This window comes from Indicator indicator, chromosome 11 (assembly GCF_027791375.1).
Source record: "Indicator indicator isolate 239-I01 chromosome 11, UM_Iind_1.1, whole genome shotgun sequence".
In the NCBI taxonomy this organism is placed as follows: domain Eukaryota; kingdom Metazoa; phylum Chordata; class Aves; order Piciformes; family Indicatoridae; genus Indicator; species Indicator indicator.
This window is the reverse complement of record NC_072020.1, coordinates 28,096,446-28,356,819: the sequence shown is the minus strand read 5'-3', so window position 1 is coordinate 28,356,819 and position 260,374 is coordinate 28,096,446. Positions and strand designations below refer to the sequence as shown.

The window sequence follows — 260,374 nt, the reverse complement described above, 5'->3', positions numbered from 1 at the left end:
GTGGCTGTGAGAGTACCAACTCCAAATGAGGAACTTCTGAAGGAAAATAATTGTCTCTTTACACCAGAGCCTGTTGTCCCAAAGGCAGACAGCATGATAGCTGAAGTCCAGGACTGTGCTGAAATAGCTTTACCAGGCTCTTGCTCACAGCTGGCTTGCAGCCAGTAAACTTAAGAGTATGGGATGAGCAACCTCTGTCTGTCTGCAGCTCTCTATATAGATATACCCTGAGGCTTCTTGGAATCGGCTTCCAGCTTCCTCAATTTCCAGAGCTCATACAGGCTTAGAAATGCCTATGGGGTACTTTTAGCAATGATATTTAGTTTTGCTCTCCAAGCTAAGGAATATAAAAACTTAGCAGAGGTCCTTTTTTATTTCTCTTGCTTTCTACACCCTGTCCTGGGAACCTTTAACAGACACTTGTAGTTTTCAACATTGAACTTCACACACACACAGTTCGCCAACCTCATTAAGTGAGATACAGGGTCACTTTGTGAGTCTCAAAGGAGCCATAAGGAAAAGGGGGTGGGGGGGAAGAATTGTGCATGCTTTCTGTGCAACAGGGCTTCAGCAGTAGAACGAGAACCTCCCCTGAATCTCTCCTGCCAGCCACCTCCCGCACACACCTCAGCTGCAGAAAGCGTTTTAAAAAGGTAAAACCTGCAAATACCAGGAATCAGATCTTTGATTTCTCTTCAGTGATCCATGTTTGTCACCAGATAGAGATATACTGGGTAACACTCCTTTTGTCAAATACATCCCTTTGTGGTGAGGGCAGGATTTGAAACGGAATAGTTACTCTGAAGAAGATAATGAGGAAAAAGGCATTTCTTAATCCTTTATCACCACCTGATACAATGAGCATCCCTGCTTCACATGATACAATCACACACCACCAAATCCTTCTCATATTGCCCTACACAGTTTGATTTGCCAAGGTGAATGCTAAGCCACACTTTAAAGGCATGTTTTAACAATAGCCCTGATGACATCAATAATGTTAATGTACAGCATACACTACTCATCAGTCTAAGAGTAATGCAAGATAAGAGATCCTTAAAACTATTTCTTAGATAAAGACTCTCCTTCCAATTGAAAGTATTTGAACTGCTCTGCATCTGCTGTACATCTTTCTCCAATTCCACCATTTCACCTCTCTTGGAACTGCACATATTGAAACTCAATTGCCACCCTCCAAAAGAAAGGAGTCTGCTGAGAATTAGAGAGAAATCAGAATTATGAGAAAGGACTTTCCCCTCAGACTGTCGGAATAACTGGGAAAACTCCTAAGAGAACTGACCATATTGTTCTTGACACTGGATGTCTTTCCAGGGCTGCCACTAATTCCCAGCTTCATCTTACACTAAAAATGGATTTCAGAATTACTCAGACTAGGAAAATACATCGTGAGATGAAACTTGACTCATGAACTCATCCCACATTTAGAGAACGGGAAATATAAAATAGTCAAGAAGTCTCTGAAAAATGCAAAGTAAAAGTGGAAATATCAAAAAGGAAACCACAAGAGGGCAGAGGGACTACATAATGGATGATGAAATGATTAAATACAGAAGGGGAAAAAGGAAAGCTGTCCTATCTCTTAGGAGAAACCTCATCTGGGGAAATGAGTATTTTATGCAGAAGATGACAAGTTAGGAGCATGAAGGGAATTCTCCTTTTTCCACTTAAAGAATGTGGATTTTTAGTAGCTGCACTGTGTTATATCAAAGGTTATGGAGATTTCCACGGGAAAGACTGACATACGCTCCTTCGCTCCCACATGACTTAGCCTCTCTGGAGGGACTGCCAAGCAAAGTGACAATTAACTCCTTGGTTTTCTGAAAGTGACAAGAGACTTTTAAATACTCACCAGCAATGAAATCAGAGATCAAATCATAGGCCAAGTCTTTATTTGCATAGAAAGTCACAGAAACCTAACCATTTGAAAGGAGATGAGTTAGGAAACACATTACTTGTAGTAATAAGACATACATGGCTGGAACCATATGCTTACAGAGGCTTTCTTCACTTACAGATGACACTGTGGTCTTCTGGAAGTCCATGTAAAAGTGCTCCCTTACTTCCATGGCATACCATTGACCTGTATTTAGAGGGCTAGCCAGCCTCTGTACAGGAAGTTTTTTGCATCTTTTCTCTTTCTTTAATGTGCTTGACGACTGCATCAAGTCCTTTCAGATTTTGAATTCTCTAAGGAACACCGAGCTTTGGGGCACTGCAGATGGGATTATGCCAGTTCTCACCAGCACTTGGCTCAGGGAAATGATCTGGACCTGCAGCTTTCCTGGCAAATCTGAAGATCTCTTAAAAGTGATAAAAGCAATGCTGCCAAATTGGGTGGTACTGTGAGGTGGAGAAAAAGAGCAGGTTCGGTTTATAACCTTAAAGATGCAGGTGAGCTGCCTGCTTAGCTATTTCCAGGGTCCATATTACCAAGTGTAGATTATTCATTTTTTCATTAGAGGTGGCTATGTTCTCTACATTACAATAGTACAAAAACCTTCTGATCACATTTCCTATCTGCTTACTGTAAATGTTTTTTCTGAGTAATCTTCAAAATTTGTGATTTCAGAGCTTCCTTTTTTTTAATGTTCATTCCACTGTCTTTTGAATTCTTATACCTATTTCTCTTTTAAAGACATAAATAAAAAGAAACACATGCCTATGCTAAACCTTTAGTCCAAGTTCTGCTTTAATTCACTAAAGTTTCCTACTCACTTCAGAAGAATGGGATCTTACTCTAAATGAGAAAGCAATGTTTAAGAAGAAAAAAAGTTTAGTCAGATTAATCCCCACATTTCTTGACATCAGTTCACATTGCTACACAGATGATAATGTGAAGGTCATGTTCTCTCATTGCTACACAGATGATAATGTGAAGGTCATGTTCTCTAAACTATGCAAATACTCTCAGCATGGCCTGGTTTATTGGTAGCAACTGTGCTAATATCAAAATCTGCAGACAAATTATTTGGAAGGGCTGGTGCCAGGTTTAAAAATGGGAAGTATCCTCATCAGGAACGTGTGATGCCTTTTATATACTTAGATCCAAAAATGAGATTGTGAACACTGTAGGAGCAAAAGTCTGTATTCTTCCCTGATCTATGAAATTTTAAATCAACAGCTTCCATTTCTTTAGTATAAATTGGCTTGATCAAGAGGCAACTTTTATACAGAAAATTTTAGAATGTAATGTAGCTTAGTCCTTTATAAAGTGCTTGTGCAATGTATTCTTAATGGCACAAACAGAAAGCAACAGATGGAATGAAGGCTCTGTGTTATGGGTGGTGGGACCTGAAACACTTCAGCTGTCAGATGCTTCTTCCAATCTATGCTAAGTAAGAATGAACAAACCACTTACTAGCTCACAACTATCTCACGATCTCTGTAAAATGAGCTTGTTGTTAGCTCAGCTGCTAGTAGATATCTGACAAAAATGCCACCACATCTTATGTTTTTATTGTTAAGTTTCATGTTAGCACTTCTAAATGGACAACCTGAGAGATAGCCTCCTCAGATAAGATTTGAGATATGGGGAAACACAGACAACCTCGGACTGCTGATTTTCACATTCACACAATCCATGCCAGAGGATCTGAAATTTCAGAGAATTTCAGAGACTCTCACAGTGGTATGTCTGATGGAACTGATGAAAAAAAAAAAGGTAGGTTAGATAACTATGTATATTTTAGGGTAATGGAGTAGCTAACGAAAGAGTTGAGCTTCCCTAAATGCTAGCAGAACAAAAGAGTTCCATACTTTACTGACATAACAATTTTTCCACAAGCTTGAAGGACCCTTGGGAATCCCAGCTGCCATGCTCTGCTTCCACACAGAGCACTTTCTAAGTGGAAGGTATCCCCGAAGATCCCTGTTGCAAGCAGTACAGAAAAATGATCATAAATTCTTGATCCTCCAATCCAAAGCTGAGAGAAAAAGAAAGCCGGGGAGAAGACGGGCACGTGGTTACTTCTTAGCTGATCATACATGATTTAGTTCAGGAAATGAACTAAGATTTGGACCTGTTCCAAACAATGGGATATCAGTTGGGTGTTAAATGTAGTTTACCAACTGAACAGCTACACCAAGTACTTTTTTTTTTCCCCTCCTCACAGCACTGTGACAAACAACTTCAATATTTTGTTTCAAATTTCTGTTTTGGGGTGTTCATAATTTTGCTGCAGTCAAAACAATGTTAATTAAGTTATGTTGCCTGTGTAATAAATACTAAAAATGTCAGAATTAACTCTGACTTTCTATGTATAGCAGAAAACAGGCGGTCACATAATATTTTTTTCTGTAATTCATTTATTGCACTGGGCAAACAGTAAGCTACTCTTTCTAAGGCACTGGACCAGTTCCAGGGGATCTGTTTCTCTCCCTAATCCTGCCACAAAGATGTTATATGAAATATTACCATGAAGGTGCTTTTCCATGTTTTAGTCAAAAGACCACCTGTATTTCTCGAAAAAAAATCCTGGGACAATTTTTTTGGTGGCACTTTCATGATTGTTTCACCTAAGCAAATAGGTTGGGGTTTGGCTATATTGCTTTGTTCCCTGCAATAGGGATGAACAGTTTTGCAAACCTTATTGTCAACCAGCAGTTCAGAGATGACAAGTTAAAAAAAGTGTAAGTACTTCAGGATTGACTGAAGCTTGTTGTAGCCTTAACTTTGACATTTACTGAGTGAGGCAAACTTGATTTTGAAAGCTTAACATCCTAATATTTCTTTCTGTAGGGTTTGCCTACAAGCTTTGTAGATGGCTGAGTTTGACTCTGGGCCAAAGTCTCTTTAGCTGCTTCACCTCAGAGGCAATCAGGGTAGCCATTACCCCCAGACTGTTATGTAGAAATAGATTTCATTTATCTTTGTGCAGTACAGTAGCTATTCATAGAGAGTACCTTCAAAGATAAAAAAAAAAAAGGCATTGCTGCTTCCCTATTGTTTCCTGCTATTCCTATAGTTTGCTTGCTTTTTTTTGCCTTTTCTTTCCAGGTCTGAAATAAAAAGATTTGTATCTGATACAAGACTATTTTTCCCATGCAAAGGTGAGATAAGAACAAATCACTGTGATTCTGCATTACCTCTCACTTCAAGACTCCTTGAAGTCCCTTATTCACAAGGTGAACAAATCTTGCTCTAGGAGGTAGATTGTATCCTTGAAATCTTGCTCCTCTAGGGGGTAGATTGTATCCCTTGACCCACTGATTACATAAAATCCTTCCTTCTCAGGGAATTTTCTTACTACAAAGGAAACATCCATGCCAGATCTTGCTGAGAAAATCATTATCATGCAATTAGTAGTGCAACCACTTACCCACCTACACCTCTTGAGCTCCATACCAACTTACAAAAGTCCTCACATAATGGTCATGGGAAACACCACTTTCTCCCTCACCATCCAGGAATTTTAATTCTCATTGCTCTGTGACTTAAGGTAAGTATTTTACCTCTAGGAATCCAGTCTTATATTTAACACACAAAGCTATGGTAAATTAGTGATGACTAATTAATCTCAGTTTGAAAGCATAACTTAAAACAATTCATAATGATCTTACCCAGAATGTTAAAAATGGTCACTTAAATTATAAAAGAACATCTTCATGAATAAAACAAACAAACAAACAAAACCCTACAAACCACATCATGCTTCTTTCAAAGTTCATGAATGTTTACTTACAATGAGTTGTGAAACAAAGTGAAAACTGGAATTGAAGTACATCATTTCTCACACCAGACAGTTTATGTTCTTGATGTGTGAGTAAAAGGAAAAATAAGATGATGCAGTGCTTTCCTACAATTCTAAAGCAGATTCCAGTAGAGCTAGAGTCAGAGTGGAATTACATTTAATTCTTTCGTTATACTGTTTGAGTGTACTTCAGTTAGCAATTTTTCCATGGAAACTTTCTATTTAGATTTCTAGTTTTCACGTAACCTTCCTTTTTGAAGTTCCAGTGAGGCATATACTGAATAATTCATATACTACAGGGTGAATACTGAATATACTATCTAGTTGAGCTTATCATTTTATTATCTTTATAAATAATTTAATATCATATATATGCAGTCCATCCCTTTAAAACTAACAGAGGACACCTGATCATACAAATAATTTACAGAAGACAGAACTATTTTACAAGGTCTTGGTTATGTTTCCATGTGGTGGATTTTGTAATTACAAATAAAAAGGCAAAGTTTGATTTAATAAACCTGTATTTCAAGAAAGCAATGCAGAGAGAACAAAGTTAGCATTTACTTGTGGAGGTTATAAGCACTCCAAGTACTAATCTGAGTCAAGCCAGAAGAATGTCTACTTTATTAAATTGGTGATTGCTGTTCCATCTAGGAGATATGATAGTTGGAGAAGCCAAAACAGATAGAACACGAAGTTTTGAACTCTGACATATTCAGCAGAGAGGCCAAAGTTCTGCAGAGATTAAACTGTTCTCATAGAAGGTTCAGGCATGCTGTTAAGGTAGTCAGTATAGGATGTTTATAGTGCAAAGGCTGTCCTGTAAATTAAACAGAGGACAATATTTTCCAGAGATTTGATATCTTCACTAATATTTGTCAAGAGGGACATAAGCCCACAGAAAAGCAATCTTCTGTAACAGTGATTTTTTTATTTCTCTAGGCCACGTACATTTGCTCACCCAGACAAGTCTGAGTTTGTAGTACCCCCTGCTGTCTTTGAGAAGTCTATTATGGTTGTTCCTGTATTGTCTAATGTTGCCTATATGCTGTTGCCTCTCCTACACTGTATATTTGTCTCACATGCATAGATAACATCAGTTCAGTTTCTATTCTTTTGACCTATCTTGCAGCAGAAATGTACTATCTCTTCTTCAGCAGTTAAAGCTACAGTCCTTTTAAAGTGAAGACTGAGTTTGTTATATGCAGTTTATTTGCAAATTCACAAAACAGCAATGAAATGCTTCACAGGAAAATGTATGCTTCAGCAGTTATCTGTAAAACCTCAAGTACAAAAAACGGAGCCACATTTAAACCCCATCTAAAAAACAACAAACAAACAAAACAAAACAAAACAAAAATCCCCAAACCCTCCAAACCCGAAGACCTTAAGAATCTGTGTCTTAACGTAGAGGCTGAAAAATCCCATGGGCCTTGAATGCTCTGAAAAAGTTATAAAGCTTATTTACAGTATATTACAGGTTTTGCTTCAGTTATATTTTGCCATTGTCATTCCTAGATGAAGCAATGAGGGAGGGAAAATGCCTGTGACAAGATTTGGAATGACACCATGCCAAAGTCAGACAGACAGGTCCTAGCCAGGGTCCTCAGCCTCTTAACCTTTGAGACCAAGGAAGGGAGGACAGGAGGAGGCCTGGCTCTCTACATGAAGAAGGGGATGGAGTGTGAAGAGCTGTCCCTGAAGAACAGCCACAAGCAGGTCAAGAGCCTATGAAATGATAACAATAAAAAAAGTCAATTTTCCTACTGTACTCATCCTTACACCTCCCTGGAGGTGTTCAAGGCCAGGTTGGATGAGGCCCTGAGCTGCCTGGTCTAGTGGAAGGTGTCCCTGGCCATGGCAAGAGTTTTGGAACTAGACGATCTTCAAGGTCCCTTCCAACCCAAACCATTCTGGTCTATGAAATCCAGCATTTGGTAAATCCTGAAGATCAGCAGTGCTTACTCAATACATTTGTAGTCCAGTTTCCATATTCAGAAGCTCATTCAAAGATACATATGTCATAAGAATCTTAATGACTTTTAAAAAACTGCCAGGAACTTATTTTGAACTGGTACTTGGACTGAAAATAATAATAATAATAAAGGACAAGAATTTATGCCTACAAAATATTTAACCTGATATTCTTAGGATATATTGCACCCCAAATTCCCAAGAGTTCCCAAGGGCTACAAGCATGAACAACACTTAAGGAATGTGAAGTATACTGAATGTACTCTTTCAGCAGACATCTCAAATAGAATTCCATAGAGCAGCATTTCCATTGGAAGGGAAAAAAAATTCTGAAGGAAAATAGTACTATATGGAAAAATCTTTGCCTAAATAACTCAAAGGATGCCATCACCTGGTTTAGTAACAGACTGATGAAAGTTACTTCAGTAGCTGTAACTCATAACAGGACTTTTAAAAACAATAACCAGACTTTAAAAGATAATAACCCCATGCTGTAGGTTGTAAGCTATAGTTTGCAATTTTTCCTGGGTCCATTTTAATGTACAGAGAAAAAGACAATCCTCTTTGCAGTTGTTGGGATTTTAGAAAGCATTCCAGGAAGAGAGGGGATGGATAGGACTGCCTAGTCAGCTTAGAATTTGCTCAGAGTGATATGTCCTGCATCATTAAACACACATAATCAGAGAATAATTTATATCAGAAGGGATCTCCACCTAGTTCAATGCCCTCTCAAGAGGAGATTTCTCAGAGCCTTGTCCAGCCAAGTTCAGGCTCTTTCTAAGAACAGAGATTGCTCATCTCTCTGGGCACCTGTTCCAATGTTTGGCCACCTGTTCCACTGTTTGGCCACCTTCATGGTGAAAAAGATTTCCTTAATCACCAACCATCATTTCCCACAATTTGTGTCTGATGTCACTTTGCCTGTCACTCTACACCTCTGAGGAGGTTCTGGCTCTGTCTTCTCTCACCTTCCCATTCAGTGGGTTGTGAGGGTAGTAAGATCTCCGACCTCCTCTTGGCTTTCCCTTCTGCTGGCTAAAGAAAGTCTCTCCCTGTAGTTCATGTGCACCAATCCTTATCATCTTGCCCTCCCTCCACTGGACCCACTACAGTATGTCAGTGTCCTTAGATTGGAGAGTCCAAAACTCACAAGTAAAAGTTATTATATATTCTATACTGTACATGTACTACATGTGCATACATACATGTGCAGAGAGAGAGAGAGGAAAGGAAAAAATATTTTGTGTTCCAGGGTGGTACTACCTTTTGATTAGACTTTAATTTTTAGTCCTTCATTACTTCTATTCAATTAATTGTAAAATTAAATTTAATGAAATTTATTTTTTATTTAGATTTTATCTGAGGAAAACCAAACCAACCAACCCCCCACAAAACCCCAAAAGTAGGTATCTATAGGTCTTAACCTGTAGGCACATTTTATTCTGGGTGGAAAATCATATGCATAGTAGTTGCTTTTCACTGTTGAAGGCAGAAAGATAGAAGCCAAAGTCTGGGAAAGCTCAAATTATTTAAAAAACCATTAAGTGTTTGGGAAATTAGCACTAACCACACCATTATTCGAGAACAGACTCAGCGAATGTTCACAGAGTTACCACATACAATAAACAAAGCCAAAACCCCACCAATTTTCAGTAATGTGGGCTGGCAGGGACAAGCTAGAGCATTCCCTTGTGGAGAGAAGACCCTTTATGAAGTTTACTTCCTTCTAAGACAGGATGGCTTCAGCCTCTGCAGATTGCAGATGAGGTCTGTCTAAAGATCTTGCTTTTAATTTTGTGGTTAACATACTTCCAAGAATTATTATCCCAACTGTGAGAGGGAACCCTTTTCTTAAGTGACATAAATTACCTTGAGCAAAAAGTGGTGAGGACAATCTTATTTTGGTCCAGGCTGGGCTTATTTCAGTTTCTGTTACATCAGCTGCTTTCACCAAATGGAGATCAAGGCATTTCTAAGCCAAAGACAGTGTCTTTGTAGCTCTCTGCAATCATGTAACCTAAGCAGAGCAGTTTGGGGTGGATATAACACAGCAGGCCAAATTTTGGTAAAATTTTACATAGTAGAAGAAAAATAGAAACGGTGTGGTGAAGGGATGATTTTCTATTATTATTCAGCTTAGCAATGAATCAGAATACACTTAACAATACCTTTTTGAAAAAGTCAAGTAGCTTCCAGAGTTTTTATTTGAAGAGATATCTTCGTTCTTCCTTTTGTTTACCATCCAAGCTTGACTTCCAGTGATTAACATGGGGCCAGAATAGTATTGCAGCTATTTGCAGAGGTGCTTGAGATAGTACTATAAGCATTTTCTATAGGCAGAATTCTGGCTTCCAGATCTCTTTCTGATCACTCAAGTAATCTATCTTCCATTCATTTTAGAAGGAAAAGACTTCCAAAGAATATCACACCTTGCCTGTTCTTCTTCAGTGATTATACAAAGATTGTTCATACAGAGAAGTTGCATTGGCTGGAGTTAAATTTAAAAAAAAAAAAAATCCACACTGTATTTAGGTCAGTACAAATCCTGGTTGGAAACTTTTAGACAGTATTAAATCTTTAGCTACCTAAACTTTAAATAGGGTATTGAAAAAAACCAACCAACCAAACACAAAACCCCAAAACACAAGAGTCGACAACAACAGAAAAAAAACAACCCTTGTGCTAAAATCACCAAAGTTAGTTTTAAGAAATCCAGTTGCATTTCTGAGTAAATCAGGCCTGGCAAGTTCCCCCTATCTAGTTGTAGTTTCAAAGAAAGAAGTCTCATATTTAGAAAGAAGCACCTCTTCCCTACTGAACTTGTACAACTGTAACCAATTGCATGACCATGCAACCTGATTGCTTTTTTTTTGTCCAAGATGGGAGTTGAAAGGAATAGCTTCAGCTGTAGGTGAACTAAACTCCTGTTTGCAGAGATTTAGGAATTTTTTTTTCTTTCTTGTTTAAAAGTTTGAGATCTTGTTGAAGGGATTTTTTAATTACTAAGAGAAATTTCTGTTTTCTAATAGTCAGCTCCACACTGCATAGTTTGACCTATCTTTTCTCTGAAATCCTGCCCCAAATAGAAGTCCCAACAACTTTTATAGCTCTATGACAGTTTACTTCAGCTGAAAGAGTAATTCTAAACTACATAGTATGCTGAATTTAAACATGCAATTATTCTGTATGGCTCTTGTTCTGTTCTCTCTCCAGCTGGGGCATTTACACCTCACAGCCCTTCAGCAGCCTCAGGTATTCTCCATAGTTTTGGTAGTTTGTTAAAGGTATCATTTGTAAAAGCCAGGAAACATTTAGGGATCTGTGGAGAAGGAAGAGCACAGTGACTTCTTGTCCTGTGGGGAGTGAGACACTGCAATAGGTTGCCACAGGGAGGTTGTCCCTGCCCATTGTGAGGAGGTTGAGAGTAGATGATCTCTAAGATCTTCTCCAATCTAAACCGTTCTGTGATTCTTCCTGGAGGTGTTTAAGGCCAGGAAGCCTTGGATGAGGCCTGAGCAACCTGGTCCTCCTGCGGAAGGAGTCCCTGCACATGGCAGAGGGATTTGAACTAGATGATCTTTAAGGTTCCTTCCCCAAACCATTCTATGAATCTGTTTTACCCATGAAAAAAAAATAGTGACAAAGCTGAAAAGGACCAAGAAATTACAAAAAAAAACCCCGAACAACCCAACCAACCAAAACCCAACCAACCAAAACACACGCACACACAAACCAAAACCACACCAAAACACCAACCAGCAACATTTGACTACTAATCTGATGAGGAAACAGAAAGAAAATAGTTACATGTTAAGAGTTTAATTAAATTACGTTTTGCATTAAAGCAAAAAGAAGTGAGTTCTTGTGAACAACTTCTGTTCTCTTTGGTCCAAGTAAAGGAGAAAAGCAGGGATAAGGATTCTTGTTTCACCATGTCCTTGGACGCTTTTCTGGGGCCGGACATGGTCTAGTTACAACATAAACAAAAGTAGAAAAATTAACTGAAGATGTTGGGATTGTTATCTGTAGATATACAGGGACATTATCACAAAGATATGTTTCCATTAAGAGTTTTGCAAGGAAGAAACTGAAAAGAAGTAGGGATTAGGATGTCTTTGTTTTTTATTCTTTCTGTACCATAAAGTATCTCTATGCCCATGGAACACAGTTGCTGCTTTTTTTTTTTTTTTCCTTTTACATATTGTAGTTTGAAAAGTTGTTGTTGGGCAGTCAGTAATTTGTTTAGGTTGAAAAACAGTAAATTTGCAGGACACAGATATAAAAGATGGAAATAAGAAGTAAGGTACTACAGTGTTCTACAAGTGCTTTATACACCTTATCAAAATACCACTAATCTATCTTCTTTTATTTCATGCCTTCCCTCACTAGGAGTTCATGGTATCTAATGTAGAAGCATGTTAGCTTCTTTGTTCACATGAGATAAGATGTTGTGAAGAATGAGTAATGTCCATTTGTTTCCAAATACCACATTATGCATAGCCATTTTTGTTTGTTTATAAAGCAGACCCATGACTTTCTGTGAGGATGATGACTATTTTTTGTTTATGTAAAGCAGGAGCTTCTGCAGCTGTTCACAGATAAAATTTTGCAAAGTGCTGAATATCTAAGATCACACCCAAGTCAGTGGATACATACATCAGTACATACACAATATGAGTAAGGTTTTAACTGAGTATCTCACAGCTTCCAACCTTTATACATTGTTACGCAGATGGAGAAAAGGAGAAATTTTGTGGAAATGTGCCCAATTTCTTTTTTAAAAACATGAGATTCATTATGCAATACACAGAGAAAGGTATTAGAGGAATGCTTGAAGCCTTCAACAACTGTGCATTGCTCTGAGGGAAACAAGGAAGCCTTTGGGTCACCTTGGCACTTATTTTCCGTGGACATTTGTAGTTTCGGTGTCACACGATTGCATCCCTTGCCTAGGGTGGCAGATAGCAAATACTGTCCTGGTGTGTCAGATCCCCATTACTGATCATCTGTCCTTTCTCATGTTTCTCTTAGATAACTGTTCACATATTTTCTCACCATTCCTTTTTATTTTTCCTTGCTACTTCACTCTTTACCTGCAAGTTTCCTCATTTGGATTATTTTTTTTGCACAGCACCATTTTATTATTCCATTTTAGCATTCCACAGATTTTGCTTCTTTTATTGCTGTTCAATATCTGCTTCCAGCGATGCAGTGTATTTGTTGATTTGAGCAGGTGATTCCAAGTAAATAATGTGCAGCAGTCTGCTCAGTGGAGAGCAGAGTAGACTCTTCATAGATCCTCAGCTGCTACTGCAGAGCTACATAAATTTTCACTAGTTGATGTGTTCTTCTGTTCCTTTTTTTCTTTCAGAATTCAGTAGCCATATTCATTCCTCACAACGTATGTGATGCTAACAGACATGTTATTTGTATCTCCGATTTAAGCTGTCACAAGAAATACATCTTTGTCTGACAAACTACCCTCAGTGGTGATTGCACGTGATTTGCAATATTCTTGCAGCTGAGCTTCTGACAGTTCATTCACCACAGAAGATTATTTCAGATGTTTACTAAGATGGAGCTTTCTTTCATTTGCAAACACATCTTATTCTGAAGCGTAGATCTCCCCTCAGTGATGTCAGGCTCCGCAGTCAACGATTGCCAGGTCTCCTGTTAAGGAAGCTAACCTGCTTTCCTTTTCTTAGAGACTGCAAACCATTCCTAATGCTGTAAATCAGCTTTAAGTCAAAGCATTCTTCTTCCCTAACTTGAGAACATGAGAAAGACATGTGTTTTAAGATCAGGAAGAATTTTCTGTGTAACTGCCTGCTTGAACACTGGGGATTCTCTGACCCTATGTATGATTTAGCAAGTAAAGTTTTGCTGGCATCTATGCCTTAGCACAGAATTCTCCCCTGTCACTGGTATCCTTGGCTCAGTGAAGAATTTTTAAATGGGAAATTCTCAGGCTAAACAGAAGAGTGCCTGTTCTGAATTTGCAGACTAACATACACAGCTCCCTGTGACTGAGAAATCCAGCAATGAACAACCTGGATTTTTGTAGGTAAATTTTGATCTGGGGCAGAGGAATAGGCAAATAGAAAAGAAAATATGAGGTGGCATAAAACCATATGGAACTTCTGTCCCATGCTTTTGCACTCCAGATCACTGATCTAAGTTGAGCTGCCTTAGGATTGCTTCAAACCACCTTGTAACTGTAACATCCTCAATGATCATCAGGGTCAGAGGAAAAGAGTTTGACATTCCATCATTTGTGATGACACTTTACTCAAACAGAGACAACTAGGAAGTACTTGTTCTAATTTAGGGTTTATTTTTGTGAAAATTATAGTATACTCTCGATACATTTTGGAATGAATTGGCCTTTTAAAATTGACTTAATGAATTATTATGTCAGTAGATGCCATGAATTCTGGTTTTAAGTTGGGTATTCAATTTAGGAAGTGTAAGTGGAAAAGGAAAAATTTCAGAATTACAGACTTTGCATTTTTGAGATGCTGTAAAAGCTATTAAGCGGAAAGTTTCAGTCTATACTGTTAACCACCACTGAAGAACTAGTTTACCTTTCATTGAGATAAACTTACAAAACTGTTGTTTTTCTGCCAGTTATTTAAAAAATAACGTTAGTCATCTCAGATTGTCTGAGTGAACCAACATAAAAAGTTTCAATAAAGTATTCTGCTATAACCCATACTCAGCATAGAGCAAGTTATTCAATATCTATGTAACTGCAGGTTCTTATGAGAGATCCCTGAAACAGCTTGCATTCTATAACTCCAAGACAGACTAACACTGTAACAGTGGCTTAAGCTATGACTTCATGTTAGCTCCAAATTCCCTGATGTAGTCAAAACAAGACAAGAAAATTACTTTTTATTAGGCTATAGGTAACTGGAAATTAAAAGGCAGCTTTGACCTGTTTATCTGAAAATGTGTCCTTGTCCTTCTGAAAATGTGAAAGTCACTCAGTTCAGTTAAGCAGGATTTCTATCTATTGTTTTGGGGCATCTGGAACTAGTGGGGAATACAGTACATTCCCAGCTTAACATTTTGTTTTTCCATTGCACCCTGAAGCTAGACAGTGCACTGCCAAGAGAAAACTAATTCAGCAATATAAATTAAAAATAGGATTCTCGTGACACAAACTGCATAAATATGTTTTACTCGTGTAATTATTTTGCAGCAGTGATATGTCTGTGATGTGAAATCCTCCCAAATACTGTGACATTTCTTCTATGACCAGTATGCAGAGGCAAGCAGAAATAAAATGATCAAAACTGTTATTGAAATATGAATCAACGATTGTTTTTAGAGGAAGGTGTTGCCAAGCATTTCTTTATAATATCCAATTATCCTTGGTTTAGTTTTTCATTAGAGCAAACATATGTAGGTATTTTCAAGTTGACTTCAATAGTGTACAAATCAGAACTGCAGTAAGACTGTGATTTAAAAAGGTTACACAGATTCATGTCTTCCTTGTGAAAAGAGTCATAACAATCTTCTCAGTAATGCTCCACTGTTATAAATGCAGCTAAACACCAAGTGCTTAAACTATGTATTGGCTTTTCCTTACTATTTCGCAGAGGGGTGGTGACTTCAAGAAAAGTCTCATCACTCTCAAAGCACCTAGGGCAGCAACTACCAAGAGTTTCAAATTCAGACCTCTAGCCTTCCAGAGAGCATTAGGACAGAATAATCAGCTTTTGGGAATCCAGATTAGTATGAGTAGCTGGTAGCAAACTATCCTCAAATAATGCCCAGCAGTTAGAGAAATTAATTACCACAGCAGAACAACTGAGTTATTAGTTAAAGCTGGTTAGTACGAAGACCAACAGTGAAAAGTTATTAAAAATGTCAAACTATCCAAGGAGATAAAGGATTCAAGACCATAGTACCAGTTTAAGGAAGAAATGAATTAAAATTACTCTAAACATGCTTCTTACTCTATCACAGTGGACTTAATGAGGTAGAAAGGTATGATGTAGGTAACAAAAAGATACAGTCCTAACATATGCATTTATAAACAGATAATCAGATGATCTAGATATCTATTCAGTTAATCAATACTCAGCCTTGTATGGAGGTCTGAGTAGCAGCACATCCTTCTTCTCACACACAGACCTGCTCTCCAGTTCTGCCCAAGAGTCTGCCTAAGCTGAAATGATTGTAAAACTAAGGGTCTGAGGGGCCTTCAAAATAACTTCTTCAAAAAAACAAATAAAACAGGGCCTACTAGCCATTTGAGCTTTTTCCCAGCTCCATTTATTTGAAGTATCCTTTAAGATAGCTATTATCACCTCTGAAATGGATCTGCTCAGCAATTAGCTCTGGCTTGACAAATCACTTCCATCTCATTTTCATTTATTTCTCCCACAGAACAAAACGTCAGGGGCAACTTGTGAGCACTTGCTCTTAGTTTGCCAGTTTGTTTTATGGATATTCTAGCTCTCTGTCCCAGTAAAGCTTGAATAAGAAAATGATCATTCATAATAAAGAACTTTAAAATATATTTAATTGGGTAAACTACTGCTAAAAAGTTTGATAGAATTACTCTCTCACACAGATGCTTAAGGAAAGAACAAGTACACGGAGAAGAGTATGTGTTCTTCCTACAAACACCACTTATTATCAGGACATAATGTATTTTGTCTGTAAGACAGGTGGTAACACGATGATAACAGTGAACCAGGGATAAGAAGAGTTACATTTGGGGCATTCTTCACTGGATTTGTTCATGACTGCCTACCACAAGCCTTGGGCCCCTGCCCAGTCCCTGTCCCTGATTCCAAAACCAGAGACAGAAGGCCCTTAACTCTGCTGGGGTAAACCCTCCTGACTCTCTGAAAGAAACCAAACCAAACCAAACCAAAAACAACCAAACAACAAATAGGGAAACTGTTTAAAGTGCTTAAATTGTAGGGAGAAAAAAAAAATCAGAAGTAGTTTAAATGTCCTAGCAACTTCCAGTGAAGTCATCAAAGCCAAATACCTACAAAATCAGGCCCTACAGAACAGGAGTAATTTCATAAAAAAATACTGACCTGAATCCATTCCCTATGGACTACTAAATAACTCCTAACTTTCCACCTGTTCTTGACTGCTGCAAGAGTTAAGTGCTCTCCCTAGCTCAAAAGGTCTAAAAAAATCCAGAGAATTTAGCAAACAAAGAATGAAAAGATATCTGCAGTTAACTGAACAAGTTCACACATCAGAAAGCAATCATTAAATAGTCTATTATTACAGCTGGTTAACCATGAATGTTTTTTGACTTGAGAGCTACAAAACCATTTTGATTTCTTTGTAGGTGATCACTGTTCTTTAACAGCTATTAAAAGTTATTGATATCAACCCAAAGTCCATTAGTTTTGTTTCATAACAAATAGACTAAATCATGCATTGGTTGACCTTGGTAGATCAGCCACATGGAATTCTTCTATTTAATATTCTTTATCTCCTGCCTTAGAAAATTTTGTTTGAACTGTGCAGGTGATGCCCACTGAGACAGTACCTATTCATATGCAAACAAAAAAGTAAGATCTACAGTCCACGCTTAACAAAACCACTATAGGTTTTAAAAGGCCCATGTATTTGATGGTACAAGTTAGCCTCCAAAACTGCAACTTATTAGGAAAGATGCTTATCTTAGCATTTTAATCCTTTTCCCCACTCCCTAGTTATTGCTTTATGTCTTGATCACATGGCCACTTACTTGCATATACCAGATTTAGTGGTGTTTTTCATGACAGCACCTTGTGAGGCGTGAGTTTCCTGGATAACGGTCTTGAGCAGGAGCAACTGCTTCTTGGCTGAGTCAACTCAGAGCCAGCAAATTCCTTTGATAAGATCAGAAAGACAGTGGAGAAATTAGAATAGCATCCTGTGAAGTAGTATGCTTGAAACATGTGGATCAAATGGCAGATGTCTGGTACCAAACTATTCTGCATTATTCAAAAGAATTACACATTTTCATGAAACACCTAAGAGTGATGGTTCCTCAAACCTCTAGACTACAGGCTGACCACAGTCAACTCTACTACTGTGTGTCCATGTTACTGGCTTTTTAAAAAAGTGTAAAATCTGCAACGTTGTTACAGTTCTTTGATTTAGCATCTCATGGCTTATGCAAACTCTATATTTTAGTAACAGAAGACTTTTTTTGCTTTTTTAATGTTGTGCATTTGTTTTTGTTGTTGTTTGGGGTTTGGTGCTGTCATTGGTTTTGTTTGTTTTCTGAAAAGTTAGGTTTGTGCTTGCTTTGCTTTCTCTGACAGACTAAACAGTGGATTCATACATCAATAGAGTTGGATGAAGGTAAAACATTAGAAAAATATCGAAGTGAATATGTAAGAAAATAACTAAAATACTGTTTTCTCACCACAAACTATAGGTTCTCTAATATACAGGAATGTCAGCATTTTTCATGCTTTAGGCAAATAGGCAAATGCTAACCTTTGCATTCACTACCCATTCTACTGCATTTCTAAGGCTTTGCTATTCTTTGGCTCCCACAGCAATGTTAGGAATATCCCCATATGCAATACAGTTAACAACAGGCAAAGGCTCTGCTTATTCTTACACACATGCTTAATTTTGTGGAGATGAGAAGAGTCCAGGACTGCCATCCACCAGTAGGATCTGTGGAATCACTTATGACTGTACAATTAAGAGTGCCTTGTGCAGATTTTGAGGCTTTTTTCAGTCATACGAATTTTATAAATATGGGAAAAAGGGAGATTATAAAAAAGGATTTGGGGTAGAAAAAAAAAAAAACGCACCTTCCTGACAATCACTCTTTTTTTTTTTCCCTTTTAATTTTAAATAAAGCTGTCTGCGAATTTGAGCCTAGGGAGATCTTCATTAAAATCAATTAATCAGCCAGCCTCTCTGCTGAATAGCTTTCTGTAGGCAAAAAAAGAAAAAAAAAAAAAAAGAAAAAAAAAAAAGAAGGCAAAAGAGGGTTTGGGAGCAAGGTGCGTGCGACTCCTGCAAACTTTTCCCCGAGGGCCGCGGCCTCACGCCCCTGCCCCGCCTGAGCGCGCATGTTGGCGGCCGCCGGGAGAAGGCGGGAAGGATCCAGACCGTGGGCGGTAACCGGCTGCTCGGGGTTGGAGGTCAGCCAGAGCCCACTTGACAGCTTGCAGACCTCGCAATCCCGGAGGCCTGCCCGGCCGCAGGGCGCGCAGGTGCCCCTGGCCTCCGGCTCGTCGCAGGGCAGGTGAGGGCTGTGGCTGGCGGCCTCGATTTCCCTCAGAGAATGAGCGACCGCCTCTCGGTTCAGCGAGGGCACGTTGCATCCCCTCAGCACAGTGGATGTGACAGCCGCGTTACGAGCCAACTCCTGGCGGTCGAGAGAGCCCCTCGGGGCGGGCACCACCTTCCCGCCCCTAGCACCTACCCCAGCCGCAGCTCCCGCCTCCCCGCCAGCCGCTGCGGCAGCCCCTAGTACCACCGCCGCCTGTGAGAGGCTAAGGGGGAAAAGTTAGCGGCAGGGCGCGTGCTCCTCCCCTCCCCACCCCGGCTCGGTGCCGGACCGCAGCTTCCGCCGCCCCTGCGGCGAGGCGGCGCGGGTGTCCCCCGGTGGCAGCGGGCGCGAAGGGCGGCCCGGGTGCCCTGCTCCTCCCGCTGCCGGCGGCCGCCGCCGGGGTAGCACAGCTGTTACAGAGCCGCGCTGGTCCCTCCTCCCAGCTGCGGCTGCCTCATCTCCCCCCACCCAGCCCGTCCCTCCCCTCCGCCGCTCCCGACGCTGCTGCTGCTGCTGCTGCCGCCGCCACCTCCTCCTCCCCACCCCCACCCTCTCTCTCGCTCCCCATCTCTCTCTCTCCGTCCCGTTCCCCCCTGCCCCCGCCTCTCCCCGCCCTGCCGCCGGCGGCCCTGGCAGAGCAGGCACCGCAGGGGGATCTCGATGTAACACCATGACAGGCATCGCCGCCGCCTCCTTCTTCTCCAACGCCTGCAGGTTCGGGGGCTGCGGACTCCACTTCCCAACCCTGGCAGAGCTCATCGAGCACATCGAGGACAACCACATCGGTGAGTGCCCGGCGGGGCCGGGGCAGGGGCCCCGGCCGGGGCAGGGTAGGGCAGGGCAGGGCAGGGCGGGCGGCGGGGGCGCCCCGCGGCGGGGGGCGTGGGGGCCGCGTGTGCGGCAGCGGCGTGGGGCGGGCTGTGGGGGGCACAAGGTGCAGCGGGTGCCGGGGCGGGGTGGCGGCCGCCGGGGAAGGAAGGTCGGCGGGCGAGGAGTGGCAGGAGCGGTCCTGCGGGCGACGTGGAGGGCTCCTGAGGGAGGCGGCGTGCGGCGCGGCGGCGGCATGGGTGGGTGCGGGGGAGGCGTGCAGCCCGCCGCCGGCCCTGGCGAAGGGGAGTTAGTTTGCATTGGCAGGAGGGAGCGCAGGAGCCCGGAGGAGGCGGTGGAGGAGGGAGGAGGACGGGCACAGCACGCCGCCTGCTGCTTCCGCCCCGGCTCTGGCTGTCAGGGCTCCGGGGAGGGAGGGAGCCGCCGCCGCGGCAGCCATTCCGCTTCCTCCTCCTCCTCCTCCCGCCGCCGCCACTGCGTCCTGTCAGCGCTGTTGCTAGGTGTGGTGGGGAGGACGGGTTGCGCTCCGGCCGCACCGGCAGCCGCAGCGCGGGAGGCGCCTCTCGGTGGACGGACGGCGTGAGGGAGACCGGGGCCGGCGGCGCGGTGGGCGTGGAGGGAGAGCCCGGCGGCGGCAGGGCTGGCGGCTCGCGCCACCGGTGCAGCCTCCGGGACCGGCCGTGCTGGGACCCGCCGCTGCTAGCCGCCGAGCCCAGGCCAGGCCGCGGAGGGCGGGCCGGCAGCGCCGCGCCAGATCATCACCTGTAGGCTCTCCCAGGCACCGCGCAGCAGACGCTGCACTGTCGACGGCCGCCGCCCCCCGCTCCCTTCAGCCGCCCGTCCCGCCAGGGGCGCGGGGGAGGGGACGCCGCTGGGCCTGCGGGCGGCTGGGCAATGACTCGTCAGTGCTTTCCCGGGGAGGGCGCCTCATGGGCGGGCAGGCGGGAGCGTGCGCAGGGGCCGCCGGGTCCGCCCCTCGGCAGCGCGGGCGGTGCCCAGGGGAGGAGGGGGCGGTGCGGCTCCCGGCCGGCCGTGGACGCCGACTTTGCCTCTCCCGGCTGCGGGCGCACTGGCCTGTCCGGCCTGGCCTGAGGCGTGTCGGCATGGTGAGTCTGCCGGGTGGCACCGCGTCGCCCGTCCCGGCTTCCAGCAAAGCACCTCGTCCCTGCTTCGGCTCCGTCCTGGCACGGTCTCGCCGCTGGGCAGCCGTTGCCCCCCCACCTCTTCGGCGTCCGCAGGTGTGCTGCCTTGGCTTCTGGGATACTTTCCCCTAAAACTTCTCGACTTCCACTTCTTACTAATAAAATGAAATGCTTAAACTGTCAGAAATTGAGCTGATTCTTCGAAGCAGACCAAGTTTTAAGTACCTAGGGACTCGAGACTCCTGTGTTTCACTTAAACGTATGAGGAAACAGTGTGCTGCTGCCCAAGTGTGCATTTCAGTTTAACAGGCAAGCTTCGCTACCTGAAAAAAAAAATCACTGAAGCTTAAATTACAAGTGTAACATTATGTTAATATAATGTTATAGGTCAGCAAGATGAAAGGTGTGGTTCTCATAATTGCCACAATGCCTAGTATGAGGTAACAAAACCACATACCACAAGACTCTGTAATTTATGACTCTACGTGCTGCAAGTACGCTGTTGTGATAGTGTCGAGAGTTTTCTTTGAATCGTATTTTTAGGTTTTCCTACACTGTGCATCATGTTACACCAGAAAAGCTGAGGGGAAGCAATTTCCCAGAATGAAAGTTCGTAAGTCATCTGGTGTATTCCTCAAGTGGATTATCAGCCTCTAGGTGCCACAGCCCACTTACTGTCAGAAAAGATACCGTCTAGCCCACTTGGTCTGTGTGTTGCTGTTCAGTCCCTGATTGGTGGTTCTGAGGGAACTTTCTGCCTTTTCTTAATAATTGTATGTTTAATTTTCTAGCCAGTATTCATTACTTTACCTCAAAGCTGAAATATTACAGATGGCACACACACACACATTTGACTGTGTCATTTGCCAAGACTTGCAGGACAGCTGAAATGCTGTGCATGCAATGTCACACGTGCAGGTGATTGTGTACAGACTGGTGGAGAATGATGTAAAGTTACTCATGCTTCATCTTTCGTGTTTCACCTCAGCGTGATGGCAGGGTAGACCTGACTTGCCTCTGAATACAAAATGTGGGTGGGTTATGTTACTCACCTATATCAAACACTGGAGAAGTCAGTGGGGAGTTGCACTGGTGACACCGAGTATGGATCCCATTTCTTACATGGAGGCTCAGCTTTGTGATATGGTGCATGTAAGGGACATCTAATGTAGCCTGAAGGATAAGGATCTATGAAAACTCAATCAGATAAGTGTTCAGCCAAAAGACAATTAATTAACCTTTTTAAAGCCAGCTGGAAAATAAAGGAGTAAATGTCTGAATAGGAACTTATGTTGGAATCAGTTTCTCAGTAGGTCTGATGCAAATGGTGTCAAATTTTTGCTGTCATTCATGTCTAGAAATGTGTGCTAAAATTTATTGCTTTAGAAATTGACTGTAGTTTAGGGCATATAGAGCAAAGAGTAACTTACCATATAAAAATATATTGCTTTGGATATTCTGAGTGTGCTGCAAAAATAAAGAAAACTTGATTGAGTTAGATTGCATTATTAGTTTAAATTGAAGTGGGCGATTGCTGGGCAGACAGTGTAACAGCACAGATAACAAACTTGATGTTATGAATAGCTCTGAGTGGGGAGGCATGTATGGCACATGGTAGGAATTTGGTCATTTTTCAGAGCTGCATCTCTGAAAAAAGTGGGAACAAGTACTTGTCAACAGACCTTTTTTGGTCAACCTTTCAAATAAAACTCAGGATAAGGAAACAGCACTGTTTTGACATTCTGGGGACAGAATATCATTGGTTTCTCAAGGATTCTGTACTTGTTTTCTTACAACACTCATGAATAATCATACAGTACTGAAATAATGCATGTGTGGTCTTGTTTTGTTTTTTTTTTCCTGCCACCCAGTTACTTGAAAAAGTATCAGTGCAGACAGCCTGGCAGAGTTGTGCCCATTGGATGAAACAGTCACCTCTGAGTGGTGCTGCCTGCCTGTCAGCATATCAGCTGCTTTCTGAGGTTTTGCATTTATGTATTAAAGGCTTATGAAGAACTAGACTAGCTTGGGGGTCTTCATAAGGCCCTACTGGTGTTCTCTGCAATGACACCATGTTCTGCAGGAGGAACTTTTTAAGTCTGTAGCAATATTGTCAAACAGCATATTCACATTTTCTGTGGCCCACATCTGAAAGTAGGCATTGATTTAAAATTGCTGATTAGTAAATGCCTCTCTGTGAGTTGTCCAAGCAACCTGAAGTGCTGTTGTGTTCTCTGCAAGTGTGTTGAGGAGTTTTAAGCCTGCTTCTCTAGGCCATCTCTCTGCTTCCTGGTTTTGGCTGCTCTGATCCCTTCCTAGGTAGTTTGGTTGCGTTTTCTGATATGTCTAGTTTGGGAGCAAAAGGCCTAATTTACTGCTATATGCCTGTTTCACACTGTAGAATGGCATGGACTTAAACCAGTCACTTCCCAAAGTACTGTCAAGAAATGGAGGAAGGAAGAACATTCCAATCCTGAACTGCTGAGTATTCAGCTGTGACAACATGGCAAATTTTACTGCGTTTCTAGAGTACTGGTAGTGTTTTCAGCTGTGATGTTAAGAATGGCACCTCTGATTCCAGTGTTTGTGAGATGCCATTGAAGTCTTAACTTGGTATAAATAATCTTCTGGAGTGTTTTTAGCTGTTCATAGAAGTCCGGAGGGTCAAACATTTTTGTTTCTGGGGGTTTTGGGGAGCTCCCTGCCCTGTGACTTGATTCCTCCACAATCTAGCCATAGTTGAACTGCATCCTTTACAATGGGGGAGTTGAGTAGCTCCTTGAAGCTAATTGCTCATGCAAAGTTTGCTCTGAAACTGAAGAGCCAGTATTTAAGCTGAATCTCTTAATTGGGTTTCGACATCAATTTATTTAACTTTTGCTTTGTATTTGCAGTTGAAGAATGTTTTTAATCACATGTACAGATGAGGATTTTGGTTGTATGAGCCATTGTGTGTTCACTTGGTTTATGATGAGTCCTGACATGCCATATACAGTGGCTGATTTGAGCAGCCCTGCTTCTTTTGAGACTCATTGAATATTGAGGAAACGGGTGTAAATGAAATGAGTATCTGAACATCTAGGGGTGGGCCCAAAGAGATGGAAGAGTGGACATGAAGAGATAAAGATGATAAATCTGATAAATCTGAAGATGCTCTTACCTTAGTGAAAGTACAGTTTGCTAATTGTATCACACTGAAGCTGCTAGAAGAATTTGAAGGAAAAATAGACCATCTGCTTATACAGTAATTGCACAAACTAAGAGGATCTACTGCTGCTGAACATTCCATCATGACTTTGTAAGAAGTCCCAGCATCGGATAGCTTCCAGTGAGGTATTTGTGTAGTAGTGCTGTTGGAACTGGGTGCTGTGATGCTGCTCTTCAAAACTGACCCAACAGCTGTCTTGCAACAGAAGAGTACTTGCTGTGGGAAGAGGCAGCTGCTTTCCAAAGTGATAGGATTAGCAGGAAAAATAAAACTTCTTCAATAAAAGAATAGTTGCCTAAGACAGACCAAAGTCTTGCATGTCAAGTACTACCCCTCTGTACAGTTCATGCATATAGAGGGGAAAAGAGGCTTATGAAATTCTGTGTCTGGTAGTAACTTTGTTATCTTCAGTGACTTCCGTTATTATTTAATATTCGGCAGTCAAGGGGCCAGATTCCACAGCAGAGAGCTTGAGTGGTTTAATAACCCACTGGCTGACTGCATGCAGCTTGCTTAGAGTTAGCCTCTTCAGTACTTTCTCAGAAACGCTAGTAACAGTTGTGCTGTGTCCTCACTTTGATAGTAAAAGAGATTGACTTACAGGTTGGTTGTGAGCACGTGCAGAGATGGCATTCTGTAGTCCTAAAATGTGTGCTTCACTCTCCTGTGTTGCCCAAACCTCTACAGCATGTTGGATAAAGAGCACTGTCACATGGACGGCAGCTTCTATACTGGAGCCTGCAGTATGGTGTGTGAGTGTAAAAAGGTGCAACGTTTTTATGGTGCTGCAGATAAGGATGAGAGGCAGCACACCAGCATCTATGGAAGGCTGTAGAAAACTTAGGGCTGTGTGAAAGATTTTGTTTGCTGGATGCTGAGCTCTTCAGAAGAGTGTGAACATTGTTTTAAGTGGTTACCATCATGTACCTCTCTTTTAGTATTTGCTCCATGCCTAATTTAGCATTCAGAGTTGAAACTGGGTGTTTCCTTGAAGAGGTGGTAGGTCTTAACCCACACCTTTTTGCACTGAGAGCGATGTGACAACTTGGTATATGGGATGCTTGGTTGAGAAATTGCAGGACAGCACTGTGCTTCATTGGCACCAATGCATAGGAATGTATGGCCTCACGAAATAACTGAACACTTATGTGTATTTTCCTCAACAGTAGTACTAAATACTGTTCATGGAAAGCAACTTGCTGCATTCATGGCTACAAATATCGAAAGGTTGTCCTCAGGACACTACAGAGCTGCACTCCAACCATTGGCAAGGATTGCTCTTGTACACCAACAGATCTAGAGAAATATAAGTCAGAAAATGAAAAGCTGAAGAAACATCAGGTAACTTCTAGCAGTAGTGTTGTACTTGTGTAAGCCGTACCTTTGGGGTGAAATTTATAGTGATTATCATGCCCTAATTATCAGGGCTGTGAGGGGCATATTCGTAGCTAACCTGCAGTCCTTAGGAGAGCTGTAAAATAACCTGGTGGCTGCCAGTCAAATTACGTTGTTTTTTTTTCACTTCACCATTTCTTAGGGAATGTGAAAAGACCAGGAACTGTATAATAAAAATAATTTGAGGAAGAGGTCATGCTAGAAGATAAAGAAACATATTTGTTCAGTCTGGAGACAATCTTTCCTACCATTCCTCCCTCTTATAATGTGTAATGAGAATAGAAACAAGTAATCAGAAATATTTTGTGTGAAGCTGCAGAATACTTCAATGCAAGAAAGTAGGTGCTGGCGGCCAGCTGCTTCCAGTGTACACTTTATGTTGCTCCTGAGTGTGCTTTTTGGGTCTTTACTTACAATTCTTTTTCTTGAATAACCTGGGTTAAAATGTGAAAATTAATTTTATTTGTCTTTAATAAGCACCAGTAATTACAAATCTGCATGATAAACATCTAAGTAAATGGTGACTATATATCCTCTGAAAAGGCAGATACAAAGATTCTGGTGTTAATTTGAAATGGTGGCAATTAGAGAATTGATTCAATAAATCAGCTATATTTAACAGAAAAGTGCCCTTGGCTTTAAGGGACTGTCTCAGTGAACAATTTCACAATTAAAATTAAACAACCAACAATTCCTGTTACTCAGTGTCTAGTTCTATCTTGAGACTTGGATGTGCTTTAGGGGAGTACCTGTGGTTTATCACGCTTTAGTTGCAAGGGACTGGAGCAGCATCGCGGTATGTAGAATAGAGGAAATATTCCAATGTATGGTTTTGTAATTTTTCTTTGTGATCTTTTATTTGTATCTTTTGCCCTGAATTCTTGGGAGACTTGTTCTTAACTATGTGCTGTCATGAACAAGGGAAATAGATTTCTTCACCAGAGATGCCGATAAGACTGCAGTGCTGATTGTGTCTTTGCTGAGAGCTCAGGATGGGGTACATTCTTACTGTGCAGTTTCATTTAAGATACTGTAATTCATTATACAATAAACTGACTTCAATACAGGTATCAGTTTTTTATATCTTTTTAAAATGTTCCATTTTGTGTTACAAAGGATAGACATATAAGAAGAAATGTATCTGCTTAAGGGGAAAAAAATAAAAGGGATTTTGAAGCTAAGATGGTCAGTACTCTGTGGCCAAAGAGATTAGCATTTTAATTGTGAATGAATTCTGAAGCATTTCTTCTGATTTTGAGATTTTTGGTGCTAATAGATTTATTGTCTAAGAGCTTTTTGTGAAAAGCTGAGCACTGTCATTTTGAAATGTTGGTATTACTGAAATTAACAAAATATTTTTTTAATTTAGGAAATATTTGGACACTTTCCTCCCCCTTCCTCCCTTCTCTTTTTTTCCTCCCCTACTCCCTACCCTCCACCTTGACTACTTTGTCAAACTTGAGTAAGCTGCAAACATCTCTGTTCCTTTTGGAATTTCATTTTTTTCTTTCCCACATATCTTGACAGATAGTAAGTAGTCATTGAATAGACATAGAACAGCCAAATATCCAAGTATGCCATGGGAAGGAGAAACAGATAAGAATGTATCACTTACTTCTTCAGCAGTGTGTAATGCAGTCACTGTCTTGCTTTCTGGGAACTCTTGAAATTACCCCAATAGAAGCAGGTGGAGCTGCAACCTGGTAGTACATTTTAAGACACATGAGATCAGTTTCAGTGCCATATGAGATTCGCATGGGTACATGAATATGAACTCAGAACCTTATGTGGCAGATGACAGTGGTGTTCAGTGAAGAAAATAACACTCTCATTATTTCACTCATTTATTTCGACGCAGTCCTGCTGCCTACCTTCATCAGAGAGTGTGTGTGGTGTTTATTGTTATGGGAGTAACCTTGAAATTAATTTGAAGGCTTCGGGTCGACTTTAGAAGCTTGACTGCTTGCAGGTGAGAGCTGCATTCAGATCCAAGTAGATTTGGTGACAGACTTGTTGGGAAATGCTGGAAGCTTACATGATTTTCTAGCAATCTGTTAGAGGAGTGTTGCACCTTCTCTAACCTGCTGTTGAGTAGAGCAGTGTCTGCTGCCTTGCAGGCATCACTAATGGTTGTACCACATTAACTGGGCGATGTGAGAGTTGCTAAGGTCCTAGATTCGATGCAAAAAAAGAACAATAAACCACTCTTATCTCTGTTTCAGTTTGGCTTAGGAAGCTTTCTTTCCCTGGTTATCCTGTTAAGCTGTTGGGATGCCTGCAGGGCCTTCCACTGAGGTGTCAGGTCTTCATTATATGATTTTTTTTAATTTTTTTTTTTTTTTGCATAGAGGGAGCAGAAAGATAAGTGGAATCACAAAGGAAAACCCCAAATAACTGTTTTTCCCCATGAATTGTTTGGGCCACATTGCAAGAGCTTCCTGACTCACTTAATGAGTATGCTAATGTGAAAAAGATGGATTTATGGAAGGGGAGTGAAAAATCTCCATAGCAGTGACAGTGCAGAAAGGGCAAGAGGCTCAGGAGTGTGCTGCTTTGTGTGTTCAGGCTTGGGTTATAGATCCAAATGCAGAGTACCATGGATGCCGTGTGTAACAGTGGTTCTAGATTTGGTCTCTGCCCTAGGGCAGTTGTCTGAAGGGTTAGCTACCTCTACCTAATGTCTTGTTCTTGTTTCAGCTATCCAGGATAACCACTTTCTTGCTGGCAAGTTTGTGGTGAGATTATGAAGAGCCTGTCTTCAGAACAGAGCAAATATCTCATCTTTGTTGACAGGTACCTTGAGGCAATTACCCAGGGTTCTCTTTGGACCAGTTTCAGCAGTAAGATAAAGTTGGTGCTGGACACCATGATCTGGAGCATAGTTCTATGCCAGGGAGTTTTAGTGGCTCACTCAACCTGCTTCCAGAGCCAGGGTAGATATCAAAAGCTCGTTCAGTTATGTGACAATAATTGGATGCCCAGGATGAGGAAAAAGTATTTGTTGATTTTTACCTTCCAAGGATATATTTTGCTGCATTGCATTTTGATATTAAGTGATTGTATTTTAATTTAAAAAAATTTAAATAATGCCTTTGAAAAAGATTTACCTGCTGAATTTTACTTCTGTGGCAATTTTCATATCTCTGAGTTAGAAATCATTGTGAGAGCGATGGGTGAGAAGTTCTCTATCTGCTGTTGCTGCACCTGAGCTTTATGTATAGCCTCGAATGCATTTCAAATATTGAAACAAATATAATAACAATAAACATTCATTTGTAAGCTTAATGAATGTTCTGGAGATATACCAAGTGAATCTGATAGCTGCAATTTTTTTTTTCCTCATTGGCACCGTAACTTTTTCCTTTCTTTTTTAGCTAAAAGGGCAGTTCCTGTAGCAGCGTCATCCTAATTCTATGTTATTCCACTGACCTCTAAAATGTGGTGGGTGTACAGCTAGTGACCCCTTCTGTTCTTGCAAATACCACAGTGTGCCAGCCACAGGATTGCTTACAACTTCAAAGTATTCTGGAAATGAAAGAATGCTGCTTCCCTGACCTTGCCTACCACACCACAGCATTTGGGAATCATCCTTACTCTGCCTTCCAAACCCCAGTCCCTTAATGTTGGAAAAATAAATGGAGTTTTGCTGCAATAGTGTCAGTGGCTGGTAAAGATACTTGGTACCTCATTAACTTAAAACTGAGCCCAAACACATAATTTTGTAGTTGTTTGTTCTGTAGTAGCAGGTGTGCAAAAATGTTGGGGGTGTGTTAGTATTTTTTTATGATCTCTAGTGGTGGTGTGTGGCTAGAACTATGGCATGGAATTGAGCAGACAGTTTTCTAGAAAATATTGTTAGATTCCATGGTGTAATAATGTAAAATTTATTCTGCAGTCATTGTATTCTGCTGCACTTGCTATATTGATAACTAGGAATGATCATTCATGCTCATCTTTCTGCATTTGTGATTTAAAAAATGTTAATTGGAATTGAAGGTCAACTAAATGTTTCTTTCAGGAGTCTGTAGAGATGCAGGTGGTTAGGATAATAGGGAGACCCTGTGTATTTCATTTTTTTTTTTTTGGCAAGTTGACACACAATGGTAAACTGCAGAGGAAAGAAGGGAAAACAACCTCCCAGTATTTGTATTTTGGGAAGACACTTGTGTGGGATTAGTCATCATTTCACAACTGAAAAAGCAACATGCAAACTGAGGGGGTGGAATTTAAAAAACACCTTTTTTGTTTATGTTGACCTCTGGAAGACAGACAGACCTTTGCATCTTTCTTCTGTTTTGTCATAGCTTTGCCTCCTAAACCTGGAAAACTCAACTTATCTCATCACCTGCCAACTTTCTTCTTATCTGCCAAGTCCTAACAGGTGGTGTAAGAAAATGGATGGTTAATTCAATACCTACCTGTTAACTATCTGTGGAGGAAACTCTTCCCGCAGTGGTTAGCTTTTGATAAGTCATTCTGCTACATGTACACAGGTCACAGACTTTGGCTCTGGGTGCCCCAAAGTCGTTTACCCTCTGTACAGTAAATATCCACCTAGAAAGGTCTTAAACATGCATTCTGTGGTAGAGTTGTTGTGGCCTGGTTTAGGCTTTTTAGGGAAATCAGAAATTGCCTACTGTTCTGTTACTGCTTAAAATCCCCAAATCTCCAGCCAGTGTCTGTTCTCACTTCCTGCTGACTCTTCTGACTGTTCCTTCCATTCTCTCCTGTTGATGCGTGATTTATTGGAGCCTTTCTATCACTGCTGCTGCTCCTCTGTCCTGGCACCACCGAACTGCTTCATCCTGTGAAATCTCAAAGCCTGCTTTTCTCGTGTATGCTGATTGTTCCGATTTATTTATTTTTATGTTCTAAAGGCCAGGAGTAGCTTAGAAACAGGATACTTTTCTTGGGCATAATGGTATGATATACTGTACTTGTGTTGTTTAGACCCCTGTGTTAATATGTTTTCTGTACAAATACAGAAGGTGGCTTTCTCATCTTTACCATGTATATGATGTTTGTCATTTAAACTGAAGAACTAATGCTGAAATGCCTGGTTTCCAGGTTAAGGTGACTTGGACCTGCACATAAAGACTCCATTCTTTACTAATGTCTAGTATCTTTTTCCTAGTTTCCACTCTCTTCTTTATAGAGGAAACAAATAAGCAGAGTATAGCAAGGAGTAAAGATGAAGAAATCTGAAGTGAAAGCAAGGAAGGAAAGGAGTTTATGAAATACAAAGGAGTCTGCTTTTTTTAATGAGCTGCTTAACAGGAGTTCTTGGTTGGTTTTTGAATCTCTCAAGCTGTGCAGAGTTACTGAATAAAAACCATGTATTTTCTTGGTAGTCAGAGACATCCCTAATTCAGGAGCAAGTATACAGACCACCCGCTGTCTCCTGACTCATGTTGGGGTTGGACGCTTGGGGTTGTTCATGCAGTCTGCTTGAGGCATGTACTTGATGAGTTTCAGAGTTCTTAATGGATGTCAAAAGTATCCTCAGTACATTGTCTACAAAGTCTTCATCTAATTTATCTTGCAAATGTCTCTTGTTTGTATCACCAAACAACTTCTTGTATCAGGTAATTTTTATAGGTTATTGTAGCTGCCTTTTCAAGCTGTCACCTCTGCACTTGACTGGTTGTGGTGCTATTTTAAACTCATTTTATGTAGATCACGTGCCTTAAGAGTAGCATTCATTATCTGGATACAGGTGACTCTCCTCTGTATTTTCCTGTTGAAGCAGAACTTCACGTATCTGAGACTTGAAATTTTTTTGCTTGGCTTTGCTGCTCAAGATGTTGAGAACCGCATGCTCGATCCAGCTGCTCGATCTTCTTCCTGTTCTTCCAAAATTACAGTAGAATTTCTCTTAAGGTCAGTTTTAAAGCCATCCTGTTTGGAGGTTTTGGATTAATAAAACACTGGGCTGGCAGCCCATCTCTCATAAATAAATATTGTTTTATTGTTGTCTTGCTGTTGTGGCAAAACTGCGCTTTTTTCATTTGGGGTTTGATTGGGGTTTTTTTCCCCAATTTTTTTTTTAATAATTTCATCCGTTCCAATCCCAGTGGTTTCACAGCTGTGTTGGGTTTGGCTGAGCTGGAGTAAATTCTCCTTGGAGCATCTTTTTAGCGTTGCATTTTGCAATGTTGTAGCTGGGTGTTGATAACACACCAGCGTTTTGGCTACTGCTGAAGGAGAACCCAGGCTGTGCTTTTCATGTATTTTCCTGCCCCAAGAGTACACTGAGGGGTGGGCAAGATTTTGGGAGGGGATACAGCTGAGCCAGCTGACCCAAACTGACCAAAGGGGTATGATGTCAGCTCAGATGTATAAGCTAAGTGAAAGAAGGATGTGTGGGAATGTTTGTCTATGGCATCTATCCTCCAGAGCAACCACGATGCACAGAACTCTGCTTCCCAGGAGTGACTGACCACCACCTGCTGATGGGCAGTAGAGAATAACTTCTCTCTTTGCTGTTGCTTCCACATGTGGCCTTTGCTTGTGCTTCACATTATTAAATTGCTTCTATCTTATTAGAGGTCTTTTGTTATATTTTTCCTCTCTTTCCCCTGTCCATTGAAAAGGGGAGTGATTGAGTGGCTGTGGTGGGCGTTTGGCCCTCAGCCAGGGTCAAACCACCACAACAGCAGAACAGAGCTTTTTTCAAGATCATAAAGGCCTTCCCTTCTGGGTGCTTGGTTGCTTTCTCCCATGTGGTTATGGTAGGTGGCTTAGATGAACAAACTTAATAGTTTCTCTGGCACGCAGTCTGCAGGTAGTTTTAAGACTACTTTCTGTGGACCTCTTCTGACTTGTACACTGATCTCCTTGCCATGAGCCCATTACAGCTTCCCATCTTTGAACCTCTGAAGTTAAGCCATCACAGTCTTGCATGGTGGCAGTTTTTAGAATCCAGTAGGCAGGGCTTGTGACAAGTACCCAAGAAAGCAAGGTTGTTGGTTTGTTCTTTTTTTTTTTTTCCTGACTTTTACTAAGAGCAGAACATATGCATGAAGACCATTACCAGAAGATTTCATAGAATCATAGAATTGTCAGAGTTGGAAGGGACCTCAAGGATTATCTAGTTCCAACGCCCCTGCCATGGGCAGGGACACCTCACACTAGATCAGGTTGCTCATGTTTGTATTTTGGTAGATATAAATCTGATTTGGATCCCTTTCCAAGATAGACTTCTAACAAGCATCTGAGACAGCAAATTAGCCGTCCCTCATCTTAAAAAAATGCACCAAGCTGCACTGCTCTGTGCTGTGTATTTTGAGCCCCAAAGTGTCTTACAGCATGGCAAAGGAGATTGGCTTTCTCTATTGGTATCTCTGTACGTTTAGCCCATATTCAGGGCTACGCTCTAGCAGTTGCCTATCATCTGATAACCCCTCCCCAGCTGAGGAGGAGGATCAGGAAAAGGAGAGGACACCCATGGATTGAAATGAAAACAGATTTATGAAACAGCAAAACTAATACTGGTGCTGGTATAAAGGATACAAGTTATACCCAGCCCAGCAAATGTACAGTCATCACAATAAACATGAGAGCAGGATGGTAAGTGAGCCTCTTCAGGGATGGGGAGAAGCAGAAGGAAGGAGAATCAGGAGGAGCCCCTGTCCTCAGCAAACTTCCCCCTTTGTAATGAGCCTGAGGTTTATAGTATAGGATATACCTGTTAGCCAACTTGTGGTCAGCTCTTGTGGCTTGCTCAGAACTGCTAATGGCCTGCAAGCCATGGCTGGCCTGTGGTTCTGTCCCAATGAAACCAGGACAATGTCCGTGCTGTGCAGCAGAGTATCATATGTTGTTGATTGTTAGGTAGATGAAGCTGAGGTCTCATAGGAATCCTTCTGTCTCCTTTCTTTCTACTAGTTGATGCTATAGTGTCATGGATGCGGAGTAGGGTGCGGAAAAGGATTCCTACAAACAAAACAGCTAGTGAGTAATTATGTCCTAAGCAGCGTGAGTTCTCCTGGGCAGAAGAGCATAGTGCCACTTGTGGCTGGGAATACATCCATGTGAGTTTGACACAGCAGGAGCTCGCCTGTGTAGGATCTCATAGAAGATCATTTGCTGGCTGACGCTGAGACACGTGCACTGGTGCCTCTGGTTGCATAGGTGAGTGCTGATCCCAGGGATCACAGCTGTGATACTGTTCTATTTTTGGCACTTTGAGTATCATATATCTGAGTTCACTTTGATAGGGGAGAACTAATGATTTGGGAGATGACAACACATATCTTTGTTTTTCTGTAATTAGCACAAAATACTGTTCTAGAAGCATTGATATTTAGGAAGTGCTGAGCTCTTCACGCTCTCAAAACTGGCGATCTTTCATTGTGTCTCCATTTGGAGTGCTTTTAAAAGTTGATGTCTATGTGGTTTGGTTAAACAAAGCTGATCAATTATTTAATGAAAATTTGTAGTAATTACACTGACTAAACCGAGCCTGACAGCTCTTCCTACCTGACAGTCTGAGGAAAGAAGAACCGGTAGGGAGGGGTAGCTCTTTGCAGGGGCAGATCCATCCTCCCTTCTTGGATGCTCTTTCTGGAGATGGTGCAGGGGAGAGCACAGAGCTGTTTCCATGCTGTAGTACAGACTGGAGAACAGTGTGTTTCTAGTGATTTGAGGGACTTGTTAATATGTTAGGAACTTGCTTAACAGTAATTTTGTTTCTATTGCTTAGGATGTGTTCTAATATGAAAGACATCCAGTAATGATGATGTGACCTTACGAGAATGGCTTGAGTAACACATTGGCTGGCTTGGAGAGATGAAGAGTTTAGCAGATATCTTGGAGTAGAACTGAGAAAAACCTATTTGCCTGCCACAAAAATGGAGTAATACTGAGATCCATTGCTAAGTGCATGTTTGTCAGTTGTGTTTCAAGTGCTCAGATAACCACAGTGATGGTCACAGTTTAAGGAGTTAGATAAATGGCATGGTGGCTTGTGGTATTTAAATGTTTGCTTGGGGCTTGGGTTTGAGGATTGATCGTGGACACTTCCTGAGAAGAAACAAGTTCCTACATGTTTTGTGATTTGTGGGTCTCATGTCAAGTGAGTGCGTGTGTGTGGTTGGCTGATTTTTATCAATTCCAGTTTGAGGGAGCAGCTTACACAGAGGTCATCTGATAAGGAGTAAAGATTTTCAGATAAACACAAATCTTTTCCTGCTGACGTACACTTGTGGTGTCAGCTTAATGGTACTATTTTGAACTGGGTATAGGAAAATGCAAACACTGCTCCTTGTTCCTTCAGCATGGGTTATGAGCACTGCGCTCCATAGCTAGCTGTGAGTAAGTGTCAGGATTAAGTTTTCCTTTTCAGCAGATATCAATCCAGTGTTCTCAAAGAACTGAACATGCCAAAGATTATTTCTAAAAATAGATAGCATTGTTTCTGACTTTCCAACATTTCTTCCTTGCACCCAGCTTTAAAGTTAGTTGGTCTGAATCAAGGATTTGGGGTCCTGTGTTTTAATTTGCCCTTTCCTGCTGCTTTAGCTGACTACAGGTGAACAGATTAATATTGGACAGTCTCAGGGCTGAGTCTTCTGCTCCCTGCAGGAATTTTTGTGAAATGCTGGGGTGGTGCGTGGCAGGTGGTGCTCCAAGGACATGAAGAGATAATTTACAGCTCTCAGAAGCAAATCCTTTGAATTATCTCTGACACTTTTGGATTGCACATGGATGATTTCTGTGCTGAAAAGATCCCAATGAGCCTATCTGGAGATATAGATTCATAAATAAGCTTATACATAAATATATAAAGCCAAACATACACATGCGTGAAGGATGTTTACACTTCTTTTGCCTATACATAAATATGTTATATATTTGTATATGTAGGAAACTGAAGTCCAATTTCCCTTCCCAAGAGATGAGATCACAGGATTCAAAATGGATTTTACTGTAAGACTGGTAGATAAATACCTTCTATTTCTGATTGCCTTTTTTTTTTTCCTTAACCAGGTGTTTACAAGACTCTTGCCATTGTTTGTCTCTATCACACAAATCATGCTGTTGAGGCTTTGATAACTATCTCCTCTCAGCTGGCTGTGAAAGAGAGAATCTTAAATGGTCCAAATATATAGGCAGGTGAGGTGAACCATAAATATTTTCCCCAGCAGCCATGTATTTTAACTTCTAAGCTTTGTGTTTTGTCTGAGAGCATTTCTGAATCCAAGGATCCAAGGTTTACTAAGTGCTCAAGAATTTACTGTTTTTATTGGTTGCTATATTTATTTCTTGCTGTCTTTCAAATTTTTTATTTTTGCATGTCTTCATTTTTTTTCTTTCTTTTTTTTGATTTTTCTGTTCTATAGTTTATCTGGTAGAGCTTTTTATGTGGCAAGTGTTTTACAACTTTAGTATACATCGTTTGACTAAAGTAGGAATATGTTCTTACTCATAACTTCATTGATTTGGCAATAATTCACTGACTTTTCAACATTGATAACCAGAAGCTTTGAGATGTGTATTTGACTTTCTGTGAAGTAGCAAAAACTTAATGCTGCCAGGCTGCAGAAGAATTGATGAATAAAATGTAAGCAGTAGCAGTGGTTGGACTGAGATTGTAGAAGTGCTCTTTCCTGCAGTTAGAAAACCTTCTTCCTCTCTTTTGTTTTAATTTTTCACAGCTCATGTATCCTTTCTGTTCTTTATAAACTTAAAGAATTGAGCTAAATGGAGTCTTTGATGCTGGAGTAAAGGATTACATTAGCTAGTAAGAATGATTGCTTTTTCACCCAGAAAGTAGTACTGTGTTGAGTTATGAAGTCACCAAGGATCAAAGTGGGTGATGAGCAACTTATCTCTTAATGAGTGTCACTTGCCTCATCTTTATACTCTCTTAGTGTGCTTATATTGTATTTGCTTTTCCTAGGTGGGGTATCTAGAAAGGAGTTCACTGTGATACTTGGTTAATTTAAAAATACTACTGCAGCTACTTATTCTTAAGTCAGATAGTTCATCTACTGCCCATGAAAGAAGCTATGGCAGAAATCACAGACTATGGGCATACTGGAGTGTCTCTTTCTATGAATCAAAACCATACTGTGGTCTGGCCTCAGGCCACCTGGTAGAGTCACAATTTGGTTCTCAAGCAGTACATACAGCCAGAGGTGATCAAATTTTTACTTACTGTTTTCCTTCTCTTAAATCTAGAGAGGATGGCCTGCAGGATAAAAGATTAAGGAGTTGACCAAGGTAATTCAAAACTGTGTGTGTTTATAATCAAGTTTTTATATAGTTACACTCTTCAGCAATCTATATCGCTTCTTTCACACAGATGCTAATATCCAAAGACCAAAAGAGGCTTTTCTGTTGAATCATAGATAATATTAAAGGTAAATGTTACCACTGGTATTAGAGGGCTAGAGTGAGAGTTACATTACCTTGACTGTATTTACCTCTGGATGAGAACAAGGTTTTGTTTTGGTTCCGTTGGCTGCAGATGCTTACAATAGAACTGCTTTTTTCCTATAATTCACTAGGAGGGTTAGGAACTTAGCTCAATATTTTGCAGTCATTTGTTTTGTTTTTCCTCCAGTCTGTTTTTCTCCATCCTCTGAATTTGTTCCTCCCCACCCTTAGCTGCTCTGGCACTGGTCTGTCCTTAATCCTATTGTGTGGATTGTGCCTTGTTCTGCACAGGACTCAGGGAGGTCTTCTGGATCACCAAAACATGCAGGCAATTGTGTCTTGTACTTGAGTTTGTAAGTGTTTTGATTTCTGGTTTAAAACACATTCTGATATAGCCTCCTATTAAGAACATAAAGTATTAAAAACTTTATTTCTGTAATGTTTAGAAACCTTACTTGTATTTCCTGTCAAAATGTGGGCTAATTCTTCCAATCTTTCTTCTTACAATTTTCCTCTTTCCTATTTCAGCTCCCCATGTTTTGTGCTCTTCTCTGTTTGCATGTAAAACTCAAGGAGGAGCATTGAACTTGACCTGCCCTGGCTTTTAAGAGTGTGATGAGTGGTAATAAAACCCTTTTTCAAATTAACTTTGATATCTGTCATTGTAAGTATACTGAATTGGTTGCTGGCACTAAACATATGTGAGAGGCAGTTGCATGTACAGCTATGGGCTGTCTGCATTCAGCTGATTTCTTCTGTTTTTTAAGATTCAGTTGTTTAAAATCTTCATCTCTGGAACTTTCTTGGCAGGGATAGTCCATATGGTGTAGGGTAACATTTAGTTCATGTCTTGCCTTTGTTTTGTTTACATAGTTTTGTTCTGTAGCAAATGTTTCTCATGTTACTTGTAAATACACCTTTACTCCAGGCACTTTGTATACTGCATAATAGTCAGTTTTAGTTCCCAACTGCAAATGTCCTGCTGGTTTGACAAGTAGTGCTTTATGTCTTTCAGTCACTCTCATGGGTGTGAGCTCCTGACTCATTGTGTCATGGTCTTGAGGTGAGAGCCCAGATAACTGATGAGCTTTCAACACACAGCTGTCATATCATGTACACAGATGGTATATTTAGTGATTTAATGGCAAATCATGCAATCAGTGATGCAGGCCTTTCAGTTTTTTAATTTTTAAATTTTTGTAGGGATCCAACTAAAAACGTAGTTTGGAAAAATCTGGTTGTCAGACATCTATTCAGAGTCATAAGATCGAAGAGTATTTTGCTGTATTTTTAATGATAGTACCATAGGACCAAATAAAGTTAATCTTTCAGTGCAGTGGATTGTTGGACCCCCGTGTGACTGACCTTTGCTTTAAGACTGTAGAAGTCACTTGAAAAAATTTAGTAACTGGGAAAGAACAGTGTTCATTTTCATGTGTATATACTACAGCAAAAGGTTTCTGGAAAATTTCCAAACAAAAATGAAAGAGTATCTCAAAATTTTCCCTAAGGTCTGCGTTGCTCTCCTTATTTCTCCTACCAGAAGCTGGATTTGGGTGGAGCAGCAAAGGTGCAGCATAAGGGTGAAGAATCAGTGAAGTAAGATCTAGGTCTCCTGCTGCTTCAGGCTTTCCTGAAGACCAGCTCATGTATGATCAGGATGCATCTCCAGATATGAGCTGTAACTTTGAAACTGGACCCTGGCTAATCCTTGTCTGCCGGAATAAGAAGTTTGTTAAGCAATAGAGGAGCAGGTAGGAGTTGGCATGGGAGGATGAAGTATTCCTGCCTGTATTATCCTGGATTTCCTTCCTTTCCTAGCTGTTGGTCAAGCCTAAAACTTACTTCCATCTCTGTCCCAGACCTATGATTTGGAGGTAGGACTGGCTTTTTGAGAAGGGGATTAGTGCTTAATTTGGATGTAAACGTTTTTAGTGATCATGCCTTCTCAGTACTCATCTGTTGTGCACATGTGTTTCTTTAAAAGTCTTCTCCTTTAGGATCTGACATTGCTGAAGTTCACAGCCTGGGGCTGTAGAGGGGAGGGGGTTATTAATGAAAATACTGCCTTTATTGTGAATTGCTGCAACACGAAGAAATGTTTCAACATCGCCTTTGTAGCATCTTCTGTATGTTTTATGCAAAAATAATCTGGCCCTGAGCGAATGCATACCTGACTAAGGTGTTTGCATTCCACAGCTGATTATAACTGCAAAGAACAAACTTTTAGACTTTGGGAGTAATGTATAGTAATTCCCCTCCTACCTCCTGTTGTTTTTCCCATGCAACAATTCCAGCTAAAAAAGGCATGGAAACTTGCAAGCTGTCAATGGCTACAGGGTATTACAAGCTTTATAGTATTCCCTGTGCTATATGTATTTTCTATAACTGGCAAATTCTGTGACTAAGAAGTAAACCAGAATTTTTTTACTCCATTGTATTTGCAAACACCACTCAGAGTTTAGGTGTTGCATTTCTAAACTGCTGGAATTTTGCATGCAATCCCGAAGGCTTTATATTTTTGTCTGTTTTGCTCTTGAACAAAGAGGGAAGGAAAGAGATGATGGTGAAGGTGATTCTCTATCCACTTTCCATTTCCTTCTCTCTTTAGAAGGTTTGTAATAATGTTGCTGTGTACATGCAAATGATGTTAATCAGGAGATTTTCCTATCAGCTTTGTCAACGTTTACATTCACTTTACACATTGAATTTGCATTTGAAAAGGGCTGTTATAATCAACATTTAAGGGATAACATAGTCAAATTTACATTTGATTGAGTAGAAATGTTAAGTAATTTTAGCTGAGCTGTTGCTAGGAAACAAGCCAATGTTTTTGTAATTTTTTTTTTCCTTAATCCATACTGTCTTTCTGTTTAATTGGCAATTCATCTGGTAATACAAGAACACCAACACTGAAACAGTATAACTAATGTCTTCGCTACATTGCTAGATGCAAAGCTTTCCTGCTTATGAGAACTTAAGGTGAAATTTAATAGTCATCCATGACTACTTTTTCCCTGTGTGATCATGTTAAGATTAGCTGTTTGACCTGCTTAAAGAAAACAAATTCTGGATGCTTTTATGATAAGCTGTTTTTTGGAAGCAGACTGATGCATTTCCTTGTTTTGTGGTCGATGTTTATAATGTTAGTCACCATACAAAGAACATCAATCACACAGCTGCCCAAGAATTCAGCTGAGTTTTATGTATGTTTCCTCAGGGTTTGTGTAGGACACTGTTTTTGTCATTATCCCTGATGATCATTTTGATAATTGCATTATTTTTATTCAAGTGGGCATAACAAAGGAAATCTTCTGATTCTGAGTATGCTCTGGCCATTGGCTGTATATCTCTTGGAACTTGCAGGAGGACTCCACAGCTTGGCACTTTGCAGCAGTGTTCATCTGGCAAAAATGCTAATTAAAGGGAAGAATAGTTCCTATTCATATCAGTCCCAAAGCATTTCAAGTGCATTATCTGTGTGGTGCATATAAATGTGGCTATCCCCTGAAACTTGTTACAAGGCAGTTAAAGGAATGTGGCTCCTTGGAAGGCCAAATAGAGATTCTTTTGCCTCTCCACCCCTCTGAGCCAGATAGAGTACAATTTTGTTGTAGATACACTGTCCTCCTCACTTTGTGTACCCCAAAGCTTTTTACAAGGCAGTCAGTCAGAGGATGGTGGTACTGCGACTCTGCAGGCAAAGATAGCAGCTGTTCATCACATGTCAGTAGTTCATGAGCATCCCTGGGCACACAAAGTTCTGCAAATCTGGGAAGAGAGATAGACTGATATTATCCCTTTCTAATCCCTTCTGAAAGCAGCAGTAATTATTATCTTTCCACCTTTATGGTCAAAGGAAGTAGGCAGATGGGCTTCTACTTGGTGTACAGAACTAAAAGGATTTAAGTCTCAATGTGATGTGTAAACCTTGTGGCTTCTGGTCGGGGCTAGGAGTGCTACTGGCTTTCATCATATTGACAGGAGTTTTGGGGCTACTGCTGTGTAAACATTACAGGCATCCCAGATGCATGTTGCAGGAAAGATAGTGGATTCCATATATTTTTATGGTCTCCAAGCAGCATGGGTTGCGTTCCTCAGGCTCTGAGTAATGCTGTGCATGTGCAAAATACGTATGACAAAATCCGACCGGGCAGCTCCTACCATTGCAGTGGGGCAGATGTGGCTTTCTTTCAGCTCCTAGCACCTGTTACATTACTGGAAAATATGGATTAAAATAGCTTTTTCTCACCACTCATTTTATTATTTAAAGCAACAAATAATGGCCTCCACGTTGCAGAGTGGTGCAAAAGAAAGCTCGGAGACCCAATTCTTATTTGCATGCTCCGAGTTTTCATGTGTTGGTAGCTGTGAACATGGAGTTCTTCAGCAGCTTTTGGAGCCTCCGACTTCAGGAAGAAAGGCCTGCAAACTGTGTAGCTCTAGCCCCACCATGGAGCAACTGAGAGCTGCATTTATGGAGGGAACAGGGATTAACTTGCTGGAAGAAGGTGGAGCAGGAACAAAGGAGGAATATATCTGCACGTCAACGTAACAGAGGGTTGTTGTTCATATAACAGGATAGGAAGAGCAAAACTCCAGCCTTTTATGCAGCAAATCCTAGTAACTAAGATAAGAGAATTCAGATGCTCTACCCAGCTTTTTAAATAGTTGGTCTTACAACATTGCTCAGGCTGAGTAGAGCAAACTAACTAGCAAATTCAGAGTACTGAAGACTTTACTGTGGAGAGTGTGCTATAGCATGTGTGCATGCATGGATGGGAGCTTGCATGTCTTACTCATAGCTCCTTTCTTCAAGACATAATTGCACTCAGGATTCTCAGTATGAAATCTTAGTGGAGACATAATGCACTTACAGGTGACAACTATGCCTACACAGACTCATCATAGGCTTAGGTTGGAAGGGACCTTAGATGTCATCTACTCTAACCTCCCCACCATGGGGAGGGATGCCTCTCAGCTGGACTCAGCTGCCCAAGGCCTCATCCAGCCTGGTCTTAAAACACCCCCAGGGAGGAGGCATCTACAGCCTCCATGGGCAACCCATTCCAGAGTCTTACCAACCTAGTACTGAAGAACTTCATTGTCATATCCAGTCTAAACCTGATCTCCCTCAGCTTAAAACCATTCCCCTTTGTCTTATTGTTAGACACTCTTAGGAAAAGTCTCCAGCCTTCCTGTAGGATCCCTTCAGGTATTGGAAGGCAGCTATGAGGTCCCCCTGAGGTCTTCTCTTCTCCAGACTGAACAGCCTCAACCCCCTCAGCCTATCCTCATAGCAGAGGTGTTTGAGCCCTTGGAAGATCTTTGTGGCCCTCCTCTGGGCTCGGTCCAACAGCTCTGTGTCCGTCTTATGATGGGGACACAGGAACAGGACATAGTATTTGAGGTGGGGTCTCACAAGAGTGGAGGAAAGGGGAAGAATTACCTCTCTTGACCTGCTGGCCACGCTCCTCTTGATGCAGCCTAGGATACAGTTTGCCTTCTGGACTGCATGAGTGCAGTGCCAGCCCATGTTGAGCTTCTCATCAATCAATACACCCAGGTTTCATTCTTCATAGATACTTTCAACCCACACTGCACCCAACCTGTATTTGTGCCTGGGATTGGCCTGACGCAGATGTAGGACCCTGCTCTTTGACTTGTTGAACTTTGTGCAGTTGGCACTGGCCTGCTTCTCAAGCCTGTCAAGATCTTTCTGGATGGCAACCCTTCCCTCAAGTGAGTCCAGCACACCACACAGCTTGGTGTCCTTGGCAGGCTTGCTGGGGGTGCACTCAATGCCACTGTCCCTGTCGCTGACAAAAGAGGTTAAACAGCGCTGGACTCAGTACAGATCCCTGAGGAGCTCCCCATAAAATTTGATACAAATTACTATCTTCCTGTACAAATCAGCTGTTGTTTGCTTGGTTTGGGTTTGGATTTTGTTTGAGTGTTTTGTTTTGTTTTCTACTGAAGCCTTGCAGCCTTAAGGCATGGACAGGGTCTCAGGTGGGATGCATAACAATGGGCAGGAGCTATCACTTAGCAAAGCTGTCATAGTGGTTCTGTGAAAGTATTACTTTAAGTGACTGTTATTGTCCAAGAACCTTTAATACTTTTCACTACACTCATGTTTTATGTGAAGTGTTCAAATAGCATATGTGGTTGCCTTTTGGGATGCTGGCTATTGATAACTATGTCTGTGTGATGTAGAGCAAGATCACAGTGCACTGCTAGTTTGTACTAGCTGGATGCTTAGAACTCATTCTAGAGTTTCTGTTACTGACTTTTTTTTTCCCCTCTTCTCCCCTCCCTTGGAATACCAACTGCAATACTGGACAGTTATTAAGTTTTTTGGGGGGTTTTGTTTTGTTTTGTGCTGGACAGTGTTGTACTAGAGGCTGGAACTCTGCCTGATTTTAGAGACAAGAAAATACACCAAAAAAATCTTCTCATCTGATTAATTCTATACGGTAAAGTTTTATTCTGGGTGCTGGTTCTGGTGATGTACAGTTGATAGTTATTAAAAATCTGCTTAGGCTTCTTGTTACTTCTGCAGCTTCTTCCTCAGAAGGCAGCACATGTTCTTGAAAATGGTTGACTATTTGTAAGTAGCTACTGAGAGTAGGCTCAAAAAAAGGGAGGGAGAAGAGGAGGGGTCAGATAGAGGGGGGGGACTTTTTTGTTCTGTCTTTCCTCTTTTTCACAACTTCACCAAATACTGATCATTGGGTGTTTGCTCTATTCAAACATTGATGCTTATTTGGTTTTGGCTCCCTAACATATTATTCAAAACTTAATTCAAAAGTTTTATTTTGCCAACTTATATTTTAATGCATAGATGTGTGTGTGTTTTATGATGCAACGTTATGTAAAGTCAACATCACTATATTTGTTTCTCTGTGGGAGCTCTAATTATAATTTGAACTTCTTTTATTAGAGGAAGGGAGAGGTTGAGCTGGTTGCTGAACTTGATTTTGCTAAATCACTGCTCATGTCATTTTCTTGCTGTATTGCCAAGAGAGTGATTTTTGGAACCCCGGGTATGAAAATAATTGTTAAACAGTATTTTTCTGGAGGAGGCTGTCTGAAGGCATACTGTAAATGTAAAACACTCCACAGTTTGTCAGACAGAACTGTATTTTCATGCCCCTGTAGCAGAAGAGGCACCCTTTTCAGGTGCCTGCTGCTTTGGGAGTTTGAGCTGCTCTCATGCTCGGAAGACTGCTGCCTCCTCTACCTCTGCACTGGTGGAGAGGGACAGTTCCTAGTGCACTTGAGTTGCACAGTTGGTCTTGGCGTGTGAAAGGATGGCAGAAAGGTGAAGTGAGAGAGTGAGTGGCAAACCGCAACACCTTCACAGAATGTGTATGACTACAAATACAAAAGATACTGGCCAGGGCTTGAGGGAGGGAGTTGTGCTGTGTGACTGTGGCTGGAGGCCCTGATATGGTCACAAGGATGATTACTTGAGGACCAGAAGATTTGTTTACACCATGGGGTAGGCATAGCCCAGCAGCTCGTCTCCTGTATATGTTTCTGGATTCTCGACTGGCTGGTCCCTGTGTTTCAGTGCATACTGCTGTGCTATGAGACAACGTTGGTCTTCTGGTCTTGGTTGTAGACATGAACTGGATGTAGCATGCTGCACTGTCTGACATCGTCTCATGAATGTACTGCCTCAGTTTTTTTAATGCTAGATTAGTGTGATGGTGAGTCAGGGCTTTTTAATCTACCTAGCCTGGTTTCATGTGTCTTCTCTGGACCACTTTTCTTGGGTCTTTATTCTCCCACAGAATTGTTGTTCAGCTGATCTTCTTCATGGTTGTAACTTCTCTTAGAGCCTTCTAACTGGGCTTCATGCATGATGTATTGAGCTTCAAGTAGATAAAGGAGTGGCATGCCCACTTCAACAGCATAATGAACAATGTGAAAAAGGATGTGAGATCACAATTTCTTATTTCCATACCAGAAAGAATTCTCTTGTAGTTTTCATTAATAACTGCATGTTGGAGTATATATGGCTGTTCTGGATAGCTCACAGGCTGCAGCATCAGCTCTAAGTTGCTGCCTTTGATGCTGTGCCACAGGCATGGGATTCCATTAGAAGGCCCAAGCCAGCTCTCCTGAAACAACTCTGGCATCAAAGAAATTTCAGCTACTCTGTTGTCCAGATTTCTTCCATCTCCAGCCCAGCAGAAAAACTCAAACAATCCACATTTTGGAGTTTAATTATTATGTTTGTAAATATGTAGGAGACCCCAATCTCAGAAGTGTAGGAATCTTCTGAGTTGGCACCCTCACTTTCTGGCCCTCACCTAACCACAAACTCTTCCCTTCTTGGGTTGGTTTTCAAACATTTAAGGAGAGTGCCTGCTAAACTGCCAGCTGCACCATGTGTATGAACTTCCTATGAAACAGAGCTAGCTGAGCTATCAAGCTTCGAAGAAATGAACAGTTCTGTCAAAGTATCCCCTCTTGGACTTGATGGTATTTACTTCAGACTCTCAAAAAATTCTGCTTCTGCCCAGAAAAAAAGCCCATTCTAAAACACCAGCTAAGGACCCCTAAAGCAATGCTTAAAGCTTGCTGTCTGCCAAAAGAGTGCTCCCCAGAAGCTGTTGGTGGAGTTTGCTTGTCTGTTTCCTCTCTCCTGACAAGAGTCCAGACCTAGACCTCTGTCACTTTCAAGTCTTTGGCACAGATACCACTTCTAGCCCCCTTGAGGCCGATTGCATCCAAAGTTTCAGAGCCAGGATGAAATCACCCTAGGTGGCTTGCTGCCTCTGGGAACCAGCTTCTGGATGTCCTGAAGGCAAGAATATTATCTGCTAAGCTGGTATGGCTTCCTGGCCTGTGCCATGCCTGGAAAGGGACAGTGAAACCCTAAGACACTTCGGAGATAGAGAACCTTTGAGGATTGGCTGTATGCTTTGTTGTCTGATGGTGGGGAGGTTTGTCAGCCTCCTCTCCTCTAGGCTGTCTCCACTGGATCCTCATAACCTCATAAGAGGTTATTAAGATCACTCAATCCTTCAGATTGGTGTGCTGGTTTGAGGCCAGTCAGAACATCTCTTGCCCCGAAAGGGACAAACGAATGACACACGCAAACGGATTGGAGAGTGATGGAAAGTTTAAATGGAAAAGCAATTGGTGAAACTACAGAAAAACTACACAGCATAGTGGCAAAGAACATCCTAAAGCATACAGAGTCCCTTACATAGTACCCAGAGGCTCCCCAATCCTTCTCGCTTCCCACCTGAGGGTCTACCCAAACCCCCAGGGCTCTTCCTTCCCCCCCCTCCCACTGCTAGGCAAGTCTCAGGCTGGCCAGGTCTGAGACTGCCCCCCCCCCTCCATTCTCCTCCTGCCATTAGGCCTAGTCAGGCCTGAGAGGCCTGAGATACTCCCCCGGCATTACCTGATAAGAGAGGACATCTCCCATGGGAGCAGAGAGGGAAGAAAGAGGAAGAGGATGACTCTGCAGATGGCTTTATAGGGTGCAGGATTTATGGGTAGAAATACGTCGTTTCCTGTGTCCACCCCTATTGGGTGGGCACCCAGGACACCAGAGGTGTATCTCATGCAGCAGTGGCAGGGGGCACCCAGCCCAAACTGCCACAATTGGAAAGGACTTTAGGTATGCATGTAGTTCAGCCTTCTCAAAGGGATCACTGAGTTGAGGTGAGGTGATTATGGTAGTATCCAAACTTAAGTAGCTATCTAAACTGTCAGAGATACTCTTGTTAGTGTATTCTACTGCCTGCCTTAAAGTGCATCCCTGTATCCTCTCAGTGTCTGCACCTGGGGCTGCCTTTTGCTGCTGATCCTCAACGCCAAAGCAAATCCCAGACCTAAGGAGTTTCCCATGCTTTGAAAGCAGCCTTGTCAGCTCTTGTTGTTCTAAACTGCACAGTGTTCTTCAAACTGGTGGTGGCCTGGTACAAAATGTACTGCCTTCTTGCTCTAGCAAGTGAAGTTATTGTGATACAGAAACACCTGCAGTTTGCCAAGGACTACTTACTTGCACAAGCTGTATGTTTAGACTGAGAGGGTTTTTTTTCTGACTTCATTTTCATGGTACTTTCCCATGCCTGGTGTCTATTTTGATTTGTTTTGTGTGTGTGTATCTCAGTTCTGTCAATGGACATTGTACTCAGTGCAGTCCCAAAAGCAGCCAGGAGAGCAGTGGCCCCTCTGGTCCCCATCGCACCTGCAGACAATGGGTTGTCACGGTGACATGCCATCTGTGGTATCTGCTTCCTCAGTTGGGCTGCTCACATATTGAACTGAGTTACTCCGAGGATGAGCAGCAAATGTTAGCTGGTAGCACAAGCTTCTCAATAAAACACTGCCCTGGAGTTGGAAATCCTCGGTAATTAAATGCCACAGACAGCAAAGAGAATAGAGATTTATTTTTTCTTGCATGAATAGAGCCAAAAGACTTCAGTTCTGGATTACTGCTCTGGTTCATTCAAACGTCCAATAAGACACACACACACATAAAAAGCAATTGGTAGGTCAGTGTTGCTGCCACTCATGTAGAGTAGGAACAATGGGAAGAGTTGCAAAACCACACAGGAGGGCTGGAGTAAAGTGAACTGCAGAGGATTCCTTAGTGCTCTGACTTTGCTACTACTTTTATTGTGCATCTATCTGCACTCATCTGGGTTGTCATTGGGAAAGGTCACTGCAAATGTGCACCTAGAACATCAAACCCCTGCTTTTCAGCTGCAAATGTGCACCTAGAACATCAAACCCCTGCTTTTCAGCTGCAAATATGCACCTAGAACATCAAACCCCTGCTTTTCAGCTGCAAATATGCACCTAGAACATCAAACCCCTGCTTTTCAGCATGGCTTCCAATAGCATATAAACCTCTGTTTTGGGGGGTGATGGTGATACTGTTCTGTTTGTTGGGTTTTTTAAAATACATTTTTTTTTAAAAGCTGATTGCAAATATTGCCAGTAGAAGTCTGTTAAAAGGGAGCTCTAAAAAGAAAAATAACAGAAATCCCTATGTTTACAAACTAGGAGATCCTTCTACTACTTACTCCCTGGCTGCTTGGGTTGTTGGTCATGTTGCAAACACAATAAAGTAAGCATGGGCTCTCCACTGTAAACCACTTACTGAAGTGGGGCTGGCTTGGCCTGTTCCGGGATTATTCAGGCACTACTAAAAAGTGTGGAAGTTCTTGAAATTACTGTTGGGATCTGAAGCCTACTCAGACTGTTTTCTCCATTCGCTTTTCATTATTTTCCATTGGGTTTTTTTTGTTGCTGGTTTTTTTTTTTCTGACCCTCTGTGCCCAGTGGGTAGCATGGAAAGATAGGAGTCAAGCTGTGCTAGAAACAAGGTTGCAGTGCAGTCGTGGCACCCTTTATTCCTAGCTGTGAAAAAATGCAGGTCCCTTTCAGTCCAGGGAGGTGAGGAGTTTGACTTCTTCTTTGGTACCTACTCTCTATATCAGAGTGATGTTTCAGGTAGAAATGGATGTTTTTTGTTTTATATGTACAATGTAACATAAACTCTTCCTTCTTTCTCCCCTTCTACTCCACTCTGGTGAGACCCTACCTGGAGTACTGCATCCAGTTCTGGAGCCCAGATCTGGACGTGCTGGAAGGTGTCCAGAGAAGGGCCATGGCCATGACCAAAGGGCTGGAGCACCCCTCCTATGAGGACAGACTGAAAGAGTTGGGGCTGTTCAGTCTGGAGAAGAGAAGGCTCTGAGGAGACCTTCTTGTGGCCTTCCAGTATCTTAAGGAGGCCTACAAGAAAGCTGGGGAGGGACTTTTTAGGGTGTCAGGTAATTGATAGGATTGGGGGGAATGGAAAAAAAAATGGAAATGGGTAGATTCAGATTGGATATTAGGAAGAAGTTTTTCACCATGAGGATGGTGAGACACTGGAACAGGTTGCCCAGGGAGGTGGTAGAAGCCTCATCCCTGGAGGTTTTTAGGGCCAGGCTGGATTGGCTCTGAGCAACCTGATCTAGTGTGAGGTGTCCTTGCCTATGGCAAGGGGGTTGGAACTAGATGATCCTTGAGGTCCCTTCCAACCCTAACAATTCTATGATTCTATGTTATTTTAACCCCTACTGATCTATAACTGCATTCTCTCCCCACAGCATGTGGTGGCAAAGTTGCTACTTGGTACTTCATGGGCAGCAACTGTACTTTTTTTGGGAGGTGGTGAAGGGTATGGAGGTGAAGCCTCTTGACAGCAAAACATGCTTGAAACAGATGGGGGGAACAAAACTAGCCTGCCAGTGTCTGCTCCTGACACATGTGGTCTGACTCTGTGGCTTAGTAGGGTACTGAACTAAAATGTCGCAGCAGCAATCTGGTGTTCTTGTGGTCAAGCTCTTTCGGCTCAGTGTGCTGTAGAGCAGTGTTAAATGGTACCTTCAGCCTTCTGGCCCCTCTGAAAAGGGCCAGCTGGACGCAGCACCGCATCCAGGCACTTAGAGCCCGCCCTTCCCATTATTACTTTTCAGCCATAATAGAGGCTACTGGACTTCCCCCCTGCTGGTTGCCAAAGCCTAGGTCTTGGATGGTACCTTGAGAAGAGCCACGGGCTGGCGGCAAGAGCCGCACTTTGTGCCTTCTCCAGGCAGGCGCGGCTAGGCCGCAGGGCCACGTTCTCAACGAGCAGTGCTGGCACTGCTCGTGACCAACCCTGTTAATAGCTGAGTAATTCGCAGGTGACTTTTAGCAAACGTACGGTCCCGCAAGGCTTTTCAAACCGCATGTCGCGACTATCGCCGCTCACCCCCGCGTCTGCCCTTCGCGCCGCTTCCCGCGTTGGCGCGGGCGGAGTGCGCCCCCGCGTGGCGGCTGAGGGCAGCGCCCCCTGCTCCACCGTACGCCCCGGCCCCGCTCGCCGATCTCCTGCCCGGCTGGGGCTGGTAAGCCAGCGCTTATCCCTTGTTGATAATATATGTGTATATTTTTTTCCGCGTTTTCTCGCTCGGCTTTGTAGGAAGGAAAACAACATTAAGCCACTGTGAGATTTATCCCCTTTGCCTTCCAAAGAAACGGGTGGCACAAAGCTGGAGTGTGTAATTTCTTTACTTCAGAACTCTCGTAGTTTGCCTTTGATTTATTACAGCGCCTGTCCTAGGTATAAATATTAAAACGATTTATCATAATTTGAGTGTTGTGAAGCCAACATCTGGTTTAGATAATGAGTTTTTTTGTGGCCAAACTTTGACTGTACAGTTCATAAACTGCACGCAGGTTTTAAATACCTTACTTTAAACACAGGTGTTTAATTCTGTTGCTGAATGGGCTGGCACTTGCAATATTTATTTGGGTATTCATATGCTGTGTCATGGCATTCATGTCTGTTGTGGAGCCGAAATGTTAAAATTCCCCATCTAATACATGCGCTAAGGATGAACTTTATAATGAGATTGCCAGGTCCATCCCTGCTTTCTGTCTGCTGTTCCGAATGAGCTGTTTCTTTATCAGATACTTGGTCAGGAGGCCAAGTACCAGCATTGTAGTTGGGAGATTTATGTAGCTGTGGTCCTACCATAAAAATTGCCACCACCCCCACCCTGCCACCACCACTCCCCTCAATTCTTATTTACACTGGTAACATCCTAAGAAGAACGACGTCATGTAGTTTTTCAGTTATATGTTGTGAATTTGTTTAATAGCTTTAAAAGAAAGAAAAAGGTCTTCCTTTCCTGTGTCTCCTTTACAGAAAGAAATGTTGGACTGACAGTTCAGTATATTATAGTCAATTCTTCCTCAGATTTGAACCTCTGTAACAGAACAAGTGTTTCTATCACACACTGTAATCCTGCCCTCTCATGAGAGATCCTGAGAAACCTCAGAAATGACATATCAAAATTGTAAACCACAAAGTGTAACCCTTAATATAGCCCTGGGGCAAACCCCTGTCTTCTGAATTGCATGGCACAGCAGAGATCATGCAATAAAAGAATCTTTTGCCTTGGAGGGATTTTCCCTTCCTTGTTCCAAGCCAGTTCTAGTATTTACAGTATCTCTGTTCTCTGCAGATTTAATTGAGCCAATTAAGATTCTTAGGCTTGATTCCCCCAGGTGTAGGTTGAAAGTTTCTCTTTTTTTTCTTTTATTTTTTTCCCCTCCTTCTTGCCAGCTGCTATTTCTTGTTCTTGCCTGGTGATACAGAGGAAGCACTTAGCTGGGATTTTGATACATTTTGAAGAGCTCCTCAATTGCATCAAGGTGATCTACTGTATGATCTAGAGTGAGGTGTCCCTGCCCATGGCAGGGGGTTGGGAACTAGGTGATCCTTGAGGTCCCTTCCAACCCTGACAATTCCATGATTCTATATGCAAGCATGAATAATTGCCTTTATTTCTGCTTCCTTTTCTGCCCTTTACAGTGTTTCAGTTCTTCGACCTGTGTCTTCTAAGGGTTTGGTTTGTTTTTTTCTATGTAGAAAACAATCTCCATTTTTTTCATTAGCCTTACCGCCTTAAATGGTTGCCGATTTCTTATGCTTTGCTGCAAGAAGTGTCAGGGGGCATGCCTAGATTTCAGCCTTTCCCATGTTCAGTTCTCAACACCATTACAAAGAGCTAAGTTGGTACAGTCATGTGACTGTTGATAGCCATTGATGGTGAAGCAGCAAACCTTTCTCAGGTCTGTACTTTGTAAGCCATGTAGTCCTTTCAGATGTTTCTGTTAGTGATGTGGTATGTCTCCCTTCTTACTTGGCTCCATGCTTTCTTTTTTGGACTAACTGAGAATACCCAGATGCTCTCATCGACAGCATTTTCTTGTGTGTTCATGCAAGGTCCTGCATCTGGGTCGGGGCAATCCCAAGCACTGATATAGGCTGGGCAAGGACTGGCTTGAGAGCAGCCCTGAAGAAAAGAACCTGGGGCTGCTGGTGGGTGAGAAGCTCAACATGAGCCAGCAGTGAGCACTTGCAGCCCAGAGAGCCAACCAGATCCTGAGCTGCATCAAGAGAAGTGTGGCTGGCAAGTCAAGTGAGATGATTCTCCCACTCTGGTGAGACCCCACCTGAAATACTGTGTCCAGTTCTGGAGCCCCTGTTACAAGAAAGATCTAGATGTGCTGGAATGTGTCCAGAGAAGGGCCACGGGGATGATCAGAGGGCTGGAGCACCAGCACTATGAGGACAGACTGAAAGAGTTGGGGCTGTTCAGTTTGGAGAAGCGAAGGCTCCAAGGAGACCTTCTTGTGGCCTTCCAGTATCTGAAGGGGGCCTACAAGAAAGCTGGGGAGGGACTATTTAGGGTGACAGGTAATGATAGGACTAGGAGGAATGGAAAACAAATAGAGATGGGTAGATTCAGATTGGATGTTAGGAAGAAGTTTTTCACCATGAGGGTGGTGAGACACTGGAACTGCCCAGGGAGGTGGTAGAAGCCTCGTCCCTGGAGGTTTTTGCAGCCAGGCTGGTTGTGGCTCTGAGCAATCTGATGTAGTGTGAGGTGTCCCTGCCCATGGCAGGGGGGTTGGAACTAGACGATCCTTGAGATCCCTTCCAACCCTAACAATTCTCTGATTCTATGTACCAGGCTCCTGTTGAAGGGTAGCTGTCTCTGAGGACACTTAGTTGGCATCCATGTCTCATACATCAGATGGTATGCTGCCAGTGAGCATTTCATTGGAAGCCCAGGATAAGGAGTGTTGTGACTGTGGGTACCAGGAACATTTTTAGTTCAGACACACACAAAAAAAAGCACTTTCTTTCTCCGAGATCAGTCTTTTTCCTTTGGCACAAAGAACAACATTGTTCTTGGTGTTGTGCTTTGCACGTGACCATTGTACTTGAACAATTATTCTGTGCCAGTTGTGATATTTTAAATACATGTTCTCAGAACTCCATAGGCTCCATGGGAAAATAAAAATTCACATATTGTTCTCAAGAAAGTACTCTTCTAGGTATTGATGCTCATTTAGGTTACCTAAAGCGATTGTAGATATGTCAAGTTTAGCCTGCAATAATGTAACTTTAGAGGAGTATTGATGGGAGTCTGTGTCATGGTGTTAATCCCAAGAAGAGTGTCTTAATGCAAACCTTGGTGGTGGTCTTAGTTTATCCAGTAGGCCCAGGCAATAATTAAAGCCTGTTCTGAACTTGGAGCCTTGCTTTAGAGGCAGATTTAATGCCTTGCTTTCTGTTACTGTGTCTTTGACGAAAGATTTGAGAATGGGTCCTCATGTAGACAAGATTATTAAAGATATTTAGTAAGTTGAACTGGCAAGAGGAGCAGGTGATAGCTGCTCCAAATAGGAATAGGAGAAGAATCAGCACCCAGAGAACCTCCTGGATGCAGTTGCGTAGTGTGTAAAGACCCCAGGTTTGCCATGTTCTGGCTTGGTGTGCTCTTCTGTGTAAATATTGGCTAAACCTCAAACTTTGCTAGATGTTACATGCTGCTTTGGGACTTTCTTCCTGTGCATAACCTGGTAATGAAATCAGCAAGGTTCCCAGCTTCTACAGTGTTGACTACTGTTATAAATGATAGCTGTCAATGGTTTGGGGCTTTCATTGTGACAAAACTGAGCTGCTAAGCAATCTTTTCCCCTACTTGATATAGAATATTGGCAAAACTTTACAGCATATTGGAAAAAATCCCCAACTGCCTGATTTTGGGCAAATGATAGGCTTGAATGTCTTTATATGCATGTCACGCTGAAAAAATCTCTTAAGTTCTGTCTAGGGCTTCAATTTCCCTCAAAGGACCAAATTCATGGGAGTGAGATGATTCCTGAGGAAGGGAAGAAGGCATAAATATTGTGTGGACAGCTTGGACATATATGGGAATGCACAAGTGGAAAGATAAATATTTACAATGGATTTTAGTCCCAATCAGGTTCTTGCTTTCTTGTGTGCAGACACTTGTGTGTCATCAGTGACACAGGAAGAGTCCAGAAGTGTGGTGAGGTTGAGTGGCTTTTGCCTGCGTAGTGTGAGGGAGAAAGAAGTTCATGCCTGTGTGATGTGGGTTCTTAGGACAGTTCTGTTGTGGTAATGCCTCACAGAGAAAGAAAACGCTGCATGTTGCAACTGGTAGACAAGTAATACTTGTGCTGTTCAAGGGGATTCCATAGTCTGTCAGGTTTGCTTTAAAATGGCAAAGTATTTGTTTTTTCCTTATTTATTTATTTAGTGGTTTTGGATACCTGTTGTATACAGAATATTTCAGCTTTTCCAGGGATGTGACTGAATGCTCCAGAGAAATGAGCAAGAATTTCCCAGGCTTGATACTGTGTTTGAGCAGCAGGAGTTTAGCTCCATTTGACGTGCTTCTGTAGATAATCCTGGCTTAGAGGCATAGATAAAAGTGACTGTGTACAACTGTGATTTATGTTTGGGTTTTGAGACTGAGCATTAGCCAGCTGTCTCTTCTTCCCTTGAGAGCAGTGGCTGTTTCAAGTTTGAAATTTTTATTTTCAAAACCCTTAGCAAAACACTGCTGTCAAAATTTGGTTTGCAGACCAGGTGACTTCACTCTGCTGATCTGCTGAAAGCCTCTTGCACAGCACTTGTTACAGGGCTTCTTTACCCTAGTAGTTTTCTGAAAGCATGCTTCATCTGATCTTGAACTTCAAATTTTTGATACCCAGGCATCTTAATCCCTGGTGAGCTCTTCCAGCAGTTTGTTCTCTCTATTACAAACATGCTTTATTAGGAATTTGGACTCCTGTGAATTAAAAATTGAGATCTTTCTATAACAGCTTTTCCACCCCACTGCCCATTAGCTATCCCCCTTGGTCCCCTAGGCTTTCCAAAGCAATTGTTTCCTAGACAGGTAGGTGCTCTCCATGTTGTTAAATGTTGCAGGCATTCTCAAGGTGACTTCTGACACGGACACCGGTTTTGGTTTCCATCATCCTGATTCCCATTAGCAATGTTCTCCAGTTTTCTCTGGATCTCAAGATATGTGTCCTCCACAAGTGCATCAGTAGTAACTTGCTCAATATCCTAAGTTTTAAAAGTTTCATAACATGAGTTTAAGAACTAGTGTGGCAATGATACTCCTAGAACTCATCTGCTTGTGATGACTTCACAGTTACAAGAACCTTTTGAAGTCTTCATTTTGTTCAGTTAGTGAAGTGGGGATTTGAGTTTAAAACTCTATTTGGAAATATATATTACTGAGGTAGGAAGTTAGCTGAATATCCAGCATCCTGATATGTTTGGAGGGAAGAGAACTATTAAGATTTCATGATGGGCATTCAGGATTTTTGGGGGGAAGTGTATGCAAAGGAGAGAAAGAGAATGGGAGAGAATGAAGAATTACAGGCTGATAACAGCATGGCTGATTCAGGTGGTTTTTGGCATCTTATATGTAGTTGATAGTGAAATAGTGTTGTTTCAGTTCCTCACCCAAGAAGGGTTCTCTTGCCCTTACCCTTGTTTTGGTGAGTGGACTAGAGCCCTCAGTGGCTGTGTCCTGCCCTGGTGGCACCCAGGAGCTCGTGGCTGTATTGGATGTCTGTGCCTGGCTTGGCTATGAATGACAAGTCAAGGAAGCAGGCAGAGTAGTTAGCCCCTTGGCTCAGGTTGTCCGTCCAAGGAGAGCAGCCACTGTGCTTCATGTGCAAAAAGGGAATTGATGAGTCCAATCAATTAATGATGTCCCCTACCCCCTATTCTTCTTTGGTATCAAGACTGCCAGCGCTGTGGAGGAAATGAATCCTGTGCAGCAAGTCCTCCAGGCCCTCCTGGGACCTTCTCAGGGACAGCTGCAATCCCACCTCACACTGACGCAACACACGTAAGGTGTTACGGGTCGGTGATAACATGCAGCACCTTTCGTTGTTGTTGTTGGGTTTTGTTGTTGTTAAACAGATTATTTTAAATGAAACTTGACTCTGGGGTTATTTTTGCTGTCATTCCATTGCACTCAATTTTCTTATTACCAAAGTTACATCAGCTTTGAGGACAGAGGGGGAAAGACACTTGGTGGTAAATCTTGAAGTGCAACAGTCTGACTATCTTTGAATTAACTTCTTCCTTGAGTCGCAGGCTGATGTGCTTAAAGTTAAGAATGAGGAATGTCTTGCCTGCTGTGGGTTTGGCTTGTTTTAGTTTGTTGTTGGGTTTTTGTTTCTTTGTTTTGCATGTGTTTTTTGTGTTTGGTTATTTTTTTCACTATTTATAAACTTGCAGAGTGCTTGCAAGTCTTTAGTGCATTAAATAAAAGAAAAATGGGGAAAAGTGAAACTCTTTCCTGGATACCTTAACAGTAACGCTCTGGGGATAGGAAAATGCTGATTCCAAAGAACAAATAGATCTGAAAGCCCAAGTGTTTGCTGGTCCTCTGAGTGATGGAGAAGGAATCAGTCTGTTCTCAGCTTTTCTACTTCAAGCTGCAGTTAGTCACTAAGATTTATTCTAGTGGTTGTGGTTATCGTAGCATGAATTACTTAAAAGTTTAAGAAGACTGCCTTTTCTCCTGCTTTTGAGAGGATTATTCTTCATGTGTAATGTTGCACTGTCTTCATGTTCAACTTGTAGCCTCAGCTTTACAGAAGAGAAGATAAGATATGAGCACGCATGGCTGCTTTCCCACATTTATTATTCTTCAGGGCAGTTGCAGAAAAGTCTGTTCCTGCAGTTTTAGGGAAGCGTGTTTCAGTAAAGTATGACTTTGTCTCTCATTGCCTTTTCTTACCAGGCTATTGCTCTGCTTAGCCTGGGTTGGGTCCCCTACCAATAAGCTGGATATTGTGTCTTGTTGCTGAGAGGGGGAACTTGCACAGTTCTGCAAAGTGGCATTTTAAAAGCATGCATTTTAGTGACCGATGTGTTGAAATGTGTGTACTTTGTCATATATAAAATATAATACAAGGATCTATCATTTTTTGGGTGTCTTTTCAACGACCCGCCAAAATTAATAGCATTCTTTACAATTCATTAATGACCATTGTAAAAAGTAATCTTCTTTCCCCCCTTCTATTATTGAACTGCTTGGATGTTCACACTTATAAAACACAAATATGCTAACTGCAATTCTTCTGACATTAGCAGTTTTATTGACTGTTTTACAAAGATTCTGTCATGGTTTTTCTGTCTGGAATTCTGAAGGAACACTGAAATAATGCAAATGAAAAGATTTACTGTAAGAGGAAGAAACATGAAAATACTGGAACATCTTTCATTGAAGTGGAAGGGGCATTTCATTGGAAGTACTTGTGGCAGTAACTGAAAGACAAGTTATATGTTGCACTAGATGCAAGTAAATGCACACAGCCTAGGAAAAGAACTGCATTTTTGTTGAGTGTATGAAGAAAATTAATATTAAGAGATAATTTAAATTCAGATTGAGCACTTTGATTATTCCAGAAACTTTAAATACATGTGCTTGGCATTGCTTGCAGCTTCAAATGCATGTAAGTTGTGCTTTGGGAATATCCTGGTGTATCTTAGTTTAGAAATACTGTTCTTTTTGTGTGATTGCTTGTTTGATGCAGTAAGCTTAGCCTTCTGAAGTAATTTGTAACAATGGTTGATGTTTAGTGGGTAACATCTTTGCTCCAGCATTGCTAGCAAAAGTTGGCTTAATGTTGAAGTAACTGCTGCAGAAAAACTTGAGATACACAAGGAGAAGGTTGTGTTAGGAGTTTTTGTTGGTGGTAGTTTTGTTTTGTTTTTTTAAAGATTGCTTTAAATGTTCATAGAATCATTTAGGTTGAAAAAAGACCCTTAAGATCGAGTCAACCGTAAGCTTAACACTGCCAACTCTACCACTAAATCATGTCCCTAAGTGCCATATCTACGTGTCTTTTAAATATCTCTAGGCATGGTGACTCCACCACTTCCTTGGGTATTTTAGTAAAGAGAGTTTTCCTAGTATCCAGTCTAATCCATTTCTTCTTGTCTTGTTGCTTGTTGTGTGAGAGAAGTGACTGACTTCCACTTCTCTACAACTATGTGAAAGGAGGTTGTGGCAAACAATAAGGTTTCCCCTGAGCCCCCTTTCATCCAAGCTAAACAACCCCAGCTCCCTCAGTCACTCCTCATAAAACTTGTGCTCTAGACCCCTCACCAGCTTCATTTCTCTCTTTGGACGTGTTCACTGCTTAAATGTCCTTCTCATAGTGAGAGGCCCAAAATGTTCCTGACGTTCCTTGTTTGTTGAAGGGAGTGGAGGAGGTTCCCAACAGCAGCCCTGAGCCAAAGCTTTATCTGACTGGATGTGCTGTCATGAGCACTTGGTGTGACTTTATCTCACTTGTAAGATCTGGAGACTGTACAGCTCTGCATCTTCATGCTAGTGACAATATTTGGCCTTGACCTTAAGGACTTGAAGCATCAATGCTGGCTGCTCTGAGTTTGGCTGTGGAGGTGCTCAGCTTAGTGTAGGCAGGTTTGTCTGCAGTGGTGCTGATCTGGGGCCTCATTCCTGGGGAGCTGGGGGTATTTTCACTGGGGAAATGGGCTCCTGGGTCTACTGAGTCACGTCTGGATGTAGCATATACCTGTGGAGTAAAACCACAAAGCAAACCAAACCTTGAGATGTAGCATATACCTGTAGATTGAAAACACAAAGCAAAGCAAACCAAGATAGCTCTTCTGTGTGGGTGGCAGAAGCAGAGACCACATGTGGGCTGCTTAATTGGGTCTTTCCAAAGTACTCTGGAGGGTCTTCAGGCGTAAGAGCTTTGATAATATTTTTAATTTGGGGCTAAGTGCAATTTCTTATTGACCCTTCATGTCGTCATTGTGAGGGCATCCAGTGGAAAACATCCATTTGTATTGCTCATCTAATTTTTAAGTAAGAAACCCTAGAAAAACAAAACAAAGCAAAACAAAACCCCAACCAACCAAAACCCAAACAAAAAAACACCAAAAAGAAATCACAGCATGACAGACATGGAAATAAAGTGTTCCTGCATTCCCATGGTGTAGGGTGTTTATGGACCCTCTAGCTGGCAAGAAGGGGATTGTGTTCTTTGTAGCTTTGAAAAACTGTAAATATGGGACCTGGGGTTTTGTGAAAAGGTGGAAATGTAATTCTGACCTTCCCTCATTGTATATTTTTATATTCAGAGATAACTTCCTGGATGCTCCTTTTTTAGGGAACAGTTGCGCTGTAGGGTTCGATTTCCTTGTGGGATTTTGTGCTTTTCCCACAGTTACTCTCTTTCCGTTAAATACGTGCATGTGTGATTCTAGAGAGGCTGCAGAATTCTCGGCGGGGTTTATGGCTCCCGTGTTTAGTGCTTTTGCCGGGAGCAGCAGTGGTGGGTAGCTGCGGGTGCCATCAGTGAGAGCACGGAGATGTTTCACTTCTGTGCGAGCAGCACCAGAGGGCACTGCAAGGCAGCGCATTGCCCTGCACTGCCGCTGACGGAGCCAGCTGGCAAAAGGCGGCTCCTCCTGCGCCTGAAATGTCTTCCTTTTGCTACCAGCTCTGTAATTGGCTTTTAGAATGCTGACAGCTACTCTGTTCCTTAAGTATGTTAACACTCCCTTGGAAATTGCAAGTCTGTTTCAATGCTGACGTGAGCCATACTTCTATGCCTCAATTTTTTGTGAAGCTTCAAAAAAGAGCTTGTAATTAATTATTAACCTTCTCCTCTAGTTAGACTCTAGTTTATTTAGCACCTCAAAAACATCATCCTGAGGCCACTAGCAAAAACAGGACTGGTAGGAAAAGACAAACTGGGTAGTTATGATGCTTATGTATGAAACACCTTAAAAAATGGCCCCCAGGCTTTTTTAAGACCAGAGCAAATGTGTGGTGTGTTTGTCTGTAATCTCCCTTTCTCTAAGCATTGTAGCAGCTTTTGAGAATCTTTAGAACTAGAAACTCTGTTCCTATCTGTAATGTTTTAGACACCACGACTGAATTGGAGATTTAGTTAAGTAATTGAGAAAACTATCTGGAGACTAATGCCTTTTATTTATTTTAAAAATTATTTTAACTTGGTTTATTTTCATGACATTTCCTGACCAAGTCTGACTAAGCAATTGAGTTTTTAAAATGGGCAGAGTTTTGAGGATCACATGTATCATCACTTCTGTTACCAAAATGCCTTACGAAAAACTAAATAGAATTGTTTTGAAATGAGAAAAAATAGATTTTTTTTTCAGATTTTCATAATTATTTCAAATTTCCTTCTGTAATCACTAGTAGATGATCTGTATTTTGAACCTCTTGATTCAGTTAAGCATATTTAAAATTAGACTGACAACATTTTGAAGAAATTCTGAGATACAGATCCTAGGAATTTGTTCCTGTTGATTCTCACAAAAGCAAGGGCTTTGACGTTTTTGGTGAGTTTTTGTTTAATATCCTGTGTGTGGTACTTCACTAATCCCTTGAAAGGCCGAGGCAGTTTTAGCAAAGCATGTGATTGAGAAGTTTTCTGTATTTTTAAATACTTGCCTACGTGCTGCCCTCCTCTGGGCACTACTTGACTTGTGGGAAAGCCAAGCAGGTCATTTTCTTTGAGCTCTCTGTATGCCCTTGTCTCCATGCTGCACTGTTTTATTTTGCCTGCAAAGTAATGCCTTCAAAAAAGTAAACAGATGCCATGTGTGATTAGAGAGTCACATGAATTATTAATGGCTTTTATTTTTTTTTTAATTGGCACGTAGAATTGTACTTTCATCCCCCCTAGGCTCAAATCTGTGCAAAAGCTGCAGAACAAGCAGAGGTTACAGTTTAGTTGTGTCTAAATCCTGTCCATTTCAGTGAGGTGTTCCCATTAATGTTGTTGGACCTTTATAGATTTCCTGAGTTAAATTTCAGACTGGGGCTTGAAAAGAGTTCTGAATACAAATCTGTTTATCAAAGAGCCTGTTACACTGAACTGGTGGTATTAGGGAGGAGAAGAACGTGTCTCTCAGAATCACCCCCTCACTGCTGCAAGGTGAGCTTTCATTCAGGAGTGGTTATAGTCAGTCAGACCTAAGGCCCCAGTTACGCAGCAGTTTATCACAGGCTTTACTGAGAATGCCTTTCTGGGCAACGGGGATGGGGGAAACTTCTGTTGATCCTGCTGGAGAATATTCTGCCAGTCACCTGCAAATCGTGGCTCAAGGTGGCATCTTTGTATTATTTACATGTAGAGAGCAAAAATTAACAAATGCTGCTCACCTTTCAAGGTGGGCACCTTTAAAAGACTCCATATCTCTGGGTTCCATCTTCCATAAGCACAGAGAATGACTTTACAATGCAGTGGAGAAGCTCAGGGCCATACAGGGCCTCAGGACATACCTGTGGGGAAAAGGATAGCTTTTCTGTCCCTGGCAGTAGCTTTGCTTTCTGAGAAAATTCTGATGAGAAGTGTTGGGGGTTATTGATGCCTGTGGCCACAGACTGTGTGTGCTGCTGGCTGACTGCAGAGGTGTCACTTCAGAAAGCCTTCCTCCTACACCCTTAACCGCAGGCACTGGCAGCACTTTGTACATTCTGCATATGCTTTAATAAAAACACAGCTTTTCACATTAGTGTCTAAATGGTGTTAAGTCAGCTTGATTTAATGATTAAAAAAGAAATTATAAAGGGTTTCAGATAATTAACACAAACTATTTGCATGTTATGAAAAACCCATTCACAGCAGCCTAGACTTTCAGAGGAATGGAGCGAGGGAGGATGATGTGGTTGCATTTCAGTTCTTACTTGGCATTCAAATATAAAGACTTTGAAAAGCAAGCTAGATTTTCTGTTTTCAGACAAGTTGCACTCAAGCCCAGATAACTCTCTGACTGAATTGGAGACTCTTTCTGCAAACTTACATAATGATTTCTTAGTTTTCCTATTGTACTGCTTTGACAAGGTGAAAAATAAAGACAGTGAGTCCTGTGAGTGAGAGAGAGAGAGAGAGAGAGAGAGTGTGTAACTGAAATAAAAAAAAATCCATGCAGGTTATCAATCAGTAATAGTCAGACCTTGGAACAGCTGAAAATGTGGAAACAATTTCCTCCCTAATTTGGGCAGATTGGAATGCATCCCCAAAATCCAAACGGAAATAGTAAAATTTAAAAACTTTTTATTAGTACCTAACCCAGCTGCACCTGGCCAGTCTAATTGCCTTCAACCTGGTCATTACTCAAAGGCATGAAGTTTAGCCACCAACAGCACTTATTAATGTATAATAGGAATTTACTTGTAAAACAGAATTATTGGAACGGTGTGATATCATAAAGGCTGAGGTGCTGACATTTTAGATTGTTTTATATAGGGATGCTGAGTTATAATTTAGGGGTTGGATATTCTTTGAGTGATTAATCATTCTTAGGTATGTTTTTCAGTGTGTGGTGGATATGTGTAGAATTAGTGTTTGTAATGACCAGCTCATGAGGCAGACTTGTGTGCATAAGGTCACATTTGGTTTCTGGACGATCTACGTCTCTGGTGTTTCGCGAAGGGTTGGTGCAAAACCTAGAAATACTGAGGTGGCAGACAGAGGAAATGTTTCACCAAGACAGCCCCTCACTGACTTCTGTAAAGATGTCAAAGCCTAAGCCCATAAAAGTGCCTGCAAATTCTCCCCATCATATCGATGGTGTGAGAAACTGAATACATTAATTCTGTTGGACCTCAGACCTAGAATCTGTCAATATGATTCCAGTGATTGATGGTTACAGACTTTGCCTACCTCATAAATATAATGTGCCTTGATTAGAGAGGCACTGCTAGTGCTGCTATAGTTAGTTATGTCAGCACTTCAATTGCAAACCCTGTTTCTTTAAGGGTTTATAACTCCATCATAAAAAATCACTCTGGGATGAAATAGGCTTCTGGACTGTAAGCAAGTCATTTAAAATACAGGTAGACTCAAAAAAACCCAATCAGTTGGACAAAGGCTTTTAAAAACTCCAGGCTTGCTAATTTTTTCATCTGTATGTGTTATTTCTGAGGCTGAGAAACGGCTTTTTCTTTTCAGCTGAAGGATTGCTGCCCTTTGCTGCCTAGTGGAAGTCAGGCTGTGCGTGGGTGTCCGTGTGCAGACACCAGCCCGGGTGTATATACTTCTATCATAAATATTTTTAAAACACGGTATGGTGCGCAGGAACGTTAAACAAAAAAAGAAAAGAAGAATTCTTTTAGTGTTAATACCTTGGCGTTTTTATCCACAACATAAACCAACACTAAACACCTATTTATAGATAAAATATAATCGCTGCAATGCAGTTTGAAGGCCGGGGGGAAAGCATTAAAAACATATTCAGTTAAATACAGGGATTTGGGTGTGATCCTCACCTGGGCTAAGTTCACTTCAGTAAACATATGTAGGCTTGTACTAGCAAAATATCACTGACTCCATGGGTGATCTTTTGGGTTTTTTTTAAAAGGATTATTTTCTTAAAGCTTGTTTCAAAGTCTCTAACCTGTTATCTTAAAAACATGATTTAATTTTCTTTCTTTTAATACTTGCAATTACCTATTTTACTTTAGTAATGTTTTTTCTTTTGTCTAATGCAGTAGAATAGTTCTAGAGTGGTTTCTGTGGTATTGTTGGTAAATAGCATTGTTAAGGTGTAAATTTTCTTAAGTTCCAGTAGAGTTTTGAACGCTTTTTAATGGTCAGTCTTAGTCATTAATTCTGTATCAATTTTTTGTGTGTGTTTTTGGGCTTTTTTAAAAAAATACACATTTGTGGTTTGGGGTTCTTTTTTCTTGCTTTTACACATTATAAAGCTAGTGCTTGGATTTCAGAGAAAACCAGCACCAATGTATGTAACATACCAGAATGGGGTTTCTGTATTTAAACCTGGTGATGTGCTAAATAGTGATTGGACTTAACATGTGACATAACTTCCCAATGGGGATGTATTTACCAGAAGTGTAAAACTGGCCCATTACCATACAATTAGCTAATGTGTCTTAAATTTTATTAATATGTTCATACTGTGCATGTACTGAAAAAGAGAAGGGAAAGGTATACTTCTTTTCCCCCAGTTCTTTCCCACTGCTGGTTAAAACAAAGCTAAGTTGTCAACCTAGCTATTGTTTTTATGAATTAGAAATAGCTGAGGAGGAATTCAATAAAACCTATTTCTTTCTCTAAGAATGTAAACACCTTAAAAAAAAAATCTAGGTGAATCTAACATGATGGTTGTTCCCTTTACTAAAAGTTTTGCTGCTTCAAAATACCCCAGCTTTTTGAGAAAGAATTGGACGTAGCCTCTTTGTTTAAAGAGACAAGTTAACCTCAGACCTTCATTTCTTTTACTGACATTAGGACTCCTGTTTGTTCACTGTTGGGTTTTTGGCATATAATTTCTATCATCATGACGATTTTTAGGAGCCTACAATTTTTTTCCATTTGTAATATGAATTGAAGCTGCATAGCTCTGATTCACTCTTCTTTCTCCCTCCCTCCTCCCCTTTCTGCAAATAAAAAGTCTAATCCTCCCAAAAAGCAGCTTGTATATATCAAAGAAGGGCCCTGGAATCTTAAATAACTTTATTTATGAAAGAAGAGGGAGTGGGTGGTGGGATGCCAGAACCGCACATTTTGAGGGTGGGCATCCGGCTCTCACAGTTTACTTGGCTGGTTGGATATCTTGAAAGCCTTAATTTAAAAGTCATCTTACAATCCTTTTTAATTGGCTCCAAAGTAAGTAGTTGAGCATTTGTTCTGATAAGGAGGTTTTTGGCTCTGCATGTGCCATAAAATCAGCAAAAAGAGGGTTCTGTTTAATACAACGATGATGCTGGGCTTTTTTTGTTTCTAGGGTTTGCCCTAAACAGGATTTACCCCTTAAGGCAGCAGTAGCACACCATAAAAAGGCCATTCTTTTACTCCACAGCAGCAAGGCTTTAACTTTCTGGTTTTCAGATTTCTTCTTTTAATAGGCAGCAATAACAAGGCTTCCATAGGGTGGTTGCTGTAAGTACTGTATGTGGTGTCTAAGATCAGAATGCTTTGCCTACAAGGTTTTATTGCTTTGGTTTATAACAGCCTGGGAAAGAGCATCTAACAAACTTCAAGGTTCAACTTGTGTCTCTGGAAACTTTTCTGGGTGGGGAAAGCTTATAGATAGAATAAAGTCAGCCTGGTTTTCTGACTTACATTATTGTTTCAGTTCTCAAATCTGTGCACTCTGAAATCCTGATGAATATCCTAAGTATTTTGAATTGTAACAAAAAAAAAACAACAAATGGTGAAAGCCAGAAAAATGAATTGAAAATGTGGAATTAAATACTTCCACGCACCATTAACCTTGTTGCTATAGAAATGTCAGCCTTTCTTTGCTCCCACATATCTATTCATTAAGTAGATGTGGTTTTTATTTGAGGATTTGTTCCTGTTTCCGCAGGAACTCAGAATCTAGTCTACAGCTGTGGAGGGTATTTATTTGGAGAAGCTAGTTACTGTGTACCACCCTCAGTTCCTTTTATCATCTGTATTTTCACAAGGTTTTTAAAGTCTCCTCCTGACTGAGCTGTAGGAGGTCTGCTTTGACAGGTAGCACGTAGAGCAGACAGACAGACACACACACACACATATGCAGCCCTGCCTAGTTCATGTGTTCAGGGTGTGTGATGGGAAATTTCATGCAAATCCTGCAATGTTGTAGTTTGCTGGCTTGCAAGAAAAGATTGGTTTATGTTGCTTGTCCAGCAGGTTGGCTGTGATCATTAACATTCCATTGGTAAGCTCTTTGTCTAACAGCAGATGAACCTTGTGAATTGCATGGCTCTGAGAACTCTGACTTCTGTGAAATTTCATGGGTTTCTAACACTTTTGGTATGATCAGCATCCTGTAACATTGGTAGTAGTCAGATGAATTGTCTTCAGATGCCACTGAAGCACATTTGAAGGTGCAACCATGCTCCTGAGGATAGGGAAACCTTTTCCTCTCCTGCTGTGTAAGCCCATGGTCCTGAGTACTCATTGTGCTCTAGATAATGGTGATAAAAAGACAACGATTTCAAAGGGAAAAGAGACATGCATGAGAAAGTGGTTGTGACCGAAGGACTCCTACTCTTCCAGTTGCTGAATAGTTCTTAAAAACATTTCCATTTTCTGGAAGTTGCTAGAAACTCCTTTTATGTGAAACTAGCTGTGTCTGTCCATGTGAAACTGAAGTTGTATGAGCTCCTGTCTCCTGATGCTTGTTTGCTCATTCACACCCAATTTCTCATGGTTTTCATTTGTACTGATTGATTCAGAAACTGGCAGACTTTTTCTGAGGTTTGTTTGAACTAGGTCATCTTATTGCCATTAAGTTCTTTGAAAACTAAAGGCTAGCAAGTCAGAAGGACACTCAGAGTGGCACAGATGAAACATGCATCTTTCCCCTTTTCTAATAGGAAAAAATGGGTCCCTTGAGTCTCCCTCCTGTCTTCCTTAATCCTCTTAAAAATATTAGCATGTCTGCTTTCTTTGCACCTAGAGGTGCAGTGGACTTGCAGGAAGGAGTGGTTACACTGATTATGGCAATGTGAGCTAGGTGGGAGCACTGTGTGGTGTGCCTGGTTTTTTGCTCATGTGATGGGGTGTAAAGTGAGCCTGCTTCTCAAAAGAGACAAGGTTATTCAATGGTCACACACCAACGTACACATGAGATCTGTGAAAAGGATCTGTCAGTCTTCAGTCATTGAAACTGGTCACTCTGAGAAAAGCTGGGCCAGTCTGAGAACCTATGTGGTACTGGGGAACTGCCTCCTAATGCATCCCATGCTACTTTCTCCAGCTACCTCGAACTCTTTAAAATGCCTAATGTAATTTGAGGGTGCCAGGAACCTTGAGCTGCTTGGAAGGAAGCTGCCTTTTGTTCCTCCATAGGCTCTCTGAATGTGCTGACAGCTGTGCAAGAGATCAGAAGTGATGGTGTACCTGACCAGGGTTCACACGCTTTTTCTCTCTTTCAGTCCTTCACCCCCCCATAGCATAGTTCTGTTGCATTATCTAGCAACAAAATGGCCTGTCAAAATGTCTTCAGTGACACTTAACTTCAAAAAATTTTGGTGACATTTGGCATGCACTGTTCACAGTGAGAACCTGAAGAGCATATCTGAAAGGTCATTTAGATGTATAAGAACAACGTGTCAGAATCTAATGATCTTTCAGATGATTGTGAGGGTCTGAAAGAGTCTGTGGGAAGGTAATCTGGATGCTAATGAACTTTACAAACTGTCCAGCTCTGTGGAAGTTGCTTTAATGCCCCAGTTAACTGGTGCCTTTCTGTTAATTCTGAAATATGGATGTCACTTCAATGCTGACAGAGTATAGAGGAGAACTACAGTGGCTTTTGAGGCTTTTCTTTATTCCTTTTGTGAAATTGGGAGCTTTTTTACAGCATGTAATTCCTTCATTAGCTTGATGGACTGTTCTGACATTCTTAACTCAAGAATAACTATGTCCTTTTCCCTTCTCAAAAACTGTTTGTATGCAGTAGATTCACCAGGACTTTTCAAGCTAGGTGTATTTTTTGAATGCCTTGGGTTGTGGAATTCTTGAGATGGCAAAAGAACACTGAGTCTCTGTCCTTTAGAAGTGAGGATGTTTGTGTGTATAGGTACATGCACATCTCCCATTCAGAAACTGACTTCTAGATTATTTAGAATATGGAAAACACTTCTTCGGTGACTGTAAGGCGCACATTAAAACTTTGAAGCTTCTTTTACAGAATCACAAAGTGGTTGAGGTGGCAGGGACCTGAATGTCATCTGGTCCAACCTCCCTGCACAATCAGGCTCCTCAAGATCACGTCCAGACAACTTTCGAGTATCTGTAAGCACAGAAACTCTACAACCTCCCTGGGCCACCTGTGCCAGTGCTTGGGAACCCTCACAGTGAAGCAGTGTCATGCTACTTGGCACTACTGAAATGAGCCTGATCTTGGCACTCCCCAGGCCAGCTCTGTCAGCCTCTCCTCATTGGAGGGATGCTCCAGTCCTTTTGTCATCTTAGTGGACCTTTGCTGGACTCTCTCCAGTTTCTGTTGTACTAGGGAGCCCACAACTAGACACAGTACCCCAAGTGTGGCCTCACCAGTTCTGAGTATAGGGGGAGGATCTCTTGTCAGCAGTGCATGGTATTTTTGCAGCCCAAAACGCCATTCACCTTCTTTGCCACTAGAGCACATGGCCGGCTGATGTTTGGCTTGGTGTCCACCAGGACCCTTAGGTCCTTTTCTGTCAAGCTGCTTTCCTACTGAGTGGCCCCCACCATATGTTGGTGCCCAGGGTTGTTCCTCCCCAGGTGCAGGACTTTGCACTTCTCCTTGTTGAACTTCATGAGGCTAAGGAATCTGTGAATGACCTACATAAGCTTCATAAGCTGAAAATAAATTCCAGGCTCAGCTATAAAGTCTGCTCTGTTTGGCTTCATTTTAGTATGTCCAAATGTTAAGCCAGCTGAAATTTTTAATTTTATCTAGGGGGTGAAGACATGAGCTTTTTCTTTGTTAACTAGTGCTGTTACGAGAGGTTTTTAGCAAGTCAGAAGTGTGTACTGTATTTCTTACTATCATGCAAGCAATCTGTAGAAAATGAAATCCTGGAGGACCTGCCCATAAAGGTTTGCTTTTAAACTGATACAGCATAATATTTTCAAGTAGAGTAAATGTGCTGTTGTGACTCTATTACCCTCAGATTTCAGTGTTTTTCTCAAGGAGCAGGTAGATGCTGATAAATTAACCTACCACACTTAGTCATGCATAGTCCTTCTTTCAAAGTTCTTTGTATTGCCTTTACTTTGTACTGTGGCTACTGCTGTTCTGCAAGTCTGAATTTTCTAAAAGCAACAAATTGCAGGCATAGGTCAGACTATAAGGATCAGAACAGTCTTTGATTTTTCTTTCCCCACTGTTCCTTCTGAAAAAAGGAATAAGGAATGTTTGTTTGATAAACTGACTTTATTTAGAAGACTTCTAGATGCCACAGTAAAATTTGCTGTGTGTTCCCAAGTGAATAGGCAGAGCTCTACAGGTTTTGTCATGCTGTGGTCTCAAAGGGGTAGGTTGGCTGAGTGTTGTTAATACTGCTCTAGATTGAATTGTTTCATCTTTGAGTGCTGGGTTTTACTCTGTTATCATCATTTGTAAGATCACAGAATCACAGAACATAATCACGGAACTGTCAGGGTTGGAAGGAACCTCAAAGATCATCCAGTTCCAAAACCCCTGCCATGGGCAGGGACACCTCACTCTACATCAGGTTTCTCAGAGCCACATCCAGCCTGGTCTTAAAAACCTCCAGGGCTGAGGCTTCTACCACCTCCCTGGGCAACCTTGTTCCAGTGTCTCACCACCCTCATGGGGAAGAATTTCTTCCTAACGTCCAATCTGAATCTCCCCACTTCCAGTTTTGCTCCATTCCCCCCAGTCCTATCACTACCTGACACCCTAAAAAGTCCCTCCCCAGCTTTCTTGTAGCCCCCTTCAGATACTGGAAGGCCACAATAAGGTTTCCCGGGAGCCTTCTCCTCTCCAGACTGAACAGCCCCAGCTCTCTCAGTCTGTTTCCATAGGAGAGGAGCTCCAGCCCTCTGATCATCCTCCTGGCCCTTCTCTGGACGTGTTCCATCATGTCCCTATCTTTCTTGTAGTAAGGGTTCCAGAACTGAACACGGTGCTCAAGGTGGGGGTCTCACCAGAGTGGAGTAGATGGGAAGAATGACATCAAGAATCTTACAAGCAGCTTGTGGTCCAAAGATGTACTAAAAACTTAGGCTGAAGAGGATCAGGTGGAACTCCTGAAGCTGAAGGTGAAAATGTGGCATTTGTACTTTTTTCTGAAAAAATATGATTGCTTCTTAAAAAATACAGAAGATGAAACACTTCATTAAAAACACATCAAACACACAGGTGTTAATATTGCAAGAATTGGTTCATGTGGGATTTTTTTTTAGGTATTGTGGCCCATAAGAATGTTCCTTGCAATTCTGAAGTGCATTAGTGTCCATGGCACTTTTAAGAGTCAAACATACTAGCTGCTTTAATCGGGATAATAATTTAGAGTGTCAAAAGGGTAGTGTACCTTCTCAGCATTTCCATTTGGTATTATTTTACACTTTAATAGTACTTTACAGTTCCCAACCTTACCTCAATTAGTGGTACTGACAGATGCTAGTTCAGCATTTTACCTCTAGCCAGTAGGGCATTCTTTAGAATAAATGTCAGTAATTTTATGTTGCTAATTTGAGGTGATATACCTACATGTAAAATTACATTTTTACTTTCTTGTTATACTTGCAGTGAGAGATGGCAGCATAAAGAAATATAAGTGAATGCGCCTGAGAGATAGCTCAGGACTAGAAGGTTCATTACAGGACTTTTATAGCTCATTTTGAAGTCTACTGCAGTTTTTGTTAACTCTTTCTTCCTCTAGCCATCTATTTCTCCTGACAAGTCGTCTTCCATTCCTTCTGAGAGGGTGTTTTTTTTTTTTTTTATTATTTTAAACCCTGATTATTCCTTTAGAGGTTTTTTGGGGGAGAAGTGTGGTTGGGATTTGGATTTTTTTAAAGATCTGTAAGTCTTGTTACACACCACTTAATAACAATTGTTGCTTGTTTAGTGAAAAGAAAATATTTGCAAGCACAGTAAAAATTTCTATATGAACGATGTCAATACAAGTGTAAGGAAATGATGTTTGTTAAAGTCAGGCTCTTCTTGAGAAAGACTTTAAGGAGGCTTGTCCCATTTAGCAGGAAGCAATCAGAAGGAAGATACTTTTGAGAAGTATGCTGCTGATCAAGCACAATAGCCACAACAATACTAGTGATTGGTATCAGCAGAGGACATGAAGAAAAGCCTGTACTTGGGCATTGTTCTCTAATTCACCATGCAGAATAGAGGGGAAATTGCATGAAAAAGCAGAGGTGCAGCATAAGATTCCAAGAAATGGCAGTATTAACTATTGCATAACTTACTTGTGATTAAGATGGTGTTTTTTTACCTGCGTAGTTATGGATTTCAGTTTCTCCTGAATGAGGGCTTTTTGTTTTTTTTGAGTAATTTAGATTGTACTGTAGATTGTCTCAGTCAGTTACTAAATTACAGTTTCTCCTTTTGCTAAAGAAAAATACCACAGGTGTGCATGCTAATAACTTCATGAGGCAGCAAATCTGGCCATACATATTAATTGGGGAGTAAACCAGTAACTGCCAAGTAGGAGGAAATAGATGCTTTCTATTGCAGTCCAAAAGCCACTATACTGATTAAAGAATTTACTTTCTCTTTTTTCAGTATATTCTTATACCTAAATAGACATTTCCACGACATAGAACCCAGATCTTTGTTATGAAAGGTATGGAATTGCATAATGTAGAATAATTTGTTTCTTCTTTTTTTTTTTTTTTCCCAACACACATTTAAAATGGTTCCTAAATGCCATTATTTATAAAGAGTTAATTGACACTTCCTATGTCACTGCACAGTTGAGAGGTTTCCTGTAGTCTTTTCTTTACTGTGTGGATGTGCATTGATCAATGTGAAGCAATTTTAGTGTTTCCATGTTTAAAATAAAATCATAGCTTAGTGCACTGTCTAATCTTTAGCCATTCTTTATGTGAGAAATCTTCTATAAATATGTATAATGACTGTGATTTTAATTTAGTTTAAGCTGCAGAAATAAACTTGTGTGAATTTGGACTTGAACAAGAGTGTCAAGTTCCTAAAGGTTGGATTAAAAACAGCAATGGTGTTTTTAAAATAAATTGACAAACATCATTAAAGCCTCCGTGACATTATAATACAGTTCTCAAGAATTATGCCCTCATCTCTCACTGCTAATCTGAAAACTTTATAGTATTAGGCTGTATGCATCTCCCATCAAGTTAATTTGATTTTTAACATTGGGGCAGAGGGGAGGGGCACAAACCAGACAAGTTCACATAAAGAGTAGAAAAATTTTCTGTTCTTATCACATGTCATTTTGCTGCAGCTGAAATGTGCAAACCACTTTTAAGTTTAAATGAGTTGGTCCTATTTGTAGTCGTATAACATCAGATGAAATGAAAGATGCCATTTTTAGTAACAGGTCAGCATTTCTTTCAAAAAGTCAGAGTCTTTTTCTTTCTTTCTTTTTCCCAAGCTAGCTACACAGTTTTCTTCTTTGCCTTGAACTTTTGGCCTTGCCCTCAAGAATATGGGTGGTATATGTTTTAAAATTGATATATTAATGTTGAATTTTTATTGTCACCATTTCTGTTCGTGCGCCTTTCAAATCCTTCATTTGTTTGTTTCTGAACTTTGGACGTATCGTAAAAATGTCACCATTGTGGCTGAACATTAAGCACCTTCCCATTTTGCTCTGGGCCATTGAAATAAATTTGGTCCAGGTGCTCCTCTTATAACAGAAGTCCTTGATGTGCCCTGATAGCGAGCGGGAGAGCGGAAGCTGTCAGCTTTCAGCTGGCTTGAAGAATGCAATTAGAGCAGTTTTAATACTGGTGAGGGACCCCATCCAAAGCTGCCTGAGTTAAGCCAAGTCTAGGATCCTAAACATGTACTTTAAGCACATCGACTTTGTCTTTTTAGTCAGAGCATATCTGTCATTCCCACACATTATGTGAGGGTGGTTTTTGGTGGGGTTTTGGTGGGTTTTTTGAATGCTAGGAGAGAGACTCCCTTCCCAACTCACTGTTATTTTATCTGTTCGCTTTGTCTTTATGGCATTGTTAATACTCATGGTTCAAAGCATTTATTGTCAAATTAAGGCTTAAAATGCATTTTTAAATATCAGAAATGCCCATGCCTTTGCACAAACACTAGATTAGGAAAATTCATAAGCAGTTCATCACTAGGTTTTCCAGATTTGGCTGGTGAAAGAAAAGGAACATCAGTACAGATCTGAGCACATGAACTATGTAGAGAAAGCCCTAGGAAGCAGGCAGTACTATGAGAAGGTACTATTTTAACTGAAGACTTAGCTCAAATGAGTTTCAAAACTGAATTTGATTCATTAATACCAAAAGCAAAGGGTTGTAAAACTTGCAGCCTCATGCTTTTTATCTTCTCTGCTTAATTAGGATTTTCAGGTTTGCCTGTTGCTTCCTCCCTTGCTCAGTGTTAGGGCTGACTTTACTGGAATTAATGCTTCCCTGGGGGATACTCCTCAACTGGGTGTTTCATTTGTTTCCCTGGTTTTCTTTTGTTGCTAATGTTGTGGCTCAGTTGCCTGTTCTGAGTCTCACTAGGTTGCAAATTAGATAACAGAAGTAGATAATGAAAAGAGTTCTATTGTTGAACTATATGAGGAATATATTTTTTTTCATTGGTTTGGTTCTGGGGCAGATGGGATAGTCCTTTGCATAGGCTGACCTTCTAGATCTGCCTAAAAGAACAAAAAAAGCAGCAACTATCACCTGTGATTCCTCCTCAGGTAAATTCTAGTTTTTCAGATGGGGAAGGGGGAGTAGAAAATGAACTTAGTTTGTGTGGGACCGAACTATTTCTGTATATCCTCAGTTAAATGAATAGCATTAGTGCAAATCAATGAAGTCCTTTCTGTTCTTTGTACCTTCTTTCCTACTGTTGGTGACTAATCTTTGACCATTTCCAGTGATGTCTGGTCTTTGCCCCTGCAGTCGAAATACAGAGCAGAGTCTGTTTCACTGCTGTTAGTGATGCTGAGAACTGAAATGATGTAGTCTGCTTTTGAGTCAACAAAGAACTCCCAGCTCCCAGAAGATCCCTCAAGTGGGTCAGACTTGATGCCTTGTAAGAATTGGGGAGAAATTTATGTCTTTTGACACCCCCTCCCCCCCCAATGCATATTTGGAAAAGAGGTGGCCACTTGAATTTGCAGTGAGAAAGATTTGATGGAAATGGTTTGGGACTGGTGGCTTTCACACCTGAAGGCTATTCAGACAAATGCTAGGAATGCTATAACTGATCCTTTATACAGATGAGTGGACTGATTAACCACCTGAAGTTCCTCTCATCTTTTTTGGTCTCAGATTTTGACCAGTTGTAATGAAGTTTGGGATGAAGATGTCAGAGAGAGGTTGTATCCCTATTAAATTTCTGGGAAAGGACTCCTTTTGTGCCCTCAGGTGAAGGAAAAGCTGTGCAGGGACCTGTTGCCTTACTCTGTCATTCAGTGTGATGGACAAGTGACAAATGCTGTAAGCCCAGGGAAATATTCAGAAGGAGTTAACACTATGTTCAGTATCAAAGAATGGACTTCCCAAGCAGTGTTCCTCTACATACTTATCCTTTGGTGTTCATTCATGTTTTCATCCCAGTCAACATTTCTTCTGCCACCAGAAGTGCATTTATGGGAAATTTCTGAGCCTCACTGGAGCTCATGAAGCATGTGGCTTGTTTGCTTTTCATTGCAGAGAGCCTGCTGTTCTCAAAAATTGTATGTCAGGCTGCACTACAGAATTGTCTTGAAACCAGTACAGTGAGCTTAGCTTGGGCAAGACTGTAAGGGAAGTCAATAGCCCATTTTTCATTCTTATGGGTAAGGCATTGCCTCATTGCCTGACAGTGCTTACCTGGGGGCTGTAGTAGCTGGAGAATTGCTGAAGCCAGCACCTTGCCCACAGGCACAACGTCTAGTTTGAAAAAGTGCTACCCATCTCCCATTTAAGAAAAAGAAAAATAAAAGAGTATGTAATAAAAGTTCATTTTATATCCCTAAAGCAATTAATTTTTTTAAAGTGTCGGAGTCAGATTATTTCTTTTAAGACTAATGTAATTTAAACAAATAATGAAGAACTGGATGATTTGTAGACAAGTTCAATATTAAATGTTTCATTTCTGTGGAAGAAAAAAAATTACTTGCTGCATTTGACTTGTCTTCCTTCACTCCAATAATTATCAAGTATTTTAAATATGCAAGAGCTATGTCCCATCTGCAATTACAATTATTTGCTTTCCTGATGCATTGAGGATGGTGAAAGGGAATGATTCTACTACAAATTTAAAGCAAGTTCTGCTTATAAATTATTTTCCTTTGCTGAAGGAAAGGTCCTTGCAATCCATCTGCCATTTGACCATGTTTTTGTTACAACTTGCAAACACTTCTAATCTGTCACTGTGGATTAGAATATTTGCAGTGCAAGAGGGCACAAAAAAGAGGAAAGAAATTGCAGGAAATATATTTGAAAGCAGCAAAGAAGTAGAAGCAGCTTTGACATGTCAAGTTATCTTTTGTACAGTCCAAAGCAAATGAAGTGTTTGAGCTCTGCAGAGAAATAGATTCTCTGTCATTACTCTTTCTCAGCAGAAACTGTATAGCAGAGAGGTGGAAGCCAAAACTGCTGCTTGTCTGATGAAGAGGCACAATGTTTTCTTGAGTGACAGAAAGGAGGAGAGTGTCAGAGGAGAGAGTCCTCTGTGCCTTTTAGTAAGTTAAGATAGGAAAACAGAAAGCCCCTTCCTTGTTGAATATGGCACACGGCTTGGGGCAGTTGTTTGCCTAGTATCAGTCTGGAGATGATGAATGCTGGTGCAGGGTTTTATTGTCATACTAGGGATGGTTCCTGTCAGACACGCATGCCTACACGTGAAATGGTTGACTGTCTTTAATCCCTTTGCTGAACTTGATAGCAGTTAATGCAGTCTAAGCAGTAGCTATATTTTATGGAGGATGTATAGGGAATAGCTTTACATAACATTTAACATTGCCCTTTCTGCAGTAGCAGAAAATCTGACTGTGCCTTATGCTGACTGTGCCAGTGCTTGGTAATTCTGTGCTCCTGCTGTTGTATAGCTTGTCTTGACCATCTGCAAAAGCACAAGCACTAGTGATTTAGCATTTGCAGTGTAGCCAGACCTTGATGAAATGTGCAAGCCCTTCTCCCTGATAACTACCATGAGCTATATCTCTGAAACAGTAATAGCTGATGTATTGACCTTCCTCCACATGCATACCTACACAATGCTTGAACACTGAGTTCACTTTTATGATATCTTTACAAAAGCTGCAAATTACCAAAATACTGAAGACAGAAATCCTCAGTCTGCATTTCCTCAGGTTTCACATTTACATGATACCCTTTGTTCAGTTTGTCCGTGCCACAGGAACGCTCTGTCCTCATGCCTAAAATGCTTTCTGAGTTCCTGCAGTTTTTTTAAGGGTATCCTGAAAACAGGGGGCTTGTGAAAGTGGTCATTTAGCTATGAATGAATGTGTGCATGCACATGGAGATGTCTGTAGATACATCTACATATCTTGTCTGTACATTTGTACATGTATATACACAAGTGGAGTGTATGTGTGCATATAGCTCTGTATATATATCTCCATTCAGAGAAAACTACCTCGTGTGATACTCAGTGTTTTATACCTACCTGTACAGATGGGGCACTGAGACAGGCAATACAGCCAAGGTAGAATATAAGGATATGCTCATGTGAGATCACACTAGAAGCCTTTCTGCTTCTTGGCTGGATAAACAAGGAGCTGACTTCATTCATCTGTGCAAGTTGAGGGGAAACCAATGGCCACAGCCTGAATTTGTTGTCAGATAAGCTTAGGTGTGTAATGTTTTCCCTTTTACCCAATGTCTCCAGTAAGTAGGGAGGCTGTTAACAAGGACATGAGATGATAGATAGATTTTATTTTTTTATTTGCTCATCACTACTGTCAGTAAGATGGACAAAATCAGATGGAATAAGTAGTAGTTTAGAAATGTCTCACTGGAAGCACTTTGATATCTGAGATCGGACAAAGACTTTCTGGAATTTTTTTGTTTTTCTTGGAGCATTTCAAGAGCAAATCAGGTAATGATACCAAATAATAACTTTTCAGCAGGAAGGTACCAAAATGTTAGCAATCAGTGCCAAGCAGTCTCCTGTTTGAAAAAACAGAGGTGTCAAAGGTAGACTTAAAGCTAGAAGAAAAAAGTACAAGAAATGCAGGTTTGAAAAAGACAGATTGGAATATTGGCAATGTATTTGTGTTAAGGAGATGTGTGGTGTTGATAGATATCACTCAAAGTTTAAGGCATTTATTTTGTGAAACCTGTTATGAAACCAATTGGAAAATTAGAGTGCAGAGAAGTACCTTATTCATAACAAAGTTTACTGCAGTTACCCACATGCAGATAGACATTAATTAAGGACATGCTCCTTTGTTAGTTCTTATAATAATCTCTTTGCTTAAAAATCTTCAAACTACGAAGTTATTTCCAAATCCTGGGAAGTAGCAGGCTTGCCAAGATGCACTGAAGTGATAAAGACACTTGAAAGAAATGCAGAAGGAAAGATAACCTTCAAGGCAATAAAAAGCATACACGTTGGTGTAACTCAAAAAATAGATTGTATTGCAGATAAATATGTATAAGGTCTTTCACAAACCTGTGTGGACCTGTGCTTTCGTGGGAGAGCACTGGTGTGTGATCTCTAGGTGAATACTCTAATATTTAGACTTGCTCTTTGTGAGAGCTTTTGTTACACATACTAGCACAAAATGAAATGAAGAAAAGGAAGTAACTACTGTCACCTCTTGTGCAGAATTTACTGGTAGCTGTTACTTGGGGAAGAAGCTCTGGTGGCAGAGAAAGTGATGTTTTAAAATTGTGAAACCTTCACTGAAAAGATGACTACTTGCTGTCATAATTTGTCTGTATTGTAAAAACATTTATGTACATAGAAGTTTGAAAAATACTCCTGGGAGAATAAATAGGTCATTGGGTACTTGGGTATTTGTTTGTTGAATGAATACAACATCCTGAACATTACACTTCATTTGCTAATAAAACAAAATCTGTTGAACTCATGCTGTTGCTTCACTGCATCATGTCCCTTCTAGTCAAAAATGAGCTGTGATAGCCCTTTTTTTGTTTTGATATTTAAATAGTAACAACATATATGCCAGGTGACTTCATCTGCTTTGGAATAGCTGGCTTCTTCCTCAGTTTCAGCCATCCACTTTCACCTCTTCAGACAGGATGAAAGATGCAATGGTGGGTATGGACAGGAGGTTTCTGCTTCTTTTAAGAAGGTATATATTTTCAGGTGAAATTATGCAACTGCTTAAAATTTCACATTAAATTGTGTGTGTATGAGTGACATGTGTGATTTAGTATTTTGCAGAAGGTTAACACTTAAACATTGCCAACATTGTATTGCAGTACCTGAGTCTATTGTTCTGTCTGGTAGTACTACTGAAAACTACTGGTCCTTCTAAGGAATCATCTTTTACCCTTAAACTACAGCCACAGTTTCAAAGCTGTGACATTGCTTTGAAGTTTCCTCTTCATATATTATCACAGGGGAAGCTGCCATGCTGTTTGACAGGGATTGTGGGGTGAAGGACTGGAGGTCGAGGGGCTGCTTTTTCTCTGGACACAGTTTTGCACCTCAAATGAACATTCTTTTCCTGATTACTTTTGGAGCACTTCTTCAAAAGGAATTCATAGTAGGCATAAAATTTCAACACAGACTATTTAAATGCTTTCATTCTTGCCTGTTAACTCTCATAATTGGAACCCTAAGGAATATTTGAAAAGCACTGGTCACAATTTCAGAGATAATGGGATCACAACTAAACATCTATATGCAGATAAGGACTTAACAGAAATCCATCCCTTGAAGGAAAGCCTATTCTGCAGCTCTAAATTGTTGGATTTATCTCAAACCCACATAAAGTACTGCAAAGTAGGTGTGCACAGCACCCCCTAAACAACTAAAGGCATCTATCCTGTTGTTGTGGAGTTTAGGATTGGAAAGCTGAGGTTAAATTGACTATTATGGGGGAGGGGAAATCCTGAGAATGTGTTAGATTGATTTTTTTTTTTCCTTTGAGGTGATAAACACCTGCAGTTCCCATTTAATTTCCCTCTACAAATCAGTCTCGACAAAATTAGACCCCAACAATAAAAAAAAAAAAAAAAAAGTTAAGCTTTGCATACATTTTAACTCTGGTGTAGTTAAATCATGTTAACATGGAAATTCGTGTCAATTTCCGGGTAGGCACATGGACAAGTAGGTAACAAAAAAATTGTAACATGTTATTCTAAAGTGTATACTGACTACAAAGGGGAAAAAAAAAGCTAAGTGAACCATGGAGAACAGGAGATGATAAAAGTTCATTTAAGCCCACTGAAGGACAGTGGCTCATGGGAGAAAGCAATGTACAGATAGCCTGTTTAACCAAAATTAATCTGACAAACACTGATGTGCCAGTTTTGTGCAGAAGGAGTTAACTGCTCTTAACCAGAAATCCCCCATAATTTGATGAAGGAAGAACAGGTGAAGGTAGCTCTGCTTGACAGTCTAGTTTATGCCTAAAGAGGAGGGGCAGAGGGCTTTTTCTGCAGAAGAGCACTGAAAGGATCATAAAAAGCTAAAGAAGGTGGAAGATGAAGAGGAAGAGGTTTTGTGTTTTTACTGTTGTTCCATTTTAATTTAAAATACTGCTAATTTGTATATTGCATCTTGTCTGCTGAGAACTGAGCCTGTGCTTATGATCTTTTTTCTTTTCCTGACAAGATCACCATGTTAAAGACTACATTTGAGTTGATAGTGATAGTGGAGTTGTTCATAAAACCTCATAGAGAGCAGTAATGTTTTCAAAAATAGGCAAATGGCATTTCAAGGTCATCCTTTCATTCCAAGTACTTCTTTCTTAGGGTTTGGTGGTTTGTATCTCAGCAGTGCTTGGAGGTATTAGTGCTGAGGTAGTACAGCAGTCATAAAAAAAGAAGGTGCCCATTGACTGAGAATAAGTCAAGTGTAAGTTTAACAAGTGCCACTGGGGAAAAAAAAACTTACAATCTGAATTTGTAGGGAGGTAAAATTAGGCTGTAAAATATGTCTGTGGTTGTTCAGACAGAAGTAATAACAGAAATTACAGTTGCCCAGACTTTTTGCTAAATATTTAGAAACTGTTTCATAGCTAAAATTCCAGATATGTTTTCCTTGATTTTTTTTTCAAAGTACTTTTAGATAAGTAATGCAAAAGTATGTGGATAAAATGTATGTATGGGTTGGTAGGGTGGGGTTTTTTCCTTTGCTTTCCTGCTAACTGATAGACGAGCTGATACATGTTTTTTTTAATATATATATATATATAGCCAGCCTGCCAGAAATAAATGTACTTTAAGTAGCTAAAGCACACACAAATAGATGTTCAAGTTTTTCTTGGCATTATTTGGTGAACATATTTTTGGTATTTTTTTTGCACTATCTGTGTGCTTGTTCTGTGCCTGTTATTTCATACACCACCCAAACTTAATCCTATTACTATTTTAAGTATGGATATCTTTCTTCTTGTAGAGTACTTCCACTTGTACTTGTGCTGTCTTAAGGGAAGGAATTTTCTCCTCCCGTTCTGTTTGCTTGAAAGCAAAAACTTCAGCAACATTTGTAGCCCCTTTTTTGCATGAGTGTTTCTAAATTATTCCCCCACACCCCTCAAGTTTTTTTCATTCCCATAAGCAGAGGTGAATGGGCAGTAGGTCATGTTTGAGGACATAAGTAATTTCATCACATTACTTTAATACTGTTTACAACCACAATGATTAGAAGAATCTCTCTAACTTGAGGCTGATTTGTCTTTTGTGATTTCACTCATCTGTGAACTATTACAGCAACTTCTTGTGTAATGTCTAAACCCATTATGATTTCTGTATACATTAGATACCTAAAGTTCAAGCCTCTAATATTTGCTGTAATCTTTAGTACTTCTAATGTTTCACTGTAACATAAATATTCACTTGAAATGTTACCTTTATTTTTATGTTTTAACAATGTAAGTACAAAGTGAGTTCTTGCAGGTTTCTTCTTTTGTGCTGCCAGCTGCACCTGAGCCATGCAGAATACTACTTTTATTCTCTAAGTTTGGCTCTTCAGCAGGGTCTGCCAAATAGTTTAAATTCCTCCCCCATTTGACTGTATCTGTAAATGTGGTGCAACTGCTCCTAGCTTTCTGCACTCCAGTCCGAGAAGGAAATTTCCTCCCTTCCTGCCCTCTTCTGGATAATTTCAGAACATTGATAACTGTAATATTTGAAATACCAAGCAAATCCGTCCCCTGTTACGGGCTGGAGTGGTGGGAACTGTGACGTTCTTCCAAGACAGGATACCCCATGCCCTTCTTTACTATCTGGTCTGTATTGTATGAGGCAAAAAACAGTGAGCCCTTACATGAATCCTGAGGAGGTCCACCTTCCAAATGTAGTTAATTAACAGCTATTTTAAGTCTTTAGATAGTAATGCTGATGGTAACATCTGCTTCAGAGCAGGGTGTGGACCCCCCTGTTACAGCAGTACTTCATTAAATGTTTCTTAGGTACGCTTTGTAGCTTTTTAATATGCAACATCGAAGTGGGAAGAACAGAAGCATTAAACATGTTTACACTTGTGATTTAGGACAAGTTTTGCCTTAAATAAATGAAGCATGCATTGGGATAATTCTCCTACTCACAAGAAGCAGCATATTCCCTCCTTGTAGAACATGTCCTGTAGTTATATGATGCTATTTTCAGCTGAATCCTGTGGGCTGCTAGTTGGACTCTCCCTCCTTAATGCTTTGAAGGAAAATGAGACCTGGAATCAGAAAAAAAAAATGCTCTTTAATACTTCCCAATGCATGCTTCACTGTTGTGCTTGTAGATACTCAGCACACAAAACAGTTTCTTGCCCTTCATAGTATAACTTACTTAAAAACACAGAATAACTTAGTGCTTTTGTCTCTATGTTCAAAATTTGGGCAAGGTTTGCAAAATCTAAATTTTGGCAAGTTTTTTAATTGCTTCCGTAACCCTATCATGCCTGCTTGCTCAATGTCCATATTGCTGAGTTTCCCAACTAAGAGTTTTCTTACAGTCTTTCAAAATGAAGTCTCCACTACAGAAGAGGGAAAAAATGGAATTAAATGGATTTAATCAATTTACTTATTTTTAAGTCACAGTATATAGGTCCCAATGGACTGGAGGGTTGCAAATGTAACACTCGTGTGCAAGAAAGGAAGAAAGGAGGATGCAGGAGACCTTAGACCTGCCAGTCTGACCTCAGTACCAGGGCGGGTCATGGAGCAGGTCATCTCAAGTGCTATTACATGCCATGTAGAGAACAAGCAGGGGACCAGGCCCAGTCAGCGTGGATTTATGAAGGGCAGGTCCTGCTTGACCAATCTGATCTCCTCCTACGACAATATGACTGACTATTGGATGAGGGAAAGGCTGCGGATGTTGTCTACCTAGACTTTGGAAAAGCTTTGACAGTGCTCCCCACAGAACTCTCATGGACAAACTGGCTGCTCTTGGCTTCACTGAGCACAAGCTCTGCTGGATAAAGCACTGGCTGGGCAAACAGGCCCAAAGAGTGGTGGTCAGTGGAGTTAAATCCAGCTGCTGGCCAGTCGCGAGTGGTGTACCTCAGGGCTCAGTGTTGGGACCACTTCTGTTTCACATCTTTATTACTGATTTTGATGAAGACATAGAGTGTGCCAGCAGTAAGTTTGTAGATGACACCAAGTTAGGTGGGAGTGTTGATCTGCACCAGGGTAGGCAGTCTCTAGAGAGGTACTTGGATAGATTGGATCCATGGCCAGTGTTTACAGGATGAGCTTCAACAAGGCCAAATGCCAGCTCCTGCACTTTGAGTCACAACACTGCAGGCTTGGGGAAGTGTGGCTAAAAAGCTGTCTGTCAGAAAGGGACCAATTGACAAGCAGCTGAATATGATCAAGCAGTGTGCCCAGGTGGCCAAGAAAGCCACTACAGTAGCTGGGACATTGATACACTCATCAGAGTGAAGAGAAGCAATTTAAAATCTGAGCTGTCACTTCAGTATGAGAGTCTCCAGTAGCAGCCTCTCTGTTTTGACCTAACAGAGTTAACATTGGGTGATTTCTTCTGCATGCTGAAGTCATCACAACTTACTATGACAATGTTTTCGATGTATTACCTAAAAATAAGACTTTTTTCCCCCCTTTTTTATTTGCTGTTTCTGGTATGGCATGTGCAATTTCAGATTTTTCTATATTCAAAGGAAAAGTGAATGTCTGTTTCTATAAAATATTCTGAAAAGTATGTTTGTAATTGGTGAAATCTCCCCTTCCCCATAGGAGCTGTAAAAACTCCTGATCTTAAAGGTCTTTTCCAGCCTAAATGATTCTGCAATTGTATATGTAATTGCCAACACTGAGTAGTCATTGTATGTTTGACATCAAAAATTCTTGGCTGTTTTCATATTATTACAGCTGCTCCAACTTCAGATACTGAGATTTTTTTTAAAATTCACTTTAAAAATAAAGTTCATAATGAAATACGTTGTCTTTTGATTTCAAGGAGTGTCCTTATTATGTCGTGGAGATGGCTATGTGTGCAGAAACATAGTATTTAACTTCTGTTATTCTTTATGTCCTCATCTTAGAATCACAGAATCATTTAGGTTGGAAAAGACCTTCAAGATTATTGAGTTCAACCATTAACCTTACTCTATAAATGCACCACTAAGCCTCCTCTCTGCACTGCTTTTAAACATATCCAGAGATGGTGACTCCACCACCTCCCTGGGCAGCCTGTTCCAATGCTTGACAACCCCTTCAGTGAAAAAAAATTTTCCTAATGTCCAATATAAACCTCCCCTGGTGCAGGCATTCCCTCTTGTTCTATCACTAGTTACTTGGGAGAAGAGACCAACATCCACCTCATGACAATCTGTATTCAGGTAGGTGTAGAGAGCAGTAAGGTCTCCTCTCAGCCTCCTCTTCTTCAGACCAAACAGCCCCCGTTCCAGAACTCAGCCACTTCTCATCAGGCTTCTTCTCTAGGCCCTTCACCAGCTTTGTTGCTCTTCTCATTTTCTTCTTTGTTTGACACTCTGTGTGTTACACAGTAACAAAACTACACAATTATATTGCAAATTGCACTAAATTCTTGTTTGCTTGTTGTTTTGTTAGTATATGAAAAGTCAAATTCACTGTAGAAATGCTAGAACTGCTACAGTAGAAAAATACCTTTCTGAGGTAAATATATTTAAGTCGCTACAATTGTCTTCATTCTTTTTTTTTTTTTTTAATTTGTTGCCTAAGCTGGTTACAAATACTTGCTAAAAAACTGGGCTTGAATCCTTAGTAGATAAACCTTTTAGTTTTTTGGTTTTTTTAAAGCATCTCTAATACTTTATGATTTGCAGTAACAGCAGTCTCTTAAGAGGATTGTGAAAAATAAAAAAATGGAAATTTTCATTCTGTGAAGAATGGTCCACATTTCTTTGATGGTACTGAAAGATGGAAGTCTACTTCATATTAAAATACAAAGTTTTCCTGGTGATAGCAGACAAGTCTTTCTAGGATTTCCTGCTAAACAAAGCTTTTATGATTATTACAGGGTTGTAATAAATTCAAGGTATTGGCATTTGCATACACTCTATGGAAGTTAGGGACTTCTCTGTGGGGGAGATAAAATTGTTCTATTTGTTAAGCAGTGACTTCCAGCGTTAAGCTGGAACCAGCTAGATTCTGTATATAAATAACATCATGGTTTTGCCTTTGGAGTTACTGCTGGGAAAGAAAAAAGAAGTTATTTTTTGTCAAATCAGATTGCCCACACAGCTAGCCATACACTTACCCCAGCATGTAAGGCAGACATGTCCATGTAAGGAGATGGTGTAAGATACCTAGATGCTATAAATTCATAGCTTATAGGGTGTGATGGCTTGGAAGAGCTCAAGACTGTATCTTTTACTTCCATGGGAACAATCACATACTCTCTTCTTGAGTCAATTAAGACTAAGACCTTGGAATTCCAAACCATTAAGGAAATGTATTGTCAGTGCTCTGCTGGCAGAAGCCATTTTTGTAGGGCTGAAGTGATTGTGGGTGCTATTATTTAACTTCACAGTTTCTGGTTTGCTTTGGTTGTTTGGTGTTGGGTTTTTGGGTTTTGTGGGGTTTTTTGTTTGTTTTTTAAATATAAAAAGAAATAAAGAGCACAGATTAGGTGAAGTCTAGAGGTATGATGGAATTAACTTGCATGTGAACTGGAATAATTTAAATTTTGAAAGCTTGTAATATGTTGCCAGTGTTAATCATGCTAGCAAGCTAGCAACATCTTTCAGTGTTGACATGATTTACAGTATTGGTATTAAGCTTTGCACTATACCAAAGGTAAAGGTGATTTACCAGCTTCCAGTTAGGATATTTCTTCTGATTATGCAAGAAATCTTTAATATTCTGTGACAGGCTAGGATGAATCATATTTATCATTAGCAAATAAACCAGGAAAGAAAGTCTGGCAAAACCCTGTGAGTGGAAAATGGGATATGAACCAAGATTCAAGAGAAATATTGGTGATTCAGAGACTCGTGTAAATCACCATATCCAAATATAGGTTCCTTATCCATAAACCATATTGGTGCTCTGAACAAGATTAAAGCAGTATTAATAATGAAATTACCTGTTTAGCAACCTGTTTTTCAATACTAAATTAGTCTTCCCTTTTTGCTTCTTCTGAAGGTAAAATTTAAAAAGATGGAACATTTTCGTTTATGAACATCTAAATTACCATAGATTACTATTAAAGGTTTGATATCAGGCCAAGATTAATTTTTACTTGATGTCTAGCCTTTAAGAACAAGAGATGTCTGATGGGGTACCCACTTTCTTGAATGCCTGCCAAATCCTGTATGTCAGCATTCCCTCTGATCTTTTAATGGGGGTTAAAAGGAGAAAACCAAGGTTTTTATTGCAAGTGGAAAGTAGTTTGCAATAGAAAGATTTAGTTTTCTTTTAGTTATTGTAATGATGGTACTGCATCAAATACCATTTTATTTTTATAGGATCCTTTTTCTCTTTTTTTTTAAAAACTGAAATATGGTAGAGAATAGGAAGAGGGAAACCTCAGAATTTTTGTTAGATAATAAAATGCTTTAAAAGTAGTCTTTGAAGTTTACAGATGAATGTTGGACTAAGCTTCACAGTTGTTTCAGGATATCATGAAAGGCAATGGTTTGGCACCTTTTTAAAATATCTTTGTTAGCACTGGGGATGTCTTGCCTGGTATCTACACCCATGATGGGCACAGGAGCTGTTTGACCTCTTCAGTGAAATGTGCTGGGAAGCAGCCAGTGAACTGCAATGCAAATCTCTGTGGCTTTTTCCTCTCTGCTTTCTGTATGACAGACTCCTGGGAAGATGAACAGGGCATAGATGTATTTACTGAAAAATTATGCTGTCTTTTTTTCTGTAGTACTTAATTGAGACCATATTCCCTTGAGGACTTACCAACTTTTAAAAATGTATTAATACTATTTTACATTCTATTACATTCTACTTCTGAATAATATTACTGTTTCAGCTGAGTTAAATCCTTCAGGTTTGGGTGGTGGTGTTTGGTGTCCCTTCTCCTTAACTCTGGGAATTCAGATCAGTCTTCCATTGTACAATCCTGTCTTCACTTTCCATTATAGCCACCTCAACCAACAGTGCCACCAGGAGAAAAAAAAAAAAAAAGCTGCCTGCAGCTCTTGCAGCTCTTCCTGGGAGTTATGGAAATCAATTATCTCTTTCTCTGACCAAATAACCTGAAAAGTGAGAGAGCTGAAGTTGCTTCTGCAACTGTTTTCTGTGGAATATAATGCCTATGCTTCATCAATGCAAAATCCACTTTTTTAGGCAAAAATGTAAGATCGTTTATACTACCAGTAAACAGTGGGTGAGAGTTCACTATGTGCTCTTGGAAGACAGTAACTCAGAGCATCAGAATTTGTGCAAAGCATGTTAAGCAGCAGTTGTTTTCAGAACTGCAATTAAAAACCCCAAAACATACCTATGTTTAATCTCAGGAAAATAATTTAGTGTCCCATAGGTGTGTGAATGATGGAATCATTGACAAAGATTGCTTCCATTTCTTTTTTTCCCCTTTCTCTTTTTTGTTCGATAAGGCAGGAGGAAAAATCAACCTGAAAACACTGTGTTTCTTAAAACTGTATATGTATATTTCCCATCCTGGTCTATTTGGGCTGAGAACAACCACGGCATGTTTGTGGGAATTTTCATGAGCGTTTTGCTGCACCTTGTTATCGAACCATTAGCGTGGTAGAAAATGGTCCAGGTGATGACATCTCTGGTTAAGCACTTCAAACTACCCTTTCCATAAAATCCATGAGGACTGTACCCTTCCTAAGGAGCCTGTTTGAAAATCTGTTGGTAGGATCCATTAATTCTACTAATGACTTCAGTGAACTTTAAGTTGACACTGCATGGGGTTTTAATATCCGTAAATAATTTTTCCTGACTCTCATGATTCTGCTTATTCCAATAAATACACAATGTAACCTGTAATACAAAAGAACATGGAACACGATTTGATTTCAAAGGATGGAGGAGTGGCTAGAAGTTTTAAGTAGGAAGCACTAACTAAAACCTTGGAAATACCTGTGGGGGGCAGCAGTGACTCAGTTCATTCAGAAATGGGTCTGTAATTCCCCTGAGGACTACCCTTGTGTCTAGCGAGAGTTTGCAGAAAGCACCTTGATTTAAAATAAAAAGCAGAATGAAGAGCAGAGCAACACTAAGATGTTTTGGCTCTTGGGAAACTGTCTTTTCTCTTGTGCTCCATAGCTGCTGCTGTGTGCTGGCCTGGGCAGGCAAGAATTGGGCACCTTTTGCCTTTGCCTCCAAGAGGCAGCTGGGACAGCTGCTGTGCTGCCCTTCTTGCAGCACTGGTAAAGATAAAATGATTTTATTTTCAAAGGCAGGGCTGGACTGCTTGAATCTATTCTGCTGTCAGTGAGCTTGTGTGTCTCCCTTTGTTGGTAGGTGGCTAGGCAAGAGTAATTTGTGTGTATGGAGAAAAAGACAGAAGCGTATGAAGTGTGCAGATGATGTGATGTGGGTCAAACCCCTGCAGAAAGAGGTGACAGAGATGTAATGTTGATTTTATGTGCTGTAGTTAGGGTATTTTTTTGAATGCAGTTCCCATTGTGCAAAGTTGGGAGGAGGAGATGCCTAATTTTTAATACGAGCAGTTTACAACCATTCACAGTTAAACAGTTTATAGGATTCTTGGTAACAAAAGGTGGCCTAATTATAGAGGAAAGGAAAACAATATAGTGAGGATATTTACAATGTGTGACCTATTTGAATTATGATCTTGTTAACTATGCAAAAATGACAAGAAACAGAACCATCCCAGTGAATTAAATGTTTAGCCTTTCATTAATGAACTCTTTAAATATAGAAGATACCGAGGAGGTTAATTTTTTCTCCGTTTAACATCAAAAGAAGCTTGCACTTTGGGTGAACCTGTACTTTCTTAAGATTCAGCACACTAGACTTCAAACTGGAAAAAAATGACAATATTTTTTCTTTACAACTAGCCCACACTAGAGTGTTTAGTTTCTGCCAGTAAATCACATGCCAAGATTTCTAATGCACTTCTAAATCAATTGAAGGTGTGATTCCTTTCCCTGTGATTTTTGTTTAACTTCCCTTTTGTAGCTGATCTTAATTGTTCTTATTTGCAGGCTTTAAATGTTGATGGACTGTGTCATTTATAACCCTTTTTCATTGCACAATGACCTTCATAGGGAAGTTTCATCCGTGTTTGCATTGGGCTTTGGTGGCACTTTGGTTTTATGTTTGTAAGTAAAACCGGCAGTAAAAATCAGTATGCAGAAGTATGACCTTCTGATTAAAGCAATGTTACAAAAAGTCTGATTGCACTATAGATACAAGCATTTCAGAATGTTTTACAAACCTACACTGTGCTGATTGCCAAAAGCATTGTCCCCAGTGAATGAAACATCAGGTTTTTTTTCCTGGGCAAAAGCAACCAACTGGGAATGCTGGCCCTAGACTAACACTTCAGGTATTCTCAGGTGCAGTGCTTCTGTCTGTTGCACCTTTGCATTGCTCTCCATTCTGGGAGGAGCTGTACCCTGCATAAACTGAGGTGCAAAAGAAACCCCATGTCCTTTGTTAGAGGATTCATTGGTCACCTTGTGCAGATAAATGATTTTCAGCCAAGATTGTTGCTCAACTGAAAAAAGGCACCAGGGGTGTGAAGAGGTGAGGGAGAAAGGGGAATGGAGTTTGCTACAGTGCAGTGACAGCAATGTGTAATGAAATTGAGGCAGCTTTAGGTGTGCTCAGCTCAAGTTTAGTACCAGCAGTCTATCCATGTCAGCATATGACTGGGCACATGCTGCAGAAGTGTAGAACAAAACAGAGTAAATTAGATTTAACCTCCAGGGTTGTCACAGCCATTTTCACACTGGCATTTAAATGAGTCATGAAAGTCCAGGACTGATGGTTTGGTCTGACTATTTTCAGTATCAGTCTTGAAAAAGACCATTTATGTATGTTCCTGCTTTATCTGCCTTAGTCAAAACTGATCTGAACTTTTCAGAAGGATTTGAGGTGGGTGAGCATGATAGTTCTTCTTTCATTTTTGGGCCCATCCACTCTGTTCAATTTTTGAATCCCAGACTATCTGGAATATAAGGCAGATCACGTGAAAGTTTTAGCACTTGAACTGGTATGTTGTATGTGGTGCAAATTTACCCTCCTTGCTGAAGGTTGATAACATCAGCAACTCATCTCCAGGAACATGATCCTCTTTCCCTCTTGGAAAGATGCAGTTTTAAGTTAGAAAAGCATAAACTAATTTGAGTTTAATTAATTTATGGTTGTACAAGAACAGAACTTTCTCATCTTAGCTCTTCCTTGCTGTGCTTTTGAGAAGTCTGTTCAAACCTTTTTCTTCCTTGTTTTGGCCAGGATGACATTAGCTGACAGTTTGTGTTCTCTTGGTTTTGTTTTCTGTTTTTTAGGAAGCAAGGAAAATCACATGCTTTTGTCACCTTTTCTTTTTCTCCTTCCACTGCCAACTGTTAAATACATTGCTTGGTTTCAACCAATCCTGAACTAATGTAGTGGGCTCTTAATGTTTTTTTTTTTTATGGTCTCACTCCATCTACCTCTCCTAAATTAAGATCATTTTGAATGCGATAGCCATCATTTATGACTTTTTTTAGGTAGGACAAACACAAGTTTGTTCCAGCTGTTTTAGAGTGGGCAGATTAAAATTGAACCATGGTCTTCTAATTTGCACACCAGTACTGTCTCACTGGATCATCTTTTTCTTATCTTCCTTGTACTGTTGTACCTTTGTAAATCTGACATCTTTGTTTTGCATTCTGCTGAGAGGTAATGTTAAGGATTGCATCGTATGATGTATAAAAGGTCATTTCTCTCCATCTAGGAGATTTACTCTGTGTGTATTGTTGTTTCCAGACTCGGGCACATGACTTAATTGACGAGACATGGAAATGGCCATAAGTCTGCTCTAAACAGATGTGGCTAGACCATAAGGCTGTATTTTGTGGGCCAAACTATAAAGATTTACACTAAGAGTGTGGTTGCTAAAAAGAGCTGATGCATCTCGGATGAACTAAATGAAAGCTTCAGTGCTTGGCAAACCAACTACTTATCAGTGGTTCTGACCAGAAAAATCTTGTGGAGGACTGTAATAAATCTTCAAAATTAAAAATGTTTTAATCAGATTTCTAATGAAAACCATAGAGTGTTCATTCATATGTATTGCACATGGTTCTCTGTAATGATCCTCTTTCAAGGACTTTGCTATTGAGTAATGTTGCAGAAATCAGAAATTTTGATTTGTTATGAATAGCTAATGTAAAAATCACTCAGAACTGTAGTAAATGGCATAGATCTCGAAGTAGTGAATGTTAAAGAAATAGTCGAACATAGTTTTAATTGTTCTCTGCCTCAAGTTCTTGATTTGGAACATAAAGGAGTTTGTCTTAAGAGTCAGGTGGAATAATTAGTACTTTTATTTTAAATTTAGTTGCTTTTTCTGTCTCATATGGTGCTCATGGTATGATATCAGGTAGAGTCCTAATGGAGAGTCTTTAATAGGACTGAGATTTTGATGGTGAAATCTTACTTAACCTCAGTGTCTGAACTGTTGAACCATTAACACAGAATGTTGATTAGGTATTAAATTTGGAAAGAAGAAGCAGTGAAATAAAACATAATTCTAATTCACTGTGCTGCTGCTGCTTACTGCAATTTCATTGTTTCACTAGTTCTTTGTCACTGTGGTCTGCTGGAATAGACAGGACCTACATTTAAAACTCAACTCATGATCCCTCTTCAGCTTTCATCATTTATTTAAGGGTAATGAAAAAGAGATTGCTATTTTTTCCTTAGTGTATTGCTCCTAAAGCTGAAGTTTTAAGAAAGAGAAGCAAGATGGCAAAACCCTGCTATAGCACATAGCAGAAATGCTCTATAACATTTCACACAATCTAGGTGTTCGGCTTTCCCTCTTTCCTGCTCCCCTCTTTCCTATTTTTCCTTTTTCCTATTTTTAAATAGGTGTCTTCCCATGTAATTCTGTAACCTAACAGAGCTGGAAGCGTGCCAGGGCCATTGGGAATCATATGCAGCTTCATAACTTTGGCACACTTCATGAGTGTTTGTCCCTCATCTGCAGTTTTCACATTCTGGCACCAAAAGGCTGAATTATTACAAGTGATTTGCAACAAGTAGCAGTTCTGTCATTAGGTATTTGTTCTGCAATTGCAGGAAGTGGATTTGGTGTATGAGGACAGCAAGTGACTGAGAACAGATAGTAGCTGGAATATTCTGTTCTGCTTGCCTTTACAAACAATGAGTTAGTCTTGCTGAATTTGCACCATTCTCAGGAATTAAATGCGATGTTGTGTGCATGCTGCTAGCAATGGCACCTTCCACAGTACAGCAAACACATGGAAAAGCATCCCCAGGATGGCAGTCATGCTGCTAGAAAGGTACTTAGGCACAAAGAAGCTGCTAGAGCAGACTGCTGCTGGTTTTAAGGTTTTGCATGTTGCTCCTTTTGTCTGTATAGTTACACTGCAATAGGTTGTGGGGCAGTAGAGGAGGGGAAGCCAAGTCAAGGTCAAATCACCATTGTTTCTACATTCTTTACAAAGATTATGACTAGAGGAATTAATAAACCATGGAGGTTGTAATATGCTAAACAATCTCTTCTCTTTTCCCTGTCTTTCTAGCACACATTTAATTAAAGTAAATCTTACCCATCCCTTACAGCTGTTGGTTATTTTTCCACATTTACTAGGAACAGACTTTGAAGACTACTGATTTCCTTCTAATAACTTTTGAATGTGTTGGTAGGTGTATACTACAAGTCAACTGTGGGGTTGAAATCTCAAAGATAAGTTTCCAGAAACTTTGTGCAGACTGGATCTGGGTATGGGAGAGGTTATTGCCTCTGGCAAAGTAGGTGTCAGAGAGAACTATGGAGTTTCTCTTTATTTGAAAGTGAGTTATCTTCATAGAGCTCAAACAGGACTGTTTTCTGCCTGGACAGTAACAGGCATAGAGTTGCATATCTAAAGCAGGGGGATGTCCTGGGGTTATGTGTGGAAGCTGAGGATAGCATACATGGGATTTAGACTGTGTACATGGCAGGGAAGAGTCTAGGGATTGCAGAGGTAGCACTGTGGAAGGTAGAATGGCCACCAAAGTGGAGACAGAATGTGTAAGTGACACACAACAAATTCAGTAGAAACTGGTTTGGCTTTTCTTCACGTTTACAGACCAGTTGATCTTCTAAGCTGAGTTTAGGGATAAAGTCATGTGGCTTCAGAGAAGTTTTATTCTAGAAAGACCACTCTAGAAGTAGCTACGGAGGTGCTTCTGAAAGGTAGCGATGAATGAATGCATAATTTCATCTCTAAAGCAAGAATTGGATGAATTTAAAGAGCTGTGAAATAATACTACTGAGGAATATACTATGCTGCTCAGATTTGACACAGTGCTTGGAAACAAATCGTGGTGCTCTTTCCATGTAATTGCTAGAGGTCTGCAAAGTGAGATTGCTAGTTGTAGTCTTTCTTAAATCAGTAACAGAGCTACTGCTTTTTTTTATTTACAGTTCCCTGGTTCAAATTCTTGTGGAATCTCTAGATTGCAAGTAACTTGCTAGGTTGATGATGTTTAATTAATTATGTGTAAGAGAATTTGCAAAACACTGTCTTGAGAACTGCTGGAGTATGATTACAGAAGAGCTGAATCCATTAGGTCTAGCTGAGGTTTATGAGAGTTCATGAGGGTAAAGGAACAGTTGTTACTATGAATGCATTTATCAACTTCATAAAGTTTGTAACCACAACTGGTATTTCTTAGCCTATTGGTATCTGAAAAGAGATATTATTTGTGATGCTTGCAGTTGGAGAGTATGGAATAAGGGAATGTAAACCACTTGATTGAATGTAAACCACTGCTGTGCTAATTGTTTCACTCTTGGGGAAAAATACATTAAGGTTTTACTTGAAAATATTTCCTTTAAAAAAGTTAACTTTTGGAGCAGTGTTGGAAGACTTTAAATAAATAAATAAATAAAGCAGCTGTGGTAATTACATCTATTTGGCTCTTGAGTGCATATTTTTCAGTTTAAAACAGCTACAAACTGAATCTGAGCAACTTTTAGCTTTGCATATGGTAATAACTGTATCTTATTCCTTCAGAACTTTATGCAGCTGGTTTAAATAAAATAAATGCAGATTTCCTTTAATAGCCTTCCAATGTATTTAACTGCTATTAGACTTTTCTGAGGCTTCTTGAAGTTCCCTTGCACCATCATTAATATAATTGCAACAGGGAATTACTGTATTTAGTGCTCTCTAAATTGTTTTAATAGGTTTGGAGTATGTGTTTGTTCTTCTTGAAACTCCATTTGAATTTCTAACTTCCTTGGGCACCCGAAGAGAGATTTAATAACTATGTAAGTCTCCTGAGGCATGATCCCAAGATGATATAAAAGCACTTGCTGACTTTGTTTCAAACCAGATTGCTGTGGGAGAGTTTTTTGTTGGGTTTTTTTTTTTTTTTTTAGCTGATAGCTTTGCTAGCATTTTTGTGTGTGTCACAGTTAACAGGTATGAGATTACATAGATTGGAAACAGAGATCTTACTCCTCTGTTATCATAGCTTTACTTCTGTTACATGTCTGGGGAATAAATGTTTGTATTATTCTATCCTGTGCCACATAATACATCAGAATAAAACATACAGACTTTCTTTAATACTAGAATGGTTGTCTTGACTCTGTTACAACTCAACCTGAAAATGTGAGATATTGATAGTGCATGAGGAGAGGGGACTGAACAAAGGGATCTGGGAGTGAAAGACAAGTTTTTGTTGTTACTGCTTCTTTCTGTGGCTTGTACAGCAGATGTGTAATTTTATTTCTCTTTTTTTAATAATTGTCTGCCCTGATTCAATTTGGAGTCTTGAGCTCTGATGTAGAGTAATATTTCTGAAAGAAATGATGGCAAGAAAATTATGACCCTTTGAGAATGTGGCTTCTTTAGAAGTTATGATAATTTTAACCTTGGGCTCTATATAATGTATTTATTTTCTGAGAGATGAAAACACAGTTCCTTTATACATATACTGAGAAGTATCATATTGTGTCTGTGATGTGGCTCCTACCTCCACTGAATTACAAGGGTGGTTTATGCATTTCTCTGTAATCTGTGTAGAATAGATTATTTGCTCCCTCTAAGAATATCTTGTACAGGTGGTGGGTTATCTCTATATCACAGTTCCTAAAACTGAAGTCTGCCGAGTGTCCTAAAAGGTTTTATCATTCCTAAGAAGGAGAGCAGATGGTGTTTGTAGAACTGGTTGTGTTTGCTCATTGCTAAATTCTCCAAAACAGGTATTTGAGGTATTAATCTTAAAAGAAACCCCATATAAAAGAGAAAAACTATTTCATGTGGTATTACCTCTAGATGACTCTGCAGAAGGGTTCTTTCATCAAAGCCACAAGTTATGAAGAACTAGAGATGAACTTTTTTTCTCAGTAGTCTTTTGCATTACACTGGAATTCAGAGTTTTGACTCTGCTTTCGTAGAGGCTTAGCATGTGAACTGTAAAACAAAATTAGATGCTAGAAAAATAGGTGGGCAAAGAAAGGGGAAAACTGTGAAAATGAAATCCAGAAAAAACAATTACCAGCTGCATAGAATAATATCTGGCATGTTCTGTTAACACAACTCGGCATGTTGTCACGTACTCCCTGCCACATTACGTTTTCCTAAAGAAGTTACCTTTGGGACATACTCTAGCATCTCTAGGTCTGTATCACAAATCTGCCTTTTGAAATGTCACAAAGAAAAACGGCTCATCTCATGAACAGTCTTAGTCTCATTTTGTTGTGTTTTGTTCCAAACTGTTACATTCCATATTGCAAAAGCTGATTAACAAAGCACCTAAGTGCTTATGTTGTCAAACCATCATAACCAATGAAAAATTGAAGGTGCATTTTTTTCTGGTGCTTCTGTAGTTGAGGACACTTTGTATCTGTTGGCTTCATATTGATTAACACTGTCAGGCTAGTAAGAGTTTTTAAAGGTAATACAAATCATTTAAATACGTTATTGCTGTCTCCCTGTCTTGATGATGTATTTGTCTTCATCCTTCTTCTAAAATAGTATGCAGTAATCATGTTAAACGCCTCTAAAACATGCTGTCACTGTGAAGACATCCTTCCTAGTGATCTCCAAGGAGTGCCACTGACTTGGTGCTCTCCAGTCTCCCAGTGTTTGGAGCAAATAGAGATTGCTGGAATACAGCCATGTGCATTATGTTCCTAAAGAAAGCAAACAAGCTGAAATGAGGTCTTGTTAATATATGTAGGGCATTTTTTTGCCTATGTGGAAATTGGCCTGTGTCATACATATGTGGAGTGGGATACACATAGCAAGATGTCTAAGGGACATCAGATCAATGCCCCTAATAGTGAAAATTCCAGTAGTGATCTTTTCTGGAAAGAACATCAGCAATCACAGTGAAGGAAAACACTTTATTCATCTAAGGTGTGTGGTCTTGTGACTTCTACAGCTTGTTTTCTGAGCCACTGGTAAAGAAAGGCAAAGTGGGACCACTCCGGATACATCTGTCCTCTGGTTTATATGTGGAACAGTTGCAATCCAAATGGTTGTTGACAGCAGGTATTTCCATCTTTGCAGTGATTGATGAAACCCTCCAGTTCTCTACTGAGAGCCTTAACACAAACCATTTAAACTCAAAAATGCTTTGCTGAAAGATGTCATAATCCTGTACTGCAAAGTGTAAGGCCATTGCAGGAGTTCAGGCAGCTGTGGCATGCCATCATGAACCACATGGAAGGATTGAATATATGGACTTTCTCACTTCCACAGAAATGGTTCTGTTGAATATCTAGAAAGTGGGAAAGTATGATAGTGAGACAAAAAAAACACCTTGTACAAAAATCAAGGCCATGGCAGGTGATGAGATTTATGGGGCATACTCCTATATCAGTCCTGCTGTTGTCCATGATTATAATTTTCTTGATATTATTTTTTGGGCTACCATTTTCTTGTTCGTTAATAATAACCTGTGTTCGTTGTCTTGCAAGTTCTCATCTGTATCACCTTTCACTGTGCAATCACTTAGCACAAATGCAAGCAGACATAAAAATTTTAACTTTCATTTTAGCTGAAACTTTAAGAGAATTCTGACTTGGAAGTTCATTCCCAGAGGTACTGCTACCCTTATCCTCTTTTTGCTACAATGTATTATGTATCAGAGGTCTTGTTTTTGCTTCATGAACTGTTCACAGAGCAAATTACCATTTATCTGAGGCTTCATAGGGTACAGTTCCTGCATGCTTCATTTTATCCTGGCTGATAAACTCAGTAATGACAAAGTAATTGCTTCCATTTTTGACTGCATCATTGGAGAGGTATGACCCCAGAGTCCTTTTGCATGACAGCAGTAATATTTTGAAAAGTAAAATCTCTGCTCTGTTTCTGTAGCTGCGGCCCACTGTAATCTACCTACTTTGCACTATGGCAGCTCTTTCAAGAGTTGAATTTTTAACTGCACTGTTACCAATGTGCTGCAGTGCTGCCTGGCTTGCAGTTTATAGAAGGCAGTGTCTGACTTCACAGGGCAAACCTAGGTTTGCCTGCCACTGCTGCCATGATTATTTCAGAGAGTGGGAGCATCTGATAAGAGCATTCTCTATACTGCATCTTCTGTGTTCTGCTGCCAGTGCTGTCATCATGGCCTGACAGCTGAAAAGATGAATGTATTGCATCACAAGAATTCTAAACACAAATGTCTTTCCATCCTAGTTGCACCTAGTTCTTAACAAGTTAGAACTCAGTTCTTCTAATGCTTTTTTTTCACATTGGTATCTGTCTGAGTTATTTGATCCCAGGGCCTCTATTTTTTTTACCCTCTTATCATGTAAGTTACTTCTCAAAGGCAGTAAGATTAAATTGTGTGAAGAAGGGATGCAGGATTAAGCGATTTGTTCTTCTGAGCTTTTGCCAGAGGCTATAGTATATAGAACAAATCAATCTTAATAACTGTCTAAAATACCTGGAAAATTGTTTTACAAGCACTTGTTCCTTTCCTGTTGTTCTTATTTCCTGAGTTCATCTTAGTTTTGAGTAGGTTGCTTACTCTTTCACATCCTAGGCAGGAAACAGCAACAAAGATGGAGACAGTTTTCAAGGTGACATGCAGAAATGTATCCCTGTCTACAGGATGTGTAAATTGAATTTGCATAGTGACATTCTTTCCAAACTCACGATGGGGGAAGTTTCTGTGATTTCCAAAATGTACAGAGAATGAAGGATATCATCTTATGCTCATCTGCAGATGACTTACTTTTAAAGCCAAATTTGGCTTTACAAAATTATTTCATTTAGAAAGCCTCTTCCCCCCCTCCTTCTTTGTGTTCTTATCCTAGGCTCCAGCTCTTGCACACTGTTACTGTACTTTTTGTTCCTGTCCAGCATTTTGTCTGGTTTATCTCTGAGGTCTCAAAAGAGCAGAGTTTGCTCATCTGAACAGATGAGCTGCTCTCTGTCCTGGCAGTATTTGATAGTACAAATGTCTCAGTTGTATTTTGATGAAAGTGTCTGCTCATTTGGCAGGTCAAATACAGACCTGATTTTTTTAATTAGCCATTGTTTGTTCATCTTCGGTTTTCCTCTGAATTTAAGAAACATCTGCATAGCTGCTATATGCAGGTTGGAGGGGAGAGAGTGAGACAGAGAGGGAACACTTTAGTGTGTAAAATAAAAAAGAGTTATAGCAGTGCTCACAGATAGCAGTATTTTCTGGTTCAACTTGAAATGCCAGTAGCTTGTTGGGACTGCAGCAATCATGCAGAATGTACCAATTCCTGAAACTGGGAGATCTCTCAGAAACAGATGTGGCTGGAGGCAGGCAAGGGGGTAGAATGTTGCTGCTTATCCAGTGGAGTGGAATGTTCCTTATGGCTACTATTGATGAGAACATAGCACCGATGGGAGTTAAAGACTTTACTGCCACCTGGAAGATGTAGCAGTGTTCTGGGATTGGTGCTTTCAGGACTTCTGTGTGTTTCAGTAGGCTGACATTCCTAACTTAAAATTTCTTATGCACTTGAGCTAGTTTTAGGGGTACATGCATTTTTAGTTGGGTTTTTTCTTTTGGTTTCATATATATATATATTATTTTTTATATATATAAAAATTATTATTATTATTATTTGGGGTGGGTTAAGGTTATTTTTTATTAATGTGTATGGTCCAAATACACAACCAAACTGTTAAAACACCCAGCTAACTGTTAAAAGCAATCTTTTTTAACTGAAGGAAGTATTTTTTTCCAAACAAAAAACCTGGTATTGCTGCTGATTTCTAACTGGCTGAGAAGTGGTGTATTGAAGTTGAGCTCTTTTCTGAAGAATGTACCATGAGTTTGGAATTACAAGTATAATGTAGTTCCTAGTTTAATTTCTTCACACAGTCAAAAATCCTATTCAAAATTCTGTTTCCATGTTAGCCTATTGTTTGGGGGTTTTTTGTTTGTTTGTGTTTGTTTGGTTTGGTTTTTTTTTTCCTTTTACCCCCTGCACATTTTCATTCATTACTTTCATTTCAGTCTTCCTTCCCATATATAGGAAGATGGTGGTAAATTCTGTTCCATGGCAAATGATTTAAAAACCATGTTAAAGGTTTAGAAAAAGCAGGACTGGTATTAAAAAGAGTTCAGTTGATACTGATACTGTGGAAATAGTAGCACAGCTAACTGTGATGACAAAATAAACATCAGATGAGATCAGAACACACATATATCTAAGAACTTTCTGCTCTTTTGGTCTGATCTAATTCCCTTTGTCAACTCTGTAATTCAAAGAATGCTTCAGATGGTGTGTATAGAGGTAGCTGAAATTATAGGTCTTGGGAAGAACAAACTTGGGGGGGCAGTCAAAAAGTTAAAGGAAATTTGGAAAAGTAGAACAAGAAACAAATGCTGATACAGTGCCAGAGGCTGGCACGAAGTAGAGTAGGAAATTCTCAACTGTGAAGGTTTTACTTTTTGCTTTCAGAGGAAACTGGCTTCTATTAAATAGATAAGGTGCAAAGTTATCTCCACTCTTGTTTCAAAGGAGAGGGACTAAAGAAATACTTGGAAGACCAGAAGAAAGAAAGGTTCTGCTAGATAGTATCTCCTTCTGTGTTCATGTTGAAAAGATGCTCTTGTTTTTTCTTTATGATAGTTCCTTCCTCTATACTTCTTCAGCAGATAACTTTTAAAGTACCAAGCTACCTGACATCTGTAAAGAAATTGTGATAAGACCTCTCAATGAACTTCCATTTCATATTTTGGAAGTATTTTTAATTATATCCTTTCTACATTTAAACCATTGGATTTAGGTTTCTGTGTTGCACGTCTGCTTTCAGACATGTGCTTTGTAATTTTTCATTAATAATTCCTTGTGATTTTTAAAGAAATTAAGAAATCTTGCTTTTATAATGTTAAAGAAACTGCATTCAGATGAAATTTAATTCAGGTGATTCATGTCTCTGTTTTGGAGCAAGTTTTAGAATTTAATAGAGGACAAAAAGGACTTTTTAAAGAAAACTGTTCAAATGTGGCCAAGTAACAGGTCTCTAGCCTAGTAGATATTTGTTAAGACCTTGTAAAGAAGCAAAAGTTTCTAGAAATTCTTTGAGTTTGCCAGAGGCTGTTTGTTGAAGAGGTTGAAAGATGGCTTCCTTGCAACTCTTCTTGTAGGCTCCTGGAGTCTTTTGGGCTCCAATTATCGGAAGAGAGAACTGGAGGCTCTCTCTCTTTCTCTGTTTTCATGTGACCAAAACATGCATGTAAATGCAAACTACCTTTATGGACTGCGGACAAATGAGGAAAGAAGGAGAGGAGTGAAAGGTTTTCAAACAAGTTTAAAGGAGAGTGGAGGTCAAAGGAAACAGTCCAGGGTTTTAATTTAATAAAGTGCTTCTCTAATAATAATCTTTGAGCTTTGTAGGCTCATAGCTTCCAAACTCCATACACTGTCTCAAAAGGTCAAACTTGTGAAGTTGGCTTCACAGGGATAAAAATCTAGGAATCTGATTTTTTGCTTGATTGCTTTTCTGATCTGGCAAATTGGGATCTATATATTTCAATTTCTTTTAAATTATTATCTAAATAGGACAAATAAAGTTGTGATTTTAATTTAAAAATACAAAACACATCAACCAACTTTTTCTGGGGCTCTGAGTACTTACCTAAGAAAAAGGCTTAGAATACAGACTATCTCTTATTTGTAACTCCTATTATATTCTTATTCTTACTCCTATTATAATTTACATCCCCTCCCCCCCCCCCCCCCAAACCACCAACCAACCAACAAACCCTCAACAAACCAAAACCACAAACCTGATTTCAGATGTGTATCTTACATTACCAGGTATCAATACCAAATCTGATTTAGAGTTTTGTCTGATAGCTGATTCTTCTACTCCTCCGAATCTTTCCTCCTATCTTTTAAGCATGCAAAGGAACACGTGTGGCATTTCTAGCTTGTTTGTGCCTCATGTAGTAGCACACATCATGAGATCATTGATGATGGTTGTTCTTTTTTTCCCTGCCTCTGCAGCATCAGTCACTAGAAAAATAGCTCTTAGCATAAGAGGTCAGTTGACACAAAGAACACACAAAATAGCTATGTATCTCTCCTGTCATGAAAACTATTCACATTTAATTGTATGTACTCAGTGAGAAACAGTTTTTACTCTTTACTTATCAAATAGTTCTCAAACTTCTGAGCAGTACACAAACTGATTAGAAGAACAATCAGCAGTGCATTTTTTGAACTCATCTAATGTCTTCTAAATATTGCATCTAAAGTCTTCTAAATATGGTCTTTGATTCCTCTGTGTTTTTTCGTTAAACTCATTACTTGGATGTATTTTTTCAGTCACACAATGTAAGAACACTTCAGGATTATTTTTTTTTTTTAGTAGATGAAATTTTATAACATAAACCACAAATCTTTATGCACACACCCACAGCCTCCAATACAAAATAAATGAAAACTGAAGGTTAGATGCAGTAACACCCATTACTTATGCAGACATATCCATAACAACTAGTACTTACCTCAGTGCTTTCCGCTCAGGGATGATGAGCCTATATATACACTGGTTTTCCTCATCAAGGCGTACTGTATCCCCTGTGTTTTCATAAAGCACTGTAATTGGAAATAGTCTGTCAGAAGCCTTCCAAGTCTTCATCTTGGCAATGAATCTGGCTGCAAAGTGATTCTAGTTGTATGAAGCATTTGAAACTGTTTATCTCTCACTGCTGGTATTCATTGATTTGTTTGTATTTCTTCAGTGTCTCCTCTAGACCTATAAAATTCTCTGCAGTGCTTCAGCAGACATTTTGCCAGGAACATGACAGTAAATTCAAACCGAATCCTTCTTTTTTATTTTAAGGGTGGTAGTGATGGGTTTAGGTGTCACCCTCCACAACCACCCCAATCACTTTGGTAGCTACAAGCACTTGCAGATCATTGAATGCTTGTGCCGACAGTGGCTAGTGTTATGTTCTGTGACAGGGTAGAATTTCTTGCATTTTCTCTTTAGCATTGTACCTTACAGCTTGAGTTCTTTGTGTCTTACTTTACAGTGTACTCCTGTAAATAATGACTGTCTTAATACTACTACTAATAATAATGTAGGCAAGTGGTGTTTTGTTTTACTTGGAACTGTGAAAAGAAGTGCATTTATGACAAGATTCTTAAGTACAGCTATGCTCACATCTCACTGTTTGTACTCAGTTGTGCCAACAAATAAAATGTAACATAAGGAATCTAATTTAATTTTATCCACAGCAAACAGAAAGGTTCAGGCCTTTAGAGGGTAAAAAAAAAAAAAAAAAAAAAGGTGAGTTGAGCAAAGAAACGAGTTTGCCAAAATGGTTAAGCAATCCATGCTGAGCTGGAAATGAAACTTGTAGCTTTTAATCCTAGCCAGTACAGAACATTTGCTACGTTATTTAAAATTTAAACCAAAATTACTTGTAACAAATAATTTTCTTTAAGATAAGCTTTACCGTTAGTGATGGTGGGCTAAAACAGTATTCCATGTGCAATGTTTTTCCAGCTGCCTCATGACAGTCCTTTGTGATCTTTGCTTTAAACCTGGAGGAATGAAGCTGCTCCTTGTTATATGCAGACCTTTATACCTGGACAGCAAACAAGATATAGAATGTCTTGGCTATGCTGTAGACCAGGACTGTGTCCAAACTTGCTGTTAAGAAGCAGAAAAGGATACAATGTTCTATGTCATCTGTGTTCAACTGAGTCCATGAAATTCTCACGTCTGCTTCACTTCTTAGGGTTCCTGTCTTCAAGATATATGGCATAGTTTGTTACTGTCTCTAGACAATGTGCTTGGTTCATGTTGAGCATAAGTGGGCTTAAGGAGAAGTAACTGTGGTTCTTTTACTGATGGCATCCACTCAGATTTCATACCATGCTGCTCTTCTCATATTCAGAGTCCAAGTCTCAGTGAAAGCACTGAACAATAATTGCAGCTATGGATCATCATTAGCCAGAGAATTCAAGGATCCTTTAACAGTCATGGCAGATACGTCAACGTTTCTTTTCCATCCCGCTCTTAAATAACCATTTCTAGTGTACAATAGAGATGTAATTTGCACAGGTAACATGAGAGGAACTACAACTGCTGTTGAGTTGTAGAGAAAGTAGCCTGCTTTCCTTTTTGGTAAATAAAGTGAGCAGCTGGAGCCTGAGAACCATTTCACTTCATATGAGAAAAGAACCTGACTACCTTTTTTATGGCTGTGTGTGAGACAGCTAGTGTGTGGGTGCCCCAAACCTTGAGTTATCATACTGATCCTTTTGGCAAATACCTCAAACTGCTGTTAACTTGACATGCATTAGTAGCAATGGGGAGACGAGATCTGAAGCTGTTCTTCAACCCAGGTCTTTGTCCTATTTAATGTCAAAAACATCACATAGAATATACAACGCCACCTTTTCAAACAAACAGAGCTGAAAACTTGTAAGAGCTGAATTTTTTTCCTCATGGATCTTACTGGCTTGATTTGTTGATTAAATAGTTCATACAGGTCTTTTCCGTCTTCTGTAACAGAAACTAAATTCGAAGCAGCTCCTTTACAGCTGTCTAACATTCTCAGGAAAGCTTCGCTGCAGCCTGATGGTGTGGATTGAAAAGAATTTATGATCTTGGTTCCTTTGCAGCTGGTGTGGCTGTTAATATTGCAAAACATGCTAATTTATAATCTTAGCTGGTAGCTGCAGAGAGAAGGCCATTGATTGATTGCATGGACATGGACAATGGACTATTGTCTTTCCGACCAACACTACCTCAGGTTGCATCATGACTGTAGTACAATCTGCTTCCAGTCATCCACCTCTGTCCTAGTCCACTGATGATTTAGACTGAGAGATCTTAGAACATGTTGTACTTTCCTGTGCCTTCCTTCCACAGCCTACTCTACCTGTTTTCTTTCTGTGGAAGTCAGATTGCAATGAGTTGTTGCAGTATTTGTGTCTCATTCTGTATTGGAATGATATGCCAGTACATACCTTCAGACTTGGAATCTGGGAACTGTTTACGCCAGTGATATACCAATAGAAAAATGCATTTGACTACTCATATTGAAATTCTGCTTACCTATATATATAGGACATTTTTTGACAGCCATCGGTCTGGTACATTTCATTGTTACTAAATTTAGAAAAGCATTTCCAAGTATGTATAGGAAAAAATGGTGGGTCTAACTAGCAAAAGATGTAAGCAAGCCTAATTACCTTACAAATTGGCAAGCTTGGTGTCTGAGGTGATGCAATGGAGAGCCTCTAGTAAGAAGTGTATGAAACTTTTTACAATTCAGACAAATGGTAGGACTCTGCTACCCCTTTCAAAACAAAACTAAGAAACCTTCAACCCCAACATTTTACAATAGTACTTGGCATGGACAAATTTCAACTAGCCCTTAAAGCAGTTTTTTGAGATGCTTTTGTTTGTTTTGCTTTCAACTTCCTTCTCTTCCCCAGAAAGAAGAAAAGCAAAAGAACATTTATTAATGTTTCTGGCTTCAGGGATGGTGCCGACATGGGAACCCTTGAACAATATGCAGCTTTTTCTTCGTTACAGAGCTTTGCTAAGCATCTTGTCTGCAGTTCACTGGCAGACAGGCAATGTCAGTCTCCCACTGAAGTGATTTAAGGTGTTTATTTCCATACTCTTTAATTCATGCCACCTTCCCCACAGTTTTCTGTCATAGAAGATGTTTGTCTTAATTTTGACTAGGCTGTTACTTGGTCTACTGACTGTAGTGGAAAGCTTTAGAGCTAGAATAAATTATGGAGGAATTAATTGGCATTTCTCTGCTTCTCACTGCAAATCTATAGAGCAAGGGACAAACATACTGACACTGTGTTAAAGAATGAATGTTAAAAGCTGCTAAAATCTGAACTGAATGAAGGGGGAGATACTTTACTTAGCCTTAGTAGACGTATTTAGAAACAGTTGTAGGGAGGGAGAGAGAAAAATGCTTTGGAGGAAGAGAGTATTCTTGCTGATGGTCTTAATTTCTCTTGTAATCCAACCACCATACTTATTTACTCTATGTCAGTCTTGAATATAAAGAAAGCTAAAAACAACTTTAGTTAGATACTGTGAACTGATCCTGCCAGGAATGCAGTTATATTGTCCTGATGTTGATATGCAGGTGCCTTGAATCTGGAGAAAGATTTTGCTGATAGTTGGATTCTTCTATTAGTTTGTTTTGAAACATCAAACTAAATAAGCTTTCCTCTAACCCTTTTCGCAGGTCATACATTTTTCAGTAAGTGTTTGATGGAAACATTTTCAAGAGTTTAATCAAACTTTTTAAGCTATTATTTGAGAAGAAACTACAAATGGGAAGCCATCTGCTGTTGCATGTAGTAATAGAGTTGGAAAGGTGATGTTATTTTTTTCTAATGTTACATGCAATTACATTTGGAAGACAATTATTGAAATACATTTTGAGAAGTACTGTTTTAAAGGTTGAAAGTGCCTTTCTATAGACTGGTAAGTCACTTTAGGCCAAATTATTTAATATTCTTCAGATAATTTTTTTGAAGTTGTGTTTAAAAATAATTCCAACAAAGTAACAGCATGGCTGAATAAACATTAAGCTGAATCCCTTAGAGTTTATGCTGTCCTTAGATTCAGCATCAGAACCTTTACCTACTTAGTGTCCCCATTTTTATCATGTCCCTGAAATCATTGTGATAAATACAGGCTGTGGTTTTTTTTCATAATTGGCTGTTGATCAGAGGAGGAACAGTACAGGAAAAAAATAATAAGATTTCTTGCTCTAATGCTATCAACTTGCAACAGTTAATTGCTGTTTTGTAGTAACAGTAGTAGAATTTAGGAAGTACTAAACCATCACTTGAGGAAGTAAATTTTTTAATGAGGAATTAATAGTAAAATTAGTAGCTAGATTGTTCAGAGGAATGTGCATCTTTTCTTTATCAGGAAATACATACATATGCTGTAGATACTCATTCATCATGATCTGAGAAGGCCTTGCTTGAGTTTTCAACATTATTCATGCCCTCCTTTCACCCCTATTTCCTGAGTTCTTCTTTATTCTAATTCCGTATAATACATAAGAAAGAGCAAAACAGCTGATGTTTTGGTGACTCTGAATAATTAGTTTTTTAAATCATAGATTCACAGAATTTTCAGGGTTGGAAGGGACCTCAAGGATCATCCAGTTCCGACCCTCCCGCCATGGGCAGGGACACTTTCCACTAGATCAGGCTGCCCCGACCCACATCCATCCTGGCCTTAAAAACTTCCAGGGATGGGGCTTTCACCACCTCTCTGGGCAACCTGTTCCAGTGTCTTACCACCCTTATGGTAAAGAACTTTTTCCTAACATCTAATCTAAATCTCCCCTCTTCTAGCTTGGATCCGTTCCCCCTAGTCCTACAACTACCTGACACCCTAAAAAGTCCCTCCCCATCTTTCTTGTAGGCCACCTTCAAATACTGGAAGGCCACAGTAAGGTCTCCTCGGAGACTTCTCTTCTCCAAACTGAACAACCACCACTCTCTCAGCCTGGAGAGGTGCTCCAGCCCTCCGATCTTCCTTGTGGCCCTTCTCTGGACACCTTCTTTCTTGTAATAAGGGTTCCAGAACTGGACGCAGTACTCCAGGTGGGGTCTCACCAGAGTTGAGTAGAGGAGAATCACCTCCCTCAACCTGCTGGCCACAGCTCTCTTGATGCAGCCCAGGATACAATTGGCTTTCTGGGCTGCAAGTGCACACTGGTGGCTCATATTTTGTTTCTCATCTACCAGCACCCCCAGGTCCTTTTCTTCAGGGCTGCTCTCAAGCCAGTAACTGCCCAGCCTATATCAGTGCCTGGGATTCCCTCCCGACACAGATGCAGGACCCTGCACTTGGTCTTGTTGAACCTCATGACCCTGGCATGGGCTCACCTCTCCAGCCTGTCAAGGACCCTCTGGATGGATCCCTTCCCTCCAGTTTGTCTGCTGCACCACACAGCTTGGTGTCATCAGTAAACTTGCTGAGCGTGCACTCAGTGCCACTGTCCGTGTCACCAACGAAGATGTTGAACAAGACTGGTTCCAGTACTGATCCTTGAGGCACTCCACCTGTCACTGGCCTCCACCTGGCCATGGACCCATTGACAGCCACCCTTTGAGTGTGGCTGTCAAGCCAGTTCTTTATCCACGGAGTGGTCTATCCATCAAACCTGTATTTTACCAGCTTAGAGATCAGGATGTTGTGTGGGGCAGCGTCGAAGGCTTTGCTCAAGTCCAGATAAATGATATCGGCTGCTCTTCCCTTGTCTGTTGATGTTGTGACCACCAGGTTTGTCAGGCAGGATTTGCCCTTCGTGAAGGGCGTTATACCAAATCACCTCTTCATTATTTTTCTGCCTCAGCAGTGCCTCCAGGAGGATCTGCTCCATGATCTTATCAGGCACAGAGGTGAGACTGACTGGCTTATAGTTCCCTGGGTCATCTTTCTTTCCCTCTTTGAAAATTAGGGTTATGTTTCCCCTTTTCCAGTCAGTGTGGACTTCTCTAGACTGCCATGACTTCTGGAATATAATAGAGAGAGGTTTAGTGGACCTCATCCACCAATTCCCTCGGTACCCATGGGTGTATCCTGTTGGTTCCCATGGACTTGTACACTCTCAGGTTCTTGAATGGCTACAGGCTTGTAAATACAGTAAATTTAACACTATTTTGAAACAGCAGTACTACCTTTTGAAGTTGTACTAAGCTAGGAGGGAGGCATCGCTTATCTACATTCTGGCAAGACATCAAGCTCACATGCAAAAATGAGTGAAGAGATTGTACGTAACTCAATGCAAGGAGATGTTTTACTGTTTGTAAGAGATTTTGTCTTTTATATAGTTTATTGAGCCCGAATTTAAATTAGAAACAATTTTTGACAGTGCATTTATTAGATCGCTTGATTCTCTGAGGTGTTCCTGAGCAGAAAATGAGCTCTCTGCTAAGAAGCCTTCCTGAGCCTGACTGGGTATGAACCTGGAGCAACACTTACACCTGTAGAAGTAGAGTGCGCTTCTGTTGCTTTCTATTATGTGAAAGCACAGTTTAGCTGATATTTCAGGCAAAACTGTGGATGCTAAAGAATTGCATGTAATGTTTTCTGATTTTTTTTTTTTTAGTGAATAGAATTCCTGTTGTCTTAATTGTAAATACTTCTTTATTTTCTTTTTTAAATTATGGTAAGCTAACTTTTAATTCATTGATGTATTTGATTAATAATTCTTATATTCAATTTCTATATGAGGGCAGAGACTGTGCTAGAATTGTGCAGGAATTGGTAACAATGCATTTAATTTGTGTTCATGCTAGGAAATTGAGTTTTGTTTGTTGAATGCAGCATGTTTTTGACTGGGATAATAAAGTAAAAACAATGTATAAGAACAATGTTTTGGCCTTAAAACATCTTTGATTATTAAGCTCATTATTTCATTAAATCTCTACTTAATGTCAACGTTTTTAGGCGTATCTGAGCTTACTTTCTGTTTTAAACTGTTCACTCAATTCCACTCCACCCCCCACCCTCCCCTTAGGTTTTGTCTTTCAAAGACATTGAGGCTTACCTTAATTCAATCTGATTTGGCATTTCTCTATACCAGAGCTATTGGAAGTAGACAAATTATCTCGATTCCTTTCTGTTTTGCAGAAATGACTGGAAAGAAAAAGCTGAAGAGGAATAAAATGCTTAGTATTTAAGCAGTGGATATTGTAAATTCTACAGAAATGTTTTAATGATACTGAGTGGCAGGGTCAAGGCTGCTGCACACCATTTGCTGGACTCTGCATGACCTTTGCATCCTCCTGCACCTGGCAGTGCTGACCAAGTCCTTCTGCTCTTCATGGGGTGGTGTGAGCTGGAACAGAAAATGGGGGAGAGGCTCCTTGTTTCAGGCATGCAAAGCTGTCTTTCTTGAACCTCTTACTCTCTGGTTGTCCACTACAGACCTGTCTGAGAGACAGGTGGGGTGAGAGGCAGGGATGTGTGATCCAATGTGGTGCCATTCTGGAGTGTATTAGAAGGGCTGTGGTGAGTAGGTCGAGAGAGGTTCTCCTCCCTCTCTACTCTGCCTTGGTGAGGCTGCATCTGGAATACTGTGTCCAGTTCTGGGCCCCTCTGTTCAAGAAGGACCTCAGGGAACTGCTTGAAAGAGTCCAGCGCAGAGCCACAAAAATGATTAAGGGAGTGGAACATCTTCTGTATGAGGAGAGCCTGAGGGAGCTGAGGGCTCTTTACCTTGGAAAGGAGGAGCCTGAGAGGTGACCTCATTCATGTTGATAAATATGTAAAAGGTGAGTGCCAAGAGGATGAAGTCAGGCTCTGCTCGATGATGCCCAATGACAGCACAAGGGGCAATGGTGGAAGATGAGGCATAGGAAGTTCCTTGTAAACGTGAGGAAATGTTTTGTCACTCTGAGGGCGATGGAACACTGGACCAGGCTGCCCAGCGGGGTTGTGGAGTCTTCCTCTCTGGTGATATTCACGACCCACCTGGATGTGTTTCTGTGTGACCCGCTATGGGTGATCCCACTCTGGCAGGGGGGTTGGACTGGATAATCTTCCGGGGTCCTTTCCAGCCCCTAACATTCTGTGATTCTGTAACGAAACGGTGAACCAGCTTATCAGCCACATTCCTCAGAGAAGCCGCTTTGTGTATCCCGTTTGTGTATCCCAGAACACTGTGGCCCACAGTGGCAGCGCTGGGGGCTCTGTGTGGCCGTTGCCGTGCCCCGCGGCAGGTTGTCATGCCCAGGTTTGCTCTCAGTTGCTTGCTCTGGCTTCCCCTGACAGGAACAGCTTTTATTACTACTGTTGTTGTTATCTTTATTAGATGTGGTCCCTCCCTACCATCCTTCCCATCCCTCAGGTGCATAGAGCACCTGAGATGTTACATGCCTGCCAGAAACGACAGGGGAAACACCGCGGCTACTGCCGGTGCCTTGTGAGAAGACTCAGACGGTGAGAAGCGGCTGGAAAACCTCTCCTGTTGAGAGAGGCAAAATAACGTCTGTCAAACGGCAGACGCCGTCCGCCCCCCGCCTCAGCGGCGCCCGCGACGGGAAATGGCGGAAGGCGAACAGCGGCCGGGGCTGCGCTCTCGGCGCCGCCACGAGGGGGCTCGGCGGCCCCGGCTCTCCTCGGGGCTGTGGCCTGAGCCGGCGGAGGCGCTGGGCGGGTGGGTGCGGACCAGGCGCGGCCCCGCATAGAAGCGCACGGGGTGTTTGCGAAGACTGGTAAATCCAGTGAAAAGTCATCCTGGTCGCTTTAACAGCCCTCCGCCGCTAGTATGTCTTTTCACACGAGAGCCGAGTGTCTCGTTTCAATGTGATCCTCAGCCAAGGACTCGTACGAGCCGTTTCCTTCGCTCGTGTCCCCTTGTGAAGGGGTGGCAGCCGCTGCCCGTTGTGGCATGGGTGTGCCTCTCTCCGACTGATAAGAAGAGTTGAAAGCAATTTTCTAAATTACAGCTCTCTTCCTTTCCCGCTCCTGCCCCTGCAGATAACACAGTAGGGTGAGTCAGCATGTGAAACCTGAACTAGGCTTGATGATAAGGGAAAAGCCCTTATGGGGGAGGTTCCCCGGGACAGAAAATGTCCCTTCTCATACTTTCACTACCTTCCATTGATGAGTATTTGGATGAGGGTAACGCCTCCCTTTTATCTTTGTGTTGTATCGGTTCAGACCATTGTGGTGAGACTGCAAATGGCAGGCTCTGGTTTCGACCAAGCTGCAAGACTTCACCTCTTCCCAGCACTGCAAATTCTTGTCCTCTGGGAGCTGGACTGAGGTAGCCAGATGTCATTCAGTGAAGGGCTCACCACTTGGCTTCCAGTGGCTGGAGATACTGGAAATGAAGTGTGAATGCTAGTGTGTGTAATAATCTATTTCAGCTTATTAGTTTTCAAGAGAAGATGATTTGAAATTACCTTTCAAGAACAGATAGCAAAGGTACAGAAATGAAGAGGATGTGCTCCACTGACAGTACTTAAAGGCATACAAAATAGTTCTGTTGCTCAAGGTTGATTTAAAAAAAATTCTTCTCTCCCAGTCCTCGTTATCCTAATGAATGGTTGTCCTGGCATAAGTTTTTATCTAGGTTTATTGTCAGTTTGCTTGCAGAGAAGTAGATTTTGGTCTCAGTATTAGGTTCACATTCGTGTGCTATTTTTAGTGATGAGGTCGTCTTCTTGGAGAGTGGGACACTCCCACCCCCCACCCCTTGCTCCCTCCATAAAATGTTCAGCTGAATGGTATGTGTATGTGTGTGTTTCTTGTTCTCTGCAGGGTAGATCTGTTGCTGGATGTTTTGTGTGTAGCACTGGTGACAAATGTGCAGTTGCTCATAGCCTTGGATAAGTCATATTGGTGATGAAAATATTTCCAGTGAAATAAAATGCTAAAATTGTGTAAGATGCAGTATGCCTAAATGAGTTTTGGAAAAGACATTTCAGGAAACGAAGGTTACATGAGCACCTGGCAGTCTCATACAGCTGGTTCTTGTCCTTGCTCCACCAGATATGTTTGCCATCTTCTGGAAGGCGCTTCTCTTGAGTAACACTAAGTAATTATGACATTTCCTTCTTCCTTACAAGAAACTGCTGCATTTTGTGCACTCCCTGTTCCTGTCAGCTGGAAGTGAAGATTAGGAATCCAATCTGTCTCCTACAAGACTGTACAAAGTAGTAGCTGAGAAGATAAGCTTCTTATAGCAATTTTAGTGACTCACAGGAAAAATATGTATTGTTTCCTTCTAATACAACCCTCCCTCAAGCCAAAAAGTCCCTCAACCACTGTTTGCAGAGAAGTGAAGACACAGTAAATAACTTAGAGTAAAAAACTTTCTGTTTTAATTTGTGGTAAAGATGAAGAGGTTTAACTTGTGAAATACTAGCTCTGCTGCCTATAGTGGTTCATTTTAGTGTTTCCAGTCAAAATTAGAAGTGGCTTGTTTTCAATGACACTTGAAAATTTAGTACTATGTTGATAGCCTGAAATGGTGATCTTCTGACATTGCAAATGAAATATGTGCCACTGCAGTTCAGTTGTGGTTTAGTTGGCCATGGAGTTGGGATATAATCATATTATTTTAACTCCTGGAGATCATTACTATGTTGGGAAATAAAACCCTCAAGCATCAGAACTGTCAAGATCTATATTTTGAACTTTCATTTAAAGTAATACTAGGTTTTATTTATTTTGGAATGTTTAGTCAAGTTTTCGTTATTAAAACTATATAGGAACAAGAGTTTGAGTATTTGAGTAATAATAATAAAAAAGCAAAACACAAACCTATAAATTTTCATTTTTTTTAATAGGAAAACTAGCTGTTTTGAAATAACTGCGTGCTTTATGCAAAACTGTTTATTCTAGAATATGGATTTAAGCTTGTACTCACCTCACATGCTTAATTTGAAAAACGACAGACTTGTGGTTTATGTAAAGCTTTGCCTAAAAAAGGCCAAACTTCCCAATGGATTTGCCCAAGCCAGGCCTGGGTTCTCATAGAAACCCACTAAACTCAACCCTCAATCAATCCATTGCCAATTCTAAAAATGGTATCCTCATAGTTTTGGCAAAATACTCAATGCAAGATCAATGCTTCATGCCTCTTTTTTTTTTTTTTGTCAACTTCCTAATGTAATGGGTAATGATGTATATGACCTTAGAGAGTGGAGAAATGTGTGAATTTTGGAAGCAGGGTTTTGACTGAACATCTAGAAAACCTGAATGCCGGGCTGGGTCTGCATTGGAAAGCACCCTCCAGCTATTTTCCTCCCTTCTCTCCAATCTGTCAGCTCAGGGAATGAAAATTGGTTTCTGCAACAGGCATCCTCATACCAGCTTGCTTCTGGGGAGGTCACAGTTATGCAGGCAGAGTGTTGTTATTGGCCAGTGTGTGTCATCTGGAGAGGTGATACAACTATGTCAACAAGAGAAGTCCTTTTGATGTGCCCTCAGTGTGTCTGGGTTAGAGGGCTCTGCCAACACAGCCATAGTGTTACTGCTCCTGCAAAAGGCACCAAGTGCAGTCAAGGCCTGCGAGGGTGATTAAAAAGACCCTCGTGCTGGTGGGTGTGTTTGGTGTCTGTCCTGGGTGCCACGAAGGTGCTGTTAGCATCATTTCAGTGTAGAATAACGTCCCTACATTTTGAACTCCTTTTAATTAATTTTGGGGACTTTTCCTAATTGGAATGAATTAAGGGTGGATGCCTTTCCACAGCATATGACTTTTTAAAACTCTCAGACAAAAGAAACATCATGTGGTAAGGAATAAAATACTCATTATTGAAATGAGGTCATTCTAGAGATTGCTAATAACGCATGTTATATCCTGTGTGCTTGACTGTTAAGTGCAAATGGACCTTTTATTTTAACACTCTCTAGTGGCACCTCATGAGATTATTTGACTTTAATTAAATGTTGGAAAACTCTGTGTAAATGACATTCTAATTTTTCTCTATTTCAAGCTTCATTAAGTATATTTGCACTTGGAAGTTGCAAGCAAGATGTTAACATTTCATATGCTTCCTACATCTCACAGTTTTCAAAGTAAAATAAAAATGAAGTAGCAGTGGCATTACTTTTTTCCTTCTCTAAGGGACCTTTCCAGCACTCTGATGCTCCTGTTGATTTGATTAATGAATATTTTGCCTATTAAAAGTAACGATTAATTATTGTTTGACTGCAGGAATAATTGTATGTTCCAAATAAAAACTGATTAACATATTAAGTGGAACAGCATCACAGCACATGAAGCGTGATTGCAGTTCACTACATCTGAAAGATCACAAGACGCCTTTTTGACATTTGTAGCTCTGCAGCTAGTTACCAGCAATTATGTTCCATTTGAACAGAAATTAAGTCTGTGATTTACAGCATTACTTTTTATATCCTGAGACATGAGCTGCTGAGACTCTTACGAGGATATCTGCAATCACAGTACACATATGCTCCTAATAAATTATGGTTATTCTCTCCTATACAGCTCCCTGCTTTGTAGTTGATGCTGGAGTCCTGATTGGGTTTTTTGGAGGAGAGGGCACATGGGAGGTGCTTAAAAACTGGTAGATCAGATGCCATCCCTTCTGTCAGAGGCAACTTCAGGCTCTGGTAGAAGGTAGCCTGTTGTTCAGCTGTGCTAGAGGTCTGAGGAGGTCCATGTGCACTGGACCTTACGTAGCACCACTTCTAATGGGGTCAGGAAAAGCCACAGCTTGAGTTTCTTTGCTGAGAGAGGGTGCCAGTCATGCTTGCCTGCAGGAACAAGGGAGTTCAGCAAAGTGATGAGAATGCAAGGTGGTACACAAAGAGCTTCCATACCGTGTAGGGACAGGAAGGGAGCTGTGATGTTGGTCCTCACAGGCTGCGTATGACCTTCAGGCTTCCTGCTGAGAACACTTAGAGTGTATGATCCTTTTTGGTTTACAGTCCTGTAAATCACTATAAAGCAGGAAAGCAGGAACACCCTTTTTTTAGGGAGACCTCACACAAGTTCTGGTCAACCAGACTGCCCTACTGAGGAACAAAGGAACAGATAAGTTACTTGGATTTGTCCGCTACCTCGCAGTTAGCCTAGCACACTTGATACTTTCCAACAATGAGTTGAGGACGAAGCCGAAAGTTCTTCTAACTTATGGCAGGGGAAGACTCTTCTTAAAGCAGTAGATTGCCTGTATTAAGGACCAAAAGAGTAACAAAAGTAATATGTTTTCAAATAAATAGAGAAGGCATGACTAAATTGATCAAGTGTTTGGGTTGAGAACTTTGTCCTGTTCTTATTTGTGTGTTGTGTTATTTATGTATAATACATGGCACTGGAAAATTATGCATAGTCTCATTTTTCACTTTAATTGCCTATCTGAAGACAGCATGACAGATCCAAAGGTTGCTTTCAGCAGCTGATGAACACTGTGGTCACTTTGTACTTTATAGTGTGCAATAATTAACTTAATTGCAGAACTTAGAGTATTTTAAAGATTTGTAATCCATGATTGAGCTCCATGCGTTCTTTCTCTCTTTTTCTTTTTTTTTTTGTCTGTATCTGAAATACCTTTTTAATACATATGGTTATACCACAAATACTTTTTTTTTTTTTAATGAAAGATACTTTTCAAAAGATTTGCAAATGCTTGTGTTTATATTTACTTGACAGTTTATGTTTTTTTTTTTTAAATTAAAGCCTGAAAATATCAAATGATCAGTAGCTCAGTTGTGTTGCTGAGCTACCTTTTTTAACCTGAAATCCTTCGTAATTGTGCATTAAATTAGTACATGTGAAGCTGTAATCAGAACCCTGTTTGGGCAATGAGACGTAAGGAATGGCCATTAGTGCTAAGAGTTCAGTCTGAATTAAACCCTGGCAGCTTGCAAGGATGAAACAGGATTGCTCATTAATAGTGTTATAGATAAAAAAATGTGCTTTTCTGTTTGCTTATATAAAAAATGTTCTATTCTTCTGTTTGTTGGAAGACAAAAGCACAGATTTGTTTCTGTGTAGGTTATTTGAAATACCATGCGTTACTTTATCACTTGGCAGGATAACGTTTTCCTGTACCAAACCTGCGAGTTCTGTTGTCTGACAGAGTTTGTGTTATAAAATGGAGTTTCATGTATGCTGGTCTGCAAGAATGAATAGATGCTGTTGTTTATGATGTTCTTGGAGGTTTTTGTGCTTTAATTTAAGGCAGGCTGGTTTTGAACTACTGTGGCTCCATTTTTTCATATGGTCCCTCTTGCAGTGATGTCCTCTGACTGCTTCTCATAGGTTCTGCAGTCATAACACTTAGTGAAGGAAAAACGCTGGAGTAATGGCCCTGGCAACAGAGTCTATTTCCTATGAAGAGGCAGTTTTTAAAAATTGCCATTATTTTCAGGAACTTCCATGGAGACTGCCTTGCTTCTTGTGAAGGGCATCTATATGAAGAGGCTAGTGTGTGCTAAACCAAGGTGTTAAGTCAGCAGATGCTGCTTTTTGTGCCTTAGAGCTGCCCAGGTGTACATTTCCTATATATACGCACACACTTGCTGGCCTTTTTTCCTAAAGCAGCCTTCATTTAAAGAAACCTTTGGTCTGATTCATTTTTTTTGATAACCACTTGTTTACATGTGTAATACGTAAATACCAACTTTGTTGTCTGTACAGGCTTTAGAAGTCCACAGTAGCATAAACTTTGGACTGTGACCTTTGATAACCTTGGCTTTGGACCCTGGTGTCCTGCAGTAACACAGCAATCTCCATCAGTTGCTAAGTGGAAAGTACACAGGCCTGGTTTGAGCAGCAGCAGAGTGCCAGTGGAGCACTGTCAGCCCAATAGAGCTGTTTCCAAGCAGACCAAAAGACAGCAGTTTTGTGAACTTCTTTTAATATTAATGTGGCCTGTGTCTTTCAGGTTGTTTTTTTTCCCAAGCCTTCATACGCTTATGAGTAGTTTGGCAGTGAAAATAAACTGTTTGCAGCTGAGAAATTTTTGCAACTCTGGGGTCAGACAGGGATAATTTTGTTCTTAAAAATATTGTGAAGCCTCTAGTGTTCACTGAAATAGTGAAAGTTAAAATAAATACAGTGTTTTCTTGTTTGTACTTACCTGAAGTTACCTTTCTTAGTTGTCTATGAGGGCTTAATCTGGAAATGTGGAAGAGTTTGGTATCTAACCTGGTTGACACATTTTGATAAGTTCATCTCTGTGGTATTTAACACCTTGATCTTGGAAAAAAGTTAAACTTGTGTGTAAATGTTAAAGGTGTTCTTGAAGTCAGGTAGGTTTAAAACTGTTGCAGAATCATGGTATTTATTCTCCAGTGTTCTGTCTTTGAAGTGCAGAGCATCAACTCCTTTTTGGAGATGGAAAATTTTTTTCTCTTAAAGATACAGTTAGGAGACCATGTTAATACCTGTAAAATCATAGTTGTCTGTAATCTTATTCTTTAAATTTGTAAGAAGACCTGAATAACTCTGCATTGGAAATTGAAACTGTGACACTCATAATGGCTTCCTTGTAATGGAAGGTTTGGATGGGGAACAGTTTCCAGTAACATTGAATTTATCTGTTTCTGGCTTTTTTAGCCACATCTACGTAAGAACAATTGTGGACTTTGAGGAAGCCAACAGAAATGTTTTCATTGGCATCATTAGTGAAGCAAGCTAGTTTCAAGGGAAGTGTAGGTTTTAATTAACTAGCTGGGCTGACTTGTATCAGCCCGTTTCAAGGGGCCAAGTGAAATACAAGGCAGGCGCTCTGTGGACCTGATGGTGGGCGAGCAAAATATGTGTACAGAGGTTCTGACAAAATCAGTCGTGAGAGAGCTCTGTGTTGGCAGTTTATCTCAGCGTGATCATGCACAAAAAGGTGAGACACCTTGTAAACCTCTCCAAGGGACTTGGGAATTGATTATACTGTAAGTCCTTAGTCCTTGTAAATATGAATTTCAGTGTTTTTTAAATAATTTGCAGGGCCCTTGTGTTCTTAACTTCTGAGGTATTTTGTTTCTGTCTTTGAGATTAAACAGAAATAACACCCTCGAGTTGGCAAGGGGAGTTTTGTCTTTTTGCATTTGTGGCAACTGTTTGGCTTAAGTAATGACATAGCTGATAGAAGGCATGTTTTTCATGTCTTTGTAAGATCTGGACGCATACCCTACCCCACCCTAAATGTACTATTTACAACTTCAGTGAACTCTGTTAGAGAGTCACAACTTCCAAAAATCTTGACAGTTCAGTTACTTTATTCGGATAGGAACAGGGATTTGTATGTCTGTCATCAGGTACCAGCACTCTTGCCAATCCTGACCTCAACTTCTGCCTGTTAAGTTGTGGTACAGTGGTGTAAAAGTAGCACTGGTCACTTCATATTTAAGATGTTGAAGAGTTGTTTAAATTTTACCTTCTTTAAGTCAGTATTTTTTCTTCTGAGACTACCTTTACCACTTTGCTCACGGTAGTGACCTTTCCTAGTCCCTGTAAGAAAAAAGCCTGCAGTTGTAAAATAATGCCACTGAAATTTGTTTTTCTGTGTGCCCCTTATAATGTGAAAGGAGATTTTTTTTTCACAGTGATTTAAGTGCAGGGACTTCATGAAAGTGGAGTTGCTTATAACTTTCGTATCTTTTAGGGCAAGATTTTTTTGTTCTGTTATATAATATGAAGATGTGGCACGTGTTTTTGTGCAGAAATACTCATGTACAACAAAGTTATGTTATCGAGGAAGACTGTACTTACACAATGTATATACCTTCTTTTATTATTCACTCCGTTTAAAGTACTACACCAGGTTAGGATTTTGCAGTGTTCTCAAGCTTCAAGTTATTTCTGCGTAGAGTGAGGTGTTTTAGTAATTGTAATTTGGGTCAGTAGTCAGTGGTTTGTTTTGTTAGAACATGCTCCAGAGAATACGCCTGGCTTTGTCTGAGCAGTTCAGAGATGGTGAGTGCAGTTTATGGTCTCAGCCTTAATTACACACTCATGGTATTTGTCTGGTTGCCCAGCATAAAACCAGTTGGGAATGTGAGAAATTGGAGATGCCAAATCTTAGAGATGATTAGTTGTGTAACTGTCTTTCATAGGTGTGAGCACCCATGCTTTGGTGTTTCAATAGTGAGATAGTGGGACCCAGAACAAAACCCTCGAGTGGTTCATATTAAAAAAAAGCAAACCCAAAAAGCCAACCAACCAACCAACAACATTTTAATGACATTTCATGAAAGAAAACATTTCCAATATCTTGACAGCATAGTAAAGTAAGAGAATGTAGCTAAAACAACCCCATAGCATTACAGAAAGGACATGGTGCTTTTCTGTGAAATCAGTAGAACATAATGCTTATGAAAAGAGACAAGTAATGAAGGCAGCTAATGTACAGTGGGTGGCAATTTGTTCTACCAGATTTGAAGTCTTGCTGCAAAGCTAATAAAGTAGTGAGCCTTTGATAGTGCATGTTATTCCAAGAAGCAAGAGTAACTGGTTAAAGTGATGTTAATCAACCAGTCCTTTAATAATTTCTACTTCTTTTTGCTTATGCGCTGTCTGGATATTTTTCTTACATGAAAGGAAGCTCAGGTCAGTTCTAGGCTGTACTGCTTAAATACTTTTCAAGAGAACAATTAATTTGTCATTTGTGACTGTTTAATCCATTATAGGTGTCTGCTTGGAAACTATTTAGGCTACTTTTGGCTGACTTTGACCAGCCTATGTACATCTGAAAAAACATTGACTAAACATTTAACATTATACAGGGCCATTCTGTGAATTTGACATGAAGTTTTTTGCCTCCCTTGATCCTCATCCCTGTGTCAGATAGTTGAGAATGTTGGCTGATACATAACACCCTGGTTAGTGGAGTAGTAATGTGTTTGGAGACTGTGGCTTTGGACAGCATTTGTAGTTTTAGAAAACGATGCTGGTGTGTGTATGAATGTGCTTAGGTGTGAGAGGAGCAGAGCACTGGTAGTCCAGGCTTGAAGGCTTAACATCAAGGAATGCTGCTACTTAACCTCACTATAGCTGTTTGCTATCTTTTAATTTTTTTAAAGGCTAATTACTGGGGTTGGGTTGGTTGGTGTTGGTTTGGTTTGTTTTTGTATGCCAGTCTGGGATGGTTGCATTCTTCTTGTAGCTGTTAACAGTAATGTGTATTCACTCTGTGCTCAAAAGTGTTCTGACATCAAGAAAGTAAGTTTAGACTCTCTAAACTGTAAGATACAGTTGTGGAGGGAGAGTCAAAGGCTTCAGGGAAGAGGACATTACGGGAAAGAATTATATATATGTTCATTGCTGTGGTACAAGAGTGAAAAAGTGATAGGCATCTCCATGTGACTTTGAACTCGTTTATATGTCAGGAAATGTTGAGGGGAGAGAAGCGGACAGTGAGGGCAGGAGATACCAGTGGGAGGCAGGGCAAGTAGCAAGAACTAGGGTCAGGAAGGGGCAGAAGAGAGAAAAGGTGATGACTGAGGCTGGGTAGAACATGAAGTAATGCAGCTGCAACGGAATGGACAGCTGAGATTTTAGGACATTGAGAAAAAAGCTGGCAGCGGTGAGCAAATGTGTGCCCTGAATAAAAAGGCTGTGCAGTTTTTAGAGGGGTGCATCGGGGCTGCCAGTGCAGCCTGTGTGCCACTCTGCCTGGGAAAGAGCTGCTGACACTCATAGCTGCTGGTTCCCATGACACAGCTGGCTTGATTTCGGCCCTTTTGTGCTCTTCTCTGAGGGCCATTAATTGGCCCCAGTACAAGTTTCTGTGCTTTCTTTTTTCCTTCAGTTATTATAGCTGGGGAAGAGAAATAATATCCAAAAGTGTTCTGTATAGCTCCTGCTACAGTGCAGAAATGAATGCAATGTTCTCATGAGCAGCAACACAGCATTTGGTTGCAAGAGGAATAAAAATATATCAAGATTTTTTGACTGACTCCTTTTTTTGGTGGAATTGAGGTATACAGTACAATGGACTTATAGTGGTGTCCGATACATAGAGGCAGTGGGCATTCCTTGTGTGTCAGGCAGCACCTACTGAGAGATGAGACTCTGCTTTATGCAGATGCCAGCAGGCAATATTATAAATGTGCCTTTATAATATGCTCCTATAAAAGCTGTGGGGGTTTGGGTTTTGTCTTTGCATTTTCATCTTCATCTGGTATTATGATGAGCTGCTGGTGATCTGCAGAAAAGGTGGCAGACTCTTCATTAGATCTCTCCCTTGTCTTCTCCCACAAGTATGTGCATCACTCTGATGCAAACCAGCCCAAATTTTGTCTCCTTCAGTCACAGAAACTGTTGTTTATAGATGGAGGTTAATCCTATTTAAGAACTGGATTAGCAAAGACCTAGTCATTTAAGCACAGATGCCTAAACTTGAGTTCAGGCAGTTCTCAGATAGTCCTGACTGGGATTAATGCTCTGCAGACGTTCTGGATTGGGAGAGTTTCATGGCAGGCCATGCACCGCTGAGGTGTAAATCTTAAAGAGCTCACCATGACAGCAGTTATGTGCTTGGCCTGATAAATGACTATGGGCTTTGTAGAAACAAAGGCAAGTGGAAGATCTTTGTGTGTTGCATGAACCTGACTTCCTCACAGAAGTGAATTATAAAGATAACGTGGAAGATAGCCTATGCTTTGCTGTCTTTGGTTATCTTAATACAGAGCATGGTGTGCTGGTAATTACTGCAGAATTTCCCCAGGCACCAGCAAGCTCTGCTCCTTTCAAGGATAACAGGCTTGGGGTTGCTGGTTAGATGGGCACTTGTCCTTTTATCCCTGTTTTCTGAACTTCTTTAAAGGTATTTATCTCTTTAGGGAAATATAAATAAAGGCATGTTAGCAAATCCTGGAGCCTGAGTTTTGCAGGAGTAAATGTGGGAAGAAAGATTAGGATCAGTCTGAGCTTTGAAGGGGTGGGACGGGGGATTCCCTGAGCCCTGAATAAAGACATTATCTGCTTCAGGCAGTAATGTGACAAATGCACCTACCTCAAGCACAGCCCCCATTCAGTTCAGTCAAAAATCTTCCTTAAGGCAGGGCAGATTTTGAAATAATTGTATTGTGTTTTTAAAACAAAACCAAACCCACAAAAAACACCAGAAGCAGCTGATCAGGTCAAACAAATGGGGCTACCAAGATAATGAGCTTTTAAGTGTTAACAGTGCTCCAAGTTGCAGGATGAAGTGAGAACAATCCAAAATAAGGCGTTTGCTTGGGGTTCCTCTGCCACCTCCCCAGGTAGATACTTCTCAGAAGTAAAAGATGGATAACAGCAGTGCCTTGGGGAGCCTTTTAGTTAAAGCAGTTTGTATTCTTTATAGTTAAAATGCAGAAGTTGTCCCAGAATTACTTTTAAAGTAATAATTCATAGAATATGTTGTTAATGACTTTTGTAGTAATCTGTGCAGGAACGATGTCCAATTTCCATTGGGAACTTCTGAAGACTGTTTATGCCTAGCTCCTGAAGATGCATTTCTACAATGGAGGGCAAAGGTGTATTTGAAACCTCAATATGATCCTATTTGTTTGCGTAAGAGAATGGCATAAACTATGGGCATACTCCCTTGGGTTTGGTTTCAGAAATTTAAACCAAGACTACTTCTTTGTTAGATAAAAGCAAAACTTAACTGAAAAGGACAATGAAAACAGTGATTGAAAACATATTCTTTCATTTGAGTGAGAAAGTTAGCACTCGAGGGAACTGGTCTGTGTTTGCTTTAGGGCTTTTGGTGGGCAAGGCTCTGCTTGCCCAGCATTTTGCTTCAAGTGTGTTTTTGTATGACTCCTCTCATTGAGAGCTTCATAAAGTAAGCTGAAGAGAAAGGAGAAAGCAAACCTCAGGGATGCAGAAGTATCAAGTCCCAGCTTAAGGGATCTAATCCCTCTTGAAACATCTCAAAATTTGTCAACCATGCTTAGAAATAGCTACATTAAAAAAAGAAGAAAGCTGGATCCTTTCAACACTGTAAATCATGGAAAGCAGTGACAACTAGTATTTATGACTGGGATTGTGAAAGGTTGTGTGACAGTTGGAAATTACACCACTGCCAATGTTTCAAGTTCTTGTGTAAAGTAATGCAATACTGTGTTTATGAATGAATGAACAAATGATTCTGCTGTGCTAAGCATACTCTGCATGGCCAAACTGGGTTGAGCTATTTTATATCTCTTGTCTCTGCTTGTCTTACTTTGCCTTACACAGTCCTATATGTCTCAATGTAAATACAGTAAAAAAAAAATCAGTGTGGTGTATTTTTTGTTCCAGATACAGACCCACGTGTATTAGAGAAACAAGAACTTCAGCAGCCAACCTATGTTGCTTTAAGTTACATTAACAGGTAAGTGTGGTTGTTTTGTGTCTAACTGACTGTGGTTTGCACAATATGTGTATGTTTGCATATGCTGAATTGTGTACACTTACGTATGCAGCCTGTTCTGTTTCATGTTCTATGACACTATGATAACACTTGTTTTGGAAAGACAGTTGAATTAAAAACTAACTACATTTTTTATCACATTTATAGAGGATACAAGTAGGCATTCAGTTGCACCACTCTTAATTTATTTTAGCCTTTTTATGTTTAAGCTAAACAAAACAAGGCAGTTTTTGTTTTGCCCAATTTGCTACTTTGTTGTACTCCACATGAGTGGAGGAAAAATTATTTTCATTTCAGTTGAATGCAGATTTTTCTTTCTAATTCTACTTAATGTTAAAAATGAAAGAAACCCAAACAAACCCGCAAACTTTTTCAAACACAGAATCCACCCTTTGGCTTTCTATAATATTTGATGTAGAGAAAGGGTGTCAGTGGAAGGGGAAAAGAAGACTGAGGCATGAAAGTAAGAAGTAGTGTCCATTTGGTAAAATGACTACATTTTTTTCCACTGCATGAGACTATGATGATTAAGAATAGCTGTTATTGACTTGATTTCCTACTTGGCAAATAACTCCTGTTCTTCCTGGAGACAGTCCTACCCTTTTATGCATGTTTTGAAATTAGCCATGACCCTTTTTAACACTTCTGTTGATCTCATTTAATGTATAACACTTTTTTTTTTTTTCCAATACATAGGCTTGTGTAGGTACGTGGATGTGTATGTTGGTATGTTTCCCTCTTTCCATTATGTATGTTGCTTCTGTGGTTACTTTACTTAATGTGGGAAGTTTGGTTTTTTTTAATGTAGGGAAAAGCTATTTTAAGACCACAGAAGTTGCCATGGGACTTGATTTGTCTGATTTAGAATCAGACTATTTTTCAAGTAGCTTGAAAGTGTTTCTTCCTCTAGATTCCATGATTTTGGTCCCCTTTTTAACCGAGTCCCGTGTGGCTGAGACAGTTGTAGTTACTCACTACGTATTTTGACCAAAATTTCTTACTTTTTCAATTCTGATAAATAATTCTGCAGAACTGAATTGAATTGTGCTTATATTAAAATCCAGTCTGAATTTACTCACTTAAACCAGCTGCCATTTAATTGCTCTTTTAATTGTATCTTTTTTTCCAAAGTGCTGATGTCTTTCATTGAACCACCTGCTCTAAGCAGCTCAAGCTCTCAAGGGAGCAGCAATATCCATTACACTATAAGACATGCCTTTCTATTTCCCACTATATATGCCAGAGCCAAGTTTTGCTTTGTTGTCCCAGGCTATGAACTCAGATTTTGTAGCCTAATACATGTCATAAACATGTTGCATACTGTTAGATATCAAACACCAGATACTGCTGCAGTTTTTTTAAACCCATACTTTTATGGCTTCCAAGTGCAACTGCACTAAGTTCAGTTCCTGCTGTGAGTTCCAGGCCTTAAAACAATCTTTCTCTGCAGGTTTGTATATTCACTGTGTTCTATGTAGGCTGTACATTCTTGTGGAGCCTGGGAAAAGAGGGACTCCTGATTCTTAGGCACTGTCAGAATTGTATAAGACATACACCGAATATATATTGTGGGAGAAAGATTAACTGGGTGTGCTTTATGCTCTGCCCATTGCCTTGTTGTATGGTGGCCATTATAAGCAAAACCAAACCAAAACATAAATCTGAGTTGTCTGACTTGATAGCTGGGGGGATAAAGTATTGCTAACTCAGTAGAGACAGAAGGGTACAGGAGTCTTCGTTTCCAAACTGAAATGTACTCTCATCTCTATTTCCCTTCTACCTCTGGTTATTCTCTCAGGCATATTAATACAGCAGTCCTGTATGTGCTCTTAAGTTCTGAAACAGCCTTCATACTGTGGACGTCTGAGTCTCTCTCTCTGCTGGAGATTTACTGCCGTTAAAGCTTTCAGTAACTACACCCAGATGCAGCTTCCATAATGTGTGATCCTCGGTTAGACAGATAACATTCCTTTTCAAACCAGTGGACAAAATATAAATTATAAGTCATAATGGTTTGTTATCACTACATCAAACACTTGCACCAGGCACTGACTGAGTTCCCACAGATCCTTTTCTCAGCCGAAGTTTAGTGTAGTCTTAATGCAGGCCTCAGTATTGATTATTGTTCCCCACTTTCCCTTTGCTTTCTTAGTAGTCAGAATTGGAGTCAGTAAGGCATAGTGCTGCCAAAGCAGATGCAGTTCATCTGCTTCCATCCTGTAAATTCAGGAGCGGTCTGTCTGCATGGATTTCAATGGTGCTACTACATGAAAGGGATACTGGCTGTCGTCTGTCAGGAGTTAGCTGCAAATGAGCACTCGGGACAACAGCCTCCAGTACTCTGCAGAGCTATTTCCTTTGTGTACGGGTCAAGACACCTTTGTATTTTGTATTGCATTGAAAAGAGGCAGTGCTTAGTATTGCATATACTCCTGCTTAGATCAAACTTTTATAGTTCTGACTTTAACAGTTGCTATTTGTGGCTCTGAGTCTGTTGGTCTGGGACTTTGGTGACTGTGGTTCTTGAGTTTGTCAATGCTTTTAGGCTTGTGCAGTGTAATGGAGGGAGGCTGCTCAGTATTTGCATATTCTAAAATTTGTCTAGTGTGGATACTGCTGGTTACCTGTTAGTGAAGAAAGTAGCTTTTGTGGGAACAGGTTGGTTGTTTTAAAGGATCCCAGCATTATTGGCAGAGGTGAGAAGACAACAGAGGTGTATGAGTACTTCCCCTGACTAAAAAGGTTAAGAGTAAAAAAAACACTAAGAAGCTTTGATTCCAAAACTTAGTGAATGAAAAATCCTGTACAATTAAGTTTTAAATGAGGAATTTCAACTCTGAGATGGTAAGTACCAGTACTAGAAAGCATAATTTATTGGAATAAATTCCCTTCACCTTGAAAATGGAAAGTGGGAAGTGCCATAGTTGCTTTTATTATTGGAAGCAGCATATACTGTAAACAGAACAATTAAGTGTGCATTTAATACAGTTTATATAATACATTTTTCTTAGATACAGCCACTGCTTTAATTAAAAATTTTCATCATAGTGGGGAAAAAAAAGAAACTAGAATGCACTTAAAACTGAAACTAAGATACCATAATAGTGTTTCTACTGCAAATCATGTAATAGCTGTATTAGGGAAATACTGAAAGCAAAGACTATTATAATCTTAAAATCTTTTAAAAGCTAACAAAGTACAGTAGTCATAGAATCATAGAATGGTTTGTGTCAGAAGGCACCTTCAGAGATCATACAAGAAAGGTTATGTAATAAAATAAGTGTTAAGCATTGATCCTGCAGTTACAGCACACTGGGGTGAACATTTTCAGTGTTGCCTGTGAGCGGTCTGTTGAATGAGGTTGTTGAATGTCTATAAAGTTTATTCCCATGCACAACTGGGAGCACAGACTTGATAGCATTCTTGGGTGAAGAGTCCAAGGTTGTCCTTGTACATCTCTGAGCCAGTCCTGACTGTTTTGCTTCTCACTCTAGATTTTTTTTATGAGAAAGATTTTTGTCTCGATGTTACCATTATAAATTCCTGTAGGCTCCAGGCTTCTCCCTCCATTTCCATTTCCTCTCAATGGTCATTGACTTCTCAAGAACAATATTCCCTACACTGCTTGCTTTTATAATACCGCAAGAGGTAAAATCAATCATTTCTATGAGCATACGCATTTGTGAAAGGAACTAATTGCATGAAAAGTTCTAACCACTGCAGGCTGTCCCTGTGTCTTATCCAGCTCACTAATTCTGCTTCTAGTATTACCTGTTTTTTCCAGGAGCAAAAGTAACAGCCAGCACCATAGGATTTAATGCTCATTTGAGAGTTATTTTTAAAAGTGGTAAGTCCTTAGGTAGTGATACATTTAGTATGCACTATGTTACTGATGCAATAGTAAGAAAAATGGTTCGGATTTGGAGGCAGTGCCCTTTGACATCCTCTGTGTTTTCTTAGCAGAACATTCAAGCTACATTATACTAATCCTATTTTTCTTTGGCCTTAACTTTTTTTTTAAGCTACTCTGCTCAATGCTAGATATAAATTGAAAGTGCTTCGTTCTGTACAGGAGGTTCACTCTTGTCATGGGTCACTTCCATTCATATCTGTTTTTTAGGGATAATCTTTTGCATTGTGCTTAGAGGGTTTCCTCTGACCTTTGGTTCTATGTATTCATTTAGTTACAAGAGTTAAACATGCTATCAGTATTATGATTTAATGTTAAATCTACCTAGCAGCATTCACAGCTTTTGCAACATACTGCACTTTCTCCCATGGTTCTGCTATGACCAATTTTTTCAGCAGTAAGTTATCAGCAGTAGTTTAATAAGCTAATGAAAGACTGTAGCCTGTCAGAGGTCATATCCAATTACTGGATATGCCACCAAAATCTCTACAGAACATTTTCTCAGCAGCAGCACAAATGCCGTTGCTTCCTTCTTTGTCAGAGTATGAGCATTAAGTTGTTTGAATAACATGTGAAAGATGAAGATTCAGTTTCCTCCTCTCTGATTCTTTAGAAGTCTGTTAATCATAAGATTATTAACTGAGGGTAAGACATCATTTCTCCTCATTGCTTCTTGATGTCTGTGTACCATCACTGGAATGGTTGTTGGAATCAAAGACAAGTCCTAAGGCTGGAGAGAAGCAAGTTTGCTGCTTTCTTCATGGATGATTTTTCAGAAAGTGAATACAAAATGGAACAATTCTGAAACAGTGACCATCTTCCTCTAAAATAAGTATTCACTGCATCATTCATTTGATAAGCAGAAGATCAGACTTCAGGTCTTTCTAATTCAGGCTTCACGTTTCAACTTTGAAGCTGTATTATTGAGTGGTCCATTATAGATCAATTGACACATGTTAGAAATAAATAAATAACCCCTAAAAACTGACTTTTAATCTCAAAATACTTGACTTTTTGAATGAAGAAGCAAGTTTATTTTATTTAAAAAGTAACTAAAGGAAAACCATCATAACATTTTTCAGTATAGCATACGATCTTCATTCTTGTGCCATGATACAGGAGCAAAAGAGTGGAGACAAGAAGGGCTTTACCATTTTAAGAATCCTATTGGAGATCAGTTTTTCTACACAAGAAAATCCAAGCCAGTGAATGCAATAAGCTATTGCTGTGCTACCTTTTATAGTGCCTTGCTACATTTTATAGTGCCTAGTACCACAGTGCTTGCCCTTTGTCTTAAAATGTAACTTTTCCTTTCTGTAGCATGATACTGTCTTATTTGAATTGAATATCACTGCCCTGTAAAAGTGCAGTGGTTTCCTCAGACTGCTGATTGTTGTCATGTTGAAGGTGCATACCCATGTTTCCAGTAGCTGCTGGATTGAATGTGGATGACAGAATACAGAAATGAAGGGATCAAAGTAACATGTCAAATGCCAGATAACATTTTTCTATCTGAGCTTATTTTTAGATATGCAGTGACCAAGTAGATCATGTGGTTTTATTCATGTAGCCATATCTTTATGCTCTGCTATTTGACTTGTTCTGGAGATGGAACAAGACAAGCTTCAGATGGTAATTCAAACAAGATGTGCAGAAATGAATGTTAGGGTAAGGGGAATGCCTTTTGGTTTGGAAAGATTTATGCAGTTGTCTTTGTTTTCTCTTTTTGTCAGTTTCAAGCTAAATGAAACTGAAGATTTATATAATGTATAGCTTCTTTATTTCATGTCAGCAATAAAGATCAAAAAGCAGATTGGCATTTTAAGGAAAACTCTAATACTGTGCCCTGGAATAAAAATTACATGATGAGTTAAAACACTGAAAGAATGTGGGGTTGGTGTTTCATTTTTAATTGAAAGGTAATTATCTTTCTTATGGTAATACTCATATGGAAGACTCAGGGACAGAAAACAAATCTGTCTCATGAATCTGAACTGAAAGAAGTGTTGTCAAGTCAGCATTGTCCCCCCTTCCCCCCCCTTCTCTCCCCCTTTCCCCCCCTTCTCTCCTCCCTTCCCACCCCCCCCTCTCCTCCCTTTCCCCCCCCCCCCTTTTTTTTTTCTTTTTTCCTTTTTCTTTCATCTATAGTTTACTTAGAACTGGTCTTTTGTATAAAAGTAGTTGTGCTGCTTCTGTAATTTTACTGACTTTTTTAAAAAGTAGTGCTGTTTTATGGTAATGCTACACATTTGAATCCATTGCAAAAAGTCTGAAAGGACCATTTTCAAATAAATTCAGTAGTTCAAAATGAAAATTATTGCATTACTTTTCCTTTCCCACCCCCCACCCCCCCCATATTAGATATGTTAGTACATATTTTTGCCTGTTTTAGATATGCTAGTACATTGCATGTTCTTAGTTTCTTTCCAGTGATGAATATCCCACTAATTGGTAATGGATTAAAATGTAACAAACTACATTCTGGAATTGTTCCTGAAGTGTCTGTGGGCACTTGATGTTTCCCTACCTTCTTCGTTCTCATCTTTTCATATAATGCTTCCAGGTATGGGCTCCCACACATCATTTGCAAAGACTTGTCAATATTCAGTGAGGGAAGGGGAGTGGGAGCACAAAGGCTGTGTAACAGAATAGAGTTGCAGCACAAACTATGTCTTTGTGTCTTGTTGGCGTTTAGAAGTAGGAGTTTAGAGGTTGCATACCAAGGCTAAGGAAGTAATGCTTTAGGACAGGCTATAGCCCAGTCTAGAGATTAGGTGCAGATGAGAGAATATTCTTAGTGCTGGCAAACTTGGCTTGTGAGTAAAGAATAATGATGTCATCTTCTGCTACAGAAAATCTGGTCCTAAGTGTTAGTCTCAGCCTTAATTTTGATTAAGTATTTTTGTGGTTGAGTTGACCTCTCAATTTGATTTTGAGCCAGAGAGAAACTTTGTATATCCTACCACTTCCTCCACAATACTCCAGTGTCCCAAGAAATGGAGACCAGGTGGAAAGCTTGATGGAGCTGGCTTCTACCCTTATATTCCTAATGAGGCTGGGGGTGCATTCATCAGGCCAGCAAGGGATTTTTGCAGCCCATCAGCAAAATGCTCTTGAATAACAGTTCTCTGACTGCAGTAATACAGGTCATAGCAGGCACCAAGCATCTTCAGTACAGAGCTAGAAGGAACCTGTGCTGTGCACTGGAATCCCAACTATGCTTCAAACTGCGGAAACACAAAACAAAAAAGGTTAAGGCTGAATTCAGCTGGAAGCAAGTGGTTGATTCAAAGCAGGAATGAAAGAGCAATGAGGACATTTGTTATGGCAGGGGATTAATGAAGCTTGACTGCCTTGGTTATGAGCAGATACTTTATTATAGTAAAGGAACTTCTAATATGATCAGAAAAAGTAAGAAGAGATTCCCATGTACCCGAATTTTATTTAGCTTGTGATTTTCCTTTGGAGCTGCTCTCACAATCTTGCAAAGTGCTGTTAGCGCTAAGAGGAAGAAGCCCTGGCACATCATGTGTGATTTTATCATTTTTCTAATTAGTTATTTTTGCTAAGATGCTATGGCATCAAGTAATGAGAAAATAATTTTCAACAGTGCAAAACACAGGACTACCTTTTTTGTGTTCTTGGTATGATGGTATGAATGAGAAAACTAGAGGATAGATTGCTGTGATCTTGTCCTTGGATTTTTCTGAACCTTCCTGTCCCCACTTCAGAAAGTAAGACAATTTACAAGGCTGTAAAAGTGAGAATCTGCATGATGAAACAGAAATAAACCCCTGAAACTGGTGTGCATGCATAGGCTACTTCTAACATACAACTGTTTGTACATGTTTGTAACTAGAGGTGGACAGTTGCATACCTTTGATTTATTCAAATCTATTTCTAAAAGTTAATCCAGTGCATTTTAACAATAGTTGTTGTGCATGTTTGCATTACATATTAAGTGACCTGTTTTGGGTTAAGATAGCCTGAAACAGTCAAAAAGCTTACTTGGTTCAGTGAGCAAACACTGTTGAAGGCAGCTTTGTTCAATTAATTTGGCTTGGTCATTCAATCAGCCTGACCAATTGTATTATACTTTTTTAGTCTTGGTTTCCCTGAAGCAATATGTTTGCAGACATTAGATGGCTTGTTCTAATTTTCCAGAGAACAGAGAAAGGTGGTGTGTTGTTTGGGTTGTTTGTTGGGTTTTTTTCTTTGTTATTATTAGGGTTTGGGGGTTTTGGGGGTTTTGGTGGTTTTGGTTTTAAATCAAGGGCATCTTCTTGCCCCAAGTGGTGTATAAGGATACAGGCAGAGGTGGAAATAATAACAGGAATTCCATTTAGAGATGTAGATGGTTCACAGAAGTAAGATACTGCTGATTTGCCATTGGTTTGCAGAGGAATTGTTGTGCATTTGCCTCCCATGGTTATTTAATATGAAGTAATTTCTGATTAGAGCAGCTTTTGTAATGGATACAAAAGATAATGTAACAGAGAGAGCAGTAGCTATGGATTGGGGTGTGTGCTCTACAGCCTTGGCACTACCATCTGTAGTACCACAGATGTACCACTCACCACTACCATCTGGAGAGGTATTTTGGTGAGACTAGCCTCATTATCATAAGTTTGTATGACAGCCCGTGTTAAGCTCTTTCTCCTGTAATGTGTGACCTTCCTTTTTCAGCATACCATTAGTTCTTTGGTATCTGCTGCTCTGGTCTACTATGGGGAACAGAAAAGATTTTGAGTAATTTTCTTCTGACTTTCTTTCAATGCTGTTAGACTGAGATTACTGAATCTCTCAGGGGTTTTGGCTGTTTCTTCGTTGTTATTCCAGCTTCTCCTCCATATATTTTTTTTTCTGCTCTTCCTTAATGATACGTATCAAGTGTGTCAAGCTATATTTCTAGTGGAATTGTGGTGATGAGACCTGCAACCTCAAGGATTGCTAACACTTCTGCTGGTTTTGGATCCTACTTTCTACTCTGCTCTTCCTGCTGTTCCCACTCTCTTCAGGCATTTGTCACTGTCTCTTATATCCCCTTCTGTACTTGGCTGGGTAATGCTAAGAGTTTATTGGTCTTGAAAACAGTGTATAATCTTGCTGAACCCTTACAAGCTGAGGAAGGGGCTCTCTGGATGGAAGTGCAGAAAGAGGCAGATTGTTCCACAGTTGCATATAAGTAACATTTCATGCTTGCCACCATCAGTGTTGGAGATTGGCTTTGTGCCTTGAATCAGAATTTGTGAGTTGGGAATAGGTTGGGTTTATTACTTACTTTTGTAGTGTGAATAGACTCATAGAATCATAGAATGGTCTGGGCTGGAAGGGACCTCCAAAGCTCATCCAGTCTGACCTCCCCACAGTCAGCAGGGACATCCCCAACTAGATCAGGCTGCCCAAGGCCTCATCGAGCCTCACCTTGAATGTCTCCAGGAAAGGGGCCTCAACCACCTCCCTGGGCAACCTGTTGCAGTGCTCTACCACCTTCATAGTAAAGAAGTTATCCTAATATCCAATCTAAATCAGTTCTTCTCTAGTTTGAAGCCATTGCCCCTTGTCCTGTCCCTGCAGACCTTTGCAAACAGTCTCTCTCCATCCTTCCTGTAGCCCCCTTCAGGTACTGGCAGGCTGCTATTAGGTCTCCCCAGAGCCTCCTCTTCTCCAGACTGAACACCCCCAGCTCCCTCAGCCTGTCCTCATTGCAGAGGTGCTCCAACCCCCTGATCATCTTTGTGGCCCTCCTCTGGACCCTCCCCATCAGGTCCATGTCCTTCCTATACTGAGGGCTCCAGACCCGCACACAGTACTCCAGGTGAGGTCTCACCAGAGCAGAGCCAAGTGTCAGAATCACCTCTCTGGATCTGCTGGCAACACATCTTTTGATGCAACCCAGGATGTGGTTGGCCTTCTGGGCTTCAAGCGCACACTGTCTGCTCATGTGCAGCTTCTCATCCATTAGCCCCCCCAAATCCTTCTCCAGAGGGCTACTGTGGACCACTCCTGTTAACATCCAGTTCACTCATAGCTCCTGTGGTGGTGGTGCATTTCTTGAGAATTTGTGGTAGTAAGTTCCCTTGCTGCTGCAAAGCCAGAGGGTTTTTTTTCTTTGAAAGCAGTTTCCTTCCCTCCACTAACTTCCAATGTGAAACACTCTTAATAGAGAGTGAAGACAAAACCCACCAAAACTAACCCCTGTTCAAGGAGAGTCTATGCATTTATGTGTGACTTCCTTTTCTACTGTTTCTTGTTTTATTTACCAAAAGTTGTTAAGCAGCTTAAACCAGGTTGCTTGGGCAATGCTATTTGCAAGAGGTAGCTAAACGGAGAGACATGAAGATGATTTGGGGGCTTGAGCATCTCCCCTATGAAGACAGACTGAGAGCCCTGGGGCTGTTTAGTCTTGAGAAGAGAAGACTGAGAGGGGATCTGATCAATGTCTATAAATATGTGAGGGGTGGGTGTCAGGAGGAGGGGGCCAAGCTCTTTTTGGTGGTTTCACAGTGATAGGACAAGGAACAATGGGTTCAAACTTGAACATAGAAGATTTCACCTCAACATGAGGAGAAACTTCTTTACAGTGAGGGTGACAGAGCACTGGAACAGGCTCCCCAGGGGGGTTGTGGAGTCTCCATCTCTGGAGACTTTCAAAACCCAGCTGGATGCATTCCTGTGCAGACTACCCTAGGTGATCCTGCTTTGGCAGGGGGGTTGGAGCTTATGATCTCTTGAGGTCCCTTCCAACCTCTGATATACTGTGAGACTGTGATAACAGTTTCTGTCCTCTATATAGAGGATTATCACAATCAACGCTGACTTTATAACCACAGCCCTTTAATATAAGAGGCTGTTTTGAACATTTTTCACTGCTGAAACTTTGAGCTTCTGCTTTTAATGTGATCTTTGGGATCTGACCAACTAGAAATATTATGTTACCTGTGTTAGATTCTAGAAGTGCCCTGGATTTGCACTCAGTATTACGTAGCAAATGTTTAATATAAAGAAAACCAAGAGTGTTACCATTTTTAATAATGAAGGAATACCTCTTGCTAAGTGTAATTCTCATAATCTGCTAAATATACTGTTAAAATGGCATTTTGTGGGGGATTTCACATACATGCAGGGGAGTACTTAGGTTTCCTGTTCCCATTAATATTTCCATGTAAAACATATCCCTTTATTTTTTCAATAGTTTTTCTACTGATTTCTTTTTCACAATTCTTAGTCATTATGCACCTAGAGATTGACCTTTTCTTTTGTTGTTGTTGCTGTTGTTCACTGTTTAATGTAGAAAGCTGGAAAAAGGATTTGTGGAACTCTGTAGTGTAAATAAAAATATTACAATCTTTCTACTAGTAGAAGAAACATACATACTCCGTGTAGTGCAACCTCATTTACTGGCACTTAAGGTCCTGTGCACATAATTGATCGTTTGCATTGTAAGGGCCTGTGAAATGTTGCTGGGAGTTTTGACTTTGCCCACCTGATTCTGTTAGAGCAGTGTAACTCAGAACAGCTAGGCTGGAAATTGTAGAAATTGTAGCCACTACCTCTGGTCTACTGGAAACCAGCATACATCCCTTTCAGTCAGTACTGGTTTGCCTTTAGATTTAGGGCCAGTCCTTTAAGGGCCCTTAACTGGAAGGGCACATTGACTTTGGGTGTATCTATCTTGAAATCTGTTATGGGAAATCTCCTGGCACAGTTTCTAATTGACTTCATTTACAAATCTGATCTGCATAAATGAGGACTAACCAGTCATCTCAGCAGCATGTTGCTTGAGAGAGATCAGAGCTGACTGTCTTCCTACATGACTTGGACCATTAATATTCTGAAGCTTATGATTTCTTTAACAGTATTTTTGTGCAGGGATTAAATTATTCCCAAAACGGAATGTACACAGATTTAGTTTTGATTTCAGACTGCAAAATTTACAAGATTTTGCTTACAAGATATGCAATATAAAATAACAGCCCACATCCTTTCCCAAAAGTATAGTAATTCTAGGGATGTTTTATTTTAACTATTCATTTAATATGATTGAGAAGCAAGGAAACATTACCAGTAGTACAAGTTTTATAGGAAAAGATGTCATATGTTTAACGAGCTAGGCAATTAAGTGCATTTTGGCTTTGTATTCATGTGATCCATAAAAGATGTTCAGTTTCCTCATTATTATTTTTCCTTTCCCTTTGCTACCTCAGTGATGGTATAGGCAAGCAGAAAATATAGCTTCATAAAGTCTGGGCTTAGTTATTTCACATCCCAAATGTCTGAAAATCATGCTGGGCATTTTGTTACATGTGTTGTGATGAAAAGGCTTACAGCTTCTTAGTAAACGATTATGATGGGGAAAGAAAAGAACTATAGCACAGAGGTATTCCATCCACATTGCTCAAAAATAGCTTCTTGGTGAAAATGGTAATAAAGTAAAAGTCCATTAACCGTGAACAATTTCTGATTTGTAACAGCAGTAATTGTATGCATACTGCTTGTCAGTGCATGTTCTCACATATGGTATAAAAGTAAAACATTGCTGTCTGAATAGTTCTTCATTTTTGCTGATGTCCTCATTTTGTTTGAGACTTCGTTTATTGGGGCAGCATGTAGGGTGCAGAGAAACTTTTCACGATGAAACCTGAAACTGGATGAAACAAACCTGAAGGTTGGATCAAGTTCACAAGAACATTTGCTGAGGTTTCTAAGTCTGGGTTGAATTTGCAGCCAATCTGTGCTCACTTACTGTGCCTTGAAAGAACCACAAGTGATGTATTGGTTTCATATGGTTTGCCTGCAGTCAGTTCACCCTACCGGGGACTTCAGCGAAAGCTGGACATCGCTTGCTCAAACTCCAGTGGAAGCAAACCAAGACCCATATAAAGTGGTATAAAAAGTCAGGTGTGGTAAGTGGTTTAACAGTATCATGACGTAGAAAGAAGCAAGCAAGCAAGAGACTTGTGCTCCCAGAAGCACCAAGAGGAAAAGCCAGCCAAAGCAGGATCTCCTGTCACACTTGAGAACCTCCCACTCAGTCAGTATTAGGTTGCAGTACAGGTGCCAGGATTGGGCTGTGCACACAAGGTGGGGGTTTTGTCGATGAGGAGGAGAGGACAAGGAAAGGCGGATAAGCAAAAGCAAGGATAGATTCCCCTTGCAGGTACAAACATGGGAGTTTTGTGGAGGGTTTCTTCTAGTCAGGGAAGAACAAGGGAGACCTTTTAATTGTGGGATATGAGTACCTGGGGGGAGGGGAATAAAATACTGGATCAGCTGAGTTACAGGATGACCGAAGAGAAGTTGTAGTAAGGTGGGGGTCAGGCTCTTCTCCCAGGCAGGCATGGCCTGAAGCTGCCCCTGGGGAGGTTTAGGCTGGATGTTAGGAAGCACTTCCTCACAGAAAGGGTAATTAGACACTGGAATGGACTGCCCAGGGAGGTGGTGGAGTCACTGTCCCTGGAAATATTTAAGGAAAGATTGGATGTGGCACTCAGTGACGTGGTCTGGTTGATGTGTTGGTGTTAGGCCATAGGCTGGACTGGATCTCAAAGGTGTATTCCAGCCTCAATAATTCTGTGATTCTAGAAAGGAGAATTCAAGGGAGGAGATACACTAAGTCCATGAAGAGTCCTTCAGAGTGATGGGTGGGGACCAGTATCTCATTTTGGCAGTTAGAGAAGGGAGGCACTACGTTTCTCATTGAAGGGTTATTTCTGGATCCTGATTAGCAGTTGCAAAAGAAAAGGTTCCTCCTTTGAACTGTCTCTAGTAAATATAATCTCACTTCTGGGTGTCCTTTAAAGCTGTTTCCTCAACCTCAGAAGATACTTGATGGTATTGGTGCTTGTAGCTCTTCCTTATGAGCACTGTGTCATGGGAGAGGTCACATGGATGCACGTTAAAATGTCTGGGCCTTGGTATCATTATTCTGAGGTAATGCTGCTAACAAATAGCTCTTTTTTTTATTTCTCTGACAAACTTGCTAGCACTTGAAACTGATGAACTTTGAGTGTAGTTCCAAGGTATGTGGAAATATATTTGGCAAAAGAAATTCAGTAATAAATAAAAAGTGATCTCCCAAAACATATGCAGGCATCCTGGTTTCTGGGAGCCCACCAAACTTCTTGCCAATCAGAGCTGTAGAACCTGCTGGCCACTTTTTACTAAGCTTAACAGTAGGGTAGAGGTCTTAAAAGCTAGATAAATTAATCTCATCTTCATCTAATATACCGCTGGCTGGACAAGAAAGACCCAAATGAATGCTTTGGGTACCGAGGGAAAGGACTCAGCTGCTAAGGACTGTCTGGCCCTGTGGCCCTGAAGTAGCCTTGGCATGTAGATGCTTAGAGAAAGCAGATTTCCATTATTTTTGCTGGTCACAGGCAATTTGTTTCCTGTCCATATCATCTAATGGAAAGCTCTCTAAGGCCTTCTGTTTGGCATTCAAACATTTCTTGCAGTACTTCCCAGAACTACTGGTTAGTCCTTGAGGAATTCACTAAACATCTATGTTTAAGTGCCTTGTTACAATGCTGCCTTCAGATCAGTGGAAGTTGTAAAGACCAGCTTAAGACAGGAAGAGTTCTAGGAGGAACTCAGAATAAGAATCACTCAAATATCCAAGAAATGTCCTAAATTAAATCTTACGGTTAGGTCTCTGGCACCTGTCTCATGAAAATACCGTGTGCTGCAGACAAGGGCAGGCGAAGGCTGTGGAGCTGCAGTTCTGCAGTTGAGATTGGGGATCCCATGGTAGTCATGACAGGGCAGTATCTAAAGGGATGAATACTACTGGTCTTGAACAGAGGATCTTCACGTGGGTCCATGTGCTTATTTCATTTGCAGACCAAAGTTTTCTGCTAACTTGCAACAACCACTCCACAGTGTCTGAACTATAGCTTCAGCTTTCAAGTGGCAGATGCTGAACATTTGGCTAGATAATTACATGAACATTTACTTTTGGGTGTCAAGCCTAAAAACTGTACACAGACAGGGCACACTGGCAAGACTTTTACATAAGAGCAACAGTTTACAGAAAGCAGTGTTTTCATGATCATATCTGTGATACAGCTTTGAGGAGAATAGAGCTGGATAATCCCCCAGAATCAATTCAAAAAGGCGCTTAGGGTTGTAAGAAATGGCCACCGTTAGCCTTGTAGCTCTTGCTGCCTGACTGCATATTTGTATTCTTTCCCCCCTCCTGATTTCCTGTGGAAACAAAATTAGTGCGACTCAGACTATGCCTCTGTAGTGTTTTTTTCCCTGAATTGCTTCAGAGCATTTTTAGTTCTCAGTACATTGAAACAATAGGAACAGAGCCCATGACTTGGATTTGATTTGGTGTGTGATTTAAGAAGTGTCAGCCAAGTTAGGAGGTGGTGACAGGATAGCAAAGATTCATTGCTGTGAGGAGAGGCATAGGATCTCATCATTGCGAAAGAAGAGTGAAAGGAGAAGAGAGTGGGGTCAACAAGGAGGCAATATTTGCTCCTTACTCCTGTTCATGCTTTATAACTTTGAGACTAAGCATACGTGTTCTTCAAATGCTGCTAGGTGAGCTGCAGAGGAAGGAAGGTGTTTTACATGAGGTTCCTGCTGTTGTATATCTTTTGTTGAAGACTCAGTCATTTACTAAAGAGAAAATTACTGACAGTAGCCAAGTTAAGGTGAATGTAAACTTAAAATTCTTCTATTCATCTCATGTGAGGATGAAATGGGAAATGTTTTCTGTGGAGATTAGAGGACAAGTAGAATAAATATTCTTGGTAGCATGTGAAATACCTAAATGTGTTTTTCGTCAAATACTTTGTCTGTTAGTGTAGCAGAAGTTGCAAACTGCTCTTTCTTTGCATCATTTGGGTTTTTTAGGGAGGGGAAAGCCATTAGTGGAGGTCTGAAGCTGTGAGTCAAGATACAGAGATTCTGTTCCCCATCTCATCAATTACCTGCTTTGATCAGAGGCAAGTAATTTTTCTGGCCCTGTGTCACTTCCTAATCTGTCTGATGCTTTGGCTGACTGTTGACAGATCTTGCCATGTCTCTGATAAAAAAAGTACTTTATATCAGACAGGTGGTGTTGTCTCTAGTTGGTTTCTGTTCTTGCAGCATATTGAGAATTACAGTTAATAAGCTAATCAAATAGAAGTATGTTAATTTAATTTTAACCGAACAGATGTTACTTTAGTTCCATAATATGTAGCATAGGGTTTAGTTTTTCAAGACTGTACAAGATGGGCAATTTAATGTGAATTAAATGCAAAAATTTCCACTAACTTAATTGGGGACTCTGCTGCAGTTTATAAAGGTTTGGTTATTTTTTTGTCTCTCAGCTGTTAATTTTCCTACACGTTTCTTCTGCTTTGGTAGTCTGGTTTAAACAAAAAACAAAACTATCAAGGTGCTGTGTCAGGGGTTGCTTTCTAATAGATGCCTGCACAGAAACATGCAGCTGTGTGAAAATGTATATGGTGGGAGACTTCAACCTTCAAATTCTTTGTGCCTGGCATTCGTGTAATAGGTTAGATCTGTGGGCTCCCTGAACTTGCCATTTGTGAGAAAATGGATATTTTATGAGTTTGAATGTGTGGTATGTACACATAAAACTAAAATTAGGCTATGTGAGCCTCAAAAATCATATTCCAAGAAAATACCAAAATTAGTTTGTAGTCCATTCTCATCTTTTAATTTCTTTTTTAGAGTGGTGATGGGTAAAAAGCCCACACCTTAAAGTATGATTGTCCTCACTTAATATAGTGTCCTTAATTCTGTGGAATTAGTGAGTTTGAAATCCTACTAAAAGGAGAATATTTTAGTCCAGATGGCCTCAGCTTTGTGTAATTTACCTTTTAATGTGTGGCTTGCCAGCTGGGACAACTTTGCTTTGGGTGAAATTTGCACAGCCATCAGATACTTGTTACATGCCTGGAAAGAAAAGTGGGAGCAAGTTCTGGCTTATGCTAATCGTTTGCTATCGCCACATGCTACCACTAAAGCAGCAAAAGAGAATTACACTTTTCATTTTTCTCAGCAGTTAAATTATGAGTCTCAGCCTTACAAAGATTAGATATTTTTCCGTTAGCTCTTTAGTCCTGATGAAGCAGGCAGCACTTTAATCGTGACATTTTTTCACCTTGTTAAAATACTGCTGTTCTTGTTGAACAAATGAAGTTATAAAATACTGAATACACGCACCAGGCATTTCCAGACTTCAAATAAATTTTCAGACAAAACAAACTAAAACATTATGGGAATTCACTTTTTAATGCTTGTTTTTATTCTAGTTCTATTTTTGTTACAGTAGTTTTAAAAAAATTAGACATTACCAGTTCTAAAATAGTGCTACACCATTCTTGTAAATGTCCCAATAACAACAATAATTAATATCCCCACATTTGCATTTTAAGCCACTTTATTTCCCTAGTCATCTATTACTTGGATGTAAAAATTCATTTCTAGTCAAACCTTGGCACAGAATACCTGAATTCCATACTTTTTACCAGATGTAAAAATAAGAGTGAATGAATTAATCTTTTTTTCCCCCCAATTAAAGGGTTCAATAAAGTATGAGTTAAATTCTGGCCTTGTTTTCCTAAATTGTTTCCATTTTTGAAAGTTTAGAATAGCTCTGATTAAAAAAAGAGAGGAGGTAGAGAGAAAGGAGGGATCTGCCACATAACTGTTGTATAACATGAAAACTGCAGCCTTCCAGAATGCCAAACAGCCTCAGCTCCTTAGTGATTTCAGGGGAACACTCACTAGGTGCTGCAGCATACTGTAGGAAAGAGTCACCATCTCCATTTGGTCACCATTTAGAAAAGCTTAGCTGCTGCTAGTGGTAGGGTGCTGATCACATCTGCCTTGAAATAACTTTCAAGTGCTTAATTCAAGCCAAGGACCTTGTCAGAGGTGTAGTTTCTTCAGAGTAACTTGTCTTCCTGTCTTCACTGAGAAAGATGGTAGAAGTTTTTCACCTACATGCATTTCTTATGAAGGCTCTGCTTATTACAAAGTTGAACCTTTGGGAAGGAAGCTTCTTGAGCCCAAGGTGAAATTTCTGGATGTTGAGAGAAAGAACCATTGAATGACAGATTTTAAATTATACTTGATGAAATGCAAATTTTATCCTGTTTTATCATTTTAGTTTTCATGGGTGGAAGAATTTGAGAAATTTTGAGGATATTTAAGAAAGGGTAAAAGCATCTCCTGCTTTGGATTAAGTGGCCACACAAAGCCCACCAGTGTGCCAGCCAGAGCCCTACCTTGTGACACTGAGAGTGGATGGGCAGTTGTTTCATACAGAGCTTAGGGGTGATTTTCCTGCTGAATTGGTAAGTGTGTTGCATTAGTACTGGGTTTATACCAATGAATCATCTCTACAAAGAAAAGCTTTTTCCTCACACCTGACATCATTTCACGCAAGTATCCTAACTGTGTTTCCCACAAGGGAGTTTTCTGTGCACAGGTACTGGCCAAAAGTTACTTGAAAGTTGGACGTGACTCAAGCACATAATTTTCACTTAATGTGTGTTGCCACCACCCGAGGAGACTAGGACAAACGGTGGCATGTCACCACCAGACCAAGTTTGAAGCCTGCTGTCAGTTGCTCTTCTTATTACTGACATTGTCTTGTTCAGATCTATCTTTGCAAGTGGTATTTTTTAAAAGACATAAATGTGTGGATGTATCCTCGTGTCTGCAGAAGGAGAATAGGAAGGGAAGAGGGTCAATCTGTATTACTGAAAGCATGTTTTCTTCATGAAGTGCAAGATGCACTGCTGTTCAAGTCCCAGATGCTGGTCTTTACAGATGCTTACCCTTGATGTCTGGTCCACTTCCTGCCTTACGTGAAAGAGGACACAAGTCTACTAAGGCTGTGTTACATTGATGCAGTCTTGGCAAGCGTAAAATACTCATTGATTTAACTGAATAAGGAGTTAGGCTGCTACTGAGCCTGCAGAAGTAAGAGGAAAAACAAAAAAGAAAAAAAAGCCAACCCAGGCTTACCCTAAATGCATAACTATTGCTATACAGGAACAGACATGTAAAATTTATCACAGAAGTGAGAGTACTTTGCAAGGCCATGCCCCACCAGCATGACAAAAGAACAGGCATGTTTCGTAATTTGAAACTCAGGATTCCTTCCCATTTCTGTCTCTAGTGGTTAGAGCTCTTCACTCTTGCTGGATTACAAGTCCACAGGGACTTTTTAAAACTACTTATTCAGACTTTACTGTTTTGGATGTACAAGAGTCAGTTGCATTAGGCTGTAGCTTGGAAAAAAAAAACCTGAAACCATTTTTATAGCATTTTTAAAATAACTTTATTAAAGGATAGCATAAAAGATCACAGTTTCTCTATTTTTACAGCTCTGCTTTGAAAAGATAATAAAGCTACTACACAGGACATGTATTAGGCTGGTGATTAATGTCTCTGTGTGTTACAACTTGAACACTCTCAAACCAACTTTATATTGGTATGAATGAAAATGCCACATAATGAAACCGCAAAGGAGGAGTACAGTGCTAAGAAAATAATGTACACTGGTCTCTCACTAGGTAACATTTTACATGTAGCAGAGTGGGATAAACTTTTTTTTGCCTTCCATATGGGGATCTTAAAGTACTTAAGATCAAAGAGGAGCTCTGTTTTGATAGAGTCATTGATAGAGCCTGGGTAATCCCATTACCCAGACCTTAGCAGGAAGCTGGGGGTCTTTGCATGCTGAAGAATACATTGGAAGTTTTAAAATAATTTTCTTAGGAATATTCTTTAATCACAGATCTGTATTTTAGGCACTTGAGTTTTAATAGCTTGATTTTTAAGATGAGATCCAGTACTGAATATCTAAATAAATGTTGTTATTAGGAGGGAGATGCTAGGACAATCTTTTTTTCTCTAGGGAAGGAGAGATATCTGTCTTTTTTTTTTTTTTTGGCATTGAATAATTTGGATTGGAAATGATCCCAAGAGGTTTTGTAGTTCAGCCCCTGGCCTCAAGATGGGTTAACCTCAAAAGTAGAAGAGGATCTTGTCTCTTTGGGCAGCCTTTTCCAATGCCAAGGTGCTCTTGTAAAACGTCTTTGTTAAAAATGGACATTTTCTATGCTAAAAGTTCTGTCCATTAACTTTTTCCCTTTTAATGTGTACATACCTCTGAGGAGAGCCTGGTTCAAGCTCCTAGCTAGACAAAACCAGCCAGCTTGCTCAGCTTCTTGGCATCTTTCATGGTCTAGCCTTGACCATCTTGGTGCTTCCCTGCTGAACTGGCTCCCATTTGTCACTCTTCCAGATTGTTGGGGTTGCAGAAGTGGACATACTCTTACAGATCTGTCTTCACAAGTGCTACAGAGAGGGAAGTAATGACTCACTCAGCCTGCTTGCTGCTGTTGTGCTAAATGTGACACGGCCACGACTAACCTTCAGTGCTGCCATGATGCACTGCTGGCTCACTTTCTCCTGTTGCCCACCAGAACCTTCTGAAGAGCTGGCGTTTCTCCAGTTAGTCCACAGACAGTACCTCGGGATGGGATTCTCCTGTCCTACATACAAGACTTTGCAGTGGGTTTTGCCTCCTGAGAAACCTGCTGGGATCAGGGTGGGTACCAACAGTCTCTTTTGGAAGACAAGATTAGGACTGTAAGTGCTTGACAGAGATTTATTACAAGTACCCAAGCTTTGGTGCTGCTGCAGAGGAACTCCACCAGCTGTGACTTTTCCCAGATCTCCAGATAAATGCTGCAGACAGGAGAACATTGTGAAAGGAAAGCTATGGACTTATAAGCAGTTAGTGGGAGAAATTTGATGTCTTTCTGTCATTCTCAAGACAAGTACTTTGCAACTATAAAGACTGTTAGAGAGCTGGAGATGGCTGCTGCAGGGCTGTGGTTTTTTTTCTTTGAAAGGAGGAGAGTGTCACTTGTAGGGGTCTAATATGTTTCTCTTCCATCACCAATTCTTTGCTAGGAGGTAGCATTTCCTAAGACCTTACTTGCTGCAACAAGCTGCAGTAGCAGTTCTGTACTTCAGGAAAAAACAGAAGAGGGAGCTCAGGCAGGCTAGTTGTCTGTCATATTGTGGCTGACTGTTAAACACCAGAAGCTGGAGTATCAGTCATCAAACGTTCAGTTGCCGAGTAACCCAGGTTGTCATGAGGAATTTTTCTTTGTGTAAAGTGCCACCGTGAGTTTACTACAAGAAGACTCACATAACCTAGTCAGCTTATGTCTCCAGTGTAATTTATCTCACTTACAGATATAACCACTAAGGGTTTTAATAATTGTATCACTAATAGTTTAAAAAACCACAAAGCATTAAGGGGCATATGTTCTGTCAGGCATGTGACCTTAACAAAAGCAGCATTTTGCTACGAAACTGTTTTGGTTGTTTGGGGGGGGGGATGGTATGTGGATCCTTCATCCTTGGCAGAAGTTAGATTCTGCACAGCAGATCTACAGGCAAGGGTGTGCAGTCTTACAGCACCATGGGAGGAGTCAGGTCAAAGGCAAAGCTGTAAATATGAGCTGTGCTGAGGGGAGAGGAAGCAGTAAAGCAGAAAGGACTGCCTGCCTGCAGTACTGCCGCCTCTTGGTTTCCCCTTCTGCAGATGAGGAATCCCCCTCCCATCTCTGCTTCTCATGTAAGAGCACAGATGCAATATTAGAGTGCCAGTGGAGCTGTGCTAATGGTGTTGAAGTCTAAATGAAGAACCAGTCCTGCCGAGCCGGCGCTGTAGGTTTCATTGCCTGAGATGCATTACGTGAAATACAAACCATATTGGGTGTATGCAGTATATTGTGTATGAAAAATAACCCAAGCAGCGAGGGGAACAGCGTGGTGTTTTCTGGGCAGATCTGCACTTCTGGATGCCAAACATGGTTACAGCAATCTCGTCTTTAAGGAGTACAAATTGAAACCTGATCTGAGCGCAGCCTGACAGTAGAAGTATTTTAATTGACGTGGCTACAGTTTGCAGTGCAAATTCTCTTCGCTGTGTATGAATTTCAGTCTTCAATTTTCCCTTCAAATGTGTGTAAGCACAAGAGAAAAAGGAACAGCATAGTATGTTTAGTCTGGTCTCTGATGCTAAACTTCCAGGTTGATATTCTTTCAACAAGAGTGCAAAGATGTCTGATTACATGACTTGCATATTTCTTTCATACTGAATGCTTTTATACTATCTAATATTCCTTGGGTCAGCTATACTGGAGCATAGAGGAGCTGTGTGGTATTACCACAGTATCAGTTCAGTTTCCAGAGAACAAAGAGAAATTCTGGGTTTAATTTAGAAGGCAAAATGATGTGAATCTTCCAGTCCTATTCAGCTTCATCTGTTTCAAGTGTGATGGTTGCTCTTGCATGCCTCTAAAGCTACAGAAAACAGCTGATAGTTAAGTAAAGAAGGCAATTAACCGTTAAAGAGCAATCAAGAATGTTATAGGGAAACAAAAAGTACATTTAAAGGATGATGGCTAAAGGTTAAGTGCAACCTGGAAGAAAACCAGGCCATGCAGAACCTGTGAAACACTTGATTTCAGTATTTGCTGTACTAATTTGATATACTATTGGCACAAATATCAGGTCATTACACTGAACTTGCTTATGGAAGAAGAAATAATGCTGTGCTGAAATATCTTCTTTCAAAGCTTCTTGTATTTTTTTTCAGAGTTTTTGGAGTTCTTTCATTCCATTTGCAGCTGGGATTGCAATCTGCTTGCTTCACAGCAAAGAACTGTCACGTCTGAACCAAATATTCCTCTCTGCTGTGGGACTGTTTCAGAGGCTATGTTATTGGAAGAATGTTTTGCAGCTTGATAGAGACATTTGAATCAGTTCCATCTTCCCGATTTATAAGCTGACAGAATCTTCACAAGTTTCTCATTTATAATGAGACAGACTCCTTTCTGAGCATTTGGAATCATTTAACTGAGTGAGGAAGTCAACTGTAAAAGGGTGTGCAAGACTGGGCGGTAGTTTAGTTTTGCTTCACAAGTATGAATGTTGCTTGTCTAACCATTATGGTCCTGCAGTTGCTGGGACTGTAAGTATTTTGTAGGCTCAAAATTGAACAGTGAAAGAAGAACTAAGGGAGCATGGCTGTACTCATAACAGCTAATGATCTTCAACAGTGACCATCACAAATATGGCTGTAGACAAAAATGTAGCAAAAGGCTTTTTTTGTGTGTCAGGGTCTTTTCTTAAGCCCACGCCTCAGCTGAAATATTCAGTGCTCACCTTTCTGGCTATGTTTTTTCCTCTTGTCCTTCATAGATTTCCTATCTGCCCTGTAAACTTTATTTTCCTCTTGCCTGCTTCTGTTTTTTGTAAGAAAACAACTTAATTGTTTACCTCTATATCATTCACTTTGAAAGAATTCATCAGTCTTCCACTTCGTTCAAAAAGATAGTAATTTTATTCACTTCAGAGTAGCAGATGCATATTGGGAATTGGCTGAACTGAAACATTTTTTTTCCTTTTGTTTTGTTCTTCTCCATGGGGCATACAACTCTTTTGTAGGAGCTGATGACATGGGAGTGCCGGTTGTCAGAATCGCGCAAGAGTATCTTCCCAAAATGCAGCACATCACCATCATTTAATTCTTTCTTGAAGTGTTTTAAACAGCCATATCCTTGGTAACAAGACTCTGGGAGTTCAGTCTCAATGTGCACTCCAAATTTTGCATTACATGCAATTGAGAAAATCCTAAGTAGTTTTAGCAGCCAAGTTGTGCTTTCAGAAATACACTGTATGACAAAGCAAATACGCACCAGCTTCTTAAATGATAGGGGGTTGACTGATAATGAGTCCTGCAGGACCTGATGCTTTTATCAAGTGCTGCCAGCCAGAAGGTGGGTGGAATGGAGTGACTAGTGACTAGTGCCAAAATCAGAACAGATTGATTTTAAATTGCTAGCAAAACATCTAGGGATGTGTTATAAACTACTTAGATTAAATTCTGTTGTAGGCATCCTAGGAAAACTCTGAGGGAGCATGAAAATTGAACCATACTGAAACATTTTACTTGTTTCTTACTTGGTAGCCTTATATGTGTATAACATTTTAATGGAGGCACTGCAAGATGTTGTGGGTTTGCAGGTTGGTTCTGGGGATGGAGCTGTGTTTGCCTACCTGTATGAACAGGCAGAAGCCTTTTGCAGAATTAGGTAATCTTTGTGGGTGAAAGGGCTATTTGGTTTTAATGCTTTTGGTACTTATCTGTGTTATTTTGGTCTGCCTCAATAAGTTGCCAAGGATGGGTGTCCTGGAGTCTGAATGCAGTGAATACAGTTCTCATCTGAGGGGCTGCAGTTCTGATTAAAGTTTACAGCAGAACGAGGTAACAGGAAGGAGTTGTGTGGTTTCAATCTGTGGAAAGTATCTCAGTTTTGTAAGTTCTTGGAGCAAATAATTCTTTCCCAACACTTGAATTTTATATATACTATATATAATAATGTTAAAAAACTATGTAAATTATTTTATTAGTCCCTTTAAAAACATGTGATGGGCATCATACTGAAGAGGAGAGAAGCTCTCCTCCTTTGGGTCAAAATTAAATTGCTGTTCCCTTCTGATGTGAAATAAATGCCTAACCCTACTGGTTTGGGTGACCCATAGGGTCCGTTAGCAGGGGAAGTCAATAAAATGCATCACAATTAACAATGTCTTGTTGATCTCCCACGGACTAGAACTGTAGTGGATAATTGTCTAGTAGTGGGAGTTTTGCCATGACTAGCTTTATCATTTTGTCAGTTTGCTAATAAAAGGTCAGCAAGGGTACAGAGCATCTGAGATTTACATATGGCAGGTAAGAAAGCATTCTGGGGAGCCTGCTTCAGAGAGGAGCCTGGGCGTTTGTTGCAATTGACACCCATGCTGTGATTCCAGAATTGACAAGAAACTCTATTGCTAAGCGGAACTGCCGAGATAATTAGGATTCAGGGTTGCATTTTTAATCTGACTTGAGTCAGATAATTTATCACAGCAGTAGCAAGCTGTCAGGGTCACACAATAAATACTGATTATGGAAGAATAAAGATTAAGTGCGGCCTTGTAAAAAAATTAGGCCAAGTAGTACTTAAGAAACATTTTATTTCAATATTTACAATGCTAATTTCATGTAATATTGGCAAAAAGATCATGTCTCTAAAATGAGCTTATTTATGAAAGAAGAGAGTGCTGTGCAGGAGTGTCTGTGCTCAATACCTGGTTAAATTTCAAATTTATTTCCTAATTGATTGTAAAGAAATACGAATTTTGAAAAGCTGATTTAGCATGACTGTTCCATTCCTATCACCACCATAATAATTTGACGTGTTAGAGAGATGAATACTCTATCCTGAAGGCAGACCTAATTTGTTAGCATTAGTATGATACTACACTTTTAATTTAACACAGCTCTTGTTTTTAATTCACACGTGGACAGTTTGTGGCACTTTCATTTAATTAAAGAAAACCATTTATTAAAATACACAACCTTGAAAACTGTTTTTGAAAGCCACTTACCAATCAGTGTTAAGGATTCAGTGTTTCCATCTTCACCTATAGCTTTTCAAGGATACAAAAACAAAGGAGACCACAGCATTTCTGAACATGGTTTGTTTTCTTGAAAAAAAAGCTAGTGCAAAGATGAGTAATTAATAGATGTGTGTTGTATTCCAAAAGACATTAAAGAGATGCTGAATATGGTTTCCCAGTTAGGCATCTCATACCTCTTCAGTAATACAAAGCACCTTTAGCAGCCGTATTTAGATGTGTATTTGTTGCATTGCTTTCCTTTTCTTCTGTAAGTTAACTTACTGTTTGTCTCTATAGTGGTTTGTAATTACTGAAGTGTCTACAACTGTCAACTCTGCTGAGCTGAAAAAAATGTCTTTTGACATTAGCAGCCTTGCATTTTAGAGTCCCTTTTGATTTGCTTTATGGCACTGAATATTTCATGTAGAGTGACTGATGTTTCCACTTTTCTGCTGGCAGCATTTGTGGCTGACTCATTATTTTGGTTCTGGAAACAGAGTTTGTTGTCCTTTTTTATAATGATAGGACTCTGGTAATGATCTGCTTAAAGAGAGCACAAATTACTGTGCAATTCCCTCAGGTAAAATTGAGAGAACGGAGCATGGATGAATGACACGTAAAGAAGTAAGAAGTTAAAATCTTAGGAATAATATGCATTTTAAGGTTAACTGTAAGAAATGTAAAACATGTTGAAGTATTATTTCAGTTCCAGAAAGTAAGCAGATAGTTTTCAATTGTTAAAAGTCTTTAATAAGCTTTGTGCATAGATTATCTTCTAAATGTGTATGTGTGTGTGACTCTGCACTGACTCTTCTGCTATACCAATATAAAACTTTAGTCTTTTGAAATCATCTGAATAGCTTAACCTTTTTCTGTTATTTATGTGACTGCCAGGAAGATATTCCCATAAAAATAACAACAGCAATAATAATAATAACTTTATTATTACTTAACATTATTTTCTAGGTAATGAAGTGATGTGCTCCCACACTTGATTAACAGGGAACAGAAGTGTGTATCACTGCAGCATTTTCTTGTGGGAACAGCACACTGTGTGTGAGACTCTAATGCTTGGGCCACAGGATATTAAAGCTAAAATTGAGGCCAACAGGGAGAGGCAGAGCACTATGCTGACTGCAGCACGTAAATAGCTTGCTACTATTGCTGGTGGGTAATGAGTGCTGAGGACCACTAACCTAAAGACACAGCTTTTATGGACTCAGCAGTCTACCCTGCCCAAGTCTGGGGCAAAGTTTTCGAATTAACATTGTTAATGCATTGTTAATTTTGTGTTAATAATGTAAACAAATCCTGGGAAGGTGTGAGCTTAAATTCTGCACAGTGAAAGAGCTGTGTTTGCAGGCAGGTTGGGATTCGTATCTGCTCAGAGGGCATTATTTAGGAATTCGGTTTCAAATAGTTCCTTTCATAGTCTAAGTACAAGGGACAGTGGCTGGAGTTGTGCCTGGAATAAAACAGGAGAAAGAAGGGAGGCCACTCCCTGGAAAGCTGGCAGTTCTACACCCTGCAGAACCTCTGGGTTGCTGTTTTCTAGGTGTGTGTCTGTCAGGTAAGGATTTTTGAGGGGATGGGGGAAGGCAGGCAGAGAGGGGTGCTGAATACTTGGGCAAAGGAGAGAGCATATTAGGTTAGGCTTGCTTGACCTAAATGCCTGTCTCTTGGGCATCTTTTTAAGGAGCTCTCTCCCTATCCACACTGGGTCTACAGCTGTCATCTGCTCCCAGTGGCAGTGTATTAAGTAGACCTGCCTTGGCGGTAGTGTGGGCAAATGACCTCAGTGACTTTGCTTTCTGCACACAGCCGTCTTCTTTGCAAGAGCTTTCTGTGAACATGAAGTTTCACAGCTGACAATCTGAGCAACACATAAATCCTCTTGTACAAAAACTGGCAGATATGGTATCAACCTTCCTTTTTAGTGTGATGATCTGTTTATTACTAATACCACTCTAACACTAGCAGAACTCTGAAACTGGTTGCATTGTTTGTCAGAAAGGTTGCTTGGTTGTGTCATGTCAATTTACAGACAAGGAGAGAATAAGGTCAGAGGAAGAGATAACATTTGTCTGTCTTCTGTAGTGGTCTCACAGTGATTAATTGATGAAGTCTTAAACTTACACTGTACTATATGTTATGAACAATTAGTTAATTATAAAATAGTAGAATAAGATAAAAAGCAACTCCAGTATGCTTGTGGCCCTCACTTGGAACAGACTTTAATCATATTCCTTGAACTCCTATTCAGTTGTCCTACAGTATAGTGATTGATGTAAATGTGCAAATCATAAAAGACCAAATGTGATGTGTTGGAAAAGTTATTTTCAGTAGAAGTGAGACCAGTGCCATTGCAGTGAGCGTTGATATTCTCATGGGATAGGGTGCAGGGCAGCAAGGCACAGTGAAGAGAATAAAGTCTTGTGTAAGAGAAGGTTAGCCCTTTAGAGGCTACTAAGGCTAGGACAGAACAGCTTGGTTTTCATAAATGTTACAGTAAAAAAGCAGGAAAGAGAAGTACCCAGAGTAAAGAACCATGTAGCTTGAAGGAAAAATAGTTACAAATTTGTTCATGGATCTAGTGAGGCTGGAAATTGTAAGTTCTTCACTGTAATTGTTGCAGTGACCTTGACAATTCAGTTAGTTTACAAGTTCTGCATATGGGAGCACTTGTGTGCTCTGGGGCTTCACCAGCAGTGACTAGCCTAGATGATTTGTCAACATTTTAAAATGCTTTGAAAATTCTTTTGCCTGTGGTGTATTTGAAATATAATATCACTTAATTTCAGAGTGGAAAAACCAGAGGCGTTTAAATGTATTTAGCAGTTGAACTCACACCCTTTGATTCATACAGTACTGTGAGCTGTATGGAAATCTAAATGTGAATAAATATGTATCTAGATTAGGTTAGCCAACACTCAAGCCATGAAGAAATACCATTCTACAATTGTATAATGCATGTTACAGCTGTATGAATAGAAACAAGGAATCTGTCACATCTCAGATGACTTTTTGCACTGTCTCAGATGGGCCTTAGGTGGTGCTGTTGCATTTTTTGCTTTCAGCTGGTGCTGGTTTTACAGTCACTTCTATTCTGCTTTGCTTTCTAGATGATACTAGAGAGCTAGGAGTACTTGGCTACACCAATATTTGTAAAATTTACCAAGGTGGAACACTAAATGATAACTGCTTGTAGGGTGCACTTTATTTCCTAATTTGAAACACTTTAGCACCTTTACATAAAAGCTAAATAATCCTGAGCTATGCTCACGGCATAAGGCGTGTCTTGTTCTACGTGCATCTAACGGTGTATAAATGCGAGGGTAAAAATAAATTCAAGGCACAAGATTGAGTAAAACCTTTCAGAAATTAGGCTCAACATGTGGGATTGATGCTGGTAGTTCACAAGTCTTTCAACTTTCCATATGGCTAATTAAAAAGAAAAAAGTGGCTGAATTTTAGAAAAGAAATGTGTATGTCACATTGGCAACTTGCAGAGTGCCTCCTCTGTTAAAGGACCTATACACAAGTTTTACATCCAATTTCCTGCCCTTATCTTCCTTACGCCAGCTCACAGTGTGGTTCATTGGGAAACAGTTTGCTTTTTTTTCCCCCCTTTTTCTTTTTTCACAACATAAAAAAAAATTCCCATGAAGGTTTTTTCCACTGCAACTGCCTAGCCTTTATGTTCTGCAGCCTGCCAAGCTTGCCAAAACTCAGCAGGTAGCCCACATGGTATGCATGTCTGTGTGAGAACGCTCCCCTGATGTGGACAAGATGTTGGTTGTAAAATGAAGCCAACATCTTGTCCACAAGTGTGCAAAAAAATATCCTCAATCTGGACAGACATGTTTTTGTAGGCTGAATGCATGGACTGTACTAATTCAAAGACTAAACCTTTCAAAACCAGGGGAAAATAATTATATGGTTACAGTACCAATAACGCTATCAGTAGTAGTAAGCTGCAGACATATTTGTTAATCTGAGACTATTTGGTTAGACTTTTACTGCCCCTGTGTTTACAGTCATTCTTTTGGCATTTGTCGCTTCAGGGGTTTTATCACTCCTATTTTAGTCTCTAAACTAATGTAACCCCAAGATTGTGGACTAGCAAGAAGCATTAATTAACAGGAGGGACGCTGTTGGTTCAGCCTGTGGTTAGCCCAGAACTCCCTTCAAGATGGATATTTTTGCTCTGTACCTACACTCTGTGAGCTGCACCTGAGGCACGAGAGAAAGCGAGACATGCACATGAGGTGCAAGAGACAGGGAGGGATAGCAGTGGCAGATAATCTTAAACCAGACTCCCTTACTCCAGACTCTTGACATAAATGCCTGAGGCAAAGTCGGTTGCATAACCAAAACATAATCAAAAAAGCCCTGCAGGGTTATTCCCTGGAACTGTGTATGCTTCATATTTTCCAAAGGAAAATTGTCAAAATGTTCTGATTAGTTTTGAAATTTGGAAGTGTTGAAGTTAGTTTTTCTTATGGGAGCAGACAAAAAAATTGGCATAAAACTTAAAGCTAAAATCCAGTGTTTTTACTTATTTTAGGCTGAGGTGTGGGAAAGGGCAAAGTTTCGTTTAATTTTTACTTTGATCTTCTCAAATTTAAGTTTGTGGCTTAAGTGTTTTAAGGTATCGGATTTTGTGTAATTGTATAAATCGAAGGTGTTCTGGATTTCCTAGATCTGTCTAAAACTGTAGTTTTTCTTTGATCCATGTTTTTCTCAGAAATTCAAAACATTCCCCTATTACATTACACCTAGGGGTGCACAAAGTGATTAGGTATATCTATACCTTAGCTCAGACAAAATCTCCTGCTGATCCACGCAGCCCACATGCTGAGTTCATGAGGGTGGCAAGTCAGGATTCAGTCCGCTTTAAAGGACGCCTTTCCCTGTGATCTGATAGTACCTGCTTAGCTTAGCTGCTTCTGTTTCTTTCATCTGCCCTTCCAGGGTGTGTGTTAGGGCTTAGGACACCTGGACTCCAGAGCATTTCCTGCACTAGTGTGGGTGCTCTGCAGAGGTGACCTCGGAGCTGCAGTTGCTTCCTCTAGATTTCTACTTGAAGTTGGTGGAATATGGGGATGCTTAGCACATCTGGACATTTGCAGTAATACAGATTCATGGCACTTAATTCGCTTACTTTAGGCATTCCATTTAGGGTTCTGTTTTGATGGCTTTTGTTTTTAAATAAAATTTTCCTTTTTCTCTGCAAAGTAGTGCGTAGAGCATAATCTCCATTTATTTGCATTATTCAGTGAAAGCCTATGAAGGTTTGAGCTCTCTAAATGCATTTACCTGGTATGTGCACGCATCCTTTTTTTCTTGTAGACATAATGCTCGACAGCTTTGAAAGAATGTTTGACTGTTTCAGATTTGCAAATTACTGTCTAGTAAATGTTTGGGCACGCTCTTCCACACAGTGCTTTTAGTATTCACATCATCAAGGTACATGGTTGGGGGGGGTGTGTGCGTCTGGCTTAAACAGCTTTGGGGTTCGTCTTCATTCATTTTGGTTTGAATTTTCATGCTATATAAGATTTTAAAACTGCACTTCAGCATAGCTTTCTAAAGGAAAGACAAGACTAGGTAGAATTATTTATTTTATTTTTAGAGAAAGATGAAAGCAATATATATGGGGAATTTATTGTGAATAATTCATGCTCTGTTTCAGAGGGGTAATTTTTTTTCATTTCTTAAAAAGATCTTTTGTGGTACACTATCTTGAAAAAAAGACTTCATACTTGTCTTCAAGATGCAAGAGAAAACCATGGTGCATGTAAACTTCTTGACTGTGCATGACATTGCCAAGTTTGTGATATCTTGCAGCTAAAGAATAATCTATTTTTAAGGATGTCATTGTTTTTGGCAGGCAGGTATTTCAAGATACGTAATTTAAACTTTCTTCTGAGTGTGCTGTAGACTATGTGCTGTGCCCATTCACATGCTGGAAAGGATTTTTTCATTTTTCTTCATAAATGTCAATTTTGAAGTTTCATTTCAGTCTATTACAGGTGAACATGGCTCATAATTTATGTGTTACACTGACAGACTACAAATAATAATCTGTCTTGGAAGAGCAAGACAGAAAATCACCAGGCAAATTAATTACAACTGTCAAGGAAAGACTGGCCATAAATTTACTGTCAAAGACCCTGATTTCTTAAGAAAGCATCTTATATGTTCTGTTAAAAAATTTGCCCGTGGAGCTACATGTTAGATAGTATGTATTAAAATATAACTCTGATTTTTATTATTTTTAATACTATTTTTTTACCCTGTAAACATCTTGGTACAAAAGTTTTTTGGGGGTTTGTCACTGTTCTCTAGCCAGTATAGAAATTCTGCACCAACATGTCAAAAAGAATATAATATTGAAGTTAGTTACTGGGTTTGGTTATTCAGTGTCACTTCAGAAGCACCTGAAAAGCTTAACAAGGCAGAGAAAAAGACAGCAACCCACATGACGATGTGTAAATGTGATGCATCATATAAAGAAGGCTGTGGCTTAGCCATGCCATGTGCCCTGCTGTCTCCAAATCCTCAACCTGTAAACTGCATGTGTTTGAGGAGCAGCACGTGCCCTGCTAAGAGGGGCAGTGGGTGCTTGGTCATCCTACATACCTGCATGGCTTCAGGGTCGTACAAGGTCAGATTGCATGAAAGATTCCTGTTGGACTTTCCTGTCCTAGTAGACCATTTGATTTTGCTCCATCACAGAGGCAGTATGTGGTAGGGGATTCAGACATGGTATGTCTTGACCACCTCACTGATATAAGTGGGTCACTCTTGAGTTCTACATCTGAAAGTTGCACAGGTTTAAACTTTTCTCTCCCTTCTGTGGGTTGGAAGTTGCCTGCTGCCGTATCTCCACTGTTAGCTACATGAGGCTGGGATGAGATCTGAGGTCTGAAGTGCAAACTCCAGCCCTTGGGGTAGTGGCTGAGACGGGTGGGAGGTTTGGGCTCAATACTGAGTCAAGGGTTACATGAGGAATTCCTAACTGACTAGCAGTTTGAAGAACCCAACTGGCATGGACCTGATGATCTCTGAGGTCTTTTCCAGCCTGGTTGATTCTGTGATTCTGTGACCTTGGTTTCAGAGAACACTGTAGCTATTGAAAGTCAGTGGGATACAGTGAGTATTTGGAGGTTTGTCTGAGGTTCGAGTCGTGGTTGAAACAGCTATAAACACTGAAAGAGGATCTGGGTCTAAATGTGGAGGGAAATGGGTCACAGATGAGAATGAAGACAAGAGCAGGGAGTAACAGAAGACACAGGAGCTCGTGTTTATTGCAGTGGGAAGTTGAAGGAAGTGGTTTGCATGTCCTTAGGAAATCCAGGTTCATTAGTTCCATTCTTTACATAACTTTTTCATTTAAGCTGGATGGGTAGTGGACTCACAATTTCAGACTGACATGGTGACAAATGGCTTTTAGGGGTTTGCGCTGTTTACCTCCTTTCCTTTTCTCCAGTGTATCTCAGAAATTGCTCCCATGGTGTATGTCCAGCCCCATGTCTGGATTAGTATATGGGAACAGGCAATGGAAAGACTTGTCTTGCAAAAAAATTTATTTGAGGAATATTTGGAGAGAGTCCGTGATGAAGCAAGTCAGTCTGAAGTTGTCATCACTTTCGTTTGGCATAAGCCAGTGCTGCTGCAAAAAGGGATGATTGCCTCTCCCTGCTCAGGATGCCTGTTCCCTTTGTGTGCTGTCTTTGTGCATCTGACGTGGTTTTGGTTGGGTTAGCTTTCACTTGGACCAGGCCCATGTTCCAGCTTGCCCACAAGCACGCAAACACTTCTGCTGGGAAGAGACAGTGGTGACAACAGGCAGGTTGGTGTGGAAAGAAAGGTGGAGCCATCCGCCTTGCCTGACAACAGCAGGGAGTTACGCCAGGCAGCGGGATTGCAAAACCATCACCTCCACAGGGACAGTGGGAGAGTCAGAGGCAGGGTCTAGGGAGGTCTGGTAAAGAGCAATAATCAGCAATAATGTTTTAAAGGACTTCTGAGAACCATTAAACTGGCATGTTGTGTCACTGAAATTACTTGTGTTTCAACAATTATTTTTCAGTAATTAGTCAGTAATTACAGTGTCACTGACTTCTGACAGTTTTGGTAGGATAGTACTGGGCCTTTTTTCCCCTCTCTTTCTGTCGCTGGGTCGCATTATTGCACTCCTTTAAGATTTAGGACAATTGCACTTGGGGGTACAAGCCTAAGTTAAAAGATGCTGTTTACCCTGGTTGCTGAGCATGTAAACCACGATGCAGAGAGGAGAGAGGGCTGCGAGCTGGATGAAAGACACTTACAACATTCATATAGCATTACCAGCAGGCGTTACAGAACTCTTAGTTTTTACTGAGATGAACTAGTTTGAATTAGATGATGTCCAGCAAAAATAAGTAAATCCACAGATCTTATCTCTTACCTGCATCCAAGGCTTACTTGACAAAGAATTAAACTGACTTTTCAGAAAATATGAACATAACAAATTCAGCATTAGCTTTGAAATGCAGGCAAACAGACTTAGCTTCATCATATTTGAAATCCTAAAGACATGGAGAAGTGCTCCGTGATTTTTTAAATGTCACTAACCAAAATACAAAGACTGAATTGTGATAAGATAGAAGCCAAACACTTTGGTTAGTGTTAGTCGTTCAGTATTTCCACACCAGTTTGAGATGTTGATCATCGTATAGATGCCAGTCTTCCACTCCTGATAATGTACAAGTTCCTGATGGGATGACCATCAGATGCTGGACATGATCCTCACCTGGGCAAGATCTCTGTTGGTTTGATGCTTTCAAGGGAATAGCCCCACGTTACCATGACACTGCATCTGCAAGGACTGAGTTTGGGAACTCATGTTGTTAAAAATGTCTTTAATTTGGTCTTATTCCTTATGAAAGAAAATAGAAGGTCTGTCAGATGGGAAGCATTAGTAAAATCCTAAAATTCTACTATTTAACCTTGTGGAAAGACAGTTACTGTGCAAGAATAGCTTACAAGGGCATGTGATTTTGCAATTTTTTTTCTGAAAAGAAATGTGGAAAAAAAAAAGTAAGGCTGGGTGCAGAAACCTATACCCTGTCTTCGGTTCTTCTTGAGTGACATTTTACAACCACTGATCTCCTCTCCTTTGCACAGCAGAATGCCAGTTATCACAAGGCCTTGGCTGAAGAATGAAAAAACAGTAAAACTAAACTTGTATATAAAAGTAGCTTGGTTTGATGCTTTGTTTTTCAGATTTTCCTTTGAAATTGCTCAAAGGCTGTTTAGAACTATCTCGTGGTTATAAGGTGCTCTTGAGAGATGAAAATGGGGAGGACAGTGACAGTCTGAGGCTGTGCTTAATTCCTCAGCACTGGCTTGAGGGAGTTTACATGAGGAATGCATAACTTGTCCTGTAAAGCTGTTCCTTCTTATCATCCCTAGAAGTAGCCTGGGAATCTTTAAAGATAAATGTTTCTGAGATTTTTTTAATCTGTTTGGGTTTAGCCAACCCAACTGTGCCTGGGCAACAGTGAGTGCCCTGCCATGCTTTTGGGTAAGTGGATGACCACATAAACAAATGGAAAAGGAATTTAGGATCCGAAAATGAATATGCCTAGTTCCAGATGCAATTTATAACCTGTGAGAATAACCAAGTCCTGAAACGGTAGAAGTAGAAGAAGAGTCTTTCAGTCTTTACAGAAATCAGTTTTTAGTGTGGTCTTTTGTATGTAAATAGTTGAGGAGTTCTAGACAGGAAGCTCAATACTTAAGAGCAAAATAAAATCTGTAGTACTAGATTGGGCTAAAATGTACTGAAAGAAGCCCATGTTAGAATTCTGTTTTATTTCTCATTAGAGTGCAAATTGCAAAGCTTTACTGGGAGTAAATTCAATTTGATAAAAGGTGTCTTCTGCAATCTAATAAATCTAATAAAATTTGTTAGTATGTGAAATCTAATAAAATTCCTTAGTATGCTGTGATTCAAAATTTCTAGGAAAGTTAAGAAAAACATGGTTAAGCCTAAACAAAACATTATTAATTGTGTGTTTATTCTAGATTTAAGCCATGTTAGCAGTTATATTTTCACTTCGTTGTTCAGCAGTTGCAAATGTACCAAAAATATTGGCAGAGACTGTTCCTTAAGTGGAAACAGATAGCCTTAAACTTAGGAGAGTCTTAAAGAAATGCTATTTAACCGTTAAATATATAAATAATCCCATTAACATTAGAAAGAGAAATCAAATTACTATTTTCTGATCCTTTTACAACCTCGCAATAAAATGCATCATTTTAAGCACTCCAGAAAATGTACAACACAAGCCATGACTTGAAGGCCAAGGAATTTCCTGAAGGAGCTTGTTATTTGGGCCCTAAGTTAGTTGCCACTGAAGATGGTGAGTCGTTTGGTGTAGACTCTGCCTTCTTGGCTTTTGAAAGTGAATAGCAGTGGGTTTCTAGATAGAAGTGCTGTACTGAGGAGCCAAAAGAAACCTAGGACTGTATAAATAAATAAATTGAGGAAAACATCTGGGTTTGTGAAGGCAACACAAAAGTATGTAGCTGTATATAGTGGGCTGGCAGCTACACTCAGAAACTCAACTGAATGGACTATTACTGAAAAAAAGACCCAAACAGCAAGCAAGTTACCCTGCGTTTGGTTGGGGCTGCTTGTTTTAATGTGGTGTTGCCTTCCCCTGCTGTGTTTCTACAGCACAGTTGGAGAGCATTCCCCAGTTGGGTTCAACGGGTAGGAAAGAGATTTACATGTTTTCTTGCATTGCCATTTCACCTGTAAGCAAATTAAATAGAACCTACTTTTGTTTAAAATATCAGCAGAGGTTTCCTCCAGCAAACATGAAGTTAGTGTTTTCTTTCTCTGGACTGACATCTGTCACACTGTAAGAAGTGTGCCCCTTTTTCACTGGTGTATGTGAGAAGAAATCCAGAATTTCCCACATTCAGCTTAACCTTTATACCAAATTTCAAGCTAGTCCCCCACAACCTCCCCTTCTCTCATCGGAGTCTTACGTGTCCTGGTTTATATTTAATGTTTTCCATTTTTAAAAGAAGACAGTGAGATAATATCTAATGAACCCAGAAGTGATGATTATCCCAACAGAGAAACCAGTTGTGGGCTCTTTCGTCAGTTCCTGGACGATGATGATAGAGGAATGGGAAAAGTACATTCTGCTTCAGCTGTTTATTCCCACATGTAGTTACTAGTTTCTTAGTGATGTTCGTTTCCTTGACTAAGAATTGCAAAACCAAGAACAACAGTGGTGAAGTAGCCAGAATATTTGAAAGTACTTTATTCCAAAGTGGCAATAAATAAGACACGTAGAGAGCTAAATCTTTATGGTTCTTCATGCTGATTTTCTTGATTATCTCCAAGTTTTTTTTTTTCTTGTTGTTTTTGGTTTTTTTTTCCAAAAAGTGAAACAAAACCACCCCAGAAGCAACTATTCTTCATGCTCCTTAAAAGGCTAGGTTTTGTAAGACAAAGCATCTCTTTCATTCACCTGTTAAAGTAAGTTCTTACAATGACAACAGAGAAGTACCATGTGAAGACAACTGCAGTATGGATGTTATACAGCTTTCACGCTCTGTAATTTAGCATTTTGGAATGAAAACTTAATACTTTATGTCTTCTGTGCTAGAGGAGGCTCTCCAAATTTTGCCCGAAGTGCAAACATGCAGCCTTGTCTTTCACAGTTGTACAAGTATTTTTTCCGAAGTATCTGGTATCAGGAAGGTAGTTGTTACATATGGCCTCATGGGATAAGCTGTATTCCAGAAACATGGCATTTAGAGGCCAACTCTGTAGACTTAGGAGTACTAACACTCCCTGCCTACCTTGTGTACACTTTACATGAAAAATCATCTGAGAGGTTCAAGTTTTTCTTCCCTGCCTTACCTCTTATGTGTGATTTCCCTGGAAAATTGACTTTTTCAATAAAAACTGGGGAGGGAAAAAAAATTACTAATGTTGAGGGTAACATGAACTCTGTGATATGAAAAAATTGTGACTCTGGTTGGTAGTGTCTCCATCATTATCTGGTACCTGATATTGAGAAGGTGTGCACAGTAACAAGAGATTAGACTTGCCAGGGAAGGCCAAACTGCCGCCCTCATTAATCAGTGGAGGAGAGAGAGCTTCTCAAGGACATAGTTCAGACTAGCCAAATCAAACCTTTTCTCTGTATCAACAGCAATATCAGTGGAGTAAATCAGAAGGATTAGGTGAGTGAAGTACAGTGGTCTGGAGAGGTAGATTAGGAGATTTATGTGCATTGCCTGGAGATGAGTTGGTGGTGACTTGGAAAGAGTAACTTGATCTCTGTAGCTAATGGGAGGACATTCTTTCCAACCACACAACAGTGGTTTCCTGATTATCTCATGGAGTAGCAGCTCTCAAATGGCTCTAGAGAGATCACCACAATTTAAAACTGTGGACAAGCCCCTAATTAAATTACCTGTGTCAAGATTTGCAAAGCTTTTGATAGTATAAGATGAATCCTTAGAAATACCTAACCTTACCTCAACTATAACGCAGGCAAGGAGGTTCTCTCACCACTTGCGAAGGAATTGCCCTTTTTTGTAGCATAAATGAGTATAACCCCAACTCTGTGATTTGAAGTAGAGCATACATTTTAGAAAAACATCCAATATTGATTTGAAGCCAAATGACAAACTTCATTTCACTTGGCAATCTTCCTTACTGTTCAGGTGTTGGGTTTTTTTAATTTGAAGTCAAAATGTTTCCAACTCCCATCTTTTATGTACGTTTATAATCCACAGTGACTGGATCATTAAGTTATTCTTTGAAAAGTTAAGAGCTTTTTTAAATGCTCATCTAAAATAAATTTTCAGAGTTCATTCTGTGGCTGTTGTGGTATTTGCATGCTCTGGAGAAGACTCCTTTTTTTATTGGGTAAAAATTATGAAGAGTTATTTTCCAATTTCTAATTTGCTGTGATAGCCAAAGGCTCAAGAAGATAAGTCAACCACTGCATCAGCTCTTGGAAAGGAAATGAGCAGAACATGTCTATCTGGTTTAGTACCAGATTTTGGCAGGGAGGCAGCATTCTCAGTAGTAAAATGATTAATATGGATAATAATGTTTAGCTTGCATATAGCATTTTTTAGAGTGTTACCAGCTAATAATAGTCATTAATCCATTGGTAAAGTGAGGCTTGAGCTTTCTGTTCTCATCTCTGTTTTTGTTTTGTTTACTTTAATGGATTTTTAATGTGATAATGGCCAGATTGTTTTTGATAGCCTGATGTCATGGCTGATTGAACTGCTGTTTCTTCCATTAGCTCTTGTCTGCTCATCACTGCCAATATTATTCGGCGTAGATTCCCTCCTCCGCTCCTATATCAGTTGTGTGGGTTGGGGGACAGGAGGGTTAGTGTTCAGGGGGGTTGGCTATTTTCTGACAGAGTTTGCTTTAAATGTTATGCTTTTTGTGTTCATGTTTCTGCCATTAAATCATGACAGTGTGGTGTGGTTTTCCTCTGCTATGCCGAAGATACTCAAATTTTATTTTCTCTTAATCCTTATCACCTGTCCTCTCCCATATTCTGAATGAGCAAAGCATTGGCATGGCTGAAATTATGCTCTAGCCCATAAGATTTAGCAGCAATACTCTTGGGAGGGATGGGGGCAGCAGTCTGTAAATGTTGCTAGGACTTCAACCCCATAAACTGTGTCAGCTCTTACGCAGGTCCTGTTCTCTTGTCAGTCTGGTACACTGTCAGTCTGGTACACTGAAGCATGTCATATACTAAAGTGCCTCTCCAGTGCAGTGTCAGATGAGATTAAGCAAGGACAATGTTCCCCTCTGAAAGTTACTGGGAGAATCAAATGACCATAATCTAGAGAATTTTCTCAGTGAGTTCACAGGTGTACATGAACACTGCCATTTTAACTACAGAACTGGGCAACGACTTACTAATCTTGATGATTTAAGCTCAGCTGTTCAGAATGAGGATGTTAATTTCATTTTATCTGTTTATTTCTTAACACTGATCTTCCATTGTGGAAGCTGAGTTTTAACCAACCTTCCTTTTCTGTTATCATGGAAGAATTGTAAGTGAAACACCCAACTTAACTACTGCTAACTTCTCTGTCCTGCCGAGTTCTGCACATTTTATTTTACCTTTGCAGTGTCTTACCCTGTCCAGTTGTCATGCACCATTTTGAGTCCTCACTGACAAGAACGTGAGCAGTCTTTTTGTGATAGCACTCCCATCTTACTCTGCCCACCTTGGCTCGAGTTCTGCAGTGCCCTGATGGTTTCCTTCTGCTGCATGCAGGAATTGAGCATCTCTGAAGCTTGCTGGTGTTGTATTTGATTTTGCAGGTTGCTGAGCACCTCACACAAGTGTTACCAGCTACTCCAGTGTCAGCTGGAGATGAGGATAAAAATGGTGCTGAGTGGCTCCAGAAAGTTGCTGCTACATTGCCCCTGAAAAATAGATCAGCCTGTATCACTTGTAAAGCTTATTATCTAAGAGGGAAGAGTGTTAACATTTGGTGTGAAGTGTCACAGTTTTTACAGCAAATGCACGTTTCTCATATTTTATTTTTACTTTTCATTTTGGCAGGCTACAGTGCTTTACAGTAATTTTTTTAAAATTACTAATTAAAGAATTTCTAAAATTATTAATTCAAATTACAGCAAAAACAAGGTAAAGTAATACATTTATTTCATTTTTTTAAATATTGCTAGAGTAAAGAACACTCCACCTCAGGAGTAGGTTCAGCAATATGCAGCTTAGTCCTGATACATTTAATCTGAAAATCTCATGATTTATTATGGGGGTAGAGAGGAGTTTAAGTATTCTAGTTGATTATATGTGAATGCTGACGTACAGCTCGCATAGGAAAATACTATAAAGGCAATTACAGAAATCTTCCCATTATAGAAAAGGGGTCGTGTCAAGGGGGAAGTTTACAATGAGGGATGCAGAAAAACCCTATTAGCTTTAAAACCTCTTGAGCAAAATTTGTTGCAAAGCACTATTTCTGTATTGTTTACTCATGCTGGAAGTTATTGTAAAGAAGTGTCAGTTCAAGTAGAAATGAATGAATGAAAACCTGGTATATAAAATCAGTTTGGACTGAAAAAAGGCACCATCCTTGAAGGAAAAAGAATGATTAAGAAAAGAAAGTTCATCACACAAGTTTTGTCTTTGTAGGTGTTAAAAAAAAAAAAAAAAAGACAAAAAACTTTTCCTTCTTTGAAATATTTTTCTTGTCACTGATTAGAACTGTCTTTCAGTTCTAGGAAGTCAGCTCCAACTATGAAATATTTTTTGTCCTTATGTCTAAACATTTCTGTAGAAAATAGGATTTTAAAAATCCATTCTGAACCATGATCTGAGTTCTATGTTGATCCTATTAATAAAACAGCCTCTAGAATTTTTTGCTTGATAAATATAGAAATATAAAAACAAAATTTCAGTCATTTCACTTGAAAATGTTAAATTTTCAAAAAATAAAAGAATATATGTTTAATTTACCTCTATATTTAATTCATATAAATGCATATAATACTGTGTATATATGAACATTCCTATACAAGCAAGAATATAGTGCTCCTTAAATTCAGGACATTGATCCAGAGCAGAAGAGCTAAAGCAGAGTAGATGTGTGAAACAGAGAGGGTTGAGATCAAAAAGGACCCTATACGAAAAGCAGTAGTGGGAATGATACTGATAATGCATGAAGTATGTGTGTCACCTGGGTGTAGCAGAGTTGTTGAAGCCAGAAATGCAAGTATTGATTGATTGATAGTATATGTAAATGTCATCAAAGTGTGTGAAAAGGTAGAGCTCTGATTTTTTCCAGGAGTGGTAAGTGGAAATGCTGATGGTTGACCTGAAAAAAAAAAACAAACAAAAAAACCTGGTGTGTTTAATTATCTTCCCATTGCATATTCATACAACATCAAAAACCATGAAAAGCTGGGGAAAGTAGATAAAATACATATCTTGTCAGACAAGCCAACTTAAAAATAATGCAGCTGGAGTTTGAGGGGCGGTAGGTAAGTGCTTTAACTGTCGTTGAAAATAAAAAGTGAGTGCCGGTGCCTTTGGATTCCCCTAGAGCATGTGAAAGTTCAGACGTTTTTGCTCAGCCCTTTGTGACAGGTGCTGCTGGTGATGTTTCTGAAGTGAGCTAGGTGAAGATTCTCGGGTTTGTAACTTGTTACTGTTACTGGCACAGATCTTCACGTTTATGAAGGTGCGTGAGGCTAAATGTGGTATTTTTGTGGTATGCAAGCTGATTATGGTTAGGTCATGACACAAGGGGCCTGTTGGCCATCTCCTAGGCCACCATGACTGCTTTCCTCACATTGCCTCCTTTCTGGCTTCCTACGTCCGTGCTTCAGAAAAGCCAGATGCTGGGAGCATCTTCAATTCACAAGTACTCTGGGCATGGACTTTCTGCCTCCCCGTGACAAGCACTTTCCCACCCCACCTGGGCGACAGCCCTTTCCGGACCCATCTGGAAGAGGTAACTCTGAATGAAGGTCGAGTAAAATAGGCGGCTTGTTTTGGGGCGGTGGAGGGACAGCGGCGCAGACCGTGAGGCAGGGCTCTGGGGGTGAGGGGCAGGGCAATGAGAGGCAGGGCCGACGGGGAGGCGCCCGCCTGCAGAGGGCTCTGTGGCACCGCTTTTCGCCCGGCAAAGTGCAGGCGGCGGCGGGAGGGGGGAAGGGAGCGCAGGGATAATGCTTCCAACAGTCTGGTCTTAGTCTGGTAAACAGACTAGGAATTGTGGGCTAAGTCCTTTTCCTCAGGCTTTGCACCAAGACTGAGATCAGATGACTCAGTCCGGACTCATTATTTTAATAGCCTACAGCTAGTTCACATAGCAGCGGGAGTCCACAAAAAAGGCATTTAATTGTTGAAACTCAAACTGGTACATTGTAACTGCAGATTATAGTATTCAGATTTAAGTGATTCAAGTAATTTATAAAGCTTTTGCACAAGCAAGCTGAAAGTTAAAATACTGATATTGTAATAAAAAGTAAATAAAACATACTTTTGTACATTAAGACCCAATTAAAGAGCATGATTTCATTTAACAAATTTAAAACAGGCAGGTGATACTTGCCAACATTACTACAGCTGTGTTTTACATTAGGAAATTAATTAAAATAGTAATTTATACTTTTTTTTTTCCACTTGCAGGTCTTAGGCCTTTCTGTATTACACCATCTATTTTCTCTTCAGTCATTGTGTTCGGGTGCATTTGTAATCTCTCTTAGCAGGCTGCACTGCAACTTTGGTTTTTTTTTTCCTTTACCTAATGAAAAACTGGCTTTCTGCAATAACGCCAGCAAAGCAGATCAAACAGTGCTGAAGGAACTTCCCTGCTGTCTGCCTGAGAGGCAGCGCATTGTTAGTTATTCAGATGTCAGTCCTTTTTCTTCCGCATCCTAGCAGGGTTTCGCTGGTTTCATCAGATCACTCCGAGCTGGAGGTGGGAGGGTGGCGGCCGGTGAGGGAACTGTTTCTCCTAGACTGAGCAAAATGACGGGGTGGGGGGGGACGACGACGACTTACTGCTCTCACACACATGCCTGAGCCTGGTTAGAATAGCTCACTCCGAGACTAACAGGGGCAACATGTCAAAATGCAAATCAGTGTTCTGCTTTTGTACCTCACAGATGAATAATGGGACCTTGGAATTTATTCTTGATTTTTAGGTACTTTTTCTTTTTTTACCCCCCTAAACTACTAACACATAATGAACTTACATAATGAACTGTTAACTTAGTCATTTGTTCCTGCAGGCAAATCGGCTTCAGGTATGGAAAGGTACATTTTTAAAATAGCATGTAATTACAGAAGTGAAGATTCATTTTCCTTTTCTATGCAACAGCAAAAACATGCGTGATGGTTATTTTCTTCCTTCTCCACTTTCCCTTGTCTACCTTCACCTGAAGTTTCTTGCCTTTTAGGAGGAATCTTTCTTGTCAGCTATTATATGGATGCGTGACCCGTTACGGCAGTCTGAAGGACTGAAAATACTCAGTGTGCCATTTTAATGAGGCTGGGTTGTTTATAAGTTGCTATCGTCCTTCCAAACAACTCTCAATGCCTGAAAATTTGGTTTATTAACACCAGACATTTCACATTCCAAATGTTAAGATTGCTGCAATTTTCTGTTATAAGCTTTACTCCACCCAGCCCTCTGAATAGTTTTATAAATCATGTTAAAGAAATGCTTCTCCATCTAAATCTTCACTTATATTTAAAGCTTGGGAGAGTATCCTTTGAGCTGAATACCCTTTCTTAATAGGAGGATCATATTCTGTATTGATGTTCTCCCAAACAGATTTAGTGTTTCTTTAAAAGGAAACAGTGAGTGCATTGCAAGTCACTTTGCTGGGTTTGTTTCAAAAGACAATCAGCATCTATAGGCTTTAAGAATTAGTTTATTATGCAGCTTATTAACACAGTTTCTTTTACTGTGTTGTTGAATGAGTATTCTGGATTGCTTACTGTATCAGTGCTGCTGGAGGAGTCACTGCAGACACTCTGTGATACATTTCTGGAAGACTGAAAAATGTGTTGGTTAGAGTGTTTACTACTGTGTAAAATCCTCAGGACTGGGTTATTTGTGCAGATCAATATTAGACATCCTTGCAGATAATAAACAATGCTTTGTGATAATTTCTATTTTTAAATTCTTGCTTGAGGAATTTGTGTTTAGATGCTGACTTGAATTCTCAGGAGAACTCAGTATAAAGTGACACAAGAATACCCAGACATAAATGGAACATCACAGGAATAAAATATCTGACATTTCAGCTCCCTGCTTCTTAGAGCTAAAATTCCTTGAGGCATCAATAAATCCAAACTAAGTCCAACGGTAAAAGTGCAGGTCATGCGTACACAGATCTATTTCTACGTAGGGCTGACTGAAATAAATTGGTTTTACATAAATAGTTATAATAAGCTCTTCAAGAAGGAAACAGGGTGGACCAGTAATGGAAAAAAATACGATATTTTAGGTTAAGCACATCTGAAAGTTAAAACATCCTACTGGAACTAGGCAATTTGACAATATTGAAGCCTGTGCAGGGAGCCAGAGCAGGGCTGGTACACTACTTAGTCCTGTGTAACAATTGTTTGGAGGTTCAAGTCAAATGTAGTAGATACAGACCCCCTATTTTTATTCTTTTGAGCAGCTTGATTCCATCCTCTCCAAGGAGATTGGAAATTTCTCAAAGCTTATAATTTCTACAATTAAAAATGCAAATACAAAAAAGCATAAAGTAGTTTAATAAGTCATAAAATGCAAGATGACTATGTAAAATAGTTAAATTGAAAAACTGGTAGTATGAGTATTACTAAAAGATGCCATCAGTACTCTTTCATGTGAGACCATTCATTATAGTAACTTCATATGAAGAAAATTAATGTACTGATTTTGTATATGAGATGCAAAGTTAAAAGCTGCCCGTGGGCATTTAAAAAATTGTATGTTTTTTAAAAATATTTAAATCCTCTTATATTTCACATCATGGGTGTCTTAAGTTACTCATTTTGTCTCTAATATAAAGCCATGTGACATTACATTATCCTTGTGTATTAATAAGGATATGAACTGAAATGTAAGGATTCATGAAGTTATAGTCAACAATTAATTAAGCAGTAATCCAGAAAGTGTCTGCTGTTAGCTGCAGACAATGAGGGGTTTGTTCCTTAGTGGCTGTAAGCAGAGCCAAAGCTGATGAATGTCTTAATAAGCCTGTTAGTAAACTCAGGGAGGATGATTTCTGAAATGGTGACTGCTGCCTTGTGCTAAAGGCAGGGGTTTGCTGCAGCTTTCTGAAAATGTGTCCCAACTGCGTTATCCAAATGGTCCTTTATTTTTTCTTTTTTTTTTTCATTTTTTTTCTTTTTTTTTTTTTTCTTTTTTTTCTTTTTTGTGCCAGTGGCGAAACTCCAGACTTAGTTTGGTGAGAACTACGCTGATGTTGAGGCAGAGCACAGCATAGTGAGTGCTTTGATTGGATGTGCTTCAGGGTTATCACAACTTTTTTAACTTATCTATTTGTAACAGAGGTGCTAATATCATGCCAAACAATGGTTACTTTCCTGCTAATTACCTTCTTGAAGTATCTCTTTTGCTTAAATGTTGTCTCTCCCTCCATGAAAATTACAGTTTTGAAACTGCAGATAAGTTACAGCTCCTTTGTCAAACTCGCTCACTTGATTCAAAGCAGGGTGGAAAAAACTGGGAAGGCATGGGAAGGGAGGGAAGAGAACTAGCACTATATTTCTAGTGTTTTGGAAATTATTGTTCCTTTCTTCAGTTGATTTCAGTGAGTTCTAATTGTGTGCCTTTTAAACACAAATGTTTTGTTTGTTTAAACAACTGCAGAAAGGTGATGTGGGCTTCTCAAGTTTCCATCCTCACTCTAGGGAATAAGTAATGAATTTTCTGTAGTAATGAAATATCTAAAATAAGATTGACTCTGTCCCGATAACATTATTGTTCTACTGTTATCTATCCAGTCTGCATTTTTTTTTCCTGACAATAAAAAATAAGATTAAATGCAGTCCTGGACTTTGCATTTGCTGCATAACTTTTGCAAATTCAAGAAAGAAAAGGCCAATGTATCATATTGTTTCAAAAAAACAAACAAAATGTTTTTTTCTGGGGGATTCAGAACAGCATATTAATTTCTGAGTAAACATCTGGTTTTATGGTAGGTGGAACATACAACACTGATTTATTTATTTTTATTTTTAATTGAGGATTATTTTGGTGCTCCCTGAAAAGCAGGTACAGGTATAGTAAGTGTAGGCATGATAGTAACAGAATAGCAGAGTCAGCAACAGAGGGGGGGAAAAAAGACACAAGAAAAACCCTCTTTTCCAAATAGAAAATTATATAGATATTAAAAAGGAAGGTAGTGCTTATGGTCAACATTTGGTATTAGTGTTAGCCTAAATATGAAATGTAATTCACACTGATGTGGGGTTTTTTTTCTGTATATTCCCAAAATCAAAAGAGATACTAAATTGCTTTTCAATATTTTTAGCACATGTTGAATTGATCAGCAGTGAATAGACATATTTTTTTACTATAGGCAAGTAAATGGTTTGAGATGGTTAGGTAATTGCTGCTTTATTTTTATTCCACTTGGGTGATAGTAGATTATTTGGCATATCATTGTCCATGAGCTCCACTTACATATGTTTAAATCTGAAATTACTCTGTATTAATTTTCCATGCTAGAAGCACAAAATATTTGGTGGATATTCTGTATCTTACTGATTTTTTTTTTAAGAGTGTGAGGAGAGCAGGCAGTTAAAGTAAACCCTCTGAACTCTTGCTCATGTTGAACAGATTTCCACTGTGAGACTAGTGACAGCAATCTTGAGTATCGCTGCAAGTTGTGTTCGAGTCTTTTCAGTGATGAAGCAGAAATGCAATGCAGAGTCTGCTTTTAACATGTTTTTCAAGGTAATGTGCAGCCTAATAATCTCTGCTACGTCTGAGGAAGGTGGACGTATTCAGAAGAATGCATGGTAGGCTGTAGTTGATTTTTGCGGTGATACTATTTTTACATCTTAGGAAAACAGATTGAATAATGGAAATTAAAGAATTGTACCAGGGGTAAACTATTCCTCAGACGAATAATAAAGAGAAATCTGATTCTTTCCTGTCTCTCTAAGATACTCATCAGTTTTGTCATAAAAATTCCTTACTTGGGACATAGGGAAAGCTTGCAGTAGATGAATCTGGGTATGACTGGTGCTGAGAACAAATACAGAATTCCTTTGTTAAGACCTCATCTCAGATAAATGTGCACACTGAAGTCCAATTTAGATGTGTGGTGTTTATTTATTGGGCTGAAACAGATCTTTACAGAAACTTAGGTATGACCTTTAATGATTTGTTTGATCTAGTTAGGGCCTATTGCGAAATGTGATGCAGGTTGGGGGCGATAATTGAGAGAGGATTATTATTTTGTGCTGTTTCTTCCCTGTTTTTGATGGTTGTCTCCCAGGAGACAAGACAGCATATTACTGAACTCCCACCATTTACATTTCACCAGAGTTCTCCTCAACCTAATAATAGTTCAACTTTTCATTTGTTCAACAGTTGTCTCCTCTTCCCAGCATCAGGTAAACCAAAACATCTTCCTTTATCTTTGCTTGTGAAGGCAGCAAAAGGTGTGGAAGACAGTGCCTGACTAAGGGTTTAACTGTATTTCTCTGTCTACAGAGCCTCACTCTACTGAAATGAGGTCCTGTCTTGAGAAGCAGATCCTCCTAATCCCTCTTCAAAGTAGAGGCCTGAAAATTTAAAATACTGTACAACTAGAGATGCTTTCCATCCTAGCCTTTTTTTGTCCCTAATGCTGCTAATGTGATGAAGAATGGAAGCTGAAATTACCATTCCCACCTTCTTATTTCTCTTGCTACAACACTGACAAAGAATTGCACAAACATATTGAGACAAAAGTGGGAGGAGATTGAGAAGAAAAGCAGATGTAACCAGAGTGTAGAGTAGCAGGAGAATTAATGTGGGGCTTTCAGTATGTAGTTACGCTAGTGTGTGCCCCATTTGTCAAGTACATTTGACCACTTCTCATCTAAATACAGTACAACGAGAAGGTAGCATAGATCTGCTATAAAGCACCATGGATTCTTTTCTCCTCTCTCCATTCAGTCTTGAGGTTGACCAAATGTTGCCTTAAGGAGCAGTATGCTGAATACAAGTGGTATAAGCTCAGCTTTATGTTTGTTTTTTTTTTATTTTCTGGGAAAGGTGATGGGGCTTTCCCAGTACAGGTTAGCCAGATTAGGTAAACGTGAATACGAGCTGTATGTTACAAGGAATGTTTTTCCATCATTTTCTGTGTGATATTGAGAAAAGGTCAGAACTAATTCTGTTCTGCTACCTTTTCCCATTGTGATTTAGTGCAGCTTGTCATTGGTGAGGCACAGGATGAGGTATATGTGTTATTGTCAGGTAGTGCTGTCATTCTTTTTAAGCTGATGTGCAACTGGACATGTTGTGGAGCAGTCCTAGGCTTGAGCATCTCCACAGTGTAATCTCCTTGTTTTGCAAGCTCGGAACAATCACCCTTCCCTCACTAGTATGCATGTGCAATAACTGGAGAACATGAGACTTGTGATTGCATCATCTCCTCTGTTTGCATATGTTTTGGAGACAGGATCATGAAGAAACCAAATGCAGCAAATTAATACTGGGATCGCACAAGGTAGCTGTGAGGCACCTTTTTCACTCTCTGTGTAAAAGTCTAAGTCTGTGGTCACAGAAGCAGATCTGGCCCAAGCAGAGCTACCTTCCTGCATCATCAAGCTGCAACAGTGAGGCAGAGGAGGAAAGAGCACTTCATGCCTTTATGACTGTTGTTAAGAAGATATATTCTGAAGGGCAATCAGCTTGGTTTTTTCCCTTTCAAGTGAGATGGCAAGTAAAAACTGGCAGTTTATTTGATGGTCATTGTTGTTATAATTACCCTTACCCTCAGACTGGGTCTATGAGTCCAGAGCTCTTAAACCATCTTAGAATTGTGTGTAATAAGAGTTTTATGAAAATCTAACTGTGACATCATCAGGAAAGCTGTACTGGGGCATGATCTTGAAACAGTCAGTACATGCTGGCTGAAGGAATTTTCTGGGAGAATGTGTTCTGCTTCTGTTCATTCTTGATTCCAAAGCTTTTGGGGGCAGTAGGACTTAGAAACATCACAAAGGTTTGATTTGAAAAGAGTGGTTTTTTTCATTTGAACTTTTCAGGACTTAGAAACATCACAAAGGTTTGATTTGAAAAGAGTGGTTTTTTTCATTTGAACTTTTCCTTTATTTTCTGTGACTTTCTATCTTGGTAACAACAGCAAACTGTGTGCATTGCACTGCCACCTATATGGAGGGTTGTGCAACACTTTCCATTATAAGACCGCTTCAGTTGCATGTTGCTTTGCCAACATTCAGCTGTTTGGGCTGAAATTTTCCATGGTGGGTGTCTCCTTCAGACTGAGTTTCTTGGGAAAGTTTCAATAAAAATATTTGAACCATTCCAGGGAATGAAAGGAGAGAAATACTATATTTTGCCATGTTTAATAATCTTACTGCAAGCTCTTGATTAAGTAATCATTGCACCTCTGTATTTTGAAGCAGGGACTTGAATTGTTAGGAAGGTGAAAGGGCAAGGAAAGAAAAAATGGGAGTAGAAGGGATTTCTTTCTAAGGATTGGGTTCCTCACTGACGTTACAAACCAGATATAAGAAAGCACACAACCCCCATGCTTGTCCAAACAGGGTCAGTGAATAGCTGGGAACTGAATGATTCTCCTTGTTTCGCTGTGCCTGTCTTGGGTTTGGAGAGAGAGAGGCTTGTGGGGTGTGAACACCACCCTATGCAACAGGGAGGATGACTAAAATCTGATCTGCTTATTATTGCCTTCATAGTATGGTTGGACAGGATACATCTTTATTGCTATAATGATACTTACAATTTTATGCCCCAGTGTATTGAGGCTGTGTTAAAATGCAAATATCTCTTTAAAAGGAGGTGGTTTTCTGACATCTAGGCAAGAATTTTCTTTCATATTTGGTACAGATACCTAAAATCCCCTTTCCCTTCCCTCATTCCCTTCCTTCTTTCCTTCCTTCCTTCTTTCCTGACTCAAGTAGAATCCACTCAGCTTCCACCAAAACAGCCATATATTGCGACCACTCACAAGCTGTTGGGGTTTTATGGAGCCAAAACAAATACACTGATTCATATTACTTTAAACTGTTGGTTGAGGCTCACAGAAGAAGCTGTCCTACAGCACTGTGTCACAGATGCTTCTCAACTACTTTGTGACTGAAGGATTGAGGGGAGTTACTGAAAAGGATTGACTATAGTTATAATAGTGTGCAATGCTGATCACTGTCTGGAGTTTAAAAAATATAGTTTTCATATGATGCAGGTGGGAAGTAAATGGCACAGACCTTGAACACTTGAATAAAGCTTTTGATGGGGAAGTTTGTATTCCTGAAATCTGTGTGCTGTGGAGGAACTTGGCCTGTGAGAGTTTGAAGCCCTATTCGGTCACTGAGGGCAAGGAATGCTTTGTCTTTACCTAATGCTTGCCTGCAGAGAGTATTTCAGCCTTTAATCCTCATGACTTTGTCCTTGTTCTAGGTTTATGACTGATGCAGCTCGACGTGAGCAGGAGTCTTTGAAGAAAAAGATTCAGCCGAAACTATCTTTGACTTTGTCAAGCACAGTGTCCCGTGGGAATGTATCTACTCCACCTCGCCACAGCAGTGGAAGCCTTACTCCTCCAGTCACCCCTCCAATCACTCCCTCCTCTTCGTTTCGCAGTAGTACTCCTACAGGTAAGCACCTACTCTTGGTTTATCCTAAATAAACTTGCTACTTGGCATTTGCAGAACATTAGACACTGAGGCACTGGGAAGAAAGACCCATGAGAATAAACCAGGAAAGCTTCGGGCTCTTCTATTTACATTTGGTTTGCAAACTCTAAGATGTGTTAGGCCATTTGTTTCCAAACTCTTTGCTAAAGCAGAGGACACTAACATTAAAATACGCAGATGAAGTTATTACATGAAGAAACTGATCTTACCAGAAATACCAGATGTGCAGAAGATCCCCAGTGTATCAGTAGGAGAGTTCTGCACATGGTACAGTGCCAGATTATGGTGCAAGTAAAAGTGGTCAGGACCATCTTCCCCTACCCCACTTCCCACCCCTTTCAACTTTTTGTTTGGGTGGGTTGGTTGGTTGGTTTTTTGAGGGAGATTGAATTAATAGATAAATGAGTGGACAGAGAGGAATTTCAGCTGCTGTCATCATGCAGACATAACTTCCATTTAAAAATTCTGTTCAGAAAAAGTAATGTATTTAAAAAATTATCTGTGTTGCATTTTCTCCAAAAACAAGTATTCCAGGGATTTTCCCAGGTATAATATCCCTGAGAATTTTTTTGCGCTGACTAGAGAATCTGAAAATTGTTTTATGCTGTGCTGAGCCAGATCTCTTGGCCCACGTTGGGATTACATTATGGAGAGATCTTGTCAGACAATTATGATACACTTCAGATTAAACACTAAAAAAAGCTAAATGCATATAATGAATCTGTTCCGTAATAAATAATTCTTCTTAATAGGAAATCACCTGAGCATCCCTGCTTTGATAGCTGCTATGCCATGCGCTTTGTATAAGCTATTTAATGTTTTAGTATTAATGATTAAATGTAAAAGTTGTAGTGGTCCTTCCAACACTGTTTGGAAGTTCTGAAATGAATTGTTTGTTCAGTGTGTCCTTGGATATGAAAAAGAGAAGCATGTTGAGAACAGCTAAATGATGTAAGTAGAAGAGAAAATTTTAGAAATAACATTTTCTTAATTATCTCCTATTTGAAACAAACTGGTTAATTTCCTTGACATTCTACAGATGTCAAAGAATTTTTGCTTTCTTTTGCTTTGCTTTTTGTACAGCTTCTTCTGGAAAGGCTAATTCATGATGTGGTCAGGTAGTGTAACTTTTGCACATCTGTCAGCAACTTTGGTTAGTAATATACTCTTTGAAACATGTTCTATCAAGTACTGGAAAAAAAACCAAAAGCTAATATCTGTCTACTGAAATACTTTTTTTTTCTTTTACTGTTTATATAGTATTTTTTTCAAACTTTTAAAGTTACTCAAAATTTTGTTTTACCTGTAGCTTGGAGAATCAGCTTGTTTTGGCTAACTGAGTTTCTGTGTATCCTGCCTGCCAAGTTGTAAATAATATCAGCTTCCATTTTCTGCACCCTCTGTTCCAAGTTCCCGTTTGAAGACCTCTTCCAGGGTTAGGTGTTGTAATAGCCTTGGTAGCAAAACCTGTACAGTCTTTCTTGATCTTGATTTTTTTGTTTTCTTTTTTTTTAATTAACTATCAACACAGTTGCATTTCAGCAATCAGTCTCAGCCCAGAAGTTGCATTTTTTTGTCATCTTAGATTTTTTTTCTGGACCTAAAATAAGCACTGAGATTTTTCTGAGAATTACAGAATTTTTCACAGTGCTTGCTTGGCATAGGATTTTATCCTCTATGATGGCTAGAATTGAGGAGGTGTTCAAAGTCCTGCTGCAGCTGAGTTTCTCTTTCTGTCAGTGCAGTGCCTGCAGAGGGATCCCAGGAAGGCCAGCAGACTAATTTTAGATAGGCAACTCACATGTGTATTACTGGCTGATGTGAATCTTTTTCTCTTAAGTGCAAGTATATATGGCAGTCAGTTAGCAAGGTGGCAAAGTCAATTATAGTTAGGCAAGATCCATTTCAGGGAAGCAGAGTATGTAAACCGTCCTGCATTTCAGCCTCACAGTGCCTACACAACTTTCAAGCCCTACAGGCATACCCTCCACTGCATCCAGTGAGAATGAAGAGTATTGCTGTATTCCTTCAGTGCGATCCTGTTTGATTTGTGCTGCGAGCAAACTCTTGTTAACTCGTCTTTGAATACAGGTAAACATGTCTGTTGTGGGGACTTGAGAAAATAAGAAGGATGGTTTTCCTTAGGTTGTCTGAAAGGGCATCATCTGGGTTGATGTTAAGTATTTGCTGTTATCCAAATATAATGACTGTCCTTGGTCCTCCTTTAGACCCATAGTTTGTAAAAAAGAAAAAGAGATTGCTTTGACCGAATTTATTAATGAAACATACAGAGTGGTAGTTTCTCTTTTATTATCTCCCATCTCGGTTGTCTGTTAATTTCTAAGGAAATCAGTGTGCCTGGCATTACATACAGTGACTGCACAGGGTATAACTCCAAGGTGGTGCCAACTTAGATGCCAGAAAGAAAGCACCCATTACAGACTGGTGAGATGGTGTACAAATATTCATGTCTCTTAGCAGGGCATATGTTATGTCATGTCGCTTAGCAGGGCACTGCTTGTCATTCTTGTTCGAGGCAGAGAGGAGGAACCACACTAATCTTTTGGGTCTTGTTATCCATGTATTGTCCTCTCTTGAGGTGTGCTGCTATTGCTGACTTTGCTAGGTGTGGTAGTCTTCTCCTGGGTGAAGCTAGCAGCTGCCTGAATCCCAGCTTCACGCATGTCCTTGCGGCTAAGCCTCGCCGTTTCCTGGTACCGTTAAGCTGCTTGTGTCATTTTTCAGCAAGGCATAATTTCCTATCATGATCTCTCACCCGTGCATTGACCAGACCCAAAGCCCTTCAGCTTGTGAAATTCGATAAGCAGCAGCTCAAGGTGGTTTGGCTGCGGAGAACGTTTGCTAAGCTTTGTGGTAAAAATCTGTGCCAGACGACTAGAGGCCAAATTCGCAGACAGAGCTGAGCAGCTCCCAAGCTGACAGACATGCGTGCTGCAAATGCTGCATGTGTATGTGTAGCACTTTCTTCTGCATAAATGGGATTATTCATGTAGAAGCAAAAATACTCAGCAAAGAAGTGTGCTCTTTAAGGCTCTTCTCAGGTAATGAGGTAGGCACGTATTTATCTGCAGACTGTCTATGTGTTAGCCCCCTGGAACACCCCATTTGTGGTTTTGGAGGGAAGTAGAAATGCAGCAGTTAATTTTCTGTACCTCCCCTCTCTTCCCTCAGGGGTGACTGGCATGTGCTCTCCTCTTACATTTGGCTTTTTATTCCCTCTCCTGTAACAAGTTTTCACTTCTTAAGACCTGCATTCTCTAATGATTGCAGAAAGTTCATCTGAAAATTTTGTTCCATTTTGTATTGTAACAATACTATCTCCCAGGAGACTTTGTTTAGTAGACTTAAATGCTCTTGTTAGAGTTCACAAGTGGAATTTAGCAAAAGAATTGGATTCCATCAGCAATATAGACTCCTCAGGGTGATAGGGAATTATAGCTAAGTAACACCAGCACATAGCTAGTTTTGAAAAGACATTAACAGTCTGCAAACATTGAAATATCTCTTTATTTAAGAAGTGCTCAATTAAGTCCCAAAAACTTACGTTGCCTTTATTTTTAAATGTCCAATTTAAACCCACAAAACTAATAAAGTTTAGTTATGGATAAAAATGGAGCTGACATTACATCTTTTAACATACACTTAATTTTTTTTAATGTTTTCATACATCTCTGTGGCTCACAGATGAAATTTCCCACCCTTAGCTTTCTGCCTTTTGAATGTAAGTCAGACCGTTGACATTCCTTTGAAAACTATGATATCTCTTGATACTGAAAAGCTTTGAAAAAGTTTCAGTGATAGTACCTTCTTGGTAATTCATTATTAAAATAATGTGGGGCCCAATTTTAGGTACAAAAGTAATTCATAGTAATTCTGACTTTAAAAACATTAGAAAAAATAAAGCCACTTTTGCATTGAAGGAGTGCCCAAAAGCATTTGAAACCACTGGTTTGTATTTGTTTGTGTTTTCCTCCATATTTGTGACTTTTTGGTTGGTTTTGGGTTGGGTGGTGTGGTTTTCTCTTCTTTTTCTTAAATGATTCTAGGCCTGGGATAGTAAATTTCAGCCTGGAGTGAATTTTTGGTGTTCATATAAATCCTAAAGCGAGAGTTTAATACTACCAACCAGCTTTTTAATGGCTCAAACCTAAGTCTTGCCCACCCCCCAGAAAAAGAGCTGGAATATTTGAAAACCTCAGCATTAGATTTTGCTCTGAGGAAACTGGCTCTCAGAATTTCTTTCCTGTTTATTTTGCTTTTCAACAGACTACAAATTATAACATCTATGCTGTTTCATGGGTTTATAGACCTGCTTACTGCCTGGTCATGTTGGGCAGTGGATGGCAGCCCATCCTGGCAGCCACCACTAGAGATGCTCTGGGTGGCTGGCAGTCCTTGTGCTTGTAAAGGAGATGAAAGAGTGAAACTTTTCATGGGTGGTCATAGCTGCCCTCTTGAGAGAATTGGCAGGACCTGTTTTGATTTGCAGCTGTCATTTAAGTAGGTGACTAACTATGGTTTGTCTTAATCATTAAGATAAATGCCTTTCTGGCGAGTCGTATTTGTGCAGTCATTTCTGATTGACTGCACTTGAAAGGTTTTGCCTTTCCTTAATATGGCAAACTTCCTGAAAAGTTCCAGTAGCCCACCCTCAATATTTACAAAAAGCGACCCCATTTTCTACCCACAGAAAATACATAACTTTTCAATCTCATCTTTTTTTTTCCTAATAAAACATGAAAGTAATAATTACTTTTAATTTGGAGTAAGAAGTATTATGCAGGATTGACCTTAACCTTTAAAGAATCTGGGATCTGAACAGCAATATTGTAATCAAGTATACCTAAAACTTCAGTGCAGCAGGATTTTAAGACTGAAAAAACATGACTGAAGCTTTCAAGTCAGTACTATTGGTGTAGAAACCATTACATTTACCATCTGAGGTTACTACTTGAGTGATGACTCAGTATATCTATAGTACCTAACTACTTTTTTAGGTATATAGAGCATATTCTCAAACCCAAATCAAGACTACTTTGTAGCTGTGTCAGTAATCCTAAAACTGCACTGTTCCAGCCAGTTATAGATCATGTGAAATGGGCTAATTTGTTTCTAATAAATCATAGTAGTGGTGAACCATGAGTTTATATAATATGTGATTTAAAGACAGAAAGTGAAAATCCATATATTTTCAATTAAAGTAACAAATCTTCACCTAGTGTGTCTTTTTAGAGCCTGATGTAACTAGAAATACTTTTGATACCTAGTGTTGTCTGTATTCTTAAATTTATCTACAACAATCTTCAATATGTTTATGTTTGTTGTAGGTATTATTAACAAAGTAAATTAGAATTGTGCTGCTTTTACATCATTTGGGGATATCCTCTAAGGCTAAAATAGTGTATATAGAAACTTCTATTCAGTAAAATTAAGAGATTTTTATAACTCAGACTAATAATTTTCTCTTGATCAGCTGGATTTTGTTCAGGATTCAAATGCAACTACTGGCAAAACGTTGACCTAAAACTTAGACTAAGCTTCCTTCTTGTGTTAACACAGAGTTCTTGCTAGTAATGAAATAATTTAGAGCCTCATTATTCTTTCTATGGGTGACTAATTTACACAGGAGGAAAGTCTGTGTATTACATCTAAAGATGCTTCCTGGTTTTGTCAAAGGCACTTGGGACTCAGAAATTAATCTGTAAGGATCCACCTTGCTTTCTGGATCCAACTTGCCTTCTGGTCCATTAAGGGCTTCTCTGTTGCAGGAGCTTTGGTTTTAGGGAGCAAAACACTGTGGCAGTTTTCCCAATAAACCTTGTTATCTCAAGTAATCTTATCTCAGTGACATGAGATACCATTCCTATAATTCTGCTGTTTAGCATTTGCCTTCATGGATAACTAACTCATGAAGGAATGAGCCTATTCCTTTTGCTAAGAATGCAAAAGTGTTGAAAGAAAACCACCTATTGTTTGCTGTTCATAGCAATCAGAACAGTAACCTACCATTGTAACTGGATATTGAAACAGAGTTACAGGCATGCCAGAAACTAGATTCTAAAGGTGTGCTTAATATTTGTAACTTTAAATTGTTTTTTTAAAATGCATTGTCTTCTTGTATTGCAAAAGCTCATTCCTCTTCATAGTTACCAAAGCAGTTAACATTTCATATAGTTTCCATATGTTATGCTTTCAACAGTGAAGTAATCCTATGGCACTGACAGCTGTTGTGCAGAGTGCTATAGCAGTGTGTTAAACAGAATCCATCAAGAAAAAGAGCTCTGCGGAGCTAAGCTACTTTTTAAGTTTAAAATGGACAGCAGAAATGTAAAGGATGTGTCCCCCATGAAGGAATTGAGAATGGAGAGGAGGAGGAGTTAGGTGCTCAAACTTTTTTTGTTTGGATGTGCTATTGATGTATAGCCAAATTAATCTGAATTTGTAGCAGGACTGCTATTTTTATCAGAATCTGTGGCTTCTGTCAGCAGGAGGTATATGTGAACTCTATGTCAGGTTGATTCAGAGGAGACTATGCAGCATTAAATTAATAATCTGCAACAGCTTTTTGTCTGGGCAAAGCCTACATTTTTTATGGTGGGCTTTTTTTTTTTTTTTTTAAGGACAGTGCACTGCAAAATATTTTTAATTAAGGTTTTGAAGGTGCTGGAATTTAGACTTGGAGTCAGGTCAGGTCAAGGGAAACAAGTACAAGGTGATGGATTTTTGGAAATATACAAATTCAGGTCATGTACTTAAGCACACTTCTAATGCTAAGCACCTGGTACTGAGGAGATGAGTGCCTGACTTGGAGCACATTACAAGCATTTTGGTAGACTGGGATTAAGCATTCTGTGCTTGTAGAGTTGTAAGAATTTAGGTATGCACAAAAGCCTGACTTCAGCCATTCACTTCCAGAACTCTTCACCTGTGTTAGTGTATTGTACATGCTCAGGTTTAATCATTACACCTCCTGCTAATGTAGTGTAGTGTCATGAGGATGTAATTGAAAAAATAATGAGAAGTAGAAATATGAGCTTGAATCCCAGGGCTCTTTTTATTAAATCATTGCTGAGAAGTGGGCAGAGAGTGCTACATTTTTGTGTGTTTGACTTATGGGGTGTCTAGCTTTAGTAAAGCACAAATCAACCAAGTTCTATTGCAGCTTGAAAAGTCACACTTTCAGATGTCTGTGGAACCATCTCATTAGTTGTTCAGATTGACAGAAGTTTCTGTTTGCTTAATTGCCTGTTCAGAGATTAAAGAACTTTGTATACTGTGTTTTTATTAAAAACTAGATATATAGACCCACTCTTGTATAAACAGTATGGGCAAGTAAGCTGTACTTCACAAAATGAAGACCAAATTCTGTTCTCCAATGTAATGAAAGTTTGTCTGAATGCATTTCAGGCCTACAAGGTACCATAAAATATCTCAAGGCAACTGTTTTGTGGTCTGTGGCAAAACTGAGGGAATTCACTGATGCCAGGATTTCATATTTCTGTACAGATGACGAAAGGGAACTTTCATTATAATTGTTGGAGCCAAAATGGTTCCATCTAACTGCAGGTTTGGGGGCCTATATTAATCCTGCACACTAATTAATGTATACATGTGTTTGCCCAGCATTTAGAAGTCTGAGGCACCTATTCTAATACAGCCTTACAGGTGTTCTTGTAAAAAAAAATAAATACATAAATAATTTTCTTTTTTTTTTACATGAATGGCATTGTGCAGAACAGTAGATCAGCATGTAAGCTAACTGTAATGTATGTGTTTGTGTTTAGATTTGGTGTGACATTATAACATGAGCTGTTGGCTGAGGTTGTGACTGAGCATGAATAATAAGTAAAATCTGTGGTAGCTTCTAGTTTCTGCCTTAAGGAGTAAAACTGTAGTAGGAGGTCTCCAGTAGCAACAAAAAACAAGAAGTAAAAGTGCAATGATTTCCTATAGGGGATTTCTTAGCACAGGTCAGGTTTGTTCCCAGCAGTGCCTAAAAGCTGTTGTTTTTTCAGAGCTAGATGCCACATTGCCAGAGTGAAAAACACTCAAGTGCTCATCACTGTGCTTCAGAAATGGATCTCTTCTCACTGTCATCTGTTGTCAGGTGACTGTCCAGGTTCCTTAGAGAGACAAGAGTATGTATTGCATTGGGTACTCACTGGCAAAACCAAACCAAACTGAAGTAATTGCATTCCCAGAACGTGCTGAAACTTAAGCCTTGTGGATTCATGGAGCAAAGATGATCTCATATTGCATGCGCAGCAACAGTTCTGTTATCATATCTTGGGTGTGAATGCATGACAAATGATAATTACTAATTTAGAGCCCAAAATCAAATAGCTTGAATGCTTATGAAGACCAAGAACATTATGTTAGTCAAACCTGCACAAATTTGTTGCTCAGAGATTTCCTAATAGACCTAGATGCAAGGAACAAAGTGCCTGAAGGTCTGTTCTGCTGACGGAGCACCAGCAGACTGCAGTCTGTTTTCTCGCCGAGTTTTCAGGGAATCCTGATAAAACAGTGGCACTAAGTAAAAGTAACTTCCACTGATGGATTAGTTTCTCATATTTAGTGTTAATCAGAACATCCTGCAGCGATGCAGAGGGGGCTGTGGCACTAAGGTGTGGTGTTGCTGTGAGTGTCAAGAGTTAGGAGGGGAAGTGGAATAGTTGTGCAGAATGGAAAGGAGGTATTTTGCCCAAGAAATCTAAGCAGGACAAGTGTTTAAAGAGAGACTTTTTCTATTTAAATTATTTCAATTTTGGTTTTGATCTACCAAACAGTATCTTGATTTTTCTCCTGTGCACCATTTTGTTACATGCCATTTATTGAAATCTAGCTGAAATCTAGGCACCTGGTTGCTTGCTCTGCAGTTCAGCTGGACCTTAACAGAAATATGCCAGTTGTCCCAGGCTTGATGGCTATTTCTCTGACAAGGAAGGCCAAGTTGTCCTAGGCAAAACTGCAGTCTTTAAGGATTCTGCATCCCCCCAGCCCCTATCTGCCTTACAGCCAACACAACCCATGAGCATCTTATTTTTTCAGAGGTTCAGAATTCCCCCTGATGGAAGGCTGTAACCTTCTAGAGATGGAGCAAAATAATGGGGATTCTCCTGTAACTAACCTTTTCAGTGGTTTCCACAAGGACACACATCAGGATAACCTCCCCCTGCTTAGTCCTTTTTTTAATCCCCTCCTAGACTAAATCACCTAAGTAGAGAAAGGCCTTTACTGCATTCACAAAAATGAAATTCCTTTTAAAAGGCCATTCACAAGTGTATATAGAGGAAAGTAAGCTTCAGGTAAAAATAGCTGATGGGAGGAAATAGGGCTGTGCTATGAGGGGAAAATACATGATGGGTGGGGAGGTCTTCATCACAATTCTTCTCATAGCTTTCCTCTGCATTTTCTGGGTTTCTTCCTTTTCCTGTATTATGGCTGTGTTTCCCTTATAATTCTGATAAATTTCTCATTTCCTTGTTAACTTGGCAGTAAAAATGTATTGAGCCTAGTTTGCTATAAAAATATGTTCTGGGAAGATTGCTCAGTTGTTAGATTTTTGTGCTTTCCACTAGAACTGAATCTTGCCAGAGGAGAAGGCACAAAAAAATTAACATTGCATCTTATCTGAGCTTGCCTACTACAGGTAGCTTTACATGTAACCTCCTGTTTATTGTATTTCATCTTTCCAGCCTCTTCAGAGCATTCTTGTTTGTTACAGACATAAATTGCACCAGCAACTGTGAAGCTACTGTGCTGTAGAATTGTATTTTAGTTGCACCTACCTGTCATTAATTGTATGGGAATTTTCACAGTACTCTCCCCAAGGAACAATTTCATCGAAAAGTAACTGAGTTGTCTAGACTATAGCAACTCATAAAATCATCACTAGTTTTGGGGTTTGAGCTACAAAGCAGCAATGGCAACATGACTTGTAGATTTAAAGCACTTTGAAGCACAGGAACTGTTTTATAACCAACATCATAGTAGTCTGACCTGGCAAACCATTTTTAACAGGGTTGAGAACAGAAAATGTACAGCAGACTTCAAGTAAAGATTATCTCTGTGTTAATTTGTGATAGATTTTTGTGTAGAAGTGTACCCACTGTACATAGACCTTACTCCTGCAAATGGGGAAAAAAATACATGTTGTGCCTGCCTTTCATAGCTTGTGGCATAACTGGTTTCATGAAGGAATAGCTTGACACTGAAAAAAGAACTTCAGCAGTTCTGGGTAACAATGATGGCATTCATGTTTGTGTGTTTAAACTGCAAGGCCTTATTGGTAGAAGGTTTTTTTTTTTAACTATTTAGCTTTATAAGTAATTTGCTAATTACCTTGAAAATTAACTGAAAGCACAAATGGTTTGTTTGTACCATTGCAGTGCCTTGAAAGCTGAAAAAAGTAATTCTAGCCATACTTGTGCTGTATGTAGTTATGGTTTTCAAGGAGTTTTTTACAGTGCCTAGCAGAAAAAAAAAATGTAGTTATTTAAGCCAGTATTTCAGTGTGCTGAAGATGGTGGAACTTAAGCAAATGTTTGAGTTTTCCTTGCACTGTGGCCAAAGCAAATCACAAGTAGTAAAAAGCAAGGAATAATGTACCATTTCACACTCAATAGCTTAAAACAGAGAGCTTTATTTCACAGGGGAAATGGTGTATTATGAGTCGATGTCAGCCAGTACATGATCATCAAAATGATGTAGAACTCGAGGAAAAACTCTAGGGTTATTTGCAGCTCTCATGGATTACCAAACAAGCTCAAGGGTATGAAGTATTTGCTGACCCCCAAAAACTACATACTTTTTTCATCTTTTTAGTGCTTGTGGCCTGGCAGGTGGAAGACACCACCCTAATTCTTGCTGAAGATGAAGGCTAGTGCTTTGTTCAGGCTATCATAGGCTCCCACTTGTAAGATTTTTCCATATATAGTCAGACAGCATCATCCACAGCAGTTTCTCAGCACTTCTGTCTCTAATGCCAAAGGACACCAGAAGCCAAGGAACAATGGAAAATAACAACTTGAAAAGTATTTCATTTCAGCTTCATCCCAGTGATAGATCATCTTAAACAACTCACACCTGCCAACAGATGTTCTGTACACCTGATTGAAACAGTGATAGCCTCAAACAATGGTTTGGGACAGCATGCCAGGCACAGAGCAGGGTTTGTTTTATCAGAATCTGTGGGGTTTTTAAAAAGAGAGAGAAGGTGTTACTCCCTGCTGAGCATGTTCTTATTTTTGGATGTGAAAAGTGCATTTCTTAGAAACGTGAAGTAGGATCAATTTTAAAACTTAGCAGCTCCTTCCTGTAGATTTTGTGTGTAGGCAGGATGACAGAAGCCTTGATCCTGGCTCAGTAATCAATAGCCATGTCAGTCCTTACTGGTAATTCTGAGTACTGCATTACCACTGTCTTTCAAATTATACTGAAGGAGTTTCCTAAGTCTGGGTGGTCAGAGCATTTAAAAGCAGGTAGAGAGAGGCATCAAGTGTATTTCTGTGCAGAATAAGTCCTCCTGTCCTTCAGTGCATTGAAATGGAGAGTCAGCCATTGCCTCCCTCATTGCTGGTCAAGGGTTTGTAACCCTCCTGGGGCTCATAAGCATGAAACTCCCACGGCTCAAAGACACTGAAAGAGTGCTGAGCTGCCCTGGGTCTCTGCAGCTCCACCACCCCCTGGTCCTCTACAGGTAGCCTGCTGTGGGATCCCTTTGCCATGATTCAGTCCATTTACACCTGAGGGTCTAAGGTCTGGACCAGGAGCGTCTTGGAAATGGCCATGTAGCTGAATCCTGCTGAAACCAGCAGGATTCTTGTGGAGTGAGTGCTACCTGTGCAGTGACAGCAAGACCTTGGGTTGTTGCAGCCTGGTGGTAGCTCAGAGCATCCTTGCTGAGTTTGTGTGCTGAAGGCAAGGCACGCAGCAGTCAGGGCGAGTAAGGACTGTTCCTTAGCAGCTTTATGGCTTGTGTTGTAGGTGGCTGAGTAGCTCTTGTACAGCTGTAAAGCATGTTTAACCCAATGTTATAAAACACATCTCAAATGTATTTTCATAGCTTCATAAACTGTAGTTCATTTATGTAGGTGCTTTTTATTGTAATCCTTTATCTTAAACATGAAACTGTTTCCTGATACCCTTTCTATAATTTTTTTTTTTGTGAAGAAGGAGGAAAAGAAAACCTACCTTTTTGTTATATGCATCAGGAGAGTCCTTAAGTACAGTAATAGTGCCCTGAACTTGTATTTTTCTATTTCTAACCTCAGAATGCAGACCTTGAAACTGAAAAACCAAAATAACATTAATTATGACTGTTCTTCACTGTGGTTTTTGGAGTATAAGTTTGTAACAGATGTGTGGGGGGAGAGGAAGGGGGAGGAAGGATAGCTTGTTTCTTTTTCTCAGCCCCAACTGGTTTTAATTCTTTCTTGAACATTTGGAGAATATCTTTAAACATTTGCCAGAGTTCAATTAACATCCCATGACTAAAGGTGGGACCTAAAAACTAACATGTTTTTCTTCAAATGTATACCTGCTCTTGCTGCTTGTGCCAAAGCCAGGAAAAGAAAGGATTCCAGCTGGCAGAGCTTTTATTACTGTTACATTAATTTGCAGGTTAAGCCTTGAGTTGGGAGGGGTCTGCTAGGTTGATTTATTTATTTGCTTTATTTATTTTCATGATTAAAAAAAAAAATAAAGTGCCATGTAAAACACTGCCATTTAATTACAGGAAGGTTATGCTCTTTTTTTGGTGAGCATTTAACAGCTTATTCTTGTTTACATGAAGTTGTAGAAATCCAGTTTTCAAATATGTTTAAAGTAGAGATTGTGTTCTTGGGTTTATCGTGTTTTTCCTGTACTGTGTATAAACAGAAGATTGTACGTTATTGAAAGCCCTTTTTTGTGGAAAACAGCATTGGGGGGGGAGGAAAAAAAGTTTATATAAGAATGCAAAATAACTTCCCGAGACTATTGGCGCAGTGCGACCATAAAAGCTCAACAGCACATTGTGCAGTGACATTGTAACAATTTGCTTTAGCACCTCTGCAGCCTGCTCAGAAAGTCCTGTTCTACAAAACACATGCCCTGGTATCAGTTGACTGGGTTTTCCAGCATCAGTTCTTTACATGCATGTTTTTGTGATTAGTTACTGGTTTGCAAGTAATTGGAAGTGGAGTTTTTTGTTTGGCTTTTTTTTTTTTTTCTGATTTAGCTTATTACACATATGTTTTATTTACATGTACTTATACATTAAATGTGTTGTACATGTCTACCTATATAGGCATGCAACCTTCTTTCGGTGGATTTATGATCTCTGGATTGGGATTTTATGTTTTAGTTTTAAAGGACGTAGTTTGATGTACTGATACCAAGATACAGATATATATCAAGATAGAAAATGGCATGATTGCTCCTAAGGCCAGAGAGAGCCCCATTGCTCCACCGACCCCCTGGCTCTGGAGGAGTATTTTCTTTTAACCTGAGTATAATTAGTGATGTTTGTCTTGCAGCCCAAATGATGACCAGGTCTCATGTGTAAATAGTTTCCAATTTTACTGACAGTGAATAAGAATATGTAATACTAATATCATGCTACTAGTACTTTAAATAAAAACCTTTATGCTTATTTTATACCTTTATCATTTTAGCTGTACCTCCAGGGTTTCAGGATGTTTTCCCATCTAGCTCAGTTGAAATCTTTCTATACCAAAATACAGTAGATTCAGTTCTTGGCTTTACCTGCAGCGTCTCACGTGTTTGTGTGCTTCTCAAAGTGGATTCAAACCTTGTCATTGAATACATTTTCAGTCTCTTAAAATTCAGCATGAGCTTACATTTAAATGAAAACTAAAGGTGACTTGAGATGTTGGAATCGACCTATCTACCATTTCATTTAAAACATCAAGGTTATCCGTGGTTTGGGTGCATAAACTATTTGTGGGTGATTCTTGTTTGAGGTGCCACCATCCAGAATAACTATAGAAAGTATCCTTTCAGACTATTTCTGTGACTGTGAGAGAGGGTAGAGGATGTCCAGAAACAATAATCTATCCTTGCTTGCTTAAATGCTCCTACCTTTGATATAGGAGACTCTACTCACTGACAGCTACTCTTCAAATGATGCATGTAGCTCTTTGTAGTTGAATCCATATACACATCATTACATGAGGTATGTTTTTTTAAAATTCTTTTGGCACTTACTAACTGAGCCTTGCTTCAGGCAGAGACCGTGGAAAATTAGTTCTTCTGAGTAGTAATAGTTCCTGAACAGCTAATTATTCAGTGTTTGATACTCAATCTGACCTAGGAGAAGACTGGATGGAAGGGTGGTTTCTCAAGAAGCCATTTTCCTGGCCAAATCCCGCTCTGGCTAGTGTCATGAGGAAGAGTAGGATGCTGGCAGCATTACTGGGTGAAGTACAAGGCGAGGGATGTCCTCCTGGCACGAGCGTGTGTGAGCAGCCGGGCAGTGACTGCCCCAGACCGCACGGCCTGCAGGACCTACTGCAGGGGACGTGCCCTGGGCCAGCCCACCCTGCTGGGCACAAGGCCAAGGCAATAATAAGCTGTAACTGGTATTTTGTGGCTCCTTTGTCATCCTGCAGAAGGATGGGTAGATGTCTCTGCCAGCCTTGGCAAGTGCCCATTTGACAAACCATAACCATCTCAAGCAGCTCCCTCAAGTGACAGCAGAGCTGCCAAGCATGCAGTTGGCTTTGAGAACAGATTTGTCTCTCCTCTCCCAGGAATGAGGTTCATAGATGTTTACTGGGGTAAGAGAGAAAAAATTTAACTGGAATTGCATTTGCAATCTAAAATACCAGTGTCTGTAGCACTGCACAGTGCTTGGCTTCAGCTACCCTGGGTTTCCTTCAGTTGTATTACATATGTGTTTGCACCATCCCTGTGGGAAAAATGTGGCTTGTTTTTTTTGGATGATCCTGTGTCTGAAATTTGCTGCCAGAGCATGCAGAACCAATGCACTGTGCCACCCATACCAGCTCACTGCCGAAAGTCCTGATGCAGCTTCCAGACTAAAGACTTGCTTAGCAGCCATGACACATGTTACTTAACTGATTTGTTAACTGATCTCCCCTAGCATCTATTTCCTGTGCTTTATATAAAGGAAGAATATTTCATTTGCAGTGACTCAATATGTCCTTTAGATCAACAATGAGTATCAGCTGTGGGAACGTTCTCCCTGCTGGTGAGCATGAAGGAGGCTGTGTGCATCCATGGGCACAGAGGGAAGAAGTCTGACAAATCCATAAGTGTGCTTTAGCATTGGGTCAAAATTCACATAATAATACTACTGTTTGGTTTGGTTTGATTTGGTTTGGTTTGATCAAGGAAGCTGTCCCAGTATACAGGAATGCAAACTTCTTAACCTAAGAAGTGCTCTCATAAAACTGTTTCTATGAAGTACAAACTGCGAGTCCTGCACAGGACAATGTGTGAAGCTGAATTTTTATGAGAGATCATTAGAATTACCATGAACTTTCAGTGACACTAGCAATGTTGATTCCTACTGCAGGAAGCTAATTTCTTGTAGTTATTCACCGTATGCTTAAATGCATGCTTTCTGGTCACAAAAATAATTGGCAAGAGTGTTTTGGGTTTGTTTTTCTTTATGGGAGGAGAAAGGAAGAACCAGTAATGTTCCTGATCAGAAGCTGAGATAGATTGTGTTCTTTGTAATGGCACACACAGCTTATGCTGGTTTTCATTAGCTTTGTCTTTTTTAGTATTTCAAGGCACAGTAGTTTCTAGCTTTAAAAAGTGACATAACTACAAATGATGTGCACCTGCTTAAAACCAAGATTCATTCGAAGCTGAGGAAAAATCCTCTGCAAATCTCATGGTGCAATGAATTAACTCACACAAAAGTAAAGTTTATCTTGGCTGCAGTGGTACGAATACCAAATGAAACACAGAAACATAAAAGGTGAGGCTCCACATTTTCAGCAGTATTTGTGGGACGTTGTCTGTTACAGAATGTCAAATGATTAACTCTGCAAAATGTTTCTGAGCTGTTTAAATTACTGACTTCATCTGCAAGAAAAAGAAAAGTAGTAGGTGGGCATTCAAGAGGTTGAATCTTTCCTGTAGGATTAAGTCATCTTCTTGCTGGTTTTGATAACAAAACTGACTGGAAGAAGAGGTAGAGCAAGGCTTCATGGTGCAACTTTGCTCTTCATCACACTACAAAGATTTCTTATCACGCAGGTAGTAACCATAATCCCTTTTTGTGTATGTGTTTACTTTGGCAAATAAACTTCTGGGCTGCAGACAGCCTTCTCATTTGTGACAGGTTGTGCTTAAACATAGCATAAAAATTAAAGGAGAAATAATGTTCTAGGATATTTAGTGACCCTGTGTGTTTTCTGTCTTTTCATAACCAGTAATTTAATGTAGCACCTGGCTCTGATAGGACACCCTATGCCAGCTGTGCGTAGTGCTGCCCACCTCGAGTCCATCTCTACCAGTGGAGTACCCCTCCTCTTTGAGGAGCATTGCCATTGTCTCAGCATGGAAAATTCCAATAAAACACCCCACCAACCTAGCATTCTTTCCTTGCTTTATTTTTGTTTCATTTTTTTAATCTGCTGGGGGCAACATAGATGAAGTGAGCCTTTTGGCAGGGCCAGTGGAGCGAGGAGAGGGGAAATGGCTTCATGGGCCAAGACTGAGGGAATATTGCATGCGAGGGTGGGGGAAATATTACAGAGATGTTACTGAGTCATTTGGATAATAAAGCAGTGGGCTTAGGTTAGGCTGAGGTAGAACTATGCAGGGTCCCTGAATGAAAGCCAGATGATGAAAATGGATATGTTAAAAAGCAAGGAGCCTCAGAAAGAGCATTGCCAGGGGAAGGAGGTGGAGAAGACAGTTGTCTTGCTATTGTAGAACTAGTATTTAGTTACAGTAATAGTAATGTATGTTTATACACTGCTTTTCTGAAAACATGTGCTTCTCTGTCAGCCTTTCCCCTACAGATAATGAGACACTTCATCTTAGAGAAGTGGGTGTTGTTGAGTTTTGGAGATTTTTGATATTGAGGCTTCTGAAACACAATTCCTGTATTTTTCCTTTGAGTACTGATAGGGAGAGTGATCATTCTGCCTTCCAAGCACAATGAGAAATGGTAAGGCCATTAGCACGTGTGCTACGGGAACGACTGTTTGTTCAGTCCCCCAGAAGGGCAGTGTGCCCCAGCACAGCATCCTGTTTTCCATGTGCATGGCAATGTCCAAGTGGAGATCAGTGAGCCAGCTGTCTTGGAGCTCTTTTAAGAGTTATTGCAAAGGCTTGTCCAAGTCATGCAGTTGTTCATCTCTGGAACAGGCCATAGGTTAGATGCAAAGGTGCTTAATTTTTTATTTTGCCTTTAAAAAGTAAATATTTACAACTATCATTGTGAAACACCAACCAAGTTAAAAAGAAAAAGAAGCCAAGTTAGACCTCGCTCTAAGTGCAGTGCTGTGTCCTTCCCCTGCAGTGCACCGCTGGTACCCTGGCAAGCTGCCTGGGGAGCCAGCAGCAGCCCACGGCTCAGGCTGCAGTTTGTACACCTGACACAGACTCCTGCCTGGCGTGGGAACAGTTTTGCAAAGCCACCGTCCTCAGCCTTACAGTACTTAATTAAAATACCTCATCTAGGGGCTGTTTAATTACGGCAGCACCAACCTCTGCGTTGTGCTTTTTGTTTTTCCTCTTCTCCTCTCCTCTCCTCTGATGTGTTGCATGCAATCAGTGAGGCACCACATGGGTTGCAACTCTTAGACACTGACAACTGAGGAAATTAAATTCTGAGGTGGAATCAGTTAAAAGCCTGACTGAAGCAGTCTTGTTTTTCTATGGTAACTGAAACAACATAATTATTTAAAGGATAAATTTGTATTGCTAATGAGGGGTTTTTTCCAAGATGCTGAGGTTTTTTTGCATTTTCGTTAAACCAGGACCTTCTTAAATACATTTTGTGTTTTTAATTTACCTTCTTTTACTTTTAAAGACAGTACCAGCAATTGAGTTCAGTAGGACAGATCTGTAACTGCAGTTCCAGCTTTGTGTGGAGTGATGTGCTGCTCAGGTGCTTGGCACTGTTAGTATTACTGGTTTGTGCAAGAAGAATGAATATATTTGTGTGGTCATTCATACTTGAAAAAACCTCATCGTAATAGTAAAATCCATGGTGAGAAGTTTATTTTCAAAAACATTTGCTTGTGCTGTTCAAGCAACCCTTTTCACAGGACTAGACAAAGTCTTGCATTTTCATTCAGTTAATCTAATTAAAAGAAATCTGTAAGGATGATCTGACCTCTCAGATGCTTTTGCATGCATTTTGATTTCTCTTGGCTCCTTCCTTGAGTCTACGTACAAGTGAGAGCATGGGCAAAAGTTATTACAGAAATGAGTCTACTGTACAAGGTTACTATAAAAATGAAAAGGATGCCCTGAAAATACAGGAAAAACTCAGGAAATTCATAATTGCAACGATTCCTACTTCTTCCCACTGTTCTGTATATCTTTTCCCTCATATACCACATTGCATATTAAGGTTTATAGAGCACTGACTGTTGTTGTGTAAAAGCATGGTCTTTGTTATCACTACCAGCAGCGATATGCTTAGTAGATGCCTTAGAGTCTCAAATGATGTTTTCTTTGGGAAGACAAAATCCTGTTTGGAAAGAAATCGCTTGTTCTTACAAGGTAGGGGTTATAATGGCAGAACTAGTTGGTATCAGTGTTTAGAACTGTTGTTTTCTCATCCTAGGAGTGAATTAATGTATTTACAACAGGGTTTTCTGTTGCATTTGCTTAGAAAACCCCACTGAGCTGAAAAGTTTGGAAGGAACAGCTTGAGGAATTTTTTCCATCAAGATACAATCAAGGGCAGGAAATCGTTGAGGCAGAGTTGTGGTTTTGCCTTCATTTTTTTATTAGTTAATTAAACTATAATTCTTAACTTCATTTTAGGTTAACTGTTCCTAGAGGTCAGAAATACTTTCAGAGGTCAATAATGCTTTCTTTGGCTTTCACTGATTCAGTGTGGGGTAAGGAGTCACAGTAAGCAGGGCAGAGCTTTCCAGATGGGCTGCAGCGTATGTGTGCATGCACTCATGTCGACAGTTGTTGACGGTGGGAATCCATCCATCTTCCCTCATCTGCGCACCACCCTGTGTGGATGAAAACCACAGGAAAGAAATGCAGATAGCCTGACATCTGTAAGCGAGCTTGCAACGTCTGATTAAAGTTCGGGAGCCCTGAATACTCGCAGCTACCAGCTGACGTGCGTTTGACTCGGTGGAGGAGAGGTGCGGAGCTGGAGTGAGAGCGCTAGGACAGGGCAAATCTGAAGGCGACAATCTGAGACGATAAGTGTGTTTTTAGCTTCACTAGAAGCAAGAAACGCCAAACCCAAGGCCTCCCTGCACATTGCAACACGGGGTTTTTCTCTGTGAAGCTAGGATGGTTCTGTGAGGCATCTGTCTGCGTTTTCTTCTCGGCGTGCGGAGCTACTCGGCGGCGTGCCGTGAGAGGGCATGGGAGGGAAACAAACAGAGCCCTGCGGCTGTCACAGCGCTGGCTGCAGCGGCGGCAGCTACTCCAGCACTCCGAGCCAAATCGGCTTTCAGCAGAAAGGCTAAAATTTACCAGAGCTGGGAAAGGGAAAGAATAAAGGGGAGGGGAAACACAGCACCACCTCCTGCTGACACCGCAGAAGTTTGCCTCGGCTTTCCCTCTCTCTCCCTCTGTGCATGTATTTTCTTTTTAATCAGCTGGGGCTCTTCCCTCCCCTGCTTATTTTATTTTTTTTTTTCTACTGTATTTTTATAGTTGGAATTCTGCTTTCCTAGTTTCTCTTGTTTCACATTTAACTTCTTCAGAGGATTTCATTAATAGTTACTGCAATTAAAAAATAATAAATAAACTCAGCACCAGCTGCTCAACTGGCTGCCATAGCATATCTGGAACATAATGCAGCCTGTTCGGGGCAGCCACACAATGCAATTTATGCCCACACCTGAGGGAATGGATTTCACAACTATAATTGCTACAATATAATTCTTATTAATGTTGTGTTATAATTCCTATTAATTCCAAAGGGCTAGTAAATGCATTAGGACTTGTCAACATATTGTTTTACACTGTTTATGATCTGCAGAATTACACTCTTCAGCATTGTATTGCATAAATAAAAGCTTTAAAATAAGCTTTAATTGCAGGGGCAGGGGGGAAGCCACTTTTTCTGTTTGGGCACTGGGAAAAATGGAAAGATCCTGGTGTTTGAGGAGTAATGAAACTGCATTCTAAAAATCAGTCCTTTGAACTTTCTGTGCAATGCAGTTAACTGTTTATGAAGATATATATATATTAATAATGCCTGTCTGGTTATTAGAACAAGAACCACTGGTGTCTTTATGAAGGAATAAATAACTGTAAAAAATAAGTTTTTATTTTATAAACCTAACTGTCTTCCAGCAAAGACAGGAGTGGGGAAATTACAAGTCATATTAACCGATGTAATAAATACAAAATATGTTATCTTGCTGTGCTTTTATTCATTCTTATTTTATCTCACTACCCTGCTTTCCTTAGGTAGTGAATATGATGAGGAGGAAGTAGATTATGAAGAATCAGACAGTGATGAGTCCTGGACTACAGAAAGTGCTATCAGCTCTGAAGCTATCCTTAGTTCAATGTGCATGAATGGAGGGGATGAGAAACCTTTTGCCTGTCCTGTTCCTGGATGTAAAAAACGATATAAGGTAAGCAGTAGTGCAGACTTAGATTATTTTCTGCTGGTGTAATGGTGGGGGGAAGCCTTTAAAATAACTTGTACCTTATTTCATATAATAGACATTTAGTAGACAAAAAAAACCCCCACTGTTTATTTTTGTAGTATTTTAGCAGTGTACATATTTTATTCACTGATTTCCTCTCAAGCACAACCAAGTTCCTGGTTTTACAATGGATGTGGCCTTTTGCATCACTGTCTGTTAAGAGGGATTCCGTATAGTGAGTCCTTTGTTTCACGCTTTTTAGCAAATTTTATGTTATTTAGACAAATTAACTGCATGATTCAGGAGGCACTGCCAGCAAAATAATCTCTCAAGTCTCTTTCAGAGACATGAAAAAAAAAACCAAACCTTCCCATTAGTGCCAGAATTAATTCTTTCTGCTAGAGATACTGCCTCTTCTTTGGTAAGACTCTGCCCAGGGTCCTTTTCCTGGCACAGGTGATAGTAGCAAGTCAGAGGTCACCTCAGGAAGGCCTCTGAGAAATTCTGGTATCATTCTGTCCTGGGTCCCAGTCTCTGTGACTTGTTTGCACAGCAGTTAGTGTGTCTGGCTCTGAGTGCAGGACTTGCATCCCCTGCATCACATGCTGGAAAGCAATCCCACCTCTACCTACTATCCTTTTTAAAATTATTCTCCATTATGAGAAATTTTGCCTGACAGTGGGGGTGAAATATCTTGAACTTTGAACCTTGAGCTGGCTGGCACAGAGCACACCTTGGTGTTGTGAGGACAGGAGCAGCAGCCCTTACAGACAGAAGCTATAGCTTCATGTGAAGCAGGAGGGAGACAGATGAAGTTGTACTGAACAGCTTGGCCTTCAGTATGGTATTCCAGACACTGACTTTTGGGAACAGATAGAGCACGTTGGCATGCTTCCCGTAAATCATTTTCTGTGCAGGAAGTATTGGAAAATCCAGCCATTTGTCTATACCCTATTAAAAACAGTGGTGTTTAGGCTGATTTTTATACTAGCCTCATTTTATGGCTTCTTCTTTAAATAATCAAAAACTGGGAACTTAAAACAAGAACAGAAAAATGAAAGAAAAATATAGGAAGACCAGTACCAGTCGAGATAAAATGGTTGTGACAGGAACGAATAACCTGTACAGGAAACCATACAGTGCACGGACACAGGTTTCAGTGGCAGTGCAGCTGTGCTGGATGGGGGCAGATCCTGTGGCAGCAAATCCTAAGAGTGAGATTCCTGTGCAGACCAGTTAATACTTCAGCAAGAAAGCAGTGTGCTCTTAGTGACATACAAGTCCTTTTTTTTTTTGTCTTTGTTTTGGTTTGGTGTGCAGAAATTAGCCTTAACTATGTAATGGTTATTCACTTCAGTTACAGGGAAAACTGAACACCATCTCCAGGGCAAAGGGAAAGATATTTTCAGACTCTGCAAGAATTTGCAGAAATCCCCCATCATTCAAGATTGATACTTTTTTTTTTTTTTTTTTTGCATGTGGTAGAAGCTGTGCCAGATGAGGGGTGTAGTATAAAACCTAAATCCCTAGCTCAGGAAGCAAACAAGCCATGGTGATTGTTAGAAGTCACTGTGCCCACAGGGCATCTATGCATTGCAGAAAACATTCCCTTAATGGGCAAAGGCTAGAAGGAGAACCCTGTAATTTGCTATATCCTGTCTGTTCTCTGTTTGACTGCCAGCCCTCTGTCTTTTTATTGCCCAAATAAGCAAGCTGTTTCTGCTGGCTTCTGCTATCTCACTACCTTCCTCTCAAATGCATGAGGACTGTCTAAGGGGTATCTTGTACACCACTAATGTTAGAATGGTTGGACAGGGAACAAATTAACAACCCTGTGAGAGGCTGACAGAGAGCAGCAGCAAATAAAACCTACCCTATTTTCCTAAGAGACTCACCTCTGTTTAGTCCTGATAGGAAAATGCATTTCCTTCAACTCTGCCTCACCTCATCTCTCTTTTCTGTGAGCTCTGTTTCCTCCCTTTTTTCCTTCTCAACCTAATTTCTTCTTTTTACATTTTTATCTTTGTTTCCTTCCTTTTAGCTCCATGTCAGTTGTGTTTCTTGTTTCCTCTTCATCTTCCTTCTGCTTAACCCCCTCCTCTGATGAATTATTTGTGGAGTCTGGGTAGGGAGTCTCGTGATCAAAGCACTGGGATTTTCTGGTGGGTACTGGATAATCACAGTCAGGGCTGTAAAACAATTATAGTGCTCCAAACAGGAACAGGGGCATGCACATACAGTAATTGCCAGGCTCACTTTACGGCTGAGAAAGGATGCATTCCTTTAGGGAGTGAGGAGGAAAGGATATACACAATTTTCTTTTGTCTGGCCCTAGGTGACGTACATTTGAGAAGCAGAAATGTTATTTTTAGATGTGTTATTTGTGTTACAGCACTGCTTAAAGGACCCAGTAGGGATGGGTCTCCTTTTTACAAACAACATGCAAGGATAAAAAATGGCCTCTGCACTGAAAAGTCATTATGGAAAGGTAAATAAGACAAGAATGAGTACAACAAATACTCCTAAGGAATGGGCTGGGGCAGACAATGGAAACTGCAATGAGAACATGTTTATACACAAACCCAGATGAGTATCAGAAGACCCTACTGGCCACCTGCCCAGCAGCTATCTCTTGGTGCTTTTCCATAGGCAGTGCAGTAGAAATGAATCATAAACATTTAGCTGTTTTTCAGGAACTTTGTTTTCTTAAGAAGTAAAATGGCTTGCTTATAATACCTATTGGTACTCTATGTAGTATGGCAGAGATTTTTTTTTGAGGAGCTGCAGAGTCTGAGGAAATAAAAAACAAGGTATTTTTATATGTACATTTGTTTGTTGGATAGTCAGAAACAGCTAAATTAATCTGGAGCACACTGAGTTCTAGCAGCTTAAAACACAAGCCTCTGAACTAATTTCTAAAGCTTGCTTTCTGCTTCTCTTATAGTTACTGACCTAGATGAAAATTTATAAGTATTTTATAGTTTGTCATTTATGGAATTTTTTTTCTTCTCACATTTGATGTTTAGAAAATCATCTGTATGGTTCAAAGGAACCCAGAGATCTTAGCCTTGTTTCTGTGTAGCTCACCCTTACTAGATTTCAGATTTACATCCATATTTCAATGCCTTGTCCAGAAGTGTGTGGGCAGTGAGTAGTTCACGTGCTTTGCAAGATGTCACCTGTAGGAGCTAAAGGGTGGCTTTGTGAAGGTGCCAGTTGGTTTTCATTTTATTCAACACTACCTGTGTGTGCCAGTTATTTGTTCTCTAACTCTGGAGAAGGACATTCAAAATGTGTGTAGGATGTAGATAAACTTCTTCAGGCAACCTCCAAAGAGCAAAATGAAGTTTGATACATGATAGGTAAATAGATGCAACCCTTCCTGCCCTGCCAAACAATGCAAGTCTGCTATCAGAGAGAAAACCCCTAGACCACTTGACAGAGTTTCTCTAGTTTCTACAAACAGAATAATAAAAGACTAATTTCCATGCATACAAAACGTTGTTTGTCTGCATGACTGCTCTTTGGCCTTGGGCTAAAGAAGTGGCACCTTTCAAGAATGCCAAGGCATTGGGCTTGTCTTTCTGGCAGGTAATGGGACAAAGGTCCTAGGCCTGTTGGGTGGGACAAACCACTGCGAAGGCTGATCTAAGAGAGAAAGACTTTCTCTGAGAATCTGCAGAGCTTAGGGAGAGAGAATATTGAAGTGAGAGAGGAAAAGAAGGGAATTTACTTGAAAAGAAGGAGCAAGCCAGAGCTTGCAAGGTGAGCAGGAAAGAACTGGAGCCACAGAGAAAAACTTCAGAAGGAGCAGCCAGGAGATAGACAAACATTTATGCCTGTCAAGTCTGAAACAAGAAAACATCCCAAACCATCCTTGATGTCACTCTTGTTACTTGAAGTTGGTGGCAAGCTCTCTGCAGTGTAGTGGCTTCATGAGTACTGCCGTGCAAGGGGCCCTGCCCAGCAAGTGCCCTTGTGTCCGTGCAAACCAGGTGGTGCCAATCTAAACGTCCATATCTCCGCCTGATCTGGTCACAGGTTAATAATTGTTTCCTCCTGTTAAGGTTTTAGAGTGCCCTTCTATACTGCCATCTTCTTCCTCAATCATTTGTGTGAGTAAATAATGAGCAAGCTAAGTAACCAGAGCAATAAAAGTGATGTATGAGTTTGGCAGTGGGATTTGCCGTACCTCAGCATACTCAGCCCAGACGCACAGCAGAGTGTTTACATTGCAGCGGCAGGAAGAGCGCCAAAGAGAGGCTGTGCTTCGAGGCAGGAGCACAGGGCAGGGGATTTAATCAATGTTTATCAATATCTGAGGGCTGGGTGTCAAGAGGGAGGGGACAGGCTCTGCTCACTTGCACCCTGTGATAGGACAAGGAGCAATGGATAGAAACTCCAGCACAGGAGGTTCCACCTCAACATGAGGAGGAACTTCTTCCTCTTCATGGTGAGGGTCACAGAGCACTGGAACAGGCTCCCCAGAGAGGTTGTGGAGTCTCCTTCTCTGGAGACTTTCCAGACCTATCTGGATGCATTCCTGTATGACCTGTGCTAGATTCTTTGGTCCTGCTCTGGCAGGGGGGTTGGACTCGATGATTTCCAGAGGTCCCTTCGAGCCCTTAACATCCTCTGTGATCCTGCAGGTTTCATGTCATACTGCCTCCAGGAGAAAGAGTGTCATTGGCATGGAGCAGTGAGGATATGTGTGATTGCCAGTTTATGGCACCTGTAGTAATTGATACCAGTTCTAAAGCATCTTGAAGTGATTTCTTACAAAAAATTAAAAGCCTAAGCACGTTTCTGTGGTTTCCAAACTACATATAGGGTTTGGACATAACTCAGCATTTAAAATTTCACTGCAGTAGCAGAAGTTGAGAAAATTGCCCCCAGATTTTCTCTTCTTTGGAGGTACAGGTCATTAACTTAGATGTTCACAGATGCCTTAGGACAGTGTCATGTCATCTCCCTGCCCCTGCACCCCAATGGTCCTGTGGGTGCTGAGGGTTATAACTGTGTGCAAAACCAAAAAGCTGCCTCAGAGTTGGAACTATTCAGTGTGGAGAAGAGAAGGCTCTGAGGACACCTTATTGTGGCCTTCCAGTATCTGAAGGGGGCCTACAAGAAAGATGGGGACGGACCTTTTAGGATGTCAGGTAATGATAGGACTGGGGGAATGGAACAAAACTAGAAATGGATAGATTCAGATTGGATGTTAGGAAGAAATTCTTCCCCATGAGGGTGGTGAGACACTGGAACAGGTTGCCCAGGGAGGTGGTGGAAGCCTCATCCCTGGAGGTTTTTAAGGCCAGGCTGGATGGGGCTCTGAGCAACCTGATGTAGTGTGAGGTGTCCCTGCCCACAGCAGGGGGGTTGGAACTGGATGATCCTTGAGGTCCCTTACAACCCTAACAATTCTATGATTCAGGGAATTCTCTTGACTACATCTGAGGACAATTTGTAGCTTTGATGTGCTCTTGTCTGCCTTGGCGGTACAGCATTTCTGCCTCTTCTGAGTGCTCTTCACCCAGAAGTAATCTGCACCAAGGGTTCGTGTTGGTGTGTCTGCTCTGGACTGGAGACTGAAGGTTTGGATCTCCCAGCTGGTGGCTGTGCAGGAGTTATCCAATGCTTTTAAAGCATGTAAGGGATCATTTTAGGGGCTGGATTTGCAACTTCCAGCCAGGATTCAGTGCCTGGATGCACTAGAAAAGAGAAGAAGCATGAGTTTGTGGGCAAAGCAGTTGCTTGCAGCCTTGCACCATACCTTTTTCCAGGGTGGATATTTTAGGCTAAGTTTTTCTTTCTAGATTTCTGAAATCAACCTTTCCAGACACCCAGGCTGCCCTAAAACAGTGCTTCAGTGGTACAGACTACCCTGGGCATTACAGTTCTGACAGACAGAGTGCCGTGCTCAACTGCAGCTGAAACCCAAGGACTGTTTTTACTTAAACATGAAAAAGACCCTGCTGCCATGGCACAGGTAACCTCTGAGATGTTGTGAGAACACTGCAACTGTGTGAGAAACTGGGTGGTTTCTCTTGCAATTGCACTTCTCCCTATTTCCCTGAAGGAGCTGTAAATTCCTTATACTTCTTGTTTGCTCTTGGGAGCTGTGGTTAGAGCAGGGCAGTGGAGGGCAGCACGCAAGGGAACATTTCTTGCAGGAGCAAGGGGACTGTCTCAGGAGCAGGACGTAACACTTGAGATTTTTACTCAGTAAGTTGGATTGGGAAGGTAGGGGAGGGGCCTGGGAAGTATTGGCAGGAGGGTGCCATTGAAGGTGTTAAGCTTGCTGGGGGTTGCTTTCTGATGTATAGAGAGGCTTCTGAGGTTTCAGGAGTTGTAGCTCTGTTCTGGTTACTGAGGGCTTTTTCTTTTTTTTATGCAAACAAGTCATCTAACTTGTCTCATTGCTGTGATTTCCATGCTGAAGCTTCCACTGACTGTAACCTGCACATTGATTTAACTGCACTTGTTGCTTTTAAAGAGTCTAAGGGACTTTTGTTATGTGTAACTCCAGGCAGTGGCTCAGCAAAGACAAAATCCCTGAAGCTAATTCATATTCAGGCTGTTAAGTGATTTTAATTATTATTTTTAATATATACTTTTTTTTAATCCCTGAGAATCTTAATATCTGGAATCTTTAGAAGGCTTCGGGGCTGGATCTTTTTGTCATGAACTGCCTTGGCATCTTCTTTGGTTTCTTCCTAGGAGAAGCTCTAAGGAAAGGCAGTTTGCCTTTATTTATCAAACATCCAGGCTCTTGTAGTGGAAGCAGGGTAAGAGAGACTCCAGTAAGGCAAATCCTACATTAGGCAGCATCACAGCAGCTGTTTGGACAAAAGCTTCTTTCCTTTTTGCCAGAAACACATGAAAAGGAAGACAGGGGTAGGGTTTTGGCTTAGGTTTGGTAAAGTTCTTTATTCATCTAGCGAAAGTGTTGCCCATTTCCTGGCAGTGTGAGTGTAAGGGTGTAAGGTGGTGCTTGCTTTTCGTTCTTTCTCTCCAAACTAGAGTGGGGATCAGCTCTCTTGTTTGAGCTGTAGAGTATTCCTGAACAATGGTTGTTTTCAAGAGGGGTTCTCTGGATTCTTTTTCACTCTTGGAGTTAAGCATTCCCTGCAGTTAATTCTTTGGAGACAATGTGTAAACTATCAGAATTTGCTGGTGCCTAAAGACATCTCTAGAAACAATGACACAAAGAGGAACAGACACGCCATGGGGGGAGCTTTGGTTTTGTGAGGAAGTGTGACTTCAGACTTTGTGCCAATTCTTTGTTAGCTTGTAAATGAACCTCTGACTAAAATCTGTGAATGCTAGATGGAAAAACGTCAGGCAGCAAAGAGCATCCATGTGTGAGCCCATTAAATGGTGCTTTTCGGGAACTGCTGGATGTTGGGAGATACAAATCAGCATTACTCAGGTAGGTTTGTTTCATACATTAGAACTGCATGCCTCAGTCTCCTTCTTGTCTCAGGGGAGACGTTATTGCTCTCTACAACTACTTGAAAGGAGGTTGTAGACAGGTGGGGGTTGGTTCTTCTCCCAGGCAACCAGAAGCAGAACAAGAGGACACAGTCTCAAGTTGTGCCAGGGGAAATTTAGGTTCAAGGTGAGGAGAAAGCTCTTCAAAAAACAGGAATTGGCCAGTGGAACGTGCTGCCTGGGGAGGTGGTGGAGTCACTGTCCCTGGAGGTGTTCAAAAATGGATTGGATGTGGCACTTGGAGCCATGGTTTAGTTGTCAGGAGGTGTTGGATATTAGGTAATAGGTTGGACTTGATGATCTCTGAGGTCTTTTCCAACCTGGTTGATTCTGTGATATCTTGGAAGCACAAGAGATGCAAAACCCCCTGCGGAGCCCCCAGCAGCTTCTGTTCTTTTGCCCTTAACCTTCAATCCATTTTCAGCTCTTAACTAGAAACCATGACCTGAGCACTAACCCTTTGCTCTCTTCCTGGCAGAATGTGAACGGCATAAAGTACCACGCCAAGAACGGCCACAGGACGCAGATCCGCGTACGCAAACCCTTCAAGTGTCGCTGTGGAAAGAGTTACAAGACAGCTCAGGGCCTGCGGCACCACACAATCAATTTCCACCCCCCAGTGTCTGCTGAGATTATCAGGAAGATGCAGCAATAAACATGCTGGTCACAAATGTGCCAAGAAATCCTCACCAGCAGTTGCTGATTTTGAGAACAGCCACCTTTTTTTTTTGTTTGTTTGTTTTTTGTTTTTTGGGTTTTTTTTGTTCCCAAGGGGGAAGCATTCAGCAACCCTTTCAAAAGAAAAGAAAAGGAAAAAAAAAGAAGTTAAAATGCATGCTTTAAGATTTTCTGTAATTTTGGAATGATGTATCTTTGTAGAGGTAATGATTTTGTACATTTGCACATGTAATCATCATACCCATTTTCATTACTTTGAGATAAGGTGCTATAAAAAGCTAGGGGGTTCTTCAGAACTTTTTTTTTTTCCCTCCAAAAAAAAAAAAACAAACCCTAGGTGGGGGCAGCATCACATATTTAGTTGTCCTGAAAAGAGAGAGAGAGGAGAAGGAGGAGGAGGAGAGCTTGGCACTGACACCCTTTCAAGATTGTAATGTGATGATGAAGACTTTTCAATGCATCTGTCAATGTTGTGTGCAAAACCAAAACAATCCCACCCTCGTCCAAGGATAGTTAACATGCCTTACATAACGGAGTTATCAGTGGAGTAGCAAGTCTTTTAGGTAATGGAAATATAAATAAGAAAGAATGTTTAACATAATATGCTAAAAATATTTTCATACTTAAATAACATACGTTAAAAAAAGGTGTGCTTGCTGTATTTTATATTATCTTGCAAATCTTTTTGGGTTTTTTTCCTCTTTTTTTTTCCTCCCTCTTGAAATGCTGAAAATGTTTCCATTTGAACCAGTAAACAATCACTTCTTTAGTGTTAGAAATTACTACTATTTTATTTTTTAACAAGATGTCGTATTCTGTTCACGCCCAATCAGACTTCTGAGGACCAATATCCCACCCAAGTCCCAACTAAATATTTAACCCCCTGAACTATCTCTTTAGAAAGACACTTGGAAATACTTAAGTGCAAATTTATGTGTGTGTGAGAGAAACCATTATCTTCATCTCGGATGAAGTTTTTAAAGCACTTTGTAGTTCTCTATTGCCAACAGATTTAATGTTTTTATGTGTTGCCAATCCTTGCAACTGCCGTACAAGCCATGTGCCTGTGGTTGCAAATAAAAATTAAAAGGAGGTCCATTATTTGTGCTAAGGGAGATTCTACTGCCTCTCCCTCAAGTTCATTGTAATTATTTGGAGATCTTTTTCCTTTGTGCCTTTTTTTTCTTTTTTTGGTTGTTGTAGTGTTTCTTTTTTTTGCTTCTCATTGTAGGTCACTGCATTCCATTTGGAAGTGTCTGTTTAGCTTTATGATTACTTTTGCTGAACCATGACATATGAGCCTTACTGAAGATTAAGTGCTTCTTGCAGCAGGTGGTCAGAGACTGACTTGTAGAACAAAAGCCAACATGAGAGTGCTTCGTGTCTGGACCATACCTGAACATTTGTTGCTTGCCATCCTGCCTTGAGCGTTCTTCTCTCACAAGTGCTATTCTCAGAGTTCAGCTGGCCAGGGGTGGACTCGGGCACCCCTCGCCCTGCCCCGGCCCCGAAACAGTTCTTACAGTGAGGGTTAGGGAGGAACTCACTGTGTTGAACACAGTCATCGCCTTTGCTTAGTTCCTGTTCTCTTAAGTGCAAAAGAAAGCTCAAATATGGGAGGACAGAGCTTTCTCTATATTTTTTTTCCCCAAAGCTTTAATGGAAAACTTTGTAAGGATGACAATTAGCTATTCTCCAGCAGAGTAAAAGCCTCATTAAAACACTTGGGAATCATCCTAATGTGGAAGCGTTTTGAAGGAATCAGTGTTTCAAATCCTAGAGAGGTGACAGCACTTGCACTGCACAGTGCCATCAGCCAGGTTTAAAGGATGATCCAGACATGAGACCTGCTGGTACACACAGGGTCCCAGGTGGCCGCTTCCCACCCTCTGCAGTTTTGGCAACAGATCTGGCCAACAGATACATTCTGGCTCTGCTCCTAGTGCAAGAAACTAAACCACAGGCTGGGTAAGTTCATTCAACAGCTAAACAGTCATAAAACGTCATTGTTGCATGTAAATTCCTTTCAACTATAAAAACAAAATTCCAGTTTCTATTTACCTATTCATTGTGACAGTATTATTAAACAGGTAAAGATGGGACTATTTTGTTATACTGTGTATAGTGAATGTATTGTACTGTGTCTGTGAAAAGTGTGCTTTAAATTATATTTTCATATGTTTTGTTGGGGACAAAGTACTTTAAGTTTGAAAGTGACAGAGGTTTGTTTTAGTACTGAAGATGACTTAAAGAATTCCTGTTGAGAAAGCTGCTTATAAATGTAAATCAAATCACATTTAAAATAAACTGCCTCTGACCTAAACAGGCTGCTCTGTACTTGTTACTAACCTAAGGAGTTAAGTTCTTGGCCTGTATATAGTTTTGTGTTTGTATATTTTACTTTGCCATCATCAAACTCTATGCAGGAAACAACTGGAGCACTACACCATGAACACACAAAATTGCACTGTCACTATGTGCATCTGAGAGAGGTCCCTGCCTCTGCCCCATCTGGATCCTAACCTGAGGCTTTAGAGCCTGCTGTAGCTCTTCTCATGTGTTGTTCAGTTAGGCTGAAGGGGAAAAAAAATTGACAGAATACTCTTTGGGTACTTCCATGCCCTTCAGTCTGTTTCTTGAGGTGAAAGTTTACACTTAAAAGAGTCTAAGACACATGGACATTGGACACATGGCTCAGAGACTGGTGCCACTGTTGGAATTTTGGGTTCTTTGATCATGGAGAAGTTTATATGGCACCTGGTCTGCTGGTGGCAAATGGAGTACACCTTTCTCTAAGCGGGGGGAAAGGATTCTTGCACAGGAGTTGGCAGGGCTCATTGAAAGGGCTTTAACTAGGCTTGAAGGGGGAAGGAGACAAAACTCACAAGAGCCTAAGGATAGCCTTCAATCTGCTGTCCCACGAGAGGTGGCTAATGGTGGTGTATGTGACAGTAAAAACACAGGGCTCACTAATAGGATAGTAACCAGGGAAGGGGCCAGGAAGGGTCAGATAGCAAGAGGGAAAACTAATGGCTTAATTCCCTCTCTGAAATATGGACCAATGCACAGAGTGTGGGGAAGAAGCAGGAGGCATTAGAAACTACTGTACAGCAGGGGAACCATGATAGCATTGCCATCACAGAAATGTGGTGGGGTGACTCACATGGTTGGAGTGCTGCAATGGATGACTACAGGCTCTTTAGAAGGGATAGGCAAGGAAAGAGAGGTGGAGGGGTAGCATTGTATATTGAGTGGAATGTCTATGGATAAGGATAAAGGGGAAGACCAACGAGGCTGATATCTTGGTGGGAGTCTGCTACAGACCACCCAACCAGGATAAGAACACTGGTGAGACGTTCTTTCAACAACTTGGTGATGTGTCACGTTCCCTACACCTCGTTCTCGTGGGGGACTTGGACTTACCAACACAGCAGAAAGGGGGCAGCCCAGGAGGTTTCTGCAGTGTGTGGATGACAGCTTCCTGGTGCAGCTGGTAAGCGAGCCTGCCAGAGGAGTCAGGACCACGTCTAACACTGCAATTTACATCAGGCAGCTTTTAACAAATCCTGCACTGACCAGGATCTTGCACACGTCCATGAGACAGCTGCAAACAAACTACTCAAAACACTTACTCTTCAAATTTCTCTTTCTGAAACAAAGAACATAAATAGCTGTGAGCAACAGCTTCTTTGTCATACAAAGTCAAAACATCATTTACTCTGAAGTATGTAAAGCTTAAACTCTCTTTTATCTCAGGAAAAAAATAATGACCCACTGACTCCATGAATAATTTTGCTTTTAATGTAACAGGACTACTGTACAACAAGTGGAAAGCAAATTTACTTAATACAGTTAAAGTAAATATAAAATGTTTAGATATACACATTTTTACTTACTGGAAAGAAAAAGACATGAAGTAAGTTAAACTGCAGAAGGTTTTAAGAGCCCTAAGCCAAAAGGAACACAAGTCACTGCTGTGAAAATGTTATAACAATATTTTCTACTGAATGCAACTGCAACATAACAGCAATTATTATTTTTAAACAATTACTTTTAGGCATTTAAGCACAACACTTTCAACTCAAAAATACTGCCCCGAGGTATAATGTTCTTAAATGTAGAGTTATCCCTTAAGGCCAACAGCCTGTATGTGAAATTGAAATATCTGCCATTCCTTTTGTTGCAAGCATGTAATATCACCCTACATGCACCTATGCTTCAGAAAGATACTCTAGAAAACTGAATTTCATAGGGCAAGTAACAGAACTTTCTGATTTAACTGTTACTGAAAGAAAAACTGCATAAATTTGCTAGGAGGAACATCTGTTTGTTACATTTTTAACTGTGCCTCAGTTATCAAGAAAAAACACAGGTGTTTTAGTGAGGGTTTTTTTTAATGTAGCTGAAGAGCATCATGAAGCTGCTCCCATATTTTGAGGCTAGGTCATTCCTGTGTTCTTACAAATTCCACTAAGTAAGGGAATCAATAGCTACACACACAACACGGTGAGCGTTTTGTGGGGATTTTTAGTATGATGTTAGGTAGGGAGAGAAGAGAGCCCAGCAGCAGCTTACAGCCACAATTGATCACAGCTCCCAGGAGTACATTATTAGCTTTGAATCAGAAGTTTGCACGGTTACAGAAAAGCTGCACTGCTTTTGCTCCGTAGGTGGACTGCTCGGGGTTGGGAGATCTGAAGCTACACCCCGAAGAAAGTGTTTAATCAAAATTCAGTACATTCTGGTCAAAGTGCGTCTGAACGTGCCGCTCGAAGCCTTGCTGATCGTAGTCGGGTGGGAACTGCTCGCTGCACATGGGGCACACCTTCCAGTGGCTCTCAACGTGCTCCTCAAACTTGCTCTGGTCGTAGTTAGGTGGAAACATCACATCGCAGAGAGGGCACTTCTTCTGCACGTCAAAGCTTCACGAGGGGGCAGAGAGAAACAGAAAAGGAAACGTTTTGTCTGTTATTACAGGACAAATATAGAAGTAGGGTCCTGCTACCACTGACATGAAGAACTTCACTGCAAAGCTCAGTTTGAGCAGACTGTATCTAAGCAAGGCCCTGGGCAGCCTGATCTAGTTGAGGATGTCCCTGCTGACTGCGGGGAGGTCGGACTGGATGACCTTTGGAGGTCCCTTCCAGCCTGGACCATTCTATGATTCTATGTAGTTAAATATCTTTGCTGGAAGTGCTGGGTAGGGTTAAGGCAGTTTTACACAGGAATTCCAACAGAACCTGGCATTTTAAACTACACCATTTTGACATCATTCCAGCTACCACTGAATACGAATCTATTGAATGTCTTAATGGCCAAGCGGTTTCATGGGAAACCACTCTCCCTGCTCATAAAGGTTTGCTCTTAGCAAACATAACACTTTATAAAAGCTCTAAAGTTAGGTTCACAATTAGGCTGGAAACAGGGGAAGGAAACAAAAGTTATTCATTCATTTACTGAAGAAATTGTCCACATTCCATCAAAACAAGGTTCAGCACGAATCTGCCCAGTCTAAGGGCACACTCTACAACAGTTAACTGCAAACCAGCCATTCACTGGAAATGCCTCCTAGTTGTTCTCCACTCCCACCCTTCAGTAAAGACGTGCACTTGTAGAGTATTCCATTCCATTAAAGACCAATAAAAGGTAACATTTTACCTGGAATCGAAGCAGAAGCCTGGTCCCCGTTCATGCAAGAGAAGACTCGGAGGATCAGGAGCAGAAGGTACAGTGTTGTCATCATCCTATCAAAAGGATGAAGTATTTGAAGTCGCTAGAAAACACTTTTTTTTTTTTTCCTTTCAAATACATTTTTGCAATAAAGCATAAACTTGGGTGAAATTTACCTTTAGTGTTATAACCTCTGCAGCCTAAGCTTTCTTTCAGTGTACAAAAGGGAGCCATGGTTAAGGAAGATGAAAAGCAAAGCACACAGAGTGCCTTTTGACCATGCAATGCACCTAGTGCAGAAACCTGTGCCAGAACTGCCAGAAGGCTTCTGCCAGTGCAGTAACTGCGGAAACACAGGTCTGCAGGGTCACCTCACTGCGATGTGACTGCCTGGGGGCTGAGGCAGAACAGACAAACCTGTGTTAAGCTGAATGGGGGCACCACGCTGCAAACCCAAACAGCATCGCATCCAGAGCTACGACCCAAACAAATTCTAGACAACAGAATGTCAATGCCAGACTTCACCAACTGCCAGTTCACACTGCAGCAGGGAGGAAAAGGACACTGGCTGCGACTCTCATGCTTGCCTCTCCCAGCAGGCAGCTGTGAGTGATTGGCCTTGGCTGCTCACAGCAGCCAGGCTCATCCTGCCTTCCCCGCTGCCGTGGCACAGCAGCCAACCCGCCCTGCCCAGGTGCCTCCTCTCAGCAGCTCAGCAAGCCCTGCTCTCCCTTCAGCCACGCTAACAGCACAGCAAGAGCTGCAGCAGGCACTGATGAGGACCAGCACGTTTGCCTCAGAGCTTCCATCAGGTTACAAATGCAGGTTGGGCTCCAGGGAATATGCTGCTCCTCACTTCTCACAAAAGGAGAAGGGAATCTGCCTGCAGCGGGACATCCCCATGCAGGAAAATAAAGAACATCTTCCACGCCTGGATTCTAAGAAATCCCTTCTGAGAATCCAGGGGTCAGAGCACTTATGTTTTGCATGGTTTGGGGTTGTTTTTTTTTATTCTGTGACTATATTATTACAAATAAAGATTTAAATAAAGACAGTGACACAAACACAATTAGGGGAAGAATATATCACAAAAGGAGAACAAATTGATGGAGGAGGAAGAGACTCAGCACTATGTTTGTAAATCCAAACTAGTTATTATACAGCATCTTGGCTCTGCTCTGCAACTAGATAAAGCAGCACAATCCCCATGCATCTCAGAATGGGAAGGCAGGCACATTCAGCAAGGGTTTTGAGCTCCAACTCCTAAGTCGTTTTCCTGTTCGTCTCAAAGACACCTTACACACAAGAATCAAAATTTAACTGACCCTCAAAAGTGGCTGTGCACAGGACCATGGCTAACAGCACGCATGCTCTATGTTTTATACAGATAACTAAACGTGCACATTCAAACACATCTCATTTTGGGGCTAGCAAACTTTGTCCTTATGAAGAGTTAATGGAAACAGGGCAGGACGGGAAGATTCCCTCAATATTTTCCTTCTGACAACAGCTGTTTAGTTTCAACCATTTAACACTCCCATTAAGCAGAGAGTGGGCTTGCTGTGACAGATGCTAGCAACAGACATTTTTCTGGTCTAACTTGCATGCTTTGCACCTGCAGTAAAAAAGGCACACGAGTCTTAAACCATTATTTGTTCCTTTTGTCACAAAAGGGACAGGATGTACGTACTAAAGAAGAAAAACTATTTAAAGTACTCTTGTAGTAAAATGCTACAGCTTATAGAGTGCCAAATACATGACAAATTTGCTGAATACCAGATTGTAAGCAGACCAGGATGCCTAATGACAGGACAAGGGGCAATGCGTGGAAGTTGAGGCATAGGAAGTTCCATGGAAACAGGAGGAAGAATTATTTCACTGTGAGGGTGACAGAACACTGGAACAGGCTGCCCAGGGATGTTGTGGAGTCTCCTCACTGGAGATATTCAAGACCTGCCTGGATGAGTTCCTGTATGATGTGGTATAAGTGATCCTGCTCTGGCTGTAGGGTTGGACTGGATGATCTCTTGAGGTCCCTTCCAGCCCCTACCATTCAGTGATTTTCAACCCCACATTTAAAAACCTGCCACTCTCCCACAGTAATATAAATCATCCCCTGAAGATTCAAAAGCCAAAGTGAGAGGGTTAAGGAAAGCTGCTTTAGACAGAGAGTTTGACAGTAACTGCTGGGAAGCCAGGCCTCAGTGGCTCAGGCTGCACTGTATGTTAAGCACAGGCATCTAGGCTTACTCACAAGACCCTATGGTCCAGTCATCCAAGTTATTTGGAAGGATGCCCATACTCCCTATTTTGACCACAAAAAACCATTTCATCTGCCTGTCATGTAGACCCAGAGGCAGCTTCCTTGCACTTCAAACTGATGACTAGGACATGGCTGCACATACTTAGCCCAAGGCCTCTTCAGTGCCCTGCAGCAATGTGACACAGTTGAGATGTGGCCTCAGGTCCTTACGAAGAGCCTGACATTGTGTATCCAGAGGTTGGCACTGTAGTTATGTGGCAAAACAAGTGCCAGGCCTTCTAAATTCTGAAGCTTGGATAATTTAAGTAAAGGAATTACAAAGGGTGCCTGCAACATCAAGACTTCCCTATTACCACTGGACTGCAACTCTGACTCTTTAAAACCATCGCAGTGAGTTCCAGAGACTCCAGGAATTGTAGAGACAACTACAGATTTAGACAATAAAGCATGGTAAGAAATGGGGGGAGGTTGTCACTAGACGAGGAAGAAGCCCAAACAGTTAACTGTCAGAAATAAGCACAACTCACCTAGTTTTACCAAAACCAAAGTTACCCAACTATCCAAAGTGCTGCTTTCATCATGAAAATTGTGAGCAGTTCCAAGACTGCCAAACAGAAATTAGAAGCAAGTCCTGTGATGCTACCCAACCCCCACAGGCCTGAGGAATCCCCAGCTCCAGTTTCTACAGCTCATCTTAACATGCAGCTACAGATGGGCACTGTTTAACAATAGATGGGCAGACAGTGCCCACCTACAGTGCAGGTGAACTGGAGAAGAGAATACAGATGCTTTCTCTCTGTGTTTCTGCTCTGCTGTGGGGGTTTAGATTTCTCTCCCTCTCTGCAGGCAGATTTCTTTCCCCAGAACATACCTAAATACCAACTGTCCCCTTTTAATGCCTGTCCTATACAAAAGACAGTAATTAGCTGCCAGGGAAAGATCAGGCTAATGAAGTGTAGAGGGGGGTTTTGCTAGGAAAAAAAGCCATTTTGGATTCATCTGAGAAAACATCAGTTTGTCAACTGCCAAAAGTTGCACTCTCCATCCCCCACAAATTTACTGTGACTAACAGCATTGTTTAAGAGTCTCAGGATAGTTATTCCAGGCTTACTGCCAACTGTAATCTGGACTCCATTTCTAAACCTCACAATCTAGTATTAAATAAGTAAATATATTTATATTTTTATATATACACACACATATGTGTGTATGTTTTGTTTATGGACCTCTCCCAAACATATCTGCTGCTAGAAATTACTTGCTCCAAATGATTCCATTTTGGTCAGTTATGGGAACATGAGGAAATGGAAAGTTAGTGCAGAGGAGATGACGGCAGGAACTTGTGGCCAGTCAAGTATTCCACGCAAAAAATCACCACTGTTTGCATGCTGATGATTAACACAGACCAGCCTACCCCTCTCAGAAATTAGGGTTTAATTGGCCTAAGAGTTCCAAAATCCAAAGCTGTGAAGAGTTCTGGAAAGGCACAGAAGGGTGTTTTGGGGAGCTGTGTCAAAAGCTAAGGACATCTACCAAAAGTCCAGATAGATGATATGCATTTTCCCTGATTATTCTTTAAATGCTTCTTCAGAGCTGTTTTACCTTTAAGATATTGCTATGTCTCTCAAAAGATTCTTGCAACTACTTGTTTGCATGTAAATTTGTAAACTACACATACAGCCTATCTCTGGCAGAAGGAAGCAACTGATTCTCATTTGAAAGTAAAAAAAAAAATAGACATAAATTGCTTGATTTAAAGGCACCTTTTCTCAAGCTGAATTTCTGTATTCCATCTCATTACAAAAATCCAAGCTGTGTCAGCAAATGAGCACAAGACTCTAGCACTGTTTCTCTTGGGTTTGCAAGAGGGCAAAGCAGATAGATCAGAATGAACACCCTGCTAATTAAACTGAAGCAGATGGCTAAAGAAGAGAAGAGGTTTGTCAGATGAAATACCTACATCAAGAATGATCAGATTAAAAATGCAAAATGTGAAGTCAAGGTGGGTAACAGCATTAAGCTCACATTCTGCAGCTTGAACAGGCTGCAGAAGTTCTGACAGTTTCTCTAATTATTCACAGTAATGGACATTGGGGGCAAAAGGTAGGAGGGAGAAATACATTTTTCTCCATTATAGGTGCTGAGCACCAGGGCTAAAATCATACCTGTCTGAACACTGATCAGTTTCTGCAAAGGTTAATAGAAATTAAATGTGGCAAACTAGACTAAATGAGAAACAGGTCATGATACCACTGTACTTGCAAAGAGCACCATACTTTGCAGAAAGGTGTTTCTTGTTTAATATTTTTGAAGGCACAAGAGTACTTAGAATAAAAGAGAGTAGTAAGTCTGTTCCTGTTCAAACGAAGGCCTACAGTCCAGCTGATTACAAAAGCCAATTTTTTTATACTGGAATGTGCATGTTAACTGTACTTTTTAGAAAAGCTAAGCAGTTTCCACTCAAAACATACAAAGCCCTATAAAAAAAATAAATCAGTGAGAATCCATCACTTCCAGTTTAGTCAGCATTAGGTAACAGTCAATTAGCTCTTCCAACTACACGTCTAACAGCAAGAACCATTCCAAACAGGAATTATTAAAAGCAGATTTGCAAGAGCTAGAACAAAGCATTAATACATTAAATTTCCCATTCAACATGTAACTGAAGCAACGGTATCAGAACTCTTAATTCTGTTACAATGTAGTTCCTGCATACCAATGACAGCCGAGTTAAGATGTAGATACATTTCTAGCCCTCATTCTACCACATTGCAGAGAAAAAGCAGAGTGACTTGATATTACTTAGATTTTTCTACTTTAGTATTTAACAAGATGAAGAAGCTACTGTCCTAACACCAAAACAAGCTGTCAGTAACTCAAGAGACGAGGGGAGCAAACAGAGTATCATCAACTGATGTGTGAGTTTGTCCCTGAAGGAAAGCAGTATTTACTTAAAGCACAGCTCAGGGTAAAGGGAAGAAAAATAAACTAAAAAATTCAATTCTGGATTCACATAGCAATAAATCAGGCTTATCAGACAGTGATAGCCTATCTGCAGCTCTTGATAACGCATTAATAAACACATCAAGGAATACAGGTAATTAAAAAGGTAACTTACATTGTTGTCCTCGGGATCTTCTAAGCCGTCAGGCCGGCTAAGGTTGCGTGAAGGCTGACTACACACCACATCATCCTCTAGCTCCCAAAAGGAAGTTCTAACAGGTGGCCTTTGGATCTCATCAGGATTAAAAGCGCCATCTGCTCCATCTACAGAAAAATCAGAGCACCTTTGTTCAGTACTGTTTGTATTTTGAGATTACAGATGTGCTACCTTGTAGCTAAACCCCACCCCTTTTCCAGTGAACGTAACATAAACCAACAGAACGAATCCTTTTCAAAAGGCGTTTCTTTAAAACACTCCTGCGATTCTCAACAATAAGATGAAAACACTCTGTTGATTCTTATCAATCAACAAAGGTGCTCTACATCAGTTGTAGAGTTTTAAGCTAGTCCCTGTCTTAGATACTAGTCATAATTAGGGAAATTCTGGAGACTTTTGAGTAAAAGATAAATAACGTAAGGGATTGGATACAGAATGATAACAATAGATAGGTTAAATAATTCCATTAGTGTACTGAAAACCTAGTATTTTGCAGCATAGTTTGTTTGCTCTCTTTGCTGCTGGCTTTTTGCTGCTCTCTCTGTTTCTGGGATTTGGGCTGTGCTCTCCTCCCTTCTGACCTTGGTGGCTTCTCTATTTTGATTTTCTCTAAAGTAAGGGTGGGTGGTGGCTGAGCTTGTGTGTGTGATTCGCATAGCTGTCTTGGGGCCCTTTGTCCCCCAGATGGGACAAAGAGCTGGATCAAAGGTAAAAGGGGGTCCCATGTGCTGATGTTACAATAAAGATATAGATATATAGAGAGAGATATAGATAGATATACACATATATACAGAGAGAGAGAGATGTGAATACACTCTCTACATGTTTATTGCCTTTTATGCATTTAGTTCCTTTCGTAAATACAATTCCATTTTTACTCCCAAGTTCTGAGTGTGGTGAGATTTGCTCTCTTGGGGCACGTTTCCAAAAAAATAAGTTCCTGGGGGGATCTACTTCAACCCATAACACCAGTATGAAGATTGTTAGTACTTAATCTGCATTAAATGACCCTTTACTTTTGAAGGGGTGAGAAAGAAATGATATTGGGGGACAGGATGGGAGGAGTGGAATTTATTTACCTCTTCTCTCCTGAATTGCATAAGGGTTTCCATATTGCAGTACTGGTAGTCTACTTGGCACTGCAGGAACTGGCCCATTTTCCTCCGAATATGGGTTGCGAAAATGCAATGACTGTTGTGAAAGGTGTCCTTCCATCAGCCTCCCAGCTTGATTCCCTGGTGTCCTGCAAAGTTCCTAAATAATGCAAAATTCAAAGTGCAATTAACCTATAGAGTCCTAGCAAAGTTTGGTACTTTTCATGAAATATTTGTTTTTTAAAATACACCCTCCTAGCTTTCCCACTCTTTTCATCTTGGCCTAGTGTCGAATATACCAGATGCTAATTTTCAAACACAGATTTCAAAGTTATTAGGCTTCTGGTGAAAAATCATTTGCCTTCTATGAATTTAACGAGCAGAATTCTAACTCGTCCTTCTCCCTCCTTTGCATCTTCACCTACTTTGTGTGTGTATATTTAGAGTTTAGCAAGGGGTTGTGTACAGCTTGCTTCCAAAATTCAGCATTTGCATGCAAAATTTAAAACCCCTCAATCTTCAAATTTTTACATGGCTGCTTAGTTTTATTCCATTTTTAAATACTTGTATTAGGCAGTTATTTTTTTCAGAAAAGCTCAAACAGAACTCTTAAAATTAATAGTTAAAATTCTAGATTCTTGCATATAAGCCTTAAAGATAATAATTATTATAAACTACTAAAGGGTTTATTTAACCTACAAACCATTAAAACTGTAAGTCATATATATGTTAAAAGAGAGTAATTAAAGTGACTTAAGTGTGGTCAGTGTAATCTATTCAAAGAAAAGTTTCTCTCTCACCCTTCCATTTAATAAAATGGGCCAAGAGAGAGAAAGCATGTGTGCTGAGAATAGCCAAGAGAATATGCTATTTGCAATTCAGAACCAAGAAAAACACTCCACAATGTAAAAATGAAACCAATAATTACGAAATATAGATTGTTAGGAGAGATGCTTCCTGATCATTTTGTTCTTCCTGGTTAGCATTTTCTTCTGGGTTGAGTTCATGTTTAACATCTGCTAATGTAACATTAGTAAAAACTTCAAAGATGGAAGCATGCCCTTTCCCCAAGACTTCAGAGTGAAACTTAAAACCACAACTTCGACTGCTGATGTAACCACATGAGAAGTAAAATAGCTCCACTGAAAGGAGCAAGTGGATTTCTATTTTTTTTTTAACACAGGTAAACTTCAGGCCAAAATCTAGAACACAAGAGTACAGAAATCAAGTAGCAATAACTACTCTGAAAACAAAACACCACTCAAATAAAAGAAATTGTGCACTGTATTACTGTAATACAGGTACTATCAGGTTTCAGACATAAAAGGTTTAGCCTTCGACAGCAACATCATAAAATCATTTCTGAACAGGGGAAAAAAAAAAAAAAAAAGTGGTGTCTACAAATGGTAAGGCAGCTTATAGAACATTACCTTTTTTGGGGCCCTGGCTGTAAACACAGTAGCATTTATTTTCTTTTTCCTTCTAGTACAGGACAAGACAATTTCTGTCTAGCACCCTCCAAGTGAAGTACCCTCTTATGGAGATGATATAGAACATGTTAGGATGTTAGGAACAATTTCTTCACTATGAGGGTGGTGGAGCACTGGAACAGGTTGTCCAGGGAGGTGGTTGAGGTTCTTTCCCTGGAGATATTCAAGGTGAGGCTGGAGGAGGCCCTGGGCAGCCTGATCTAGTTGGGGATGTCCCTGCTGACTGCAGGGAGGTCAGACTGGATGAGCTTTGGAGGTCCCTTCCGGCCTGGACTATTCTATGATTCTGTGCTGGTGTCACTTCAGATTTATAGGCTAAATTGCACACGACTGAAATGCTTAGGATGAAATGGCTAGGATTACAACTTAGATTTTACATGCTTACTAAAACTTTTAAGTAATTCATCTTTACTCAATACAAAGCAGGAACAATTACTTTCCAGTAAAATTAAGATTTTTCCTTTTAAAAATCAGTTTCTTCTGCAATATGGAAGCAGTTGAGAATGAGAGGCAATGGCATTACTACTTCGGTTTTAGCATTAGATAAGATTAAAACAGAATGTAGATCAAAGTAACTGTAAAAAGGTACTGTAAAATACCCTTAGTCAAAAGTTGGATAGAAAGGGTAGAGACCAAGTAAAAAAAAGTAAAAAAAAAAAAAAAAAAAAAATCAAAGGCTATAAGTATGTAAATAAAATAGAAACCAAGTAATTTTATAGCTTTGAAGAGACAGTAAATGAATATTTTTAGCATGCTATGTTTGGTGACATTTATAAACAAACACTGATAATGGAGCATAAATTGAAAAGCTGTTTACTATACTGTGCTTAACCTTTTAAATCATGGTTTCAGTCTAGCAAGGCACTTTGATTCTTCTCTGCAGTGTAAATATCTATAAATTTGGTAGACAAAGCTGCAAGCCTTTGTAAGCTCCATACATTGTTATTACAGTTGTTCGCCTTCTGTGTTTAAAATTACTCCCTCCAGCTAAACTAGATTCCTCAAAACTCAACTTTTGCTTTCTTCTAAATCAGAAAAATGTGAGCTCTATTTAAAAAACCCCCACATCTTCATTTTTGAAAGTTGAATACTAACTATGAGAATCTAGAATTTTTACAGAACACTTAGCTGGCTTCATCTGAAAGATGTATAATTTCAAATTTACCAGTACACAAATTCCTAAGTATCTGTTTCATACTGGGTTTAAGTCATTTAAACAATCCTAACACATGTAAAAAGACATCTTATTATTTCACTTTTCAGCAAAATCTAGCTTTGATTAATTACCATATAATACCTTGGAGGTACTTCCAACTTGAGAACATCTGCATTCATAAGTCAGAATGTCTAGCTTAACAATAATCACAGGAATTCACTGCCAAATCAAATTCATTAAAGGCAGAAGTCCATTTTCTAACATCATTTAAAAACTGGAGTATTGCCTGTGTATCTTTGTTTCCTGATAAAGATTTTTCCAGTTGTATTTTGCAGAAGTCACTGATGTCACATTTCAAGCTGCTCTTATTATTCTAAGCAGAGAGCTGCAGATGTCAAAGGATTTGGTTATATCACAGGATGTTTGGGCTTGGAAAGGACCTCTGGAGATCATCGAGTCCAACCCCCCTGCCAGAGCAGGACCAGAGAATCTACTGCAGGTCACACAGGAATGCATCCAGACAGGTCTTGAAAGTCTCCAGAAAAGGAGACTCCACAACCTCTCTGGGGAACCTGTTCCAGTGCTCTGTCACCCTCACAGTGAAGAAGTTCCTCCTCATTTTGAGGTGGAACCTCCTGTGCTATAGTTTCTATCCATTGCCCCTTGTCCTATCACAGGGTTCAAGTGAGCAGAGCCTGTCCCCTTCCTCTTGACACCCAGCCCTCAGATATTTATAAACATTTATTAAATCCCCTTTCAGGCTTCTTTTCTCCAGACTAAACAGCCCCAGGTCTCCGAGCCTCTCCTCATAGGGCAGTGCTCCAGTCCCTTCATCATCCTCATAGCCCTCCGTTGGACTCTCTCGAGTAGGTCCCTGTCCCTCCTCATGATGCACACATCATGACAAACCTGGCAACTACACTGCTGAAATATCTACATCTCTAATTACAGGGCACCACTGGATAAAAGTAAAAATAAACCTAACCAGTGATGGAAAAAAAAAAAAAGTGTCATGCTAGGTATGTACCATTCATGTGTTATGCCAGGATTCCAAAGGGACTAAGGTTTACTAATTGTGCTGCCTGACAGCAAGTAATTCCTTAAAGTATCGAGGGCAGAGTCTGTCTCAAAGAAATTAAATTCCTGCAAGTTTTTTCCCCAATTGATGTTCCCTTACAGAGCAAAAAGGCTGCAGCATGAGCTCAAAAAGAATCTTTTCTATTTGGCCCACCAGCACATGTACTAAACTGGTATCAGCCTCTAGACACAAGAGGGATGAATTTCTTTCACTAAGCAAGAAGGAGGCTGATAGTCTACTGAAAACTTGTGAAAAACAGTAGTGTTGCTAATAGGAGAAAGGAATATATGACAAATCTGGTAGGAATTCCTATGTTCTGTTAACATTACAGCTAGCTATGATCTCAGACTATTAATTTACACAGAGTAATCCTTAGCTGCAAACAGAAATAATTACTTTAGATCCTGGATAGAATATGATTCTAGACAAAGAATTCTAAGAATACAGAAATTCTGACACAGTAGTATTTTTTGTTAGATTTTATGTAGAAAATATCCTAGAAGACTATTACCAAACAATAAATGACAATATTTTCAGAGGCTGAGTCAGTTTTTGTAAGTTGGTCTATTATGGCATATATTTTTTAAAAGAATGCATTAGTATTACTAACAGAACTTGTACTTTAAAATGCTAAATACAGAGAACTATGTTTAAAGACAATTCTCAACAATTCTCACTTCAAAATAAATTGCAGTTCCTCAAACCGAAGAACCTCCTGAGTGTTAATGCACAAAACATAACAAAAAATGTGACAATACCTTCTCACTGGTGAAGAGTTCAAACTGTGATGCCAGTTCCTTTATTCGTCTCTCTTTTTCTGCCAGCTGAACCTTTATGAAAAGAAGTTTCAGGTTTCTGTATTAGTAATTAAACTATTGTCCTGCATGTTATATTGTGAAAATCACAGAATCATAGAATCACTGGGGTTGGAAGGGATCCTCAAGGATCATCTAGTTCCAATCCCCCTGCCACGGGAAGGACATTAGGGATAGGGGCTTAGCATTAGGGTTCCAGTGTCTCACCACACTCATGGGAAAGAATTTCTTCCTAACACCCAATCTGAATCTACCCATTTCTATTTTGTTCCACTCCCCCTAGCCCTGACACCAGATTTCTTGTAGGCCTGCTTCAGATACTGGAAGGCCACAATAAGGTCTCCACAGAATCACAGAATATTAAGGGCTGGAAGGGACCTTGAAAGATCATCTAAGTCCAACCCCCTGCCAGAGCAGAATCACCTGTACCAGATCACACAGCAATGCATCCAGGCATTCAACTTGTGTATCTCTAGCTAAATCAGATAAAATGCATTAGATATTACCAAACTGGTAATACAACATTCAGTATTTCAGACAAACATGGCAATCAATATTCCTGTTAGTCTTAAGCAATAGGAAATTAGAAAACTAGCCTGTTTTTCCCTGTGATACAAGATTCATGTTATTTAGAGGGTTGTCTAAATCCACAACTTTAAAAGACTGGTTTTATAATACTGGTAGCAGGTCTCTTACTTTAAAAGAAGCCTTACAAGACTATGTTGTTTTTAACAAGTGCAAAATATTATTTCTATTTACAGAAAAATATATTTGGTATTTTTCCCCCAGTAAAAAATCTTCATTACTCCAATTACTAGAAATAAGAAGCTATGTTAAGAACAGGATATTACTTTCATGAACAAAATCTCTAACTTACTTTATACTGATCCTCCATTGCTGCCAGCTGTAATTTTATACTCTCATTGATTTTCACTTGTTCTTTCCACTTCAGCTCCAGTTTGGCTAGTTCATCAGCATAAACACTGCATTTCATCTTCTCATCCTAAAGCAGTTTGTGTCATAGCATGAAATATTTGCAATTTTAAGAGATCTTCCCTCCCATCCCCAACAATGACACTCTGTAACTCCATGTTTTTAGAACAAGACCGATTACAAAGGGCTTCCCCAAAGAATCAACCCTGACTCAAGACTCTGAAGAACACAGGGCCACTGATCATTGCATAAATTATCTTCAGTGTATTTTTTTTCTTGCCCAAGTTTTCAACAAGGTAATACTCCTCTCAGCTTCACAGCTTCCAGTTTCTTTGTATCCTAATTTCTTTGCAATCCTAATACTACACTGTAATCATGACTACCCTTTCAAGTGTTTCACTTAGAAAACTTTTCCCATTCAACTTTTACAACCCAAATACATCTTTCATCCAGAAGGTCAAAAGGCAAAGCTTTCCTCAAGCATCACTACAGAAGAATCAGCTAAGCCCTCCATACACGAGGTAGTGAGTGGAATTACAGGACAGTTGCTACATCCTGGAGAGCACATAAAAATAAATTGGATCTTATTGTGGTAAGACAAACAAGACTAACAGAGAAAAAAAGTCTGCAGAAAGCACTTCTTAAACAATTCTACAGCAGTCAACTTGTCACCATTATCACTGATGCAATACTTCATCATTATCCATATATCCAAAGTGGTTAAATGAAAATCGAGTCAGGACTGACACATGTATTTGAAGAGAATTGCTACTGTGGCTGCAGCAATACTGCTGCCAACTTTGGTCCATACATGTATGGCTTCATGAATGACTGAGCCCCAAGCTAGTATGTAGCACCCACCTGGACATCAAAATACTGTAAAAGCCCAGGACAGTCAGTTTTGGAGGACTGTAACACTTGAAAAGCCTATCAGAGGAACACTGCTATGCTTGTTCCAGACATCAGCTGGCACACAGCAACGTGCTGTATTTGGCTTATAAAAGCAAATACATGTAACATATAAGGGGGGGGTGGGGGGGGAAAAAGTATTCAAATCTTAAGCACAGAAGCAGTAGTAGCTTTGCTCATTTGTTTCACTACACCTGGGTTTTCCTAGGGAGACCACATCTGGACTTTCTAACACCACAGGCAATCAAGAGCTGACTTAATGAAAACGTATTTTCAAACACTGAGGTTTCTACTGTAATTGCAGTGTATCATACAAATAAGGAAGATAACTTAGCTGGGTGGGCTTTGAGGCTTTAAGGCTTAGCACCTATAGCTATTTTTTATTTGGCTTTCTGAAGCAGCCATTTACTTACTGTCAACATCTGCTTGTATTTCTTATACTTCTCTGTTTTTTCAGCAATTTCTTTATTCATTTCTCGTACTTGCTCCTTTACCATGAATTCCGAAACTATGTCAGATGAAATGGGGCTAACTGTGAACATTGAAGAAAAAACAAGAATATTGATATTTTTGTTCTATAAATAAAGTTTGTGTAAGAGAGATGACAGAGGCCAAATTTGACAGTGCATCAGGAGCAGACTACTCCATGTTATCCAAGCAAATAGTTAATCATAGACAATCAGTATCATGTGGCTAGTGAAGCAAAATCAGCAGTCACTGGCATGTCTGTGTTCAGTTCTTTTGCACAGTGAAGAAGATCATAAGGACATCTCTCCCCATAGCTCCCATGAAAGCAAAACACCAGAATGTATACATTATGGTATCATGCCAGATACTGTTTTTCCATAAAAACACTACATGCCTCAGCAATCTACTTCATCCCATCACGTCATGAGCTTGCTGGGATTTGCTTTAGAAAGCACTTGGAATTTAGTTAAGAGAGAAGGAAACTGACAGAAATTACAACTACAGCCTTACAGAAAGAATGCATTTAGGGGCATTTATCAATTTAAATTAAATAATAAACCAGGGTTAGTTTTATTCTATTATGTTTATGGGTTAGATGATTAGTTTTTTAAGAACTCTGTATCATAAAAACTGTCACCTTTTTAAACATTTTCTAATAAACCACTACTGCCTATAATCATGAATACTCTATAGATTCAATCTTATCATCACATACTCAGAACTTTTCAGTGGATTTGATTTTACAGTAGAATGCTACAGTAGATATTCACTATAACATAACTACAAAATTACCATGCTACTGTACATAATTGGCAGATTTGGGGAAGATTTCTTTCTTTCCTTTTAAATTAACTGTTTATTATTTTGCAAGACCAGCTCTGTGTTAACTACCAAGCAGAAATTAAGAGAGCCTAGTCCTACTGGCATGAACAAGTACCAATTGATCTGTTTTAAAAAAAGATTCATGAAGTCATTTATAAAGGACACCAGATTTTCAGATGAATTTTCTTATTTCTAATCATCGCTTTGAAATAGAGCCTACTTTATATTATAAACACAACTAGGGGCTACTTCACACAGGCAATACAGGTTGATACTAATAGACAAAATTTAAGCTGTTGATACCTGGACATGGTGACAACTTTTTGTCTGTAACGATGGCAGTAGCTGTCTCAATGTTAGATGCCTCTGCTGGTTTCTGCTGATGCCCTGCAATTTTCTTTGTGAAAAGGAAATTTTGGTTTGGTATTGAATTAAATGAAAGTCAAAGCACAAAGTAATGTATACTTGCACTATTATCTCCTCTAAAGAGGGACTACACGGAATTGTTCGATAAAACAGGAGGCAATAATAAATACGCAAACACATTTTAATTCTACCAACACTGAAATTGCCTCAGTCTATCATTTTTATAACCTTACTTTAAAAAGTTCCTCTACCCTAGAAACAGTAACTACTAAGCAAATTAATAGGAAAAAAAAAATCCCATTTTCCAGAGAGTCAGTTACACTTAGATCTATTAACTTCAATCTAGTACTCCATTTGAAAATGGAGCTTGTACTACTAATGAATGCTGGACTCTTGGTGCCAAAGTAGTCAACTCCGGTGTTATCTGACATACAACGTAACCAAAGATGTGGAAGACTTTTAAGGAAAAGCCACAGGCATCCTGATATGACACCTCATTCACCATTGACCTTCTGGATGAGAAGACAACTTTCTGAAGTAATCTGTGGATCAAAGCTCCATAACTACCCCACTGTTCCATGGACAGCAGAACTACTTAAGTCTGTTCTTATGAATTCATCTTTCTATATCTTGCCATTGCTCACACATCTTTTCTCCCTTCGAGTTCCTCTGAAGAATTCTGCTCTCAGATCTGTATGAATTTTGCTTAACAGGTTCACTTATTTCTCCCCACTTCACTTTGAAATCCTCCTCCACATTCTCCAGTTCCCCTTTGGGGTTTGGGACATTTTGGGGTTTTGCTACTGCTTACAGGTAAGAATTATGGGTTTTTCCCTGGTTCTGTTTCAAAAATCTTCTTTGAACAATCTTATGCTTACAGGCTCACCCAAATTCTGTTAGCATTCTACATACACCAGTTATAAATTCTATGCTCACTTTCAACAACTATCTTAAAGAAATAACTTAGCTTTATGGAAAAAACCAGTAAATTAAAGAGCTATTGCTTACTGCATGTTTTAATGTTTTTTAAAAATCACTGGATTTTGCAGAAAGAAATTAAATAGTTGGTGAAAAATTGCAAAATGCAAGTGCAATTTCTCCTGTTCTACTTACTGCCTGTTCTGTAAGCTTGTTTACTTGTTTTTGAAGTTTTTGACACTCTTTGAATTTTTCCTTGTAATGGTCAGCAGCCATTTGCAGACGAAGCTTCAGATCTTCAACTTCTCTGCGCAGTTCCAGCTCCACTGTGTTTGAAGTTTCCTTCAAAACAAACAAACAAACAAAAATATCTTTTTCTTAGAAACTATGTAAGTACAGAAGAAGGTCCTGTTTTGTTTGTGGGAAGGAAAGAAATAGAGTAGTAGAGCCCTGAGGGAGACAGCATCTGTGCTGAACTTCATTCCAAGTAGGACACACTGGGGAAGTAAACAGGTGTGAATATAACACCACAGGCCGGTCAGGAGGATTCTTAATTCTACAAGCTGATTAAGGTATACCAAAAGTCTAAAAGCATACCAAAGTCTGAACACCTTCCAGAGGCATTCTATTCATTTTATAGACCAGCATCTCCTACTTCTTCCAGGATGCACTTTGAAGACTCTGTTTGTAACTGAATTCTTAGAAAAAACATGCAATTCTTCCATATTTGAACTCCAATTTAAATTCTTTTGAGGGTTGTGCTATTCACTTCATATTTATTATGTGCTATTTTGACTACTGTTCAGCTCCACAGACCTTTCCAAACTGCTAAATCACTACAGTAATCCCAGCAGTGAGTTAATCCAATACAGTTGCAGTCACAGCAGATCCAGCAGAAAGCTCACTGAAGTCAGAATGATGAAACTTACATTAGCTTACTAGGCTGTTATCCAAGACAAAGAAAGTCAAGACAAGACAGTTTCTATTAATATTTCCATACTTATAAATGTTAAAGCAAATTAACTTCAACCACAAATATTGGAAGTACTCCTAAGAATCAAGAGAGAATCCATCCACAAGGAAAGAACATTACAAAGTAATAATTCTACAATCAATTTTCTAATCTGAATGTATTTTTAATGCTGCTGTGGCTCACATAAAAAGAACTCAGACAGGGAGAAAATTCAAAATAATATAGATAAAAACTGTATTCGTCTGTGAAAATAATGTACAAGTGTGGAAAGTTGTTGCTCTAAGTTGCAGCAGAGACCTCCTTTCTTCTAAAGCAGCTAATGTGCACTTGATTAAGGTTTCACCTTGAGAGCAGCAAGAGGATTTGATAGCAATTTGTGCTAACCATCCAGAGACGTATTTTCTTGCCCAGCTTTGGCGCAGCTAGCTCTGCTGGATTTTACAAACACAGACAAACTTCAGTCCAGGATACTGACAACTTACCTGCTCGTTTTTCAAAGCTGTGACTTTTCTAAGCTTAGCCAAAGTGTCGGCGAGCTGCTTTTTCAAGGTGTCGTTTTCCAGGCGCGCGCTGTGAAGATCCGCCATCGTCTTGTCGCGCACGTTTACCGTGTCGCTCAGCTCTTTCGACATGAGGACAGCTTCTTGCTTGCTAGCCTGAATCTGATCCTCAGCTTTCCGAAGCTGTTCTTTTAAAATACTTGCATCCTCCTAGGACAGAGAAGAGCGGGAGAGAGAATCCGTAATTTTTTAATTCAAAGCTCAAATGAAAATTAGTATTGAGATGAAAAGCAGTTGAAAGGAAAAGACCGAGTTTTCCCAGTGGCCTTAGCAAAACCTCTAAATCAAGGGGTTAGTACCCAAGTACCATTTTCCCTCTTTGCCTTCTTTGCTAACAACGGTGTACAAACATGTCTCACTGTGACATAATGGCAATTTTAAGTATTCTACCTACACTGGATTTTTGTTATATTGTCAGATTTAGTTTTAAACATATGCCAAAAAAAAAAAAAAGAATCTGTTTTCCAGAGCATCCTTGTTCTTATCATCACAGAACTCTTAATGGGCACAAGTCTGGAGAAGAGAAGGCTCTGAGGACACCTTATTGTGGCCTTCCAGTATCTAAAGGGGGCCTACAAGAAAGATGGGGAGGGACTTTTTAGGGTGTCAGGTAATGATAGGACTGGGGGGAATGGAACAAAAATAGAAATGGGGAGATTCAGAGTGGATGTTAGGAAGAAGTTGTTCCCCATGAGGGTGGTGAGACACTGGAACAGGTTGCCCAGGGAGGTGGTAGAAGCCTCATCCCTGGAGGTTTTTAAGGCCAGGCTGGATGTGGCTCTGGGCAACCTGATGTAGTGTGAGGTGTCCTGCCCACTGCAGGGAGTTGGAACTCGATGATCCTTGAGGTCCCTTCCAACCCTGACAGTTCTATGATTCTAAGTGGTTATGCAGCTTCAAAACCCAAGTTCATCCCACCATAAGACACTGCAGGTAACAAGAGAGTGTCCTAAGAGGAAGAGATCTTACAAGGGCTAGAACTGTTTGACACAGGATACTGTAAAGCAGCTTGGGGATGTTTTTCTCAGCTCCATTTCCCCAGATCTTGCACAACAAGGTTTTCAAAAGGAACCAAGAACAAAACATAAGGAAGAGCAAGCCGCAGCATGCACCACTGAGACTCTTTGCACTGCTGCAGCTCCGTAGTGCAGCCCAGGGGCCAGCTGACCAAGCTGCACTCCTGGCCTCTCATTCCTCAGAGAAGCCCAGGTTCACAAAAATAAAATTTAAAAAAATCAAAGCTGCCGAAAGCTACTTTCAGCCCCTGAGATTTCCAAAGGCATCTCGTATTCTTGAGTCCAGACATAAATTCAGGTATCTGTAGTCCATTATTAGTTCATTTTGCTTAATCACTTAGCATAGCAAGTCCAGAGGAATACTAATGTATTTTGTAAACCTTTATAAAGATGGATATACTAGGAAGTACCCCAAAATCCTGTTCCTTAGCTATTTTCACAGCACATGATGCATTGGTTACATATTTGAATAAATATCTGTAGTTTCAGAGTGTAAGGCAAAAATGTTAATGATCCCCCCAAAAGTATCACAGGCTCTTCAAGATTAATAAATTACATCACTGTTCAGTTGCTTCACACACACACACTATGTTTTTACTTCAAAGTAAAAAACAGTAGTAGTTCAACACACTCAGAAGCAAAGACTGAAACAAGAGACACTGCAACTCAATGTAAGACAGCATGTCCTTTTTGTCCTCCTGGCATTTCCATTCTCAACAACACTACTTTTCTACTTAAATTTTACATTCATATCTCACATTAAGGTAATTTAGATTCTTTCAAGATCTGCATTGCTTCTTCTGCCAGAAGACAGGTAAGATACTCAAGATAAAGTCACCAGCATCATCTGACTTTTGCATACTAGCCTCAAAGGGTGTGCCTGAATTAACTCTCTGGTTTGGACCGGACCAAGACCAGATTTGTGAAGCAAAACTCTCAGTCAATTCCTATTACCTATCATACTGTAAATCACAGAACAGTCTCAAGGCACAGAAACTGGTTTCATCCAAAAGGAATTTAAACAGGAAGATGTATGTCAGGAACAAAACCAGCCAATGGGTATTCTACTGTGGTAGGCTGAATGCTGTCTGAATGCTAGGCATCCACCAAAGCCACTCTATCACCCTCCCTCTAACTAGACAGGAGAGAAAGTACAATGAAAGGCTCATGAGTCACAATAAGGACAGGAAGACCACTCTGCAATCGCTATCACGGGCAAAACAGACTCAAAAGGTGGATAAAATTCAATTTAATTTATAACCAAATCAGAGTAGGATAATAAAAAATAAAAACAAATCTTAAAAAACACCTTCCACCCCTCTTTCCCTCCTCTCTCAGCCTCAACTTCATTCCTGATTTTCTCTAACTCCTTCCCACCAGCATAAGGAGGCAGGGAACAGGGACTGCAATCAGTTCCTGCTCTGGGGAAGGACTCCTGACACTCTTCCCCAGCTCCAGCACAGAGTCCTTCCCACAAGAGGCACTCCTCTACAAACTTGTCTAATGAGTCCCTCCCACAGGCCACATTTCTTCATGAACTGCTCCACTGTGGGGGTCCCTTTCAAAGGGTGCTGTCCTTCAGAAACAGACCACTTCAGCATGGGTTCCCAAAAAGTCCTACCAGCATAACCACTCCAGTGTGAACTCCTCTCTTTCCATAGGGTCACAGGTCCTGCCATGAGCCTACTTCAAGTGCAGATTGGAGTACAGACTCCTTCAGGCATCCACTTGGTCCAGCATGGGGTCCTCCATGGGCCGTAGAATCTCTGCTCTAGGGCCTGCAGCACCATCTCCTCCTTCACTGACATTGGTGTCTGCAGTCATCCCTCTTGCCTATTCTTTCTTCTCTTTGTCTGCATTTGCTCTTGAAGAGGCTTTTTTTTCCTCCCACACTTCTTATGTTATCACAGAGGTGCTACAATCTTTGCTGCTGGGCTCAGCCTTGGCCAGCAGCAGGTCCATCTTGGAGCCAGCTGGCATTGTCTCTATCAGACACAGGGAAAGCTTCTAGTAGTTTCTCACAGAAGCCATCCCTGTAGCCCTCTGCTAGCAAAACCCTGCCACAAAACCCAGACATACCTATCTGCAGAACTGCATTAAAATTAGTCTGAAGTAACCCCATGTGGGCCATGGACATTATAGATAACAGCTCCTGATCAATTTCACTCTCCTACTGCACCACAGCGCTTGCTCGCTCACAACGCACTAGCCCGACACTGTAGCTAAGGACTTCCTTAGAAGTCCTACTGGCACTCTTATTGACAAGTTCTTGGTTGATTTAGTTCATTTACATGGTATCTTATCCTTTTTCAGGTTTTACATCATCATAGCTTGACAACACATTCACCTAAAAAGCCCTTCAGCACATCTTCCAAAGTCTCCTCTATCAGCCTCTGCTGTCTAAACATAGCTACAGTATTAAATTTTTCCCCTCTCCTCATTCTCCTTTCTCACAAAGTTAAAAGCAACTCAAGGGAGTGCACCACTTTTGCTGTACTCACAAATACTTTTCCACATTTAGTACATCTCACAGTTTAACATGTGAGAGATCTCAACAAGCTCAGAACATGCAAAATCAAATTCACTCTTTTGCTCATTTTCTGCATCTACTGAGAACATCCCAGTCCTCTTGCCTCTCACCTTACACCCTGGTGGTATCTTCAAATTCTTCCTTTCCCTTGTCAAACGCAAAGCTTAGATATGTTCACTTTAAGCCAGGCCAATTACATTAGTAATGCTTACCTTGTTTGAAGAGGAGAGCAAAACACCTTTCTTCATATTTTCTTTTTCAGCTACAAATAGCTGTAATCTGCCAACCTCCTCTTTATAATACGATATCATGTTTTCTTTGTTTGCATCCAAATTCTTAAGCGTCTGGATTTCTTTTACTAGTTTGGTGTTTTCTAGTTCTGTATTCTTCAAGTGTATCTGCAATGATGCTAAAAAATGTCAAACTCTCCTTCCACGTTAGGAAAAACTACTCTTCACCTGGCCATTTAAGTGTTCACTAAATTCTATCTATTCTCTGAGACAGATGAGAACAAGCACAGAGAAAAATTAAACATGTGATATAATCAGTGCCCTCCAGCACAAGTCGTCTGGCTGGAATTGTTTCAGCTTGATCAGTTAACAACACTGATAGAAGTTAAGCTAGAAGTTAAGCCCCTGATTTTTGTCCACATCTAAGTAACCTAATCAGAATTCACTCCTCTACTTACAAATGCTGGACAGCTAAGGACAAGCAAAAAAAAAAAAGAAAGCAGAAAACTAAAGAGAAATCAAACTTCAAGCAATACCTGCCTGCAATCACCTAAGCAAACAGGACTACATCAGGAATATTCATTCCCAAAGACAGCAAACTAACATGTCATCAAGTCTACCATACTATGCCTAATAAAGGCTAACTGTTGAACTCAAGTATTGTCCACTCAAAGACTAGAAGATGTGTCAATTATTTACAAAGAAATGCCACAATTGTGAAAAAGATGGTTTGAGATTTTGACTTCCAGCGTGTATCTAATACTGTCTGCCACATAATGGTATTTTCCTATAAACAGAAATTATTTTTAATGCACTTGCTTTGTTTCATACAACCTAACAAGCTGGGGCAGGGGGACACTGTATTCTAAACATGAGCAAAATAATCATCTATGCCAGTTTAAATAAATAAATAACCCACCCCCCCCCAAAAAAAAAAAAAAAAAATCAATGCACTGTAGATCCTACTAAAGCTTCTCAGAGTTATGCACAAGACCCAAGAGTAGAGATCTAGAAAACACAGTCTATAGAGAGAACTTAGAAGAGTAAAACATAATTTATATATTAAAAAGCCTGTTAAGAAAACTAGTTATTGGGTGATGCACTGTATAACTAAAGAACTTCCTCACTACCATCTATTAGTTTTTGTTACTGTGTCTGGATTTTAACAAATTTATCATCCATTCTCCTTCTTTTTTATATCATGGGATGAATTCAGATGCTATTTTCCTCATTCATTTTTATATGAGAACATCTATAATAGTCATAAAAGCTGCTTGCAGAAGCTACCCATTTCCTTTTTCCCTTAACAAATTCAATTTATCAGACCTCACCATAAAGCATTATTACCTTTATTTCAAACCACTTCAATGTATAAAGGTACAAGAAAAAAAAAATTACCTTATAAAGTTCTTTTTCATCCTTTTCAGTCTTTAACACAGATTCAAGTTGCTCCTTCTCAAGCATCACTTTCTTCAGTTTGTCCTTCAGACTAAGACATTAATAAATTAAAAGTAAAGAACTATTAATACTCAACATTAATGCATACATTAAAAATGTTAGTGTAAAAAAAAAAAAAACCAAACAAACACCAGAACACATCCATAAAAAACAGCAAAATAAGGAAGATAAGGAACTATGTGACTAGATACCTGTCTAACTCAGTTTCTTTCACAATGGCTTTCTGAGTAACAGTCATGATATCGTCTTCAAGCTGGAGAACTTTTGAAACAGCCTCCTTATGCTTTTTCTTCAAATCACCAACTTCAGTTTTAAGAGCTTCTGATGTTTGAATATTATTCTTAAAAAAAAAAAAAATACAAAATAGATGTCATTTACAAATGCGTATCTTTAGAACTACAACATGCTATTTGAATTAATGGTACAACAGTTATTAGATTTCTTCCTTAAAACACATAACAAGACCATTTTAAGTATATATAAATATTATTATTGAATATATAAATGTATATTACATTTGACATATACTTTTAATATATCAATGAGTCAATGAGTTGTTTATTTTGGTGTAAGCATTCAGAGAGACCACCAAAGACTTCAGAGTATAGGATAAACAAAGCTGTATTTCATAATGTTTGCACATCTCCTTTCTGCAAACTAACCATTAACTGCCTAGCTTAAAAAACATATATAAATTCATTCTTCTTTGAAAATGAGGACTTTGCATTTGACCAGACAGTTACACCATTCAAGCAAGCCACAGCAAAGACAACTGCAGGCAAACAGAGAAGAAAAAAAAAAGTAGGAACTCCTGATGAAAAGCAAGTTACTACACTACATTCTCCCAACTAGGACTCACAAAGCTCACAGAAGGTCATGAAATGATTTTGGGATTGAAGTTTTGGATGCTGGAAATTGAGACAGAAGATGATGACACCAGCTAAAACAGGTTCATTTGTCAGAAATCTGGCAGATGCAAGATGGGGAGACACTTTCATTGTCTAAATCCAGTAATGTCCACATCATTCCAGGCAGCAGACAACTAAATGTCATTTCTAACATGGCAAAATGGCCATTTAAAATCAGGCCATTTAAGCAACCTAGACAAATGTTATTTTCAATATAATACTGTTTTCTTGAGAAAGTAAATTAACAACACTAAAGTAGCATACATATACCCAGATAATACGCTAGTATGTCAAAATTCATTACAGCTCATCCTAGTATCAACCATAACAATGGCATGATTCCAACTGTAAACAAGGTCAAGACAGACCGACCGACGTGCCCGACTGCATGACTTACAGCGTTTGTGCAGACACTAAGGTACAAGCTGTCTTTCTGCTCCACATTTGGAAGATTAAAGCACTAGTTCCATCTATTCATTTTTAAACAAAAGCTTAATGCCCTGAAACAAGACTCTACTGTAACACCAAGAGAAATGCGTCAGCCAGAGTTTACGGAGAACCCCTACTGGCCAGATTCCAACCTAACTAACAATGTTTTAAGTACAATAAAATATAATGAGGACTGTTTTTACTCATTAATTGTCAAAATACACTGTTGGAAAGTGTAATTAAGCCCTGCTTTTACAAGCAACTGAACAGAAGTTTAGGCATTATGATTTTTTTGGGGGGAGCGGGTCAGGGTGTGTTGAATTAGGAGGGGTGGGAAATGTAACCTGACGACTCAATCACTTCCTAAACACTACACCAGCCCATAAAGCAGTTTTTTTATTTTTGTTACATAACCTATTAAAAAAAGTAGGACCAATACATTCCAACTATGTAAACTCTAAATGGCTTTATTATATGCCTTAATAGAATAAAGAATTCCAAGGGATCACAAATGTACCATCTTTTGTCAAAATAGCACTGAAGATGACCCACATCTTTTTTAAGGTCTTTCTTTCTGAAGAGCTCCCCGTTTCCTGCAACCAAAAAGATGTGTATTGGGTGTAACAAAGGCAGGGTATTTTAATTAAAGTCAGTATTTCAAGTAAAACTTGCTATATAACCAGCAGCAACAACGCACATTATAACTGCTTGCCCTTCCCTAGTGCAGTGGAGACTAATTACTTGCCCCTGATTTGGAAGTCTAGTATAGTAAAAAGTCTATTTCAATGCCTATCTGTGTTTTCTCTGAACACCACCTTGGTATAACTGTAACTGTTGTAACCCAAGTGCCTTCAAAAGAATTTAATCTGATACATTATATATACAAACAGTACAACTAGTTCAAACAGACTGCCAAAAGTAACATGTATTAAAAGGAATTAATAGCCTGAAAAAAATTCACTCCACAAACAGCATTACAATTGATGCTGCTTTCCTAGTTATTCTAAAGGGACATGGTATTAAAATGTAAAAGTTCTATACTTAACAGATTCTCACCTAATAAAGTTGTTTAGATACAAGTAAAGCCTACAGTCTTGAAAGAAAAAAAAAAAAGGTTAATTTTTAGAGACGACTTGTTATTTTACAGAATTCTTAGCAATTCAATTTAGATGCTGCAATCCTAGTCCCATACACTCTGGTTACAGCAGTTTCAGAGCCTGTAAAATTTAAAATGAGTGCTCTTAAGACTATTTTACAGGTAAGCATTGACTGTACTTTAGGAGGAATCTAAATGGGAAGAATATAATAAACAGCTATATGTACAATCTCTACTACAAACAAAAAAAAATTACTACTTTCTGTAATTGTTTCCTTATTTTCTCTTAATCAATCTGGTGTATCTACATTCTGTATTTTCTTCTTCAACAGAAAGAAAAGCACAGAAAGACCAAGAATCATTTTAACAAACTGGTTTAAACCCAGTTTACTCTGGATTGTACTTCTAATCCAGTGACAAATGCAGTTTCCCCCATCCTTCCTTTCTACAGCTGCAAAAGCCTTATGGATGGAGGGGGGAAACAAACAGCACCACAAGGGCTACAATAAGCAGTCAAGAAATTACTCCTGCCAAACAAAAAGCTACCAAAACAAAAATACCAAGGAGTTTCACTAGTGAAATAAAACAAAGAAAATTTAATATAGTTGTCAAGCGCATTTGTTTTCCCCAAAATCAAAATTCCACTTTGATTATTTTGATGTACCTTTAGATAGAGAATGAGAGGGAAGATAAGGGCATCAAAATCTTCACTATTCTAAAATGGTAAAAGACTTAAGACTGATCATTGTAAAATAATTTTAGTGCAATTGTATCAATCACCATCCTCCTGCTGCAAAGAGCTGCCAAACGTGATTTGCTTACAGTGCAATACAAACAGCTGCAAAAGAAGTTTTACAGCAAAAAGTTCTGAATTACAGATCAGTTGCTTTACATTTGTGTAACCTAATTGCAAATACACTGAAGCCTCATAAAGCTATTGCAAGTTCTAAGGGATATGTGAAGATCATGACTGTGCTCTTCCTTAAAACAAGTTTAAAATGTATTAAACTGCTGCTGCAAAAGAATTAGTAATTTTTTATCTGAGAATGAGAATCTAGAAACTTTATGGCTATTCCATTTTTGCAACAGAAAACTGTGGCACAAATTTCTATTTCAACAATAAAGAACAACATGCTTTCTCTGCTTATTTCTTACTCCTAATAGTTTTCTGCAACACCAGTAAAACACTTCAGAGTACAGTCCAATTGATGGAAGCAAAGTGGCACAGGCACCCTTTCCTGTGAATCAACATTTTTCAAACATACTTAAGGCAGAGAGAGATCCAAAAGGCAGAACAATATACTTGAAAAATACAACACAAGACTACTTCCAGCTGTGAGATCTTGCAGTACAGCAATGGCCTGCATGGGGCTTTTTTATGCTTCATCTTCTCTTTTCATAACGTGTGAAACTGCCTACACACTTTTAAAAAGTCAATCCACACCTAAAGCATTCCCCTTTGATTAATGGCTAATACCTGCAGTCTTTATTTTACTTTTTATCAGAATGTATACATTGTATTGGAAAAGACAAAAGGTTAAAAAATGAACTATGCAGCTTTGAAATCAAAGAGGTCAATTCATCAAATATAAGCAATTTATTAAAAAAAAAAAAAAAAAAAAAAAAAGAGCAGCACCACCACCTTTCAGTTGGATTGATTTATCTCGATGCAATTTCATGTCAGGGGAGCCATTATGCTTCATACCCTGTAGAGAAATTAGGGGACCTAGATGAATTAACTGCAAGAGCCTTTTGTTTATGCCACTGACATCACAGCAGCTTCCAAAGAATTATGTACAACACAACAGCATCTCTCTGCAGCCACTGCAAAATCCAAAAGTACTTAAAATAACGCAGGGCCTTAATGATCTGAAAAGTAATTCTGTGCTGTCATTTTTCTTTCTGAACTTGAGCATTCAGTAAAACAGCAAACCAATTCCCCATGTACTCAATGATACTATATTTGTGATTAATTGGCAATAGAAATACTGCTCTAAACATCTCTGAAGTCTCTCTATTTCAAAAAACTAAGATCTCACAGTGGCAGTAATTTAATTGTGTTAATCTCCTCAATCTCCTCCTCTCCCAGGGCAGTGGTGGAGTCATAGTCCCTAGAGGTGTTTCAGCAGTGTATGGACCTGGCACTTAGGGACATGGTTTAGTATTGACCCTTCAGTGCTGGGTTGAAGGTTGGACTGGATGATCTTTGAGGTCTCTTCCAAAGGGATGTTTGCTGTGATTCTGTGAACCAACATTTTAAACATATCAAAACTCTACAATACTAAGGCCTAACTCTGTAGAAGTTCATCTATGTAACATTAGTCACCCAATGACTGTTAGGAAGGCTGCAGACGTGCAATGTTTTGGAGAAGGCAGTTGAAGTTACACACTACAATTCTGCAGCATACGTTTACATTTCAGGATGTTCATTTCTAAAAACACCTTATAATGTCACTATGAGCTACTGCTTTTGCAAAGAGTCAAACACTCATAAATACATCATTTGAACTGAAGTGCAAAATATCTGCAGTGAATCTGTTCAATCATCCAATGAAGTAATTTTCAATTAACCAGTTTAAGGAATATTCATCTAGAGAACAGCCACTAAAACACTAAATCAGGGTTTTCTCTTCCTAAGATGTTTAGAGCACCCAAGGGTGCTGTAATTGCTGCTGCCAATGTGAGCAATTCGCAGTGTTTAATTTATATCTTTAAATAATTACTTAAAGGAGTCTTGGGGAGTTGTGTAGTGTGGTTTTGCTTTTTGGGTCGGGAGTACTTTTTTGCTTGTTAAAAAAAAAAAGAAGCCAACAAACAACAAAAACAAAACACAACTCCTGCACTATCCAGACTATCAGATTTTCACACACACTGCATAGATAACACAAACACAAATTGATTTAAAGAGGCACTGATTCACTTATGCATGCACTGCTGACATACCACACTGCACAACAGCATTTTGTGACTATCTAACCAGAAAACCTCTCCTTATAAAGTAGCATGAAAAGCCAATTTAAATGAACTCCTAATATGTGAATAAAACTGTCCAATGAATAAAGCTACTGTGCAGGCAGAAGCTGTCAGCTGAATGTGACTAAGCCTCCCCTACCAGACAGATGAATTAGCCCACTTTTCAAAAGTTAAATGGTGAACTAAACTTTCAAAAAGCATGAAAGAACAAGTTTATCAAACCACTAAATTCACATCTGCCTCAATTTGTGCCAGTGTCATAATAGAAACACTATTCAAATGTTCACAGAGTTAAAAAGTAAGCAGGTAATCTTCAAATTTGTTGCTTCTGACTCCAGTTAAATATTTATGGAAACTACTGCCACAGGAATAAGACTTGTCACCACCAACATTGCAGAAATCAGTTCAGAAGTACTTTCTTCCCACTAGAGGGAGACAAACGATTGCAAAAGCATCATGTGCAAGCTCTGCTCTCCACAGCGGCTTACAGGAAACGTTCACAGAATTCAACGGTTGCAGCGAAAAGAAGGACAACTCAGGAAAGACTGACACAATGACTCCTGCATGTTGCTCCTGCTCAGCACAGTGATGTTAAATCGCAATACAGCAGGCAAGCACACTGCTGCCGGAACATACACACAGTTTGAGTACACACAAAACTGGGAGCACAAAGGGCAAAAAGCATAGGTGGTTTTTTTGCTGGTTTTTTGGGTTGTTTGGGGGTTTTTGCTTGGGTTTTTTGAACAGAGGTATGTATTTTTATATTCTTAATGTCTGAAATACAGAGTAGAAATATTTGCATCATTATTAATTTCTAGATAAAAATAGGATGATTTTCTTCCAATGTTCTTCGAATTTTCCAAAGTTAAAATACATAAAAATACATTAAAAAGTTAAAATGCATAAAAGCTAAATAATAAAAGATAAAATACATAAAAATAAAATATGTACAAATGCATTTAAAAAGTTAAAATACATAAAAGCTAAATAATGAAAGTTAAAATAGTTAAAAGCAGTTAAAAGCAGCTTACTAATTCCTCTACATACTTGAGTATGCACCACTGAACAAGTTATCTCAGTAGGAAACCAACGAAAAAGTTGAAATGCTGAAAGCAGCCTGACACAGTTTTAGTAACCACGTATCATCTTCTTAATGTAAATACTCAATGATTATTTTACTTAATACTTCAACAGTGTTATGTTAGCACAGTTGGAAGCTGTACATACAACAGGAATCTAAATAAAAATATACCACCAGGGAACATCATCCTAGTAAAAACAAATTACTGCTGAAACACTAACAGAAGATTGTAAGAAAAAGATTGTGACATTTCTGAAACATTTCCCATAATTTCTCATTTACTCTGAATTCCTACACGCAGTAGTAGCAGATTAAGTTAAACCTTCACACTCTCTAAGAGCTGATTTAATGTCATCTGGGGATCAAAAAAAAGTCTAGGAATAGTTTAACTGGCACAGAAAGTGCTGCAGAAGAATACTGTTTTCCTGTAACTGAAGGTAAAAGCCCCTTTTCAGAAGACTAAAAAGAGGATGCATGTTGGGGGAAAAGAGAAGAAAGGGGAGGTGGGAAAAATTCACTTATCCCCCTCTCTAAACTGATCTTCTCAGAACTACACATTGGGTAAGAAGAAAAAAAAGATGAACCTAAGAGAAGACTGGATTTATCCCAAGTTCTACAATATATTAAGCTTTGGCAGTGTCGGGCAATTAATGGAATGTAATGGTAATATTCATAACCTATGAATACTGTGCACTAAAACCAGGGGTGATGGAGAGCACATTTCCTTCTGAGCACAAACATCGACTAGGACAAGGTTGTGTGTCTTCAAATATTCTTTATCTGTGATGGTAGCAATGACAACAGGGGACTGTGTCTGCAAAACCATTAATGTATTGGAAATAAATTCAAAATAGAGACTTTTTTATTCCAATATGACTAAACACCAAAAAATAAACAAACAAGAACAAAAAATTTATACAACAGAAGCCTTTAGTGACTTACTGTGCTGTAACATGCACTAGAAGCCATGTTCAACAACTAACAGCATATTGTGTGTGGAATGCATTTGTTCCTCCTACCTTTGGTAGGAGATGAGACTGCTAACAAGCAGGCAACAGAAAGGACTCTCTTTCTCCTGAACTGTATGGGTATTGCTAGCAAACCAAAACCTGTAGTTTGTTGTGGTCACTAGTATCTGAAGTCCTGGTTTAAAACAAACAAACAAACAAACAAAAATACAACCCAAACAAAAAAAGAAAACCACACACACACACACACCAAACAAAAACAAATAAAAGGAATCTTTTCAATATGCACAGAGCCCAATATTTAAACTTTGTGGAACACTGGCTGCATTACACCCAAACAGACTGTTTAGTATGCTGTGTTCTTTAAAACACTGATCTACTTTTAGCTTGTTTCTTCCTAATGCTTTCCCCAAAGAGCTTTTAATGGGCCACTTACAAAATATCCCAACTAAGCTAGAAGCATACAGTGAAAACAATAGTTCTGCTGACCAGAATTCTGTAAGCATAACTAGATGGGGAAGAGAGATGAAATAAGAGTAGGAGAGAAACACTAATTGGGATATAGCTGTGCCTATCAACAACCATCCTGTCAAATATAAAGAAATCAATGTTTCCACAGACATTTCTCAAGGATCCAAAGTACTCCTGAGCAATTTATGAAAAAACAAAGGATGGACAAAAAAATCAATATCAAAAAGAGGAAAGTAAACATGAATAAAAAGGGGATTTTAAGACAACTGTTTTAACAAAACATCTGCATATGATGAACTGAGAGCTCTTCCATCTTTAATCTAACGTTATGTACCGTAACCCCTAACCACACCATTCACGTTCTGTTTAATTGTAAAAAAATATGGTAACTTCATAATGTGTTTGATCAAAAGCCAAAGACATGAACTCTGATACCTATGGTATTGGTTCTGAAGAAACCAAGCAAGATTTTTAGTAATGGGGCAGACTGACAGGCAGTTCATAACTCCAGGGCCCCCTTATTACAATACAACTGGCAATTAAAAAAAACCAAAACAGTAGTTGCCATTACATAGTTCTTTATATATTAGCAGTATAAAGAACTCTGCACTCAATGAGAATCAAATGCATATGCCTGTACAGATATACACACTTCCTTTGCTCACGCAATTGCTGCTTTTTCAAATACAGTACTTTGTACTGCTGTTGCTTTTTTGAGGGCTCTTTGGACAATCAGAAATACTGCCTGTGCATTTCTAGATGGAAGTAGTAGCAAAAAAGTTTAAAAAAAAAAGTTGTTAAGAAATCGTGCAGGACTTAAATGTAGCTTACCCTTATTTTTAACAGAAATGGAGATTTTTATCATTTATAGCTTCCTCAAACTACAAAGTTCACAATACATAGTGTTTACAATAATTTTCTTATTTGTGCTATTGTGTTTTATTTTCTTTAGCCTGACATTCTCTAAAGCATACTGAGAGACTTGCTTTTAATAGAACTCCAAATAGTTAAACCCTTATCTAAGTTAAACATTTTTTTAAAAAAATGCAAATTTTAAAATTCATTGACTCCACCTTTTATCTACTTATGTAGGAAAAGTTTAAAGCATAACTAAAATTCTACCTGTACGTGATGGAAGAGGACTAGGAATAAAAGGAGAAAATAACTCCCCTATGGAATTACTCCTGTAACTCAAAGGCAAAAAAACCTTGATATGCCAAGCCAAAAGATTCTAGCTCATACTAAGCACAACTGAGGATGCTTTTACATAAAACACATTTTTACTGCTTAGCATTTCAAGGTTATCCCTTGCAGTCTTATATAAAAAACATCCAAGTTAATCCATCCAAGCTTTATTGCCAGTAACAATTATTCATGTCACATGAAGCTGACTGGCTTGGGGATTTGGTGGCGGGGCAGGGAGATAGGGGGTTGGTTTTGCAGAGTTTCTTTGGGTTAGATTTTTTTTTTTTTTGAAGAGAGTTTCATGGAATTGCTTTGTTTGGGTTTGGGTTTATTTGTTTGGGATTTTTTTTTTTTTTAAACAAACCACAAGGAAAGTAAAACCAAGATACCATAAACCAGCTGAGTGCTGCATAACTTCTGCTCAGAAACGTTAAAAATTAGTTCATTAACACACTACGTGTTCCCAGCAAAGAAAAATCATGTAATTCCTTGATCCACTGCTGTATTTCACATATTCAGATAGGGAGACAAGTAGAGCAAGAAGGGAAGTCTTCTTTGTGACCAGAAAGCTGCATATAAAGTATTATTTACTAAACTTTGCAATGATGAAAAAGTTAATTTATTACACCCAATTTAGTAGATGCCTACTTAATTTTCAAGAGAAACAATCAAATTAAAAATCTTTAATTTACTTACATGCATAAGAGGAATATAAACTCAGTAGATTTGTTTCTTTTTGTAAACAAGTAAAAAACAGAGAATAGAACATAAAAGATATAAAATGAAGACAGTGTCAAAGACTTAAAGAGGCAAAAAATTAAATTGCATGAGTTAGAAAGCTTCTATGGTATCCTACACAGGTAGAGAGCTGCATCAACCTCTGGTCAGGTATCCACTTATACATGAGCTAAACACAAAGTGAGTTCTTCTTCACACTGTAGCATCACTTCAAAAAAATACAAGGTCAAACAAAACAAAACAAATCCCAACACAAATATATCTGACATTGGATTCTAATTGATAATTTCTGGTATCTTGAAGTTAAAATGCATTCTTTCCTACTAAAAACTTTTTTCTAAACAAGATCCTATCCTTTCTTTTTTCCCTTGCCCAACTTTCTAGTCTATTTCAAAAGTAAACTAAAAAGCTTCAACCCTTTCAAATTCCCTCAACAATTCCTATTAAAGGTGTATCACGCAGAACTGTTGACATGTACATACTAGTACTTAGAAATGGCCTATTAACTGCTGTCCACAGCTAAATTATATAGGCTTCATTACTTCAAATTTGTCCATGTCACCACCTCCCTCCCACATGTTTTTAATCTTCTCCTAAAAGTTGTTCTTTAAAAAGCAGCAGCTTGAGAAAGATTAGGTGCAACCTTTTTGTGCTTTTCTCATCATATTAGATTTCCTCTTGTTACCATATGTAGAATCCCAAATTCAGCTTGCTCTGTTTTAGGATAGATTTCTATTTTCACGATCAGTTAACACTGCAAATTGATTTTTACATTTCGGCTTCTTTTCCCTTTGGATATCTTCAGACTTTTGTGAAACCCTTCAGAAAAGTGATTGGCTGCTTTACATTCTTTCTATGCCCTGGCAGTACTATTCTGTTAAGTCTCCAATTTTGCTTTTAATACCAAAATTTACCATTTTTAATACCCTGTGTTCTACGTAGTTATCCCTTAATGGGAGTTTCCTCCATTTTAGGTACATGTAAGCAAACTTTGAATTATCAACTTCTTTCCACTATGAATTCCACAGTTAGAAGTCAAACATCTGGTAACAGTTGTCATCGATTATCTCACCAAGCCTGGTACCAAAAGCCTTAAATTTTTTGACCATTTTACAACATAAAAGGAGTAAGTGGCAGAAGGTTAACAGGAACTGACCTATTCTAGTGTAAATGTCTGTCTCACTACTGAGGGGTTTTGATAGCTGATTTTCACACAGTTTAACTGGGTCTTGAAAAAGGAGGATTACAGACACTGAGTCAGCTTTAATCAGTTAAACAACTAACCTTTTGCTCTGTTTGCAGTTGGTCACATCTCTGCTTTTCATGGTTAAGTTCTTTTTCCAGTCTTTCAACTTGATCTCTGAGTTGGGCTGTTTCCTTTTCCAGAACAGAAGTTACCTTTAATAGCTCTTCTTTTTCTTTTATTATTTTTTCAATTTTAAACTGTAAAAACAAGAACATTCTTTTTTGGTAATTTTTCTCTCCTTCATTCCTATTAGGTTAGTGGATGACAAATTACTCCAGTGTTTGAGCAGAAGCACACAATGTGTGTCTTCTGGCTAGGTTACTTTACAGTCTTGCCCTTATTCCCAAACTTCTGAAGTTTCACTGTTCTAACATAATAGTCCTGCCTTACCATTAGACAGCACATTTTGCACTGTCTTGATTTACACTCAAATTTTCCCTTCATCTGTGAAGTGCCTTTATTTTTCCCAAGTGATAGCAACTATGGAAGAGCTAATTATGATGATGACACTTTGGTGGGAAAATGGCTGGTGAGTACAGACATACACACACACACTCTAAAGCAATGTTTGAGGAAGTTCACTAAAAGAAAAATAACAAAAAACCAAAATCAACCACACAAAATATTAAAAAAAAAGGCACACAACTCAAGGTAATCAAAAAAGTTTGAAAATCCTGTTGCTATTAGTACTATGAATACACGCTTTGAAAAGCAAAAATATTCCAGACATAACTCCATACTAAGCCTCTTATTCCTAAATTTTAAAAGCTGTAAATCAAATACAAGCATGCCAACTGACAAAAGGGCCAAACATGTGATGGCAAAATAAGGAAGCCACACTGAGCAACCTTCCAATAAAATCAAGCTGGTTTGGGTTTAGTTTGGGCTTCTTGGTGTTTTGCTGGTTTGTTAGGGTTTGGTTTGGTTTTTTTGGTGTTTTGCTGGTTTTGTTAAAGTAATATTCAGCCTACAAAACGTCAGGAAGCAAGTACAAGCACCTTGACTCTGGATGTAAGCAGACAAATCTGACCACATCCACCTACCAAGGAACATGACACACAGAAGAGAGCTTTAAATAAGAGTTAATCTAACATACTTGGGCACAGGCAATTATTCAGCCTTGTTTCCAGAACTCTTCACTAAATTTAAACTATTTCTTTAATACCTTTTTTCCCCTTACTGTGGGCACTATTTCACACAAAGTGGATCTGTTGCTGCTCTGGCAGGGGGGTTGGACCTGATGATCTCTTGAGGTCCCTTCCAGCCTCTGATATACTGTGATACTGTTCCTTTCACCTTAGAGCAGACATATGAGAGATGTGCAACTATCTACTCTCTTATGGTTTCCCAGTCTATGCTTAGTGCCACACCATACCTGTAACCAGTTTGAACTTTTACTCACTTAACCTCCAAATGTTCTGAACTCCAATCAAATACTGGAGAACAAGCTAGAAATACATACATTACACATAAGTAGTTTTTTTTCTTCCTGGTTTGTTCTTCAATAACAAAGTAAAGAAGGTGGTAACATTTTAAAAATTGTCAAATCAAACCTCAAGAAGTCCAGCTTTTGTGGTCACCACTAACATATCAGAGTTTCCTTCATCCTCCATAGTGAGCAATTCTTCAACAGGGGAAGAGGTACGAAACTGGAAAGGTGTGCTTGCTCCACGGATTTCTCCTTTATGAGTCACGTAACAGAACTGGTAAAATTCTCCATCATCATTTGGTAGGTAATAGCCTATCAGAACAAATTTGTATTTGAAGAAACATTTACACAAAAATCTCCATCTGGAAATAGGTGGTCAGATCATGTTTCACTTAGGAATTTCATGCTTGTTACCTCAATGAGGTACAGATGAATCATCAAAACAGCAGAAAGTCATTCTATCCTGTAACTTTCATCCCCCAACCATTTCTTCTAGCTTTTAAGACAAACACCAAAACAGTGTCAGGTAATAGGTGCTACATGTACACATCACCTGACATACATTAGGCAATAGCTGCTGTTTATGTATTTATGAAATGGACAGAGGAATGATTAGCTATGAAATGCTCTGAAGCTGCAACAGGACCACATTGCTAAGTAACCATTGTACAATCACAGAACAAAAATTAAGCACTTTTTTGGCCTTGGAATACCTATAAGACTAAAGACAACAGACAAAGAATAACATGCCACGACAAGACACCTGCAACTTTACCAGGTTCCATTTTTTGCATGTTTTTTTGTTGAGCAACAACAATTTACTTTTGTTATTTTTGAATACCAAATAAAGGGAATGCTCTGAATATATGACACAATGTTAACAAGCTGCAGGTATCAGGGGGTGGAGGGAGGCAAAGTTTAACAAAAAACTTATTTTTTTAAACAAAAAAAATTCTAGACTTTTCAAGAATAAATTATCTTTCTTGTAGCTGTGCAACACTGCATGCTACTAGCAAATTATTTCAACATAATTTCTGTGTGACTACACATACTGCTGCCCACTGAAGTTTCAAAATCAAGCCTCTTGCATTACCTGGATTTATCCAGTAACATTTGTGGATGTTGTAGGTTAAGGGTTCACTGCTGAACACTGAGATGGAACTCCCCCAGTGGGTGGAAAGTCCATCCCAAGAGGGAGGCACAGATAATGTAATGCGTTATCCCCTTCCCTTTCCTGCATATTCTCTATTTAAGTTGCAGAACTTAGAGTCAGCAAGCTCTTGGCCTTTGCTTTTGCTGGACAGGAGGGAGGCTTCTTGCTGGCTGGGAGCTGTGGGCCATGTGGTAGGGCCTAGTCCATCAGGGCATAATCCATCGCTGATTCTAGTTTCGTATATATTCCTTTTCCCTTAATACCTTTTGTACTTTGTTTACTTTTGTAACACTACTTTTATTAACTTCCAGCAAGTTTCAGTATTGGTTCAGACAAACTGATTTTAAAGCTTTTTGAAGTCTTTTTTTCTTGTAACAGGTATTGGAGAGAATAGATTCCTATTTTCTTCCAGCACAACTACCTGATAAAAATAATTAAAAATATTTGAGGCATGCTGCACAGTATCTACTATTTATCTCTGTTAATCAAGCTCCTGTGAGCTCTACTGATTTCATCTCTTTTTAGCAGCACTAAAATACCTTGCCAAACACAACTGGCAGGCTGTCTGGAGATTAAATCTGGCAGCTCTATAAAAGTAGAAGACTGTCAGCATGGAATGTAACAGATAGAACAAAGTTACCTGGTCATTTTATGTGTGGTAAAACTTCTAAGCACAAAGGACTGATAATGGCATGTAGGGTACCAGGTTTCTAGGTCACTTTTAGTTTCAGGCTAACTTAACGTCATTCAATCCAGGAATTTTGGTAACTGCAAAAGCAACTAATGACTTCCTTCTAGTTCCTAAAGGGCACACAGACTTTTCACAGATTTCGAGGTTATAATACAGTCAGATCATGTGTGTATGATCATCATCAAAAGCACCAGAACAAATAAAATGACTGGACATGAGAAAAAGAACTAAAAATTCATCCAAGCTATCACTATTTGCAGCTAGTGTTCTCCATTTTAACAAGACAACAAGCTAGCACAATAGTTATTTTGGTACTTCAGTTATTATCTTTCTTCTATTCACATTAAGCAATAAGCACAAACACTCTGAGAAGAAAAAAGGAATGCAAGATGGCACATAAAATTGTGTTAGTAAGCAGAAAAGCATTAAACACGCTCAGCAGAAGTGCCTTTTTACATGCAACTTCAAACGTGTGTAGAGTTTTGACACTCATCCAGTGACAGGAAATTCTGCACATGTACTGTATTATACAAGTATCATCTCTATCTCCATTTGGATCCTGTCACTTGGTAGCTGAAATCAATGGCTCTTATTTCTTTAAACATGAACAATGGATAATCCATGCATGTCATTGGTTTTAGAGACATCACTCATTTCTCATTATTTCCCTTTCCCAGGATGAAAAATCTGGTAGGGGCAAGTTCTGAAGTTCACCTAGTCCAGCTTCCCACTCAAGAGACTGTTACCAGCATGAGTTGGAAACTACTACAGTGATGTCTCAGCAACTTGGTGGACTTCTCCTTCTTCCAAATCAAGGATAACTGGTTCAAGTGCTGCACTACTCCCTCTTGGTAAAAACATTCTTCCTAAAGTCAAATGTAAACCTCCCAGGCCACAATCCTAGGCCACACTGTCCCCTTTTATGTATGTAGCTCTCATCTTTACACCTCCACACCTTTATACAGAAACTATTTGTTAATTTTGACCTTCCTTGCTGTGCTTTATTCATTTGTTCTACTACACCTTTCTTGAGATCACAAAGGGGAGGGAGAGGATCTGATCTCCGCAGTGTTGAACACAGTTACACTACAGATTTGTACAGTGGTGTAACTTCTTCTGGTTTGCTCTTTACTCTTTTCTTTAAGACATTGGTCACTTTCATCATTTTCTCACTGTCCAAAGGTCCTCTGCACCTCCTCAACTACTCTGAACTTTTTCCAAACCATCATCTGCACAAGTTATTCTTTGACAAGCATCATTTTACATTGTAAGAATGATTATTCATGCCCAATAACTCTAAAAATTTAAAGTCTAGATTCTAAAGGCAATGTAAACAGAATGTATTAAGATATGCCAAGATTAAAAAGCCCTGCTGATGATTACCAAAGTCGTTTTCTGTATTTTAATAGTTTCCAGCAGAGCTTCTCTTTCTATCAGTCATGAATATTGGCCATTACTATGCGAAAGCCTACTGAGCCCTTACAGTTTCACACAATTAAGTACAGAAAATTCTCCTACAATTTCTAAAAGCTTAGAACTCAGCATTGTGATGAACAGGTAAGTGTTTAAAGAGCTGTACAGGCTGCAAAATGCAGGTATATTCACCTTGAAAAGTCAGTACACAGTTAACAGTTGATCCTTCCACATAATTTTCTGGCATAGGTGACCAAAGAAACGTGTAGTAATCTCTTGCAGTACTCCAACCAACCTAAAATAAATGATTAAAAAAAAAATTAAGCAAAAGAATTTGTTATGTACAGTTAAGATACCACGGTCTGGCCTTTACAACCTACTGTAATATGCGTATTTCTGCTTCAACATGCAATAAAAAGATTCTTAACAATGTTTACAAATCAGGAATATTTTAACAAGCATGTCAGAGATTTAGCATGAATTTTATTAAGCTTGTTACCTAAGGCAATAAATGGGTCCAAGGCAATAAAAGGGTCTGTATAAATTAAAACACCAGACAGTTTTCACTATGCATTAAACTACTATTTGGTACATGATTGTCTTTTGAGACACAAAGAATACAAAAATACAAAGATTAATTCTGAAGCTTATAGTGAGATTTTCTTAGTGTCTGCCAATGCTGACTCTTTTGTGCCCACAATTCACAGGTTCATCAGAAAACAAAGGAGGAAGCAAAAACATAGCTTTGACAGGGCTAAACTAGTACTTTTTGAACAGCAGAACTCAGTATGCAGGCATACATTTTACATATGAAAAGTAATAACTGGCATCAGTTAAAACAAAAACATGAATAAATCATTCCACAGGTGTCTATTATGCTTCTTCGCTTTGTACTAAGATGTGGGTGAAAATCCTTTGGAAATAGAGAACTGGTTTTGTTCGTATTCTTTAGGGGGCAAAAAAAAAAAAAAAAATGAACAAGAGCAAAACTGGATTAAATTTTCATTCTGCCACTTCTTTAAGGCAACAATCATTAGAAGCAGTGTAGAGCCTCTACCCATCCACTAGAGTGGAATCACCTACAACATCTTAAGCTTATTTTTAGCCAAAATTTTGAAGATGCCTGCATCTCCAATCAAGGAGCTTTTAAAGAAGTACACAGAATTAGATTTCCTGGGGTTGTTGTTCCCACACTGTTAAATCTCAGAAATAAGAAAGAAAGCTTTTCCAGTAACTTCAAGGTGGTGTAAAAGCAATTTTTCCTTTATAAAAGTTCACAGGAAAAACATTTTGCAAATTTCCACATGTCTGCAAATCCAACTCAGACATTAATACCCTTTTTTTTTTGCTGAACCTGATGGAAACATATACAATTACTTGCTGCTGTAAAATGTACCAAGCAAATATAGTTCTCAATGAGTGAAAAGTCTCCATCTTGATCTTTTTAATTTTAGAATGAAAACTGAATTATGCCCAGGAACAAATGCAGCATAGAACTTAAGTAAACCTTTCATCCTGCTGCAGTTTTCATTTCTGTTAAAACAACAAACAAACAAACAAAACACACACCTCCCACACACTGATTCCTACGCTATTTTCCCACGTAAACAAAAATCCTTCCTTCTGATAATTAATATCTTGGAAAACGTAGAGAGAAGGAATAAAATCCAGTGAATATAAAACCAAAATCAGTCTCTTCAAGAGATCAAATCAACTTCAGATGTGATTTGTCTCAGGGACTGTAAATGTTTTTTGTAGGTGTTTTTTTTTTAAGGTATCACATGTTGCTGTGTAAATTTAATAATCCATTCTGAAATCAGAAGTTATTTTCATTAATAACATTAGTAGTTGTAACAGTAATCTATATAAAGAATTTTTTGTTTTAAGTTATTTTAGACTTCAATCACTGATACAAGCAAAAAGAGTAACTATGCAGAGAATACAAACATTCCTGGTCTGTTTCTCAGCAGATGCCCTATTTTCAAGTGAGACTCGTCTGTGGTTACTGATAAAGAGAACTGTGATACATCAAGAGCTATTGGGCAACAGACTGGGAAATTTATCCCCTAAGTTTCTCCAGCAATTCCCCTATTTCCTGTCACCCATCATCTGCTTCTCCCACCAAAGCTCCCAGTCATACACTCTTATCTTCAAAATCTGTCTACTGAGGTACATGCAAATTATCAGCAGGTGCAGACTACACAAGAGCTCTTTCCACTGCACAGGATATCACAAGGTGAGAGGACACATTAAAAAGCGACAACGCAGAAAACAAAATATGAACAAATCTCTCCTTGCTCACAGTTGTACATGTTTAAAAAGGGGAAGTGTGTGTATCATGCAGTAAATTAACTCAGCAGCATTACTCAATGCTTTTCCTACTCATTAACTTCACAGGATTATTTCTTAGATGAAAAAGGAGGAGTAAAAACAAACTAATAACTTGCTGAGTAAAAAAAATGCAAAATTAATTATGAGTGTTTTAGGTCTAGTTATCTGGATTTAAAGGGGAAAAAAAAAATCTGTCAACAGGCTTTAATGAAGCTTTTGTTTTAGTACTATATATCTTTTGACAATATTCTCTTCGATAAGCCTCATTATATGAGGTACACAGTGGTTCAGAAATACATGGCTAATGACAGACATCGCAATATCCACATTCAGGAACACAAATATTACAAATTACATAAGAATTCCAGCACAAAACCTTCTTTCTGAAGTTCAGAGGAGGAAAAAGGGGAATGACCTGTTGAACCATGCAAAAAGCTTGTTCAATTTAGAACTCAAATTCCTCATTCCTCAGGTTGTGCTGATACGATTACTTTTAGAAATTCATTGAAAACTTCGCAAATGTTTTGCTCAGTTAAAAAAAAAAAAATCAAAATAGTAACATCTTTGTTTCTTAGACAAAAGAGCACATAAAACTTAGATGATATAACTTCCCTCAACCAACAGAAAAACACCAAACATTTTATAATCTGAGTTAGAAATTAAGTCCCTGCTAATCTGGTATTCAACACACTTTTCTATCTTCTCCATTTCTCTACGTTTAATTCTGACAAACTCCACTCAGAAATCCATTTTTAAGTTAGAAAGCTGTGCATAAATGCCAATACTCTTGCTTTCCAGATGTTAACTAACAGATTAATAATCCAGAAAAAAAAAAGCCTGATAAATCAGCATCTTTTACGTATTTCACATAGTAAGAAATAGTTATTTTGATGCAAACCACAGCAAACACAGGTGTCTAAGCAAAATACAATTGGGCCCACTATCCTACAAAGTGCTTTCTCCACAGCAGGCTTTGTATGTGCCATAATCCTGAGCTCAAGTAACATTACTTGAAAACGTCCCAGTAGTGCTAGTGCTACTGCAGCCTAGAAGAGCCCACAACAGACAGCTAGAGGTAACAAGTTCTCCTAAGCCAATAAACAGATGGCAAAATTAAGCCATCTAGGATCAGCAAAGCTCATAGTTGGCAAAATTACTGAGAGATTACTGTTAATACTAACATGCTGCTAACAGCAATACACTTTTGATCACATGTATCATCCTCAACTAATGAGATCTGCCAATTCTGAAAGAATCAAACTGTACAAAAAAATTAGAACATAAACATGAGGAAAAGCACTTATTAAAGTATTAAGTACACTGCAGTAAACAGTATGGCACAGATGTTTCAAAATAAGTAAACAATGAAGTCAAAACTACAAAACCGGTTTTCTTAGTATGTCTGTGATCACATTAAAACACAGGCAGCTTTGGCTTACCTTTAATTACCAGGCCATTTAAGACTTCACTTCAGACATGACCTCACTACTCACACCAAGATAAAAACTTGTTACACAGCAGAAGCCCTAAAGCTGAAACATTTTGGGGCAGAAGATGGCTGCAAGGTATTCTAGACTGTTTATGAAAGGTTGTGATCTTATTGTGTTCTCTCATGCCCAGGCCTGAAGAACTCAATCTCTGCTGAATGTTACTAACACATCCAGGCAATCTTTTAACTGGGACTACAGAAACCGTATGGTATTTGTTGCAATATCAAGGGCACCAATCTCATTTGTTGTATTTCTACCTCATAGTTCAGAGAAATATGTCAAAACTATATTGACCAAGTGCCTACACTATAGGATCAACTTTCTCTCTTATTAGGTATAAATCCAAATAAATATAGAAACAACATGCACTCTCTAAATGAAAACCTGTTACATACATAAATGACTGCCCAAAGAAATGTTATGACAGATCAAAGAGTAACAGTGTTACCATGAAAATTTATTTAAAAGGGGTAGAAGAGAACCTACCCTTTGAGCAAAATAAGTAAAATACTCATTTATTATTACATTTCATGAGAACTATAAATTGGCACAATTATTTACTTCAAAATTGTTACCAGCTACTAACTACTGTTATGACAATTCTGTCTCTGATCACACAAACCTACCATAGTAAGTATTTTTAGAAAATTGCATGTCAAAATTTCACACAAACCCACTTATCCCTTTTCTAGCTAGTACAGAAACAGTAAACAAAACAATGTTTCCATGAACTTTTTTATTTTAATAAAATATATACTTTCTCAGTGATTTACAACATAGTTCTTCAAAGAAGGTAAATCAAAACCCAACAGAATCACTCCAATTCGTGGATATAGCAATTCTCAAAACGTTCTGAATTGCAGTATTTCTATTCCTGGCTACTTTAACAACAGGATGTACTGCCCACTACCCATTCCTGTATATACCATGCCTTCCCATGCAGTGATGATTCCATGCCACAAAAAAAATGTACTTCTATATGCATATGCTCAGTAACACATCCAGCTGTTGTGCTACACTTCATAACGTGACCTGTATGTAGGAAAGTAACTGAAGTCTTAAAAATAGAAAATAAATTTACAACAAAAACAGGGTACTGAATGACTCACACAAGTGTTACTGTTATCTGCAGTTCAAAGGAGACTAAATCACTCAGAGTAATATATAAAAAAACACAGCTACATTATCATGATAAAACACAACCACCAAGCTACTTCTTAGGTGTCCATCAAATCCACTGTTAAATTCTGTTACAGAAGGTTTTGACCACAGATGAGATAATTCTCAAGGCTGCTACAAATTGGCACATGGAAAAGACAGTCATTAAGTTACATGTAAAGATAGCTATTGAACAGTTGCACAAACAGTGGCTCAGGTGTGACCTCCCAAATACTGAATACTGTCTCAGAGCAAGCAGGCATCTCCTGTGTTCAAATAAGTTACTGAAGTCTTCCAAATCCCAGTAAATTCAGTTATTGCATGTGTTAGGTTACCAGAAAGTCAGATCACCATTTTTAAGATGCAAGTACTAAAAATGTGGGCATTAGGAAATGAAAATATTTCCTTTTCTTCTCTAGGGGTACTCTGTGGCAGTCAATGTGAGATAACATCCTAGGAGAATGGTAATGTAGATTGCTTATAAAAATATACCAACTAGAAATGAGGAACAGAGAAAAGCTGTGCTAGAATAGCTAATTAATGACCCAGCAAGGCCAAAGCCATTAGCTTGAGACACAAGATTACCTGCTCAAACCGCAGGTCTTTTCAGCATACTGTCCTCAGCAAAATTAAATCTTCAGAAACCCTTTGCAGAGCCTCCCTCCCCTCAAGCAGATCAACACTTCTACTCAACTTGGCTATAAACTTACTAAACCTACCACCATACTCAGCAGTACAACAGTTTAACATTTATCACCTTGAAACAACAACAAAAAACTTGTATTTCATCTACAGCATCTTATACCCGGAAATCAAGAGCTCTTGCACTCTACAGAAAGCACCCTTAAAGATCTGCCACCTCTGTTCTGCTCCCTTGCCCCTGAGGGCCATTTCCCAGGAAGCACTGACTAGTTCCTTGAAGAGCTGGAAGGTTACTTTCCTAAAATTCAAGGTCTTGATTTTACTCTTTGCCTGACCCATATCCCTCAGGACTGTGAACTCTGCCAGTCTGTGCTCACTAATCACCACAACCCAAGCTGCCTCCAAGCTTGACGTCACCACCAGGTCCAATATCACATCCCCTCTGGTAAGGCTGACCTTGCTTAAGAAGTCATCCTCAATGCACTCCAGGAGTCTCCTGGACTGCTGACAGCTCACCACGCTACTTTTTCAGCAGATGTCAGTGGCTGAAATCCCCCAGCAGGACAAGATCCTGAATGCACAAGGCCTCCTTTAGCTGGAGTCAGACAATTTAATCAATAGGCTCCCACCGATCAGGTGGCCAGTAGTAGACACCAATCACAAGATTCCCCTTGTCTCAATCTCAATAATTCTTATCCATAAGCTTTTGACCTGCTCACAGCTATTCTTCAGAGACAGCTCTCCACTCTCTATCCATTTCATGCAAAAGGCAACACCTTCACCTCTCCTTTCTCTACCGTCCCTTCTGAAGAGCCTGCAGCCATTGACAGCAGCACTCAAGTCATGGGATTCATCACATCAAGTTCCAGTAATAGCAACTAGGTCATAGCTTTCTAGGAGCACAGTGGCTTCCAACTCACATTTGTTGAACACACTGCATACCTTGGTATAGAAGCACTTCAGCTAGCTTCTTGGCCATGTCTTAAAGGAACTCCTCCTAATTCTTTTGAGTGACTTCAATTGCATTTCTTTCTTGGTTCCTATTGCCTCAGAAGCCCCGTGCTCATCTCTGTAAGACTCCAGGTGTGCTTCAGTGTACTCAGCAAGCCTCAGATCAAAAGGTTTAAGGCCCTCACTAGCATCTCATCCCTCTAACCACAGTATGTCACCCCACATCTTGGCATAGGTAAGTCTAATATTATCCCCCTCTCCATTCTAGCCTAGTTTAAAGCTCTGCCAATGAGCCCCAGAGACTCACTTTTTCACATTAGCTGCACAACACTAATAGCAACTACAACAATCACAAATCCAAATGTGCAAAGAATAAAAAGAGTCTATTAGACATCTAGTGCATATTAAGGAAAAATTACAACTCATGAGCTAGAAATTAAGAGTCAGTATATGAAATTAGCTTTCCATTATGGAACCCTCAGCTCCATTCCCATTTAAAAAGGAAACAGCTGACAAACCAAACTCCTAAAAAGCTGCTCTTCAGAACAGAACTAGAAAATTTTGAAAAATAAACTTCAATTGTTAGACCACATTAAGCAGTCATGACAGTAAAGACGGCATAGGCTTTCTCCCACACACCTTCCTAGTCTATTTGTCTCCACCACTGGGATGGTAGCACACTTGCCCACTGCATCACACAATGATCAGCCAAAAAAATGAATCCAGTTGTGAAATATGGTGGTACAAGCTGGGGGAGGAGGAGTGTATTTTTCTCACAGACTACTTCCCTGATCCATTTCACTATGCAGCCGTACAAACAGCTGGACAAGAGAAACAAACAGGATAATTTAAGGATACAAATAACCAGTATCTACTGAAGACAGCATTGCTGCTGTAGAGGCGTATTTGGACTTGTGACTTAAATAAAAACATTTACTTAAAACTCTTACTTAAAATCTATAGATTTTATTCAGTTCAATAAAAAAATTCTTAACAAACCAGTTGAGCAAACATAGAACAGAACAGATGAAGCCACTGCCCCCTAAAATAGAATGGAAGTCAACATTCAACCCCAAACCAAACACAACGGGGGGGAGGGTGGGAGGGTCGCAGACAAGGAAGCAGGAATCTTACTCCACGTTTATTTTCTATACTAACCTGAAATTACCACTAGGGGTTTCTGGGTGAGGTGCCTTTTCCCCTCTGTCCAGTATTCTCTATTGCAACACTAGTAGCTTTCCGTGCAACTCCAGGCAAAGGTTAAATGGCACCAGCTTAAACAGGTTTATTTTCTAAGCAAGTTATTCACCTCAGAAAGACAAGGTGGACTTCTATTCCTGCTACATAAACAGTCATTGAATCAATGCTTTGAGTTCTATCACAGAAGCCTCCCTTTCCTTGCATACTAAGCCAATACAGAAGGCCATTAATGGTTTCATAATTACAGTTAGGATAAATGGTAAAATCTCTGCCTGTTTCATCAGTTTTCAAACCACTTCAAACCAGGTGGTTTGCTGATCAGAAAAAAACAGTTCTCTAGAAGTCACTAATTTTTACATTCAAGTCACAGTATAGTAAAACTTTTGTCCATTATCTATCCCAGGACAACAGTAATTTCAAAATTTATTTTACTGTAAACATTATTCAGCACATACATCATTGTAGACAGATACAGTTGAACAGTTGGCTCCATTTAACCCACTGCACTGAAACTATACTGACAGTATACTCAGCATAAGCTGACATAGTTACAAAATAAATTTTCATCATTTTCCCCGCCTCACAATGCTTCCTTCCCCTGTGTTGATGTAATTTAGGTAACTGGAAATCCAGCAGGGGAATTACATTTTAAAAAAATCCAGTCCCAAAACGTTGGTCTCAACCTCAGCCAATTTCCTGATTATCACCCAAGAGCTTGTTTCAAGTAAAGGACAGGAAGAACAAGAAATAAGCTACAGTGCATAAAAGGAAATTTTCCCTTCAGCAGTAGTACTACCGTACACCAGCTCAACATGCTCCTCAAATGACAGCCAAACTTGTACTACCTGTCACTGATACAAAAGAATGAAAACTCACACCTCAATAGTTTATTAAATCCATCATGACCATCAAAATGAGATAAAGATACCTAAACCTTGTACACAGCATTTGATGTACTCGCTGAAAAACTGTTTCAGGCTTTTAAAAAAAAAAAATTCCTGATGAGTATTTTTAGAGTCCTGATTGCCTCCCTCATTTAGATAAACAAAGCCAGAACATTCACTTCTCAAGTTACACTTCAATAATTTCAAAATGGTTATGTGTAATATGAACAGCACCTTCCTTAAAGTTTCATTAATGCCATTAAACATTCAATTATCTTCAGTTACACTATTTGTCAAAACTTTGCAGATAATCAAGATATATATACCCAGGTATTTTTAAGAACTTGCCAGGAGAGAATGTGCCTATTTGTACATTAATGCCTCCCAGGCATAATTTAGTGACTGTATAGTCTTTGCACATCACATTACAAATGCTTCTGCTGTTAAAGAGCGTAGTGCTTCTATTTTGCAGAAGAGCAATTTATCTTGAATAAAGATGACCAATCCACTGGTGATCTGCAGATTAAAGTGAAGTCAAGCACTTATATTCTTAAAGAGCATATAGTTCTAAATGAAGTGTTCTCCAGTACTGAGATAGTGTTACTCATCTCCCTTCCCCACTGCCAAAACATCAATTCTTCAAAGCCCAAATAAAAAACTTCTATTAACCATTTAAGTAAGGAATTTAAGCATCATCTACTAGCAGCTATACTGACAAAGAAACACAGATCAAGGTCCTAAGTAGGAGCAGATGTAGAAATTAATGGATTTCTAATTCCATACATGAAACTTTATTAACCTTTAAAGGTAACTCCAAATAATTTACATGTGGTCTCACCTCTCCTCCTTTTTCCAAGAGTCTCTTTTGAGTCATTTTAGCGATCTATACTGTTCAGCCTGTTCTAGCAACAAAAATGACTCGGGGACGTGGGCCAGGTTCTCTCTTTGTTCTTTCCATACACATTTCACCCTTACTCTGGCTCATACCTTTCATATAATCCTGTTCACATCACTCTGTGCCCACACATCTCAAATCATCTCCATTTAATTCCGCACAAGACCACTGCATGACACTTTCTCTTTACTCCAGCAGATTTAAAGCATACTCACTCCTCCGGTTCTAATCTCCAATTTAATCTTTGTTACAAAACTGACATTCTAATAGCAGGAACCAATACATCACTTAAGTGATGTTCCACTTTAGTTTGAGAAAGCTTTTACTGTTGTTGCAAATTTTTTTCTAACTGGTAATAGAAGACAGAAAACATTTGAGAAATAATAATAGAACAAGCCTTACTTACCTTGAAAATACCAACCCAGTCTTTCTGATGAGGATGGATGAACTGGGTCAGAGTGTAGTGACATTCAAGGTGGGCATTCGGAAGGTAACTTTTTGCCACGTTTTGAAAAATCACATGTGCAAAATTGGAAGTCTGCAAAGTGCTAGCTGAAGAGGGAACTTCTTGAAAGGATGACATGATTGATCTGTAACAAAATTGTAGAAGTTGCTACTTAATTGAACAGAAAGATGAGTTAAGTTACAAAAATTAATCTATTTTAAATACACAAGACAAGAGAAACGTAACAATTAGCTCTTCTGTTCCAAAAACAGCTATAGAGCAAGTCCAGCAACATGCACTGCCTCAGCATCACTCCAAAACAATCACCTCTCAGAATAAAAGGGCAGTCGTTTCAGCAATGACATCAAGATGTTGAAAAATCACTGCTCAGCTCAGTGCCCCCAGGATTCTCTCTCAGATACAGTGACAAGAAGTGCAAAAGAAAAGTGCTGGTGTGAAAACAAAGCAGGGTTCATTCTTAACGAAATATTCTTAATGGTTCTGGATGTGGCAGGAAAGGAGAAAGAAAGCTCCACAGCTTCCCTACTTAAAGTTTTTCTCAGAATCTGTACTGCTCAGTTCTTTTCACAGCATGTTTACATATGAAGTCTGTCTTTCCCTCTAAGTAGTAAAATTCCACTTTAAGGCATTTTTTAAAACCAAGAAAGTTAATCTAAACAGGAGGTTTGGTTTTCTTTTTCCCCCCCTCTTCCTCAGGAGTTCCCTTGCCTCTGTTTAGCAGTCTATGGTTATCCTTTACTTCTCTCACTGTAACCTGTTTCCAGTCCTGCATGTTTAGTTTCATTACTATGCATGGTTTGACGGATTAACACTGATCAGTTGGACTGCAAAAGCTTTTAATCACGCTTTCCATTCACCACCTCATTCAGAAAGCACAGTTCTAAAAATTACAGCAATTCTAAACGCTTCACAAGCGGAACAGGAAGGTCTCTTCCTCAGATTCAGCAATATCTGCCAAAAATCCAAGATGGGAAATGGAGAATTTCAAGTGCTGGATTTCAAGGTACAATAACTGGTTTGTCGAAACATTTTGTATTAGGAACACTGGGGCCTTATACATCTAACACATTTCTTCCAATTGCTATTAAAATAATTTTAAACCGACCAAATTCACACTTTGTATGAGGCAACTGCCAATCTGACATATTACTTTCATTAACAATACACATGGAAACCAATCCCCAAAAGGGATAGGCCACTGCAAATATAAAAGATAAAAGGCTATAGAAAACACACACACAGCCTTTAAAAAAAAAAAAAAACAAAACAAACCTCTCTTCACCAGTTAAAAAATAAGTAACAAAGAGCTATCTTTTCCTAAGAGACTACGCACTCTGAAATAAACAGGTATTCATTATCAAAAACAAGGAAAAGGTTTAACAAGGATGTTTTAGATTTAAACCCTCAATGTTTTAAGCTTATTACTGCCTAGCTTAGTGTAACATATGAAGTAAATACAGGCAATCATTGCAATATTTTGATGTATCAGATATTAAGCAAAAAACATTTTACCCTGAACAAAAGTAATGAGGTAAAACGCCAAGCACGTGAATATTAACAGATTAAAAAAAGACAAAACCAAGAACTTACACAAGCAATAAATTAGGTAAAGGCTGCCTTTGAAAGATGATAAGATACACATAAAGCCTATCTGTTATCCAGCTTCAGAGTCCAGAAAAACATAGGACATGTTACAGCATAGTAAACCCCAGAAAACTCCCACATCTCTCGAAAAAGAGGATCATATTTAAGACTACTCAAATTCACTCTGAACTATAAATGGTATGAAGCAGCAGTTCCTACAATTCTAAAAGAAAAAGAATAGCCTTCATCTTTTTCAAGTACAATGAATTAATTAATTTTAAGTAATTCAGTTGTACCTGAAGCCAAATAATATTGGCATGAACGGTCTGTTCCAGTTTTTATCGCTCATAGTAAGTGCAAAAAGAATACACAAAGCATTATTAACAAGGAATAAAGAGATTAAAAAATCAGAAATTAAAAAAAGAAAGAAAAAAAATTCCAAAGATTAATTTCTGCACTGTTTGCCAGCTGCTACTGCCGACTACACTGCCTTAGTGAAATCAGTAAAAGGCAGCTACTTTCCAAGCCCAAAGCAGAACTATTCACAAATCTGAACTTGTACAGACCAGCAGAATCATCTGGGATTACTGCTCTCCAGCAGGAAAATCCCCTGAGCTTAGGTGAAGCTGAGATCTGCTTACAGTTCAAGGGTAGTTTAGGGGATACTGGGTGCTTTGTTATTTAGCTCACAGCTATCGGTTGGGAAATAGAAGAGGAGGAGGAGAAAGCAGAAGAGCTACATTTAGACTTCATTACTATCATATGACAAGCGACTCCCTCTGGGAGGCTGAACGACATGGTTGGTTTTACGCATCGAGAAAGACGGGAGGAGGAAAAGCTCGTCAGACAGGAAAAACAGAAGCAGGACGAGCCGCAACACCCCAAGCCGTCTTCTCCGGGAGTCCTTCAGCTGCGGTCCCAGCGGGACAGGGCGCAATTGACAACCCCAGCCCGTACCTGTCCCGGTTTTCCCTGTTCCACGGGGCCAGTCTGCGTCTTTTCTCCTCCTGCCCCTTCCCCACCCCCTGCACCGTCAGCGGCCGGCGCGGCCTCACCTGCCCGACGGGGATCACCTTTGCTCCGGGCCTTCGCAATGCGCTAGCCACTGCGACGGCGGCGGGGAGCCCTGTCACTTCCTACGTACGACTGCCCCGGCCTCCCGCACCCCAGGACAGCCGCCGCTCTGCCCTTTCTCCCCCCCGCCCCGGACTGAGGCCGGCCCGAAACAGATGTGGGAGGAGGAATGGGGGACGGCTTCCCGGTGGCGCAGAACTGAGGCCCACGGCCTAACGACCCCGCTCGCCCCAGTGGTTGCCGGAAGCTGGCAGCAAAGGAGCTGTGAAACCCATCCGTCCCCCACAGCCAAGTCCAAGAAAGCCCCTTACCTAGACAGATGCGGAGAACGTCCGTGACATCAACAACATCGGGCCTCCGCCACCAGTGCCTCATAACCCCGCCCGCCCGCGTCACTTCCAGCCCCGTGCCTGCCCGCTCGGGGCGGGCCCCGGCAGGGAGCCGGAATCGGAGCCCGGAGCCTCGAAGGCCTGCGCACGCAGGTACGGTCCTTGAGGTGAGGCCAAAGCGTCTGATCCATGTTGTGATCCCAGCATGGGTCGAGCACGTCACCTTTATAAAGTGCGCCTTCCGCTTATCGCAGTTCCTTCCCTACACATTTCGTATTACAACATTGTAATATTCACATACCCTAACTTAATGATCTTCTCCTCGGTCCCACTTCCAAAACACAGCCGTACTTGCATGTCCTAAGTTTCTACCATTAATATCCCAGCCTTCTTAGGTCTTCCTAAGCCAACAGAGGGTTGAGGTAAGAGTGACCAGAAATGCTTACACACAGTTCTCCTGCTTGCATACCTTGGCAGATCTCCATGAAAGTACATTACCTCATAAAATAAACTGACTACTTGGTTTTCACCCAAAGGCGAGTCACCAGAGTAAGGAGGATGAATAACAATGAACACTGATAAGTAACCTTCATTGGTAGGCAGGACTCTTCCCACTACACTCAATGTTGGTTGCTACCACAAACTGTCTTGAGGTAATCACCTACTCTTTGCTACTACTGTTTCTTAGGTATTTTCATGTGTATTCTCAACAAGCAGATTAAATGGGAAAAGATGACGATGATGACTGAATTAATTATTACAATTACTTACTTAAGTTTTTTACAAGTGTATCCACTTTTTCATGGTTGGTCCTAATAGAAAGGAAACTAAGCTGGAGCACAGAAACTGTCCTTTTAAGTAATTAGGGTTATTCATTGCACTGATTCTGTTTTACATTTCTTGTTTCTGAAAACAGTCTTATGTCTTATGTTCAGATGTATAACAGGCTACCAAGTATTCCTTTGATCTGTATTACACAATAATCTCTTATATCATGCATATATGCCCTTTTCCCTTGAAAGCAATAAATTCCCTGCACTCTCTCCTTTAGGACCAGATCATTTTTTGTAGTGGAAAATGAAACCAGTATGTTAATCAGAAAACCAATAAATATTTCTAAGGAGATGGGGAGAGCTATTTCTTCTTATCTCTGTTCTCCATTTCTTCTCCTCACTGCTCTTTACTCTGTATGACTTGATAAAGGGCTAAGAGTGGCAAGACACTGTTCTCACGTGGGTTTGGGCTAGGGAAGAACT

General features: G+C 39.8%; 2 protein-coding genes across 3 annotated transcripts; one reads left to right on the top strand and one right to left on the bottom strand.

The window, feature by feature from the left end:
* Window positions 1-19,621: 19,621 nt before the first annotated feature.
* Window positions 19,622-202,409, top strand: JAZF1 (JAZF zinc finger 1). The gene is made up of 5 exons (XM_054385026.1): window positions 19,622-19,736; window positions 122,451-122,523; window positions 173,204-173,400; window positions 194,071-194,240; window positions 202,225-202,409. The coding sequence occupies exons 1-5, from the start codon at window positions 19,622-19,624 to the stop codon at window positions 202,399-202,401; spliced, it is 732 nt and encodes a 243-aa protein (XP_054241001.1). The 3' UTR covers window positions 202,402-202,409.
* A 3,892-nt stretch (window positions 202,410-206,301) lies between these two features.
* On the bottom strand, window positions 206,302-259,143 carry TAX1BP1 (Tax1 binding protein 1). 2 transcript variants are annotated; one of them, XM_054384682.1, is made up of 18 exons: window positions 259,101-259,143; window positions 256,072-256,255; window positions 246,307-246,409; window positions 242,982-243,169; window positions 241,467-241,625; window positions 230,525-230,673; window positions 230,274-230,364; window positions 228,858-229,043; window positions 225,022-225,249; window positions 223,762-223,908; window positions 222,586-222,679; window positions 221,406-221,524; window positions 220,028-220,153; window positions 219,094-219,165; window positions 214,597-214,771; window positions 213,476-213,624; window positions 208,083-208,168; window positions 206,302-207,346 (listed from the first exon to the last, which is right to left on the bottom strand). In XM_054384682.1, exons 2-18 carry the CDS (start codon window positions 256,246-256,248, stop codon window positions 207,145-207,147), a joined length of 2,451 nt encoding a protein of 816 aa, XP_054240657.1. In that variant the 5' UTR covers window positions 256,249-256,255; window positions 259,101-259,143; the 3' UTR covers window positions 206,302-207,144. The 2 variants fall into 2 exon arrangements, with proteins under 2 accessions (XP_054240657.1, XP_054240658.1); XM_054384683.1 differs by lacking the exon at window positions 228,858-229,043.
* Window positions 259,144-260,374: the final 1,231 nt, after the last annotated feature.

Excerpts from the sequence above, each read along its gene's own strand:
- JAZF1 (XM_054385026.1), top strand. The coding sequence starts at position 19,622 with ATGACAGGCATCGCCGCCGCCTCCTTCTTCTCCAACGCCTGCAGGTTC. Across the intron at positions 122,524-173,203 it reads GCTTTAAGTTACATTAACAG|GTTTATGACTGATGCAGCTC; the intron begins GTAAGTGTGGTT and ends TCCTTGTTCTAG. Across the intron at positions 194,241-202,224 it reads GATGTAAAAAACGATATAAG|AATGTGAACGGCATAAAGTA; the intron begins GTAAGCAGTAGT and ends TCTTCCTGGCAG.
- TAX1BP1 (XM_054384682.1), bottom strand. The coding sequence starts at position 256,248 with ATGTCATCCTTTCAAGAAGTTCCCTCTTCAGCTAGCACTTTGCAGACT. Across the intron at positions 246,410-256,071 it reads ACTGGGTTGGTATTTTCAAG|GTTGGTTGGAGTACTGCAAG; the intron begins GTAAGTAAGGCT and ends CATTTATTTTAG. Across the intron at positions 208,169-213,475 it reads AAGATCCCGAGGACAACAAT|GATGATGACAACACTGTACC; the intron begins GTAAGTTACCTT and ends TCCTTTTGATAG.